The sequence below is a fragment of the Microcaecilia unicolor genome, chromosome 6 (genome assembly GCF_901765095.1).
Source record: "Microcaecilia unicolor chromosome 6, aMicUni1.1, whole genome shotgun sequence".
Taxonomy (NCBI): Eukaryota; Metazoa; Chordata; class Amphibia; order Gymnophiona; family Siphonopidae; genus Microcaecilia; species Microcaecilia unicolor.
In genome coordinates, this window is record NC_044036.1 from 140,230,946 (window position 1) to 140,512,612 (window position 281,667).

At 44.2% G+C, this 281,667-nt stretch overlaps 1 protein-coding gene across 2 annotated transcripts; it reads right to left on the reverse strand.

Annotated features, from left to right (window-relative positions):
- Positions 1-66,376: 66,376 nt before the first annotated feature.
- Positions 66,377-218,366, reverse strand: LOC115472329 (G-protein coupled receptor 22-like). Of its 2 annotated transcripts, none has more exons than XM_030206571.1 (3): positions 218,320-218,366; positions 101,759-101,887; positions 66,377-68,459 (listed from the first exon to the last, which is right to left on the reverse strand). In XM_030206571.1, the coding sequence occupies exon 3, from the start codon at positions 68,404-68,406 to the stop codon at positions 67,114-67,116; it is 1,293 nt and encodes a 430-aa protein (XP_030062431.1). In that variant the 5' UTR covers positions 68,407-68,459; positions 101,759-101,887; positions 218,320-218,366; the 3' UTR covers positions 66,377-67,113. The 2 variants fall into 2 exon arrangements, with proteins under 2 accessions (XP_030062431.1, XP_030062429.1); XM_030206569.1 differs by lacking the exon at positions 218,320-218,366 and adding an exon at positions 217,956-218,067.
- Positions 218,367-281,667: the final 63,301 nt, after the last annotated feature.

Consider the following 281,667-nt stretch of genomic DNA (forward strand, 5'->3'; position numbering starts at 1 on the left):
TTGCGCATAAACTTTGACTTTTGATCATGAGGGCCTAAGTTTGTACCTGAGGCAATGGAGGGTTAAGTGACTTGTCCAAGATCACAAGGAGCAGTAGGCCACTCCTCCACTCCACATCCTGTTGAGTCATCTTCCATTAAAGATTATTGATTGACCTCCTGTGTCTCTGGTCTGTTTCAAAGCACCAGACTCCGTTCCCACTCCTTGCTCCTCTCCTGTGTTTCTCCGTGGGATACCAGTGTTCTTTCCACTTTTGTGGCTTGTGTTGTAAACCAACAAACCAACCATATTGTTAATTAACAACATTTTCTCTCTAATGTCAATGTTAAAAGATGTCTTCCCCTCCCCCATAGAGATACAGAACACTCACAGAGCATATGATATAAATGTGATATAAAATACACATACTTGATCCTGACCTGTCTTTGCCATTTTCGGAACAGTCCGTAGAAGTCTGCCTGGCACTGGCCTTACTTCCCAACTTTTGGTTTAGCTGTTTAAGCACCACTTTTGCCATCATAACACATCAGCCACAAGGCCATTTAAGTTTTGTTTTGATTTCATCCTCTTTCCATGTAGGGATCCTCTGTGTTTATCCCACACATTTTTCAGTTCAGTCACTGTTTTCATTTCACTGGGAGGCTATTCCAGGCATCCAGCACTCTTTCCGTGAAAAAGTATTTCCTGATGTTTCTCCTAAGTCTACCACCCTGCAATCTTAGTTTGTGTCCTCTAGTTCTTCTGCTTCCCCGTCTCTGAAAAAGATTGTTTGTATATTAATATAATTGTCTGTATCAATTCTAGTATCGCATCTATCTGGATAGTAGCCCTGGTCACTGTTTTATCCAGCTATTTGGTGCTGGTCGCAATCAGGCTTATTTTTGAAAGTGAAGGGCGCCCATCTTTCGACACAAATCGGGAGATGGGCATCCTTCTCACAGGGTTGCCCAAATCAGCATAATCGAAAGGCGATTTTGGGCATCCTCAACTGCTTTCTGTCACGGGGATGACCAAAGTTCCCGGGGGTGTGTCGGAAGCATAGTGGTGGGGACTGGAGCGTGCTTAACACATGGGCATCCTCTGCAGATAATGGAAAAAAGAAGGGCGTCCCTGACGAGCACTTGGCCAACTTTACTTGGTCCATTTTTTCTTGCGACCAAGCCTCAAAAAGGTGCCCGAACTGACCAGATGACCACCAAAGGGAATCGGGATGACCTCCCCTTACTCCCCCAGTGGTCACTAACCCCCTTCCACCCTAAGAAAACATCTTTAAAAGTATTTTTTGTCAGCCTCTATGCCAGCCTCAAATGTCATACCCAGCTCCCTGACAGCAGTATGCAGGTCCCTGGAGCAGTTTTAGTGGGTGCAGTGCACTTCAGGCAGGCTGACCCAGGCCAATCCCCTCCATACCTGTTACACTTCTGGTGGTAAATGTGAGCCCTTCAAAACCCACCAGAAACCAACTGTACCCACATGTAGGTGCCCCTTCATCCCTTAGGGCTATGGTAGTGTTGTACAGTTGTGGGGAGTGGGTTTTGGGGGCTCAGCACCGAAGGTAAGGGAGCTATGCACCTGGGAGCAATTTCTGAAGTCCACTGCAGTTCTCCCTAGGGTGCCTGGTTGGTGTCCTGGCATGTGAGGGGGGCCAGTGCACTACGAATGCTGGCTCCTCCCATGACCAAAGGGCTTGCATTTGGTCGTTTCTGAGATGGGCGTCCTTGGTTTCCATTATTGCCGAAAACTGGGGACGACCATCTCTAAGGACGACCATCTCTAAGGTCAACCTAAATGTTGAGATTTGGGCGTCCATGACCGTATTATCGAAACGAAAGATGGACACCCATCTTGTTTCGATAATATGGTTTCCCCGCCCCTTCGTCGGGACGTCCTTCGAGGACGTCCTCAGGAAAACTTGGGCACCCCATTCGATTATGCCCCTCTATGTGGACAGTGGCACTGAATATTCAGATTTGTTTTGGCTGCTGCACTGACTGCAGCTGAATACTGGCCTGTAATATTTATATTTATTTCACACCTTTTCATTGGAAACTCAGTAAATATTTTCCTGTCCCCAGAGGGCTTACAATCTAAGAGCCTGTGTTAATGCATTCATTAAGTTATTGCTACTTAACATACATTAATGTCAATGTGGCTTATATTACTAATAACACTTGTTAAGCTCAATAATGCATAATATCACCTGGTTTAGTCTCCATTGGTTGCCAATCTCTTGGTGGTTTCAGTTTAAAATGGTGAGCATTGGTATATAGATCATTACATAATGATGCTGTCTTGATGATTAAGTTCCTTACTTCACTCATCAGCCTGGCCATTCTTTAGATTCAGCGATAAGTTATTACATGTTCTCTCTTTTCACCAGATTAAGATTCGCAGAACTTATAGAGCAATGATTATAGAGGTTGCTGGAGTGTTTTGTGGAATTGTTTGCCTTTTGAAGTAAAGAATACTCATTATTTACATTTTAGGAAGCAAATTAAGTAGAGGAGTGTGGTAGCCGTGTTAGTCCACTCTTAGGTTATCAATAGAAATCAACAAAATAAACCATGGAAAAGAAAATAAGATGATACCTTTTTTATTGGACATAACTTAATACATTTCTTGATTAGCTTTCGAAGGTTGCCCTTCTTCCTCAGATCGGAAATAAGCAAATGTGCTAGCTGACAGTGTATATAGTGATAACATTCACGCATTACTATGACAGTCCTGACAGGGTGGAGGATGGGGGTGGGTAGGAAGTATGCATGGGGACATCAAAGCATATCATTGATATTCTAACAGGGTGGGTGTGGATTAGGTGAGGGGAGGGTGATCAACAGAGACATACGCTTTATGGTTTATAAGGGCTAGGAACCCCAGATCCTTGTTAATTCCTTTATGTTGGGTGTTTAAAATATTCAATCATTCTGACTTCAAAGGTCTTACGTTCTTGTATGGTTTTTTAAAGTTACCTTTGAGGATTCTCACTGTGAAGTCACTGGTGCAGTGTCCTGGTCCTGTAAACTGTTGCCCAACAGGCGTGGGAACCCTGCTGGCACCAGTATTGTTTATATGATTGTCTATGTAAATTGAATCTTGTCTAAGAATCTGGCCTGTTTCTCCAATATTAGCATCCTGCTTACATTTTTTACACTGAATGTATATACCACATTGGAAGATGAGCAAGTGAAAGATCCCTTTATGTTGAATATCTTTCCTTTGTGGATGACTTTGGGGTCCTGTGAAATATTTGGCATAGTTTGCAACGGATAAATTACAGGGAAGTGTGCCCTTCTGTTCCTTTTCAGTCTGTGAAGGAAGTTTACTTCTGATTAGCTTGTGTTTAAATTGGGGTGGCTGTCGGAAGGCCAGTAATGTGGGGATGGGAATATCTCTTTCAGTAATTCATCCTCCTGGAGTATAGGTTGTAGATCTCTTATGATTTTCCTCAGTTTTTCCAGCTCTGGATTGTATGTCACTACAAGCGGGATTCTGTTGGGATTTTTTTTCTTTTTGTACTGTAGTCAGATTTCTCCCTTGGTGTTTTGAGGGAGGAGGCAATATTCTTGGAGATTATTTTGGGGTTTGTAGCCCTTCTGTTTGAAGGATTCAGTCAGGTTTTTAAGGTGTCTGTCTCTGTCCCCTGGGTCAGAGCAGATACGGTGGTATCTTGTGGCTTGGCTGTAAATGATGGATCTTTTTGTATGTGAAGGATGGAAGCTGGAGTTGTGGAGATAGCTACATCTGTCTGTGGTTTCTTGTATCAGATGTTTGTATACAGCCATCACTGATTGAGACCGTGGTGTCCAAAAAATTGACTTTTTCTGGGGAGTAGTCAATTTTGAATCTGATTGTAGGATGGTATGTATTGAATGCAGAATAAAATTGTTTCGAGTTTCTTCACCCCTCCGTTCCAAATCTAAAATGTCATCGATGTACCGGTAGTATTTTAGAGGTTTGGTCTGGTGTGTATTCAGAATGTCTCTTCCAGCTCAGCCATAAAAAGGTTGGCATATTGGGGCGCTGGTTCCTGGTGCCCTCGCAAGTGCCATTATTTTGCAGATAGATATCATTGTTAAAGTGGAAGTAGTTGTGAGTTAAGATGAATTGATTAATTTTGTAATAGTTTCTGGTGAGTATGATGGTCCAGTGTGGATTTTTTTAGGAGTCTTCCACATGCAGCTATGCCATCCGCATGTGGAATGTTGCTGTATAGTGATTCTACCTCCATTGTGACCAGAAGGGTGTTTGTTTAGGTGGTAGTTGCTTGATATTTTTCAATTTATTCAGAAGTCTGTGGTGTCTTGTATGAAGCTGTTAGTTTTGTGTACGAGAGGTTTCATGAATTCCTCTATGAATCCAGAATTTCTTCCGTGAGTGTGCCCATACCTGATATGATTGGTCTGCCAGGGTTTCCCAGTTTGTGGATCTTGGGTAGCATGTAAAAATGTGCCCACGGAAGGTTGATTTGGTATGAGTTTCTTCAGGTGAGGTTGCGCTTGTGTAGGAATGTTTTGATAAGTCTTCAGCTGTTTTGTGTAATCCTGAAAGAGATATTCCCTCCCCACCAGTACTGGCCTTCTGACAGCCACCCAATTTAAAACACAAGCTAATCAGAAGTAAACTTCCTTCACAGACTGAAAAGGAACAGAAGGGCACACTTCCCTGTAATTTATCCAGTTGCAACTATGCCAAAAATATTTCACAGGACCCCAAAGTCATCCACAAAGGAAAGATATTCAACATAAAGGGATCTTTTCACTTGCTCATTCTTCAATGTGGTATATATCATTCAGTGTAAAAAATGTAATTGAAGGATGCTATATTGGAGAAACAGGCCAGATGCCTTAAGACCAAGATTCAATTTACATAGACATCATATAAACAATACTGGTGCCAGCAGGGTTCCCACGCTTGTTGGGCAACATTTTACAGGACCAGGACACTGCAGCAGTGACTTCACAGTGAGAATCCTCAAAGGTAACTTTAAAACCATACAAGAACGTAAGACCATTTGAAGTCAGGAATGATTGAATATTTTAACACCCAACAGAAAGGACTTAACAAGGATCTGGGGTTCCTAGCCCATTATAAACCATAAAGCTGTATGTCTCTGTTGGATCACCCTCCCCTCACCTATCCACAACCCACCCTGTTAGAATATCAATGATATGCTTTGATGTCCCGATGCATACTTCCTACCCACCCCCATCCTCCCACCCTGTCAGACTGTCATAGTAATGCTTGAATGTTATCACTTATATACACTGTCAGCTAGCACATTGGCTTATTTCCGAATCTGACGAAGAAGGGCAACCTTTGAAAGCTAATCAAGAAATGTATTAAGTTATGTCCAATAAAAAAGGTATCATCTTCTTTTTTTCTTTTCCATGTTTTATTTTGTTTGATTTCTATTGATAACCATAGGAAGCAATTGAAACCCTATGTGTTTGCAAGAGCCTTTGGATGAGTTTGAGCTCTTATGGATTCTGAAGGAGTGGGAGGGAGGGGAGAGTATGATATAATTATGGGGCAAGGGGGAGCCTATTCCGGAAATGATAGGCTCCCACCTTAACCAAGGTGGGACCAGGCTGTTGGCATCAGTACTTCAAAAGGCGATAGAGCAGCTTTTAAACTAGAAAACTGGGGGAAGGCCGACAAAGCAGAGAGATTACATGAATTCTTTGCTTCTGCCTTCGCCGAGGAAGATTTGGGAGAGATACCAGTGCCAGAAAGGTATTCAAAGCTGACAAGTCAGAGAAACTGAAACAAATCTCTGTAAACCTGAAAGATATAATGGCGCAATTTGACAAGTTGAAAAGTAGCAAATGGCCTGGACCGGATGGTATTCATCCCTGAGTACTGATAGAATTGAAAAATTAACTTGCAGAACTATTGTTCGTAATAAAAACAAAGCAAGGTACCAGCCAAAAACTAATCATGCAGTCTCCATTCAGAATAGGGAATGCATGTCTATGTCCAAAAGATGGACATTGGGATCTATGCCTGCTCCCTCAAGAGGTCTAGCTTTCAGAAAAAGGGCTTGTTTCTCATAGTGCTTGCTCCACTGGAGAACATAAGAACATAAGCACATCAGTGTTGCAATACTGGGAGACTGAAGTCCATCAAGCCCAGTATCCTGTTTCCAACAGTGGCCAATCCAGGTGACAAGTATCTGGCAAGATCCTAGAACAGGAAAACAGATTTTATTCTGCTTATCCTAGAAATAAGCAGTGGATTTTCCCAAGTCCATCTTAATAATGGCTTATGGTCTTTTCTTTTAGGACATTATCCAAACCTTTTTAAACCCTGCTAACCTAACTGCTTTTATACATTCTCTGGCAACAAATTCCAGAGTTTAATTATACATTGAGTGAAGAAATATTTTCTCAGGTTTGTTTTAAATTTATTACCTAGTAGCTTCAATTGCTTGCCCCTAGCCCTTGTATTTTTGGAAAGAGTAAACAAATTATTATTTTCTACCCGTTCTACTCTCCTGTATTTCTTGTCCCTTCCAAAAGTAATACCAGCCAAGGATAGTGGGCTCTGTGAAAAACAGAGGTGTGTATGCTTCTAAAATGACTGTCATACGGTTGATATTTTAGATGCTTATGTTTCTGGAACTGATGTTCTTGCCCACATGCAACCTGCCACACAAACGTTCATTTTTACAGTATATATTAGAACAGACTCTGTCTCCATTGGCAGAAGACTCCTGTTTAAAATACCAGTGGAACTTGAGATGTCCCGACCCTGGATGTCTCCACTCTGATTTGCATATCGTTTTGAAAGATGGTTAAAAGAAAAGCTAAATATTTTCCATGGAATTTCACTTTCACTTTTTCCAGCTCGAAATAGAGAAACTGAGTGTAAACAGAATAGGCTTCCAGAGGGAGGAGCTGCCCGTGTCTGGCCAGTGCAGAAAGGTTTCCTGCCTGACCGGCCTCCCTGTGAAGTGGGAGCCAAGATACTAGATGAAAGATCGCTGGCCCATGTCCCAGCCCTAGAATGAATAACAAACTGGTCTGGGACAAAGGCAGCAGCACCATCTCTTATCTCTGCCTGTCATCTGAAAACAGAGGGGGAAGCTTGTTAAGGGCTGCAGAAGGCATCCTATGGAGATAGGGCCAGTGTTTCTGCTCAAACATTCCTTTTAGTCTGTCTCCTCTATCCTTCCTGCATCCCCCATCCTATGCTATTGTTACACAGCTCCTGGGGACCCCAGGACATGACATTCTTTGATTATAGAACATAGTATTTACATAGTAACATAGTAAATGACGGCAGATAAAGACCTGATGTTCCATCCAGTCTGCCCAACAAGATAAACTCGTTTTACATGGTATGCAATACTTTATATGTATACCCGACTTTGATTTGTTCTTGCCTTTCTCAGGGCACAGACCAAAGAAGTCTGCCCAGCACTGTTTCTTGTACTAAAAGTTCTGAAGCTAACGTCAAAGCTGCTTAAAATTTACACTCCAGCCCATCCATATCTGTTTAGTTACGATCAGGGCACAGACAGTAGAAGTCTACCCAGCACTGGTTTTGCTTCCCAATTACTGGCGTTGCCACCCAATCTCCGCTAAGATTCCTTGGATCCATTCTTTCTAAACAGAATTCCTTTGTGTTTATCCCACGCTTGTATGAATTCCATTACCATTTTCATCTCCACCACCTCCTGCGGGAGGGCATGAAAAAAATACTTCCTGACATTACTCCTGAGTCTGCCCCCCTTCAACCCCAATTCATGTCATCTAGTTCTACCAACCTTCCGTCTCTGGAAAAGGTTTGTTTGCGGATGCATACCTTTCAAATATTTGAACATCTGTATCATGTCACTCCTGTTTTCCTTTCCTCCAAGGTATAAAGCAAGGTGCAGTGCCCCCCCCGGTGCACGGAGCCGCCACTAACATGGCGCTGTGCCCGACGGGCAATGCATGCTCTTGTCAGCGGGAGGAAGTGAGCTAGGGCGCAGTGGGCTGCTTCTCCGCCTTGCCGATGCTCCCCGCTGAGAAGGGGAGGGATGAAAACGGGGTTAAAAACCCCCGAGCAGAGCCTGAACGTCCCCTTCCGGCGTCCGGGCATCAGACAGCACGCACCTCTCAGAGCCTCTCTGGACCCGACCTCGTTTGCCTTGACGCGACCCGACCAACGGTTTTCAGCGAGGGAGAGTTTGTGCTTGCGAGCGGGTTCCCTGTGCATCCTCTTCAAGCCCAGTAGGTGAATGCCATTTACCGGGGTTTGCGAGTGGCTCTGTAATTTGTTGTAACCCGGCTGCTGGGCGCAATGGGCGAATAGACTAGTCATCAGATCCCCGGGAGGCTGCTAGCTCGCACTCCCCTCTTTCCTGCGTGGCGCCTGTTTAATAAAAAACGCTTTCCCGTCGGCCTCGCCTCTCGCTTGCGCCATCGCGAGTCAGGCCCCTAAGCTCCGATTTGGAGAGCGGGGATAGGGTAAATGATCAAAGAGTTGTGGCTCCGGGAGGCTAGGACAATGCCCAAGTCCCCTCACGTTGTCTCTAGTGGCTTCACGCCTTTTGCTTTGCGCCATCGCGAATCATGCCCCCAACTCTAAGTGCCGATGCGCTATCCACATCCCAGCGAGATCGCCTGATAAAAAAAAAAAGAAACACAGAACGAGCGCTATATCAACCGAAGGGTATCCCCGTCCGCATTAGGAGAGTGGCTTCTAAAAGAGCTTTACCCTCAGCATCCTTAAGGGGAGGGCAATAGAATAGCGGCCATCTTGGTAGAACATTCCTGGTGGCCATCTTGGTCAGTCAACATATGGCATGTGTTGAAGCTATGTAGGTAGTGGGGGCATAGCGGCCATATTGGTCAGTCAAAAATTCAGCATTTAGGCGGCCATATTGGTCGGGTCAAAATTCATCATATTAGGTAGCCATATTGGTAGGGAGAAATAACGGCCATCTTGGTCAGTCAAGAAGGGGAATGTTTAGGTAGCCATCTTGGTCGGGTATACATGGTTTCCATCTTGGTATTCCAAACTACAGGGGAACTGCCCAGGAAATCGGGGACAGGAACGGGGACTTGATTATGGGTCTGGGCAACGTAGCCATAGATAGCTACTATCCGGTTGGTAAAAAAAAAAAAAAAAATTCAAGATAAATGTTCTGTCGTTGATATGGTACTAACGTATTATCTTTTGAGTTATTTAGATCCTCCTGTCTCTCGACTCTATTATATCACTCACCCGAGCAGCATGGAGGCGGCAACCAGCATGGACAACGATGGAGTGTGCAACCTACCAGAACACACAGTAGAGGAAGCACACGGCGCAACCAACATATTGGCAGACGAAGCTGTGACAAACGCTGAGGACACTAGCATCACCACAGCAACGACTGCACAACCGAGGGCCCCATCAGGCAAAGGAAAAGGCCAAAAGAAGAAAGCCAACAGCAAGGCATCAGGGCAGGCAGTCACAACGGCGGCGAAGGCCAGAATGAATAAAAAGGGACGTCAGACAAAGACCACCGGCCCCGATGCGGCAAGCCCAACAGATGACATACACTCGCTGGCGAGGCCGGTCTCACCAGGGTTTGGCCGGGCCCGTCAGTGGGGCACTGCCAGTATTATGCAGCACCTACAATGACATATGCCCAGAGCTGGGGTTACCCACAGCAACACCATTGCTGCGGCGCATGGACAGGTTGCGGTCCTTCCCATTACCAGCCACGACAACCTGCCTGTTCAAAAACTGCCGCTTCACGCCCATCACCTAGACCGATGCGTGCGCCAGTACGCATGGGCACTCAGCCCGCAGGCGCCCCGAAGCCAGATCCAATGCGGTCGACCACGGGGGAGCTGCAAGGCGTGCCAGGCAGCACACAGTGGAACTATCCACCGATCACAGAACCCGCAGGTACATCCAGCAGAATACTCAGACAATATGATGCAAATGTTGATATTAATATTGGGGAGGGGGTGGACTGGATAGAGGAATTTAGCGCAGCGAACATGGGGGGGCAGGGCCCACCAACTGACAGAGAGGATGACAGTGGGGGCAGGGGCTCGCTCACTAACAATGCGAGGCCGGCAACAGGAAAGAAAGGGAAAGAAAAAGAGTAGACGAAGAGACTCCAGCAGTGAGAGTAGTTCTGGGTCATCTACCTCCTCCTCCTCTTCATCATCAGAAGAGGACGAGGAACCGCAGAGCGCTGAGGGGATAACGGCCAGTGTCAGGGCGGAGGGTCCCCCGCCAATAGCCGCCCTACCACGCCTGTGGAGATTGGTTCCCAAATCCACCAGGAAGAAGATTAAGAATAAAAAATTCTTTGACATTTTTCAAGTACTGGAAGGGAGGAAGAGGGCTAAGAAAAGGAGCAAAGACAGAAAGGAGAATGCAGTTCCGCGGGAAAAGGGACACCTAGATCATTGTTTAACTGGGTTTGGGCCTTCCTCAGGGTGATAGATGCGGCAGGGCACGCTGACCCCACGTAATATAGCCCTATGCTAGCGTACATCCATAGCAGGCATACAAGGACTACGAGGGCTAGAGATGGTTGAAATACGACGAGGAATACAGGGACAGAATGGAGGAGGATGACACACTAGGGTGGGGGTCAAAGGATGTGGACCTATGGCTGTACACCATGACAAATAAAGGGACAGCCTTTAGTGCCCAGAGCAGACCCTTTCGGCCAGGGGGGTTCAGCAGCGCAGGGAGAACAGCGAGTTCCTATGAGGCAATTTGTTGGCGCTACAACAGATTCGCTTGCTCCTTGCCGAATTGTAGATTCCGACACGCCTGTACCACTTGCGGAGCCCCTCATCCCGCTAACAAGTGCGCTAAGAAAGCCCCAGACAGGCCGTCCGCCCAACCATAACCCATATGACAGGAGAAAAGCCCCCTCCTCAGTCAACCTAGGCTCCATGTGGCCGTGGTTGGCAAAGTACCTGTGTAGAAAGGACGCCCATGTACTAGAAGAAGGTTTTACCCTAGGTTTTAGAATTCCCTATTCCGGCACCCAGCTCGGACGAGCGGTAGGGAACTCCCCCTCAGTGACGCGACTACACCATGAGGCTAGGGCGCGCATCACTCCTGTTTCTCCTTTCCTCCAAGGTATACATGTTCAGGTCGGCAAGTCTCTCCTCATACATATGGTTTGCAATGCAAATCCCATACCATTTCTGTAGCTTTTCTTTGCACCGCTTCCGGTCTTTTTACATCCAGTCTTTTATTGCCTGATTCTTGGAATGCTTGTGTCTTTCCTATATTTTGCTGGAGTTTCTTTTTCCTTTATATTATCTGTTTGGATTCGTTCTTCAAATTAGGTCCTATATAAATTACTTAATAAACATAAACACTTACTAGTCTCCCTTTACTGCTGTTGACAAGGGCTGGGCAAAAGCTGGTTAGATATAAATATGTTGCTTTGCCATTTCTAAGCTAACCTTGTATTTATCAGCCTAAAACATGGCCACAGTACCCTATGGGGCCAATGCAGTAAGCTTCCCATGTCGTTACTGCAGGATTTGCACAGTTTTACTGTGGGACAGCAATGCACAAAGGGTTTCAGTGCAGGTGTTAACTCATGTGGAAACCCTGATCCCACACTGCATTGAAATTAATGCAGATGTGGTGCATTTGCTATGCCACGGCATGCAAAATAATAATAAAAACAAAAATTGTTAGCTGTGCAACTACCATGGGAAAATTTATGCCAGGGTCCAGGGCAGCATAGAAGAGCTGGTTGAGACATAGGGTGAACCCTCTCCCCCCCCCCAACCCAACCACCCTGCCTGGGATGCCTGCATCAACCCTCCTGGTGGTCTAGCAGCCCCCTCCCTTCCCTATGACCGGACCCAAACTGACCCCCCCAGTTCAAAAGATATCCCTGGTAGTGTACGCCTTCCTCCCACCCCCACTTATCCCCCTTTCCTCAAATAAAAACATTAAATCCCTGGTGTTTAGTGGCACCTTCCCACCTCCATTCCTCCCGTAGCCTACCTGAGCCCACCCGTCATACCTAAAAGGAGAGGCAGGAGCGATGCTCACTTTCTCCTGCCTCCAGTGTAGCCATCTTGAAAACTGGCGAGGTTCTGTCCTGCACAGTGCAACCTGGGGATGCACTGGGTGGGGCCTTTTTACCATATCAGGGAATTTTCCCTTGTATGCCATCCTGGCCCCACGTGATGCATCATAAGTACATAAGTATTGCCATACTGGGACAGACCAAAGGTCCATCAAGCCCAGCATCCTGTTTTCAGCAGTGGCCAATCCAGGTCATAAGTACCTGGCAAGATCCCAAAACAGTAAAATACATTTTATGCTGCTTATCCTAGAAATAAGCAGTGGATTTTCCCCGAGTCCATTTTAATAATGGTCTATGGACGTTTTTTTAAGGAAGTCATTCAGACCTTTTTTTTAAAACCCCGCTAAGCTAACTGCTTTTACTGCATTCTGTGGCAACGAATTCTAGAGTTTAATTAAATGTTGAGTGAAGAAATATTTTCTCCAATTTGTCTTAAATGTACTACTTTGCAACTTCATTGCGTGCCCCCTAGTCCTAGTATTTTTGGAAAGAGTAAACAAGTGATTCACGTCTACCCGTTTATGCCACCATTTTTCAGATGACATTGCCTTGAGGCAGGAATGAGTGGGATTCGCTTCTGCCTCATATAAGATACAGGCTAGAGGGGGCTTTGATGAAGGGGGGCACCCACTTGCCACTAGGACATTTTATTTGTGTTTAATTTATTCAGTATGAGGGGAGGGAGGGAGAAAGGGGTGCCAGTAGACACCAGAACTTTTTTAAAATTTAATTGAGCTGGGGTGAGGGAGGCACAGAGGAAGCGTTGCTACTAGACACCAGGGCATTTTATTTGAGTCGAGGTGGGGGAGGGAGGAAGGCGTGCTACTAGCTACCAGGACATTTTTATTGTTATTTGAGTCAGGGTGGGGGAGAGAGGGAGGAAGGGGTATCACTAGACACCAGGGATTTTGGTTTGGGGCTCGGGAGGGGGGGGAGGCTAGTCATGTTGGGGTGGTGCCACTAGACACCAGGGATTGTTCAGGGGTTGGGACGAGAGAGGCAAAATGCCATGGCATGCTTGCCTGTGGCCTTTTTTAATATCACCCTTTCTCTATGTTTGGTTTTCAAGGTCCTCAGACAAAATGGGCTCAGAGTACCTAAAGAATAAGTAAGTCTTCTACACATCTTTAAGACCTCTACGGTCCTGTCATGTAGCATCACTATCTATACGCTTGTCTAAAGAAATTGCAGGACATGATACCTTCCAGCAAGTGAGCATCCCTCACGCTCTGTAACTCACTCCCAGAGGGGCTATGCCTAATTCGAGACTACCTGTAATTCAGGAAGCAGATGAAAGCCTGTCTCTTCTCCCAAGCCTTTAATACATGTGGTGACTGACTATCCACACCTGGACTAGCTTGATGTACACCCTGTAACAGATCGGGCCCTCACATCTTATGGAAATACTTCTTCACGGAAAGGGCGGTGAATTTGTGGAACGGCCTCCCGGTGGAAGTGGTGGAGATGAAAACAGTATCTGAATTCAATAGAGCTTGGGACAAGTCCATTGGATCTCTAAGGGAGTGAGAGAGAGAATAGATGGCATGGATGGGCAGACTGGATAGGCCATATGGTCTTTATCTGCCTTTATTTTCTCTATTTCTATAATCTGCCTTCAGTTTAGCTACCTATCTGTTTATCCCAGTTGACTCTGCACTACCCATTTTGTTCTATATATTGCACGTGGCCCCTCAGCTACATAGTAAGATGTCTCATTGTATTGCAATGTTGTGCAACGTTTTGCAAAATATTTTGAATAACGGTGCTTTTTGATTGAGTCCGTGTCATGAACAAATTAACGAGGAGAGTATTTATCTCTGTTATTTGCCTTTTTTTTTCTACATTCAAGACCTTTTTGATCCCTGCAAAAGGTTTTCTGCCGAAACTTGGCCAAGTTGGGTCACTATCCAAGGGTCAATATCCAATAAAAGAATCCATAGTTTTCTTCTCCTTCCCTGGACTGCCTCTACTGTTCGTTGTTGCCTGTTGTCATTGTATTGTAGAAACAGCATTGGCATCATATCTATATTATTTGAATGTTCTATTGTGTTGCTTATTGGGTGTTTCATTGATATTATGCTGACATCATATTATATCTGTTGTTTGAATGTTATTCCATGCCGTTTCGATTGTACTGTTATTTATGATACTTCTGTCACATGACTATTTTACATTGCTGTTAAATGATTATTTTTCTGATACTGTTTCATGTTAGTCGTATTACTAGGTTTCAGGGGTCCTTTTACTAAGGTGCGCTGAAAAATGGCCTTCAGTAGTGTAGACGCGTGTTTTGGGTGCAAGCAGAATTATTTGTTAGCGCACCTACAAAAAATGCCTTTTTAAAATTTTTGCCAAAAATGGACATGCGGCAAAATTAAAATTGCTGCGCGTACATTTTGGGTCTGAGACCTTACCGTAAGCCATTGACATAGCGGTAAGGTCTCACGCAGTAACCGGGCGGTAATGGTCTACGCACGTCAGCAAATAAAAATCTTTTTTGGACGTGGGTAGCGGACGCACACCAAAATTGAAATTACCACAAGGGCCACGCGGTAACCAGGCAGTATCTCCAATTTAACATGCATTGGCGCTTAGCAGCTTACTAAAAGGGCCCCTCAGTTTGCCGTTTCCAAGTTGACCTCATTGATTGGATTTATGTTAAACTGTACCTGCTGTACACTGCCTTGGGTGAATCTATTCATAAAGGCAGTTAATACATCCCAATATATAAATACATAGTATATGACGATGGCTGCAGATAAAGACCTGTACGGTCCATCCAGTCTGCCCAACAAGATAAACTCATATGTGCTACTTTGTATGTATCAGGAGCATAGCCAGACTTCGGCAGGAGGGGGGGTCCAGAGCCTGAGGTGACCCCCCCCGCCATTGCTGACCCCCCCGCTGCCGCTGCCGCCACCACCTTCACCCCCCCTGCCGACGACCCTCTCGACCCCCCACCCGCCGCCAACCCTCACTCGCCGTCGCCTAATTTTGCTGGCAGGGGACCCCAACCCCCACCAGCCAAGGTCCTCTTCTTCCTTCGTTCTATTTCTGAAGGAAGAAGAAGACCTTGGTTGGCGGGGGTTGGGGTCCCCCGCCAGCAAAGGTAGGCGACGGTGGGAGGGGGGGTTGAGAGGGTCATCGGCAGGGGGGTCCAGGGCCAAATCTACGGGGGCCCAGGCCCCCGTGGCCCCATGTAGCTACGCCCCTGATAAGTATACCTGACCTTAATTTGTCCTTGCCATTTTCAGGGCACAGACCGTAGAAGTCTGCCCAGCACTAGCTTTGCTTCCCAATTACCGGTGTTGCCACCCAATCTCTGCCAAGCTTCTATGGATCCATTCCTTCTGAACAGGATTCCTTTGTGTTTATGCCATGCATTTTTTAAATGCCGTAACTGTTTTCATCTCCACCACCTCCTGCGGGAGGGCATTCCAAGCATCCACCACTCTCTCCCTGAAAAAATACTTCCTGAGTCTGCCCCCTCAAATAAATACCACCCATCTCAGAATAATCTGGGTATATGGGCCATTTGAAAACTGCCCACCCTCCCTGCTGGTAAAAGTACCCCCCTATTGTTTCTTTGAGTTTGTGTAGCTGTTTTGCTTTGACTGCATCTGAAATTTTACCCCCCCCCCCCCCCCAGAGGCCACTCCCTAGGTGATCGTTTAGTTCCACCTAATGGTCAGTCCGGCCCTGGAGCATTCCATTAAGTTTCTTCACTTTTATCTTAAAGATTTTCAGTAAAGATAAAAACTGCTCCTGCCGGAAGCACATTCCCTGGCTCTGCTACCTGAAACGTGGCAGATATTTGTGTATATGTGTTGTCTAAATGTGTGTAATTTGGCCCCTAGCCAGGCCTTTGAATTTGTAACTCAAGGCAAGGTACAAAGAACTTCTGGCCATTTCTGCTTTTCTTCAGGTTACCTTTGTTCTATTTCTGGTTAGGCTGGTCACAACGCTTATACTGAGGAGAGTAAAATTCCAGTTCTCACTGAGAAATCCAGGTGGAGATTGGCATTTTTTCAGCAACACTCAACTTTGATTTATTTGAACACACCTAAAGTTGCAGACTCCAGTTCCCAGGGTGATGGTGACCGTGAAGTCTTCCTTCAAAGCTGACGCCAGAGAGCCACACGCAATGCCAGGAATACCAGTGCACTCTGTAGTTATACTGGTAGCGCTGGCTAAAATCAACTTCGCGGAATCATTGAAAACACATTCACCCACCTGCTAAAGGGAACCATTTTCATGCGGCCTGCTTAGTGGCAAATTATATGGATACTTTTACCAGGCATATTTGTTGCTAAATTTCAAATGATTAGCTGATGAGAAGTATGTGTCCTTCAAGTTCCCATGCTGTTTTGTAAGGGGTGGGAGTGTTAAATAACAGGTGTACTTCTGAAATCCCAAATACACAATACTATTTTACTTGTCTGTAGGACTAAAGGAATCCCCTTTTGTTGGGAGGGACCAAACAAACCAATCGCTTACCCCACACCCCCAAACTCTCTAACTGCTGCTGATGTGTTGGGCAGAATTTTGGTAAGGCCACGGCCCCTGTGGTCCACCCCATTTCGCTGCCTAACAGGCCTAAGCAGACTCCCAGAAAAGCCTCTTTAAAAACCAGATAAATCTCCACATACTTCCGAAGGCCACACGCACTTTTTTTTTTTCCGGACATGGCAATTTCTTCTTGCTTCTTTGGCATGTTTAGACTTTTAAGGGGCCCTTTTTCTAAGGCGCGGCAAAAAGTGCGTCTTTCGGGTGCGCACCAGGCCAGTTTTTGCGTGTCCTAGAAAAAGGGCCTTTTTTTAAGGGTTCGGAAAATGGACATGTGGCAAAATAAAAACCAGCACACGTCCATTTTCGGCCTGAGACCTTACCACCACCCATTGACTTAGCGGTAAGGTCTCATGACCTACCCAGGCGGTAGGCATACAGTACACGCAGACTGCCATTTACAACCGGGTAATTGAAGCGTGCCAAATTCAGAATTACTTCCCGGGGCATGTGGTAATGCTGATTTGGCACATGCTGGATGCGCGTAGGGCTTTACATACCTTTGCAAAAAGGCCCCTTAGCAAGCACAGAAAGATAATTTTCAGACAGACCAATGTACCCAGGAAACTGCCTTTGAAAATTGCCCTCAGACTGAGGATCTTTTTATTCCATATATTATGTAACGGTGAATGTGAACAAACTGGGGAATTTCTAGAATGACTGTCTTTCCTCCTACGATTCCATGTCTCTCAGTCCAATCCTTTACATAAGAACATAAGAATAACCATCTAGCCCAGTATCCCGTTTCCAACAGTGGCCCATCCAGGTCACAAGTACCTGGCAGAAACCAAATTGTAGCAACATTCCAGTCTGCCAATCCGGGGGCAAGCAGTGGCTTCCCCATGTTTGTCTCAACAGCATATTATGGACTTTTCTTCCAGGAACTTGTCCAAACCTTTTTTTAAACCCAGATATCCTAACCGCTGTTACCAGATCCTCCAGATTAGCTATTTGCTACACAGAGCCAGACCCTGCCCTCCCTCCTACCCTATGTAGTAGCATCTTTTGGATTGGCATGCTCAGAGTGTCATAGACAGACTAACGAACCTATCATGGCATCTCCGCTGGCTTGATGCCCAAAGTGGCCACCCTGCTTGCCTGCTCCTTGCAATGAACCCTGCTTGTTACTTATAAGTTACTCAGCCTCCTAACAAGAGCTGAAAGGGCAGTACTAATTTAATTCTTCAAAGCCCTGGAAGTAAAAGGAAAGTGAAAAGCAAAAAGCAAAACTGCAGTCCTTCACAAGGTAATATAACAATTAATGTCAGATAAAGAGCAAAGTGGCTCAACCAGTCTTTTGAGATCCTTCCACTTAGAAAAGATGAACATAAAAATTTCCATATCCAGCCCAGCACCAGCTCCCTCCTCCCCCAAGCAGAAATGCATTGCATGGTTCAGTGGGATCTCCAGAACAGGACATCGTAGTATTGAAAAGGACATCTTGGTCTGGTGGACACACATTAAACTTTGTCTTAATGCACCTTGGTGTAAACGTTGCCAGATTCGTTCCCACTGCTAATTGTGAACTTGCTGCTTCTTCGTACCATGAGAACTAAACCCTGAAGGGACAGAGTACACAGGGTTCCCCACCATCTAAGTCAAACGGGAAGGCATTTCAGGGCAGTTAGGAGCAATGTTCTCTCTAAGCGGAGCACATGAGCCATTGCTCGTACATTTTGGGAGCGTCGCTCACAGATTTTACATGGTTGCTCACAAAGAAGTTGTTTTGTGCTATGTACAGAAATGCATTGCCAATACTGGCGTTTAAGAATTGTTAGTCTCATTAATCTCTTAATTGTAAGTAGAACAGGAATACGTACCCAAAATTAACAAACAAGTAGAACTAGATTGCCCAATACCCAAAATAGAGTGAGGAAGGCTCCTTTAAGAACCAAGTCAGTACCGATTGGACAGGCGAGGGAGGTGAAAGTTTAAATACCCCGCCGCCATTTTATTTCAGAGGAGTCCCGCAGAAAGAAAGAGCAGGACCCACAGAAGGTAGGCGGCTTTAAACCAGTTTTCCTTTATAGGTTACTCTCCAGGGTTCACTCTCTAACACGCGATTTCTACACTATAGGCCAGAAGTAGCAGTGAAGGGCACGACTCCTGAGGAAGCGATTTGAGAAACGGAGGCAGTCTGTTGAGCGTTCCCGACAGCCCAGATAAGTGTATAATCAAGACATACAGAGCATGTGAACACTATAACACATAAAATATATGAAGTAGAAACATACGGAGGTTTTTCGACTGATGACGATTCTGCACCTAATCCTGATTAAAGCAGACACACAATCTGCAGAGGAGAGGTAGCAGCTCATGACAAGAAGTAGGGCACAAGAACGGAGAATCTGAAGTCTTTCCCTCCAAATAGAGAGCACTACTAGGCTTGAATGTGAAAGATTTGATCGTTTTACTGCAAACAATTTTTTTATTGAACAAGGAAATAAAGTACAAGAATTCAAGCAGAAACACGTGTTGTTCCAATTTTTCACATCTAACCCAAACTCCCCACCTCCCACCTCACCCTGCACATTCAACATATTTCAAGATTGTGAAGAATATAAATCTTTAGCTGGATCAAAAAACTAAACAACAGATAATTAAACGACTAGTTTAAGTAAAGATATCAAATGGATACAGAATGATGAACATACAAAAATACACCGTTTATATCCGCTTTACTGAATCACACCCCATTCTCACCCTACCGTAACCATTACTTTGAGCTACAATAGAGATGACCTGTTGTTTGGACTCTTATGACTCCAGGCCATCATTGGAATGATAACATCTACTTTCCTAACCCCACCCCCACCCCACCCAGGCAGAGAACCCCAAAGCAACCCTTGTACCAAACTGTTAGTTTTAAAAACTTACATAAGTACATAAGTAATGCCACACTGGGAAAAGACCAAGGGTCCATCAAGCCCAGCATCCTGTCCACGACAGCGGACAATCCAGGCCAAGGACACCTGGCAAGCTTCCCAAATGTACAAACATTCTATACGTGTTATTCCTGGAATTGTGGATTTTTCCCAAGTCCATTTAGTAGTGGTTTATGGACTTGTCCTTTAGGAAACCATCTAACCCCTTTTTAAACTCTGCCAAGCTAACTGCCTTCACCACGTTCTACGTCAACGAATTCCAGAGTTTAATTATGCGTTGGGTGAAGAAACATTTTCTCCGATTTGTTTTAAATTTACTACACTGTAGTTTTATCGCGTGCCCCCTAGTCCTAGTATTTTTGGAAAGCGAGAACAGACTCTTCACATCCACCTGTTCCACTCCACTCATTATTTTATATACCTCTATCATGTCTCCCCTCAGCCGTCTCTTCTCCAAGCTGAAAAGCCCTAGCCTCCTTAGTCTTTCTGAGGAGGCTAGGGCTTTTCAGCTTGTTGCTCACACACACAAAAAAATGTGCACACACCAGGCTACCCCTTAGAGGAAACAATGAGCAGTGCCGCCAACTTACCTAGTTCCAGGAGGGAGATTTTAAGTCGGTCCTGGATTTCTAACTATCCTATCCAGGTGTGTTATAGGACCCATGACACTGATTTCAGTGGGTAGAATCATGGGCTGTAAATACCACACTCCTATGTGGCAAATTTCAAAACCAGAACTAGCCAAAAAGTCTCCCTTCTAGAAATGGTTAATGTGGCAGCTCTGACTGTGAGACTGGGCACTTCATGGGATCGACGGAAACAGAAGAACAAAATCCCTCGCACATATCCGACAAGCAAACAAAGTATAGTGAAGGTGACACCAAAGAGGGAGCTAGATGATGTATTAATTCAAACATTGAATGGACTGGACACAAATCGTGTTTTGGTCACAAAGGCCTACCTCAGGAGTCCCTTCAGGGCAGGGGAGTAGCTAGGTGGGGCCATGGGAGCATGGGCCCCCACAGATTTAGCCCTGGCCCCCTCTACTTTCGACCGACCCTCTCCTGCCACTTTCAAGCCCCCCTGCTGCCGCCGCTGCCACGTACCTTTGCTGGCCCCCAACCCCCACCAGCCAAAGTCTTCTTCAGTGCCAGTCTCCGGCGCGTTTGCTGATCTGTTTCTGTGAGTCCTGACTCCTGATGTCCTGCATGCAAAGGTACCTGGCGGTGGCGGCGGCAGGGGGGGTCGTCTCAGTGGCAGCGGTGGCGGGGGGGGGCAAAAGTGGTGGGGGAGGGTCGGCGGTGGGGGGGGAACGGGCTAAAATGTGCCCCCCCCACCTTGGGCTCTGGACCCCCCTTCCCGCCGAGGTCTGGCTACGCCCCCGCTTCAGGAAAGATGCATTCAACACTCTAGCTCTCAATAGCATGTAAAGTCAACACACCTTTATACAGTGAGTTCTCCCAGCCAATAGTTAAACAGTGAAGCAGCGAAACAAAAACTTCACAGGATCAACATGGGTTCCATTTTCAAAGGGTTTAGGTGACTAAATTTTCTAGTTAGGCACCCAAATTGACCCTTTGAAGATTGAGCAGAGCCAGTGGTGGAAGGCGGGGCTGGTGGTTGGGAGGCGGGGCTAGTGCTGGGCAGACTTCTACGGTCTGTGTCCTGAAAAAGATAGATACAAATCAAGGTAAGGTATAAACAAAAAGTAGCACATATGAGTTATCTTGTTGGGCAGAATGGATGGACCGTACAGGTCTTTTTCTGCCGTCATCTACTATGTTACTATAAGTAAACCGTGCAGCCCATTTTCACTGGGCACCTAATTTAGATGCCCAGAGGGGATGGCAATAAGGCAGCAATGTCCAGAAAGAAACTTTTGGGTGGACGTACAGGAAAAATAGGTGAGGAAATATCTCCTCTGTCCCCTGCCCAACTCAACTTAATAAAATATAAATACCTAAGCTGGCGGGGATCCCCGTGTCATTCTCTATTCTGTAATTCTTTGTGACTGCACCTGAGGGGCCGGTCCACCACCTAGAAACTACAAAAATGATAGATCAAATAACTTTTTGTCCTTTAAAATGTGCACGATGTTCTATAACTAAATATATTCTTATCAATCACTGCAACGGGTCCACATGCTTGTTCCCCGTCTTCTGGCTGGTTGTGTTGAAACTCCTCTTTATTGTCCACAGAAGTAAACACCCTGTGGAACAAGGAAAGAAAATGTAAACTGAAGGAATGAGGAAGGAAACTCGATATATAAAATAAAGTTTACAGAAAGGGCAGAGGAAAGACTGAGGTTTGTGGCCAGAAAAGGTGTAGAACGGTTTCCAGAAATGCTGGTTTGCATGTTGAAATTCCAGGCAGATGTCACGATCGTCTTCAGCACACGAATGTGGTTCTGCCCATGTAAATTCTGGGCTCATTTCCATAGATTGCTTTCTTCACTGTAACTAATGCTTGAACAGGAAGTAAATCAAAACCTTCTCTCTTACAGCTCTGGCATGTAATAGATTTCCCTGGATCAGTGGCGTAACCAGGAATTTTGAACAGGATGTGCGTCTAATGCCGCATTTCCCTCCCTTCTCCCTTGTGCCGCATCCCTTCCCTTTCCGACCCCGCAAAGCTCTCGCACTACCCTCCTTCCCTCCCCCCCTCCCGCCATTCCCTTCCTCCGTGCCTTAAAATCACCTCCAGTCTTCACCTGGGCGGTACTAACGGCAGTGGCAATCATAGGCTGCCTGCGGCCTGTACTGGTGCTTTCTCTCTCAACCGTCCTGCCCTTCAGAAAACAGGAAGTTGCATCAGAAGGGGCAGGATGTTGCCCAGGTGAAGAGAGGAGGTGATTTTAAGGCACGGGGGAGCGGGGGAAAGAACTGCGAGTGCTTTGCAGGACCGGGAATGGAAGGGAGAGATGCAACAGGAGGAAGAAGGGAGGGACTGATAGGGGTTGAGTATGCAACGCATGCACCTTGAATGGATATGCTACTGCCTTGGATCCTTCTTAACTGCCTCTGAACTGGGCATGATCACTCAAAGCCAGATGGGCCCGTTTACCCCTTCCATCTCTAAAGTTGTCCCCTTTCCAGGCTGCAAACCATCTGCTTACAGAACAGCCTCTTCTCCTGGCGTTACTCTGGCTTATGTGAAACATGACTTGGGTGATTTCATTTCATCGATACTTAACGGTATCTCTCATGAAATATTACTGTATGCTCTTTCCCTGTGTTCTTTTTGACACATCTCTGCTGACCTTGTGCAAGAGGATTTGCAGGAGAACCAGAAAAAAAAAGACTACCAGTTCCTTCCACCATGATAATGCTTAGCATTGACCAACAAGTAACCCTGGAGGAAAAGTCCATAATCCACTATTAAGATAGATGTGGGAAAAGCCACTGCTTATCTCTGGGACTGGTAGCATGGAATCTGGCTATTCTTTAGGATTCCAGAATTTGGCTATACTTTGGGATTCGGGTATCTTGCAACTATTTGGGATTCTAGAATCTTGCTACTCTTTGGGATTCCGGAATCTAAAGACTGCTTCATAACAATCCATCATGACTTCTACCTCCTAGTATCATCCATTATCCTTTCCTTTAATGTTTTTAATCTCATGCATTACACCAATGGTCTCTAATGTTTCTCATACCTCACACTAACACTATCTGCTTTTGTCTCACCTAGAATGTAAACCGCACTGAACCCTGGAAAGGGGATATTAGCGTATATAATAATTGATTTGAATTGAATTTGAGTTTCTGCCAGGAACTCTGTTCATTGGATAAATCTCTCTTATCTGTACCCTTCTCTTCCACTGCCAACACCAGACTCCGTTACTTTTATCTTGCTGCACCGTACTCCTGGAATTGACTTCCTGAGTCAGTTCGTCAAGTTCCATCTCTGGCCGTCTTCAAATCTAGTTGCTGCTTTTAACTCCTAACCCTTATTCACTTGTTCAGAACCCTTATTTTATCATCCTCACTTTAAAATTCCCTTATCTCTAGGTTGTCCTGTTTGTCTGTCCTAATTAGATTGTAAGCTCTGTCGAGCAGGGACTGTCTCTTCATGTTCAAATGTACAGAGCTGCATACGTCTAGTAGCGCTATAGAAATGATAAGAAGTAGTAGTAGTAGTAGGTACTTTTGACCTGGATTGGCCACTGTTGGAAGCAGGATACTGGGATTGATGGACCATCAATCCGACCCTGATTGGCTATTCTTATGTTCTTATTCCCTGTGGTTGTTTCTGATCGTTTAGGCTTCTAGTCCCTCATGTTTCAGGAAATAATAGTCATGCGTTCTAGTTCATCCATGGATGGGTCCCTGGGTAGCTACAGTGGTATCCCTTGGTCGATTGCCACCCAGGGTGGATCGCCGCTGCGCACCCCCAAAGGTGCAGCGTCATCATTCCCCCTGGTGCAGCATCATCCCCACCCCCACGGCACAGCGTCATCCCCCGGCGCATCACCTCAACCCCCCCTGCATTGCTCTAACCTCCTGGGGTACTGGGAGCAGCCATGCGGCTGTTGGCTCTGCTGGTTCCCTGCTCCCTCTGCCCAGGGCCACCGCGAGGTGGGGGCAAGGGGGAAAAAATTCCCCGGGCCTCCAAGGGGGGGCCTGGCGTCGCAGTCCCCGGTCTCACCTGCCTGCCCTCAGCTCCGTCGACAGCCCCTCACCATCCGCCACCGGGCCGGGCCCCCATCATTCAAATCACAGTGCCTCACCTCCGTGTGAAAGCGCAGCGGCAGATCGCCTCCCTTTGGGCCCTCCCTCCCTGTGTCCCGCCCTCCTCTGATGTAACTTCCTGTTTCCGCGAGGGCGGGACACAGGGAGGGAAGGCCTGAAGGGAGGTGATCTGCTGCTCCACTTTCACATGGAGGTGAGGCGCTGTGATTTGAATGTAGGGGGCCAGGCCTGGTGGCAGACGGAGGGGGGATGTCGACAGGGCCGAGGATGGGCGGGTGGAGATGGGGGGCGGCGGCGGTAGCTTTGCCTCGGGCCCGGCCCGGCCCAGTCTCTCGGCAGCCCTGCCTCTGCCCCGGAACAGGAAGTAACATCAGAGGGAGCAGGGAACCAGCAGAGCCGACAGCCACATAGCTGCTCTCTGCACCCCCACTGCAATGTGCACCCGGGGTGCCCTTGGTATGTCGCTGGATGGCTATATATTCATATATACGATCAGATGCACATGTAGAGGCTGACATTGCATTGCATTCAGGTATTCTGAAATTTCTGTTCATATAAACTTAAATACTTGAACATGGACATGGCGGCAGTGGTAGACTTTGTAAAAACTAAGATGACATCTGTCAGACCGGGTGGATTTTTAGATGACTGAGGAGCCCAGTTCTGGATGCACGTATACTCCAGGATTCTATACATGGTACCCAAAACCTGATAAATTAGATAACAAGCTGCTATCAATCGATAATTGGCCACTAACAATCAATTATTGATGTTAATTTGCGCTAATTTGCATTTGCACGCAGATCTGGCCGCGTGAGATTCTATAAAGATCCGCGCCCAAATCTTCTTGGGTGCCACCCAAAAGGGGGCGTGGCCATGGGCGGGTCAGGGGCATTCATAAAAGATATGTCCGGTGCTACAGAATTCCAGGATCTGCATCCAGCTTGCGCACCAGGTTTCAGCTGGGGTAAGCCTGGGTGCAAATCCCCGTTAGGCGCTATTCTGTAAAGGGCACTCATCTCGGAGCACTTTTTAGACACTAGTGCTGAACGCTGGATTTTTCCCAGCACCATTTACTGAATCCAGGCCATACGGCAGCTATGGAAGCGTTCGGTTGATCATGAAAGTAGAAACTGCAGGTGTGGTAAGGGATAATTATACAGTAGCTCAGGTTCACACCCCAGTATTTCTAGTGGAGGACATATGAACTTACTGTAAGTACAAGGACGTACCTTTAGACTTAAGGGCATTAGTCATGAGATGTAATTCGACACATATCACATTTTAATTCTTTAGCCCCAAGTGCTATGTGGTGAGTGAGGGGACATAACTCTCACAGTCAGAACCTTGTGCCCTCATAAGAACAGGTTGGAAGCAGACTAAAAGCTTTGTTCTTCTGGGTAGCCTGTCTCGGGCACAGATTTGGGAAGCAAATATGATAAGCGCTGCCCAAACATTCATCCTTTGAACAGAGAGCTTCCAGTGAGCAAGGCCTAGGGGATCCAGGGCTCCTGGCTTATGTTTTAAAGATCGTTCCTCCGTCAGATCCAGCCAGGAGGAGTTTACGGGAACAAGTAGGCAGTTGCACTTTGGTCAGGTTCAGAGGGAGAGGCGAAGGTCAGGTAAACAGAGCTGTGCAGACAGGAGGCCCCAATCTGAACAGAGGGGCTGAAACTCCCTCCTCAACCCTTCTCATTCCTGAGTGACCAGCAATGATGCTTCCTCCCTGTCCATGAAGAGATGCTCCAGGCAGGACAGTTTTGGTATAAGCTGTAAACCCCCCCTCCAAAGTTCAGCCCCAGGGTGGAATGCAGAGCTGAATAAATCAACAGGTGAACCTGGCTAACCTGACCCTGGTGTCTTGTGCTAGGCTTCCCTGCAGGTAAATGGGACTGAAATACAGAGCCAGATAGAAGTAAGAAAGGTTGGAAAAAGGAGTTCTCTCTAATCTGGCTGTTAACATGCCTCCCCCCCCCCCCCCCCCGGCGCTTTTTGTTCCCACCCCAGCAGGAAGATCATGACACCTATAACTGCCCTGGAAAATTGCAGCTAAAGTTCTTTTTCCTTTTAAAGATCCTTTATTCCTTCAAAGCCCTTCCCCCACTTAATTCTGCACAGTTTCTGAGCCACGAAAATGCTTCAATATTTAGCTGGTATTTTTTGTGTGCTGCTGAAAAGCTACAGGTTTGGGTTAGGGGTGGGGAATAGTCAGTTCTCTTTCACAGAGGGAAGGGAGAGATTTTTGGACACCTCTGATGTTTGGGGACCAGAGTTTTAAGTGATATTGTCTAGGCAGATCTGCATCTCTGTATTGGTGGGATTGGGAACACTCCTAATTCTAGAAAGTTCTGTTCTCAAGTGCACAAGTTATAGAATAAGGACAGTTACACATGCAACTTAATTAAATGAGCTGAGAATTAGTGCTAATGAGCAATAATGGATTATAATTGGCCCTAAATTGGCGTAACTGCCCTTAGTCGTTATTCTATGGGGCCTGGGCAGGTCAGGGGTGTGTCACACATAGTGGCATAGCTACATGGGGCCAGGGGGGGACTGGGCCCCCGTAGATTTGGCCCTGGACCCCCCTGCCGACGACCCTTTCGACCCCCCCTCCCACCGCCATCCCGCCGTTGCTGTCGCCTGCTGGTGGGGGGGGGGGGGACCCCAACCCCCGCCAGCCGAGGTCCTCTTCTTCTCGCACAAGGCTTCCTTCTGTTTCTGATGCCCTGCACGTACAACGAGCAGAACGTCAGACTCACAGAACGAAGCCTTGCAGATCAGCTGATCTGCAAGGCTTCGTTCTGTGAGTCTGACATCGTGCAGGACGTCAGAAACAGAAGGAAGCCTTTTGAGAGAAGAAGAGGACCTCGGCTGGCGGGGGTTGGGGTCCTCCCCACCAGCAAAGGTAGGTGACAGCGGGTTGGCGGCATGGGGGGGCGCAAAGTTGATGGTGGCGGTGGCGGTGGGGTTGGCAATGGCGGGGGGGGTGGGGTCGTCGGCACCGGGGGGGGGGGGAGCTAAAATGTGCCCCCTCACCTCGGGCTCTGGACCCCCCTCCCGCCAAAGTCTGGCTACGCCCCTGGTCAGACAGTTATGTGCACAGGTTATAGAATATGAGAATTTATGCGCCTAACTGCCTTCAGTGCTTCCTGCTGTATGGCCACATGGTAAAAGTTATCTTCATCGTGGCCATTTTTTTGGAGCATTTTACCGGCTGTGGTAAAAAGGGCCCTGGTGCATGGGAAAGACAGCCCCTGCCCCTACTTCAGCTTAGTGAAAGACCCCTAAATTAATATTCGGAGATAGCCAGTTAAAGTTTAAACTGGTCAAAGATATTGCAGCTGTTTACAGGGCCCGATGTGGCCACTTATAATAGCTGACTATGCACTGGATATTCAGGGATAACTGGCTATATCGCAGTATATAGCCAGTCATCTCCAAGCCGCTAACTGGGAATATTCAGAGGAGGATAGCCGGCTCTCCCCAGCTGAATATACTGGATAGCCACTTAAGTGCCTTTTAACCATGTAGGTGCCATTCCTGGCCAGTTAAATGGTTTTGAATATCGGGTGGAAAGGATTTATGCTCCTAATTTTGAGAACTAGACTCATAAATTGGCCTCTGAAAATTTGCTAGAGATAAGTGCATAACTTTATATTCAAGATTTTACTGAGGGGGGAATATTTATCTGGCGGCAGGCAGAATTTCTTGAAACACTGACTGCCGCTGCTGAAATTATTCCCAGATAGTCGCTGCTGGACCATGTCTGAACTCTGGCTTTGAACATCTGGGTATGTGAGGTCATCTCATAGGAGGACAGGCTAAAGAGGTTGAGGGAGGATATGATTGAGGTCTACAAAATCCTGAGTGGTGTAGAAGGCGTAGAAGGGAATCGATTTTTCACTCTTTCAAAAAGCACAGACTAGGGGACACTCAAAATGAAGTTACATGGAAATACTTTTAAAACAAAGAGGAGGAAATATTTTTTTCACTCAATGAATAGTTAAGCTCTGGAACTCGTTGCTGGAGGATGTGGTAACAGTGTCTAGCATATCTGGGTTTAAAAGAGGTTTGGACAAGTTCCAGGAGGAAAAGTCCATAGTTTGTTATTGAGATGGATATGGGGGGAAGTCATTGCTTGCCCTGGGATCGGTAGCATGGAATGTTGCTACTAACTGGGGGAATCCTTTTACTAAGTTGCACTGAAAAATGGCTTGCAGTAGTGTAGACGTGGGTTTTGGGCACACACTGATCCATTTTTCAGTGCGCCTGTAAAAAGGGCCTTTTAAAATTTTTTTGCCGAAAATGGATGTGCGGCAAAATCAAAATTGCCACGCGTTCATTTTGGGTCTGTGACCTTACCTTCTTCAGCCATTGACCTAGAGGTAAAGTCTCACGCGGTAACCAGGTGGTAATGACCTACTTGCGTCAAATGCCACTTGGCGCATATCCGAATAAGTGTCTGAAAATAAATATTGGACGCGCGCCAAAAATGAAATTACTGCAAGAGCCATGCAGAAGCTGAGCAGTAACTCCATTTTGGCGCACATTGGGTGCGCGGGGATGCTTATGCGGCTTAGTAAAAGCGCCCCCAAGTTTCTGATAGGTATTTTATAACCTGGATTGGCCACTGTTGGAAGCAGGATACTGGGCTAGACGGACCATTGAACTGACCCAGTATGGCTAAACTTATGTTCTTATGTGCAATTTAACTGGGCATCAGTCAATATTCAGACTGCTGCTTGCTAAATTCAGCAGATAAAGTCAGGACTGTCTTTTTGCTGTCCTTTTGTTATCTGGTTACTTAGCCGATTAGCGGTATGAAAATCCCCACTAATTAGTTAAGTTCTGGCTCTGCCTAGACTCCGCCCCCAGACAGTGGCGTTGCGAGGGCAGCTGACACCTGAGGCGGGTTGCTGCTGCGCACCCAGCCCCGGGTGCAGCACGGCGCACCCTCCCCCCTCCGGAGCGCAACCCCCCCCCCGAGAACATACCTGGAAGGCGGTGAGGGGCGGGTGGGAGAGCCAATCTGCCGAGTGCACGCCGCTGGGGGGTGTCGGCGCCTCGCTGGTTCCCTGCTCTCTCTGCCCCGGAACAGGAAGTAACCTGTTCCTGGGCAGAGAGAGCAAGGAACCAGCGAGGCGCCGACACCCCCCAGCGGCGTGCACCCGGGGCGGACCACCCCACCGCCCCCCCTTCCTACGCCACTGCCCCCAGATCGCCCTGGCACTATCAGACAGTACCTGGGCACTCACAGGCAGTATTTAGTGGCACTAAATACTGCTGAGTATTATTATTATTATTTATTTCTTGCATTTGTATCCCACATTTTCCCACCTATTTGCAGGCTCAATGTGGCTTACAGAGTTTTGTTATGACATTGTCATTCCAGGATATCAGATACAATTGGTGATGTGCAGAGATTGAGTAAAGGAAGAAAGAAGGGGGTGATTAGGGTTGAGTATAGAAGGTGGACTTTCATAACTGGGTGGGTTGGTGAAGTGGATTAGTGAGGCTATAGGTTCTCTTTGTAGGCCTTGTTGAAGAAATATGTCTTCAGAGATTTGCAAAAGTTAGTTATTTCGTTGATTGTTTTCAGGTCTGTAGGTAGTGCATTCCATAACTGCGGGCTCATGTAAGAGAAGGTAGTGGCATGCATCAGCTTGTATTTTAGACCTTTACAGCTGGGGAAGTGCAGATTGAGAAATTTGCGGGATGATCTTGTGGCGTTTCTGGGAGGTAGGTCCACGAGGTTTAGCATGTAGATTGGGGCGTCTGCGTGAATGATTTTGTGTACAATCGTACAGATCTTGAACTCAATGCGTTCCTTAAGTGGGAGCCAGTGAAGTTCCTCTCTTAGGGGTTTTGCACTTTCATACTTAGTTTTTCCAAATATGAGTCTGGCGGCAGTATTCTGGGCAGTTTTTTTGATAGTCTGTTCTTTGCAGCCAGCGTACAGTGCGTTGCAGTAATCCAGATGGATTATTACCATCGACTGTACCAGGATACGGAAGATGTATCTCGGGAAGAAGGGTTTTACTCGTTTGAGTTTCCACATGGCGTGGAACATCTTTTTCGTCGTATTCGTGGGTGACCAACTCAGCATGGTTTTAATAGGCTCCTGGCCAGTTAAACCCTTTTTTAAAAAATTTATATAAAGTCTTTATTGAACAACACAAAAATACAATGTACAAAGTATACTGCATATGAAGATACCAATCTCATTTATACAAAAAAATTATACTAACAATAAATCTAGCATTACTCCTATGGAGTTACCCAACACCAATTTAACAAGAGTATTTGTTCCAACTCATTCAACCGTTCCAACATTGACTCCAATTTTTTAAAAGTTTTTAATGAAATAAACAGTTCCCCCCTCTCCAGCAAACCAACTATAAAACACCCCCTCCCCTACCAGTTAAACCCTTTTTAATATTGGTCCCCCCTGCTTTTTTGATTGTATGCCCTCTAGGGATAGAGAATTACCTGCTGTATCTGAATGTAACTCACCTTGAGCTACAATGAAAAAAAAAAATAATAAATTGAAGCTGAATTTCAGTAAATAAAATGAGAGGGAGAGAGGGCTTAATTCCAGGCAGAGGGCTGTTTTGGTCTCCCCTCTGACCTAAGAAAGACAGACTGCCCTCCACCCTCATGATTCACATCCTAAGGCACATCTTTCTGTTTTCCATTGGTGCTGGACAGGAGGTTTATCAGGGAACATGTGTACACAACTTCAGTGATAAAAACAAATCCCTCCTACAATAGTAATGGTATCAGGAGGGCTGAAATTAGCAATTTGCATAGAAAGGCTGGTTTCATCCTAGCAAAGGTCCTTTTATCACATTCCTTCTGAAACAATGGGTGGGTGTTATATACCAAAGAATGCATCTCCAAAATAGCACATTAGCCCAAAATAACTCATCCAAAATAGCACATTTGCACAAATAGCTCATGAAAAAGTGCACCTCAGACTGGTCCTGAGAGTCAGTGGCAGTGCAGAGGAACCCAAGCTTGATTTATAGACTTGGCTACTGCGTTTTCAGCTGACCAAGGATGGGGACCCAGCTCAAGGGTGTCAGTTGCTGGTTTTGTCAAGAGCAGGCTTGTCCCAGTTCCAGATGGAGCTGCAGTTTGAGATGCTGAGCTGGACAAACACTGCTGCAATGGCTGGGCAAGATTGGAGTGGGAAAGGGGGTAATTCACTATCGATCACCTAAACTCAGGTCCGGAATGAAGTGCGTTAGTTGCGAATTCTATACTGGCATATGTGTACGCAACTGACATTATAAAATACTAGTGGAAGTCCACAGTTACGCAGCTAACTGTAGGCGTGGGTACTCAATGATTGTGCCTAAGATGCCCCAACCCGCCTACACCCCCTTAACCCAGGTCCACATCCCCTTAAAGTTGTGAACTTTGGAATTTGAGCGCGCAACTTTTAGAATACTGATTAAGGGCGGTTATGCATGGAACTGCCAATCAGTGCCCACTGAAACACTATCCCAGCATCTATACACTACTTAACAATTGTCACCAATACCCAATATTGTAAATTTTTTGTTGTGGAGCTGAATGCATGTAACATTTTTTTCAGTTGTATATGCTGCCTTTTCATCATTTGATCCCATTTTTAAAGAATTATACTTAGCTTTAAAAATGTCAGTCTTGAGGGGGATTGAGGGCTTTGGTTTTCTATGCATGTTACTCTTTTTACTTTGTCAGATGTATCACGTTTTTCTTCAATAAAGGTTTTTGAAATTAAAACAAAATGTCAGTCTTGGAGCCTCCATTCAGATAATGAAAAGGCAGCGTATGCCAGTGGCGTAGGAAGGGGGGGCGGTGAGCCGGTCCGCCCCGGGTGCACGCCGCTGGGGGGGTGTCGGCTCTGCTGGTTCCCTGCTCCCACTGCCCTGGAACAGGTTACTTCCTGTTCCGGGGCAGAGAGAGCAGGGAACCAGCGGAGCCAACGCAGCTCCCAGCGACGTGCACTTGGGGCGGATCGGCATTCCCGCCCGCCCTCTGCTTTCGTATGGCAGTAAGAATGCGCTCCGGGGGAGGGGGTGGGGGGTGTACGCCGAGGGGGGTTTCGCCATGCTGCACCCGGGGGGGGGGGGGGGCACCACCGACCCACCCTGGGTGTCAGCCGCCCTTGCTACGGCACTGGCGTATGCAATTGAAAAAAGTTACATGCATTCAACTAGCCAAGCTTCTGAGGATCCACAACAAAAAATTTAAAAAACTGGGTTAAAGATTTCCATAAGGTTTTGGGCATTGGTGACAATTGTTAAGTATTTATTTATTGGGATTTATTAACCACCTTTATGAAGAGATTCACCCAAGACTGTGTTCAGCAGGTACAGTTTAACATAGAACTTACAATTGTGTTAACAACATAACAGTAGTAAAATAACCAAGAATAAACTAAATACAGTAAATGAGATAAACTTGAAAATAGTACATTGAAACCTAATAATAGAACTATTGTAAAACAGTATAAAAATATACACATTTAACAGCACTGGAATTCAATACCAGAGATATAATACAATGTCAGCATAATATTAATGATACACCCAATAAGCATTAGAACATTCAGCTAACATAGATATGATGCTAAAGATTTTCTACAATACGGCTTACCATATAACTGAGGGACCAACAGCAGATATATGATGGGAACAAGATGGGTGGTACAGAGTCAGTTGGGGTAATTTGATAGTTGGCTAAACTCAAGGCAAGTTCTTTGTATAGTTAAGCAAGAGATAAGGAACTGATCTAAGTTACAGTTTGTGTATGTATTATGTAGATGCTGGGATAGTGTTTCTATGGTTTACATTTCTCTGCACATTCAATTGGTCCTTTTAATTTGATTCAAATTAGTGCCAATTAACACCAATTAAAGCCAATAATTGGATGTTAAGGACAATTATTATCTTAAATTATGCATGCGATTAACCTTATTCTATAAGTTGTGCATACAAATTTGCATGCTTGTTGGAAATTTGGGCACGGAACTTTCTAGAAGTAGGGTGAAAAGGGGTAGACAGTCCAGGAAAGTTCTTGCTGGCTGGAAATGAAATCTCTTGGTGCTTAGCCTGTATAGGAACTGATTCTAACTGAGCCAGAAGATATAAGAGGAAGGAAGAAACATCTAAACACAACCCCACATGAAAAAAACCCCCCACATGAGCTGAAAATATACTCTCATGATAATACAAAATATACCATCATGAATGGGATATGGCAAAAATAGTTAAACAAAAAGATAACACAAACTGTGACACTCTCACAACATATCACAGAATAGAACACCGTCACAAAGCGGCATATGCGTTCAAGAAAATGCCGTGAAAATCACCCGTTCCAAAAATAGCTGAAATCAACACTGCCTCACCACAGTATCTCAAAAGCAGAGCATTATCTCAAAAGACCACACCTTCACAACAGACTGACAGCAACAGAAAAACACTACGCAGATGCTCTGTTACTCCTAGCCACACTGCTAAGGATACATCCCGCTGCTCATTATAGCGTGTTATGATACCTCTCCTTATCCAGGACCGTATTTGCCATTTTCCTCATTTCTACTCCATCATCTTGGGAAGATAATCATACAAGATCCTCAGCTTAGCTCAACCCAGAACCCTGCCTTTCCCATGTCTATCCAGATAATAATCCAACGAGCCACCTATACTTGAGTGGATGTTGCTTGAACATTGGGCTTCCTTGTTTGGGAGTCTCCATACCCTCTTAACATACAATGCCAAAATTATCTCCTCACAAGACATCAACCATCACAAAACAAACTTCATACTATCTTGAAACAACACACCATCGCAACATAACTGTCACAGTTCACATCAATTTTCTTCATTTAACGTGGAATTAAATTCTGGAAGTCATTGCCAGAGAATGTGGTCAAGGCAGTTAGCTTAGCGAGGTTTAAAAAAGGTCTGCACAGCTTCCTAAAGGAAAAGTTCATAGACCATTATTAAATGGACTTGGGGGAAATCCACTGCTAGTTCTGGCAGAAGCAGCATAAAATGTACTGAACTTTTTTGGGATCTTGCCAGGTATTTGTGACCTGGATTGGCCACTGTTGGAAACAGGATGCTGGGCTTGATGGACCTTTGGTCTGTCCCAGTGTGGCAATACTTCTGTACTTATTTCAAAACAATGCAGCAATATGCAACAACCCCTTCACACCTCCACAGTCCATCAATGTGCCAGGCTGTGAGGCCTTCTGGATAGGTTCTGTAAATGTTCTTCCCCTCCCTGTGGTGACCGGGCCCCTGTAAAGATCTTAAATCTCCACTAAAGGTGCTGCTGTGTGCTTGGACTGTTTGTTAGGAAATACATCTAATATTGAATTCTAGGAACCTCTGTTTGGAGGCACGAGTCCATTTATTTTTAGATTTACTACAAATCACAGTGGAATTTTCTTTTGTTCTATTTCCGTAAATACCACCATGCCTACCCCTCATGCTGCGCTCACGTGCCCTTGGTGTGTGTTTGTGTCTGTAAAGTCCCCTGACGCTGCTGTGTGAGACAAGGGATCTGGTTATTAAAGGCGTCACTTGCGACTGTCTCTGGGCTGCTCAGCCCCAGCATTTCCGCTGTTTCCTGTTTTCAGGGAACATGTTTTCCTTTGTTTCAAGGAGTTCCTTGATTGGTATTTTGGTTTTTGAACACAATGAAATGCTATTTACAACATATTCCTTTTTTCTTTTTTGGGAAGTGTCATTGCATTATTTTAATTTGGAAATGTTTATCCCTTTTTTTATAGAAATATATTTATTATTTTATTTTTGCATAGAATATAGATTTATCTCTTGCCAAACCATGTAAATACTTTTGGCTAGTGACAACAGCAATAAAAGACATACGTACATGATAGTAAACAATAAAACAGAAACGCCACATCCCGCAAATTTCTCAACCTGCACTTCTCCAGCTGTAAAGGGCTAAAATACAAGTTGATGCATGCCACTACCTTTTCTTACATGAGCACGCAGTTATGGAATGCATTACCTACAGACCTGAAAACAATCGACGAAACAACTATCTTTCGCAAATCTCTGAAGACATACTTCTTCAATAAGGCCTACAATGAGAACCTACAACCTCACTAATCCACCTCATCCAACCCACTCAGTTATGAAAGCCCACCTTCTATACCTACCCTAATTACTCCCTTCTTTCTTCCTTTACTTAATCTCTGCACATCAGGGGCGTAGCTACGTGTGGGCCTGGCAGATGTTTTTCTTCCAGTCTGATTTCCTGAAGATGCATATGGTGAAACACTGGGCTGTGTAAAAAGAGATTGGCAGTTACTATTGGAGAATAAACATTGGGACTTATTTGCTAGTAATGAGTGTCTGCAGCCATTCGAGTGACGTCAGATCTTGAGGACTCTTCGGATTGTAAAATTTTGGATATCTGAGCGGAATAAGCAGCAAGTGGGATTTGAATTTAGCATGCGTGGTGGGTCACCTCAGTGCTGTTTGATCTTGAGGACTCTTTAAGCAACAGAGTATTTTGGAACAAATTTTTTTGGCTGCAGCCTCTTGGATTTTAATATTTTGATTTTGAACACTCCTTTTTTTTTTGTACCCCGTGCTTTCCCACTCATGGCAGGCTCAATGCAGCTTAGGTACTTATTTGAACCTGGGGCAATGGAGGGTTAAGTGATTTTGCCCAGAGTCACAAGGAGCTGCCTGTGCCTGCAGTGGGAATCAAACCCAGTTCCCCAGGACCAAAGTCAATCACTCTAACCACTAGGCCACTCCTCTAACCACTAGGCCACCACTCTGGTCACTTACATGTTAACAAAACTATGTAAGCCACATTGAGCCTGCAAATAGGTGGGAAAATGTGGGATACAAATGCAATAAATAATAAAAAAATATTCTCCAACAGTAACTGCCGATCTTTCACTGGTCACTGAGCATTTGCTTACAATTTGAGCACATACTTGTTTTTTGTGGCCTCTTCAGTGACGTCTGTAAGAAGCTGAAGCAACTAGGAGCAACTCAACCAGCTAAGTGGCCTTTCATAAAAAAAATCTTTGTATACATAAGACAGATTCAGTTAACAGATGGTGCAATGATTAAATGCAGTGTTATCAACTATTTTAGCTCTTGGAGCTGTTCCAGCTGAGACCACTGTTGGATACAGAGCATTATAGTCAAAATCACATTCATGTATTTAGAGGCTTATTTAGTTTCATTTATTATTTTTGATGGATTTTTTTTATTAATATTACCTATGGCCACAAGAGGGCTCCCTTTCTCAATTTTCTCTCAGTGTGACATGAAAAGCAAAAACCTCAGTTAAACCATATTAGGGACAGTTTTTCTCTTCTGCCCTCATATGATCACTGCATCTGCTATAGTCCTGACAGGTGACGGAGATACAGGAACAGGTTTCCTCTGCTGCCCTCATATGGTCACTGCATGTCAGTTATAGTGCTGACAGGTGACAGAGATATGGAGACAGGTTTCCTCTGCTGATCTCACATGGTCATTGCATGTTGGTTATAATCCTGAGGTGAGAGAGGTGTGGGACAGATTTTTACTCTGTTGTCTTCACACAGTCACTTCATGTCAGTTATAGTCCTGACAGGTGACAGAGGTATGGGGCAGGTGTTTCCTCTGCTGTCCTCACATGGTCACTTCATGTCAGTTATAGGCCTGACAGGTGAGACAAGTATTCTCTGTTGTCTTTCCACAGCCTGTGAACTTTCTTGTTGACATGTTTCCTGTATACTACAGTCAGCAGCACGTACTGGGAAGGGATTGTTTAATATCAGTGGACGGAAGCACATTATTCCTGACAGAATCACTCAATAGCCCTGTTTCCTATTTTACAGTGTGAGTGTTTCATGCCCAGTTGTGTATTTTCTGTTAAAGTCAGGTATGCAGCAGTACAGACATCTCATGCTCACCTAGACATAGGATCTTGTGCTTTTTTTTAATTATTATTTATTAAATTTAAATGTTTACAAGCTATACACTTGCATTACAGAAATACAGAGCTAACAAATTTCAATATTTGTAAATAACTGAAATAAAGAGGAGGAAAAAAAGCGTCATCTTAACCTTCAAGTAACACAATAAGGTAAATTTAGCTCTTCCTCAGACCACAACAATAGAAAAGGGCTAAAATATATTAGGAGTCACAAAGAAAAAATTTAAAGGAAATATGGCCTGGTCCCATAGGCGCCCGGTATAAGAGGCTTGGGGAGGCTAAGCCTCCCCAGCCGGGTGAGTGGCGTGTCCCCTTCCCTTCCTTTCCGTTAATTACTATCTGCCCTGCACCATCTTTAACTTACCTCCGCTCCGTCCCTAGCGTTGGCCGCATCATTTCAAAGCCCGCCCTGCTGCCCGTCTCTATTCTCCCCTTGCTCCCTTTGCGACATGATTCGTTCTGTAGACAGAGTCCCACCCTCGAGGAAATGATGTAAGAAGGCGGGACTGTCTGCGGCACGAATCACGTCACGAAGGGAGTGAGGGGAGAATAGAGATGGGCAGCAGGGCGGGTTTTGAAATGATGCGGCTGAGTCGACGCTGGGGACAGAGCGGAGACCCAGGGCGCCGCTGGCCCAGATGGCTGGAGCCAGGGAAGAGGAGAATCGGGCTGGGTATGGATGGAGGGGGGCAGGGGACAGAAGGGAATTGCTGGATGTGCATGGAGGGCAGGGGAGAGGAGGGTTGCTGGACATGGGTGGGTGGCTAGAGGGGAGAGCAGGGTTGTTGGACATGGATGGAGGGGAGGGCAGGGGAGAGAGGAGGGTTGCTGGAATGGGTGGATAGAGGGGATGGCAGGGGACAGAGGAGGGTTGCTGGACATGGGTGGAGGGGAGGTCAGGGGAGAGAAGATTTGCTGGACATGGGTCGGTGGCTAGAGGGAAGAGGAGGGTTGCTGGACATGGTGGATGGAGGGGAGAGAGAGGAGGGTTGCTGGACATTGGCGGCTAGAGGGGAGAAGAGGGTTGGTGGACTTGGATGGATGGAGGACAGGGGAGAGAAGAGGGTTGCTGGACATGGATGGAGGGAAGGGAAGACAGAAAGGAGATACACATGAATGAAGGGGAGAAATTCTGGACACGCATGGAGAGGAAGGAAGACAGAGGAAGGAGATGCACATGGATGGAGGGGAAGGGAGAGAGAAAAATGCTGGGCATGGATGGAGGGGAGGGAAGGGAAGAGAGAGGAAGGAGATAAGATGAGGGAAAAGGGAGAAAACCTGCACATCGATGGAGAAAATAGGCAGAAGCTGGATCCACTGGACAGTCAAGTCTGCAGAGGACCCAGCTTTTACTTACGGATGTAAGGCAAGAAATGAAGAAGAAAGGCGGAAAGTAAAGAAATAAATGGAAAGGAAGCCCTGGAAACGGAGTTAAGAGGACAGATAGCAGCAGAATCGGATACTTGGCCAGCATGATCAGAAAAACAGTCACCAGACAACAAAGGTAGAAAAGATCATTTTATTTTCATTATAGTGTTTGGAATATGTCCACTCTGAGAATCAGGTGCTCAACATTAAAAGTTTATATTTTTTACTTATTTATGGCATTTTATCCACATTAAACATGAATTAGGGTGTTTTGTGGCTCTACATGAGAATTGTGATTTTATGATCCCTTGTTTCATATTGTTGACAGTCTGCATTTTCCGTATGGGTGGTATATTGGTGTATTAGGTTCTGCCCAGTGTAATATTTATGGTACAGTAAGGTTCAGAGTATGTTTTTGCACAAAGTTGTGCATAGTGTTTTGCAGTTGAGCGATTGTGGTTAGTATATGCTTTGAGCAACCACTTTATTCTTTGACATGATACACAGCTAATATCTAAATTTAATAAAAGGTATTAATTGTGACTTTTATTTTTATTTATTTATTTTTTCTGTGTGTTATCAGACAATTATGGATTTAAGCTCCACCCATGGCCCCACCCCTAACCCCGCCCCCTTTACCCTCCCCAAACAGTTGGGCCACCGACCGCCTATGCCTGGTCCAATAAACACATTAATTTCTCTTTGCGCAACTATATTTCAGAATTAATCTGATAACCTTTTTTGATCCCCCCCAAATTTGAGCTGATCAGGTTCAAAGAAAACATACTTGTTATTCATATAGTAAACAATACATTTGCATGGATATACAAGAAGGAACTTTGCTCCAATAATCTTAGTTTCTTCCCTCAAAGCTAAAAATAACTTTCGCTTTTCTTGGGTTACTTTAGTCACATCTGGATATATCCAGATCCTGGCCCCACAAAAATGAGTCAAAGAATTCTTGAAATAAATTTTCATTAATGAGTTCAAGTCTTGTTCGAAGATTAAAGAAACTATTACTGTACTTCAAGTCTTTATATCAGATAATGATTGTTGTAGTAATGCTGATATATCCAATGTTGCGTTTAGTTCCGTTTGTTCTCGTACCGGAAGATCTGTAGCCTGTTTATCTTCCTTTATTTTTGAGGAATTTTGTTAATTGGAGGTATCAAAGCAGACGAATAATGAAGAACTTCTATGAGGTATTTCTTAAAAAGTTCTAGCACAGATATTCCTGGAACAACTGGGCAATTCAAGACTCTCAAGTTCAATCTCCTATTATGATTTTTTATTAGTTCAATTTTTCGAGTTATTATTGTATTATCTTTAGTCAATGCTGTTGTCACAGATTTCATTTTTGTTAAGTCGGATTGAGCTTGGGATATCTGTATTGTTGACTCATTTTTCAAATGCTATATTCAAAGAATCCAGTTTACTTACTATGAAAGAAGTCTCTAAGGCTGTTTTCTTTGTCGCCCTCGTCAGCTCCTGAATGGCTTCCCAAATTAGTTCTAATGCCACCGCCTAGGGAACTTTCTGTTCCAAGTTGGCCGTCGCCTCCAAACGAGGGACCGTTGTTACCGCCTCCCGGAACTTTCGGTTCCTCCGGCTCGCTCCTCTGAGAAGCTGGACATGGTGGTGGGTTGAGCACTGGCGAGGAAAGAGATGTTTCAGGCCCTTGGGGTGTCGGTGCTCCTCCATCGACATCCCCTGCAGGGAGTACTACGCCAGTGTCCCGTGTACGGCTCGAGGTAAAACGGTAGGCTCTTGTGCTTTCATCCAGCCTCTCTTCCCTCACTGGGAGGGAGGGGAGAAAATTTTGCTGACAGGTTCCCGATTTTACCATCAATTTGTTTATCACTTTTAAAAAAGGTACCTGCCCAAGACACCCTACATGGTACAGGTGTCCCTAGGCACTTGTCTAAGGGAAATCCAACCTTGGGTACATGCGAAGATTTTAGGGGCCATTTTACTAAGGCTCATACATTACATGTCAAACTAGAACTACCACCCGGCGACCGCATGCCCTGGACATTAATTCCAATTTGTATGTGCGTCTGATAGGCGCGTCAGAAAATATTTTTTATTTTCTACCACATGGTGCTAACTGGGCCGTAATCATCAGTGTACGTGTGCTGACAATTACCGCCTAATGTGTGAGCCTTACTGCTAAGTCAATGGGTGGTGGTAAGGTCTCGGGCCCAAAATGGACGCATACCAATTTTTATTTTGCCGCACGTCCATTTTCAGCCAAAAAAAGGCCTTTTTTGCAGGCATGCTGAAAAACGGACCTGCGCACGTCCAATACACTAACGCAGACCATTTTTCAGCACACCTTAGTAAAAGGACCCCTTAATCTGAGCTGTTTTAATACAGAAATAAAATGAATGTTTTCTTCCAGCAGGTGGCACCAATGCTACGTTCTAAATAGCACCATTCTCTGTAATGGAAGTAATCTCCTGTACTGCATACATAAGTAATGCTACACTGGGAAAAGACCAAGGGTTCATTGAGCCCAGCATCCTGTCCACGACAGGGGCCAATCCAGGCCAAGGGCACCTGGCAAGCTTCCCAAATGTACAAACATTCTATACATGTTATTCCTGGAATTGTGGCTCTTTCCCAAGTCCATTTAGTAGTGGTTTATTTTTTATTTTTCGTTACATTTGTACCCCGCGCTTTCTCACTCATGGCAGGCTCAATGCGGCTTATGGACTTGTCCTTTAGGAAACTGTCTAACCCAATTTTAAATTCTGCTAAGCTAACCGCCTTCACCACGTTCTCCGGCAACGAATTCCAGAGTTTAATTATGCGTTGGGTGAAGAAACATTTTCTCCGATTTGTTTTAAATTTACTACACTGTAGTTTCATCACATGCCCCCTAGTCCTAGTATTTTTGGAAATCATGAACAAATGCTTCACATCCACCTATTCCACTCCACTCATTATTTTATATACCTCTATCATGTCTCCCCTCAGCCGTCTCTTCTCCAAGCTGAAAAGCCCTAGCCTTCTTAGTCTTTCTTCATAGGGAAGTCGTCCCATTCCCGCTATCATTTTAGTCGCCCTTCGCTGCACCTTTTCCAATTCTACTATATCTTTCTTGAGATGCGGCGACCAGAAATGAACACAATACTCAAGGTGCGGTCGTACCATGGAGCGATACAACAGCATTATAACATCCTCACACCTGTCTTCCATACCTTTCCTAATAATACCCAACATTCTATTCACTTTCCTAGCCGCAGCAGCACACTGAGCAGAAGGTTTCAGTGTATTATCGACGACGACACCCAGATCCCTTTCTTGGTCCATAACTCCTAACGTGGAACCTTGCATGACGTAGCTATAATTTGGGTTCTTTTTTCCCACATGCATCACCTTGCACTTGCTCACATTAAACGTCATCTGCCATTTAGCCGCCCAGTCTCCCAGTCTCGTAAGGTCCTTCTGTAATTTTTTACAATCCTGTCGCGAGTTAACGACTTTGAATAACTTTGTGTCATCAGCAAATTTAATTACCTCGCTAGTTACTCCCATCTCTAAATCATTTATAAATATATTAAAAAGCAGCGGTCCTAGCACAGACCCCTGAGGAACCCCACTAACTACCCTTCTCCATTGTGAATACTGCCCATTAACCCCACTCTCTGTTCCTATCCTTCAACCAGTTTTTAATCCACAATAGGACATTACCTCCTATCCCATGACCCTCCAATTTCCTCTGTAGCCTTTCATGAGGTACCTTGTCAAACACCTTTTGAAAATCCAGATACACGATATCAACCAGCTCCCCTTTGTCCACATGTTTGTTTACTCCTTCAAAGAATTGAAGTAAATTGGTCAGGCAAGGTTTCTCCACACAAAAGCCGTGCTGACTTGGTCTCAGTAATCCATGTCCTTGGATGTGCTCTGTAATTTTGTTTTTGATAATAGCCTCTATCATTTTCCCCGGCACCGACGTCAGACTCACTGGTCTATAATTTCCTGGATCTCCCCTGGAACCTTTTTTAAAAATTGGCGTTACATTGGCCACCCTCCAATCTTCCGGTACCACGCTCGATTTTAAGGATAAATTGCATATCACTAACAGTAGCTCCGCAAGCTCATTTTTCAGTTCTATCAGTACTCTAGGATGAATACCATCCGGTCCAGGAGATCTGCTTAGAAGATGTATATTGTAGACAATTTTTAAACTGAAATAATCTGAGTTGTTCCCCTTTAAAAATTAGCCAAAAGTGTCAATGCACATTGGCTGAGCTGCTCAAAATAGGCCCCCTAAAGGTATGTTTCTGGGGTAGGAAGTGACCATGCAACTCGTGAGCCAGAAACGTAGAACAGCAAATGAAAGAAAACATCAGAGATTAAGTGCAAGCAACCTGCAAAAAAAATCCCAAAGCCACTGTAGGCAGAGTCCTCTGGTCTATTCCCTATTGCACCGGCCAATTTAATGAATCTTTGATTTGAAAATCTGAAGATGTGAGTCTCATCTAACACTTTCCTCTCTCTCTCTTTTTAAATTGTGATTATTAGGGTCACCAAGACCCCATTTCTACACTGAAGCACATCTAGGCATCACAGGCTTGACCATGTTGCCAAATATGAGCACAAGGTAGCCCATAGGGGGTCTCATAGGTTGCAGGGAAGGTTCTGCAGGACCTATGGATTAATGCCTCCCCTGTAGGGAGTAAAACTTCTGACCTCTAAAAGGATGGAGGTCATTAATGTAGATAAGAGAATGACTCTCTTTCTGTGGATAGAGGACATCAAAGGGCATGAGATGGTAGGAGAGCAGTGGAATGAGGGGAAGATTTGGAGTGGCCCTGAAGGGTGGCACGGTTGAGAAGCCAGTGGTCCTTTGCTTTGCCATTTCACGAGACAAGCACAGAACCATAGTAACAGAGAGCTTGTCTGGAGCTCTTCCACTAGAGGGCAGTACAATCCCATTTGATAGGACAGAATTGTTCTCTGGACTCTAACTGCAATTGACTTTTTGAGGCATCAATAAGGACCAAAACTAAGAAATATATTTTTTTCTTTTATGACCAAATTTCTACCATTTCCCCATCATCACAGTCTTAACAATTCACTTTTGCTAATGGGTTTCTGTGGAAGATCGCATTGCTGTCTCCCATTGTCTAAGAAGATTTGGGATTTTGGCTTACCTGCAGTGAAAATACTTAGCGTCAAAATGTAGGAACTAGAATGGGGCACCTCAATGCCACTTCTACAGTGGTTTCAGGGGGCATCTAAGCTGTTATGGAATTGTATCATCAAGCCATGTGGAGTGGAGTAGCAACCTAGTGGTTAGAACACCAGTCTTGACATCCAGAAGTGGCCAGTTCAAGTCCCACTGCTGCTTGTGATCTTGGGCAAGTCACTTAACCCTCTGTTACCTCAGGTACAAAATTAGATCCCTCCAGGGACAGAAAATACCCAGTGTACTTGAATATAACTCACCTTGAGCTACTACTGTAAAAGGTGTGAGCAAAATATAAATAAATAAATGTTGACATGCCATGAATGATGCTTGGTCCTCCCTCACAGTTAAGTGCTCATAAATTAAAGAACAGCACTCAACACCCCTGTGAGTAACTACCAATTACTTGTACCTCTGACATGCTTAAGTTAATGCCTACTGGGGATACATTGCAATAGGCACCCACTTAACTCAGCAACTACCTGGCTGTCTACAGCATAACCCCAAGTATCTGAGAATTATGGCCCCTTCAAGATTTCCCCAAATCAGTCTCCCAATCCTGCATATATTTCAGTTTACACTCTCCTCTGCAATTTAAACAAGAATACATTTAGGAAAGTGGTCCCTTTTGGACAACTGGACCCCAGCAGCTTCTCAAAATCACTTTTTCCCCCACTGCTGATCCTGCAGGAGAGATGTACTACAAAGATAATGCTTCAGCTGCAAATGGGGAAAGATATCTTTTGGTTGGAATCCATTCTGGGCTTGCAGTTCCCCCAAACTTTTCACCCCCCATCAAATTGTCCAAAATACTAGACCACTCTGTTCCCACCTACAAAACAAAGCTTGATGCATCCTGGGGCAAAACTCCACTTTATAGCAGAGGGTATATACCATGAATATTTTCTGCCATCCAACAACCCTTTTCACAGCTGCCTCCAAACCCTCATGGTGAGATTCCTAGAAATGCCTCCCATCCCTAACCCAAATGTGTTTCTTGATGGAGAGTGGGAGGGAAGTGCTTGGGTTAGGAAGAAGGATAAAGCAGAGAGCTAATATATATTTTTTGACTCCTCACATAGATGCTCATGTTGTCTGGCAAATTAAGACGATCTGTGACCTCATTTGCTAATGAGGCCTGTCCAGCTGATAGTTAGACACTGGTTGTGTATGTAAAATCATCTCATACAAATCACATGCAGTAGTGAGTTATGGATTTATCATTTCATTATCGGGCAAATTAGTCTGAACCCCCCCCCCCCCCAGCCAGCTTTTCTTGACATTTCCCCAAAGAGATTCAATTTCAGATTTTGAAATCCCTTTGCATTAATCTCCATGGCCACTGAGCTCAGGAAGAAACAGTTTCTGCACGAGCTCCTTGAAATTAACTCCAGGCTCATCAGTGAACCAAACAAAGACCAATAATTGTAAGAATGAACAGGTCTGACTCATGTATTTTTAACATGCTAATGAATTTACTCCACTTAATCATGCCATTGAATAAAAACATTTGCACCCAATTAAAGAGAAGCAACCACAGCAGCCGGATCTGGCAATTGTCCTTGTTATTCTGCTTTCTGGACCTGAAGTTGCAATGTTATTACCACTGTTACGTCTGCTTTTTTTCTCCTTTCAATTAATTGCTGGCGCAATAATCACATTTCCCACATTGGAGTATTTTGGTTGTTGCTGCATTTTGACCCTCAGGTTTGTACCAATAACTAGATCAGAACCGTGTTGGTGGTTTTGCTTTGATTACTGCCAGGATTTGCACCTGTTTTAGGGGTTTGTTTTCTGGATAAAAAAAATGAAGGTACTTAAAAAAAATAAAAAAAACCTCTCTGTAAGTTGTTGCATCCCTGACCTAATCTTTTCCCTGAGAATGTGTGATGTTCCACATTCACCCCCACACAGGGTGGACAATTTTCATAAAGCCATTTTCATGGGTAAAACTCTAAAAGTGATTTTAAATATTGCCTTCACCATGTGTATTATTTTGGCAGCCCATGAACAAATTACCAGACCAATAAGGTTTTCAGAATCTGAGTTGCTGAGTTATCAAACTCCTCACAAGAAGGGTTTGATAACAGGCATTGAGATTTCAAAGCAGCATAAAAAATAGGAAGCACTTTCTTGTTAATACCCCATCTAAAACTCGCAGGAAGAAATGTTGAGAGAAGGGAAAAAGGGTGGGTGAGGTGTTGATATGTGTGCATATGACCCTATGTGTGTGTATATAAGTTTTAGGATCATGTATAAATGGCACGATTGTACCTGTGGGTGCATGCTGGTGTACAGGAGAATGTGGCATGTGTGTGTTGTGTGTGTATGTGTATGAGGGGGTGTTTGTGTGTGTGAGTGTATGCGTGTGTTTGTATTTGGGTATGATGAGTGTATGAGACAGTGAGTTAGAGTGTGTGTTAGGGCTGAATATGGGAGATGCTGGTGCTTGATAAAAATAATTGACTTTTGATATTCAATTAACGCTTTAGGGACACTTTCCCACTTTAGGATTTAAATCTTAGTCCCATCGTTTCTGTTACAATTTACTTTAATTTATCTGATCCTCCAAATTTGCCTGATTTTGTTATTTATGTCCTAGATTCAGGGTTCTGGGATTCTCAAAAGGCGTGTGTAATGATGGGGAGTTGGAACCTCTCTACTTCAGTACCACGGACAGGGTTTTACAGCCTTTGTTCATAACCTTACTTAATAATCAAATTAGGACACAATGATAGAGGCACTGAACTCGTTAATCATTAGTAATGAGGGGCAGACTATGGGACATTTTATATAAACACTGAAGTGAAAACAGTGTTTTTCATGTGTGGCCTCCATCCATATAAAAACTGTGTGTTTGAATAATCACATCTGTTAATTATTTTTGGTATTCTAGGTCAGTGAATTTGAAGAGAACTGCAACTAGACACCCTTTAGGGGTTGCACCTTGGGTTAGTAATGACAGAACCACTTATGAGCCAGGATATTGGACCTGGTACTCAAAAATGGTGAAACTGTTGCTCATGGTGTAGTGAGTGCAGGGCTGATGTTGGGGGTGGGTGCAAACAAGGCACTTGCCCTGGGTCTTCATGCCAGAAGAGGCCCCAAACCTGTCCAAAACTGAAGACAGTACAGCCTGCGGACAAGCTTTGGAGCTCCCTTGCAAATTTCTGCCTTGGGCCTCAGCAAGTCTCAACACCAGCCTTGAGGAATGGGCTTCTGGAATTAAAGGTTCAGCACTGTAAAGTTGAAGATCCTAAATTTAGGAATGACAACTTTCTAAAAATTGGAGAGGGGAGTGGAGATCTTGAACGGGAAATGTAGTTGGCAGATTTTCTGAGTGAAGGAGAGAAACAGAAGGTGAAACCACTGTGTGGAGAAGAAACCTGTCAATTGGAGAAAATATTCATTGATGCCACCCTCAAGAAAGCTCCTCACCCTTAGAGAGTTCAGATTTCAGGATGGATGTAGACCTTGTAAACTGAATCAGTCTGTTTTAGTAACACCTTCCCTCCAGGTCCAAGATATTGCAGGTTTTATTCACCTGAAGGCAGGGGAAGGTTAACAGCTGCCGAGTGGAAATATTGCTCATTGGAGAAGTGTCCATTCCATTTCTGCAGCAGAAGTCAACGGCAGCCAACACTAGCTCCTGTGAATTTGCCTGGAGGTGTATCTTTCTGAAGGTCTTTTAAAAATTGAGTGGGGGGGGGGGGGGGGTCAATATTTAAAAGCGATTTAACTGTCCAGGACAGGATCCTGGATGGTTAAATCACTAGTGCTGGGCTGGCCACTGGTTATTGCCAGTGAATATCAGCACTAGCCGCTAAATTGAAAAGCACCTATTTTGTGGGTGGTCTGGGGTGGAGTCGGCACTTATGCAGTTAAGTAGGAATGGTTAGTAGGAAAAAGGAGGTGATGATGCCCCTGTATAAATCTCATTTAGAGTAGTGTGTAGAATTCTGGAGACAACACTTTCAAAGAGATATAAACAGGATGGAGTCAGTCCAGAGGGCGGCTACTAAAATGGTCAGTGGTCGTCATCATAAAGCGTATGGGGACAGACTTAAAGATCTCAATATGTCTACTTTGGAAGAAAGGTGGGAGAGGGGAGATATGGTGGAAGAGATGGTGGAAGAGGTGGAAACGAAAACAGTATCTGAATTCAAGAGAGTTTGGGACAAGTCCATAGGATCTATAAGGGAGCGATAGGGAGAGCAGAAGGTATGGATGGACAGGCTGGATAGGCCATATGGTCTTTATCTGCCTACATTTTTCTCTGTTTCTATTTATCACTCAACTGCCTGAGCTAACTGGTCAAATAGGATCACATAAAATACAGTCCTGTCTTTTTCTGGTTTTGTTTAGGTGGTCCGGCACTGAATTATTCGGGCATAATACTGGCAGCAACCTAAAAACTGCTGATCTTTACCCTTGTATTTTGTAGTGGAATCTGGCCTAACTGTGCAGCGGCTTTAGCACATTCCAGTTCAGTGCAGCTTTTGTTTTATAGGGGGAACTAGATACACGGGGGATTTTCTGTTGGCAATCATGTGCATAATTGTCATTATCGATACTAGGGTACGTTGGCATTTTTGCAACATCTGTTAGATGTGGCCGATTCTACCATGCCAATGGCTGGCCTAGAGGTCTGCACTGAAATGTTACAGTTGCACAAGTGGTTGACAGTATTCTATAACCTCAGCACGTAGGCACTGGACATGCCCCCAACCCACCCATGCCCCTCCCACATCCACACCCATTTGCATTTATGTGCTATAGAATTTGCACTCTAGGGTGTTTACAGAATATCAACTAAGTGCAGTTATACACGTAACTGTAAATTAGTGCCAGTTTGCACCATGAACCCCAAGTATCATCGATTATTGGTTATTAGTACTAATTAGCAGCTAATTTTTCAATTAACTTGGTGTGTAACTGTAGGTCATCTATAACCTGTGCATAGGAGTTTGCACGCTAAGTGTAAACTTGTGCACGCAAGATTCTAGAATGAGGGGGATGGTGTGTTCTGAGCTGTTAAAAGTGACAGTGACATTTATTAAGCATGCAAGGAAGGACTTTGTTGTTTCTTTTGTACCACTGAACTGGATGTGCATATGTAGGGTTTCCAGCTGGCTTTCTATTTTCCAGACAGATTGTTCTGTTCCCTAAGAAAGGCCGGACACCTCTATGTAACGGGAGCAGATCAGTCTGTCTGGAAACAGTGCAGTCAACTCTACTGAAGAAAGAAAGACTCGATAGAAGCCCACAACAAAGCTATAAGCAATGCAGGTCCAAAGGAAAGGCATGCAGACAAGAAAACAAATGTCACTTCAAGTGCCTTCTTTATTGATTTCTGATGAGACACAACAGAGAAGACAGGTGGATGAGACAGCATGACTGAAAGTATTTACAATTGTAATTTGTCAGCACAGTTAAAAACTTCTCCTACAGTACAGATGTACAAAATGAACCCGACAACACAGAGACAAGACACTCACGATACAGGATATGTCTAGAACCCACTCATCTGTTCCTTGGCTTTGGGTGGAGAACCTGGTGTAGAAGATACGACTGAGAAGAGTCACCAGGTAGCATCAAACTGCCAACTAGAGACAACGGTAATGTGTCCAGTGGGAAGAAATCATCAGTTCTTTGCTGTCCCTGCTTTCCCCAGCACTGAGTGAATGTAATTGGTTGAGTTGTAGGCGCTTAGTATCCAGGTACCATGGAATACAGGGCACAGGTGGTTATGGGATGCCAGTAAGACCCTCTGAAACTCCCTTCTTGATGAAGTCCTTTTGCAGGTTTTGTTTTTTATTGACTACCAAAACATCGAGCACGTGAGTAATGAAGGTGCATCCTTGTGCATGCTATGTGTATTTTGGTCTATGGAAGACATTTTGTTACTATAGCTAATCAAAGGGGCAGAAGAAGAAGACCTCCAATGGGCGGCTTTCGGGTTTTTTATTATTATGATTGCAAGGTCTGTTCAAACAAACAATTAGATTTAGTACTGTTCTCTGTTGTCTATTTCTGGGTTTATGCCACTTAACTTTGTTTATACTGTAGATAAACAGGAAATACAGAAATTCAGGATTCCATCTCTCTCTCTCTCTCTGTCATCTTCCCTCATGATTTCACCAAGGGTTAATTAATAATCATTGATTAGGACATGAAAGGAAAGAAGTGCCTGGGGCATCCCAGTGCTGCCTCTGTTCAGTCTCATTCCAAACACCTATGCTCATTGCTCAGCTTGAAGGATTGTTATGTTACAAAATACTATTATAAAGATGTTAAGAATGTTCTCTATTAGTGATTTCAACTCATGTTTCCCAGCTCCTTTCCATGACTGATAGGAATTCACTACTCCAGGGTGGTGCTTCTCAATGAAAAGCATCAGTGGTTGGGACAGAAGGTTTTCTGCTCTTAACTGTGCACCTTGCAACACTGAGAAACTACAACACCAAAAAAGGCATTGCACATTCCTTACAAAACCAGTGCGAAAGATGTTAGGAGTACAGAGTGACACAGGGATGGGGACACAGCCCATGAGAACAGGGACAAACTTTGTCCCTGTGTCATTTTGTACTTTGAAGCCTGTTAATGAACTGGACTGTTATTTATGTTTGAGTAATTCCTACAATGATATTTTGATTTTTTGGAAAAACATGCTGGCCACAGCTAGCAAAATTTGCATGGGGGATCCTGTACATCCTGCTACCTGCACATCTTCTAAGACATCTTCTATTGCAGGAAGAACTGTGGAAGACAGGAAAGCTAGACTGAATCCTGAGATTGTTGATGACTATTTATCCACAGATTAAAAAATCATAACAGTGCTTCATAGGGCATATTTCTCCCCTCTAGGGCATACAGAACGGGTTGTATTTTGTACCCCTGGACATTTTAACAGGGTGGATTAGGATTTCTTGGGGTAGTAGAAATCAGCTATTGTTGGGGTTGGAAGGGTAGAGGGTGGTGGAGAGGAGGGAGGGTTATTATAGCTGCTTGCTGTTATTATTGGTTTCTATTTGTAATTTATACACAACTAGCCGTTCAGCCCATAAAAACGGGCTAGTATAGGAGGGGGGGTTGAAAGGCCCCCCACCCCGCCGCCGAGTTTGCCGCTGCCGCTCCCCCTCCGAGTTCATGTGACGTAACGTTGTCGAGGGCGGGACACAGGCAGAGAAGAAGGAAGCCGACGGCAGCTCAGCAGAGCTGTGTGCTGCGTGCCCTCGGTGTTTCAATAGCGGAGCGAGGGCCCGACCGGGTGGAAGTTGGGTGGCGGTGGTGACTCCGGGTGGGTGGAGCGTTAGCGATGGTGGTGTCCCTCGCAAATGCGCAGTAGAGACCCTCTCTGTTCCGCCCTCGTCATCAAGTATTGACGCGGGGGCGGGGCAGAGAGGGTCTCTACTGCGTATTTGCGAGTGAGTACGACACTCGCCATTTATATATATTGATGATAGTTGCACAGCATAATGTTCCTTTTATACTTTAATAAAAAGATTTAAATAATAATTGTTTGAGGCTTCTGCAGATGAAGACAGAGCCCATGGGGACAGGGCGGGGCCAGAACCTGCAGGGACGGAGATAGGGCCTGTGGGGACAGGATGGGGACAAACTTTGTCTCCGTGTCATTCTCTAGTTAGGAGCATCTTAGCTGCTGAAGAACATCAAGTTAATAGTCCATTCTTCTGGGAAATTCATTTACAGTTAACATGTATGAGGTACAGGCTAGGGCAGCATCAAATGTGGAATGAGCATGCTCACTGAACACTCCGTTGCTGGACAATGCCAGAAGGAAGTGCCCTTTGGCACAATACAGTTGTTGAGATGAGCACTAGTGGTTAATCTGAGAGACTGAACTAATTTCCCTCTTGCTTAGGAGGGAAACGTTAACCCCAGACCACACGTTGGTGAAAATGAACCTGGATCTACCTTCTCCCAACTTCTTCCTTCATTTTCATTTAACACTAGTGTAAAGTTACTTCGGTCAATATATGACATTGAAGAAGGGGTGTGACTGGGGCTGAAGAGGGTACAATCATCGCCCAAGCTGGACTGTCTAAAGTGTACAATAGATCTGAAGTTCAGACTTTCATAGGATATTCTTGATTCTCACTGTTTTACCAGGTAGTCCTAATACAAAAATAAGTCAAACTTTAGTTCAAACATTGTATAGCTAAATCATTTCCTCTATTAGTTTTATTAAACATTTAACAATTTATTGCAGATACCTGGACTTTTTAAGTCCTCTAGCAGAAATATATTGGCTATCAACAGACATAGGAATTTACAGATTATGGCTGTACTAAACCCCTAGTGTAAGCCATTAAATTCAAGTCAACCAGCTTGTAGCCTCAATGCCTGTTCTGCTCCGTGAGTTAGTTTAGTTCACCTTGGACTGCCATTAGGGATAGTACACAGTGAATTCTAGAAACTGCTTCAAGACCTTACCACACCTATCTGCTCATATCATAAAGAGGACCTATTTTCCAATAGCTTTCTCTCCTTCCATACCCCTGGCAAGAGCCTTGTGGAACAGGATTCCCTCTATTTTCTTGCTAAAGTAGTCTCATGCCTACGCCAACTTGATCTCTTATAATTTAGCAGACATGTAGCTCATCATTGGTCTCTGCTGTAAAGGATTCCACTAGGGCCTGCAATAGCACACACTTTATACTGTTTACAGTCTAATATATATTTTCCATTTTTACTGGAATATTCTAAACGATTTCCTCAAGTTCTTTGAGCAAAAATATCAATACAAATGTTAATCTTACCTTGTATTCCCTCTACTAGTTTATCTTATTTGTACATCTATGGTATATACATGTCAAATGTTCTATATTGATATTTTATAAGGTGCCAAATAGTCAACAAAACCTTGCAGTGCTGTAACTGTTACGGGATGGTTTAAGATATCATAATACATTTGGAGGTACAACTCTGCTGCCCAAGCAAAAGCAGCTAAGGTAAGCAAGAATAAAAGTCTAAAATCAAACAAGCAAAAAAAAAAATGCTTGGGGACAGTAATCAGAAGTAGACGAGTAACAGCTGATAATAAAGTAACCGGGTAAAACCCCCCAAAGAGACCAAAGGAAGTCTAGTGGAAGAACATGGACAGTCAAGAGTGCAAATGCTTTATGTCTTTTAACAACATCGAGGGGGAGAGTTGAGATAAAGTGGGGTTAGTGAGTTGAGGGGTAACCAGTAGAAAGCAACAATACATAAGTACATAAGTATTACCATACTGGGAAAGACCAAAGGTCCATCAAGCCCAGCATCCTGTTTCCAACAGTGGCCAATCCAGATCACAAATACCTGGCATGATCCCAAAAAGGTACAAAACATTCTATACTGCTTATCCCAGAAATAGTGGATTTTCCCCAAGTCCATTTAATAATGATCTATGGACTTTTCCTTTAGGAAGCAGTCCAAACCTTTTTAAAACTCCGCTAAGCTAACCGCCTTTACCACATTCTCTGTCAACGAATTCCAGAGTTTAATTACATGTTGCGTGACGAAAATTTTTTCCGATTTGTTTTAAATGTACTACATTGTAGCTTCATCACATTGCTAGCTCCATCCTAGTATTTTTGGAAAGCGTAAACAGACGCTTCACATCTACCCATTCTACAACAAATTCTTTTGCTCATCACTTAAAGGCGAAGGTGGTGAATCTAAGGCATGAATAACTGTTAAACTATTGACCTGGGCAGTAAGTCAAACTTCAATAGAGTTAAAAGTCATGGAAGCACAGTTAAAGAATAGGATATTACAGCACCTTGTAAGAAGATTACAAGACCCCTGAAAGCATGGTTGCACAAGGAGACCCACTTGAGTTCTTTAATAAGATGATAACAGCAGTGTCATGGATGCTACTTATTTGGATTTCAGTGGGACTTTTGACACTGTTCCTCTATATAGAAGACTGATTCGCAAGCTGGGGTGGGAAAGAAAACTGTTAATTTGGTGAGGATCCTGTTGAGCAGTAGAATTCAGAACACGGTGGTAAGTGGCATAAATGAAAGTGAGGCAATCAGTGGGCTACCTGTGGACTTGTTAGTAACATTGCAGAGGAACTGGATGGAAAGATATATGGGTCAATATACAGCCAGCAGCAGGTAGGTCATTGGTGGACCTGGAACTTATGAAGGTGCCAGCACCCACAAACCTAACTGGGCAAAGACAGGACTGCTTTTGCTGCAGCATTCAATATCGCTGGAGCCCACATAACTTCCAGCTCTGCCCTATCAATGCCCGGTTAAGCGCTGCTGAATAATTGTTAGTCGGCCCTCTCAGTGTGGTTTAACTTAAGTCTCTCCTGCCCACTTAAACCAGGGTGAATGTTGACCCCGTAGTTGCTTGTGGCTCATAAAACAATTTGTAACAGGGTAGACATACTGGAAAGGGTGGAAAAATATAAACAAAGAATGAGTCAAATATTTGAAAGCATTAAATCATGCATTTGGGGTACAACCCATTATCCACTCTACCACTCAAGAGGAGAAGAACCAGGGCTTTTTTGAGGGGGTACCGAGTACCGGCACCGTTTCTATTGTCTGCTAAAATTGACCCATGGTCCCCAGGTTTTAATGAAAGATCTCAGGCTCTAGACAACTCTTCTGCCTTGTCATAGATTCTGTGACTGGTTTCAAGGGGCCTGGCTATTGTGGGGTAGGTCCCTCAGCGATCACCCCACCCCTGAAGGGTGGCCTAGCATTTGAGTACCTGCACCTTTTTCACTGAAAAAACGCAGAGAAGAACTAGCGACTGTTAAACAGGAATAATCATCTCAGACGAATTGAAGGCTTCAATCATTAATGTAATAAAGCAAAAGGGGAAGCTAACAGGATGTGTGTTCATTTGAAAGGAAACAGATTTCCGCCATCCTCTGCTTTGTAACTGTTTCCTTACTATCTTGTTCTGTGGTCTCGTTTCTAGACGTTCTGCCTGTAGATGTGCCACAGAAAAGCTCCAGTGTTTTTAGGGATTCCGGTAGTTACTGGAGAAGCAAAAATGGGGAGCGTTCCTCTTTTCTGATTGGGCATTAGGAGCGCTGGACCTCCTGTATGGTCTGATTTTTGTGCTGGTGAGCGCAGTTACTCATCCGATCTGGTACCACCACACTAGACGTGGCACCCACCAAGAATTATTGAAAGCATTTGCCTCTGCTTTACAAATTTATTTAAATACATTGATCAGGAAAACCAGTTTAAGTCATAAGCCTTGTAATCCTTTTGCTGCATAGTTAATGTGCACATGTTCCCTGTAATGGGAAAAATTAAGCTGCTTGCCACTGGGTCTAATTACAGAGTCACCTACGATGGTTTTCATGCGAGTTCTAAAGATAACACTGCAATTCAAATCAAACCAATTCCACAAATAAGCGAATTCTCTGCTAAAATATGTCAGAAGCCCTTTGCCTGGTTGATAAGAGACCCCACAGAAAAAATATGAAGGAAGTGGAAAGAAATTATGGAGGGATCTTCAGGGCAGGTTTACAGTTCCCCAGGGCCCAATTAATTCTGTGGGAAGCCAGCAGTTTCCACCTTTCCCAGGAGATGCTCAATCATTGTTAACTCAAGGTGTTACTATTTCTGCTTAGAAAAAGGCGGCAGCCTAGGCTTTATTCCGGAGGGGAGGGAGGGAGGGACATACAGCTGCTGCTCTCGCCTGGGACTGATATGCCTGTCGCCGCTGTCTGTCTCTTCCTGTTGAGACTGAGAGCTTAACTTTACAGGTACCTCAGCGTCCATTTGGACCAAGTGTCAGGAAACTTATGTGTTAGGCTTCTGCAGTGCATTCAGAAATGCCAAAGTTGACTGATCTAACATTGCTTTAAGTATTGTCAGAAAGAGAAGATCGTTGTTAATAGGTCTGCAAACTAAAATTCATACTTAAGTCTCTCTGGGACAGAATTTGATTGGCACCTTTGTGTGCAGAGAAATTCCACTGCCAAGTTAAGCTTTTTAACTTTCAGACTGCCTTTCAAGAAACAGTAACTCTTGTTTTGGATTTGATTTCTGCTTTAGATATGATCTCATTTTCTGTTTTATTTACTGTTAATGCTATGTAATGTTCTTAACTCGGAGAGCTGTACCTGAATAAAAAAGATTTGGAAGTCAAGGAATGGAGCAGAAGTTTAGTGCAACAGTTCCCAACACCCCCCCTCCCCCCGCCAGTCAGGTTTTCAGGGTGTCCACAATGAATGCATGAAAATTTATCTCTTGCGTATTCATTGCAGACCCATGGAAAACTCACTGGATGGGGGTCTCTCAGGCCAGGTTTGGGAACCAGCAGACTAGCGGTTAGAACAGTGAACTAAAGGCCAGGGAAACCTGGGCTCATATTCCATTTCTCCCACTGACTCTTCTGACCTTGTCAAATCACTTCATTTTCCATTTCCTGAGGTACAAACAGGCTAGATTTACTCAAAAAAGATATAGCGGAATTGGAAAAGGTACAGAGAACGGCAACGAAAATGAAATGATAAAGGGGATGGGATGACTTCCCTATGAGGAAAGGCTAAAGCAGCTAGGGCTCTTCAGGTTGGAGAAAAGACGGCTGAGGGGAGATATGATAGAGGTCTATAAAATAATGAGTGGAGTGGAACGGGTAGACGTGAAGTGTCTGTTTACGCTTTCCAAATATACTAGGACTAGGGGGCATACGATAAAGCTACATAGTACATTTAAAACGAATCAGAGAAAATGTTTCTTCACTCAACGTGTAATTAAACTCTGGAATTCGTTGCCAGAGAATGTAGTAAAAGCAGTTCGTTTAGCAGGGTTTAAAAAAAGGTTTGGATAGCTTCCTAAAAGTCCATGAGCCATTATTAAAATGGGGGAAAATCCACTGCTTATTTCTAGGATAAGCAGCATAAAATGTACTGTTTTGGGATCTTGCCAGGTGCTTGTGACCTGGATTGGCCACTGTTGGAAACAGGATGCTGGGCTTGATTGACCTTCGGTCTATCCCAGTATGGCAATACTTATGTAGTAACATGCTGTTAATGTGCTATTTCACATTAATGTGCATTAATGAGATTTAGATGTAAATTATAGGAAAGATCTTCAAATCAGAACTGAGACAACTGGGTCAGGACATCTCAAGTTCCACTAGTATTTTAGACCAGGATCCCCCGCTGTAAATCCACTTGTTACTTGCGGCAAGAGCATCTATTATGAATCATAAATGTCTCAGACATCAATGGGTCAAAACGTGTCCTATAAATGCTTATCTTGTGAAGCAACATAAATGCTTATGTCAGCTATTTTAGAAACAGAAACATCGATTTTCCTGAAGCTGTCACAGAGCCCAGTTTCCCGTGCTAGGTTTGCTTTTGGGGAAGGGAGGCAACAACACTGAGGGATTAAGGGGGTGACCGCTCCTAATCCCTCTATAGGTGCAGTTTCTGACACGTAGATGGCCTGGGTATCAGGAGAAAATCCCAGTGTTCACCTTTTTGACGTTGTGCATCCCCTTTCTGAAATGGGGCATGTGTTTAGCAGTGGCATAGCTATGGGGGGGCACGGGGGGGGGGCTGGGTCCCCCAAATTGGCTCTGGAGCCCCCAGTTTGGCTGGTGGGGGGTCTCCCACCAGCTAAAGTGTTTGTCCCTTGCTGGTCTCACATTTGCGCATGCTGAGTTTCATTAAAACAAGCATGCACAGCGACTGAAAATAGGACAGGGCACCAGGTAATGTGAGACCAGTGCGGGACAAACACTTTGCCAAGGTATTTTCACAGCGGCATGGGGGAGCGGCAGCAGGAGGGTGGTGGCGGGGAGGTGGTAGCAGCTGCGGGGGGGGGGGGGGGGGTGGAAGTGGCGGCAGGAGGGTGGTGGTGGTGGGGTGGGCCAAAATGTGCCCCCCATCTTGGGCTTTGGCCCCCCTCCCATTGAGGTCTGGCTACGCCCCTGGTGTTTAGTCCTGCCCAGACTATGCGTCGTTGCCATATGCATGTTTTAGACTTTTAGATGTATATCCGGTGTTGTAAAATCGGGATTTAGAAGTTTATGCAATAAATGTCTAAATAGCACTTTATGCTCAACCAAAACCCAAATAAGCACTTTAACGTGGCCAAAAGTAGGACATATTAAATTTCGTTTAACACATATTAATGTGCAATAAGGGGCACTTTAGGAAATCCAGCCCTTATATTGAAAGTACTTTCAGGACAGGGAAATTCCTACTGTGCCGGATCTGAAACTCGCCTTGAACCTGGATTTGGAAAGAGAAGTACATTTAATTCAGATCCAAAGTCTATTGGAGTCTCTCTGTCATCACAGTTACCTCACCCTACAACAAGCTACTGTAGCTGAAGTGCTAACACCCCCCCCCCCCCAAGAAACGGTGATTCTGAGTTTCCTGAATAGGTTACAGTAATGAAGGAAATTTTACTGTTTTGACAAGGACTTGGATGAGGGATTCAGTTAAAATTCATACAATATGCAAGAAGCATAACCAGTCAAAGGGAAATTTATGATTCATGAGTTTAGTTTTCAATTTTAAGAGTTCTGTGATCAGGGAAGGTGTGGAAGTGTTTTATTTTAAGAGTGAATCTGATCTTAAAAGAGAGACAGGGACCATGTTCAAAGTACATCGTTCCATCCTGTTCCTACAGAAAAATAGCTTTACTAATTTTGGCCTGCAGAATTTTCAACAGACTAACACAACAATTTCCAAACCTGGTGCTGGTCAGGTTTTCAGGATATCCACAATGAATATTTGTGAGAGAGATATGCATGCAGTAGAGGCAGTGCATGCAAATCTCTCTCATGAATATTCATTGTGGATATCCTGAAAACCGGACTGGCTGGGGTGCCTTCAGAACCAGGTTTGGGAACCACTGGACCTAAATATCTATCCAGTGTTACACTGCAAAAGAAAGGCAATGCTTACCATACTCCCACTTACAAAAGCATTTTTAGGGCTCCAAACCAAACACAGACGACATCCTCAAATCCACATCAACACAGGCCAAATATCCCAAGGTAGGTCAGGTTCATTGGACATAGGTTTCTCTTCTCTAGAAGCTATATCAAAATGTAGAAAAGCTACATTTATGCTGGCAGGCCTGACTTATTTTTGTGATTTGGAAACCCAAAGTTGCTCATATAAGAACTCCATTTACTATATGACATGGAAGGACAATTTCATCAACTCATAGCATTTGCTTTCTCATTTTATTTTTATCAGAATTAGAGATTTTACATAACATAAGAACTTAAGAGTAGCCATACTGGGTCAGACCAGTATCCTGTTTTCCAAACAGTGGCCAAGCCAGGTCACAAGTACCTGGCAGAAACCCAAATTGTGGCAACATTCCATGTAGAACCCCAAAGAATAGCAAGGTTCCGGAATCCTAAAGAGTGACAAGATTCCATGCAGAATCTCAAAGAGCAGCAACATTCCATGTAGAATTCCAAAGAATAGCAAGATTCCGGAATCCTATAGAGTAACAAGATTCCATGCAGAATCTCAAAGAGTAGCAACATTCCATGTAGAACCTCAAAGAATAGCAAGGTTCTGGAATCCTAAAGAGTGACAAGATTCCATGCAGAATCTCAAATAGTAGCAACATTCTATGTAGAACTCCAAAGAATAGCAAGATTCCGGAATCTTAAAGAGTGATAAGATTCCATACAGAATCTCAAGAGTAGCAACACTCCATACTACAAATCCCAGGGCAAGCAGTTGCTTCCCATGTCTGTCTCAATAGCAGACTATGGACTTTTCCTCCATGAATTTGTTCCTTTTTTTAAAAACCCAGATACGCTAACCGCTGTTACCACATCCTCCAGCAGAGTTCCAGAGCTTAGAGTTTTTCAGTCTCCGCATATCTGTCAGGATCTAAGTGGGCCACTCTTCCTTAAACAATAACTAAGAGACATAAATACCAAGAGATAAGGCACCGGATCATAGCTCTACAACTGAAATAATATACTGTTGGTTTTAAGTAATGGAGTTACTTCACTACCAATTATAATGTTCTAGAACTGTGTTGTCATTGCAAGTAGTATACCATGCCATACTTTGTATTGTTGTTCAGATATTTTTACTGCTCTAATTGCTTCCTGCTCATGTTTGATCTAATTCTTACTGTACACCGCCTTGAGTGAATTCCTTCAAAAAGGCAGTAAATAAATCCTAAAAATTAAATAAATAAATAAATAATGGAGTTGATGAGAAGAAGGCTTATTGGACAGCAGAAGCAGTTCAGTTGGGATGTATTACTCCAAGTTCTCAAACTTGGTTCTTCTGGTAGGTCCGGGTTTCCCTTCCTCTCTACCCTCATCTCCCCCTACGTTCCTACCCGTAACCTCCGCTCTCAAGACAAATCCCTCCTTTCAGTACCGTTCTCCACCACCGCCAACTCCAGGCTCCGTCCTTTCTGCCTCGCCTCACCCCATGCTTGCAATAAACTCCCTGAGCTCATTCGCCAGGCCCCGTCCCTGCCCATCTTCAAATCCTTGCTCAAAGCCCACCTCTTCAATGTTGCCTTCAGCTGCGACAGGGGTGTGCTGGTAAATTGTTAACAGGGGGCTCTCTCTTGCCAGCAAAGTAAAAGAGAATTCAGGAGGGGCCCAAGCCCACATTTTGGGATCCATTTGTTAAAGTAGCCATGGAGAACCGGCTCCCAAAATTCTTAAAAACTTAACAAACGGCTCTCGAGAGCCTGTGAGAGCCTGCTCCAGCACACCACTGCTTCAGCACCTAACCACCATACCTCTATTCAGGAAATCTAGACTGTCCCAACTTGACATTTCGTCCTTTAGATTGTAAGCTCCTTTGAGCAGGGACTGTCCTTCTGCGTAACCCTAGTAGCGCTCTAGAAATGTTAAGTAGTAGTAGTAGTAGTAGTAGTAGTAGTCAACAAATCCAAATTAACCCGATTTGTAGCTCATGAATATCGATTATGAATTTCATGAAAACCAGATCTGGTTGTGAGATATTTGGGAAGCAGGGAAAGCATGCCTAAAAATAGATGCATTGTTACAGAATATGCAAGCAATGAGCAGCATGTGGAAAACGGGAGCAGGAAGAGCTGTTTTTCTGTGCACTGTCTCTCTCTATTGCATAATTTATGGTAATTAGTGCCACCTTCTAAGCATGAACACTACAGTGCCACAGACAGGAGGGTCCCTTGTAGAGTTGCCTTGCAAATATTTATCTACCACAACTCTTAAAAGCTTTCTTCTTTTTTGGACACATGATGTTTTGGGTTTTTTTTAATTGTATATTTGGCCTGGTAGTTTCCTTTGAGCTTCCATCTCACCTGTCTTAATGGAACAATGGTACCATAAACATTCTTTCACAATTACCCAGGGTATTTCCCCTTTTTTAAAATAAGTTTTCCTAGACCAGCCATTATAGTGCTGGTCCTTGACTGGGAGCCACAGATCACCTCTAGAACCTGATAGGTGTGGGTACTAATTCCAGCCAGTAGGTGTCACCACAGAACAATGTCCAAGACTCCCTCCAGTATCCCTAGCCCTAAGGCAGCCCATGAAATGGAAGCTGGGTTCCGGAGTTGAACCTGGGTCTTTCTTGCAGCACTGCAGAACACCACCACTAAGCCACCAACCCAGTCCCTACACCAATGATATTTGAGAGGAAGGACTAGGAGGACAACAGCCCTGTTTAATTGAATCAAATATATCCAGAGATAAAGACAAATACATTTGCCCACTCATCTATGGAATACCTATGATTTCATTTACCCACACAGACATTGAAAACCCAAGAAATCTACACACACAAAAGGTTCACTTCCCTCTTTATAATGCTTAGTCTCTTATGCAGATTCTGCACAAATTAATGTTGGATTAATGTTTCCAGAAACCCTAGATGGATACATGGATCATCTAGGTTACTTTGGGCCACATATCACCACAAAACCATGGAATTCTTTGGGGTGTTAGATTTTGGCTTCTTATTCTAACGTATTACTTTCCTCTGTTCTTTTCCCCTCCATCCCTGGAATGTCAAAACCATGTCATCAAATCCTCTAGACCGGACACAAGCACTAGAACGTTTTATAGAGCCATGAAGACGTCTATTTGGAGACAATTTTAGGAAGGAAAGAAGGCGCCTACTTTTCTTTATCGAATACTAGCATAGCAGAGCAACGAAGCATCTATATTTTAGGCACAAGCATGTACAACAGCTTTAAGGCTAGTGTAAGTGCTCACGCCTTCAAACTACATGCCATCTCATCTAGGTGCCATGTTATCGAACAGAGCGTAGCTGGAATATTGTCATTTGCACGGACACGCAGGTAGATGCTGCTTTCTTAATGCCTAACTGTTGGCACCCTCCTGATAGAATTACCTCCCCCTTACTGTAGATGCATTTCATAGATCCTGTCACATGTAAGCTCCTTTTTTTTTTAACAAGCTAAATTTCTAAAAACCTCCCTAGTTTTTTGAAACAATAAAAAAGTGAATTAGAATCTCTGTGTCCTATACAGTATTTTGAAAAAGCGGCCATTGTGATAACCCAACTATCCTGGATGTGACTAAGGCAGTTTCAGTTTGAAATACAAGTCCCAGAAGGCATTGCAGACAAGGAGCCAGGGGGTGAGATGAAGAACCCGGACTGGACTCCTAGCTGCAATCAGGGAAGACATGGGTGTAAGCTGGCAGGATGTGTAGAGTGGTGGCCACTAGGGGGAAAGAGAGATAGGAAACCCTGTGTGCAGGAGCTCCTCATTAGTCTAATGCTTAACTCAGCTGGTATGGGTGTGGTGGAAGCTAGTGGAAGGAGAATGATTGTTTGTGAGAGCAGAAGCCAGGGATTGATTAGGCAGGTGGGAAGGAGACCCAGGGGAGTTCAGTTCAGGAGGAGAGAAGCAGTTGCAGGCTGAAAATCCTTGGGCAAAAGAGGTCCCTAAAGTACTGAAGCAGGCTGAAATCCCTTGGGTGTGAGGAAGTCCCTAAAGTATTGAAACCTCCTGAGGGTAAAGGCTGCTTTGTGATTTAACTGAGATGATGAACTGATTGAACTGTTTGGCTTGGGGACTGAACTACTGTTCATTGTGCACTGGATAAAGAGCCCAGACTGAAGTTGACTGTGAGCCTGTATTGAATCCTGGTAGGTGCTGGCAGCCTACTGCTTAAAGGGGACTATTTGCTACACACTTTCAGGTGGCTTACATGTGTTTAAGATTGAAGGTGAATGCTGCTGTTGGACCTGTGTATCAGGTCTACTAGAAACCTGCATGGAATAAAAGCCTTAAAATTGAAGTTGCTGGTGGACATTTGTTTCTTGATTGTACCGGGAGCGCTCTCCCTGGTGACAACATGTTAGCAAAAAGCTCAGACTTGGCCTGCCATCCACTTGAACCAACTGGTTCTCATTGGGTGTGATGTCACACACTTCATGAACCAATCAGATTGTATTCTATAGGCCTCAGTGAGAAAGATAAGGGCCCTGTTTACAAAGGCGTGCTAGTGGTTTTAGTGCACGCTGTGTAGATGTCCATAGGGTGCTAATTTTTAGTGCGCACTGAAAACGCCAGTGTGCCTTTGTAAACAGGACCCTAAAAGTCTTTACTGAATAAAGTTCTGTGTTGGGACATTAATCTGAAAAGCTCCATCCCCTGAGGATGGTTTGGTCAAATAATTTCAAATTAAAGGGATTAGCATTAGTAAAATTTGTAACTGAGTGTTTTGGAATACTGAATACTATGCCGAGGACATACCAATTTGAGCATATGTCACCAGTTTTGGCAAGGCTACATTGGCTCTCAGTTTTCTGGAGAACTCAGGTTAACATAACAACATAAGAAAATAAGAATAGCCAAATTGGGTCAATCTAGCTGCAGCACAGTATCCTGTTTCCAATCCCAGGACAAGCAGCGGCTTCCCCATGTCTGTCTCAATAGCAGACTATGGACTTTTCCTCCAGGAACTTGTCCAAACCTTTTTTAAACCCAGATACGCTAACCACTGTTACTACATCCTCCGGCAAAGAGTTCTAGAGTTTAACTATTGGTTGAGTGAAAAAATATTTCCTTCTATTTGTTTTAACTTTAATTCACAAAGCATTTTAAGATGATTTACCTGCCTCTCTTATATTTTCTCTAAGACTGCAATGTCCATCAAGTTCCTTGCATTCTTCTGGTAAAGATTGATTTGAAGTTCCTACTTTTAAACAAATACATCTTGAGGAATATCTTTCTTCAGTTTTCAACGTTGCTGGGCCTAGATTATGAACTCTCTACCAACTGAGCTAAGCTTATGATCTAAGTATGTTTTGTTTAGAAAGTCATTGAAAAAGTATTTTTCTGGAAGGCCTTTGGTGATATTTTATAGGAACAACTGAATAAATATTTAGTCCCAAGAAGAGTTGTTTTTATATGAGTGAGTTATGATTTGTTTTATTGTTTGTTATTTTATTGTATTGTGTGTGGGTTTTTTTGGAAACTACCTAGAATACATTTTTTACATGAACAAATAAAATCTTTCTTTAAAGTGAGAGATAATCAGTTAAAAGGCTTGACTATACAGTAGAACCTATTTCACTGCACTTTATCATGTACACGGACATCACACTTAGGGCAGATTCAGTAAATGATGCTCAAATTTAGGAACCGGGACAAATCCACACTAACTGCTGTTCCATAAAGGTTCCTCCAGGCTGAGCCCCATTTACAGACTCATGTGCCCATCTGCGGGTGTGAGGACTTAGCCTCATCCTGGTGCATAACCCCGATATTCTCTAACACTTCGCCAAAACTCTTGGAATAACCATGACCCACCCATGCCCCTCCCATGGCCATGCCCCCTTTTGTGTTGCAAGTGAGACAATTGAAGTTTGCAGCATTATGGAATAGTGCTCAGGCAGATCTGTGTGCAAATCCAAATTACTGCCAATTAACATAAAAAAATGATTCTTGACACCTCATGAACCCATTCATTTGTGAGCACAACTACCCATAGAACTCGGGGGTTATTGCTTTCTTAGAGTTCGATTCCCGGCACAGGCAGCTCCTTGTGACTCTGGGCAAGTTAACCCTCCATTGCCCGCTGCATAGAGCCTGCCACGAGTGGGAAAGCGTGGGGTACACATAACAAAAATAAAAAAAAAAATAAAAATAAGACAAACTCATTAATATACACAGTGGCATACCTAGGTTGGTTACCACCCGGGGTAGGTCACCGCTACATCCCCCAGGCGCATGATCCCCTCCCCACCACCTGGGGGTGCATAGAGGAGTTTCGCGGCTGTCGGTCCCCTGCCTCGGAACAGGAAGTAACGTCAGAGGGGGCAGGAAACTGGTAGAGCCGACAGCTGCACGACTGCTCCGTACACCTCCTCGTTGCCTGCACCTAGGGTGGACTAATTAGCAGCCTAAAAATGAACAAGAAATGCCTGAATTGGGGATATTTCTGGGGAGTTTTGGAGTGTATAACCCCCATGGCTGCAAGGTCAAGAACCTCTCCTGAATTCTCTACTTCTGTTTGAAAGAAATGTTCTCACACTGAGTCCGATGACTGGTGCTGACTAGCAGCTGTGACTACATTTGCCAGCTCACAGGATACACTTCCCATTCCACCTTGCCATTCATTTTGCATCCCACTAATTTTTGCAACCAGAAAAACATAAGCATTGCCATACTGGGACAAACTGAAGGTCCATCAAGCCCAGTATTTCTAATAGTGGCCAATCCAGGTCCAAGAACTTGGCAAGATTCCAAAAGAGTAAAACAGGTTTTGTGCTACTTATCCCAGGAATAAGCTGTGGATTTCCCCAAATCCATCTTAATAATGGCTTATGGACTTTTATTTTAGGGCTTGTCCAAATCTTTTTTTAAACCCTGCTATGCTAACTGCTTTTACTAGCTTTGCATCCGAGCTCAGTGATTGCTAGTTCAAATACTCCCCAGCAGATTTGCTCACCTTCCTGGCTGCTGCTCACCAATGCCACTTCATACCTGACATTCTCATTCCATCATAGGTTTCTGCACTGACTCGCAGTACTTTGAAGAAAAAACTAAGAGAAGGGAGAATAAATACTTAATATCTCAGCCACATTCTCAGTATGCAACATTTCTCGATGTGCCAAGAAAAGGCTTTAAATAAAAGGGATGAAAGCAAGGCTCTTATCACCTTGAAAATACCTTCATCACCTATGGACTGAGTCACCGATGCATGATCTGAAATTTTCGGCAGCACATACCTTGGAAACAATTCTTCTTAGTCTGTTTCCTCCAATAACCTTCACCTCCATCTGTCTTTGAAAATATACCTTACTGACAACATCCTAGTCACTGGAACACAGTTGTTTAATCTGATTCACTGTAGACACCCCAGTGCCATCAGAAGCAGCCATTAGAGAATATACAATACTGGGTCTTCCGTGGAATATCAATAGATCCTCAAGCAATGTATGTGATCCACAGATCATCAGAACAGAAGTGTTCACTCCCTGGTGTTAAACACAAGAGGGCTTCATTGATAACCAACAGCAAAGGGTAGCCTTAGCGCAAGTTTTCTTTCAACTTTATTGGGTAAAATGGAAGAACAGAGTTTGTGAATTTAAAAAGCCTTGTGGAAGAATGCGTTTATAAACAGTAACAAATTCTGTGTGTGCAAAATCATGGCACCGTTGCCTGGTCGACAGGGGTATTTCCAGAGAACCCTGAGTATAGAACTCAGCAGAACTTGAGTTTCAACAACTGAAAAACAACCACTTTTCAGTGGAAACTCAGAGATCTTCTGTCAATGAAATTTAACCTCTTTACACCATACCACAGGGGAAAAAATAACTCCCAGAATTCTGCTGGATAACAATGAAGCCCCCAAAAAGATGGGCCAGTTTTCCTAAGTCTACTTTTCTAAAAATCTCCCTAGTTTTTTGTAGAACCTGATAGCACTGTGTTGGTAACTCCACTCCCTAGCCGAATCAGTTTATTGGTTGCTGTTAGTAGCATGACTCTCTCTTTCTCTCTCACACACGCACACACCCTTCTGGGAAAATCTTTCATTTGTGTCCCACTGTGAAGTCCACCAGCACCTTGAGTGCTGACCCTAGAAGAATAACAGATTAGGTTCTGATAACCTGTCAGGCCCATAGTTCATGGTCCTATGTCAATATGTTAGAATCAGTTGGTGCAAATTAGTCATCCTGCACTGAATGGGCTGATTCAGAACCAGGCCACACAGATGAGATGGCAGTGCATTAAAGGTGGTGCCAGAATATATATTAATATAACCAGTACCACTTGGTCTTCAGTCTGTGTATTTGATTCATATATAAAGGTTTAAAACTGAAAAATAAGCCATTTACACTGTGAATCAGTATTGCACCTTGAATATTTGTAATATCTTAATTATCTACCACTGGAAAAAGACCAGTCATTCTTTCACTGCTTCTGTGAGGCAACGATCTGTCCCGTCACTGCACTCCAACTTTGATTTTCGCCCTTTTTTGGGTTCCACCCAGGAGTTGTGTATGACTGTCCCTCCAGGAGCAGGGTCAACCTGCAGCATGGAGACTACTCTCTTTTTCATTTTATTTTTCAACACATTGCGAAATTTCTGTCGTGTGAACGCATAGAGTAGTGGGTGGAAGATGGTAGTGCCATAAGCCATGGTGATAAAGCAGATACGCAGTTTGACCAGCAGGTCACTGGGCCCAACACAAAGAATGAGAAGGTTGACAATTGAAATTGGAGCCCAGCATAAAAGGAAAGTAGTGATGATGATGAGGGATATTCGGAAAACACGCTTTTGACGTTCTCTCCTGTCTCGGTGACGTTTCACAGCACGCCTTAGTGCAATAATCACGGAGACGGAGGCTTGCACTCTCATGGGTGGGTTCTGGACCATTGGAGGTTGAGTTAGTCTCTTGGTTTCTCCCATGGAACTTTGGTCAGAAGATTTTCTCTTCTTCCTCTTCTTAGTTTTGCGACGTTGACTTCTCTTGAAGTGGTTGCCAATTTTGATGTTGAGGGCCTGGAGAATTTTTGAATAAGTGACCAGCATGACCGTAACAGCAATAAAAAAAATTGGAATTTGGATGAAAAGATGATAGTACATCCCCAGTTCTGTATGATACTCGTTGACACTTACACAGAGCAGAGTCCTGTTCTGCCAAGTGGCCATGTGGTCTGGATCCCCGAAGAATTCCACTTCAAAGAAAGGAATGAAGAAGACCATGAGGGAGACTAGCCAGACACAGGACAAAAGCATCACCATCCTGCTGGGTGTTAGGACCCGATTGGCTGGCCTTATCGAGATGTCATACCGGTCCACACTGATCACCAGAACGTTTATGGCTGTAGCAATGCTGCTGAAGGTCACACAAGCCTCATGAAAACAGCACACCAAGGCAATGTTGTGCTCGAGTGGGATCAATATGATAACAATGGTCAAAGGAACGCAGACTATACAGATGATGATGTCCAGAACATGAAGGTTCATGGTCACCATGTTACTGACTGAATCAACCAGACTGGATTGCATACAGTAGAGGACAAGGACGGTGAAGTTACTGCTGAATCCAAGAACGATCTCCAGCATAAGAACACTGGTAAGAGAAACCTGGAAGCCCAAAGGGTAAGGAAGATACCAGCCAGCATCAGCACTGGCACCATCAGTGGTTTCCAAAATAGTGTCATAGATATCTGTTTCCATGGCTGATACCATGCTGGGGTTATCTGCATAGTCCTTTAAACAGAGATACTCTTTAGCATAATTATCTGGAAAAGACAAAAGAAAGAAAGGAGATTAAGTTCATCATGTGTTTGAAATGCAAAATGTTTTCAACAATTATATTATACCTCTACTAGCAGACATTTCTCAGAGCTGTTCCCTTTCTCTCCTCTTGTCTTGTTGCTTGAAAATAGTTACCCGCAGGTAACATAGTAGATGAAGGTAAAGACCTGCACAGTCCATGCAGTCTGCCCAACAAGATAAACCCATAGCATCTGATATGATGTGATATAACATATATATACTTGATCTTGATCTGTCCTTGTCATTATCAGGGCACAGACCATAGAAGTCTGCCCGGAACTGGTTTTAATTTTCAACCCTGAAGAGAGACCATTCTTTGGTACGTGAAGTTTAAAGACATCAGGCTCTGTTTTCTAAGCCAGTGTTTCTCAACTTTCTCCTGGAAGTACACTTGGCCAGCTAGTTTTTCAGGGTGATCACAATGAATACACATCCGATAAATTTGCATGTATTGGATTTCTGTTATATGTACATCTCATGCATATTTACCTTTGGAAAACCAGCCGGCTAGGCGGACCACCAGGACAGAGCAGAGAAGCATTGCTTTAAGGGGCTCTAAGCTGAATTAGGTGCTCATGTGCGCCTAACACGGAAAAAAAAATGGAGTACTGCAGGATGCATGATGGCATCACACGGTCATTTTGGAATGTATGTGCGCTGGCCATGCACTAAATAATTTTTTTTGTATTGAGGGGGCGTGTCAGGGGTGGAGCGTGGACATTCCTATTGCTAACCAGTTACTGCATCTATATTACCGTGTACTAACTGGTTAAGCGTATAGATAACTTGGGAGACCTTACAGCCTAGAAAATAGGTGGTACTAGCAGGGGCGTAGCCAGACCTCGGCGGGAGGGGGGGCCAGAGCCTGAGGTGGGGGGCACTGTTTAGCCGCCTCCCCCCACCGCTTTGGATCCCCCACCGCAACCGCAAACCCCCCCCACCACGGCATCAAGTACCTTGTTTACTGGTGCGGGTCCCCCAAACCCCGCCAGCCAGTCTTCTTCAGCGCCGGTCGACTCCGGCACCTTCGTTGTGGGATCATCTGTTTCTGATGCCTTACGTCCTGCACGGGGCTACATGCACGATTCAGGACGTAAGGCGTCAGAAACAGATGATCCCACAACGAAGGCACTGGAGTCGACCGGCACTGAAGAAGACTCTTCGGCTGGCGGGGTTTCCAAACCCCGCCAGCAAACAAGGTACCTGATGCGGCGGCGCGGGTGTGTGTGTCAAATGAAGAGGGGGCCAGAGCGTAATCTGCGGGGGCCCATGCCCCCACGTAGCTACGCCCCTGGGTACTAGTAAATGCTGAAATGGTAATTTTAAAAAAATGGCCACAGGCTAATGGCAGAGAACAAAAACAGTGCAGTTGGCCACAGATGAAAGAACAAAATGGAGTCAAGGAACGGAGGAAGCATTAAGAAAAGGGGTGACATCAATGTTAACAACTTGAATGCAGCTCTTTTATTTAACTTGACTAGTCACACACTCTGGATGTTGCATTGCCTTCCCCTGACGTCTTGCAAACACGTACAAGGAAAGATTATTACTCCAGGTCTAAATGTATTTTGCATTCCTTTACTGATTTCCTGTAATTAGATTTTGCCTTTTTAGTTCAATACGCCAAGTGTATATTGTAATGTGGCTAAATGACCTACCCAATTCATTTACAAGGAAGGAAAAGTCCTTGCAATATTTCTTAATGAAAGAATGGGTCCCAGTTATATAACAAATCTGGGTTCAAGAGGAACCTTTGTGTGGTCCCGTGCTGTTTGACATGTTTATGAACTATTTTGAGCTGTGTATAAAATAACAGCTATCTGCTGATAGAGTTAACTTAGAAGGCAGTACATTTAAACAAACAAATACAGGTACATTAGGAAACAGGCCAACTGGAAATGAAAAAAAAGAACTGAATTTTTGCAAAGCAACATGTGGAGGGGCATGATCGAACGGGGTGCCCAAGTTTTCCTGAGGACGTCCTCGCAGGACGTCCTGGCGAAGGGGCAAGGAAACCCGTATTATCGAAACAAGATGGGCGTCCATCTTTTGTTTCGATAATATGGTTGGGGAGGCCCAAATATATCAATATTTAGGTCATCCTTAGAGATGGTCGTCCCCAGTTTTCGGCCATAATGGAAACAGGACGCCCATCTCAGAAACGACCAAATGCAAGCCCTTTGGTCGTGGGAGGAGCCAGCATTCGTAGTGCACTGGTCCCCCTCACATGCCAGGACACCAATCGGGTACCCTAGGGGGCACTGCAGTGGACTTCAGAAATTACTCCCAGGTGCATAGCTCCCTTACCTTGTGTGCTGAGCCCCCCAAAACCCACTCGCCACAACTGTACACCACTACCATAGCCCTAAGGGGTAAAGGGGGGTACCTACATGTGGGTACAGTGGGTTTCTGGTGGGTTTTGAAGAGCTCACATTTACCACAAGTGTAACAAGTAGGGGAGGGGTTGGGCCTGGGTCCGCCTGCCTGAAGTGCACTGCACCCACTAAAACTGCTCCAGGGACCTGCATACTGCTGTCAGAGAGCTGGGTATGACATTTGAGGCTGGCAAAAAATATTTTTAAAGTTTTTTTTTTAGGGTGGGAGGGGGTTAGTGACCACTGGGGGAGAAGGGGAGGTCATCCCCGATTCCCTCTGGTGGTCATCTGGTCAGTTCGGGCACCTTTTTGAGGCTTGGTCGCAAGAAATAAATGGACCAAGTAAAGTCGGCCAAGTGCTCGTCAGGGACGCCCTTCTTTTTCCATTATTGGCTGAGGACGCCCATGTGTTAAGCACGCCCCAGTCCCGCCTTCACTATGCTTCCGACACACCCCCGGGAACTTTGGTCATCCCCGCAACGGAAAGCAGATGAGGGTGCCCAAAATCGGCTTTAGATTATGCCGATTTGGGCGACCCTGGGAGAAGGACGCCCATCTCCCGATTTGTGTCGAAAGATGGGCGCCCTTCTCTTTTGAAAATAAGCCTGTAGGTGAACAATGTTAGGGTGTGGCCATGTGTTGGACTGTATTATCAGAAGGCGTGCAGCTAAGCCGTAGGATTGTCACTGAGTTCCCATTCTTTCAACACAGGCTGAACTGTCACTTGTCTGGACTATAACTGTAGCCTGTCATAAACTTGTAAGGCACCCAAAATAGAGCATCACAGAAATAATGAAAGTGTGTACATCATCCTTAAATCGCAGAAACAGGAGAGGGACTGATTGTGATGTCACAGTAAGGAACTGTGATGTCACAGTAAGAAAATGTTTGGAACTCACCATAGTGCTTGCAGGCCCTGGGGTACTTAATATTTACATGTCTACAAGTGAAATTCCCTTTGAAAATCTGGCTCAATGAAATCCCCACATATACTTGACTGGATACCTCCTAACCAGACCCCCATCACCTGCCATTTTTCCCCCAGTGAGAAAAGTACATGTTGTACATCCTTGTGATCTTGGGCAAATCACTTAACTCACCATTGCCTCAGGTACAAACTTAGACTGCGAGCCCTCCATGGACAGAGAGATACCCAGTGTACCTGAATGTAACTCACCTTGAGCTACTACTGAAAAAGGTGTGAGAAAAATCTAAATAAATAAATGTTGCATCTGCTTTTCCTCATGTAGGATGAGGGCAATCTTCCAAGGAATTGCTCTGTGGGAAAACACTTATTTACCCACAGAAACTCCTTTCAAAATCCCATTGAGCATGTTCTGCTATGGAAGAGTCATTCCTCGGTCCAAAGGGCCCTTTATCCAGGTTAGGCACTTTGAATATCGGATGTAAGATGTTTAAGGGGACACAAGGAAATGATGAGGAACGGAGGTTGCCATGGAGATTTTCATTTGTTCAAAGCACTGGGCATTTCGTAGGTCATTAATCCTGCTGGTGTATAAAAGCTTGGGTCAGCATAAAGGTTTGCGTTTTCTCCACTATGGGATATGGAAATGAAATATCAGAAAAGGCCTAGTCTTCTTACAGTATAAGGTTAAATCAAACAGCTATCAAAAAAGCATACTTTCTGTAATTAAAGGCTGGAATGGCAATATTTCTGCTGCATCTATAGTTTCCATAGGACCTGCCCAAATGAGTGAGAATGCACTGTGCCTCCCTGTAAGAAAAGTTCCTAGCTCTGGTGGTCATGTGACCATGCACAAAGATATTGGGAAAAAATTGTTGATTTTGTGCACAAGGTGACAGACACAGAATACCCGATGAAAATGGACAATTGTTTGTTACACTTTAGGCCGCCAGGAGTTAAAAAAATAAAACATCCACCGGTTTGCCACCCAGGTATTTGTATCGGGCAAGATGGTCCTGGCGTCGTCGTGGAAAAAACCACGGCTGCCGGAATTATTGGCTGTCCTGGAAAAATTGAAATCCATCCAGTTGATGTCCAAACTTACTGCAATGCGCAATGGACAAATAGCTCAGCACCATAAGATTTGGGACTTATATACTACGTGGTCATCCACCAATGCGAATACTGACTCATCAGACACACAGACATAGGGAGGGGCGGGGGGGGGGGGGGGGGGGGGGGGAGGGGAAGAGATGATGGGGTTTACAAGTTTGTTTGTAGATGAAATCTCTGGTTGTACAAGTTGAAGATTACGACAGTTATATTAGGTTATATCAATCAAAGGATGGAAATGTAAGCTTTGTTTATGGCTATGTATGTTATTGAAAAATTTTTTTTTTTTTTTTTAAATTTTTTATTTATACAAAGTTCCTAGCTCTGATCCCTATGAACTAGTGGTTCTCAATCCAGTGCTTGAGACAACACATAACCAGCCAGGCTTTCGGGAGACCCACAATGAATATGCATGAGATAGATCGGCATACAGTGGAGGCAGTGAATGTTAATCTCTCTCATGCATTTTTACTGTGGGTATCCTGAAAACTTGAATGGCTTAAGTGTGTCCCAAGGACTGGTTTAAGAATCTCTGCTATGAACCCTACTGGGGGCAATTCTGTAACTGGCTGCCAAAGTTAGATGCCTGGATGGAGTGTGCTGAGCACAAATTCTATACTAGTATCTGAACACCAAGATTTCATTATTTATTTGTTGCATTTGTACCCCACTTCCCACCTATTTGCAGGCTCAATGTGTCTTACATAGTGCCGTGAGGTGTTAGCCACTTCCAGTGATGAAACAAATACAGAATTTATTTTTATTACATTTGTACCCTGCGCTTTCCCATGGCAGGCTCAATGTGGCTTACATATTGTATACAGGTACTTATTTGTACCTGGGGCAATGGAGGGTTAAGTGACTTGCCCAGAGTCACAAGGAGCTGCCTGTGCCTGAAGTGGGACTCGAACTCAGTTCCCCAGGACCAAAGTCCACCACCCTAACCACTAGGCCACTCCTTCAGAACATGTTGTTACAGAACATTAAAGAATCAAGAGAAGAAAAGTGATATATTGTTCATTGCAGGTTATGGTTTCGTTGTGTTGCTGAGTTCAGTTACTTAAGCTGGATCAGTAGGGTATGCCTTTTTGAACAGATCGGTCTTTAGTGATTTCCGGAAGCTGAGGTGATTTCCGGAAGTTGAAGCTGAGGATGCTTGTGGTGGGTTAAGTAAGTAGTAGGATTTGAAACAAATGTATTAAAATCTTTGTTTTTTTTAAATAAAGAAAAGATAGTTTTAGCTGCTAGCAAGTAGAGAAAATACATGAAGGATGGATGATGGGATTCATTTCAACCTCTGTGTGTAGTCTCTATGCAGATCTTTGACCTGGAGGTGTGGAAAGAATAAAATGAAACGAGGAGTGACAATAAAACAAATCATTAGATGTCATTGTCAACAGATGTCAAAAAACAGAGTTTACAATCTAAGCAGAGGAGGCCACTGGCCCACAGGAGGAGGAGTGGCCTAGTGGTTAGGGTGGTGGACTTTGGTCCTGAGTTTGATTCCCACTTCAGGCACAGGCAGCTCCTTGTGACTCTGGGCAAGTCACTTAACCCTCCATTGCCCCATGTAAGCTGCATTGAGCCTGCCATGAGTGGGAAAGCACGGGGTACAAATGTAACAGCAAAAAAAATAAATATAGAATACTAAGGTAAATCGGCATCTACATGGTAAAAAGACTAAAATAATACATTCTACAATTAGATGCGCCTGCTTATGCCATGCCAACCAGGGCCGCCAAGAGGGGGGTCAGGAGGGGCAAAATTCCCCGGGCCTCCAAGGGGGGGCCCAGTGCCAGGGTCAGGCCGCCGGCGCTGCAGTTCCCAGTCTCACCTGTCTGCCTCCTCGGTTCCGGGCCCCTTGCATTCAAAGCAGCAGTCGCAGATCGCGTCTCTTCTGGCATTCCCTCCCGTGTCCCGCCCTCGCGGAAACCGGAAGTTACATCACACGAGGGCGGGACACAGAGTGGGAAGGCCAGAAGAGACGCGATGTGCGACTGCCGCTTTGAATGAAGGGGGCCCGGAGCTGTGAAGGCAGGCAGGTGAGACCGCGGACTGCAGCGGCGGGGGGGGGGGGGGGGGGTCCGAGGCGGGGCGGCCTTGCCCCGGGCCCAGCCTAGTCTCTCGGCAGCCCTGATGCCAACAGAAGATAAAATTGGTACTTTAGTGCATAACTGACAGTATTCTGTAAGTTACGTGTGTAGGTGGAAGCCCCACCCATATGCTCTGCCCCCTTGCATTTACACGCTAAGCGTGTGCCTAAATGATAGAATAATGCGAAGCGCTCAGCTAACCCCCTGCCCAGTGTGCAGCAGCGCCCAAAAAAGCAAACAGGATGCTAGGAATTATTAGGAAAGGGATGCAAAATAAGGCCAAGAATATTATAATGCCTCTGTGTGACCTCGCCTTGAGTATTGTGTTCAGTTCTGGCCGCTGTATCTCAAAAAAGATATAGCAGAATTAGAAAAGGTTCAAAGAAGATTAACCAAAATGATAGAAGGGATGGAACTGCTCCCATATGAAGAAAGGCTAAAGAGGTTAGGGCTCTTCTGCTTGGAAAAAAGAGATGGCTGAAGGGGAAATGATTGAGGTCTACAAAATTCTAAGTGGTTTAGAACGAGTAGAAGTGAATTGATTTTTTACTCTTTCAAAAAGTACAAATACTAGGGGGACACTCAATGAAATTACATGGAAATACTTTTAAAACAAGTAAGAGAAAATATGTTGTTTTTTTTTCGCTCAGAGAATAGTTAAGCTCTGCAACTTGTTGCCGGAGGATGTGGTAACAGCAATTAGTGTATCTGGGTTTAAAAAAGGTTTGGACAAAATCCTGGAGGAAATGTCCATTGTCTGCTATTGAGACAGACATGGGGAAGCTGCTGCTTGTCCTGGGATTGGCAGCATGGAATCTTGCTATTTGGGATTCTGGAATGTTGCTACTGGCCACTCCTGGAAGCAGGATACTGGGCTAGATGGACCAGTGGTCTGACCCAGTCAGGCTATTCTTATGCTCTCATGTTAAATGTACATTCATCTATGTAAGTGCTATCTGGCCAATATTCAGGCAGTGGCAGTCAGCGGTTTTTTGGCCACTGCTGCTTTATTCACGGATATTCAGTGCCATGTCTGGGCGCTGGCACTGAGTATCCAGGCATACTGGCTAACACGTATTTTAGTGCCAATACTCAGGACTTAACTGCATAAATTAAATCACATAAAGCTAGGACATATTTTTATCTACTACTACTTATCATTTCTAAAGTGCTACTAGACGTACGCAGCACTGTACACTTGAACATGAAGACCCATTTTATCCAGTAATCTTATGCGGTTAAGTGCTGAACATTGTAGTTAAGTGCTGAACAATTGCCAGCTCCGCCCACGGCCCACCTACAAATAAGCTGGTTTTGGCTCAGGCATTAACTGTGGATATTCAGTGGCACGATCCAGTTGTGTCGCTAAATATTCGCCATTAGCCCCGGTCAAGCGATTTAAACCTCTCCTGGTTGTATTTTAGTGCCAATACTCAGGACTTAACTGCATAAGTTAAATCACATAAAGCTAGGACATCTTTTTATCTACTACTACTAATCATTTCTAAAGTGCTACTAGACGTACGCAGCGCTGTACACTTGAACATGAAGACCCATTTTATCCGGTATCAGGGGATTTTATGTTGTTATCAGGGGGATATTGACCCTCCATCTCTATCCTCCCATGTTTCAAACCTCCTCTCTACTGTGGCACCATCCACGTCTGTCAACAAGGCTGTTTCTTCTTACAACAATAGTCTATCCTCTGCCTTAGACAGTCTTGTACCTTTGATGACCCGCCCTATAAGGCGTACAAAACCCCAGCCTTGGCTGACTTCTAATATCCGCTACCTACGTTCCTGTACCCGCTCCACTGAACGCCTCTGGCGGAAATCTCGGGCCCTTGCTGATTTCTTACACTTTAAGTTCATGCTGACCTCCTTCCAATCTGCTCTTTTATGCGCCAAACAGGATTATTATATCCAACTGACCAACTCTCTTGGCTCTAACCCTCGACTTCTCTTCACCACATTGAACTCTCTCCTCAAGGTGCCCCCTCCTCCAACTCCCCCTTCATTATCTCCTCAGACCCTTGCTGAATTCTTTCACGACAAGGTTCAAAAGATAAACCTTGCTTTCTCTACCTCACCAGCTCTCCCTCCACTAGTCCGTTCCCCTCTCTCTCCTTCCCCTCATTCCCTTTCCTCCTTTCCTGAAGTTACTATTGAGGAAACTACACTTCTCCTTTCTTCCTCAAAATGTACCACCTGTTCCTCTGATCCCATTCCCACCCACCTTCTTAATGCCATCTCTCCTGCTCTTATTCCTTTTATCTGTCACATTCTCAACCTCTCACTTTCCACTGCGATTGTCCCTGCTGCCTTTAAACATGCTGTGGTCACACCTCTCCTTAAGAAGCCTTCACTCGACCCTACTTGTCCCTCTAATTACCGACCCATCTCCCTCCTTCCCTTTCTCTCCAAATTACTTGAGCGTGCTGTTCACCGCTGCTGCCTTGATTTTCTGTCCTCACATGCTATTCTTGACCCACTACAATCTGGTTTTCGCCCTCTCCACTCAACCGAAACTGCGCTTACTAAAGTCTCCAATGACCTATTACTGGCTAAATCCAGAGGTCTCTATTCCATCCTCATTCTTCTTGATCTTTCCGCTGCTTTTGACACGGTTGATCACAGCATTCTCCTCGATACCCTGTCCTCACTTGGATTCCAGGGCTCTGTCCTTTCCTGGTTCTCTTCCTACCTCTCCCTCCGCACCTTCAGTGTTCACTCTGGTGGATCCTCTTCTACTTCTATCCCTCTGCCTGTCGGCATACCTCTCCTCTTTTCTATCTACACTTCTTCCCTTGGTTCATTAATCTCATCCCATGGCTTTTCCTACCATCTCTATGCTGATGACTCCCAAATCTACCTTTCTACCCCCTGAAATCTCACCTTGCATCCAAACCAAAGTTTCAGCGTGCTTGTATGACATTGCTGTCTGGATGTCTCAATGCCACCTGAAATTAAACATGACCAAAACCGAGCTTCTCATTTTTCCCCCCAAACCCACCTCCCCACTCCCCCCGTTTTCTATTTCTGTTGATGGCTCTCTCATTCTCCCTGTCTCCTCAGCTCGAAACCTTGGGGTCATCTTTGACTCTTCTCTCTCCTTCTCTGATCATATCCAGCAGATTGCCAAGACCTGTCGTTTCTTTCTTTACAACATCCGTAAAATCAGCACCTTTCTTTCCGAGCACTCTACCAAAACCCTCATCCACACCCTTGTCACCTCTCATTTAGACTACTGCAATCTGCTTCTTGCTGGCCTCCCACTTAGTCACCTCTCCCCTCTCCAATCGGTTCTAAACTCTGCTGCCCGTTTCGTCTTCTGCCAGGGTTGCTTTACTCATACTACCCCTCTCCTCAAGTTGCTTCACTGGCTCCCTATCCATTTTCGTATCCTGTTCAAACTTCTTCTACTAACCTATAAATGTACTCACTCTGCTGCTCCCCAGTATCTCTCCACACTCGTCCTTCCCTACACCCCTTCCCGTGCACTCCACTCCATGGATAAATCCTTCTTATCTGTTCCCTTCTCCACTACTGCCAACTCCAGACTTCGCGTCTTCTGTCTCGCTGCACCCTACGCCTGGAATAAACTTCCTGAGCCCCTATGTCTTGACCCATCCTTGACCACCTTTAAATCTAGACTGAAAGCCCACCTCTTTAACATTGCTTTTGACCCGTAACCACTTGTAACCACTCGCCTCCACCTACCCTCCTCTCCTCCTTCCTGTACACATTAATTGATTTGATTACTTTATTTTTTGTCTATTAGATTGTAAGCTCTTTGAGCAGGGACTGTCTTTCTTCTATGTTTGTGCAGCGCTGCGTATGCCTTGTAGCGCTATAGAAATGCTAAATAGTAGTAGTAGTAGTAGTTGTTTGAATCGCTTTGAATGTCAGGTAATATAATTTTAGTGCACATAAGACATTAACATTTAGGCGCTAAAGTTACAGAATTGGGGGGGGGGGGGGGTCGTGTTTCACAGACAAAAGCCGTCCCTAGAATTTATCATTCTGTTTAAATAGAAGCGAAATTAACGGAAACAATTCCATTTTAAAGAGAGTCACTTATAAGGTCCCGTCTCTCAGCATCTGCACAACCTTTTATGTCTATCAAGACATCCCATCATTGTTTAAAACCTTAGTCTGTCATTGGTTCTGATGCACTAAAGATGAGCAGCTCTGTCCTTGAAGGATGCTCTTGGCCGAGACTTAGTTATATCAGATGATTGTCTCCATCTTTTTCTGTAAGTTGTAAATCTTCTAATGAATTCTCTTTTCTAAAAGAGCTCTCAAGCAGTCTGCATTTTTGTGCAATGGATATCATGACTTGCCAAGAAAAATGTTTTATTTATTTAGGTTCTTTGTGGAGCTTTAATATCCTTGTCTGACGTTAAGTTGGCTCGTTGGCTGGTAATAATAAAAATGAGATGATGAGGGAGGGAAAGGACCTGGACCAGAGGACAAAAAGGGAGAAAGTTGTCCTAGTGAAATCTGAATCCCTGGAGCAGTTTTAGAGAGTGCAGTGCACTTCAGGCAGGCAGACCCAGGCCCATCCCCCCCCCTACCTGTTACACTTGTGCTGGTAAATGTGAGCCCTGCAAAACCCACCCAAAACACACTGTACCCACATGTAGGTGCCCAGGGCCGTGCCGATGCGGTAAGCGAGGTAAGCGCCGCAGGGGGGCGCCCACCTCTGGAGGGCGCCGCCGCGGTGCTTACCCTCACCCCGCCGAGGACTTTAAATCTTTTGGCACCAGAGAGGGGGGTGCCGCCGCTCCCGCTGCTCTTCACGATCCTGGCACCCCCCCCCCTCCCGCACCAGCCCTTTAAATTTACCTCGTGTGCAAGTAAAAGAAGCGGATCCGATCATCTTATTGGGCCTTCCCTCACTGTCCCGCCCTCCTCTGACGCAACTTCCTATTTCCTCTAGGGCGGGACAGTGAAGGAAGGCCCAATGAGATGATCGGATTCGCTTCTTTTACTTGCACACGAGGTGCTGCGCTCGCTATCGCGTCGGCATTGGCAATTTCTTTTTAAAGACGGGTGGCAGGGAGAAGACGAGGCAGGGTGAGGGTGGGGGACAGATGGGGTGACCGTGAAGGTGGGGGGGGGGGGACTCGGATAGCAGAAGGGACTGGATGGGAGACAGATGGGGTGAGGGGGATTCGGATGGGCAGAAGGGACTGGGTGGGAGACAGATGGGGTGAGGGTGGGGGGCACTTGGATAGCAGAAGGGACTGGGTAGGAGACAGATGGGGTGAGGGGGACTCGGATGGGCAGAAGGGACTGGGTGGGAGACAGATGGGGTGAGGGTGGGGGGCACTTGGATAGCAGAAGGGACTGGGTGGGAGACAGATGGGGTGAGGGGGACTCGGATGGGCAGAAGGGACTGGGTGGGAGACAGATGGGGTGAGGGTGGGGGGCACTTGGATAGCAGAAGGGACTGGGTGGGAGACAGATGGGGTGAGGGGGACTCGGATGGGCAGAAAGGACTGGGTGGGAGACAGATGGGAGAAGGGGCATGGAGCTGGAACTGGGGTCTGAAAAGTGAGCAGGAGGGAGAATGGGGTCAAGCCTGGGGCAGGGGTGGATGGGAGAATCAATGGATCTGGAACTAGGGGCAGCCGCAGGTGGGAACTGGGAGCCGAAAAGAGGGGGCAGTGAGAGAGGGGGGATAGATCCTGGATGGAATGGGGAGTGAGAGGGAGGGCAGACCCTGAATGGATGGGAGGGCAGAGAGGCATGGATGGGAGGGCAGGGCCCAGGGAGAGGACAAATTGCTGGAAGGGGAGGGGAGAGAGGATTGCTGGCTATGGATGGAGGAGGGAAGGGCAGAGAGGGACAAGGATGGACATGGGGGCCCAGGGAGAGGACAAATTGCTGGAAGGGGAGGGGAGAGAGGATTGCTGGCTATGGATGGAGGAGGGAAGGGCAGAGAGGGACAAGGATGGATATGGGGGCCCAGGGAGAGGACAAATTGCTGGAAATGGAGGGGAGGGGAGAGAGGAGGATTGCTGGCTATGGATGGAGGAGGGAAGGGCAGAGAGGGACAAGAATGGACATGGCTGGGAGGGCAGGACCCAGGGAGAGGAGAAATTGCTGGAAATGGATATAGAGCAAGAAATGAAGAAGAAAGGAGAAAAGTAAAGAAATAAATGGAAAGGAAGCCCTGGAAACGGAGTTAAGAGGACAGATAGCAGCAGAATCAGATACTGGGCCAGCATGATCAGAAAAAGAAAGTCAACAGACAACAAAGGTAGAAAAAAATCATTTTATTTTCATTTTAGTGTTTGGAATATGTCCACTTTGAGAATTTACATCTGCTATCTTATTTTGCAATGTATAGCAATTTGTTTCTAAGAATATTGCTGACAATTCCTTTCAGTGTGGCAAGTGGTGAGCGATCATTTTCATGGAGGGGGGGGTGATCATTTTCACGGGGGGGGGGGGGGCGCCAACTGATAGTCTGCAGGGGGGCGCCAGAGACCCTAGGCACGGCCATGTAGGTGCCCCCCTTCACCCCTTAGGGCTATGGTAGTAGTGTACAGTTGTGGGGAGTGGTTTGGGGGGGGGGTTGGGGGGCTCAGCACCTGAGAGCAATTTGTGAAGTCCACTGCAGTGCCCCTAGGGTGCCCGGTTGGTGTTCTGGCATGTCAGGGGGACCAGTGCACTACGAATGCTGGCTCCTCCCATGACCAAATGCCTTGGATTTGGTCGTTTTTGAAATGGGCGTCCTCGGTTTCCATTATGGCCTAAAACCAGGGACGACCATCTCTAAGGTCGACCTAAATGTTGAGATTTGGGCATCCACGACTGTATTATCGAAACGAAAGATGGACGCCCATCTTGTTTCGATAATAGCAGTTTCCCCGCCCCTTTCCCGGGACGTCCTTAGAGATGGGTGCCCTTAGAAATGGTCGTCCCCGTTTGATTATGCCCCTCTTATATATATATATATATATATATATATATATATATACACACACACACACACACACCCAAGTTTGATTTGTCCTTGCCATTCTCAGGGCACAGACCGTAGAAGTCTGCCCAGCACTCTTCTTGTACTAAAAGTTCTAAAGCTAACGTCCAAGTCCCTTAAAATGTACACTCAAGCCCATCCCTATCTATTCAGTCACAATCAGGGCATAGACCATAGAAGTCTGCCTAGTGCTGGTTTCACTTCCCAATTACCAGCGTTGCCACCCTATCTCCACTAGGATTCCGTGGATCCATTCCTTCTAAACAGGATTCCTTTGTGTTTCTCCCACGCATGTTTGAATTCCATCACCGTTTTCATCTCCACCACCTCCCTCGGGAGGGCATTCCACATATCCACCACCCTCTCTGTGAAAAAATACTTCCTGACATTACTCCTGAGTCTGCCCCCCTTCAACCTCAATTCATGTCCTCTAGTTCTACTGCCTTCCCGTCTCCGGAAAAGGTTTGTTTGCAAATTAATACCTTTCAAATATTTGAATGTCTGTTGCAAGAGGAGTTAATTGTCCTTTCTAACTTTGCATCCTAGTTTGAAGGAAAGCAGTGGGCAAGTAGTGAGGCAACCTGAAGATCATTTATTCTCCATTTCCCTTTACCTCCAAGCAATGTTCAGTTGAGCGGGAGTCCACCAACCACATTCCTGCCAGTGTGGGGTGTTGCTTCAGTATTGTACTTTCAATTGCTAGGATAGTCAAGTTCTCTGGAATCTTGCCAGTCCCTCACTATTGAAAATGCAATATTGAAACAGCATCCCCCAGTGGCAGCAATGCTGTTGGAGGACTCCCACTCAGGGGATATCGCCTCTAAGTCACATGTCGTATGAGATTTTTCTTTCTCGTGCTAGAAGGGTGATATATGTGTGTAGTACTTTCTGAAAGAGTAAGAATAGAAAAAGGGATAAGCTCTGTAGAAGAGAAGAAAGGGTGGGCTGAAACCTCACTTTCTTGAATGTTGCCATCTTGGTTGAAGTCAAACCTTCTTTAATCACTGCATTGTTCGAAATGATGATATAAGGACTCAAACCAGGAGAACAAACCAGAAGCCTAAGGAGAGGGAAGGTAGGAGGTCCACAGATATTTCACACCTGACTTTTTCTATGCATTTTTCTGCCATCAGAGAAAGAGCGTGGAGATGTTTATCTGAGAAAAGGGAGCTTGACTGTACCTTCTCCACCTCAGATGCCAGGGGTGAAAAACAAGGATCTGCTAAGCTGAAGGAAAAAGGTGAGAAAGGAGACTGATGATAGACAACTCAAGAGTCCACCAGGGTTGAAAGGATTATTGAACCACCCAAAAACACCAATGAAGAAACCAGACATTGGAGGACAAGGGTCCCAGTGCACTAGATTAAGAAAATGTTGGGACTTCTAGTGTTAAGACGTGCAAAATTCTCTTATCCACCTGGTCACTTTTGCAAATCCCTCAGTGTCTCATTTTCACACAAATAGAGAGCAAAGCTTCATCAGTGAATCAAAAGGCAACAGAATTACTCTGTGGTCCATTGAAATATTGTTTTCAAAATGTATAATATAATGCTACAGATGTAATTTAGCAACATTTAGGGAAGCATTTTTTTCTCTTCCTGACTAGCCCAGTTTCAAAGCAAAGCTGTTCAGGTTGCACAGGTTAAGATATACCCCCCCCCCCCCCCCCGAATCCCTTGGTTCTCAAAGCATTAAAAATAAATTCTGCAAGGATCCTTCACCTATATCTTCTGAAAATTGGAAATGACAGTTCAAGTGTCCTCAGATACCACAGGGTAAAATCTGTTGTGGGCAGTGCAGAAACATTTTCAGGTAAGTGGATGCATAGATCTTATTCTTGTGATGGACAGGAATTTTTGCTGGCATTTCAAGTGAACACGATGGACATGGAACATTATGATTAAATATAGAACATTTGTAATGCCGACACTCAGGTACAAGTTAAGTTGAGTTGCCTTCTGTTACTCCTTTTTCAGAGGATTCAATGGCTCAAGGGTTTTGGTGTACAGAGCTCCATATTCTATATTAATGTAATGTAATCTAATATTGGTATTTTTATTCTGCTTTACCAATACAGGCTCTAGGCAGATTACATCAGAAAAGAGAAGATCCCTCATGATAACAAAGTACTTCCATAATAATTGTCTAATTCTGTAAATCAAACCCCTGTCAAATATAAAGTAAAGAGAAAACTTTTTACTGCTTTCCTGAAAGCATTATAACAAGTAATATAATATTTGGATATTCATTCCAGGACATCAAACCCCTACCAGTTAAAGTTCTCTGCCTAGTAGTCGATTTTCGACAGACTTGTTTTGTTGGGATGCACAGTCTAACTTCCTGAGCGGAACGTAGCACCCAAGAAGGCGAGTAAGCAGAGGTTATATCTTGAAGATATTCTGGAGCTAAACCATATAAAATCTTAAAAACAAAACGACAACAATTTAAAATGTATCCTCGCCTTTACCGGCAGCCAGTTACTCCCAGGTGTGTGTTTAAATTTAGCCTATTATCGAATCATAGGGCCTGGTATTCAGTGGCCCTTAAGTACATAAATATTGCAGTACTGGGACAGACTGAAGGTCCATCAAGCCCAGCATCCTGTTTCCAACAGTGGCCAATCCATAGAGCAGTAATTCCTACCCGGAAAAGTACCTGGATAGTACCAAAATAGAGGCCCTAATTTATCCAGTACCAGGGGCAGACTGACAGTGATCGGGGCCCCCAGGCAGTAAAGGTCTTTGGCCCCCCCCCTGGTCACTGCCCACTGCTGCTCCCCACTGCTGAGCTGCCATCGCTCCCTCCAACACACTACAGCCCCCTCCACCACTGCAGCTACCACTCCCCTCCCGCACACCACAGTGCCCCGAGATTCAGTGGGCCCTCCCCGGTCCTACCTTGAAGGCCCCTGGTGGTCTAGTGGCTTCTTCAGGGGCAAGAAAGAACTCCACTCTTTCCTGCCCAGTACTGCTATTCTGCCCGGCGCCGCCATGTTTTCAAAATGGGTGCCGAGAATTCCCGTGGCAGTGGGCAGGAAAGAGTGTTAATTTCCTGCCCCCGCAGAGGCCACTAGACCACCAGGGACCTTCAAGGTAGGACTGGGGAGGGCCCACTGAGGCTCAGGGGGCTGTAGGGTGCAGTGGTGGTGGTGATGGGGGGAAGTCTCTGGGCTCTCTTGAGCTTCGAGCACTGCCTGGTTGTCTGAAAGGTCAGTCCACCCCTGTCCATTACTGTTGCTGAACACTGACCATACACAGACCTGGAGGAGGTTAAGAGAAATTGCAGAGGGTAGAACTTAGATTGTAAGTCCATCTGGGCAGGGAAGTATCTTGTGCTCCTGCTTATAACTCACCTTGAGCCTGGATTTGGAAAGGCCTCTGAATTACATTTCAAATTCAATATTCTGCACTAACAGGTTAACATTATACAGTTAAGCAGGACCACATAAACAGCTGTCCTAGAGCTAACCAGATAATTTATCCAGTTAATTTTCAGGTTGCATGCTGAGAATTCTCATTTAATTGCATAAATTGGCTTAAAACTAACCAGACAAGTTAAAGAGTTAACTTAAGCAGATATCCAGAAGTTCCCAGTCTCATATGAAAACCTTTCTTCCGGATTAAACCTATGTTACGATGGTGTCCAACTCTCTTCAGTCATTCTGGGCAATGACACAACAGTCTCATTGCTATAAAATGTCTCAGGAAACTCTGAATGATAAATTGTCCTCTTGAGTAAGCAGACTGCAGATGCTGTTGCCAACATTGTGACTGAATAAGAAGGTAGAGTTTCCATGCTGAATACAAAGGAGGAGATAATTGTTAAATCAAACTAAAGGACATCCTTCTCAATGAGGGACTGGTGGCTTAGCCTACCACATACCAAGAGGGTCTCTCTGAAGATGCTCAAACGATTTGACAGAAAGCTCCAGGTGTCTTTGGGAGAAGTTGAATACCTGTCATGTCCCCTACCTCAACGCAAGCGGCATTCCTCGGGCTGCGTGGGGTCCCATCAACACGTACACTTGACTGGCACTGCCTGAGCCATGTGTGTGTAGTCCTCTCTGGGTTTGTTCAGAGAGCAGTGGTTGCAGGCTCCTTAGTTGCTTTGCTTCCATGCACCTGTTTCTGCTCTCTCTCTCTCTGCCTGGCTTCCAGGCTCCTTGACTGCTTTGCTTCCACTCACCTGGGTCTGCTGTTCCTCTGCCTGGCTTCCCTTGCTTCTCTCCTATTGGTCTTCCGGTTCCTCCGTCCCCTGCTCTTGTCCAAGGCTGTGCCCCTTCTCCCTGCTGATGTCAGATGCCAGCACTTTATCAGCTGAGCTCTCCCTGGACTCCATGCTTCGGCATCTACTTTGGTAGGTGTTTCTAACTCTGTAGTCTGCTTCTTATCTACTGGTCCCTCGTTGCTGACTTTGCCTGTACCTGGTTTACCCTTCTGCCTTCCGCCTGCCTTTCACCTGTACCTGGATTACTCTCTTGCCTGCCTACTGACGTGCCTGTACCTGGATTACTTTCTTGTCTGCCGCCTGCCTACTGACTTTCGCCTGTACCTGGATTACTCTCTTGCCTGCCTACTGACTTGCCTGTACCTGGATTACTCTCTTGCCTGCCTGCCGCCTGCCTACTGACTGCAGCTTGTACCTGGATTACTCTCTTGACCTGCTGCCTGCCTACTGACTTTTGCCTGTACCTGGATTACTCTCTTGCCTGCCTACTGATTGCCGCTTGAACCTGGATTACTCTCTTGACCTGCTGCCTGCCTACTGACTTTTGCCTGTACCTGGATTACTCTCTTGCCTGCCTACTGATTGCCACTTGTACCTGGATTACTCTCTTGACCTGCTGCCTGCCTGGCTGATACATTCATCACCCCGCTTCCAGCTCCGTCTCATAAGTCCTGCAGGCCGCCCGCACCTAGGGGCTCAACCTCTGGGGAACGGCGGTCAGCGCAGGTGAAACCTGGGGTTGTCCAGCCGCCAAGCAGAACCTGGTTGAGTACTGGGCTCAGCAGTGCTCTACTTTGTACAAGAACTGACAAGTCTGACAATACCTCCTTAAACCTTTACTACTAGAGAGCGCATACCCCTCTCTCCTGGGCCCCTTGTCATGCCTGAGAACATTTGGATTTTGCCCACCTTGAGATTTCAAGAGTGAAGAGGCTTGGGGAGAAGGTTAGTCTGCATTTTCTGATACTCAGGGTCAAAAATGGAGTGGCAATTTTCTTTAAAAATACAACATAAAAAAAAATTAAATAAAATAAAGGGTGCTGTTTCAGGGCTAGAGGCAGCCCTCCATTCCAGATGCAGTAGGTAAAAGTTCAAAAAGGTTCCAAGTCAATGATCTGGCAGAAGACCAACACTGCCAACTAGGTAATGAGGATTCCAGTTACCATATCAGCATCTATACTGTGATTTCTGGCACTACCCTTTGCATGTCTCTTGGGTTGTCAGTGGGGGAAGTGGTATTGTCCACCCTCCGATGACCCAGAGATTGCTTCCACTTCAGTGCTTAGTTCTGTTGTGACCTGGAACACTGGCACCATGTCTTGGCATCTCAGGTAGGATCTCATGTTTCCACTCCTGATGGTTCTGACTCTGTGTACCATACAGGGCCAAGTGACAGCCCTCTTTCTCTCCTTCCTCTCTCGCCTAGATGTCTCTTTCTCCTACTTATTTCAGGTTAGGGTTGCTGGCTGGTTCCAAATTGGCCTGGTCATATCCCACTCCATATATGGGCTTCTCTTGGTTTCCATAGAGAATGAAGTAAGAGAATCAGAACTAAGTCTCTAGCTACAGTAGCTGTTCTGCAAATCTGTTCTCACCTCTACTGAAACATGAACACTAACTTTGCATCTTTTTTTTTCATATATCCTTCAAAATTTTGTCCATGGCTCAGCAGATCATTTGCACTTGTCTACTATCTTTTTTTATAGTTGTCTCAGGCCATATGTTCCCCGTCACACTCTTGTTCCACTCAACACTTACTAGTCGTCTCTGCTCCCCTTCAAGTTCACTCTCACTCCACTAAGTCTTCCCGTTGTAGTGTTATAGACCTTAATTTTTTTTAATTGCATTTTGAAATATTCAATCAAATAACATCTTGGAACAGGAAATTTGGAAATGTAAGGAAAAAGGGTAAAAAGGGGCAATATTCACTCTTTATACAAGAAAATAATATAACTCAAGTAGTTCACATTTAGGAGAACAAGGTTCCGAAATCACAGGAAGCTGACGAACATGTAGAAATTATAAAGGAAAATTGGAGTAGAATTAACTTCTGCTTAATATTAATCTGACTTACAATGAGACTCCCTTTCCTTAAATAAAAGAATCCTATTTGTGAAGGATCCCAGAATACATACCTAACATTTTGATAAACTAGAATAATTGTAGCCCCTACCTTTCACTTGATTTACAGCCTGATCCTTCTCTTAAGAATATTTAAAACGCATAATTTTCCCATCCTCTACTCCTACTATTTAAGAATCTGACTGCTATCAATACTTGCCTCACCACTACCCTCTCCTCTGCGGCATCCTGGCATCAGCGCTCCTATCTCTGAACCGGTCCCTCCTCGATGTACCATACAGGCATCCTTGGCACCTGCAGTGATTCGTTCTCACTGCTTGCACTGGCCCTGTAGGCTTCCACCTGCCACATTCCACCAGACAGGAAATGATGTCAGTAAGGGTGGGATGCAACAGATGGAAGCCTGCGGGGCCAGCGCAAGCAGTGAGAATGAATCGCTGCAGGGTCAAGGATGCCTGTATTTATTTATTTATTTATTGCACTTGTATCCCACATTTTCCTACCTATTTGCAGGCTACATGTGGCTTACAAAGACCTGTTATGGCATCACCATTTCAGGGTACAAAAGATACAATTGGTGTTACAAAGATATCAAGGATAGCAAGGCGATATAGTCAGGCAGTTATAACAGAAGACAGTCAGAATAAGGGAGGAGTGATGGAGTGTTGTAGCTAATTATGGATTGTCGTGGTAACCTTTGTTGAAGAGATAGGTTTTCAAAGATTTGCGAAAGTTAATTATTTTGTTGATTGTTTTCAAATGTCTTGGTAGTGCACTCCATAGCTGCATGCTCATGTAGGAGAAGCTGGACGCATGTGTTAATTTGTATTTTAATCCTTTGCAGCTGGGGAAGTGCAGGTTAAGAAAAGTGCGGGCAGATCTTTTAGCGTTTCTGGGTGGAAGGTCCATGAGATCTAGCATGTATGACGGGGCATCTCCGTAAATGATTTTATGAACAATCATGCAAATCTTGAACGTGATACGTTCTTTAAGTGGGAGCCAGTGTAATTTTTCTCTGAGGGGTTTTGCACTTTCATATTTTTTTTCTCCAAATATAAGTCTGGCTGCGGTATTTTGGGCAGTCTGAAGTTTCTTGATGATTTGTTCTTTACAGCCAGCGTAAAGTGTATTGCAGTAGTCCAAGTGACTCAGTACCATTGATTGTACCAGGTTTTGAAAAATGGCCCTTGGGAAGAAAGGTTTTACTCTCTTGAGTTTCCACATGGAGTGGAACATTTTCATAGTTGTATTCTTCGCATGGTCTTCAAGTGTAAGATTTCGATCAATGGTAACTCCAAGAATTTTCAAGATGTTTGAGATGGGAAAGGAAAAGTTTGGGGTGGTTATGTTGGAGAATTTACTTGTGTTATGTTGTGAGGTGAGTATAAGACATTGTGTTTTTTCTGCGTTGAGTTTTAGCTGAAATGCGTCCGCCCAGGAGTGCAGGATTTGGAAGCTTTGGTTGATCTCATTGGTGATTTCTTTTAAATCGCGTTTGAACGGGATGTGTATGGTACACCAAGGATGGATGGGGTTCACAGATATGAGTGCAGATGCCAGTATGCCGCAGAGGACAGACAGGAGATGTGGGGTAGATGAAAAAAATCTGTATTAAAAAAATATCTACAGGAAGATATTTGTTGTGGTGGTGTGGTGTGGGGGTGGGGCACGTGCATGTGGAAGGGCCCATCCAAAACACCAAGTCTGATTACACCTCTGCTTCTATTTGCTCCCCTCCTTCCAACCCCCCCCCACCCCCATTTTCCCTTTATAGAGACTGGTTGAAACTTTTCATGCCCACATTAATATTTTAATGCCTGTAAACCGCTTAGATATTTTATTATATTATTAGTAGTAATCATTTATATAGTGCTACTAGACATATGTGGTGCTATACACATTGTATGCAGGTACTTTCTCTGTCCCTAGTGGGCTCAGTTTTTGTACCTGGAGCCATGGAGGGTTAAGTGACTTGCCCAAGGTCACAAGGATCTGTAGTGGACCATAAATACAATTGAATGGTGATATTTCACGGTGGAGTCGGCATTATCAGCCAGGCTGATATTCAGCAAAACATGCTACGAAAGTGCCAAACCCCTTCAAGAAAAATTGCATTGGCTCCCAATCAAAGAACGGGTCACCTTCAAAATCTGCACCTTAGTCCACAAAATCATATACAGTGTAGTCCCAGGATACATGACAGACCTTATAGATCTGCCAATAAGAAACAAAGTCAGATCATCAAGATCCTACCTAAACCTACACTACCCAAATTGCAAAGGACTGAAATACAAAACAACCTATGCATCGGTTTCTGCTACATAAGCGCAAAACTATGGAATGGCCTCCCAAAAGCTGTGAAAACAATCCACGACCGTCTGAACTTCAGGAAATCACTAAAAACCAACCTCTTCAAAACGGCATACCCTAACGACCCCACGTAAACCTCTTCACCCAGCAACATAGCAAGACTATAATCATACTGGACAACACGCAATCTTCACCCCTTCCGATCCTCCACTTATATCTCATACAATCACTATATAACCTTGTATCTGTTATCAACCGACTAGGCAAGCGCCTCAGAAGGTATTATGTAAGCCACATTGAGCCTGCAAATAGGTGGGAAAATGTGGGGTACAAATACAACAAATAAATAAATTGACCATAGGCAGTGCATTTCTCCTAGCAAAAAAGGTGCTAGTACTCAAAAGCCTGGCCACCCTTCAGGGGTGGGGTAATCACTGAGGGACCCACCCCACAATAGCCAAGCCCACTGCAACCAGTCACAGAATCTATGACAAGGCAGAATCGGTGTGTAGAGCCTGAGCTGTTTCATTAAAACTTGGGGACCATTGGTCAATTTTAGCAGACAATGGAAAAGGTGCTGGTACTCAGTACCCCCTCAAAAAAAGCCCTGACCATAGGGATATGTCTCCTGGGGTCCTGGACTCTGTGGGATTCAGAATGATGTGATCTAAATACTGACTTTAAAATCATATCAGGAGGGGTTGCTAGACAAAATGAGTAAGATCATTGCTTACCACAAGCCTTAGGAATAAGTTTCTGCAGGAAAATTACAAGAAGCCATTTTTATTCAAGTTACCATGAGACAGCTGAATTTTTATGAGACAACCCTAGTTTGAAGAGCGTGGAGAACGAGTGAGGTTTCAAATTCAAAGTGCTCGGGCTGTTGCTGTTATGAAGAGGATCAGGGGCCGTCTTGTGGCAGTGAAAGCTGTTTTGTACCTTTCCTTAATGAGGAGCTATCCCCCGGGCTTCCGTGGCATTGATTTTTCACTCTAATACTGCAGATCGTGTCAGATAAACCTATATAACCACTAATCTTCAGGTACTCCACCACTGCTTTCAGGAGCCACACAGTGTTCCTCTTCCAGCGACTCTGTTATATTGAGGGAGTTTATCATGTGTTTTAATAGCACCGAGAGGCAACTCCACAAAATCTTTACAGCAGGTCTAGTTTCATAACCCAAACATCTGTGTAATGAGGAAGGCTGCAGCAGTAAATCCATGTTGCATTGTGATTTCTTTATAAGGAAGGATCTTTCTTTTCTTGGACCCCTGGGAATGTAAATGTACCCGTCTGTCCCTTACCTAAGAGGCCAGCTGGCCAGGAAGAGTAAACAATCTGAAGTGTCTGTATCTGTCCAGGGATTTGTTCACTAGCCACCAGCGTCTCACTGATGTATTGTGAAGGCAGGGTAAGATACATGAATAAGGTGGGTTCAGGCATAGGAAGCTGCCTTGGGCGACACAGTTTGCGGGCACCAACTGTCCAGGCGGACGAAGGGCCTGTTCTTCCTTGCTTTAGAGCAATGGCTTTCCAGCCAGATCTTTCAACCTAGTCAGGTTTTCAGCACTTCCACAATGAAAATGCATGAGTTAAATATGCATACACTGGAGGCAGTACATGTAAATCTATTTCATGCATAGTCAATGTGGATATCCTTCCTGAAAATCAGAGTGGCTGGGCGTGTTCCAAGAATCCATGCCTTAGGAGAATGCATTTCAAAGGAGGACCTCTGTGGAACTCTCAATCCTCCTCTCTCCAGTCCTGCCTAGGGGGGGGGGGGGCCAAAATCTTAAATCCAGTCCTGTTGAGTAAATAAAAATTATGTGTTTCTCACCCTGCCATTGCTCAATTTGTCCTCATTCTAACCCTAGAGTTGGAGGATTCCAGCCTTCTCTGCGTTGATGATGCTGGAACTCTTCCCACTGACCATCATCACAATGGAGTACTCTTGTTTAAAAAGCAGCCTTGGATTGCCCCTCTGGTTCAGTGGCACTGCAGCATGTTGGGAGTCTTGGGTCTGACACTGCACTCAGGTCTTCTGCTTCTTTGGTTAGCCAGTACTGAAAGTATTCATAGGCCAGGGGGAGGGAAGAGGTCATAGTCTTTGCACAATGGCAGCATCTAGTGGCTGTACAAGGAGCTCTGGCCATTTACTCTTGGGCTAGGCTGTCACTGCAGCAACCAGACTAAAGTAAGTTGGGAGGGGTCATACAATAAGGGTAAAAAAAATCTCCAGACAATTGTGCGTGAAGGCTCAGGATGGCAGATACCAGCCCTAGTTCCAATTAAACTGGAAGCCTAAAAGAAGTGGGAGGAAACTGCTAGGTACAAATGAAAACAACAATCGAAAGTCCAGTGTGAAGCTTCTCAGGTGTCCTTTGTCCTGCAGGAAGACCCTTTGGGGCTCATTTTCAAAGCACTTAGACTTAATAAAGTACCATAGGTTACTACGGAGCTTTGTAAGTCTAAGTGCTTTGAAATACGCTGCCTCTTTGGCTTCCAAAATGACAAATGTTTCATTTGGACAGCAGCAAAAAAGTCTATCCTATAAGTTGCATTTGAAGACACGAAACACACTTTTCTAGGCATATTCTTAAAGCAATAGCGCACAACTTCTGTCACCCTGTGACAGATGGAACAATGAATCACCGGTAGGTTTCAGCAAAGGATAGACAACACTGGGCCAATTTTTTTTTCATCATGACAAGCAGGGAGGGGTAAGTTTTCCATCTCAAAGAAAAGCAGGACTACCGCCGGAAGCCGCATTGAGCCTGCCATGAGTGGGAAAACGCGGGGTACAAATGTAACAAAAAAAAAAAAAAGCCACCATGCAATGGGGTAACACCAGGGCTGGCTCAACCAGTACATCTCAGAGATTTACATATGGATTTGAATCTTGCCATCTTGAAACCTCAACTCTACTTCAATCTCCATTGTCTTCTGTAAAACTGCAGTGTTTCTGTGGTATAAATAAGCCATATCAAAGGCCTCAACTTGAATCACAGGTCAAGTAGCTAACTCAGGAGATACTATTAGACTCTGTTGTGCATCACAGGATCCACAGAGATTATGATCTTTATCGCTTTTTGCTTAATTTTATCCCATTTGTCTATATATCCTTTGCCATCTACGGAAAGTTCTTATGTATTAACAATTTTCCAGTGGTACATATAGAGATGGGTGGAGGATGGGAGGCATGGATACCCATATTAAAAAATCTACCAGATGCCAGAAAAGGTAAACTCAGTTTTGGCCAACAAGGGACCCATGAAGTCCTCCATTAAATTTTGGCCTAAGCAGTACACACTGCTAGGAAAATGCTAGATAAACTTTGCCTACTGTGCTAATTTTAGAGTATTATAAATAGAGACCCAAATACAGAGATAAAAATAGTGAACTAATTTCACATGCTTCACTTGCTTTGTAACCAGAACCATCCCAGCAGGTATGACCTTTTCTGCGAGCATGACGAGTAGTCATTAACCTCAACCTGAACTATTGTAACATGTTCCCAACTGCTCACTCACAGCCTCATTCATTTCACGTTATGGAAAATTTTCTCTTGCATGAAGGGACCTGGATTGTGCTAGAACGGCCTAAAGAGATTCTGTACCTGTAATGTGCTACTGGCCTGTATCATTTCTCACTAAGGATTCATTGGTCTAATGTCCCCTGGGAGAACTATAGATTTTGTAGTCCAATCACAGTAATTTCCTCTCCTAAGAAACATTCTGTCACTTTTAGCCCTCATATATGCCTCAACTCTCCTCAGGGCTGCCCAGGTGAAGGGGGTGGAGGGGTACATTGAGGTAATGGCCCTGAGTCCTGTGCTTCTGGAGATCTTGTATCACTGTGACAGCCTGGCTACAAATGTGTCATCACACAGGAGCACCCTAAGACCAGGAGCATCGATAGAGAGGTTGGGGTCAGGCCAATAGGTACAGTTGCCCTTCCTCTAAGCCTCTACTTTGGGTGGAGGGCTCTATACTCCACTGTGATCAAGTCAGATCCTTTGGAGAGACCACTGCAAAGGAGAACAAAAAAGTTTCTATAATTCATATCTTGAACTGTCTGTTGTGATTGCTAACGAAGGAAGGAAATCTTGCTAGAGGTGCTGATGGGTTTTAAGGATGTGAAGTCCACTGACTCATTTCGTCAACTAACAGGCATTAGTAACACTGCTCTGTAAACACTTTGGACCTTGATCTAACCCACAAACAAATGCCATCAGTTTCCAGGTGAGTGGTAGCCAGACTCTGATCACCACAAACATGTCTAGCTTTCAGGATCCGCACAATGATTACTTGTGAGATGTATCTTCATACATGTGAGCAAGAGTCAAGTTAATCTGCTCAATTTAGTTACTCTCAAAACCAGACCTGTTTGAGGGCTGGAATCTGCCACTGTAGTCTGCTATACAAACCAAAGAATAAAAAAATGTACAACGTAAATCACATGAAGAGTTACAATTCAGAACTGGATTATTTATTTCCTAGTTACTTGTCACTTCTTCATGGTCTTCTTGGGGGGTGCATGTGAGGGCTCCCAACACTCTCTTATCTTGCTGTCTTTCTTCAAAGTCTGCCTGGAAAGGGGGAATCTCAGCCTACCTTCTGTCAAAGCAATTACTGTTGGCAGAGAGTTGATCTTATCGAACTGCTAAGGACACAGACAAATTACTGTGCCTCCCCAAAGTTTCTCCTTTGTGACTGACATAAGCTCTAGTCTGCCTGTAGGAATGCTTAAGGCCCCCTAATATCTTATTTGTAATGCCTTTCCTTTTCTTGCCAGTCACAGGAAAGGTACATTTGAGGGCCTGTTTAGGTCAAGCTGGAAGGCTGTAAGGTTCCTAACTGGTTCCCTTGCTTAGGGTAAGATTGATTCATTTTAGTTTTATCGAACTGTATAACACAAGAACTTCTAGAGACACTTTTCTTAGGATCATTGAATATCAGAGCTGAGCTTGCAGTGGTGAAAAACCAGGAATAGATCACTCTATTCTCATAGAAGAGAGTTAGTTGGCAGGGCTCGTCCAAGGGTGTCTGATGCCATAGGAGAACTGTAAATTGTGTGCCCCCTGCCCCAGTGGCAGACATAAGGCCCGGCTCTTCCCCCATAGTTCAGTAATTCCCCTTCCCTAACTTCCCCCAGGTGGCTAGCATCTCTGCTTTTCTCCTCTACTCCTTCCCCAGGTGGCCAACATCTCCTCCTTCCCTCCCCTCATCCTGTGTCCAACATCTTCCCCACTAGCTGCTGCATCTGCCCCTCCTTTCTTCCATGTAACTTCCTTGAGTATCCCCTAGTTTTTGTACTTTTTGATAGAGTAAAAAATTGATTTACATTTATTTAGATTTTGCTCACACCTTTTTCAGTAGTAGCTCAAGGTGAGTTACATGCAGGTACACTGGATATTTCTCTGTCCCAGGAGGGCTCACAATCTAAGTTTGTACCTGAGGCAATGGAGGGTTAAGTGACTTGCCCAAGATCACAAGGAGCAGCATTGGGATTTGAACTGGCCACCTCTGGATTGCAAGACAGGTGCTCTAACCACTAGGCCACTCCTCCACTCCGCCCATTCTACATCACTATTTTGTAGACCTCTATCATATCCCCCTCTTAGTCGTCTCTTTTCCAAGCTGAAGAATCCTAACCTCTTAAGCCTTTCCTCATATGAGAGGAGCTTCATCCCCTTAATGATTTTGGTCACCCTTCTTTGAACCTTTCTAATTCTGCTATATCTTTTATAAGATATGGCAACCAGAACTTCATATACTACTCAAACTATGGAGTGATATAGAGGCATTAGAATATTCTTGGTCTTATTTTCTATCCCTTTCCTAATAATTCCAAGCACCCGGTTTGCTTTTTTGGCCACCACCACACACTACTACTACTTAACATTTCTAAAGTGCTGCTAGGGTTATGCAGTGCTGTACAATTTAACATAGAAAGACAATCCCTGCTCAAAGAGCTTACAATCTAAAGGACAAGTGAACAGTCAGTCCGATATGGGCCGTCAAATTGGGGCAGTCTGGATTTCCTGAAAGGTAAGAGTTAGGTGCCGAAAGCAGCACTGAAGAGGTGGGCTTTCAGCAAAGACTTGAATATGGGTAGGGAGGGGGCTTGGCGTAAAGGCTCAGGAAGGTTGTTCCAAGCATAGGGTGAGGCGAGGCAGAATGAGCGGAGCCTGGAGTTGGCGGTGGTGGAGAAGGGCACTGAGAGGAGGGATTTGTCTTGTGAGCGGAGGTTTCGGGCGGGAACGTAAGGGGAGATGAGGGTAGAGACTGGGCAGAAGATTTCAGCGTATTGTCTACGATGATACCTAGATCTTTTTCTTGGGAGCTGACTCCTAAGGTGGATCTTAGCATCAAGTAACTATGATTTGGATTATTCTTCCCGATGTGCATCACTTTGCATCTGTCCACATTAAGGGCTTCTTTCACAAGGCCACACTACCGATTCTCGTTGTGACTTTGTTACATTGTACATTTATCAGTGTTACAGTTATGATCTGTACCATTTATGTTTTTCTATCATGTTTACATGTTTTATTTCAAGTATTTTAAAAAAAATTCCTTTATTATATATAATTATTGTTTACATTCGACCATTTTACATACTTTTTATTTATAATGTTGTTCATGGTATATTGTGCTGTATTACTATCATTATTGTTAAAATAATTGTTTGCCATCTAATACTAGGTCAGATACTTATATTGTCAACTTACTGTCAAATAATATCATAATCTAATGTACATGTCTTGATTTGTTTTATATAGACTCCTGATTCAGGCCTGACCGGCCGAAACACAGCTGTGTCGAGTCTCAATCACCCCCTGGTTTGTATTTTTATAATATATTTTTTAAGTATTTATATTTCTAGTGTCGTTTAGTTTTATTATTATTATTTTTTTTTTTGGCATAGTGGGATTTGATTTCAGGTAGTTTTCAACAAAGTACCAAAAAGAAAAAAAAAACCCCTATCATGACACCCGTAGAAACTAGAGCAAGAATTGTGTAGCAAAGCTGACTCTGAGCCCAAGAGGATAAAGGATGATTATCCACAATGCTTTGTCAGCAGTATGGAAAAATAAAAGTGATAAAAATAGGGAAGTGAGACAGGAAATGAATTATGTGTAAAGGGAAACGTATTTATTTTCTCCAAATGCCAGGTGGGTGCATGCACGGAAAAGTGATGATCTTGCATTATTTGCTGGTACAAGGTTATGGAGGACATGGGATCACTACTATAAATAGCCATAAGAGAGATGTGTGGATCGTGTGTGGGGGTGGGGGAAGGAGGACGCTGCACAGATTGTGTGGTCTTGCTTGAACAAGATGGTCTGGCAGGAGTCCAATGGCAGGATGGCATGTGTCAAATCAATTTCTACCCCAGATGTTTTGGAAGCAGTCAGATTAATTAGCATTCTGACCGCAGGTAAGTCATGCTTACCTCTTCAGAGTGTCATAAGGAGGGCTTTTTAAGATTCCCCCCCCCCCCCACCCTCTGTGTCCATAGGCAGGTTTGCATTCCACCTTCCTGCTATGACTGCTGCAACCAAGACATGCTCTGTGTGGTCCTAACCTAAAGGGAAAAGGAATGCATAAAGTGAAAGGGAAACCAAACAGCGGTAGTACTTCAGGTTTCAGGATACTCCTAAGAAATACACAGGACAGAAATTTGCATGCCTACTACCTCCATTGCATGCAAATCTCCCTCATGCATATTTTTTTAGGGATATCCTGAAAATATGACCCCTTGGCAACCCTTGAGGATGGGGAGTGAGTACCATGTCACACAGCAGCAGATGCTCATGACTCGATACATTGGTTAGTCTATAACAGACTAACATGGCTGCCCGTTTTGGAGGTTTTACCAAACAGCAGCAGACAGATTCAAACATGGCAGGATCTGGAAGGTGAGCCCTTGGGTTGTTGTGGGGCTCCTGGCCGGGGCCAGGAGGAAAGCTACAGATGGCAGAGGAGTCACGCTTAGCAGATGACGGCAAAAAATGGCTCTGAAACGAGCCCTTGGGGGCAGGCCCGGAAGAACCGAAACCAGGAGTGGTTCTGAAAAGAGCCTTTGGGGCAGGAGTATGGAGACTGGAACAGGAACGCAGATGCTGGACGCTAGAGCAACAAGACTCGTTGCAAAGGCAGCGTGAGGAGGAAAGCAGCTGTCTTAAATGGAACCATGGTCTGATCTCATCAAGACACGCCTCGCCTGCTCTCCTACTGTGCCACTGTGTTCACTCTGGTGGATCCTCTTCTACTTCTATCCCTCTGCCTGTCGGCGTACCTCAGGGTTCTGTTCTTGGTCCCCTCCTCTTTTCTATCTACACTTCTTCCCTTGGTTCATTAATCTCATCCCATGGCTTTTCCTACCATCTCTATGCTGATGACTCCCAAATCTACCTTTCTACCCCTGATATCTCACCTTGCATCCAAACCAAAGTTTCAGCGTGCTTGTCTGACATTGCTGTCTGGATGTCTCAACGCCACCTGAAATTAAATATGACCAAAACAGAGCTTCTCATTTTCCCCCCCAAACCCATCTCCTCGCTCCCCCCGTTTTCTATTTCTGTTGATGGCTCTCTCATTCTCCCTGTCTCCTCAGCTCGAAACCTTGGGGTCATCTTTGACTCTTCTCTCTCCTTCTCTGCTCATATCCAGCAGATTGCCAAGACCTGTCGGTTCTTTCTTTACAACATCCATAAAATCCGCCCCTTTCTTTCTGAGCACTCTACCAAAACCCTCATCCACACCCTTGTCACCTCGCGTTTAGACTACTGCAATCTGCTTCTTGCTGGCCTCCCACTTAGGTCACCTCTCCCCTCTCCAGTCAGTTCAAAACTCTGCTGCCCGTCTCATCTTCCACCAGGGTCGCTTTACTCATACTACCCCTCTCCTCAAGACCCTTCACTGGCTCCCTATCCGTTTTCACATCCTGTTCAAACTTCTTCTACTAACCTATAAATGTACTCACTCTGCTGCTCCCCAGTATCTCTCCACACTCGTCCTTCCCTACACCCCTTCCCGTGCACTCCGCTCCATGGATAAATCCTTATTATCTGTTCCCTTCTCCACTACTGCCAACTCCAGACTTCGCGCCTTCTGTCTCGCTGCACCCTACGCCTGGAATAAACTTCTTGAGCCCCTACGTCTTGCCCCATCCTTGGCCACCTTTAAATCTAGACTGAAAGCCCACCTCTTTAACATTGCTTTTGACTCGTAACCACTCGCCTCCACCTACCCTCCTCTCTTCCTTCCCATTCACATTAATTGATTTGATTTACTTTATTTATTTTTTGTCTATTAGATTGTAAGCTCTTTGAGCAGGGACTGTCTTTCTTCTATGTTTGTGCAGCACTGCGTATGCCTTGTAGCGCTATAGAAATGCTAAATAGTAGTAGTAGTAGTAGTAGTGTCGCTCATAAAAAGATGCTCTGGCATGCACGCGTGCCCTAGAGACGCGATAGCGGCTGGTGTGGGTGGCCGGAGAGGATGTAACGACCTCGACCCTGTCTCCCTGCCGAGGCCACAGGTGAGTCAGGGTGTGGGACATATCCCAGGGAGGGGGGGGGGGGGGTCATGACAATACAAGGGCATTTTTGTAGTGCTATTCATTCATCATAGGCAACCATGTGATTCAGTGAAATTTAGAGATTCAGTGAAATAAGGGATGCAAAATAAGTGGCTGAATCTGACGGGTCTTAGCTAGGTTCAGTTTAGAATACTCTAGAACTGAACCTAGCTAAGACTCATCAGATTCAACCACTTAAGGATCACATCCAAAGGTTTGGCTGCAAGGCTGGCTTTACCTTTTATATACCCCTATGTGTAGGAGTGGCCCAAGGATGGAAAGTGGAGGAGTGGCCTAGTGGTTAGGGTGGACTCTGGTCCTGGGGAACCGAGGAAGTGAGTTCGATTCCCACTTCAGGCACAGCTCCTTGTGACTCTGGGCAAGTCACTTAACCATCCATTGCCCCAGGTACAAATAAGTACCTGTAAGCCACATTGAGCCTGCCATGAGTGGGAAAGCGCGGGGTACAAATATAACTAAAAAAAAAAAAAAAAAAAAAGGGTAGGTGTGTCCTCCATCAATGGAGGTGTGACTGTTGGTGAATGGTGGATTGTCCTCCTTACGTATGCCTCAGTTCTACAATCCACAGGCACTGCAGTGGCAGGCCGCAGCATTTCTAGTTTACAGTTAAATGTCGCCAGCTCAAGAGCCCACAAGCTTTTTTGGTGGGTGGGGAGGGGTGGGGCACTGCTACGCAGATCGAGTGGTACTTGTGAGAAAGTGATGCTGAGAGAGAGGTGGGGGTGTTTTTTCAGCCTGGTGTCCTTAGGCAGCTAATCACAATGCTTAATGAGAAATCCAAGCCTGTTTGGCTACATGGATTTGGTCCAACCAGTCAACCCTTTTGATGTTCCTTATTCAGTAAATGTCACTTCTTTTATTTTCAGCCCTGGAAAATGATGTCAGTGTTCTTTTTACTTCCACAGACTAACAGAAGAGGAAATTCCAGCCTGGTTAGATGCCACTTGCATTCAAATATGCAAAAAGCTGATTTACATGTGTAAGTGGGAAGGGTGTGCAGGCAAAACAATTTAGTTCCAATCAATTTCCTGGGTGTGTCTTTTACAGTTTTCCTTTTGTTTTTAAAAGTTTTCATTTCAGTATACTACTGTCTACCCAAAGAAACAAAAAACCACTGTGGCAAAGCACCCCTTCTAACCCGAAATCACAACCCAAAACCCACTGATCATCACCTGACCCTGCTATGTACTGGTTTTTTTTTCTACCTCAAAGAACATGGCAGAAATTTGCAAACATAAGCCTCTTTGCACAAAGACAACTGGACTGTGTGACAGCTTCTACAGGATCCACAGAAAAAGCTACCAAGAGAAGACATAAGTTATTTCTGTGAAAGGGACCCCAGATACCCCAAAGCTCATTTCTTTTACCATCTTTGAATATCTCTTCTCTTGGTGCTGTGAGAAGGCCCTACAACCCGCAATGAATACCCACTTCTCTTCAGCCCATGTCTTGTGGAAGAGCAGAAATACAGAGACAGATGTAGGTAGAACATCTGCAACACACTCGGCCGCTAAGATCACAAACACTGACTCACCGTGCGAGTGATGGATCTCCTTGGAGTACAAAATCTATTTCCTCCTCCTTGCTACATGTCTGCTCAAAGTTTCCTCTCCTCCTTCACAAAGATCCGCCCCCATTTCTACAACTCTGAATTCGAATCCACCTGCAGAAAGGAAGCCGAGAACGAGAGAGACACGTGAGCATTGTATCTTTAACTCTGCACCGTCGCATGATTTGCAATTATCATTACTCACAGTAATAAAAAAAGAAAATATGGGCAAAAGCGATCTTGCCTAAAAGTGCTAATTTCACCAATATATCTATTGAGGCAATGAGTTTTACAGTGTCCTTTACGTAGCATGCAATAATAAAACCCTGGTAACTTGTCTGCATGAAAGGTGCTGGCGGCTGCTTTTGCTCCGTGCTGGGGACCTTTCTACTGCAGAAGGTAAAAGCTCAAAGAAATGGCCTTGTGGTAATTTTGCACTTACCGCACAGCCATTTTGGGGGGAGCACTTACCGACACCCACTGAAGTGGCGAAAAGGGCTCGCAAGCTAACCCGGAGGTAACCGAGTTTTGCGTGGTGCTGCCCGATTATTGCCAGTTAACCCCCTGTGGTAATGTTTTTCTGGAATTTTCAGTAACGCTGGAAATGCCGCACACTGGGGGCGGAACTACCACCGAAGGCCGCGTTAGACCTGCGGTAGTTCTGATTTGCTGCGCAGCAAGCCTGTTACCACGCGGCAACCCTTTAGCAATGGCATAGCAAGGGCGGGGCGGTGGGGGCGGTCACCCTCAGGTGCACGCTGCTGGAGGGTGCAGAGAGCAGCCGCGCGCCTGTTGGCTCCGCTGGTTCCCTAGGTTACTTCCTGTTCCGGGGCAGAGGGAGCAGGGAGCCAGTGGAGCCGACAGGTGTGCGGCTGCTCTCTGCACCCTCCAGCAGCCAAAATGCACCTGGTGGGGGGGGGGGGGGGGGCTTGATGCGCCAGGGAGGGGGTGTCATTGCGCTGAGGGAGGGGGGTGTCTTGCTGCACCCGGGGGGGGGGGGGTGCGCAGCGGTGATCCGCCCCGGGTGGCAGCCAACCTAGGATCGCCACTGCCCTTTAGTCAAAGGACCTCTTAGAATGCTGTAAAGCAATCAGGCAGAGGCCAGAGGGATCTGGGAGACCGGCAGGGTAGGACCATAACCTCTGTATCCCTGCTGCAAATGCAAAAACTCTTTTCTACAGTTATTCTGAACCACTCTGATGGTGCTTTTCCATTTAATGTTCAACTCATTCTAAAGCTGTACTAGAGTAATGCTTCTATTCCTGTGAACCCGTTGCTTTTTGCTTTATAGTGTCACAAGGGATTCTTTCACTTTCATGTGAAGATAAAAGGAAATAATAGAAACTTCATGAAGACATTATTAAGCAATAAATCCAGACGTGGAAGACATTGTTCTCCTGGACAGAATGAACATAGCGGGTTCAGGATTAAGGTGAAGCTCAAGGACAAAGTTGGCCTCAGTCTTACATGTGGGAAGTGAACATAGGTCATAGTGACATCATAACAATGAACTTGATACATAGTAAAAGAGTAACTCTGTGAATATAATAATATATAGTAACAGTATCTAGGAAATGATGGCAGATAAAGACCAACATGGCCCTTCTTGTCTACCCAGTGAGGTGGCTAATATTATACCTGCTGTTCCTTGCAAGTTCCCCCCCTCCACCCAGGGCAGTGCCTAGGGTCTCTGGCACCCCCTGCAGACCATCAGTTAGCGCCCCCTCCCCCACGCGCGTGCACCCTGAGCCTCCTCCGCTCCATCCCCGATTCCCCAGCGCTTTAAATTTACCTCTCTCCGCCTCCGAGTCATGTATGCGCAGCGTTAGTGAAAGCGCTGCCTGTCTGGCGTCTCTCCACCAGCCGTCCCTTCACTCGTTCGTTCCCTCTGTGTCCTGCCTTCTTCTGACATCATTTCCTTGAGGGTGGGACACAGAGGGAACGAATGAGCGAAGGGAAGGCTGGTGGAGAGACGTCAGAAGGCAGCGCTTTCACTGACACTGCACAGACATCGGAGGCTGAGCGAGGTAAATTTAAAGCGCCAGGGAATCGGGGATGGAGCGGAGGAGTAAGGTTTTTTTTTTTTTTTTAAATACAACTACGGCATGGCACCCTTGAAGGCAGGCGCCCCCCTGTGGCGCTTACCGCGCTTACCGTGTTGGCACGGCCCTGCCTCCACCTCAGGGGCTTAGCTATGTGGGGCCACAGGGGCATGGGCTCCTGTAGATTTGGCCAGGCCTGCCCCTGCCGCCAACCCCTTCGAACCCCCCTCCCGCCGCCTCCGCCAGGTACCTTTGCTGACGGGGGTCCCCCAACCCCCGCCAGCCGAAGTCCTCCTGTGTTGCTGATCTGCAAGGCTTCTCTTTCTGTGAATCTGGTGCAGGACGTCAAACTCACAGAAACAGAAGCCTTGCAGATCAGCAACGTGGCGGCACCGGAGAAGAGGACTTCGGCTGGCAGGGGTTGGGGACCAATTTACTGAACTGTCTTAATATTTGCACTTAATTTGCCTTAACAGATATCCATCTTTTTCACATGGACATTCCTTCTCCTTCTGCATTTCGAGTTGCATGTCCATATTTTGGCCCCTCCCTAGTCCTGCCCCAAACTCAGACCCCACCCCCTTGCCATATGACTGTATTGCTGTTTTAGACGTCCATATTCAGGCTTTATAAAATTGGGATTTGGACATCCGTGCAATAAGTCTAAATGTCAGTTCACAGATATTTAAAACAAACCACCACCATAATCTCTCGTTAGTATGTTTTAAATCCTGTGTAAAACACCTATCTCAACTCCACACTAACTGCTTTTAAACGTCTTATTCCTTCAACGTGCATTATTTATTTATTAGGATTTATTTACCGCCTTTTTGAAGGAATTCACTCGGCGGTTTACAGTAAGAATAGATCAGACATGAGCAATAGGCAATTACATAGCGGGTTCAGGATTAAGGTGAAGCTCAAGGACAAAGTTGGCCTCAGTCTTACATGTGGGAAGTGAACATAGCACACTACCAGAACCCTCATCCACTTGCTTCTCACAGGTCTCCCACTTAGCCATCTCTCTCCTCTTCAATCTGTTCAAAATTCTGCTGCACGACTAATATTCCGCCAGGGTCGCTATGCTCATATTAGCCCTCTCCTCAAGTCACTTCACTGGCTTCCTATCCGTTTCCGCATACAGTTCAAACTCCTCTTATTGACCTATAAGTGCATTCACTCTGCAGCTCCTCAGTACCTCTCCACTCATCTCTCCCTACATTCCTCCCCGGGAACTCCGTTCACTGGGTAAATCTCTCTTATCTGCACCCTTCTCCTCCACTGCTAACTCCAGACTCCGTTCCTTTTATCTTGCTGCACCATATGCCTAGAATAGACTTCCTGAGCTGGCCGTCTCCATCTCTGGCCGTCTTCAAATCTAAGCTAAAAGCCCACCTTTTTGATGCTGCTTTTAACTCCTAACCCTTATTCACTTGTTCAGAACCCTTATTTTATCATCTTCACCTTAATATTCCCTTATCTCTTGTTTGTCCTAATTAGATTGTAAGCTCTGTCGAGCAGGGACTGTCTCTTCATGTTCAAGTGTACAGCGCTGCGTACGTCTAGTAGCGCTATAGAAATGATAAGTAGTAGTAGTAATTACAGCTGTAAAAATATTCATAGCAGGTTCCGAAATAATTAAAACCCATCTTAGACACCTAGGGCAGGATTTACTGAAGCATGCTACTACATTAACGCAATGTGGATTATTTAAACAAGTTCCATTTTATGCAATGGGACCTATTTACCAATAGCATATTAACGGCATTAATGCACTTCAGTAAACATATATTATAACATGGTTTAATAAATAAGCCCCCTAATCCCTCAAGTGCAGCCTTCAGGAATCAAGCAACTACTGCTGCAGCAGTTCCATTGAATGCCTTCATGTGCAGCTGGTGGATGGACCATTTCCTGTCCATGATCCTTCAACAGGAACCCACCTTCCTCTTCCACAATCGGTCTTCAAACAGACTATAGGGCTCATTTTCAAAGCACTTACAAATTTCCATAGTAACCTATGCAACTTTGTAAGTCTAAGTGCTTTGAAAATACACCTCTATATATACCAGGTTGGAGAGAGAACCCTGCTCTCCCCTGCTTGCAACAGCTGCAGAAAGGTGAGGTTCAAGGAGACAAGGCAGTTGTAACTGGGCAACAACAATTGTTAGGGCTCCAAGATGTTAGACAAATGAGTTATCTGAGAGCCATGGCATTATTAACATAATGGTGTTTTATAACCTGTACGCCCTAGGCAATGTTTTATAGTCGGAATAAACTATGCAACACCTACAAGTGCTAACAGAAGCAGGAACAAGGATTTCCTTTCAGTAGGGTCAATGACTGTGACAATGTGTACAAAGCCGACATCTGGTTCCCGGTATCACCTGCTTGTTAAGAGAGGACTGACCTTCTCTTTAACCTTCAAAGTCTCTCTCTTTTCGCCAATGTGTTAAACCAACCACAATACCCCAATACATCATCCCATACTTAAAAAAGGGGAGGGGAGGGGAATAAATATTTATTGAAGTGTTGAAGGACAGGTCAAAGCATGGTAGTGCTTAGGAAATAGCAGGCTGCTGAAAAGTCTTGCTGTGAACTGGGTAGTCAGCAGTACATTAAATGCGGGAAGAGAGGCATCAGGATAATTTAATTATAAAGAAAACACAACAAAATTAGAGTTCATTACAGCAAGGTTCCACTGAATTAATTTTTGTGCATCTCGGTGTTAATAAAGTAGGGTACATTGCAAAACTCTAGGCTACACCTTGGTTTCCAAAATGGGCCACTGAAGGTCAAACAAATTGGCTGGAAGTGAGACCTTTGTACTGGACTAAATTCATATATTTGTAACATAGTAGATGACGGCAGATAAAGATTGAAGTGGCCCCTCCAGGCTGCTCAGTAATTCTGCTCTGTGAATGTCACCGCAGGCCTTTTTAGGACAGTTTAAGGTCATTTCACTACATTTTACTGGCCAGACTATGATGCAAGTTATGTTCAAGAGCTGCGCTTCTCTCATCAGGTCAGCAGACAGTGTTAACTCTGGAAAGCTCAATATAAATGCACAGCTTGCAAGTTACCCAGTTTCAGGAGGGAGATTTTAGATCAGTCTTGAAATTCTGACAATTTCATGATGATGCATTATGGGACCAGTAGAACTGATTTTAGTGCGTACGGTCAGGAAATACAAACACTGCATTGCTTTTGGGTGTAAGTTCAAACCCAAGACTGGTTTGTTTCTGTGTCTTCTGGAGGCCACTACTCCATCCTCATCCTCCTTGATCTATCCGCTGCTTTTGATACTGTCAATCACGATTTACTTCTTGTCACACTGTCCTCATTTGGGTTCCAGGGTTCTGTCCTCTCCTGGTTCTCCTCCTCTCTCTCCCACCACACCTTCAGAGTACACTCTCATGGATCTTCCTCCACCCCCATCCCGCTCTCTGTTGGAGTTCCCCAGGGATCTGTCCTTGGACCCCTTCTTTTTTCAATCTACACCTCTTCCCTGGGCTCACTGATCTCATCTCATGGTTTCCAGTATCATCTTTATGCTGATGACACCCAGCTATATCTCTCCACACCAGACATCACCGTGGAGACCCAGGCCAAGGTATTGGCCTGCTTATCTGACATTACTGCATGGATGTCCAACCGCCACCTGAAACTGAACATGTCCAAGACCGAGCTTATCGTCTTTCCACCAAAACCCACTTCTCTTCCTCCACTCTCTATCTCAGTTGATGGCACCCTCATCCTCCCCGTTTCATCTGCCCGCAACCTCGGAGTCATCTTCGACTCCTCCCTCTCCTTCTCTGCGAATATCCAGCAGATAGCCAAGACCTGTCGCTTCTCTCTCTTTAACATCAGCAAAATTCGCCCTTTCCTCTCTGAGCACACCACCCGTACTCTCGTCCACGATCTCATTACCTCTCCCCTTGACTACTGCAATCTACTCCTTACTGGCCTCCCACTTAGCCATCTATCTCCACTTCAATCTGTTCAGAACTCTACTGCACGTCTTATATTCCGCCTGAACCGAAATACTCATATCACCCCTCTTCTCAGGTCACTTCACTGGCTTCCAATCAGATACTGCATACAGTTCAAGCTTCTCCTGCTTACCTACAAATGCACTCAGTCTGCAGCCCCTCATTACCTCTCTACCCTCATTTCCCCTTACGTTCCCGCCCGTAACCTCCGCTCACAGGACAAATCACTCCTCTCAGTACCCTTCTCCACCACCGCCAACTCCAGGCTCTGCTCATTCTGCCTCGCCTCACCTTATGCTTGGAATAAACTTCCTGAGCCCTTACGCCAAGCCCCCTCCCTACCCATCTTCAAATCATTGCTCAAAGCCCACCTCTTCAATGTTGCTTTCGGCACCTAACCTTTATACCTTTCAGGAAATCTAGACTGCCCCTATTTGACTGACTGTACATTTGTCCTTTAGATTGTAAGCTCCTTTGAGCAGGGACTGTCCTATGTTAAATTGTACAGCGCTGCGTAACCCTAGTAGCGCTTTAGAAATGTCAAGTAGTAGTAGTAGTGGTGCTGAAATTGCTTTGGGCTCATGAGATGCTCAACTTGATACAGCTCGTCAGGAAGGACTGCCATGCATTCAAGAATTAAATAATCCAGGTAACAGAGAGAGACAAACTTTGAAAAAATATATATCATCGAAGACAAAAACCATGTCAACATGGACCATTATGGCAGAAAAAGACTTTACAGCCCATCCAGTCTACCCCTTCCTCTCCCTTAGAGATCCACTTTGTTGAATTCTGAATACAGTCTTCACCTGCACAACCTCCACCAATATTCCTGTAAATAAGTACATAAGTATTGCCCATACTGGGACAGACCGAAGGTTCATCAAGCCCAGCATCCTGTTTCCAACAGTGGCCAATCCAGATCACAAATACCTGGCAAGATCCCAAAAAAAGTATAATACATTTTATGCTGCTTATCCTAAAAATAAGCAGTGGATTTTCCCCAAGTCCATCTTAATAATGGCTTACGGGCTTTTCTTTTAGGAAGCTATTCAAACCTTTTTAAAAACCCCGCTAAGCTAACTGCTTTTACTATATTCTCTGGCAATGAATTCTCTGATTCGTTTTAAATTTATTACTTTGTAGCTTCATTATGTGTCCCCTAGCCCTAGTATTTTTGGAAAGAGTAAACAAGCAATTCATGTCTACCCGCTCCACTCCACTCAGTATTTTATAAACCTCTATCATATCTCCCCTCAGCCGCCTTTTCTCCAACCTGAAGAGCCCTAGCCGCTTTAGCCTTTCCTCATAGGGAAGTCATCCCATCCCCTTTATCATTTTATTCACCCTTCTCTATACCTTTCCTAATTCCACTATATCTTTTTTGAGATGCGGTGACCGGAATTGCACACAGTATTCGAGGTGCGGTCCCATGTTCCTCATGCTAAAGCCTCCTTTTAAAAGAAGTCTGGTTTGCTGTTCATTTATAACTTGAAGATATTTACATATGTCTATCACAACACTCCTTTCCCCCCTTTCCTCCAGGGTCTACGTCTGTCCCCATAAGTTTTATGACAAATACCACTTGATCATTGTAGTAGCTATCCTTGGGACTGACCTAACTCAGTTCACATTGTTTTGTAGGTATAGTCTGCCAGAGACATATATAAAGTCAGCAGCACCTCCTTTTTCCTGCTGACTATTCTTTTATCTATATACCTAGCATTCACCATCATCTTATCTATCGATCACCCCCAGGTTCCATTCTTTTCATGCACAGAAGAACTTCACCTCCTAGATTGTACTGCTCCCTTGGGTTTTTGCAGGTTGGTATCATTTGCTATGAAGCAAACCTTACCTGATAGCTTTCTGCAGTACAGGGCAATAAAACTGTAGAATTGTATCTAACTTGTTCAGCTTCATGCATTTGCCTGCTAACCAGTGACGCTCAAGAAAACTAAAAAGATAATGGTATTCAAGAATGACAGCAAGAGACAATATTTTAGAGAAAGAGAAAAATTGAGCGTGTGTGTGAATGTAATCTTAATAACTTATCAGTGTCTTTATATGAAGGTGTGTTAGTTTGAGAGGCAGTCTGGTCTTCTCAGCCTTTTCAATGCAATGCCATTAATATGTGTTTGAAAAAAGGGTGTAGACGCACAAGTAATCTAAAGAAATATTTTGTTCAGAAAGGATAGTGGGTGCCAAGGTGTAGCACACACCCAATTTTGGGTGAGGCTGAGCTCACAGTGTGTGTGTGTGTGGGGCATGAAAACCCCTTGCCCCTGCTCAGCATATCTCCCTCCCTCTTAACTGCACTCTCCCAAGTTCTTGGTATCTTTCAAACCCTTTTTTTCCTCACTGGCAGTGAACAATGACTCACACCTGCTGCTCATGCTGGTCCTGAGCCTTCCCCTCTGATGCAACTTCCTGGTCCAGTGCCAAAAGGCAGGCAGCAGCGGCATACCAAGGGCGGGGCGGTGGGGGCGGTCTGTCCTGGGTGCACGCTGCTGAAGGGTGCAGAGAGCAGCCGCGCGCCTGGCGGCTCCGCTGGTTCCCTGCTCCCTCTGCCCCGGAACAGGTTACTTCCTGTTCCGGGGCAGAAGAAGCAGGGAGCCAGCAGAGCCGAGAGCCACATGGCTGCTCCCAGCAGCCAAGAATGCACCCAGGGGGGGTGTCAATCGGCGATCCGCCCAGGGTGGCAGCCAACCTAGGATCATCACTGGCAGGCAGCTGAGTGGAAGTCCAGGACTGCAAGATACATTTTCTCGTCAAAAGGCACTTTTTGCAAAAAAGTAAGGTATACTCCTTGTGGGGACCCTTAAAAGATCTGGGTTGATCCAACAACATTTGTGCTGGAGTACCATTAATCCTACAGCACAAGAGAGAGGTCACATAACCAGTAACCTTTCTCCAAAGCGCTGAATCTCCAAACACTTTATTGACCAATAGAGGAGTGCTTGCTGAGTGTATGGATGAAAGTGCCAGATGGCCTCTTAGTTTTGACAGTCCCGGCCCTGACCCCAAACAGTCCAAAAATATTCTAAAGCAACTCATGCATTCGGGCAATCTAGGAAAATGTTTGACGAGGATGACTTTTTTTCTACCGTTAGAAGCAAACTTTTGTTTACTAAATTGAAGCTCTTGCCAACCTGAAAGCAGAGAAAAGCTTCCATTGCCTGCATCAACATCCTTTCCCCTGTGTGCTTAATCAGGAACTCAGGGGTTCCCAAAGCAAGCTTTCGCCAGTCCTCAGGACTTTAACGTGGGCTGCAGAACCATAATTACAGCTTCCAGTCACTGTTAATAGATGCTGGGGATTGATGAGGGTAGCGGAGCAGGGCAATTGATCGAGTACATTTTAACAATCACTTCTGCTCTGTGCAGCTGCTCCATATGACACCAGCAGTGAGCCAGCTTCTTTTTTTCATAGCTACATCGAAAATTGGAGCAGTTTGAGAATCAAACTAGACATTTGAATCTTCAGCTACTTAATTTCCCAAAGGTTTTAGGATTACAACCAATTGAGAACTATCTTAATGATGTTTTGCATGTACCTCAAGAATCTTTTCTCCCAGTAAGTAGGTATTTTATTTGCCAAATAAGGTTCGGGGGTAAATGAACAGTCAGTTTTGGATGTATCTGCAATTCTGGACTCTTTTCAAGAACAAGCCTCGGCCCGAGTCACTTTACTTTGTGTTTGAACAAGATTTAAATATGGTTAGAAACATAGAAACAAGATGGTAGATAATGGCCAAATGGCCCATCCAGTCTGCCCATCCTCAGCAACCACTATCTCCCTCTTTCCTTAAGAGATCCCATGTGTTCTTAAATTCAGACACCGTCCTCATCTCCACCACCTCCACCGAGAGGTGATTCCACATGTCCACCACCCTTTTCATGAAAAAGTATTTCCTTAAGATTTCTCCTGAGCCTACAACTTCTTAACTTCATCCTATGCCTCTCATTCCAGAGTTTTCCTTCATTCGAAAAAGGCTCACCTCCTGTACATTAATGCCGCGGAGGTAAACGCCTCTATGTATCCCCTCTCTCCCGCTTTTCTTCCAGAGTATACAAATTGAGGTCTGTAAGTCTGTCCCCATATGCTTTGTGCCAGAGACCACTGACCAATTTTGTAGCCGGCTTCTGGACTGACTCCATCCTGTTTATATCTTTTTGTAGGTGCAGGTCTCCAGAATTGCACACAGTATTCTAAATTGGGCTTCATCAGAGAGTTATACAAGGGCACTATCACCTCTTTTTTTTTTCCTGCTGGTCATCCCTCTCCCTATGCACCCGAGCATCCTTCTGGCTACCGTAAGATCATCATATATGATCACCCTTGTTCCGCTCTTCTCTCGTGCTTAGTTCTTCTTCATCCCCTATACTATACTGTTCCCTTGGAGTTTTGCAGCCCAAGTGCATGACCCTGAATTTTTTAGCATTAAATCTTAGTTGCCAATTTCTGGACCATTCTTCAAGCTTTGCTAGATCTCTCCTCATACTATCCATACCCTCTGGGGTGTCCACCCTATTGCAGAGTTTATTTTTATTTTGTTACATTTGTACACCGCGCTTTCCCACTCGTGGCAGGCTCAATGCGGCTTACATATACAGGTACTTATTTGTACCTGGGGCAATGGAAGTTAAGTGACTTGCCCAGAGTCACAAGGAGCTGCCTGTGCCTGAGGTGGGAATCGAACTCAGTTCCCCAGGACCAGAGTCCACCACCCTAACCACTAGGCCACTCCTCCACAAAGACAAACCTTAATGGACTGTCCTTCCACAATATCACTTACAAAGATGTTAAAAAGAACTGGTCCAAGGACTGATCCTTGCTGTACACCACTGATAACATCTTTTTCCTTGGAGCAAACGCCATTTACCACTACCATCTATCTCCTTTCATTTAACTAGTTTTTAACCCAGTCAGTCATTTTAGGGCACATACTGAGGGCACTCGGTTTATTTATCAGTTGCCTGTGCGTAGGGTTACCATATGTCTGGATTTACCTGGACATGTCCTCTTTTTGAGGACATGTCCGGGCAACCGGGCGGGTTTTGCCAATCTGCCCATTTGTCCGGATTTCTGGACAAACGGGCAGATTGCTAGCCTCCCCTCCCCTAACTTACTACTGCCCTGGTGGTCTAGTGACCTCTTCCGCCTTTGGGGCAGGAAAGAACCCCCTCTTCAACTCTCGGCGGCCATTTTGAATCGGCGCCGAGATCAGGAACAGGAAGGATGCATGCAGGGCAGCGCTCCAGGCAGGAAGGAGGGGGCTCTTTCCTGCCCCGAAGAGGTCACTAGATCACCAGGGCAGTAGTAAGGTAAGGGGAGGGGGAGTGACTGGGTGTGTGATAGGGGGAGGGGAAATGTGACAGGGGGCGGAGCATGTGTCCTCCTTTTTGGGGGACAAAATATGGTAACCCTACCTGTGCGAAACCATGTCAAAGGCTTGGCTAAAATCCAAGTACACCACATCTAGCACCCCTCCCACGTTCAACTGTTTGATCAGTCAAAGAAATCAATCAGATTTGTCTGACAAGACCTGCCTCTACTGAAACCGTGCTGTCTCGGGTCCTCCAGTCCTTTCAGTTCTAGAAACCTCACAATCCTCTACTTTAACATATAACATTACATAGTAAGTGACGGCAGATAAAGACCTCAATGGTCCATCCAGTCTGCCCAATAGTCACATTCATTCTCAATTCAAGATTAAATCAACAATGAAAGTGAGATTATATACTTGATCATGGTCTTTCTTTGTTTAGAAGTGCTTCCACTAGTTTACTCACCACTGAGGTCAGATTAACAGGTCTGTAATTCCCAACCTGCTCTGGTGCAGAAGGACCACATCCGCCCTTCTCCAGTCCTCCGGGACCACTCCAGACTCTAAAGAAGCATTGAAGAGGTCAGACAACGGAGCCACCAGACCCTTCTCTGAGTTCCTTGAGTACCTTTGGATGTATCTCATCAGGCCCCATTGTTTTGTCTATGTTTCGTTTAGCGAGCTCCTCATGAACAGTCTTTCACTGTTTTTGTTTCTTTGTCTCATATTCCCCTATTAATACAGTTTTGGATGGAGAAACTATAAATGACCCTCTCCCCTCCCCCACTACACTTTTGCTTGGGTGATTTTAGAATTCTTAAGATTTCTAACACTATCAGCACCAGATAATCTCTGTTTCTGTGGGTCCACAAATGTAATGTATTGATGTGCCCCCAGGAGGGCAAGTGAACATGTCCCTGCATCTCACTCGAAAATGCATTCTAGTGATAGTTAATTGGTTCCCAGTGAGCCTCACAGCTCCATTATAGGGAAATGTCAGGCAGGCACTGCAGCACTGCCCTAAATACTAAAGAAGTGAAAAAGTCTCCTGGAGAGAGGCGTCACATTTGGGGGGGGGGGGGGGGTGTTCAGCATTTAACTTTCCAGGAGTACAATAGCTAACCACAGGATTAAAAAAGCAACATGACCATGGATCTGGAAGAGGAAACAATGCCCCTCACTATTATGAACTTTGAAAGCTCCAGATTCAAAAGACATGCAAGTAATATTAGGTTTTTATCTGCATAAGTCTTCCTCCCCTCTCTGTCTGCACAAAATTGCTGAGCAACAACGATAAATGGACAGAAAGGGGGATGGTTTAGAGACATGGAGAGGGAAGTTGTGTCAGATTTTATCTGCTCAGATTTTTGTTTTATTACGTTTGTGCCCCCTCTTATCCATCTCAAAGCACTACCCCAAAAAGCTTGCTGCAATATTAGATTTTTTTTAAACAAATGATTCAATCTATATTAAACACTCTGGTACAAGCCGTAATTCACAAAAAGAAATATACACCCAGAAGACACCAAGCTGGTATAGTTCCCTTCTCAGAACGTACATATTAAGTAACTTTCTAACAGAAACAAATAACTTAAAAAACAATAAGCTGCCCCTCCCACCCCACCCCATCCCACATATACGCCTTTGAGAAATTTACCAAATAAAAACAAACAATATGAAAAGAAAGTAAAATACAAATAAGAACGGAGTATGACATTTCCATCCAAATGAGCATCTCCACAGTAATAAACAATAATCAATGCCTATCGAAGGGGTACTGCTATTTCACCTCAATCACCACCTTGAGTGAATCTCTTCATAAAGAGGGTTAATAAATCCCAATTAATCAATGACTACGGAACGGGGGCATGCTATCTCCCCTCAATCACCACCTTGGGTGAATCTTCATAAAGGCGGTTAATAAGTCCCAATTAATCAATCAATGCCTACGGAACGGGGGACTGCTATCTCCCCACCATAATCACTCTATAAATTAAGAATATCGGTATCCAGTATTCCTGAGATAAAAAAGAAACAAGACATTACAACCAAAATTGTACGAAAGAAAGTAAAACATTTACCAAGTAACCGAGAGCCATTTCTGTTCATATTTCTCTTTCCTACTCTACAGCATTGCTGTAGTTTTCTCATATCTGCAAAGTTCTTCACAAACTCTTTTCCAGGATTGAATAGTTGGTCCCTGCTTAGATCTCCAGGCTCATAGTACAGTCATCTTTGCAGCCAACGGCAATGTCATAATCAAAGAACCTCGAGTGTCCTTTTCTAGATCTATAATGGGAAGTGACCCAATACGCAAATACTAGGCGAGTTCCACCAAGATACTCCAGTCCACTTTAAATTTTATCCCAAACTGAATCCCCCCAAAACTTACTTTTACTCAATCCCAGCAATGATGTTCGTATGTACCTATTATCTTACATCCCCACCAGCACAAACTCTCTTTACTACTTGAAGTGGCTAAATGTCTCTTCATTTGAGGTGCCCAATATATACGATGCACCAACATAAATTGCAATTGCTTTTAACTGGTCATCCCAGAACAATGATGTATATACCACATACTTGGTCCAAAAATTTGTCATCTACAGGTTCATTGAGCCAAAGTTCCCAAGCTCATTGATGGTAGTACAAAGTTGGTATGTTCAAATCCCTTAGGTCTTTATATGCTCTGGTCAGCATCTTTTTATTCAATGAATGCAGTCTGTTCTAGTACTCTGGATTTTCTATATACGTACATTTTTGTATCTGGCTGATCTCTTATTTGAAACTACTGAAAGAAGGGAGTTTTGTGATCCATAAGATCTTGTAACATTTGATGGGACAAAGCCACCCATTTTCATGGCCACTGAGAGACAGAGCCGGCCCCCCCCCCCCCCCCACTCGGGATGCAGCCGCCAGGTTCAACCCGGAACGCAGCTGCCACTGCTTCCCCTCATTCACTCTCTGGCTGCCACCAGATCCTGGTGCTGGGCCCCCCCCTTGGAATGCTGGGGAGGAGCAGATGTACTGATGCACTAATGTAGGAGGACCCCGCACCCTACATCATCAGTGTGTCTGCTCCTTCCCGGCCTCCAAGGGGGGCTCGGCGCCGCTGTCTGTCTCAACGAGTGGTGACCAATAAAATGTTTTTCAAAGCCCAGCCTTATTATTGAGTAATTGTACCCTAAGACTTTTCTTCTAGTACAGAATTCTTTGCCCATATTCATCTGGCAATATGTTCAGTGATATAATCAAAAGTTATAAAATCCACAGTATAAATTTAGTTCGGCACTAAACGGGGTTTTTCTTTCTCTGTTCCAAATCAGGTATCAGATCTCCAAGTTTGATTCCTGGTTTGGACCAGATATTCACGTATGGACTGTTTTATTGACTGATAACAGTTGTGCTGCCAGCTGACCTCCTAGCCTTTGCTAGTTCTGACCCGACCCACACCAGTGTAAGAACTCTTTAAGTAACTCACCCTGCTGTTTACCCAGCAATCTAGGATTATGGCATTATCCTGGATTTTGAATGGCAGTATATCATATGCTAGCTAAATAAATAGATGAATAAAATTAAAATCCATAAGCCATTATTCACCATGTCGACTTGAGAAAGCCACAGCTTAATCCTGAATATGGTTAGGAAGAACTGGATCTTCTATGGGATCCTACTAGGTGTTGTGACCCGGATTGGCCACCGTTTGAGGCTGTATTTGATAGACCTTTTGGTCTCACTCAGGATAGATCTTCTTATGTTCTTATGCATACATTTATGGGCGTTCCAAATGAATGCACATCCCTAATATATATCACAGGTTTTCTTTCACACACCTCTGGAGTCCATTGGTAAACGTGGCACCTGAGTCTGTAGTGTATATCAATGAAACACCAAGCATACTGCCAGAAAATGCTACAAAAGTATGTCCCGTAACACAGAGAGCTCGGAAATGAAATGCCAATTATAGCACCTCTCATTCACATGCATATTCGGAGAGAGTATGTAGGAGGAAGTTACGGACTCTACAGGCAGGGATGCTTTCTAGTAAGTTAAACAGATAAAGGAGTAAAAAGTGATGCCACAAGGCAGAGAAAGAAAAACCAGTTTAGTGCCGAACTAAGTTTATACTGTGGATTTCATAACTTTTGATTATATCACTCTGAACATATTGCCAGATGAATATGGGCAAAGAATTCTGTACTAGAAGAAAAGGCTTAGGGTACAGTTACTCAATAATAAGACTGGGCTTTGAAAAACATTTTGTTAGGTCACCACTCGTTGCATTTTGATTTTATGCAAGGTAGGATTAAAGCTTGGTAAGGTAGGCATATACCTACAGCCTATATATTTATGAGGGGCCCTGTCTGACTGGTCAATTAAGTGACTCCCAAGAGTGAGACTGTGTAATGGACCCCGTGGTCAATTAAGTGGTATATAAGTTTTTAAAATAAAAACAAACAAGTTTTGTCTTTCTTTTTTTGCTTGAAATAATTGAGCCATGGGCATCAGACAAATACATGTCTTTATATGAAAACACAAAGCAATGGTCTAGTGAAAATAGTAAATAGATGTGTAGAAGACACCACAGAGCCTCCAATTTCTGATTTAAAATAAATACACAAAAGTCAAAATACCATCTATGTCCAATGCTCAGAAAAGTGAATTGCAAACAGGAGATGTAAAACACCCCGAGGATAATTTTATAATGGGTCCCCTGTGTGTGATGGCCATATAGGCATCTGGTATTATCTTATCTATTTATTTTATTGGGATTTATTAACCACATTTATGAAATGATTCACCCAAGGCAGTGTATAGCAGGCACAGTTTTAACATAAAATGTACAATTTTGTTAGCAGCATATCAATATTTGGTTGTTGAAAATATGATCATGCAACTCCTCTTTTGAGAAGTTTGCCTAGGGTGCCCTTTCTTGCACCAGTTGACTTTCAGATTGCTTGTATGGTATTTAAAATCTTGCATGATCATTGTTCTGTTTCTAATACTCAGTTATTAACATATTTATTTATTTATTAGGATTTATTTACCGCCTTTTTGAAAGAATTCACTCAAGGCAGTGTACAGTAAGAATAAAACAAACATAAGCAATAGACAATTACAGCAGTAAAAATATCCAAACAACATTACAAAGTACAGCATAGTATACTACTTACAATGTCAACACAATACGTAATAGAACATTTTAAATGAAAGTGTAGGGTATAAGCAAAGATGGAACATATAAGGGTATGTTTACTAAGGTGCGTTAGTGTTTTTAACGCGCCTATAAATTTAAGGCGCGTTAAATGCTAATGTGACAATACATACCTATAGGCGCGTTAAACGCTAATGTGACAATACATACCTATAGGCGCGTTAGCGTTTGACATGCGGAGTTTAACGTGCATTAAAATAGCTAACACACCTAGTTAATTGTGTTAGTTTGCATTGTGACTACATGTGTATATTTCATACGAACTGTATAAGGATGACTAGATAGGGGTGGGGATGTAAAGGTTATAAAATGATGACTGTCCATACGAGTACAATTTCCCTAATGTATGAAGTGATATGGAGAGAAAAGTTTGTTTACTGTTGACAGCTTGTTTGTATTGACCTGTCATCAATAAAAATTGTTATTACTTAAAATTGCTAACACACCTAAAGTGCACCTGTGTAAACACAGACGTAAGATAGGTAAGAGTAAGAGGAGTTAGAAAATAAGGTGACTAAATTAAAGAAAGCTGCACATGAGGTCAGAGAGGTGGTTAAGGGGAAATGGGAGTTGATATACCGCTTTTCTGAGGTTTTTGCAACTACATTCAAAGCGGTTTACATATATTCAGGTACTTATTTTGTACCAGGGGCAATGGAGGGTTAAGTGACTTGCCCAGAGTCACAAGGAGCTGCAGTGGGAATCAAACTCAGTTCCCCAGGATCAAAGTCCACTGCACTAACCACTGGGCTACTCCTCCACTAGCAACATTCCATGTAGAAGCCTGCCCTTGCAGATCAGCAATGCGGCCGCGCAGGCTTCTGTTTCTGTGAGTCTGACGTCCTGCATCAGAAACATCCGCATTTAACAGTATTGTAGAACAATCATATAACAGAAATATGATATATGTCGACAATACAAATGATACCCTAATAGAGAGCATGGAAGAACAATCAAATAACGTGGAGGGGCATAATCGCTGCAAAAAGCGGTCCCGAACCGTATTATCGAAAAAGATGGCCAGCCATCTTTCATTTCGATAATACGGTTGGGGCCGGCCAAATGTCAACGATGGCCAGCATCGGTTTTCGCCCATAATAGAAACTAATGCCGCCGATCTCAAACCTGGCCAAATCCAAGGCATTTGGTCGTGGGAGGAGCCAGCATTTGTAGTGCACTGGTCCCCCTCACATGCCAGGACACCAACTGGGCACCCTAGGGGGCACTTCTAAAAATTAAAAAATATATATTAAAATAGCTCCCAGGTGCATAGCTCCCTTACCTTTGGTGCTGAGCCCCCCAAATCCCCCCCTCAAACCCACTCCCCACAACTCTACACCATTACCATAGCCCTTATGGGTGAAGGGGGGCACCTAGATGTGGGTACAGTGGGTTTTGGGGGGGTTGGAGGGCTCCCATTTACCACCACAAGTGTAACAGATAGGGGGGATGGGCCTGGGTCCACCTGCCTGAAGTGCACTGCACCTACTAAAAACTGCTCCAGGGACTTGCATACTGCTGTCAGGGAGCTGGGTATGACATTTCAGGCTGGCATAGAGACTGGCAAAAAGTTTTTTTTTTTTTTTGGGTGGGAGGGGGTTGGTGACCACTGGGGGAGTAAGGGGAGGTAATCCCCTTGATTTTCTCTCCTCACATGCTATTCTTGACCCACTACAATCTGGTTTTCGCTCTCTCCACTCAACCGAAACTGCGCTTACTAAAGTCTCCAATGACCTATTACTGGCTAAATCCAGAGGTCAATATTCCATCCTCATTCTTCTTGATCTTTCCGCTGCTTTTGACACTGTCGATCACAGCATACTTCTCGATACCCTGTCCTCACTTGGATTCCAGGGCTCTGTCCTTTCCTGGTTCTCTTCCTACCTCTCCCTCCGCACCTTTAGTGTTCACTCTGGTGGATCCTCTTCTACTTCTATCCCTCTGCCTCTCGGCGTACCTCAGGGTTCTGTTCTTGGTCCCCTCCTCTTTTCTATCTACACTTCTTCCCTTGGTTCATTAATCTCATCCCATGGCTTTTCCTACCATCTCTATGCTGATGACTCCCAAATCTACCTTTCTACCCCTGATATCTCACCTTGCATCCAAACCAAAGTTTCAGCGTGCTTGTCTGACATTGCTATCTGGATGTCTCAACGCCACCTGAAATAAACATGACCAAAACCGAGCTTCTCATTTTTCCCCCCAAACCTACCTCCCCACTCCCCCCGTTTTCTATTTCTGTTGATGGCTCTCTCATTCTCCCTGTCTCCTCAGCTCGAAACCTTGGGGTCATCTTTGACTCTTCTCTTTCCTTCTCTGCTCATATCCAGCAGATCGCCAAGACCTGTTGTTTCTTTCTTTACAACATCCGTAAAATCCGCCCCTTTCTTTCCGAGCAATCAAAACCCTCATCCACACCCTTGTCACCTCTCGTTTAGACTACTGCAATCTGCTTCTTGCTGGCCTCCCACTTAGTCACCTCTCCTCTCCAATCGGTTCAAAACTCTGCTGCCCGTCTCGTCTTCCGCCAGGGTCGCTTTACTCATACTACCCCTCTTCTCAAGTCGCTTCACTGGCTCCCTATCCGTTTTCGCATCCTGTTCAAACTTCTTCTACTAACCTATAAATGTATTCACTCTGCTGCTCCCCACTATCTCTCCACACTCGTCCTTCCCTACACCCCTTCCCGTGCGCTCCATGGATAAATCCTTCTTAACTGTTCCCTTCTCTACTACTGCCAACTCCAGACTTTGCGCCTTCTGTCTCGCTGCACCCTACGCCTGGAATAAACTTCCTGAGCCCCTACGTCTTGCCCCATCCTTGGCCACCTTTAAATCTAGACTGAAAGCCCACCTCTTCAACATTGCTTTTGACTCGTAACCACTCGCCCCCACCTACCCTCCTCTCCTCCTTCCTGTACACATTAATTGATTTGCTTACTTTATTTTTTGTCTATTAGATTGTAAGCTCTTTGAGCAGGGACTGTCTTTCTTCTATGTTTGTGCAGCGCTGCGTACGCCTTGTAGCGCTATAGAAATGCTAAATAGTAGTAGTAGATTCCTTCCAGTGGTCATCTGGTCAATTGGGGCACTTTTTTGAGACTTGGTCCTAAAAAATAATGGACCAAGTGAAGCCAGCGAAATGCTCATCAGAGCCGGCCATCTTTTTTCCATTATTAGGTGAAGCCAGTCATCTCGAAACCACGCCCCGTCCTGCCCCCGTCCCGCCCTCACTTCATCGCATGCCCCCTAGTCCTAGTATTTTTGGAAAGCGTGAACAGACGCTTCACAGCAAAAAAAAAAAAAGTCCTAGAGTTTATCACTAAAAGCTAGACACAGGTCAAACTGTTAAATCTAGTAAGGTACATTCCAGACCAAATTAGATTTTTCTGCAGGGCTGAAGGAAGGCTGAAGAAAACATCAAAGCACTGAACAAGTCAATCTGATCTTCCCACCTTCCTTTTATCTACCCAAACCACAGACACAGTCTAGGTTTTCTATCTCAATAACAAAGTTCAACTGGAAGGCAGCTGAGCACCATTATTCACTGATGTGAATTGGTATTTTTAGCCGCCTTTATGAAGAGATTCACCCAAGGCAGTGTACAGCAGGCACACCGTTAAATAATATCAAATGAATTCAACCGAGCTGAAAATTCAAGACAATGGCGCAAGTTGAAGAAATTAATTGACAATCCAAGCAAAACCCAGAAAAGAGACCAGCTGTTGGATAACACCAGCTTCCGAACTCAATTTGTCTGGAGTACAAGGTGGCATCATAGAATTACTATTATCTATTAACCTTTCCTCTGCCAGCTACAGCTAACAGGGCGGCAGCAGGTGTACCTGCAGCTGCCAATCTGCAGTATTTGTCTGTCAGGAAATAATGCAGTGTAGTCTTTAGGGTTTAGCAGAATACTTGGAGCACAGATATGTAGTGTAATTAAACTCTGGAATTCATTGCCAGAGAATGTGGTAAAGGCGGTTAGCTTAGCGGGGTTTAAAAAAAGGTTTGGACGGCTTCCTAAAGGAAAAGTCCATAGACCATTATTAAAATGGACTTGGGGAAAATCCACTGCTTATTTCTGGGATAAGCAGCATAAAATGTTTTGTACTTTTTTGGGACCTTGCCAGGTATTTTTGATCTGGATTGGCCACTGTTGGAAACAGGATGCTGGGCTTGATGGACCTTTGGTCTGTCCCAGTATGGGACAGTATATATTGCAATGTGGTTTTTTTTCTCTTTCTTGGCTCCTTAGGATTATTTATTGATTTGATTTGTTACATATCACCTGGAAGTCCCTTTTAGCTCCTCTGGAACAATGCTTGGGATCTGATGCCATGAGCTTTCATTCACCAAATATATAATCCTCCCTCACAGATGTAGTTTATCTGCTTACTTTGAGGGGCAACGTATAAGGAAGTCATATTGGCAGTGAGGGTAAGGGGAACCAATTCAGCAATAGAAACAAGGGAGGGAGAGGAGTACTTTCCATGCCCACCCCACACTACACCTACTATGTCCTCCCTTCTCCTTGAAATTGAGTTGAATGAAATACAGTGATAAAAATGAACCGGCTGAGTTTCCATTAGTGTTTGTCGTTTCTTTTTGAACTTCTTCTTGCACAGTTATGTTAAACATGAGAGCCAGATTGCAAGGGAACATCACATAGACCACGGAGAGGGCTGAAATGTGGCTAGCAGGGCATTGCAAAGGTATTAGACACTTTGAGTGAACCTTTAATATTTCACCCTCATCACCTTCTTTATACATCTATCTAGTGGCAAAGACACTGGCTAAGCATCTCCCTCTCTTTTCCTCTGTTCAATCTCCTGTCATCCTTTGCCAGCCCAGCATCTCTTCTCTTGTTCCTCTCTCTCCCAGCTAGTACAGCAGCATCAACCCAGTTTCTCTGCCCCTGCCCCTTTTCCACAGTGCCCATCATTCTAACATAGTAAATGACGGCAGATAAAGACCTGAATGGTCCATCCAGTCTACCCAACAAGATAAACTCATTTTACATGGTATGCAATACTTTATATGTATACCCGAGTTTGATTTGTCCTTGCTGTTCTCAGGGCACAAACCGTAGAAGTCTGCCTAGCACTGTTCTTGTACTAAAAGTTCTGAAGCTAACGTCGAAGCCCCTTAAAATTTACACTCCAGTCCATCCATATCTATTGAGTCACGATCAGGGCGTAGAACGTAGAAGTCTGCCCAGCACTGGTTTTGCTTCCCAATTACTAGTGTTGCCACCCAATCTCCGCTAAGATTCTGTGGATCCTGTCTCTCTCTCCAGTTTCACCAGCCCAGTATCCTCTTTCTTTCCACCATTTTCACCCATAGCAGCACCCTCTCTTGCTCAATCCCAGTCTCGTAGCACTCTGTTTCCACCCTCTAACCACTAGTACATAAGTAATGCCATACTGGGAAAAGACCAAAGGTCCATCGAGCTCAGCATCCTGTCCCCGACAGCGGCCAATCCAGGTCAAGGGCACATGGCAAGCTACCCAAACGTACAATTATTTTATACAAGTTATTCCCGAAATTGTGGATTTTTCCCAAGTCCATTTAGTAGCGGGTCTATGGACTTGTTCTTTAGGAAACCGTCCAACCCCTTTTTAAACTCTGCCAAGCTAACAGCCTTCACTATGTTCTCCGGCAACGAATTCCAGAGTTTAATTACACGTTGGGGAAGAAACATTTTCTCCAATTTGTTTTAAATTTACTACACTGTAGTTTCATCGCATGCCCCCTAGTCCTAGTATTTTTGGAAAGTGTGAACAGACGCTTCACATCCACCTGTTCCACTCCACTCATTATTTTATATACCTCTATCATGTCTCCCCTCAGCCGTCTCCTCTCCAAGCTGAAAAGCCCTAGCCTCCTTAGTCTTTCCTCATAGGGAAGTCATCCCATCCCCGCTATCTTTGTCGCCCTTTGCTGCACCCCAAAATCTCCCTCGCCCAATGACCTTTCTCTCTCTGTTCCCCACCAGCCAATTAACCTCTCCCTCTCTCTTCATGCCATATTCAGCATCCTCTTTCTCTCTCTCCTTCTAATGACAGTAGATTTAGGTTTCCTTCTCTTGTCTGCCTCTGCAGGTAAATCTATGCCAGTTCCCCATGCTGGTATCACAAGCATTTTAAAATTTGTGGGACGTCTGATGACTTTTGCGATGCATAAGAACAGCAGTAGGAAGTGCCAGCTCAGGAGCTTGAAAACTGTTTTCAGTGCTATGCATTGAAAGTGTGCAGATGGTTCTAGACATTTACCAGTTTCTGTTTGCCCCCTCCCCCAATTCTGACACTTTAAGCAAATGCCTAGTTTTCCCAGTTAAAGAACCAGGCCTGAAGGCTGGTGAACTATGAATTCATGGAATCCATTTATAGACTTCCTCACCTGCTTACCGTTCCTGCGGCTGCCATCTGTTATCCCATCTCAAGGCACCTGTGCCCCTCGAATTTAATGACCCAGCCTAAACTCCAGGGAATGAAAAATGAGAATATAGATTTTCTGTCTCATTTATAGTGTTGGTTATTGTATTATGAAAACTCTACTTGCTCGTTGCAGAAATGTGCAAAATTCTAAAATAGGAAAGAAGCAGATTACCTTCATCCTACAATACCTGGCTTTTATTAGAAGTTAATTAGCTCATGAGGCTGATGGTCTTGCAAAACACCCGAGTCAAATCCTAGTATCTGCTCCTAACAAGCATGCAGTCATCACAAAACAATGCATATCACCTTCTCAACACCGTTTTTCTCTGTCTCTTTAAACCAAACCAAACACGATCATCTCCACGCTTGATGCAAATATATCAGGCCTGCTTATTCTATATTCAGCCACCACAAAACTGCCTGAAGCGCAACCCCGTGAACAGCAAACTCATATTGATTTGCAGAAAGATGGATGCCTGAACCTTGCAGGACTATGAATCACTAACGTCAGCCTTACCCTCATGGCCTGCTGGAAGCTGGCAGGAGAGCTGTGGCCTGCTGTGGAAACTTTCCAGGCACAAAATGCAGTTGGAAAGAAAAGCACCACATATATTAGGTGAATGACACAATTAGGACTGGAAAAATCATTGCCACTGGGTCTTCTGAGCCCCTAAAATTCAGTGCCTGGCATCTGTCATAAGTACATAAGTAATGCCATACTGGGAACAGACCAAGGGTCCATCGAGCCCAGCATCCTGTCCACGACAGCAGCCAATCCAGGCCAAGGGCACCTGGCGAGCTTCCCAAACGTACAAACATTCTATACATGTTATTCTTGGAATTGTGGATTTTTCCCAAGTCCATTTAGTAGCGGTTTAAAGGACTTGTCCTTTAGGAAACTGTCCAACCCCTTTTTAAACTCTGCTAAGCTAACCGCCTTCACCACTTTCTCCGGCAACGAATTCCAGAGTTTAATTATACGTTGGGTGAAGAAAACTTCTCCTATTTGTTTTAAATTTACTACACTGTAGTTTCATCGCATGCCCCCTAGTCCTAGTATTTTTGGAAAGCGTGAACAGACGCTTCACATCTACCTGTTCCACTCCAGAAGAAGCATTAGCTGGGGCTGGGCTGGGCCTGTGCTAGTGGGGTCAGAACTGGGAGAAGAAGCTGTTGCCAGTGTCAAGTTGGACTGGGTCTCAACCCAGACCTCGGGACACTCCTAGCCAGGCAAGTTTTCAGGATGCCCACAATAAATATACACGAGATGGATTTACATACAATGGAGGAAGTGCATGCACATAATTTATCTCATGCATATTCATGATGGAGCTCCTGAAAACCTGAGTGGCTGGGTTGAGAATCCCTGATCCAGGACAGTGTTTCCCCAAGTTCGGTCCAGGAGTTTATTTATTTACAGAGGCTTGATATACCGCCATATGCCATGAAAGAGATTTGCATATAACGGAAGCAAGTGTATGCAAATCAAGTTCATGCATATTCATTGTGGCTATCCTGAAAACCGGACTGGCAAGGGGTGCTCCAACACCGGACTTGGGAAACACTGGTCTAGGAGATGCCACTGAGTTTGAGCCTCAGCTGAGAAGCCACCGCTGGGCTTTTCAAGGAGAGAGGGAAAGGGAGAGGGAGAAAGGGCAAGAAAGAAGATGGGAGAAAGATGCCAACAAAATAAAAGGAAGATAAAACCTAGAAAGAAATGCTCCCTTCTGATTGGCATTTATGGGTTTTGTTTTTTTTTAATATTTGCAACCCCTGGACCCAACCAACCAGATGGGTCAAGTAGATGATACTTGTAAATAGTGCTGGCATTAAATAGGCTGGAAACGAGCTGCATTTAATAACTGTCATCATCTGGGACTTCCGGCTATGCCTTGCAGCTGAGAGTCAAGTGAGGACTTAACTCCATGCTGGGGCTGCCCCACATGCTTGTCTAATTCCTATATTAAACTTATTTCCCTGAACATTTTAAGCACATGTTTTTACACTGCCCTCAATGTTCTGCCAGTCTCAGATGGAAATGAAATTACACAAAAGAGGACATCTATGAGGAACAGACATGCAGTGGTGTTCCTAGCCTATTTGCCATCCGGAGCGGGTCACCCACAATGAAGCGCATCACATACCCCCTCGGCATGTCACACATAACATATATAAATGTACTTTTTATAGACTCCTGATGCAGGCCTGACGGCCGAAACACGACGTGTCGAGTCTTCAAATCTTTAATAAATTTTTATTTAAGTACGTCTTCCAGTGTCTGGTTTCCTTGGTCGTACTCCCACTTTTTGTACATTGTTGTTTTTATCGTGGGGTGCTTGAGTTCTCCACCTTTTGGTGGATCTTCCCTCACATTTACCCCCGATGAAGCGCATCATACACCCCCTTCCCTGAAGCACATCACCAGACCTCTTCTCCCACTAAGGGGGTGTGCAGAAAAGGTCCGAGGTTGTCGGCTCTGCCAGTCCCCTGCCCCGGAACAGGAAGTAAAGTTAGAGGGGGCAGGGGACCGGCAGAGACTACAGACACGTGCCTGCTCTGTGCACCCCTTGCTGCCTGCACCTGGGGTGGACCACCCCCACTGCCCCACCCTTGGTACACTACTGCAGACATGTTTATTTATATATATTACATGTATCATCATCATGACAACCCAGTCATGGTACAAAATGAAAGCTTCCACTGTAAGGAATAAAATGAGATATAGCTGAAAACCATGAAGACACACAGTAAAAATAAAAACATATACCAGCGGATACTGACCATGACTGACTAAATTAGCCCCACAAATTCAGTGCTGGGCTATTTCTGGTCCCTGGCACTGAATATCTGGGACTAAATTGGGCAACTAAAATGATAGCGGGGATAGGACGACTTCCCTATGAAGAAAGACTAAGGAGGCTAGGGCTTTTCAGCTTGGAGAAGAGACAGCTGAGGGGAGACACGATAGAGGTATATAAAATAATGAGTGGAGTGGAACAGGTGGATGTGAAGCGTCTGTTCACACTTTCCAAAAATACTAGGACCTAGGGGCATGCGATGAAACTACAGTGTCGTAAATTTAAAACAAATTGGAGAAAATGTTTCTTCACCCAACGCGTAATTAAACCCTGGAATTCGTTGCCGAGAACGTGGTGAAGGTGTTTAGCTTGGCAGAGTTTAAAAAGGGACTAGACTGTTTCCTAAAGGACAAGTCCATAAACCGTTACTAAATGGACTTGGGAAAAATCCACAATTCCAGGAATAACATGTATAGAATGTTTGTACGTTTGGGAAGCTTGCCAGGTGCCCTTGGCCTGGATTGGCCGCTGTCGTGGATAGGATGCTGGACTCGATGGACCCTTGGTCTTTTCCCAGTGTGGCATTACTTATGTACTTATAATTTAACCAATGTTGGCCACTGGGGCTTATGCGGGTCCCAGATGAATATCGGCCAGGACCTGCAGAACCCTTTTTTTTTTTTCCTTTTTCAAGCACCTTGATTCCCCTCCTGTCCCATGAAAAATCCCTCTCCTTCCTTCCCTCCAGCTCGCCTGAAGAACCCCCATTCCTGAACCTTCCCCCTGCCCCCAAACCCTCCAACACGGTCTAGGTAGGTCCACGGGGTCAACCTAATGTCCCTGGTAGTTCATGGTGTCGTTGGGGGCAGGAATAGAGCTCTCTTACTCCTACCCCTTGTGGCTTCCCTAAGAAAATGGCTGCTGTGACCTCCTGCAGCAGTTCACAGAACTTTGTGTAGTACCATGAGATGCTGCAAGAGGTACAGCAGCCATTTAGGGAAGCCGCAAGAGGCAGGAGTGAAGGAGCTTTGCTCCTCCCCCAATGACCCCACGGACCACCAAGAAGAACAGGAAAGGCACGGGGGGGGGGGGGGGCATTACGTAGACTGCAAAGGGGGGTGGGGATTTTTAGGGTTTCTGCAAGTGGTAAGCTGGGGGGGAGAGAAGGAGGGGGATATTTTTAGGGCTGGGGGGGGGTTCAGGGGGCTTTAAAAAGAAGGATTATGTGGGTACCAGCCAATATTCAGTGCGAGCACTGGCATAGGTAAGCAGGCAGAATTAGGACAGCTTTTGAATACTGCTGGGACCTGTATAACTGCTGTCTCCGCCCCAACACTGCCTGTGACCTGCCCATTTTTTTAAGGGGCGGTGAGAAACGATATTCAGCAGAACTGTCCGGTTTAGTGGTGCTGAATATCGGGGGCTAGGCAGTCACAGGCGATTTAATCTTTAAATATTGGGCCACATATGAGTAACTTATGATATGTTAAAGTTATGCTCGGAGAAGCTTCTTCATAAGATTTAGTGTTACTTCACAAAGAATCTGGCAGTGAAGGGATTTTGTGTTGCTGTTACAGAGGTGCTACCAGAATTACATTTTTACTATGGAAAACAGTAAGAGGAAACATCTTAGCTGTGAATTATGACAAGTTTGCCAAGTAATTTTAGGCCCGTGTCCAATCTGCCATTTTTATCTAAAGTTTTAGAAATGGTGGTTTTAACACAACTGCTTGATTTTGTTGAGAAGCAGGGGGTTCTTTCTGAGTTTTGGCCTGGTTTTAGGAAGTTCCATGGTACGGAAACTGTTTGGTTGGACATTGCTGATTGTTGGGATTACAGGGGCATAGCCAGACTTCGGCGGGAGGGAGGTCCAAAGCCTGAGGTGAGTGGGCATATTGTACCCCCCCCCCCCCCGGCGTCACCAACCCCCCACCGCCACCACCTTTGACCCCCCCCCCCCAGCGCCAACCATTTCAACCCCCTCTTTCCCCTGCCGCTGTCGGGTACCTTTGGTGGCAGGGGTCCCCAACCCCCGCCAGCTGAAGTCCACTTTTCCGGGGCAGCCGCGTTGCTGATCTGCAAGGGCAGGCTTCTGTTTCTGCGAGTCTGACGACCTGCACATTGTACGTGCAGGACGTCAGACTCACAGAAACAGAAACCTGCCCTTGCAGATCAGCAACGTGGCCGCACCGAGTTGGGGACCCCCACCAGCAAAGGTAGCCGACGGCGGGGGAGGGTTGGTGGAGGGGGGCCAGGGCCAAATGTACGGGGACCCATGCCCCCGTGGCCCCACATAGCTACGCCCCTGGTTGGGAATGATGTCTTATTGGTTGTATTGGACCCAAGTGCCACCTTTGATACATGTGGAGGAGCGTTTTTGATACGACATCTAAACTTCAGAAGTTATGTTGAAAATATCTAAAAATCGAGTGGCGAACATAGCGATTTTTGAACCAGAAGAACGTTTTGTTTTGAAAATGGCCATTTCCTAGATGGTTTGTAGAAGTTTTGTGCTCAGTCTGCTCAATATTTAAAACCATTTAATCGGCCAGCAGTGGCCCTTGGCCAGTTAAATGGCACTTAACTGTCTATCTGGCAGTATTCAGTGGGGGACAACCAGTCTGTCTAGCGCTAGTGGATAACTGGTTACATTGTGCAAAATAACCGGCTGCCAAGTTAGGCCGCCGAAAGAGCAGGAATATTTTTGGCCAGTTTAAACTTAACCGCCGAATATTGTCTTGGCAAGTTATGTTTAAACCGGCCCAAAATAAAATGGCTATTCAATGCTGGTTACCAGAAATGGTCCGGGACTGAACATTTGGGCTCAGCACCGACTGCAGGAGGCAGCCTGGCTAACTCTTGCAGTCTGAATATTGGGCACATATTAGCTCTCTGGGCCCACCCAAAATGGCAGGTCTGGTTACGCCGCTGCAATACATGCCAGAAACCATTACTAAATGAATGAAATTTCATCCTGACCCCCCAACCGCTTCTACCTGGACGAGAAGCCCAGTGGTTAGAGTACCAGGTTTTGACATCCAGAGTTGCCTGGGTCAAATTTCACTGCTGCTCCTTGTGATGTTGTTCAAGGTGATATAGGCAGCTGCCTAGTCACTGCCCAGAAGGTGGCTGAAAGGGCACAAATAGGGTTACCATTTTACTCCCCCCAAAAAGAGGGCACATACCCCGCCCCGGCCACATCCCACCCCTTCCCCTGTCAAATACATAAGTACATAAGTAATGCCACACTGGGAAAAGACCAAGGGTCCATCGAGCCCAGCATCCTGTCCACGACAGCGACCAATCCAGGCCAAGGGCACCTGGCAAGCTTCCAAAACGTACAAACATTCTATACATGTTATTCCTGGAATTGTGGATTTTTCCCAAGTCCATTTAGTAACGGTTTATGGACTTGTCCTTTAGGAAACCGTCTAACCCCCTTTTAAACTCTACCAAGCTAACCGCCTTCACCACGTTATCCGGCAACGAATTCCAGAGTTTCATTATGCGTTGGGTGAAGAAACATTTTCTCCTATTTGTTTTAAATGTACTGCACTGTAGTTTCATCGCATGCCCTCTAGTCCTACTATTTTTGGAAAGCTTGAACAGACGCTTCACGTCCACCTGTTCCACTCCACTCATTATTTTATATACCTCTATCATGTCTTCCCTCAGCCGTCTCTTCTCTAAGCTGAAAAGCCCTAGCCTCCTTAGTCTTTCTTCATAGGGAAGTCGTCCCATTCCCGCTATCATTTTAGTTGCCCTTCGCTGCACCCCACCCCTTTCACCCCCCCCCCCCCAAGGGTGTCCTATCCTCCCCTTACCATACTATATTGGCCTGGTGGTCCAGTGACCTCTTCGGGGCAGGAAAGAACCCCCGCTTTCCTGCCCGGAGCGCCTGCATACTGTTCCTTGCTGACTCCAGTCCAGACACCGATTCAAAATGGCCGCCGAGAGTGACCTCAAAAAGAGGACATGTCCAGGTAAAACCGGCACAAAGGTTATTTTTTTTCTTATGGGACCAGGGCGGGAACCAGCTTTGAGGCTGGCAAGCCGAGCAAGCAAAGCACCAGACTTGTTTTCTCTTAGAAAATAATATAGTCCGCACCAGAGGATAAACTGAACAAAACAACTTTACCGTAGCTCCAGTTGATGAAATACAGGAATGATGAAGAAACCCAGCAGCCAATTGATATACAACTCCTCACTCTCCAGCACACGATGTAAGTTGTTACAAGTCTTATTACTGTTCCTTGAGGTTGCCAATAAAGAGCTGCTGCAGTTATTGATGGCACTTACCCTTCCTTATTACCTTTGGATAAAACGTCCCCTCAAGAGTGGTTAACAGATGCCTGGATGTAACGGCCAGCTCCTCTGAGTTCGCCTGTCTCCTCCACCTCGGACTTCACGGGGTGGGAAGGATCCCCACACTGGAAACAAGCCAGCAGCCTCTATGGTTCTGAGGCTTGTCCTGAACATCTGGGAATCCTTGCACAATCAAGTGCCTTTAGAGCACCACTGTTAGGGTAGGAGCAGGCTGATTCTCTCCTCAGAAGGCCTGCAGTAGGCAAATCTCCCTAAGCAGGGCTGGTCAGTGGTGAGATGACCCAAAGACAAAGGTTTTGGCGACAAGAGCAGGGCTTAAGTCTCTTCGGGGGAGTACACTCTTGCCACAAGTGACAGCCCCCTCTGAGAATCAACTCCTCCTTGCATCCAGCCTCCTACCAGAAATTTCCCCAAATCCCTGGCAGGCTCTGGTGCCACACCGAGCAAAAAGCAACCAGGTGTAGGAAGCTCACAGGTCAAACAGGTAGCCCAGGAGTTATAGAGCTGCTGAGAGCTGAAGTAAAATTTTACTGCAGGAAACTGTAAGCGGCTGTTCTCATTAGCTGGTCAGATACACAGTTGAAAAGCATTTGAAACATCACAGATATAAAAAAAAAACAAAAATTTAGGAATAGCTCCAGGTGGGTAAGAGGAACCCAGCCTGGGAGCGGGAGTTAGAGCAGTGGAAAGCCAGGGTGTAGCCCTGAGAGGGACATCGCTGGAAGGAGGACAGGCAGAAGGGTCTGATCCTGAGGGAAAGGAATGGGGATGGAGAACATCAGAAGCAGCCTTGGATTACGAAGCCCAAAGGGATGGGTGATGAACTGGAGGAGTTGTATATCTGCATGGACAACAGAGGCTTAGATGCCACGTGGGGCATCTGATTTTAATAAAGCTGTGTTTGCTCTATTTGTCGGAAAAGTTGTATATCTGTATATAAATCTGGATTAGATAAAGAAGTGTTAAGTAGTGGATAGGTCTATAAAAAACAGTCTTGGCTGGATTAGATCAAAACCTCTTCAACCAAATGCTGACTGTATATAGAGGAGTTGGAAATTTGGATTTGCTGTCATTGCAGAGTTTAGTAAAGTTTGCATCAAAGAACATTCTTGGTGTGTTGAAAGTATCCTTTAAGAGAGAAAGTGAAGAAAGAGCCCCAGGACTGCTGAGGATACTGAGATTAAAAGCCCAATTTAACATCCTACGGCCTTCCGGATCTTTACCTGGCCCCGGCCTCTGCCCAAGCTGATGTGGAAGGTAACCGGACTGCGAGTGAGGTGGGCATACCAGGATTTTAAAAATGTGGTTTGTGGTCCGGGTCACAGGGAGAGAACTCAGCTGGTTGGTGAGACCCGGGTTACATATATTAAATCAACACCCAAAAAATAATTATACACATAGAGCAGAGCTAAAAATATGCAGTGATCAGATTATGAGCCAATTTAAAACTCCATTAGCTGGCCTGCATACTGTTTGGCATGGACCAAATGATTTCAGCAAGTTTGCAGAAGAGACCAAAGTGCTTAATTAAAGTGGGTTTTATTTTCCTCTGCCTCAACTGATGTCTGCTTTGAGACACCCACCAATTGCTAATGCTAATAAAACCCCACATGTTTAAATATTAATTCTAATCAGTAGGAGCAAGAGACACACATTACCTATTTGAAGAAATAAGCTTCCCATACCTCTCGTGGGACTGTTTTGTTACAGACTGACAGATCTAATCATGTGCTATTAATAACCATTGCAGGAAAGACAGTAAATGAAATATCTCAGTGCCCCTGAATCGGAGTTTTCTGAGGGGTAAATTCTGTTTCCGGTAGCGACGGCAGTAGAAATAACAGATGAAAATAATAACACTGTTCTTTTGAATCCAGCAATTTAAAAAGCTGAGGATATTAAAGCCATAACTCATTGGCTTTGGTACTTGCCCACGGAAAGCAAACATCAGCCCTGATGCTGTCACTGAAGTGTCCTGAAAGAAAAACTCTCTCTTTTCAACACTGCACAGGGAGACTCATCTCTGGATTAACCATGAAGTCCTGGACACCATCCGGAAACCACTAGGGTTGGCCTGATGACTCCATAGCAGCATGGCGTGTTACCGTGAGCCCTGAGGGCGCTTAAGTACTCCCAACTCCCTCACTGTGTCTGGTTATTTTTAACTGGCATTGTTTAGTTGAGTATTGGTCCTGGACCAGCCCACGTAGTTCCCTGTTAAGTCATCAATATTTTAAGACTTTAATACCTAATTATTTTTGCTGTATGCAGCCCTATTCAATGATAATAAGTATTTAAGAATAATGAGTCCCTGTGCTGCATTGCCCCCAAGCAAGGGACAATCTAAAGAACAGGAGCTAATGGGCCTTCATTTCTGGAATGTTCACATGTCTGGATCTCAACTAAAATTACCCCTAGTTGAGGCCTCCTGGACCCCCTACATGGAGTGAAAATCTGGTGTGGACACTCATACTCATTGACTTTCTCTCTTTAGGAAACTGGGTTTTAAAAATCGAAAAAGGGCACATATGAGCACCTGTGCTCCCAAATCTATTGGGTTTTACGCACATTGGCAGACATAAATGGGGATAATTCTATAAAACGAGAGCTTTTACGGGCGGGTCACGAGTGCAAATGTTCAGAATAGCAGCTTGTATGTGTGCACATACACAGGCCCATGACAGATATGTGCCTCGTTGCTATTCTTACAGGTGGGTGTGCACAGAGGCAGAGCCTGGGTGAGATGCACATTTACGTATTCACTCATAGAAGTTTTGCATATATCACTGCCGTAAAAGGCCTACACTTTAGTGCATATGCACGTTATCTACTCATAGATGCAGTGGCAGCCCCGCTAACCTGGTCCTACCTGAGGGGTCCTGGTGGTCTGGTGGCCTCTGTGGGGGGGGGGGGGGCATGTTGCTTTGTGCCCGCTGTGCTGCCGCTATTCCCCTGCCTGCTGGCGCCACTGTTTCAAAATGGTGGCCATGACTTCCTGCAGTAGTCTTATGGGTCTCAACATTTTAAAAATATGGTGCTGCCAGCTGAGGGGGGGGGGGGGGGGAAATAGCGGCAGCCCAGCATGCCGGGCAGTAAAAAAAAAACATGTCCACCCCCCCCCCCCCACAGAGGCATCTGGGCAGAGCTTCTGGGTCTTTGGGTACTGTGTGGTTGCCTGGTCAGTCCGCCCCTGTGCATATTCATTGTGGATAAGTATTTTTTATTTGTTACGTTTGTATCCCATATTTTCCCACCTTTTTGCAGGCTCAATGTGACTTACATAGTACCGTTAACCAAATCCAGTCTGAAACAAATAAGGTGTGAACAATACAAGGTGATGTTGTAATAGAGTGAGGTACATGTAAGGTAGATACAGTTGGGGGGGGGGGGAATTAGAGAGGGGGGAGGAAGAGTCTGGTAGTGTCCATTACAGTCTTTAGTTACAATTGTGTCGCAGGTATCCAAGTATTTTTATGTTGGGTCAGTGGGGTATGCTCTTCTGAACAGGTGTCTTTAGTGCTTTCCGGAAGTTTAGATGGTCGAACGTAGTTTTTACTGCTTTTGGCAGTGCGTTCCATAGTTGTGCACTTAGGTAGGAAAAGCTGGATGCATAGGTAGATTTGTATTTGAGTCCTTTGTTGTTTGGGTAGTGGAGGTTTACATATAGTAACATATAGTAGATGACGGCAGAAAAAGACCTGCACGGTCCATCCAGTCTGCCCAACAAGATAAACTCATATGTGCTACTTTTTGTGTATACCCTACTTTGATTTGTACCTGTCCTCTTCAGGGCACAGACCTTATAAAGTCTGCCCAGCACTATCCCCGCCTGCGAACCACCAGCCCCGCCTCCCACCACCGGCTCTGGCACAGACCGTATAAGTCTGCCCAGAATAGGTATGATCGTGCAGATTTTGTGGTGTTTCTGGTTGGCAGGTTGATGAGGTCTGTCATGTATCCCGGTGACTCGCTGTAAATAATTTTATGAACAGTCATGCAGATTTTTGAAAGTGATACGTTCTTTGATTGGTAGCCAATGCAGTTTTTTTCAGAGTGGCTTGGTGCTGTCAAAACGCGTTTTTCCAAATATAAGCCTGGCTGCTGTATTTTGGGCAGTCTGAAGTTTCTTTATGATTTGATCCTTGCATCCCATGTAAATTCCATTACAGTAGTCTGCGTGGCTTAGTACCATTGACTGTATCAGGTTGCGAACTATTTCCCTCGGGAAGAATGGTTTCACGCATTTGAGTTTCCACATTGAGAAAAACATTTTCTTTATGATGGACTTCATTTGGGTCTCTAGTGTGAGATTATGGTCAATTGTTACTCCGAGAATTTTCAGGCTGTCTAGTAGTTTGTTCACGAGATGGTATAGTTTCTTCATATTTTTATAATCCGGCCCAATTTTAGTTTTGTAGTACGACCTTTTGGTCTGTCTTATTGCGTATTTATATTTCCTTTGTATTTGTTTCCATGCGTACATAAGTACATAAGTATTGCCACACTGGGACAGACCAAAGGTCCATCAAGCCCAGCATCCTGTTTCCAACAGTGGCCAATCCAGGTCAGAAACACCTGGCAAGATCTGAGAAAAGCTCAATACATTTTATGCTGCTTATCAAAGAAATAAGCAGTGGATTGGCTAGGTGTGCTCTGAGAACTGGGTTGAGAAGCCCTGCTCTAGAGAGAAAGCAGCAAAAGGCCTTCCCTACAATTAGCTCTCTGCCGTGTAATTTCCCCCAGATTCTATACAGGGCACCCACCTTTGAGCACGACTCCCAGATCCACGCACAAACGAATTAATAATTGGTGTTAATTGGCAGCAATTTGGAGTTCTGCTTGCATCTACTCTGCGTGCAACTCAAAAGGGGGCGTGGCCTCAGGAGGAGCATCAGCGGGGCAAGGGCGTTCCCAGAATTTAGGCCCAATATTATAGAATAGGGCATTTACGCGCCCAACTGCCAGGAGTAGGTGCACCTATTGAATTGGACTCTGGCATATTTCACTTGTTTACACGTGTGGGAATTTATCACAAAAGAAAAATATTTTGATAAAATGTTTTGACAATTAGTATCTCAAAAATTTGTGGGCTCTTTTACTAAGCTGCGGTCAAAGGGGCCCTGCGCTAGCAGCGGTGACCGTTTTCGCCGCACGCCAGGGCCTGTTTTACCACAGCAGGTAAAAAGGCCAAAAAAATTAATGGCCGTGTGGTAAGTTTGCACTTGCCGTCCGGCCATTTCAGGGGGAATCACCCATTGAGGAGACACAAGTACATAAGTAATGCCACACTGGGACAGACCAAAGGTCCATCAAGCCCAGCATCCTGTCCCCGACAGCGGGCAATCCAGGCCAAGGGCACCTGGTGAGCTTCCCAAACGTGCAAACATTCTATACATGCTATTCCTGGCATTGTGGATTTTTCTCAAGTCCATTTAGTAGTGGTTTATGGACTTGTCCAACCCCTTTTTAAACTCTGCCAAGCCAACCGCCTTCACTACGTTCTCTGGCAACGAATTCCAGAGTTTCATTATGCGTTGGGTGAAGAAACATTTTCTCCTATTTGTTTTAAATTTACTACACTAGTTTCATCGCATGCCCCCTAGTCCTAGTATTTTTGGAAAGTGTGAATAGACGCTTCACATCCACCTGTTCCACTCCACTCATTATTTTATATACCTCTATCATGTCTCCCCTCAGTCGTCTCTTCTCCAAGCTGAAAAGCCCTAGCCTCCTTAGTCTTTCTTCATAGGGAAGTCGTCCCATCCCCGCTATCATTTTTGTCGTCCTTCGCTGCACCTTTTCCAGTTCTATTATATCTTTCTATTTGCTTTCTTAGCCACCGCTGCACACTGAGCAGAGGGGTTTCAACGTATCATCATCATCCTGGTCGGTGACTCCTAATGTGGAACCTTGCATTACGTAGCTATAATTCGGGTTCCTCTTTCCCACATGCATCACTTTGCACTTGCTCACTCGCATCTCGGGCCTACATCTGCTGAAACCTGATGTAATTGCTGGTGCAAATCTAATCCAAAGCAAAAAGTTTTCTAAAAATAACAGTGATGTGGGGTGAAAGCACAAAAAATATTTACAAGTGAAGATTTAAATTTACCCTAAATATAAAACCATAAAATATAATTCTGCTTCTGAAAAAATTATAAACTGCCCAGAACACAGCTGCTAGGCTTATTTATGGTAAATCGAGGTTTGAAAGCTCAAGACCACTGCGTGAAAAACTGCACTGGCTCCCTGTCAAGGACCGAATACCATTTAAAATTTGCGCTCTGGTGCATAGAATTCTCTAAGGTGAAGCCCTTGCGTATATGGACACCCTTGTCAGCTTACCACCTCGAAACTCTCACAGATCAGCTCGCTTGTACTTAAATCTGCAGAGGCCTCAAAACCACCTATGCCTCCACCTTTTCCTATATTAGCGCCAGGGCTTTTTTTGAGGGGGTACTTGGGAGTACTGAGTACCAGCACCTTTTCCATTGACTGCTAAAATTGACCCATGGACCCCAAGTTTTAATGAAAGAGCTCAGGCTCTACACACCAATTCTGCCTTGCCATAGATTCTGTGACTGGTTGCAGGGGGCCTGGCTATTGTGGGGTGGGTCCCTCAGTGATCACCCCACCCCTGAAGGGTGGCCTAGCATTTGAGTACCGGCACCTTTTTTGCTAGAAAAAACAAACTGATTAGCGCACAACTGTGGAATGGTCTACTAAATTTGTGAAAATTACCCCTGATCATCTGACCTTCAAAAAATACCTTAAGACCTTCTTATTCAGAAAAGCTTACGCTCCTGACCCGCCCTGCACCACTGCCTATTGAATTCAATTTCTCTTCCCACATTTCCCCACCTCTGCTCTTACTCTCTAGCCTCTTTCACTACATTGCGGTTGACTGTTTGTTGTAGAATTGATGTATGACTTTTGAAAATTTCTGTAAGCCACATTGGGCCTGCCCTTGGGTGAGAAAATGTGGGATAGAAATGCTATAAATAAATAAATTAATTAAAAATAACACAAAACTGCTCTTTAAAACAATTATACTGAATAAGCAAAAGCATACATGTAATGGGCCTGGTCTTCAAAGGGTTTATGCTCCTAACTTTGGGGGTCATTTACTAAGGCGTGCTAGCGTTTTTAGCTGGCGCTAAACAAAAGCGGCAACTCTCAGTACATTGACTTTGGCACCACTGCCTCATGTAACCAGTCGAATGGGATCATTTAAATGCATTGTGAACCTACTAAGGAAGCTCCCGTTTTAATTAGAAGGCCCACATCCATTCTGGAACATACCGCTAATCAACGGGCCATTTTAATAAAGGGTGCCGTGTGGCAACCTGGAACTACAACTGGCCCAACATGGGTGTCAGTGGTAGATCCAGCACTAGCGTAAATATTTACCTGGTGGGATTTGCCCAGTTACCGCCGGGTTAGCGCAGGGAGCCCTTTCCGTCTTCTCAATGGGTAATTCCCCCTGAAATGGCCGCACGTTTAATGGCAGATGACATTTAATGTGAGCAAGTGCAAGGTGATGTATGTGGGAAAAAAGAACCTGAATTGTAGCTACGTCATGCAAGGTTCCAAGTTAGGAGTTACGGACCAAGAAAGGGATCTAGGTGTCGTCATCGATAATACACTGAAACTTTCTGCTCAGTGTGCTGCTGCGGCTAAGAAAGCGAATAGAATGTTGAGTATTATTAGGAAAGGTATGGAAAACAGGTGTGAGGATGTTATAATGCCGTTGTATCGCTCCATGGTGCGACCGCACCTTGAGTATTGTGTTCAATTCTGGTCACCGCATATCAAAAAAAGATATAGCGGAATTAGAAAAGGCTCAGAGAAGGGCGATGAAAATGATAAAGGGGATGGAATGACTTCCCTATGAGGAAAGGCTAAAGCGTCTAGGGCTCTTCAGCTTGGAGAAAAGACAGCTGAGGGGAGATATGATAGAGGTGTACAAAATAGTGAGTGGAGTGGAACTGGTAGATGTGAATCGCTTGTTTACTCTTTCCAAAAATACTAGGACTAGGGGGCACACAATGAAGCTACAAAGTAGAAAATTTAAAACAAATTGGACAAAGGTTTTCTTCACTCAAAGTGTAATAAATTCTGGAATTTGTGGCCATAGAATTTAATAAAAGCAGTTAGCTTAGCGGGGTTTAAAAAAAAGGTTTGGATGTCTTCCTAAAAGAAAGGTCCATAGAGCATTATTAAAATGGACTTGGGGAAAATCTACTGCTTATTTCTAGAATAAGCAGCATAAAATGTATTGTACTGTTTGGGGATCTTGCCAGATTCTTGTAACCTGGACTGGCCACTGTTGGAAACAGGATGCTGGGTTTGATGGACCTTCGGTCTGTCCCAGTATGGCAATACTTATGCATTTATACTCTGAAAAGGGCCCACTCCCTGTGCAGAATTATAGTTTAGTGCGGATCACCCTAGCATCTAACTTTGGGCTCTATTTACTGAATTTCATCCTTTATGGGTCTTACTGTGGTCTTGGGGCCTCAAAAGACAGCTGTATTATTCCACGTTTGTGGTTGTCGCTGTTTTGGTTGTGCATAACAGCAGGAACAGGAGCTCTGAGAACAAGTTTAAAAAAACTGGAGACTTTGCCGTTTCAAAAAGATGCTGAGGAGCACCTGCCACTCTCGGGAACTGAGTTTCATCTTACTTCTCAGTTAAAGCACCGACAATGAGGCTTCAGAGTGAAAGCCCTGGAAAATGGTCCATTATTTGGCAAACCAAGCCTCCTCTCCAGTTCTGATTTAAGCTTAGCAGTTCTCAAGGGGGCACATCGCCAGCTGGCTAATCTTACAGCTGTTGCTGCATGCCTGTCTCATGCAAACTGGCTGTGAACTTCCTTCTTACACAGAAGCTGCAGGACAGATGTCAGAAATGCTAGTTCTGGAAAAGGAGCAGATGAGAAACTAACAAATGTAATTTCTCCTCATGTCAAGCTTCCCTCTTATATAGTTCTCTCTCAAGGCTCTCATTTTGAAGATTGCTATTCCAGCCTACCATAGTCTAGTGCTCCACATTTGAAATAAACACGGGCAGGCTGAAAGCTTCCATGCCCCTGCGTGAATGAAACACGTGCCCACATATAGGAAGGGAAGGTATTGTTTAACCTGGCAAAGGGAGTCAAGGCTTCATTTACAGCTAAAGCACCGACCGCGTTCCCTCTTGCGGAGCTTTCATAACGTGAATGGCTCAGGGGTGGTTTCAGTGAGTAAGCAAGTCTAACAGCTATTTCAGGGCAATTTCAAGGAACAAATTAATAGTCTTAGTGGCTGCTAATTATTTCTGTGTCACTCTAGACCGGGATCCTTAACACATTAGGAACCACTGCAGCTCACTCATCTTTTCGACACTGAAGTGGCAAAGCTGTAATCACTCTGCACCTGGATTATAATGACTGTTACTACGCAGCAGTGGCTTAGCTAGGTGGGGCCCCCCCCAATTTGCTCTGGGCCCCTGGTTGGACACACTCCCAGTTACCGTGGGATTTGGCGCATGCCAAACTTGGAATTACCGCTGGCCGCACACGCTACCCCTGTGGTAGTACCGATTGGGTGCCCCTGAGTGTGCTCCTCAGAGTTGTGCGGGTCTCGGTCAATATTCAGCTGGGACCCAAAAAGTACCTGTTGATCGTTACCTTCCATTATGGAAGGGAGAGTATGAACTTGAACTACGAAATATAAATTAATGCAAACATATTTCTGCAGTAAAAATCTGCAACCAGGAGGGAAAATAAAACTCTTAGATTTAGCAGCCTTATATCCAAGGGACGAGTCCCAAGTCAGCAACTTAAGTTCAGCGATAAAGAATAATTCTTCTGGTCTGGACACTTCTAATCAAGTAATACTTTACCACCTGCCAATACCTCCTGGCTGTAACATGAGGAAGTGTGGCAGCTTCTCACTTCAATGATGACGGTCCTGGAGAAAAAAAGCACTTAATGACTTATCCATGTGCTTAAATTACTTCTTGCCCTCCTTCCCAAGAATGTATCACACCTAACCCTAGAAAAGCATTCCTGACCATAGAAACCTCTTTGCCCATGTTAGAAATGCTGTGACCTGCCACCCAAATAATGCTAGGCTAGAAAGAGACAAGAGGCAAAGGAGATTCCTGTAACTGGCCATTCCTCTCCCTATGCGCCTAAGCATCCTTCCAGCTTTTGCCATCACCTTTTCTACCTGTTTGGCCACCTTAAGATCATCATATTACGATCACACCCAGTCCCATTTTTCTTTCGTACACAGGAAGTACTTCACTGAATAATGATATGGTCCTAAAACTATTTTAGTGAAACATGTGGTGGAGTAAAGTTATATCTTACTTTGGAGTCCTTTATCATTTTACATTAAAAATGTCCCTTGTATTTTCCACTCTTTCAAACCATATATATTGGGCTTGTGATATATGGATTTCAGTTTTTTGTTTAGAAGACCTCAGCTTGACGGAGTCATGGGGCACTTGTTGGTTTTAGCCACCACTCTCCTATCGTCACCAGTCTTCGTGTATATATATATATATATATATATATAGTGTGTAGCGATTAGCCTAAAGCCCAGACTCTCAGTCCTTTCTGCATTCAGAGAAGCACTTGACTGAGGGAGGTCAATGATCACCCTCCACTTTACCAGGGCAAGAAAGCCTGTGATAATTCTATGCAAGGCCAGAGAAGCTTAACAGTTTGAATGCGGTTTGCAATTGAATGCCTGCCAAAGGCTTACTTGTAGAATTGAGATTTTGTTTTAATCTTCATTAATGCTTAAAATGACTTTTTTGTGGCTTGTTGAAAGCAGGTGAATATTTCATGTTCTCCGAGTCTCAATGCAGGGTAGACATTGGTGGCTTACAGCTGTGTAGAACTGAGCCGTAGAAATCCAGAGGGGCCTTCAGGCAAAACTGTAAAAGTAATCCACGGTTAATCACAGAGAATCAGTTTTCTATAAATGGAGTCTGTTGATAACCTGAATGGACTGACTGTTACAACCCTAAAACTGTCAGATCTATGAGATATATATATATACACGAAGACTGGTGACGATAGGAGAGTGGTGGCTAAAACCAACAAGTGCCCCATGACTCCGTCAAGCTGAGGTCTTCTAAACAAAAAACTGAAATCCATATATCACAAGCCCAATATATATGGTTTGAAAGAGTGGAAAATACAAGGGACATTTTTTAATGTAAAATAGAAAATTATATATATATATATATATATATATATATATATATATATATATATATATAATTTTCTATTGTACTTTTGTTGTTCCCCATCAAATTCTTCAAAACTTCTACCATACAGAAGGCAGTTCCTTTTACAACACCTTAGTAACACACTTAACTTAAATAAGTTGCTTCCTAGGGGAATAGATTGTCCGACACAACATCATGTTTCGCCACTTGGCTGTTTCAAGGATATTTCCCCGTATCGGTACTATACATTTCTTAACCGATCAAGATCTATGTATTTTCCAGTCATTTATAGTAAATTGTAGACAAGACCCAATTTTTCTTGTACAGTAACATAGAAACATAAGAAATGATGACAGATAGAGACCAAAGAGGCCCATCTGGTCTACCTGACAGAAATCTGTCCACTTTGGGTACATGTAGATACAAATTCTCATATGAAACTCAACATCCAGACTCCCTACACCCACCTCCTTCATTTAATTTTTCAGTGTCTTTTAGGGTTTCAGCTGTGATGACATGCCAGAAGGTTGCCCCCAGTGCTCTCTCATAGATCTGACGGTTTTAGGGTTGTAACAGTCAGTCCATTCGGGTTATCAACAGACTTATAGAAAACTGATTCTCTGTGATTAACCGTGGATTACTTTTACAGTTTTGCCTGAAGGCCCCTCTGGATTTCTACGGCTCAGTTCTACACAGCTGTAAGCCACCAATGTCTACCCTGCATTGAGACTCAGAGAACATGAAATATTCACCTGCTTTCAACAAGCCACAAAAAAGTTGTTTTAAGCATTAATGAAGATTAAAACAAAATCCCAATTCTACAAGTAAGCCTTTGGCAGGCATTCAATTGCAAACCGCATTCAAACCGTTAAGCTTTTCTGGCCGTGCATAGAATTATCACAGGCTTTCTTGCCCTGGTAAAGTGGAGGGTGATCAGTGACCTCCCTCAGTCAAGTGCTTCTCTGAATGCAGAAAGGACTGAGAGTCTGGGCTTTAGGCTAATCGCTACGCACTATCTTACTGCCGCAGGTTGGAAGAGCAACGCCTAATATGGGCCAGTCTTCATCTCTGTTTCAGACTAATTTTCTACTGAAGTCGAAACTGATTCTATACAGCATCTATCCTAATACATACTAATAACCCAGATAATAGGAGATTCTGATGGACGGGATTATTTATTTATTAGGATTTATTTACAACCTGTTTGAAGAAATTCACTCAAGATGGTGTACAGCAAGAATAAGTCAAACATAAGCAATAGACAATTACAGCAGTAAAAATATTCAAATAGCAATACAAGGTATGGCATAGTATACTACCTACAATGTCAACACAATCCACAATAAAACATTTAGGGGGCCAGTGCTCCCCACTGCATGACCACGCAGGAAGGGTTATCTTACCATGTAGCCATTATTCTTGGAGGGGTGGCATTTTACCCGCTGCAGTAAAATGAGCCCTGGCAAGCAAGAAAATGGCCCCCACTGCTACCGCAGGGCCCTTTTCCCCGCAGATTAGTAAAAGGGCCCCTGAATACCTACATTTTTTGGGCTTGGTTTTGATTTGGGTTCAATTGTAACTAAAGTAGTTCTGATTCCGTTATCCCTCAGTAACTAGGGTCAGTACACATGAATTAATCAGTTCAGTTTTAGTTCACATGAGAAAATTTAAATGTACAAGGGGCAATTTAGATGCAAGGTACACAAATATATTTGCAGCCACAGAGCTTATAGCTAATTTTAGAAGGGGAAATTACGAGGGTATGAAATGCCGCATGTGAATCTGAAAAATCAAATCTACACATTTACTCAATCTAAGCACTCCTTTCAGGCAGTGGCTCTTAACCCAGGCCTAGCCAGTTGGGTTTTCATGATCTCAGTGCATGCAAATCAATCTCATGCAGATTCATTGTGGATATCCTGAAAATCTGACTGGCTGGGTGTGTCCTGAGGACCGGGTTGAGAACCGCTGCTAAGAAATGACTCAAAGTCTGCACAGCTGGAGAGTCTGTGCTTAATGTGTAGACATGGAAGAATCAATATTAAAAAGTGATTTAAATGACCAGAAATGGCTCCTGGCCATTTAAACTGCTGGTCCAAGGTTAACTGGGTAGTACCGCTGAAAATACCTGATTAGTGTCCAAGCTGAAATCAGCTCTTTTTGTGGGCGTACTGGGGCAGAGTCTACACTTAGCGAGTTAAGTGCCGATATTCAGAACTTAACAAGCTACGATATCTGCAAGAAACAGTGTAGCGGGTTGCGGACCTGGGGAACTGGGTTCGATTGCTGCTGCTGCCTGATGGTCAGCAGTGGGTTGAGATCCTGGGGAACCAGGTTCAATTCCCTCTGCAGCTGTGTGTGACCCTGGGCAAGTCACTTAACCCTCCGTTGCCCCAGGTACAAGGGTAGCACAATGTACTACTTAGACTATGAGCCCGCTAAGGACAGACCCGGCACCTGTAAAATGAAACTGTAAACCGCTTAGACCTAAATATATATACTTAAATATAAATACTTGAATGAATCAATGAAACAGTTCTGTCTCTATGCGGTTCTTCTTAACCAGTTAAGCTTTAACCGGCCATTGTGAGGACTCTGAAAGGAGTCCAGTTCCAGTCATGCTGAGACCGGGACGGGAAAGAGGTTTTCCTTTGAAAGGTAATGATTCTTCTTAACTAATCCCTTCTAGACAAAAGGTTCGCCCTCTAGTGGTCAAAGCCCCAGTGAAAACACTAGTTAGGGAGAGAAACTACCAGTCCCAGAAACCACTGGGGCATCAGCAGGACTCTCAGGAACTGGAGGGAGGGAGGGGGGAATGATTGGGAAATGAGTAGCAGCTGGGGGAACCCAGGGTGGAGGAGGAGATGGAATGGGATGGGATATAGAGGAAGGAGGAGAAGAGAAAGAGGAGGCGTACATGGAGGTTGGAGGGCTTCCTCAAACTTCCTCAGGAAAGGTAAAGGCTCTGGTGGCAGGCGTGTGGCCCAAGCTGTGTATACTTGGAGAGGAGAAAATAATCCAGTGGGGAAGCCAGTGGTAGAAGAAGCTAACCCATAAACTGTCTAAGGGTAGAAGATAGTGCTGATGAGGGGAGGCTACAATTGGGAGCAAGACAAAGATTTGCTGTTTGTGATATTCTGAGTTAAGATTGGACCGTGTTAATAAGCTGAATGTGGAAAAACTGAACTGACTCTTGCATTGTTGATGAGGAAACTGCTTGAAGATTAAGACTGTATTAAAAGGTGCTGAGAAAATAAAAACCTGTGGTTTTCAAGAACTATAAGACTGCTGAAGTTTTGTGTGTCCCAGTCGTTAGCTGATCCTGGGCGCAGGTCAGCTGGGGAGCGGTTAAACCAGGACAAGCAGTGCAGCGAGGAGGTGGTTTGGAGCCCATACCGGGGAAACAGTCAGCCAAGCTAAGCAGGATTAGCTCTGGGTTGGCCACCACGTGGAAGGGAGACCCAGCTCACACCATGTATGTCTGGATATTCAATGCTGGAGCCAGGACATGGTCCAGCACTGAATATCCACCAATTTCCACCGGCTGAATATCTATCCCAGAGATTCTAACTAGATAACTCTTTGGTTATCGGGCTAAATCCTTTTAAAAACTGTCTTCATGAGTTGCGTTATAGTGATTATTTGCAGTCTAACAGGCCAAATCACTTTCAGTTGAGGTCAGGTATACTAACTGTAAAGCAACAGGCAACAAACAAAAAGAAAGCCTTGTAAGGGAGGAAAAGGAAATTGAAATACAAAATGCAAATCTTTCCAGATACCGGCGGCACATGCTCATCCATGCGTGTTCTGGGGTCAGTGAGTCTACCACATCAGTCAAACTTTTATTCCAAACCAGTAACCTGAAGATTTTGGGGTGGGGTTGTTTCTGTTTAGGATCAACAGACTTTCCAATAATAGTTCAGATTTCTGTTCCAGTTGCCCGTTTTGTTTTTTTGATTCAGCTTCAGGTTCTATTTAATTTTCTGGTGGTGACTCACCTGGAACTTCTAGTCAAACAAAGACATGAAAAAACTCAACAGCACAATTGCTGAGCAGGCCGGAGTCTTTTGTCATTGTGAAGTTTATGTAATCAATCTCCTGAAAGGCACTGAGGTGGAAGTGATTATCCCATGCATCAATAATCTGCAATACTATATTTTTTCATTGTTATCAAGGCTCTGGCTGAGTCAGGAGCCAGTGAATATGCCACAGTTCTAGCTCCTTACTTGTTTTTGATTGAAGGAAACAGCAAACCGCTAGTCTTAAATGCTGGTAGTCCAGTCAGCAGGATTTACTCAATACCATGTGTCCTCTGATAAGTGGTTTGCTGTTTCTTTCAATCAAGAACAAGTAACGAGCAGAGACCTTGGCCTAGTCACTGGCTTCTGACTCAACCAATGAGAAAAAAAAAGTACTACGGGAATGAGAAAATCCTCACAAGAGGATCACAGTGTATTATTTTGATTAATAAATGTATATTTATTCTGTTTCTAGTGGTGTAATGCCATTTCTTGATAACTTGTTTTCTGTGGTGCTGCGTTGGGCAAAAAAGAAAAAAAATGAGTGATGGACTTAGTAAAGAAGTTGTCTGTGTAGCATCATGGAGAGATCCCAACGATAGAGCTGATGCAATGAGCTGTTGCTATGAATGAGCCAAGCTTGTGTAGGGACCTCCAGGCGGACCCCCTGTTTGAGACTGTTATCTGGGGCTGTACAAGCAATCAGATGATGGGTCCATTGGGGCAGGAGGAGAATTATCTTCCAGGCCCCTCACTCTTACAGATCTCTTATGGTATCTGGTTACTGTGCCATGACCATTTCTGTAGGACACTCCTAGAAATAAAGTCTACACTACATATAGTCAAGTAACTGTAATTTTAAAGTTCATAGTAACCCAACAGGGTCAAACTCCAAGAACGGTCATAACTTAAGATGAATAGTAACAAAAGAAACACGTGAGATAGTGATGGTTCTTCTGCAGATATGCATAGCTTATACAATCTGGCAAGAAGACTTTTGTACTGCTTTCACTCACTTCTAGCCTCTACAGGCAGGTTCCTGGGACCCTAAGTTGTGTTATCTGGAATAGGATCCCCTTCCTTCTTAAGGATGGAGTCCACCTGAGGCTGTAGTGCTCCTTCCTCTCCTAATTTAATTGAGGGGAGCTCCAGGCAATCCTCTCAGTCTTTTTCTTTTGTCTCCCCTCCTTGAGAGTTCAGAGCGACTCCACTGATCTTGTCCAGGGTTCAGCCCACATTTTTGTAGAAAAAGGAACCCTTCAAATGGCTACTTCCACACTGAATCTGGGGTGACTGCTGAATTGGGTGTGACAGCCAAGTTAGATCCTTCAGGACAGTTTCCAGAAGTAAGTAGCCTACTTTCTCTCCCTTGTCTTTATGGAGTAGAAGATCTCTTTCCCAGGTTCTACTAACTGAGAGTCATAGACAAGGTGAGTTGGCTTGAGCTTCTGGCTCCCAGGAGTCTGGAAAAAGATACGTCTCCCTCCAAAACTTGGGTTTTTGTGGAGGGGCATTTTCAAAAGGGACGTCAAGTTGTGATTTGGATGTCCTTGCAAAACGGCGAAATCCAGGGGCGAGGAAACCCGTATTTTTGAAACAAGATGGACGTCCATCTTTCATTTTGAAAATACCATCAGAGACGTCCAAATCCTTAAATTTGGTCATCCTTAGAGATGGACATCCCTAGACATGAACTTTTCTGACTTTTGGCGATTTTCGAAACCAAAAACATCCCAATGCAAGCCATTTGGTCATGGGAGGAGCCAGTATTTGTAGTACACTGGTCCCCCTGACATGCCAGGACACCAACTGGGCACCCTAGGGGGCACTGCAGTGGACTTCATAAAATGCTCCCAGAACATAGCTCCCTTACCTTGTGTGCTGAGCCCCCTAAAATCCACTACCCACAACTGTACACCACTACCATAGTTCTTACGGGTGAAGGGGGGCACCTATATATGGGTACAGTGGGTTTATGGTGGGTTCTTGAGAGCTTGCCGTTTCCTCAACAAATTTAACAGGTAGAGGGGGTATGGGCCTGGGTCCACCTGTCTGAAGTGCACTGCACCCACTAAAACTGCTCCTGGGACCTGCATGTGCTGTCATGGAGCAGAGTATGACATCTGAGGCTGGCAATCAATATTTTTAAAGATGTTTTTTTGAGGGTGGGAGGGGGTTAGTGACCACTGGGGGAGTAACGGGAGGTCATCCCCGATTCTCTCTGGTGGGCATCTGGTCATGTCGGGCACATTTTTGTGCCTATTAGTCATAATAAAAACACGTCTGGGTGAAAATGTCCCAAGTGTTTGTCAGGGACATCCTTGGTTTTTTTCTATTATGGGTCAAGGACGTCCAAGTGTTAGGCACGCCTAAGTCCCGCCTTCGCTATGCCTCCGACACGCCCCCTTGAACTTTGGCCGTCCTTGCGACGGACTGCAGTTGGGGACGTCCTAAATCGGGTTTCAATTATACTGATTTGGATGTCCCTGGGAGAAGGACGTCCATCTTCCAATTTATGTCGAAAGATGGACGTCCTTCTCTTTTGAAAATGAGCCCAATAGTCTCCTTAAATGCCCTCCCGGTCCCTCCTATTAGGTTGTGCTTCACAGCTGCTCTATGGAAAATTATTAGATGTGGGCTCATGCTGATTCCAGGGCACTGATTCCATCTAACACTCAGCATGCCCAGAGATAGGTTTAAACACTAGGCTTTAGTGACACCCAGGTCACACTTGTAGCTATGCTATACGGTTGTAATGTATGAGACAGATGAACATGTACAAATGGTTTTGCATACACGTAGAAGACATTTGCACTATTAGATGTGACTGAGTGGGTGTTAGGAAGTAAAGCCATTAACACAAAGGCAAGTTCACCTAGAATTATACGAGAGACAGCGTGCATGTTGTACTAATAATGTAATTGTAGGTTAGGTCACAGACAAAGCTATTTGGGTCTGAGGCATGCATTTCTTCGGGTGAATGGATGCTTGTGGTCATGTCTGCACATCGAGTGGAAGGTGTTAGCGGCATAGTATTCCTCTTTTGTGCTTGAAACTTCTTTTATTCTACTACTACTAATCGTTTCTAAAGCACTACTAGACGTACACAGCGCTGTACACTTGAACATGAAGAGACAGTCCCTGCTCGACAGAGCTTACAATCTAATTCAGGCTGTGGTATACATAATTTTCCACAAAATATCTGGTAAATACTCGCTTTTAGAGGAGCTGCTATTCAGGTTTTATTTTTAACATGCACTGCCCATGCCAAATCTGTTTAGGGGTGAATCAAGCCCCAGGTGCAGAACTTCCAATGGGCCCTGTCTCCGCCTTCTAACAAGTACCTGAATCAGAGCCTGCCCTGGAAACTCTACCCAGAGCAGAATGCAGATACACAAATCAGAGATCAGAGGTATATTCCCTCTTCACATATAACATATTTATATATTCAAATACATAATCCCACGAGGGCCAGCCATGTCTTGTACAGGCATGACAACAAAGCATGTTTTAGAGCAACTGATATCAGATGAAGAATGGCAGTCATGTGCCCTAATGTACAGGAAGTGAAAAGCACAATACTGCCCCTCCCCCACAGCTGCTCAGCTGAGGGTAAAATACATTTCAACAGAACCAACATGAGTTTTGACTTTCTCTCCGTACAGGCCAATGAGATTCAGGGACAGGCAGCTGTAGAGACATCAGACCTGTCTCTCCATACGCCATCCATAATTGAATCAAGGAAGAAGGGTAGTTGACAAGATGCTCTTTATATAATTTAATTAGTACGACAGCTGTGCAGACCTACATTCATGCCAAGAAGATCCCCCCCCCCCTCCAGAATCCTAATGCCCCCCTTATTTGTAGGCAAGCATCTACCGACATATGCCAGAAGAGCGATGGCCAACTCCAGCCCTTGGGTCTGGAGAACAGGTTTATTTGTCAGGATAATTGAAATATGTAAACTAATCAAACCATACTGCCTATATGCTAATTAATGTCATGAATATTCAGTGTGCACATCCTTAGAAAAACAGATGTAGGTGTAGTACTTAATAGGCATGTGTGGTTTGTTTTTTTTTTTAAATAAAACAAACTTTCTATACAAAATTTCATTTTAATTTCCTTTCATTTAAAAAAAAAAAAAAATTTGATTTCACCCCCACTCTAAAGAAAACTACAACTTTCCTCTTGGGACCTCGCCTCGTCTTTTTCCCCCTCTGACCTGCCTTCCTGTCCTATCCAAGGACCCTGCACTTTTTGCTGGCCTTGTTTTAATTGGCAGATGGGTTTAATACACAATACATCGGAAACGATGGTCGCCATGGGCCAGCTACTGCTATTTGTTTACTGAGTTACGGGAAGAAAAGTGACTGATGATCACTCCCGCTCAGTGATGAATTTATAGCTAATGGAAGGGGATAAAGGTTGCGGGGGGAGGAGAACGGGGGAGTTGGAAAGGATGGTGTGGAGAGCATGAGAATGATTTTTTTGTGACTTCTGCAGCAGCTGTGCTAGGGCTGCCGATGTCTGACAATATTTTAAATTTTGCTTGGTATATAATAGCACCGAGAGGGTCCGAAGAACAGAACAAAGTCCAAGATACATCAAAAAGCACCAACAGCCTTCAGAAACGGGACAGTTCCTTTAATCATAAAAATCAATTTTCCATTATGGACCCAACACGGGCCGTGTTTCGGCAAACAGCGCCTGCGTCAGGGAGTCAAGTACAATCTACAAGCAAATGTTGGTCTGATCTGATGAAGAAGGGCTACCTTCGAAAGCTAATCAAAAAATGTACTGTTAGTCCAATAAAAAAAAAGGTATCGTCTTATATTCTTTTCTATATTTTATTCTATTTCTATTGATTACCTTTAAGAGTGGACTAACACGGCTACCACATCTCTCTACTCAAAAATATGGCAAAATATGGAACAAGCCGACTGGCCCCAATACCTGAAAATTCTAGGAAATGCCTTGGCACACTTTTAAATCATTGTTCTTCCACGTCTCTCCATTCCAAATTGCATTTTATAATAAAACATTGTATTGCATTTCTCATGCAGCTATAGGTGTCACCGAAAACTAATTTCCTACATCCCGTAATATCCATGACTTCTGGTAGCTTATCAATTTCTAAGTAACTCGATAACATAATTGTAAGCACTGTGGCAAGAAAATTGTTTAACACAAAGGGTCTGATTTATAAGACTTCCTGGGGGATACACTCAGCTTGTCAGGTTTTCAAGATATCCACAGTGAATATACATGAGTAGATTGTTCCATTGTGGATATCTTGAAAATTAGACTGGCTGGATGTTTTCTGTAGACTGGGTCGAGAACATCTGGACTAGCCTTTGAGACTTCATCAGGCAAGTGACTCGCTAAAGTTTATCACAGACATTCAGTTAACGCCTCTTCCATATACTTCAAAGGACAAATACGGGGGGGAGGGGGAGATCACAGGACACACCAGTGGCAAGAACTGTCTGATTTGGGTTGTTTATAATATAATGCCTTTCTGTTAATGCAGCAAAGTAGTATACAATAGAAACTAACACAGGAAATCTTGAAAGTTTCATTAATACTTTCTATCCCACAGGAAACGAGCACCCACAAAAAGTGAAGGTGCACTGAATCCCTACGAGAGTCAAATCAAGCGAGAAAGAGGAGTAGGGTAAGCTGGCTCGTTCCAAACAACAAGGGAGATGTGTATACAGTTCCAGGTCAAACGACTCGACACAGCTGCTGTGTTTCGGCGCCAAAGCACCTGCTTGAGGAGTCTTGTGATAATGAGAAGTACATAAGTATTGCCACACTGGGACAGACCAAAGGTCCATCAAGCCCAGCATCCTGTTTCCAACAGTGGCCAATCCAGGTCACAAGTACCTGGCAAGATCCCGAAAAAGTTCAATACATTTTATGCTGCTTATCCCAGAAATAAATGTACTATAGTCCTTGTCCCAAATCACCATAATCTTTCATCTACTCTTGTTATTTTTATTCCTCTTCTTTATATATCAATTTAAACAAGGTAATAATCTGTAGCAATATTTTCTTTGGAGATCATCAGATACTAATGCTGCTCTCACCATATGAACACAACTTTCAATGTTCTTTTATCCATCCAGGAAAAATGGTTGAGGCGCAAATCTTCACATGAAAATTGTGGTCTATTCAATTGAATTCTTCTATTATCCCAGAAATAAGCAGTGGATTTTCCCCAAGTCAATTTAATAATGGTCTATGGACTTTTGCTTTAGGAAGGGGTCCAGACCTTTTTTTAAACCCCACTAAGCTAACATTATCTGACAACGAATTCCAGAGTTTAATTACATGTTGAGTGAAGAAACATTTTTTTCTGATTCGTATTAAATTTACTACTTTGTAGCTTCATTGCATGCCCCCTAGTCCTAGTATTTTTGGAAAGAGTAAACAAACGATTCACGTCTACCCGTTCCACTCCACTCATTATTTTATAGACCTCTATCATATCTCCCCCTCAGCTGTCTTTTCTCCAAGCTGAAGAGCCCTAGATGCTTCAGCCTTTCCTCACAGGGAAGTCATCCCTGTGTCATCCTTGATTTTTTTCAATAAAAATCTGGAACTGTAAATACATCTCCCTCGTTGGTTGGAAAGAGCCAGCTTACCCTACACTCCTCTTTCTCGGGGTATACCCTTCAGCCTATTGGGATTTAGCCCAGCCTTGGCCTGCACCCAGCTCGATCAAACCGTTCTGTGTTGTGATTCTTGGTCCGGATGTACGATTTGAGGAGCTTAGTTGGCGCCTCCGGACTGTCTGAGTGGGACCATGGTTACAGAATAAAGGGAATCAACTATAAAAAATCTGAGCTTTGCAGAAAGCTGCAAAGTTTGTACTAAGTTGTCCAATGCTGCAGCTCGATGCTAATGCATTTAACCAGTGAATGGCACCCTAATCTCATCTACCATCGGGTGTACTCACTGAACATCAATTCTTGTTTTAGATGATGCTGTTATTGATCGAGCATGGAAGACTTTAAAGTACATATCTTCACTTAAATATATTACTTTTACTTAATTAGACTAGGACTTGGTCCCTGGAATTTTTCATCTGCAGAGTTCTTTCTACCAGACATGTTTGCTGTCCTGCTTCATTCACTGACTCAGATACAAAGATATTGGGAAGCTGGAGGAGTGGGTGGAAGAGTGGCTGATATGCTCAAAAGTGGGACGTTTCCACATGAATGTATTTGTGTTTGGAGGGGGACGGAGGGGAATTTAATATTCAAAGTGGTGCTTCAGGTAATACAAAAACACACATCGTGGTGCCCCCCTCCCCCGCAAGATAATAGGAGGAAGCACTGCCAGCACATTTTAGGTCAACCTGGCAGACAAAGCTGTACAATTGACCATGTTTCTGTAATGTGCTTTAAGTTTGTACATTCCTTTTGTTGAATTGCACTAAGGCAGTGGCATTTTGGTTTCCTGCTAAAGTTATTCAAGGATATTTATGATGCCACTGTTGGTGTCTTAGTTAAATTCCGACGCCATCTTGATTTTTGTAATACTCTGCAGTGCGATGAAGCTTACGTAGGAAGTACTGATGTAAGTCCGTTTGCTGCCTGCTGAGACATTTTAATTTAAACACTCTGTTGCCATCATTAATTATGTTTTTTTCATGCAGAATGAATCGTGAGAACAATCCCCTGGAGAAGCCAGTCCCATGGTGAAATGGGTTCCCATTGGGATTCCTCACTAAGCTAAGTCTACATTGAAAACTTCCTCCGTTTGCTGCCATGTTGATTAAATTGACAACATTTTGCATAATGCAAGTGTCGAGTTCATATAAATGTGAAATGCATTTGCTATGACAATTCTATACAAATGAAAAAATATTTTGATAAGAATAAAGGACTTGAGAGGTTTTTGGCCGATGATTGGTATAAGTTAAGAGGTGCTGCAGTGGTTGGAAATGAATGGTGACATATATACACAACCATAGTGCTCATTACCATTGTAGCATGAAGCTTTATTACTGAGGACTTTTTTCCTCCACTTTTTTTTATATAGTAACATAGTAGATGACGGCAGAAAAAGACCTGCATGGTCCATCCAGTCTGCCCAACAAGATAAACTCATATGTGTATACCTTACCTTGATTTGTACCTGCCTTTTTCAGGGCAAAGACCGTACAAGTCTGCCCAGCAGTATTTCCTGCCTCCCAACCACCAGTCCCGCCTCCCATCACTGGCTCTGGCACAGACCGTATAAGTCTGCCCTCCACTATCCTCGCCTCCCAACCATCAACCCCTCTTCTCCCACCTGGTCCGCCACCCAATTTCGGCTAAGCTTCTGAGGATCCATTTCTACTGCACAGGATTCCTTTAAATAAAGTAAAATACAAAAAAGGAGAAATATAAAAAGAAGAAAAAGCGAAAAGTAGCAAGTAAATCATGTTATAGCATAAGTACGTAAGTATTGCCACACTGGGACAGACCGAAGGTCCATCAAGCCCAGCATCCTGTTTTCAACAGTGGCCAATCCAGGTCACAAGTACCTGGCAGAAACCCAAAAAGAGTAGCAACATTCCATGTAGAACCCCAAAGAGTAGCAAGCAGGGGCGTATCTGCGTGGGGCCTCAGGGGCCTGGGCCCCCGCAGATTTTGCCCTGGACCCCCCTACCGCCATCAACCCTCCCCCGCTGCCGTTCTTACTTTTGCTGGTGGGGGACCCCAACCCCCGCCAGCCGAGGTCTGCTTCCACCTGCCGCTGCCGTAAAAACTTCTTCAGCCGGCGGGGGACCCCAAACCCCCGCCAGCCGCCCCGCGGTGTTTAAAATTCATCTTCGGCCTCCGTGGCCGTGCTGCTGTGATAGGCGCTGTTGAAATCCACTTCAGAGTCTGACGTCGCAGCACGTACAACGACGTCAGACTCCTAAGTGGATTTCAACAGCGCCTATCACAGCAGCACGGCCACGGAGGCCGAAGATGAATTTTAAACACCGCGGGGCGGCTGGCGGGGGTTTGGGGTCCCCCGCCGGCTGAAGAAGAAGTTTTTGCGGCAGGTGGAAGCAGACCTCGGCTGGCGGGGGTTGGGGTCCCCCGCCAGCAAAAGTAAGAACGGCAGCGGGGGAGGGTTGGCGGCGGGAGGGGGGTGGAGAAAGTCATTGATGGCGGTGGGGGCTCAGCAGCGGGGGGGGGGGGGGCTAAAATGTGCCCCCTCCCTCTGGCTCTGGCGCCCCCTACCGCCGGAGTCCAGATACGCCCCTGGTAGCAAGATTCTAGAATTCTAAAGAACAAGATTCCATGCAGAATTTCAAAGTGTAGCAACATTCCATGTAGAACCTCAAAGAGTAGCAAGATTCCATGCAGAATTTCAAAGTGTAGCAACATTCCATGTAGAACCCCAAAGAGTAGCATGATTCCATTCAGAATCCGAAGTACATAAGTATTGCCATACTAGGACAGACCAAAGGTCCATCAAGCCCAGCATCCTGTTTCCAACAGGGGCCAATCCAGGTCACAAATACCTGCATTTTGATTACATGTTATGATTATAGAAGAGTGTGTTTTTCCCACTATTTTTAGTGAGGCTTTGTTTGTGGAAACTGATTCCATTATTTGTGTTAACAAAGAAAAACAGTAGCCTATAGTTTACAAACGTTCAAGACTTTAATAAGTATTCACTTATGAGGTATGAAAAACACTTCAAAATTCTCCGATAAACCAATACTCAAGCATCTTGAGCACTCACTGAAAGATACTTGAGTCTCCCACTTAAGTCTTTTCTCCCATGACCCCAAGCAAACTTTAGAAAACCTTCTCCTTCAACTGCCAAATTCACTTCAATACCTTGTTGGAGAACAATGTTCCAGGCTCTTATTCCTCTGAGATGGAGACGCTCATCTTTCTGGCCTCCACTCACATGAGTCTCCTGTTGACTCACCCAAAAGGCATTTGGAGAGACACCAGGGAAGAACAATCTATTCTCTTCTCCTCCTTGGAGCACACTGACAGGGGCTTTTTTGGCTGTTTCCTAGTGTTCCCTTGGGTCAGTAACACGAAAGGACTCGCAGTTCGAGAGATTGTGAACATACTCCACATTCTCTGGCTTTGGAGTGAGGTTCATGACTGTCATGATATGTGCGAAAATAACCTATTGTATTTGGAGACACTGCCCCTGACAGATCTCCCTTTTATATTTCTTCTTACTCTTGGGAATGGGCCAGAGCGCATTCAAATAGAGATACACTGAAATATGTTGATGGAGCAGTAGGAGTCTTCATGTAATATGTACCAGCACTTGAAGAAGGTCTCATCATGACAAAGAATCAGGCTGTTATTTTGTATAGTGGTCTTAATCAATTTTGTTATTTGATGTACTCAGGCAAGAGTAATTCTTGAAGAGAGTGCACTAAAGCTGAAGGAATTATTTTTGTCTCATGCTAAAAAGCATCGCTAGTAGGTTTCATGGTAGCTTCCCAGTGGTACTGGAGAGGAAGCAGGGAGACACCAGACACATTGACATGATTATACTGACAGATACATTGAGGAGATTCCCCATAGGAATTGCAGGATAATTTACTAAAACCACTTAGCAAAGTTTTCAGAATCCTGCACAGGATCTGGACATCTAAAACCCTACTTTTTTGGTCCAATCTTTTCCTCCTGATTAACTTGCAATTGCCTTGAATTACTGCCCTTTATGGAAAAAGAGCTTTAACAATTCCAAGCCACAGTATCAGCGGCACCCGTTAGAAGTATTTCCCCTGTTTCTCCACTTAAATAAAATTGTTTGTTTTCATTTCCTCCCCTCCTCCTGTGTCTTATTAAATTACTACTACTACTATAAATCACTTCTATAGCGCTACCAGTCGTACGCAGCGCTTTACAATTCAACATGAAGAAGAGAATCCCTGCTCAAAAGAGCTTACAATCTAAATCAGGACAAACAGACAGGACCAAAAAGGAGAAGGGAAGGACAGACAGAAGGACACATAAGGATAAGATAAAAGTTACAAGTCAGGAGTCGAAAGCAGCATCAAACAGGTAGGCCTTTAGCCCGGATTTGAAGGCAGCCAGGGATGGAGCTAGACGTAATGGCTCAGGAAGTGGTGAGATAGAAGGAGCGGAGTCTGGAGTTAGCGATGGAGGAGAAGGGTGCAATTAGGAGAGATTTGCCTAGTGAACGGAGTTCTAGGGAAGGAGTGTAGGGAGAGATGAGGGTGGAGAGGTAGTGAGGGGCTGCAGAGTGAATGCACTTATAGGTCAACAAGAGGAGCTTGAATTGTATTCAGAAACGGATAGGGAGCCAGTGAAGTGATTTCAGGAGAGGGCTGATACTTTATTATTGATCTAACTGTATATTACATACTTCTATATTTTACACTAATTATTGTAACGCAGGTCTTTTTTTCCTCATAACCTCTTTATCCCTAGATTTAGTTTTTTGGTTTTGTAAACCTCTCAGATCCTTCACTATATCAAATAAAGATGAACTATAAAATCTTCCCTTAGATGGCTATTGGCAATAATGAAATAGCTGACAAATGATCAAGCACCTACTGTTTTACATGGAAATATTTTCAACTAGTAAAAAAAGGCCCGTTTCTCAAAGAAATGAAATGGGTGCTAGCAAGGTTTTCCTCAGATGTGTATGTAGCAAGGTTTTCCTCGGAGTGTGTATGTTTGAGAGTGAGAGAGAAAGAGTGAGAGTGAGAGAGCCAGGGGGCCCCCTCCCTCCGAGTTCCAGTGTCCCCCCTCCCTCCATGTTCCAGGGTTGTCGTCCCCCCTCCCCCCGAGTTTCAGAGTTCCTCCCTCCCTCCTAGTTCCAGTGTCCCCCCCTCCCGCCTAGTTCCAGGGTCGTCATCCCTCCCTTCCTCCCTGTCTTTTTACATACAGATTAAGATGGGTGATTTGGTTGTTATATGTAGCCTTCAAAACATTGAAGGGGTAATTCTCAAAGTACCTGGATGATGTGCGCTAAGGGGTCCTTTTACCAAGCTGCAGTAAAAAGGGCCTTGGGTTGCAGCGGGGATCGTTTTTCCCATGCAGCAGGACCCTTTATACCGCAGTGGGTAAAAGTCCCCCCCCCCCCCCCAAAAAAAAAATGGCCACGATGTAAGATTACTCTTACCATGTGGCAGGGAGGACTTACCACCCACCGGGGTAAAATTTCAAAAAAATATTTTCCACCATGCCAGAAATCGCACACATGCAAACCAGAACTACTGCCAGCAACCGCATTGGGCCAGCAGTACTTCCAGGTTGCCACACGGCAACCCTTTCATAATACGTCCCCTGCGTTTCTAAGTTTATTTCAATCTTGCTATCCGCAAATATCTCTGCTGCTGACAATTCTAAAAGAAGTCAGAGAGAAAGAGAGCAAAAAGAAGCTAGGAGCAAAGGGAAAAAAGCAGCAATGGGAGGGAGAAACGGTATTACAATACATGATCGGAAAGGGGGGGGGATTAGCAGAGACAGGGGGAAGGAAAATACTTTGGGACTGTTTACTGGCCAACAAGTCCATCCTAGATAAAGAAAATGTTGGACTAGTATTTTCTATGCGTTTTCTTTGAGCAACCACACAAACCTTTTCTGTATACAAGTTATAACTGGCAGATTACCATTTTATTGTCTCTTTCTCTCTCTCGCATTTCTCTCTACTTATGCTTTCAAGATCGCATAGGTTCTTCTTGAGATGTGACCTAGTTTCTCGTTGAGCTGTCAGGTCATATTTGAATAGCAAAAAAAAAAAAAAAAGAAGAGGTCCAAATTGTTGCAATCCAATTACGTCACAAGCACAGAGCAAAAACAGAGTCAGTTCTCAATTTTCAAATGTCTTTAATTATTATCAGTGGAACTACTGAATTCAAAACCACTTTTCATTAGTCCATTAGCCCAACATGTTTCGGCTAATGCCTGCTTCAGGAGCACATCTAAAAAGTAAAAAAAAAAAAAAAATGGATCGACGCTCCACCTAGGAAGCTGCCTATAATGCCTCATAAGGCTATGTTCAGCAAAGATCTTCAGCTCATGACATAACAGTTCAGAGCAGGTCCCCAGTGATACAGGGTACTGAATCAAAGAGAGAGATTGATTTGCACGCATGTTATCGTGTGCCGAATGCTCAAACGGCTTCAGCGCAAGTCATTGTGGATAGGACGTTGAAATCTTCAGCTTAATGTGCTGCGGCAGCTAAGAAGGCGAACAGAATGTTGAGTATTATTAGAAAAGGAATGGAAAAAACAAACATGAGGATGTTATAATGCGGTTATATCGCTCCATGGTGCGACTGCACCTGGAGTATTGTGTTCAGTTCTGGTCGCCTCATCTCAAAAAAAGATATAAAGGAATTGGAGAAGGTGCAGAGAAGGGCGACAAAAATGATAAAAGGGATGGGATGACTACCCTATGAGGAGAGGTTAAGATGGCTAGGACTCGACGGGACCCTGGAACTCGGAGGGACGGGCCTGGAACTTGGATGGATGGAGGGAGGGAGCGACTGAATTCTGAGGGAGGGGGGCCTGGAACTCAGAGGGAGGAGGAAGGGGGAATGCACCACCTGTAAAAAAAAAAAAATTTCAGCACCCACAATCATTTTGAAAAGTTCGCGCCTATGTTCTAAGGTATGGTTCCTAACTCTACTAATGCGTAACTCAAAAGGGGGGCATTCTGAAAAGTTGTGAGTGTGGTTCTAGAATAGATCCTCAGCGCGTCTAACTTGGGCGCCAGCATTTACCGCAGGTTTCAGCAGGCATGAGTCTGGCGCCCAGAATTAGGATGGGAATTGGCACTAAGCACGATTTTCTAAAGGCTGAACACACACTTTATAGAATCGAGCTACAATTTTGAGCACCACTTATAGAATCCCCCCATGTGACTACAATTACGGGGAATTTCAAACATGTTAACGGGGACAGACCCTGTGCTGCACTGAAGGAAACCCCACAGAGTCCTACTCTATCCACTTCCTCAGATATCACTGTCCCAAGTCACCTTTTCTTGTTTCTTCCTGGTCTACCCCAACCCATATTCCACTTGCCATTAGGACAAGTCTAGTGACATCATTTTTTGTAGACATTGGGGTCCTCTTCTAGGCAGTGGAATGGGGTGGGCCACTGGGGTCATGGCCCAACCAACTTTTGCCCCATATGGCATCACCAACTAGAGAGCTTCAGTGGTGGGGTCAGAGTTTTGTTAGTAAGACCCCCTCCTCACCCAAGACGGTGCTCTGCTGTCCCTGATTGGATAAGATCAAAAATAAGTTCCGAGTCATGAGTTGAGGATGGTCTCATCTTGGCCCTACTAGTTGAGACTTTAGAATTTCTGTGGGGGAGGGGGAGGGGAAGGGGAAGGGGAAGGGAGGGGGGCAGTTAATGCCCTACCACTGAACCCCTTTAGGGACATAAATACACTACAAACATGAACATGACAGGAGAATCAAATCCGCTGTAAGAAAATAGCACAAGGCGGCCTTTTCCTAAAATTATCAATTCAAAAATTTACATAGTAAGCTGGAAGGAATCCTGCCATCTTATTCCCTTTTTAGGAACTGGGTGGAGGTGCCAATGCATTTTCAGAGAATCCAGATGACATGGTGTTCCCATTTACCCCCAAAAGGCTCAGGTAAAATCCAACTACATGCATTTAATTCTGAAGACAAAAATTCGCCTTGGCCTAAGCTGGAGACAGGGAATTTCTTGCTAAAAAAAATGGACCCATTTGAGAGAAACAGTTGGTAAACCGAAAGCATCTTTAAAAAGCACTTAATAAAGGGGACAGGAAATAGGGAGACATTTCTGCTTTCAAAGTAACTGGATTTTCTTCTCAGATGGGAACACAAAATAGGATAATATAACATTATATATTAAACAGTACAGCCTAGGAGACAGAATTAATACAATATTTTAATTTTGCCCTTAGTAGTAGGAACTGCTGCTGTAACGCTACTATTTTAATGCAAACTAGCATTTCATCTTTGCCACTGCTAAAGAGAAGTCCTACAAGCTCTTCCCTCCCCCTCCCCCCATGCATTTCTACAATTCCTTCTCTGTAAACTCAGGTCTTTATATGCGCTGACAGTGGTATCGGCTTAAGCTGAAAATTCATTAATGCATCAGTCAAGGTCACTTATGGCAAAATCAGGCAAAGACTGAATGATATATTTATAAACCTCCAATTCTGTGCGTACTTTTCCAGAAAGGCTTTCCTGAGGTGTCTATTTCCTTGTTACAACTTTACTCAAGAGCAGCTCAAGGGCAATTTACCAACCTGCTCCTGATCTCCCTTCGCACACGGCTTGGCATCATTTGAGATGCATGGAGCGCTCCTCTTGCCACTGTTTGTTTTCCTCCTGAATTTGATTTCTGTCAACTGCTCCAAGTCATTAACCAAACAGATGAAATACGTTATTATGAATTTAAGAGGAGCAAAATGTAAAAAAAAAAAAAAGAAAAGAAAAATCCCCCAGCAAGGAGCAGGCCATTAGCAGGACAGAAAGAATGGGAAACAAAGTATGAATGACAGAATGTGTGTGCACGTACACATGTTGTGTGTGTGTTTGTTTCATGTAGTGTCTGGTCTTGCCTACTTAAACAAGAACACTTGGCTATTAATGTCATTACCAGCAGGGAACGGAGAGCAGACACATGGGATGCTGGAAGAATCTCTCTAAATTTTAGAAAGGGAGAGGCACAAATAGGGGTTATGTCTACTTTAGGGTGTCATGCACTAGTGCGTGCTTAGTGCATGTGAAAAAGCCTCAAGTATAAACATTTTATCATAAGGTGATAAAACTAAGTAAAATCACAAATCTTAACAGCTGTCTTCAAAAAAAGTTGAAGAATGTTGTTCACATGCAAACTTAACTGTGAAAAACAAACACAGCCTCATTTACTAACCTGCCTTGAAATGAATTAACACATGTTATTTCATACAAGCCTCATTATTCTCAATGGAGCCTAATTACTAATTCACAGGAAGTTAATGCAGGTTAGTAAATGAGGTCTTTTGATGGTAAAGCCTCTGGAGATAGGTAAATTGATGTCAAGAGCATAAGCAACGCCTTACTGGGTCACATCAAAGGTCTATGGAGTCCAGCATTCTGTCTCTAGGATCCCAAAGAGGAGAAGAACCATGCTACAAAATACTGTGTGGAGTGGAACAGGTAGAGGTGAATCACTTGTTTACTCTTTCCAAAAATACTAGGACTAGGGGAGGGGGCACTCAATGAAGCTACTAAGTAGTAAATTTAAAACAAACCGGACAAAGTATTTCTTCACTCAACGTGTAATTAAACTCGAATTCGTTGCCAGAGAATGTGGTAAAAGCAGTTAGCTTAGGAGGGTTTAAAAAAAAGGTTTGGATAATTTCCTAAAAGCCCATACGCCATTATTAACATGGATTTGGAAAAATCTACTGCTTATTTCTAGGATATTGGCAATAAATGAATGACCTCAGTCTCAAAATAATATCACAAAAAATTGGCACAGAGTGTGTGTATATCAGTAACCGTAAAAACAAGAACTAAGAATATAACTAGGTGGATTAGAGTCTCATATACTGGACACGACTGTTCACATCTCACCCAATGGTGAATCACTTGTACATGTCTATTTATTAATCATAGACTCAGCCTCCACCGCCCTGTGGCTACCAATTAATTCAGCCCCATTGGTGTACAATTATTAAGGCTCAATAACGTGAAGTACTTATGATTTTTGAAGTACTCAATCAAAATGCACTCAACACTTAGCTTATGCAGGCAGGCGAACTCTTACACCTCGACAGGACCCCGTTTCGTTATTCATTCTCAAGGGGGAGTATCGCCATATCGGATTTCAACCTGCCGTAGCTGTGTGTGCTAACTCGCTTCTCGCACGTACAAGTGATTCACCATTGGGTGAGATGTGAACAGTCGTGTCCAGTATACGAGACTCTAATCCACCTAGTTATATTCTTAGCTCTTGTTTTTATGGTTACTCATATACACATACTCTGTGCCAATTTTTGTGATATTTCTAGGATAAGCAGCATAAAATCTGTTTTATCATTCTGGGATCTTGCCAGGTACTTGTGACCTGGATTGGCCTCTGTTGGAAACAGGATACTGGGCTTGATGGACCTTCAGTCTGTCCCAGTATGGCAATGCTTATGTTCTTAAGTTCTGTATCTGAATGCAACTCACCCTGAGCTAGCAATGAAAAGGCCTGAGTTTAGTCTGGGATTGTATCATAACAATGATGTTTGGTTTCTGCAGGCTACCATTTCTTCAGCTTTGTCTGTCCTTGGTTTACTGCTGGTGCATTACCCAGCACAGAGAACAGTAACCAAAATTAGCTCCTTGTTTCTATTTTTGTTGGGTTGCAAAGTATTTCAGATTTTATCTTCCTTTGCTAGGTATCTATCCAGGGAGCGTTTCAATGTCCTCCCAGAACTCTTCATAGCCAGAATAATTTTATCTAGACTTTGAGTATGGTGCAGACTTCTGAAACGTATTTACTTAGGAAGACAGAAGACTAATCAATTCTAATAAGTAAATAATTCATTTTGTTTCCTCATGCCTCTCTTCAGGTGACTTTGGTGAATACATTTAAAAACTCCGGATTCTATATAGGTCACTCGGATGTCCGAATCTGCGGCAACTTAATGAGGAAATAGACAAAAGTTGGCCATGTAACTGTTGCTAATTGATGCGTGATTGAAGTTGTGTACAGATCTCCCCTGCTCGCTATTCGATAACTTGGTGCCGAATGTATCCTGCGCACAACCCCAAAGGGGGCATGGCCATGGGAGGGGCATCGACAGGTCATGGGTGTTCCCCAAAGTTAGATGCCAAGATATAGAATTGTGCTGATCCGTACCTAGCTGGGCGCTGGACTCGTATCTGTTTCTATCCGCTGTAAGTCCAGTGTCCAAAGACAGGCATGACCTGTGCATTATGCCAGGGTGCCCTTTACAGAACAGAGCTAACTTTTGATATTATATATAAAATTCCCTCCTGTATGACACAGTGCCCTTCCTCGATCCTTCTCACCCCTTCAGCTCTGGTTTTGCCTCCATTTTCATGCTCCGCACAGATTTCCCTGCAAGTTTCTGTGCACTTATGGATTTTGCAATTCTTTCCCATTCCACCTCAGATGATACATTTGATTGGAAGTCAAGTATAACACAACCAGCACATGTAACTATTAGCCCTCAGCACCTGCGGCAAACTTGCTTCCTTATATTAAGAGCTAATAGTCTGCAGACGGACGGCTTGGGGAGCCGGAGGAAATAAGGTTGTGCTGATTGGTGACATCTCAGCTACCACCATTGTTTGACTCGATGCTAAGCCTTGCCTGAATTGTCTTACTACAGTAACTTCTCACATGAAGCTTTACATGCAGGTCTCGAAACAGTGCACACCTACCTCCAAAACCTTAGCTCTCACACCCAAACCCACTTTCCATTCAGCATTCCTCACTCACCCTGGCACACAAATGCATAAGAACGCAAGTACTGCCATACTGGGACAGACAGAAGGTCCATTAAGCCCAGTATCCCTTTTCCAACGGTGGCCAATCCAGGTCACAAGTACCTGGCAAGATCCCAAAACAGTACAATACATTCTATGCGGCTTATCCTAGAAATATGCAGTAGATTTTTCCCAAGTCCATCTTAATAATGGCTTATGGACTTTTCTTTTAGGGGCTGACATCACAATACTGGGAAGCCCTTTAGCACATCAGGCCCTTTCAACTAGAATCATCCACTTTGAAGCCAACAAATGGGAACAGGACACATGATTGAAAACTGGAGCAGAAGGGAATTGGGTGATAATGAGTATATAATGAAGCATCTCCAGACCACCTTGCTCCAAGCTGCAGAATGAATTTTCTGCATCATTCTCCTAAGCTCAGAGAAACAGAAGTTCTTTTTTTTTTTTTTTTTTTTTAATAGAACCAAGAATGAGCAACTCACAGGGCAACAGGAATCAGCTGTGCTGGCAAACAGGCTGCATGCTGTCCTGATGGATTCCTCATCTGCCAGGCCCTCAGCTGCATGAACTCGCTGCCACCGGGAACGAGTTTGGCCTGGCACAAATGCCTACATAGGGGGCCAATAATTATGTTTTCAATCTGCTGGACCTTCTGCTGCACGACACCATCATCCTCCTGGTTCACACTTCCTAGGCACCAAAGCCAGTGTTGGCAGGGTAGCCCATTGGGCCAAACACCTGTCTGGGAGATTCCCACAGCTGCTGTGTACTAACTCAAGACTGTCATTTCCTGGAGGGAAAGTGGTCTACAACCTAAATTGCTCATGTAGCGAATGGCATGGTTTTACTGAATAAGCTCAGCTCTTATAGCTAAGCAATACATCCAGCTTAGATGCACCTAAACACCTTGAATATTGTGTTCAGTTCTGGTCGCCGCATCTCAAAAAAGATATAGTGGAATTAGAAAAGGTGCAGAGAAGCGCGACGAAAATGATAAAGGGGATGGGACGACTTCTCTATGAGGAAAGGCTAAAGCGGCTAGGGTTCTTCAGCTTGGAGAAAAGTCAGCTGAGGGGAGATATGATAGAGGTCTATAAAATAATGACTGGAGTTGATGTGAAGTGTCTGTTTACGCTTTCCCAAAAATACTAGAACTAGGGGGCATGCGATGAAGCTACAATCTAGTAAATTTAAAACGAATTGGAGAAAATTTTTCTTCACTCAACGTTACCAGAATTCGTTGCCAGAGAATGTGGTAAAGGCGGTTAGCTTACCAGAGTTTAAAAAGGTTTGGATGGCTTCCTAAAGGAAAAGTCCATAGACTGTTATTAAATTGGACTTGGGGAAAATCCACCATTTCTAGGATAAGCAGTATAAAATGTTTTGTACCTTTTTGGTAGCTTGCCAGGTATTTGTGACCTGGATTGGCCACTGTTGGAAACAGGATGCTAGGCTTGATGGACCTTTGGTCTGTCCCAGTATGGCAATACTTATGTACTTAAACATGCCTCTTCCCCCTTATTTTTCTTTCAGTTAACCTTTAGATATTTTTGGCAAAGAACAGTTTTCAGGAAATGAGGCGACATACTGGAAAGCTCTCTACCTTTTTAATTATAAATAGGGTGTCAAAAATTATAGAGGGGTGAGGGGAAATCTGCTCAAGGAATACGAATGAGATATATTTGCAGACCAGTGAGCAGACCACAAAACAAAAGCAAAAGTTCAAAATAATAGAAAAACACCTTTATTATGCTACATGTGGAGGGTTTCAAACACAGAGTCTGACTTGGCCAAGTTTCACCAAATGGCTGCTTCAGGGGCTAAAATTTATTTGTTACATTTGTACCCCACATTTTCCCACCTTTATGCAGGCTCAATGTGGCTTACATAGTACCGTCAAAGGCATTCTCCAAGTCGGTTGATAACAAATACAATACAAATATGAGGTTATATAGTGATTGAGTAAGGTAGTTGCAAAGGGTCAAAAGGAATGAAGATTGTATGTTGTCTAGTATGATCACTGGCCATGCTGGCCATGCTGGGTGGAGGGGTTTACGTTGGATCGTTGGGGTAGTCCTTTTTGAAGAGGTTTGTTTTTACTGATTTCCTGAAGTTCAGGTGGTCATGGACTGTTTTCACAGCTTTTGGGAGTCCATTCCATAGTTGTGCGCTTATGTAGGAGAAGCCGGATGCGTAAGTTGTTTTGTATTTAAGTCCTTTACAGTTTGGGTAATGTAGGTTTAGGTATGATCGTGATGATCTGATTCTGTTTCTTATTGGTAGGTCTATAAAATAATGATTATGAGAGGGAAAGATTCCTTATTTTAGCCCCCGACGCAGCCATTTAGTGAAACCTGGCCAAGTTGGGCTCTGTGTTTGAAACCCTCCACTCTTGTTGCATAATGAAGGTATTTTTGTATTATTTTGGACTTCTGCAGTCTTTTTGTGGTCTGATCACCATTTCCTTCGGTCTGGATTTTGCAGACCACCTGTTCACTTGTTTTTTTTATATCTATTTACATACATTGGAAGCCCAGTATATACAAATGTTCATTCATGTTGGCTTCCCTGAAAGCTCAATCGGCTGTGGGGTGAATAGAAGAAATCTGGGAACAACTGGCCTGCTGGTGGTTATATGTTGTCCATTTTTACACTGGAAAATAAAAGTAAAAGTTATTCTTGCTTTCAAACACATATAAAGATTTCATATATTTAGATACAGGCTGACTGAAACTGTTCTTTCAGTTTTGGCCAAAACCAAAACTGCCACCGAAACCATCTGAAAACTTTCGGCCGAAACTGCAGGCGAAGCCTCAAGTTTGGTTGTGTGAATGTGAACTTGTGAGGGCCGCTGGGGATTGTCAGATTTTGCTGCTTGCATCCCTCTGCTAAACCCACAGTATCCAAGCCAGAATATAGCTTAAATAATGAAAGACCGTATTTCACTGCCAAACAAAATAGCCTGCACAAATATTAGAAACATGACGGCAGATAAAGGCCATATGACCCATCCAGTCTGCCCATCCTCTGTAACCCCTAATTCTTCCTGTTACTAAGTGATCCCACATGCTTATCCCATGCCTTTTTAAATTCTGGAACAGTCCTCGACTCCACCACCTCCACCGGGAGGCCATTCCACGCCTCCACCACCCTTTCTATGAAATAATGCTTCCTTAGGTTACTCCTAAGCCTATTCCCCCTTAACTTTGTCATATGCACCCTCATTGACCGCAACTAATGAAAACTGAAACTAAAAACCATGGTGCCTTTACACTGGCTGACTGCGCCACACTCGGAATGAGAGCTGACTTCATAACTCAGAGAGACTAATTCCTAAGGAGGTCTTCATCCCAAATTTACAGATTTCAATTTCTGCTACAATTTTGTATCAAAAAGCATTTATTTGGAGAACTTTGTTTAAACTATTGTGCAAGATCATAACTGCATTACTTGCAATCATAGCACACACACACAAAAAAAAAAAAAAAAAAAAAAAAGACTACAAGGAGTAGCCCCCCCCCCCCCCCCCGAACTATTTTACAATTCCTGGTGGTCTAGTAGTGTAGTCAAGGAAGGAGTGGTGCCCTAGTCATGGCAGCCAGTTTGAGAGCAGAGCCGGAATGGGCAGGAATAACTGGGGATCCCTCCTGTCCCAAGCATACCCCTAGACCACCAGGGACTGTAAGACAGGCCCATAGAGGCTGACGGGTTGGGGGGGGGGGCGAGACAAATTTTATTTGCTGCATTTGTACCCCACATTTTCCCACCTATTTGCAGGCTCAATCTGGCTTACACTATGTTGCAAAAGGTATAATCATAAACAGAGTAAGAGGTATGGTCTAATTTAACATATTACTGTGTAAGAAATTAGGTAGATAGGTCAGTAGAATTATCTACCTAACACAAAATAAAACAGGTAAGATAAATGACCAATAGTGATAATGTGATTAACAATCAAATTAGAAGGGATCAGTATTAGTTGGTTTAGATATAGAATGGAATCAAGTCATTAAGGAGGATTTTTATTGTAAGTCTCTTCGAACAGGTGCGTCTTCAATAACTTCCAGAAGGTTGTCAAGTCATGTGTTGTTTTTATAGCATTCGGTAGTTTATTCCATGATTTTGTGCAGAGGTATGTGAAGGTAGGTGCGTGTAGTGATTTGTATTTGAGTCCTCTACAATTGGGGTAGTGGAGGTTTAAGAAGGTACGTGATGAACTTTTGATGTTTCATGCAGGTAAGTGAATTAGGTCTGACATGTATGATGGAGCTTCTCCATGGATGATTTTATGGGTTAAGGTGCAAAACTTGAATGCAATTCGATCTTTTAGTGGAAGCCAATGTAATTTTTCTCTGAGGGGTTTGGCGCTCTCATACTTCGCCTTTCCAAATATGAGTCTAGCTGCAGTATTTTGGGCAGTCTAGAGTTTAATGGTTTTTTCTTTGCATCCTGCGAAAATGGAGTTACAGTAATCCAGGTGGCTCAGTACTAGCGATTGCACTAGTTTGCGGAATACTTCCCTTGGGGAAAAAAGGTTTCACTCTTTTCAGCTTCCACATAGCAAAAAACATTTCCTTTGTCACATTCTTCGCATGGCAATCAAGGGTGAGATTTCGATCAATAGTAACACCCAGGAGTTTTAAGTTATTCTCAATAGGGAGAGTGTGGCATGGTGTATTAATATTGGTGTAATTAGTCTTGTTAAACTGCGATAAGATAAGACATTGAGTCTTTTCTGCATTGAGTTTAAGTAGGAAAGCATCAGCCCATGAGTTAATGATTTGAAAGCTGGTCTTAATTTTATCTGTAATTTCTGATAAATTGCTCTTGAATGGAATGTATATTGTGATGTTGTCGGTGTAAATATATGGGTTTAGGCCTTGATTGGATAGTGATTTGGCTAGTGGCAACATCATTAAAGAGAATTGGTGAAAGCAGCGAGCCCTAAGGCACTCTATATCCCATGGTGAGGAAATGGTCGACTTAGATATCACTTGATAAGATCTTACAGTTAGGAATTTGTAGAACCAGTTCAATACGTTTCCACCCAGTCCAAAGTATTCAAGGATGTTTAATAGAACACCATGGTTAACCATGTCAAACGCACTAGACATGTCGAACTGGAGTAGAACATTATTGCCACTGCGATAATTTGTTTGAATTTAGTTAGGAGTGTTATAAGAACTGTTTCAGGCTTGTGATTATCACGAAATCCGGATTGGGACACATGTAATGCTGAGAATTTACTCAAGTAATCATTAAGTTGTTTAGTTACTAAGCTTTCCATTAATGGAACAAAAGCACATGTTTTCGGCTTCCGCTGAAAACACATGGTCGTTTTTGGCCAAAACCGACTTAGGCTGGTTTCAGTGTCATAACTGAAAACTCAGTTGGCCTCTACATTTATAATGATGTTTTTCATCTGCTTTTGGATTATATATGTTGGACCAGCTCACAGTAAAAGCATAAAGCAACGGAAGATGTTTAAGCCAAGACTCAAGGCTTTATTTTGTTTCTTTCTGAGCGCCCCTTTTTCCTGTGGTCTTTATCTGCCTTCACATTCTCCACTTCTAGCATTTCCTTCTCTCCTCATTCACTGAAAGTGTCTTTCTTTCTACTTCTCTTCCTTTCTTTGTTGCAGAGGAAAGAGATGAATTTGTGCTTGTGACTAACAGCAGAAATAACTCTATTTAGCAGCTGTGAGCACCATTATCTGTTTTATTTCCTCACTAATAACCCAGACAGAGAAATTCAATGCCTTGAGCCAGCAGAGTTTATTTATTATATCTCCTTTCATGTAACCAACTGCAAACATTCAGCTAACTAGCAGGTAACAGAGTTAATGAGCTCCCTCAGCTTTTTCTGGAAGTGCCTTGGTCAATGCCAATTGTCACAACAATGGCTGGAAACAGCAGCTGTGTGTCCAATCTAAAGACCCCCTGATGTCGCATTGTGCCCAGTTTGGGTATCTGCAGGGGCAGTACAGGGACAAGAAGAGGGTGGGAGGTCTGTGCTTGGTTCTTAGATTTTTGCAGTTCAAAAAAAAAAAAAAACCATTAGTTGCCAAACTGGAAATGCTCCCTAATGGTTTGAAGCATTAGGATATACAATAGTGAATGTGTATCTGCCCAAAATACAGCAGCAAGACTTATTTTTGGCAAATCTCGATTTGAATGCGCAACTCCTCTTAGTGAAAAACTTCATTGGCTCCCTATCAGAGAATGTATCAACTTCAAGGTCCATACATTAATCCACAAGATTATCCACGGTGAATTTCCGAGCTATATGCTTAATCTGATTGACCTTCCCACCAGAAATGGGTCTGAAACTTCACGTACTTACCTCAACCTACATTACCCTAATTGCAAAGGTCTCAGATATAAAACCTATTAGAGATCCAATTTCTCCTTCTTAGGCAGCCAACTCTGGAATGCCCTCCCTAGACCTATTAGATCAATCAGTGACTATCTACCCTTCCGGAAATCACTAAAAACCCATCTGTTAAACAAGCCTATCCTAATGACCCAAACTAATCCTATGAACCCTACTACCCAACACATATCCAGGAGACAACAACAATGGCCTAGACTACTTCTCCCACCAAAATTCCCTTGTTCATCCTGTAACCCATCCCCCTCCCGCCTCCTCCACCCTCTTCCAATGTTCACCTACCCTTGCTCACTCCTCTCCTACTCCCTAATCTACCTACCTATTCTCTTTTATTATTCTGCTATACTTAACTTATTGTCTTTATCAATATTCTGTAATTCCTATTACTATATAAGCCGCATTGAACCTGCTTTTAGTGGGAAAGTGCGGGGTACAAATGTAATAAATAATACTAATAATAATGTCTGTAAGTGGAGAAAATAGCGTTAGCGTTTAATATCAATGTCCCTGTCACTTTCAAGGGCCCTACAGAGCATATCTGGAAAAGCTGGACGCACAGACTCCTTTAAAGTACATAAGTAATGCCACACTGGGATAAGACCAAGGGTCCATGGAGCCCAGCATCCTGTCCATGACAGCAGCCAATCTAGGCCAAGGGCACCTGGCAAGCTTCCCAAACGTACAAACATTCTATACATGTTATTCCTGGAATTGTGAATTTTTCCCAAGTCCATTTAGTAGTGGTTTATAGACTTGTCCTTTAGGAAACAGTCTAACCCCTCTTTAAACTCTGCCAAGCTAACCACCTTCACCACGTTCTCCGGCAACGAATTCCAGAGTTTAATTATGCGTTGGGTGAAGAAACATTTTCTCCGATTTGTTTTAAATTTACTACACTGTAGTTTCATTGCATGCCCCCTAGTATTTTTGGAAACCGTGAACAGACGCTTCACATCCACCTGTTCCACTCCACTCATTATTTTATATACCTCTATCATGTCTCCCCTCAGCCATCTCTTCTCCAAGCTGAAAAGCCCTAGCCTCCTTAGTCTTTCTTCATAGGGAAGGCGTCCCATCCCCGCTATCATTTTAGTCGCCCTTCGCTGCACCTTTTCCAATTCTACTATATCTTTCTTGAGATGCGACGACCAGAATTGAACACAATACTCAAGGTGCGGTCGCACCATGGAGCGATACAACGGCATAACATCCTCACACCTGTTTTCCATACCTTTCCTAATAATACCCAACATTCTATTCGCTTTCCTAGCCGCAGCAGCACACTGAGCAGAAGGTTTCAGTGTATTATCAACGACGACACCCAGATCCCTTTCTTGGTCCATAACTCCTAACGTGGAACCTTGCATGACGTAGCTATAATTCGGGTTCTTTTTTCCCACATGCATCACCTTGCACTTGCTCACATTAAACATCATCTGCCATTTAGCCGCCCAGTCTCGTAAGGTCCTTCTGTAATTTTTCACAATCCTCTTGCGAGTTAACGACTTTGTGTCATCAGCAAATTTATTTACCTCGCTGGTTACTCCCATATCTAAATCAATCATTTATAAATATATTAAAAAGCAGCGGTCCTAGCACAGACCCCTGAGGAACCCCACTAACTACCCTTCTCCATTGTGAATACTGCCCATTTAACCCCAGTCTCCGTTTCCTATCCTTCAACCAGTGTTTAATCCACAATAGGACATTACCTCCTATCCCATGACCCTCCAATTTCCTCTGTAGCCTTTCATGGAGGTACCTTGTCAAAACGCCTTTTGAAAATCCAGATACACAATATCAACCGGCTCCCCTTTGTCCACATGTTTGTTTACTCCTTCAAAAATTGAAGTAAATTGGTCAGGCAAGATTTCCCCACACAAAAGCCGTGCTGGCTTGGTCTCAGTAATCCATGTCCTTGGATGTGCTCTGTAATTTTGTTTTTAATAATAGCCTCTACCATTTTCCCCGGCACCGATGTCAGATTCACTGGTCTATAATTTCCTGGATCTTCCCTGGAACCTTGTTTAAAAAATTGGCCACCCTCCAATCTTTCGGTACCATGCTCGATTTTAAGGATAAATTGCATATCACTAACAGAACTGAAAATGAGTTTGCAGAGCTACTATCAGTACTCTAGGATGAATACCATCCGGTACAGGAGATTTGCTACTCTTCAGTTTGCTGAACTGCCCCATTACGTCCTCCAGGTTTACCGTGAAGTCAGTAAGTTTCTCCAACTTGTCCGCTTGAAATACCATTTCCGACACCGGTAACCCACCCAAATCTTCCTCGGTGAAAACCGAAGCAAAGAATTCATTCAATCTCTCCGCTACATCTTTGTCTTCCTTGATCGCCCCTTAAAGATGCAGAATGACATTAGGAAGCATCCAGAAACAAGCCCCGAGTCTCCATGAAAAGATTTTATACAGGTGAACACATTTATAAATTGCCCAGCCTTGATTCCAGTTAAAGTATGCACACTGCTGCACGGGGCGGGGGGATCATTTATTTTGGTATACTGTCACTTATAGCTAGGCAAATCAGAACAGTTCACAGAGCAAATCATAGGAAAGAACAGACATCTTTCATACCAGAGATAAACAGCAAAAACAGTCAACTCACATAACAATCATGTTTCTTTATTAACAGTTGAACCATTACACCAGGTACTGGGAGGCAAATCACCATCTGTACCTATTTGAACAGATAAGTTTAAATCTCCATTAAGTCTGGCCAAACGACTGATGGTAATAATAGAAAAAGTAAATCTTTTGGAGGGTCCAAGGAGTTTCTGGCTTAATATCTGATACTTGATCTTTGAATAATATGGCCAAAAATAAAATAAAACAAAAACAAGTTATTGTATGATCACATGTTAGATAAACCTTAAGTATTTTCACCATTGCCTTAGGTACAAACAAGCCACCCAGGGACAGGAAAGTATCTACTGTACCTGTCACTTGCCTTGAGCTACAAATGGAAAAACAAAAAGGAGTGAGGTGAGTCCAAGGAGGATTTCAAGGAGTCTTTAATGTAAACAGCATAAAAACGACCCGACACGGCCGTTTTTCGGCACAAGGGCCTGCCTCAGGATAGATCTCTTGCATTATGGTGAAAAGCTTAACATGAGTAAATTCAAGATCCTTGCTGTCAAAACTCTATGAAATCCTCAGTAAAAATGCTGAGCAGCAAAACCATCGGTGACGTCAATAATTCAAAAAAAAAGACATTTTTGTTTGCTTTCCAAATGGAAAAGGCATGAGCTCAATCCAAAATTCCTTCCTAAGGGGCTCTTTTACTAAACCGCGTAAGCGTCTACGCGTGCCCAAAGTGCACCAAAATGGAGTTACTGCACGGCTACCATGTAGCTCTTGCAGTAATTTCATTTTTGCCGCGCGTCCAAGACGCGCAGCTGAAAAATAATTTTTATTTTCAGCCGTGCATATCAGACGCATGCCAAGTGGCATTTGGCACATGTAGGTCATTACCACCCAGTTACCGTGTGAGACTTCACCACTAGGTCAATGGCTGGCAGTAAGGTCGCAGACCCAAAATGGACACGTGACAATTTTGACTTTGCCACATATCCATTTTTGGCAAAAATAAAAAGGCATTTTTTACAGGTACGCTGAAAAATTATTCTGCGCTTGCCCAAAACCCGCGCCTATACTACCGCAAGCCATTTTTCAGCACACCTTAGTAAAAGGACCTCTTACTTCCTTGCAGTGGACTTTGATCCTGGGGAACTGAGTTTGATTCCCACTGCAGCTCCTTGGGACTCTGGGCAAGTCACTTAACCCTCCATTGCCCCTGGTACAAAATAAGTACCTGAATATATGTAAACCGCTTTCAGTGTAGTTGCAAAAACCTCAGAAAAGCAGTATATCAAGTCCCAGTTCCCTTTCCACCTTTCCCTTATGACATCACAATATCAGAAGTGAGCCAAAATATCGGGCAATCAAGCCATTGTGACATCACTGATGAGGTTGGCTCTTATTGGTGGAATGAGTGGAGGAGTAGCCTAGTGGTTAGTGCAGTGGACTTTGATCCTGGGGAACTGAGTTTGATTCCCACTGCAGCTCCTTGCGACTCTGAGCAAGTCATTTAACCCTTCATTGCCCCTGGTACAAAATAGGTACCTGAATATATGTAAACCACTTTGAATGTAGTTGCAAAAACCTCAGAAAGGCGGTATATCAAGTCCAATTTCCTTTTCCCATAACATCCTCTGAGTCTCCCTGGCACTATAAGTGGATGTCAAAGCTTTCCCCACTTTCTTTCCTAAGGGGCAGTAATTAAAATTTCCACATTGGTGCAAACTCCGAGTACTTTTTTTTTTTTTTTAATCTCAAAGTACATAAACTCAAAATCCCTGAACCAATACATTCTGCCCCTTTGGGGAAGAAGAGGGTTTTGGGGTTATAGGGAGGGATGAGGACAGAGTTATAAAGGCAATTTTTGCCTGCAGGGGTTCCATCAACAACTTAGGCAAAACTATATGGACAGTTCTTTAATTACTGCCCTTTCAAAACTTCCATGCAGACTTGTGCCTGTGTTGTCCAGGTGGGGGAGGGGGAAGTAACATAGTTTTGAATGATCAGAACAATGCATGACATTTAAAACAAGGGAGGCAAAATTACGCACACAGAGCTCCCATTTCTGTAGGATAAAATGCTGTTTCAGCTGTGGAAATGGCTTTGAAAATTGCCCTGGAAAGATGAGACATTGGTAGCAGCTATAAGCTTTTTTAGAAGTCTCACAATGCTGAATCCTACAAGCCCCCCCCCCCCCCGTTAAAGAGGGCGCAGGGTGTTCTGACCCTTAAATGTTCAAAGAGGTATAACAAAATCAAGTTGTCTAGCTGATGGAGTGCCACATAATTCCCTAAACCAGAAATAGTATTGACTTCATATGTATTCTTTCCCTGTCGAGCACTGTGCCAGTCTGTCTACAATCATTTCAATATCTGAAGTGCAGATTATTAGAACAACTCTGCTCAGGACTCACAGCCCATAACACTGGTACACATATAGCTGAATGCAATTATGATCTTGGATTCAAAGAACAGAGAGCAGGAAGAAACAGAGACAATGCGTACATTTGCAGAGGCGAGGGCTGCCCTTAAACCTGGATTATTCAAAAGCTTTGTAAAATCAGTTATTTTCTGTAAGAAAACTGTCTGCAGAACCGCTAGACAAAAAGGCCAGAAACGAGAACTGTCAAGTATCTGATGGTCAAAGCTTCCTTTCCATTAATCAGTCCTGGTTTCCATCGAACTCGTTAGCTGTGTAAAAATGAACGCAGCACTTTCCCGGTATCGTCAGCTACTCTAGGAGAACAGAAACAATGAGCTGTGACACAGCCAAGTAGAGAGAGAAAATTAAGTTTGAAAGAAAAGGATAGGATAACTTCTGTCACATCAATCTTCAGTAATAAGAAAGCACGGGATAGGTAATCTGAAGAGGAACGAATAACAGTGTGCTGCGATGTTAATACACTATGTCGCTGGACTAAATATGGCAGTTGTTTCTGATTTATGAACGTAGCAGATGAGGCCCAAATGATATCCAATTGAATATTCTAGTCAAGGGCCAGGAGCTCAGTAGTACCAATGGAATACACAAATTCATCAGCCTAAACAAAAACATAACTATCTATGTTCGAATTAAAGACAACCCTTCCTTAAGGGTACAGAACATGCCTACATGCTATTCCGAGGGCCGGGGGGGGGGGGGGGGGGGAGATGCCTAAGACCGAGTGGTGCACCACATTTTGTGATTAACATTAATTTTGACTAACGAAGATAAGTGGCATACAAGTTCATAACGTACCCCTTCCGTTGTACGATTCCCTGATGTGGCTGTACCACATGAACTTTATTCTTACCACAACATCAATCTGTATTTGTTTACACCAGAGTCTGCAAAAGCCTCTCGGGTACTATGTAAGCCACACTGAGCCTGCAAATAGGTGGGAAAATGTGGGATACAAATGTAACAAATAAATAAACAACTTTGTTTCACGCAGAGGTGGAAGAAGGTGTCAGAATAACCCTGGTGAGCCGGGCACGATCAGAAAAGGGAACAGCAGGGTCTCTGGAACGATTGGCCACATCAAAATGCTAAGCCATGTAAATATAACACAGACTCCTGCCAGTTACTGTACTGAATCACACAGCACCAATGAACCATATGTTTTGATAGTCAAACATGCCCCTTCCCAGGTGGCTAGCTTTAATCTTTTAGGCAGTCAGATCAAACACTAGGAAGCTGCCAGACAGCCAAGCTACCCGGGAGGGTAGCCTGAGCCAGCGCTGAAGCTCCTGAGTGTTCTGGGTCTAGCAGTCCTGCTGTGAATGTTTATAATTGTTACCATGTTTAGAAACGAGAAGAAAGAATCACCAGAAATGGTTCCCAGTGTTGATGATGGCATGGTACTACTTAGCAGCTTGGTATGTGCAGTGGCGTTCCTAGGGGGGGCTGACACCCGGGGCAGCCCCCCCAGCGAAAGGACACCCCCCCGTGAAAGAACCCCCCCCCCGGGTGCATGCCACTGGGGGCTGCTGCGTGCGCCTGTCCTTCATTCGTTCCATGCTCCCTCTGCCCCGGAACAGGAAGTAACCTGTTCCGGGGCAGAGGGAGCTTGGAACGAACGAAGGACAGGCGCGCGGCACCCCCCCCCCCCCCCAGCGGCGTGCACCCACCCCCCCCCCCCAGGAACGCCACTGGGTATGTGTGTCCCTGGAGGGGTGTTGGACGGGGAAAGAGGAAAATCTACAGTAGCCCAGAGTGGAGGAACAGTCTAGTGGTTAGAGCACTGAGGCTTGACAGCCAGAGATGCCTGGTTCAGATCCCACTGCTGCTCCTTATAATCTCAAACAAGTCACTTACTCTCTGTTCCCAGGTACAAAAAAAAAAAAAAAGATTATGAGCCCTCCAGGGACAGAAAAATGCCTAGTGCACCTAAATGTAACTCACCTTGAGCTACTACTGAAAAAGGTGTGAGCAAAGTCCAAACTAATAAATAAAATACGTTTTGACCAGGACTAGACCCCTGATCAATCAGAAAGCCCAACTCTTGTCCAGATGTCCAGCTACTGCAGAAAGCTGTGGCTTAACCAACACCCCTCTTTTCTCCTAAACATGTAGTCTGACCAGAATGCCGATTTTCCTTATCGTCTTTATCGCAGGCAACTGCTGTGGCTACTCGGATTTGGATAAAGAGACCCTTTGACAAAAAAGAAAAAAAAAAAAAAGACATAATTACATAGAAATGAATTTGGAAGACTTTGGAATTATATTTTGAGCATGAGTTTTAGGTTTGTTTTTTTTTACTCCTACTGCACCTGTGCTCCTCACCATCAAGTTCAAGGATTATCTTGGAAAATAAAGAAAGGGCGGAATATATATCTTACCATTTCCTTCTCTTCCCAAGGCAGGCGAGAAGGGACTTAGGCTGTCAGGTACAGTAAAGGGATTTGGTAACCATGGGAGCAAGGTAGGAGGTCTCTGGCTTTGAAAGAGATGAGAATTCCCTGCATCCCTGATGAGAGTTTGCTTTTTTTCTGGGAGTGAGGCGGAGGATTTTTTTCCTCAAAGTAAACTGAAACAACTTCCACCACGGGACGCTGTCATGTCCCCTACCATAACGCAAGTGGTGTCCTTGGGCTGCGTGGGGTCCCGTCGACACACACACTTGACTGGCACTGCCTGAGTCATGTGTGTGTAGTTCTCTCTGGGTTTGTTCAGAGAGCTGTGGTTGCAGGCTCCTTAATTGCTTTGCTTCCATGCACCTGTTTCTGCTCTCTCTGCCTGGCTTCCAGGCTCCTTGATTGCTTTGCTTCCACCCACCTGGGTCTGCTGTTCCTCTGCCTGGCTTCCCTTGCTTCTCTCCTATTGGTCTTCCGGTTCCTCCTTCCCCTGCTCTTGTCCAAGGCTGTGCCCCTTCTCCCTGCTGATATCAGACGCCAGCACTTTTATCAGCTGAGCTCTCTCTGGACTCCATGCTTCGGCTTCTACTTTGGTAGGTGTTTCTAACTCTTATCTACTGGTCCCTCGTTGCTGACTTTGCCTGTACCTGGATTACTCTCTTGCCTGCCGCCTGCCTGGCCGATACATTCATCACCCCGTTTCCAGCTCCATCCCGTAAGTCCTGCAGGCCTCCCGTACCTAGGGGCTCAACCTCTGGGGAACAGCGGTCAGCGCAGGTGAAACCCAGGGTTGTCCAGTCGCCAAGCAGAACCTGGTCCGAGTACCAGGCTCAGCAGCGCTCTACTTGGAAGAAGAACTCACAAGTCTGACAGACGCAGAGCAAGGCAGACCGTGAACCGAGAATTTTAGAAGAACAAGAGATCACGGTGAAGAAAATGGATGAGAATAAGGGTAAAAGAACCCTCTGGAACTATTATGCAATACTTTTCTTCAGTATCAAACTTTCACCAGAGTTAAAAGAAGAATTGTGATACAGATCAAAATTTAGATAAACCCTGTGTGGTACAGATCATTTCTGATAAAATTGTAAGTTTGATCAGAACCAACTCTTCCAAACTTTTGGATGCACTGTAAACAAAAATATTGATAAGAAAAGGTGACAGAGCTCAAACTATGTGGAGGAGTGACCTAATGGCTAGTGCACTGGGCTTCGATCCTGGTGACCTGGCTTGATTCCCACTGCAACTCCTTGTGACCTTGGGCAAGTCTCTTAATCCTCCCTTGCCCCAGGTACATCAACTTAGATTGTGAGGCCCCTAGGGACAGAGAAAGTACCTGCATATAATGTGTACATCTACTAGCACTATAGAAATGATTAGTACATAAGTAATGCCACACTGGGACAGACCAAAGGTCCATCAAGCCCAGCAACCTGTTTCGAACAGTGGCCAATCCAGGTCACAAATACCTGGCAAGATCCCAAAAAAGTTTAATACATTTTAAGCTGCTTATCCAAGAAATAAGCAGTGGATTTTTCCCAAGTCAATTTAATAATGGTTTATGGACTTTTCCTTTAAGAAGCCAGCCAGACCCTTTTTAAACCCCGCTAAGCTAACCGCCTTTACCTCATTCTCTGGCAACGAATTCCAGAGTTTAATTACACATTGAGTGAAGAAAAAATTTCTCCGATTGGTTTTAAATTTACTACTGTAGCTTCATCGTATGCCCCCTAGTCCTAGTATTTTTGGAAAGCGTAAACAGACGCGTCACGTCTACCTGCTCAACTCCACTCATTATTTTATAGATTCCTTTTTTTTTTTTTAATTTCTTTTATTGGTTTTCAATACAAATATAAGCAAGAGCTCACAACATAACAAGCAATATTTTACAAAGTATGGCAACACTGGAGCTCACATTTAAGAAGTAGCAATCAAGGGAGGAAAGAGGAGGGGGCTGGAGAATACAAATCAAAGTATAAAGCATGCATCTGCCATAAAATACATCAAATTTAGTACTTATCCCTGTACCGTATCAAAATAAGAGACAAGTGGTAGCCATTTTTCCCTATATGAAGCAAAACGAGAAGATTTCTTTACAAGGTGTGGTTCAAATTTGTAAATTTGGAGCACTAAGTTCCACCATTCCAGGGACTACCAAAGTCCATGGGGGCGTGTCGGAGGCATAGCGAAGGCAGGACTTGGGCATGCCTAAAACATCAACGTCCTCGACCCACAATGGAAAAAAAAGGGCGTCCTGGACGAGCACTTGGACGACTTTACCTGGTCCTCTTTTTCTTACAACCTAGGCACAAAAAGGTGCCCAAACTGACCAGATGACCACCAGAGGGAATCGGGGATGACCTCTCCTTACTCCCCCAGTGGTCACTAACTCCCTCCCACCCTCAAAAAAAAAAAAATCTTTAAAAATATTTTGTGCCAGCCTCTATGTCAGCCTCAAATGTCATACTCAGGTCCATCACAGTAGTATGTAGGTCCCTGGAGCAGTTTTAGTGGGTGCAGTGCATTTCAGGCAGGCACACCCAGGCCCACCCCCCCCCTACCTGTTACACTTGTGGTGATAAATGTGAGCCCTCCAAAATCTACCGCAAACTCACTGTACCCACATCTAGGTGCCCCCATTCACCTGTAAGTGGTGTACAGTTGTGGGGAGTGGGTTTTGGGGGGGGGGGGCTCAGCACACAAGGTAAGGGAGCTATGCACACTGCAGTGCCCCCTAGGGTGCCTGGTTAGTATCCTGGCATGTCAGGGGGACCAGTGCACTATGAATGCTGGCTCTTCTCACAACCAAAGGGCTTGCATTTGGTCATTTTTGAGATGGGCGTCCTTGGTTTCCATTATCGCTGAAAATCAGAAACGACCAAGTCTAGGGATGACCATCTCTAAGGATGACCTAAATTTCAGGATTTGGGAGTCCCTGACCGTATTATCGAAATGAAAGATGGACGTCCATCTTGTTTCGATAATACGGGTTTCCCCATCCCTCCATCGGGATGTTTTGTGAGGACATCCTCAGCAAAACTTGGGCATCCCTTTCGATTATGCCCCTCCACATCTTTGAGATGCAGCAACCAGAATTGCACACAGTATTCAAGGTGCGGTCGTACCATGGAGCGATACAAATGCATTACAAAACATCCTCATTTTTGTTTTCCATTCATTTCCTAATAATTTCCACTGCTACAACCTGCCTGTATAGGAATTTGGACAAGTCTGCTTCCGAGTACCAGAACGATCTTTTGCTGGTTGCCATGACCTTCACTATGGGTCCCTGCCCCCCACTCCTTTCTGTTTAAGATATTGGCTTATTCCTTGTCAACAGATATGAAAGAGCTTAATTAGATTTCCACTGAGAGAGGTCTTAAAAATAAACTATGACATAATTAGACTTGCAGCTTCTTAGACTCCGGAAGTTTATTATCCGACTGGCTGTTTTCCGAGATAAAATCAAGAGCTTCTGAAAGGGATCAGATGGAACAGTTTGAATTTCAGGGGAAGACACAAAAGGCAGAAGAAGAAAAATAAGTCTGGAGCATAAGTCACAGAACAGGATACACGCCCAATAAATTTATTTATTTATACATTTCTAGGCCATCTGCTCCCTAGGCGGGTTATAGTCAAACATACCCACCATAAAAACAGTTACAAGACAAATAATAAAAGCTCCGTTTCGTTATAATCTAAAATGCAGTAACCAAGGATCAAATTTAAAAAATGCCTGTACAAACGAGTTTTAACTGTTTCCAAAAGGTACATAAATCTGTGGAGAAGTGGCCTAGTGGTTAGGGTGGTGGACTTTGGTCCTGGGGAACTGAGGAACTGAGTTTAATTCCCACTTCAGGCACAAGCAGCTCCTTGTGACTCTGGGCAAGTCACTTAACCCTCCATTGTCCCATGTAAGCCGCATTGAGCCTGCCATGAGTGGGAAAGCGCGGGGTACAAATGTAACAAAAAAAAAAAAAAATCCTCCATAATCTCTCAGGCAGTTTATTCCATAAAATTGGGCCTATAATAGAAAAGGCAGTATCCCTAAGAGGGAAAGCTAAAGCGGCTAGGGCTCTTCAGCTTGGAGAAAAGACGGCTGAGGAGTGGAGGAGTGGCCTAGTGGTTAGGGTGGTGGACTTTGGTCCTGGGGAACTGAGGAACTGAGTTCGATTCTTGGCACAGGCAGCTCCTTGTGGCTCTGGGCAAGTCACTTAACCCTCCATTGCCTGCCGCATTGAGCCTGCCATGAGTGGGAAAGCGTGGGGTACAAATAACACAAATAAATAAATATGATAAAATAATGAGTAGAGTGGAACGGGTAGATGTGAATCGCTTGTTTACTCATTCCAAAAATACTAGGACTAGGGGGCATGTGATGAAGCTACAAAGCAGTAAATTTAAAACAAATCAGAGAAAATATTTCTTCACTCAATGTGTAATTAAACTGTAGATTTCGTTGCCAGAAAATAAGTAAAAGTAGTTAGCTTTGCAGGATTTAAAAAAAAAAAAAAAAAAAAAGGTTTGGATAGCGTCCTAAAAGAAAAGTGCATAAGCCATTATTAAAATAGACCTGGGGAAAATCCACTGCTTATTTCTAGGATAAGCAGCACATAATGTATTGCACTTTTTAGGGTTCTTGCCAGGTACTTGTAACCTGGATTGGCCACTGTTGGATACTGGGCTTGATGGACCTTCGGTCTGTCCCAGTATGTTAACTCTTATGTTCTTGTAATTGCATAATTCATTTGAGAGGAATCCGATATGCGAGGTAGCCTTTTTCCATCAATTCACAATGCCAGTGGAAGATGATACATTTCAATAACTTGTTTCAAATACTGTGGAGCCAAACCAATCAAAGACATAAAAACTAAAACCAACCATTTATAGTTAATGCTATAATTTACAGGAGCCAATGCAAGGATTTCAACACAGGGCCAATCTCCCCCCTGGCATACTTGGGATCTGCCAGGTACTTGTGATAAGGCCTGACTACTTTCAGAGACAAGATGCTGGGCTCGATGGACCTAGGTTTGACTCGGCATGGATTTCTTATGCCCTTATCTAAGTGGGAGTGGAGAAGTGAAGGAGTCGGGGAAAGTGTTGGAGTGTAGGAGGCAGAGCCATTGAAGATCGAGTATGAACCTAGGGGACCACTACTGGTGAAACAGGTTGTGTGCAGGAGCTTAGCACTGGACAAGCAGAGGAAGCAGCCCAAGATGAACTGATAGCACCAGGGCTTTTTTTGAGGGGGTACTAAGTACCAGCACCTTATCCATTGTCTGCTAAAATTGACCCATGGTCCCCAAGTTTTAATGAAAGAGCTCAGGCTCTACACACCCATTCTGCCTGGTCATAGATTCTGTGACTGGTTGCAGGGGGCCTGGCTATTGTGGGGTGGGTCCCTCAGTGATCACCCCAACCCTGAAGGGTGGCCCGGCATTTGAGTACCGGCACCTTTTTCGCTAGGAAAAAAAACACACTGGATAGCACCATGCAGTGGGTTTATTTCTGAAATATCCTGGAGGTGTCCGGGGTCTAGGTTAGGTGACTAGAAAAACTGTACAGGATACTATTCCAGTGGGACTTGAACTCGCTGTAGAGGTTGATGTTTCTCCATGAGAAATACAAAAATCAAAGGAAATGTGTGTGTAATCCACCCCCCAACACACTCAGCCCTCAGCTAATGCGAAACAACTGCACGCTGGTTCTGGCATTAATAAAACAGTCATTACCGATGTGCCACCAGTGGTAGAGTGCCTGGACGTCTTTGTGCCCATTCTCTCCCTAGGAGTGGTCCCTTCCAACAAAGCCGTGTGGCAAGCGCTTCCTCTTAATTAGGCTACCTCTTCTGCTGAACAATACACAACAAGCACAGAAAAGCTCTCTCATTAATCACGCCGTGACCTTTCCGTTCATTCAAAAAAGAAAAAAAAAAGCTCCACCTTTTCCTTAGTCAGTTCTTTTTATGCTAAAACTGAAAACAAAACAGCAAATTGTAAATTCAGATATTGTAGGTTACACCTCTCCTCCCTCTCCTAATAAAAACCCACATTTTAAAAAGGCCTTTCCTGCTTGGTCTCCTCTATAAAGTGTTTTATTGACTCTGTTGCCCACCTTCTTATTACAGAAGTGGCTGTTTCATTCTTCTAATGAGGAAGCTGTAAATCAAAACGGAACAACTATGACTCCTTAAGAATGGGAATGAGCTCCAGGAATGAAAAGAAACTTTCTTGCAGGTATGAACATTGCACATCAGACGGAGGAGCCAGAATATTGGAGAATAAACATTTACATGCTTTAGGAGGTTTTTGGACTTCTGGCTTTTTATACTTCTTTTGGGTTCATCTTGGAACCACCTCCCCTTTTGGGGGTCTTCCACCATTTGTTTGCTTGCTTGTGTTCTCTGGAAGTGTTGCTTCCCTCTTTTTTTGCATTTTGAACCTTCCAAGCTGATGTGTTCCTCGATCTCATCTGTTGCCAGCAGCGCGAGCAAAGGAACAAACTCCCACTGCTGCGTCCATGATTAATACTGATGCTGGGGGCAGCATTGCTCCTTGCTTCAGTAGTCAGGCAGAGGGATGGGCTAAACCTCTGTCTTTTACATGCACAACAACTCAAGAAAAAGGAGTCTTGTCCCTAGGCCTAAAGGCTGAGCCCTCACTAGAGGGTCTCTAGCTTATATGGACAGGCAAAACCACTGCAGCCATTCCAAATGGGGGATGCTGAGGAACAGTGGTATGCATTTCCTGTCTACGGTAACATATGTGCCCTCAAACATGGTATGGTCCTGAAATCCATGGCTGGCCCAGCCATTAGGCAGGACTAGGCAGTCGCCAGGGGCAGCAGCTTGGAGATGGAGAGAAGATGCCAAAGAGCAGCTGCAGTCGAGGCAAAGCAATGGGTCCTGACAACCACCCAAACTCAAAAAACAACAGGGGGAACTTTTACCAGTAGGGAGGGTTAGCAGTTTTCAAGGAGCTCATTTACCCAGATTATTCCGGGAAGGGTGGTATCAGAGATGTCGAGTTACCCAGTTCCAGGCTGAAGATTTTGGGATGCCCCTGGATTTCTGACCACCCCATCCTGGTGCATTATGGGACTTGCAGCACTGATGTCAAAGGGCAGAATCAGGTACTACAAATCCCACACTGCTCTGTATGTTCAGAACCAGGACTGTCCCAAAATCTCCAGCCTAGAATTGAGTAACTTGGCATCTCTGTGGTTTTGGGGCAATCATGATTGTTCAGTGGAATGGCACAAGGTTGAAGGTTTGTCTAGAGCACCTAATACCTTTGCACTGGTTGAAACCAAGAGCATCCTGAAATGGTGAGGGTCCTAAAAGGATCCAAACAACGTCACATTCTCACCAGAGGCGTATCTGAAATGCGGCGGTAGGGGGGGCCAAGGCCAGAGTGAGGGGGCACATTATAGCCCTACCCCCTGCCACCACTGCAGTCGCTGCCGTTACCTACCTTTGCTGGTGGGGGACCCCAACCCCCGCCAGCCGAGGTCCGCTTCCTCCTGCCGCTACCTTTAAAAATATTCCTTCGGCTGGCGGGGGACCCCAACCCCTGCCAGCCGAGCCGAGGTCTTTTAAAGTTCTTTTTCGTCCTCTAGAATCTGTGCTGTTCAAAGCTGCTCCTTCCTGCATGTACAACTTGCGGCGACGTCAGACTCCGAAAGGAGCAGCTTTGAACAGCACGGACTCCAGAGGACAAAAAAGAACTTTAAAAGACCTCGGCTCAGCTGGTGGGGGTTGCGGTCCCCCGCCAGCCGAAGGAATATTTTTAAAGGCAGCGGCAGGAGGAAGCAGACCTCGGCTGGCGGGGATTGGGGTCCCCCGCCAGCAAAGGTAAGTGACGGTGGCAGAGGGGTCCAGGGTGAAATCTGTGGGGGCCCAGGCCCCCGTGGCCCCACGCAGATATGCCCCTGATTCTCACACTGTGATAAGCTCCATAAAATGTACCTGCAGCAATGCTTTTATTATACTGGCAGAGACACTGCCAAGCGAATGCATTAACTTATCGAAGAATAAAATCCCCAGAAACACAGAGATGCAAAAGGTTAATTTGACTCAACACTAAATAAATATTCAAATATGCAAAATAAAATGAAGATTACTAATAAAACATCGACAAGGACAAAGTCTAGCAATTTCCAAAGAATTAACTCAACCAATTTGTGATAAGTGGAATGCAGCTATGAAAGCCATGAGTCTTCCATGGTTCTAGTTCAGTTCCCACCTACCAATTCCCATCTGAAAAATTACCACCTAGGTCAACTCCCACCGCTCCAGGGAGGACAATTTCCACCCTTTACAAGCATAATGGAAAAAGGTCTGGCATCTATCTCCTTCTCCTTCCCCTTCCATGCAGCTTGTTTGGGGCAACAATGCCCCCCCCCTCCGCCAATCTACACCTATGTCACTTCCACACCACACACACAAAAAACCCAAAACAAAACCAAAATCCAAATAAAGAGCATAAACTATAACCCTGATGCAACCTGACACACACAAAAAAAACAAAAATCAAAACAACTAAAAAACAGAAACCAATTCCAAACAGATTCACTAACTTTCTCAAACCCAGAAAATTACCTTTCCTACAAACCTTCAGAGGTCAAAAACAGGACAATTCCCACTACCATTTTCCCCCACAAACCTGGATGACTGTCAGCGACACACAGCTTCACCTCCATGCAACGGCGCTGTTTATGCAAATTCCGACGCATAAAAAGAAAACCTGACATATGCAGGAGAAAGAAGACCAAACACTACATTCTGGTAAGAACAAACTTTGCAGGGTGGGAAATAGCCGGGAGGGAATTGTCCTGGGGGGAATTGGTGGGTGGGAACTCGCTGGCCATAAGAACAAAAGGTCCTTCTCTAATGTATGTCTTTGCCTCGCTTTGACTTGATTTGTCTTGTTATCTTCCCTGTTATTTTTGTTTGTAAAATTAATAAACAATTTGAACATAAAAAATGACAGCCCATCTGTACTTTAAAGCATGTCTGAAGACTTTGCTCTCAGGCTCTTCTCTCTAGGGGCTGCCATCTTGTCTGCCTGCCCCTCCCCCCAGTTATTTCCTCTTATTTCTGTGTAGTTATTGTCTTGTTTCAGAAGCCCTCTGGGCACCTGTACATGTCCACTGCACTGCTGAACTGCTGCATTGTCTACAGCTTCTATTTGCTATTTTTGTTTCATTTGTTGTGTCTTTGCTGTGCTGCTGCATTGTAATTCGTGCCCTATTTCTTTTACTCTTGTTTATACACCACCTTGATGCTTGATTTGAAATGGGGTTAATCAAATCCAGTGCATTTTTTCTAGCAAAAAAAAGGTGCTGGTTCTCAAATGCTAGACCACCCTTCAGGGGTGGGGTGATCACTGAGGGACCCACCCCACAATAGCCAGGCCCCCTGCAACCAGTCACAGAATCTATGGCAAGGCAGAATTGGTGTGTAGAGCCTGAGCTCTTTCATTAAAACTTGGGGTCCATGGGTCAATTTTAGCAGACAATAGAAAAGGTGCCGGTACTCAGTACCCCCAAGGACCCCCTCAAAAAAAGCCCTGACCATTTAAATATTAAGTTCTTCTACCTAATCCAGTTTAAGGTCTTTAAGCCCGCTTCCAGCAGTCTCTCAAGGGTTAGTGTCTCCAAGTAGATTTGTTTTGCACTTAACACGAATCTTTCTTAAACAGGGTATAATCTCACTTGAGCTTGGGTTTTTGTACTCAGAAGCTCATATGGCCATATTAAATCCTGTGGTCATTTTCTTACTGCAGTGGCTCCATGTAGAGATTCACCATCATCTATTGAAAAAGCAGGGTGTTACTTCTCCCTAAGGATGGTGGGTTATTACCATCAACAGCATCATCCCCAATGTGAAGAAAAGCAGCATTTCCTGGAGTCCCAACTCCCTTGACCTTTCTACCAATCTTAAGCCCTACACCCTCCGCTGACCCTTCTCCAGATTCTGCTCCCCATCCCGTTCACCTCCTTTATCCGCCATCCACTTCTATTTATTGACTAGCAGGTAGAGAAGCAGAGAAGAACAATCTCCCTGCAGTTGACGGTCTCTTTGAATGGTGCTGTTCAGGATGTACCTTGTTCCAAATGCAAAAGTTTGAGCATTGATATAGCAGTAGAAGCAGCTAGTCAACAGGTTGGTGGGTAGGGGTGAGGGGGCTGGGTAGAGATTTAAGACGAGGATTTTCAAAAGAGACAGAAGTGGAAAGCAGTGCCATATCAAGGGCTCTGTGGGATGTCTGACTGCTCAAGGCACAAAAATGGGGGGGGGGGGGGCATAAATTACTCCCAACCCACTATCTCCTTTCATTGAATGTAGCAAAGTGTGTGGGGTGGGGGGCACTGATGGGTGAGCAGGGGTGGACTGACAGTGATCTGGGCCCCTGGGCAGTAAAGGTCATTGGATCCCCACTGGTATCCACCGCGCCCCCCCCCCCCCCCACTGCAGCTGCCACCCCCCTCCCACACACTATAGTCCCCTGAGCGTCAGTGGGCCCTTCCTGGACCTACCTTGAAGAGCCCTGGTGGTCTAATGGCTTCTTCGGCAGCAGGAAAGAGCCCCACTCTTTCCTGCCCACTACTGCTATTAATCATAATAATAAAACTTTATTTATAACCCGCTATATCTGTAAAAGTCTAAGTGGGAAACAAATCACATACAAAGTATAAAAACAAAAAACAAACAATAAAAACTATTTCATCACTCAAAAAAAACATACAAAAATTTGCTATGTAACTCCTAAAATAAAACATACTAAAAGGTAAATATACATGTTATTAAAATAAAACAGTAACATACATCAAAGGAACCAAAAGCCTGAGAAAATAAATACGTTTTTAAAGCTTTTTTTAAAACTGATCTAAATTCTGTATTAAACGAAGTTCAATGGGCAATTCTGCTATTCTGCCCGGTGCCGCTGTGTTTTCAAAATGGGTGTCAAGACTTCCCACAGCAGTCTCGTGAGACTGCCAAGGGAGTAGTCATTTTTAAAACATGGTGGCGTGGCGCCAAGCAGAATAGTGGCACCAGGCAGGAAAGGGTGTTCTTTCCTGCCCCTGCAGAGGCCACTAGACCACCAGGGCTCTTGAAGGTGGGACTGGGGAGGGCCCAGAGGCTCGGGGGCCTGTAATGTGCAGCGGTGGCGGAGAGGGGGACAGCTTCTGGGCCCTTAAGCACTGCCCAGTCCGCCCCTGTGAGTGAGTCACACAGGGTGGAGCTCTAGCACAGCAAGGTCCTGGTCAGAAGCCTTCATTGAGGGGTCCTTTTACTATGCCTCGTGGGCACCTACTTGTGTCTAATGCGTGCCAATTTGGAACTGCCATCCGGCTACCATGTGGCCCAGGCAGTAATTCCATTTTTTACACATGTCTGATAATATTTTTTATTTTCTGGCACATAGCGCTAACTGGGCAGTAATCAGCAGTCCAAGCGCTGATGATTACTGCCCAGTTAACGCGCGAGACCTTACCACTAAGTCAATGGCTGGCAGTACGGTCTCAGACCCACAATGTGCACGCCAGTTTTTATTTTGCCGCACACCTGGCGGTAAGATCTCAGACCCAAAATGTACGCACGCCAGTTTTTATTTTGCCACACATCCATTTTTGGCAAAAAAGGCCTTTTTTACAGTCATGCTAAAAAATGGATCTGCACGCGCCCAAAGCACATGCTTACGCTAGCGAAGGCCATTTTTCGGTGCCCCTTAGTAAAAGGACCCCTGAGTGTTGAGTCAAGATTTAAAAATGGACTGGACTGTTTGCTTTAAGCCCTAGCTCTCTGATTCATAGCCTAGCCTGTATTTGTGTCTTGTGGATGTATCAATTCTTTGCTATTTTCTTTTGACAGAAATCAGTTAAATTAAACTGGTCTTTAAAAAAAACAAGGTTGTGTAACACAGAAGGGCTGAAAGAAAATCAAATAACATTTTTTCATTATTTAACAAAAGATTAAAAACAGAGAAAAAATTGGAATCACTGAAAGTCACAGCAATAAATCCCCATAATACATGAGATTGTATTCCAAATCTTTACAGTCACTTCAGGAATATTTGGCCAACCTACACCAGAGATAGAAAACTCTGGCCCTCAAGTACCTCAAGACGATTGGATTTTCAACATACCCAGACTATGGTGAATCTCTTCAGAAAGACAATAAATCCCAACAAATAAACTGTATATGCCTGAATTGCACATCATGTATATTCATTGTGGATATTCTGAAAACCCGACCAGCCGAAGGCACTCGAGGATCGGAGTTGCTTACCGCTGCCTTGATTAATGAAATACAGGGTTTTCTTAGCTCCTTCACTGGTTTTACCCTTGTCGCTTAACTCAACAGCCAATGTGAAGCTGTCTTTTAATTAATAAAGATAAAGCTGAAAGATTCAGCTTTCCTCGATACTGCTCTTCCCTCTAGGTCAGAGATTAATTTGACCTATTTGCAGAGTCACTGAAGTGTAGCACAGATCTGCCTAATGCAGGGCTCGAGAGAACCAACTACAGGGACGAACTGGCATCGTCTCAGCTCTAACACATTTTTGAAGGAACTGAGAAAAGAAATATTACGGCCTTGCCTACCTTCATACAAGAAAACGCCATATAGAGTTGCATTTTTTCAAATTACTACCTGGATGGCTGATAATTGCCTAAAATTAAACTGCGATAAGAGAACATTTCGTCTGGCAGAGCAAAATTTAACTGCAAGTCAGAATGACTCTTTTGTAGTAAATGGTTTATCTTATAAACTAGAATTACTCCTTGAAAATTCTGGGTATTACAATAGATCAGATTCTGTCTTGGGAACCTCAGGAGAGTTGCTACTTTCTAATGCATCATCTCAGACGAATAAAGAAGTATTTTACACAGGCACCTTTTAGACTGATAGTTCAGGCCTTGATTTTAACCAAACTGAATTGTTGCAATATCATGGGTTGTGGAATCTCAGACAATACAAAATACGGCCATAAGGCTTATTTGTGGAAAGAGCTTGACAGGGTTTCTTACTTATACATCTTACCCATAGAGGCAAGAGTTATTTTTGTTTTTAAAATTGTTCAGGGACTTGCTTTGTCCTCTCTACTTTCAATTCTGGATTCAGATCATGGCACAAGAAACTCTTTCAAGCTCTCTTTTCCATCTTATAAGGGATTTTGTTTCAAGAGGATTTTTTTCCCCTTACCAAGCTGCCAAGATCTGGAATCATTTACCAGCATTTGTGCTTCACATTACCCGCTATTCTCGGTTTCGTAAAGCCATAAAGACTGTACTGTTTAAGAAACATGTTTTGTCAATCTTCAGCAAAGAATCTGCTTATACATTATGTTGACCATATTTATCCACTCCTACCCTAGCTGAGATAATATTTAACCATCTCTCTGACCTCATGTACAACTTTCTTTAAATCAGTTGCCTTACTTTCTAACTCCTCTTATCTATCTATATGTTCCATCTCTGCTTTACCCTACATTGGCTATTAAAATGTTCTATCATGTATTGTGTTGACATTGTAAGTCGTATATTATGCCATGCTTTGTATTGTTACTGTTGTAATTGCCTATTGCTCATGTTTGATCTATTCTTACTGTGCACCGTCTTGAGTGAATTCCTTCAAAAAGGTGGTAAATAAATCGTAATAAATAAATGTATTTTTCATAAAGCTTTGAAAAATTACTTTTTTGAGAAAGCTTTTGAAATATAACATTATTTACTTAGGAAGCCACTCAGGTTAGAAATAAGGTTTATATATTATACAGAAGATATGAATTATTAGAGATACAGTATTGACTGATGTGAGATGTATGACTGCTGTACTGAACGTCTCTGTCTTCTTCGTAATGGAATTTGTGTCTGTGCTGTTCTATCACAAAATAGAGATCATAGTTTAAATTATGTCATATGTTATTTGTATATTTTTTGATATGTAAACCATTCTGCTTTGCTATGCAATAAGAGATGGTATAGTAAATAAATGATAACGATAAATTATGTAATTAGTTTACAGGGTTGGCATTAGCGCATGGCTTAGTAAACAGGGGGGTATGTTAGTTTTGCTGTACTGTGTATGTTGTCCTGGTTTGTTGTTACCAGGGCATAGCCAGATCTTGGCGGGAGGGGGGTCCAGAGCCCAAGGTGGGGGGGGGGCACATTTTAGCCCACCTCCCCCTGCCGACCCTCCCCCGCCACTTTCGACCCCCCCCCACCGCCGCAAGGTACCTTTGCTGGCGGGGGTCCCCAGCCCCCGCCAGCCGAAGTCTTCTTCAGCGCCGGTCTCCGGTGCATTCGCTGATCTGTGCTGCGAGTCCTGACGTACAGCACGTTCCTTTAAGTGGTCTCCGGCGTGTTTGCTGATCTGCGCTGTGAGTCCTGACGTGCGGGACGTCAGGACTGACAGCACAGATCAGCGAACGCGCCGGAGACCGGCGCTAAAGAAGACTAAGGCTGGCGGGGGTTGGGGACACCCACCAGCAAAGGTAACTTGAGGGGGTGAGGACTAAATCTGCGAGGGCCCATGCCCCCGTGGCCCCACCTAGATACGCCCCTGATTTTTACTGGCTTCTTATACTGTAATCCACTATGAACCTTTTCAGGTGTGAGCAGAGTATAAGTCCTAGGTAACCATCCCTAGCTGACAATGCAGGTCCAGCTTACAAATTACAAAATGAAGCACAGGTACCTTTCATCCTGTTACACCGAATTTTTAAAATATTGGTTTTAGTCCTGCTTCTCTGAGCATCCTCTCCCTTCAATGAGTTCCTCTATTATTTATTTATAGCATTTATACCCCAAGTAGAAAAAACAGTGGCGACACCACTCAGAAGTGTATAAATAAAAGACCAAAGAGCAGTGTGACAATATTCTCTCTTGTATACTTTTTTTATATATCTATATATATAAAACTCACCCTTAACGTTCTATTGTCTGACATCACTGAAGCCAAGGTTCGTAAGTTCGAAGCTCTGAAACCACGAAAAACACAGTCTCGGGGCCCCGCCCTCGCGTCAAACATTATGACGTTGAGGGCGGAGCAATTCACTCACATTGATGGCGGCCAGGGCGGCGCAATGGCGTCACTGACGACGAAGGTGCGTTGGATGGGGGGCGGGGCCCAGAGGAAAGCCTTGCTAGCGCCCGTTTCATTGGCTCCAGAAACGGGCCTTTTTTTACTAGTATTTTAATAATTGTTCAAATCATTTAAACCCAAATTTATTCATGAAAGGTGGAAAATGAGCAAAGGAGGAAAAAGATACCTCACTAAGTTTTGTTTTTTTCCCCACACAATGACAATTTGATAATCACCCTAACTGGGTTACAATATTGTGCATACCACAGTCCACAGTACACAGAATCAATCACCAACATATTTTAATAACATCCCACTGCTCCTGGTAACAAAATTATCTAAATCTTCAAAACCTCTTGCAACTTTGGGCTTCAATATGAAAAAATACTTCACCCACAATTACAAGCGAATCGAACCTTAGCTTTTTCTTGTAGCGGAACCGCCCATTTTGGGCTCAGACTCACCCAGCAGCAGTGTACCCTTTGATATTAAGCGGTATATAAAAAAAATCAATAAATCCAATCTAAACTAAAACAGACACATCAACAGTACATAATAAATAAAACCATTACAAAGCAAAATCAACCACCATCAAAACCCTGCTGGTAACAAAAGGCTTTTAACTGTTTCCTGAAGGACAGCGCTGGCACCTCCCTAGTGCCGCCCCCAGCGCTACTCCTGACCTGCCTACTTTTTAGTTGGGCATCTGAGGGGATATTCAATGGTACTCTCCAGTTACGTGCTGTTGAATATCCTCCCCACTTATGCAGCAGAAATAGATTTAAGCAGAAAGGAGAGGCTCATGCCCACTTAATCGCTTTGATTATTGGCCCCCATAGTTTTAAGGCTTTTCCTAAAAAGACTGCAATTATACATATCTTCTAGCTTCAAAGATAACATTTCCGGACCCCGGGTGCTTTAAAGGCTAACGTTTGTTCAAAGAGACTTGCAGGCTCATTTTCGAAAGAGAACGGCCATCTTTCGACACAAATCGGAAGATGGGCGTCCTTCTCACAGGGTTGCCCAAATCGGCATAATCGAAAGCCGATTTTGGGTGTCCCCAACTGCTTTCCGTCGCGGGGATGACCAAAGTTCACGGGGGCATGTCGGAGGCGGGACTTGGGCGTGCCTAACACATGGGCATCCTCGACCCATAATGGAAAAAAAAAAAAAAAAGGCGTCCCTGACGAACACTTGGACGACTTTACCTGGTCCTTTTTTTTTTTTCTTACGACCATGGCACAAAAAGGTGCCTGAACTGACTAGATGACCACTGGAGGGAATTGGGGTTGACCTCCCCTTACTGCCCCAGTGGTCACTAACCCCCTCCCACCCTCAAAAAATATTTCTGCCAGCATCTATGCCAGACTCAGGTCCATCACAGCAGTATGCAGGTCCCTGGAACAGTTTTTGTGGGTGCAGTGCACTTCACACAGGTGGACCCAGGCCCACCCCCCCTACCTGTTACACTTGTGGTGGTACATGTGAGCCCTCCAAAACCCACTGTACCCACATCTAGGTGCCCCCCCCTTCATCCGTAAGGGCTATGATAGTGGTGTACAGTTGTGGGTAGTGGGTTTTGGGGGGGCTCAGCACACAAAGTAAGGGAGCTATGTACCTGGGAGCAATTTATGAAGTCCACGGTAGTGCCCCCTAGGGTGCCTGGTTGGTGTCAGTGCAAGGGGACCAGTGCACTACGAATGCTGGCTCCTTCCACGACCAAAGGGCTTGCATTTGGTCGTTTCTGAGATGGGCGTCCTTGGTTTCCATTATCGTCGAAAATCAGAAACAACCAAGTCTAGGGACGACCATCTCTAAGGACGACCTAAATTTTTATTTTATTTATTTATGTTACATTTGTACCCCGCACTTTCCCACTCATGGCAGGCTCAATGCGGCTTACATGGGGCAATGGAGGGTTAAGTGACTTGCCCAGAGTCACAAGGAGCTGCCTGTGCCTGAAGTGGGAATCGAACTCAGTTCCTCAGTTCCCCAGGACCAAAGTCCACCACCCTAACCACTAGGCCACTCCAATGTCAAGATTTGGGCGTCCCTGACCGTATTATCGAAATGAAAGATGGACGTCCATCTGGTTTCGATAATATGGGTTTCCCCGCCCCTCCATCGGGACATTTTGCGAGGACGTCCTCAACAAAACTTGGGCGTCCCTTTCAATTACGCCCCTCTTAGTGGCCCTTTTTCTAAGGAACGCTGAAAAATGGCCTGCGCTGCTGTAGGCACGTGTATTGGATGTGCGCAGGTCCATTTTTCAGCACGCCTGCAAAAAAGGCCTTTTGGGAGGGGGCTGAAAATGGACTTGTGGCAAAATAAAAATTGGCGCGCGTCCATTTTGGGCCTCAGATCTTACTGCCACCCACTGACTTAACGGTAAGGTCTCACGCATTAACCAGGCGGTAATTGTCAGCGTGTGTACACTGCCAAGTACCGCCCGGTTAGCACCATGCGGTAGCAAATAAATATTTTCTGCCACACGTATCGGACGCACGTAAAAAATGGAATTACTGCCCAGGGCGCGTGGTAACCGGGCGGTAGTTCCGAATTGACATGTGTTGGATGCGTATAGGCGCCTATGCCCCTTATGAATGGAACAAAATAACTAGCCTCCTAGAACTATCAGAAGTAGAGAACACCAAATCAACGATTTAATTATCAGGGCATTTCTCATTTAAAACTTTGAGCAATACACATGCAAATTTGAGTAATATTCTGACCTCCACCGGAAACCACTTTAATTCAACATAACATTGTGAGATTCAATCATTTTTTTAAAGAAAAAAAAAAAATCAATCTTACTGCTGTGTTTTGTATCGATTGCACCTTTTGTAACTGAAATTTAGAAGAACCCAAAAATGAAACATTGCAATAGTCTAGTTAAGAGAGTATTAGTGATTGTATAAGTAACCTAAACTGAATGGTCTCAAAATATTTTCTAACCCGTCTAAGCTTCCTCAATAGAAAAACCAAACTTTTTATCAAACCATTAAGGTGGGTGTTCAGAGACAAAGTCTGATCAATATGAACTCCCAATAATTTTACACAGGATTGGAATGGATGCTGATTACCTCCTGGAGTATACAAGATGTATGCAGTAGAGGTAGCTTATCAAGGGTGCTTGAAATTTCCTTTTAATGTCATGTGGGAAATGTACTTTTCATTCCTATACCTAGTTTCTGACCTGTGGGCAGGGCTGGCATTAGGGGGGTAGCAACCATGGAAATTGCCCTGGGTCTCCATGCCAAAGGGGCCCCACTTCAGGCACAGGCAGCTCCTTGTGACTCTGGGCAAGTCACTTAACCCTCCATTGCCCCAGGTACAAATAAGTACCTGTATATAATATGTAAGCCGCATTGAGCGGGAAAGCGCGGGGTACAAATGTAACAAAAATAATTAAAAAAAAATATCCTGCCTCACTCTGAAGGAGTTATAGTCTGATGGTGGGTCTTGGAGTCTTCTCCTCTATTTGTGCCTTGGGCTCCTCCATGTCTAACACCAGCCTTGTCTGTGGGCCGACAGGGCTGGGGATGCCATGGAAGCAGTGTTTACAGCATCCATGAGGTAGGAACCACACTCCATGAACAAAGGCAACCCACAGGGGCCGGACTGAGAGTGCAAATGCGCCAAGACACAGAGGGAGGTGTCCTTCTACAGCTCCTGGCCAAGGACTTTTCATAATGACTGAGCTATAAGGCAGGGAGAAAGGGGTTAAAATGGGAACCTCCCCACTGCCAGAAATTTGCCAATGAAGGATCAGAGGCTGTTGCTTAGCAGTTCCAGTTGACCCTCAACCAAGTTCAAAAAAGTTATAATAATAAAGCAAATTACATTAAAAAAAAAAAAAATCACAACATAAAGATGTCACTACTGAGCTACTGGAATTTTTTTTAGGATACTTGAGGCTATGATTTGCCTCTCATACTGGGTCACTTTCCAATCATTTCTCCTTTCTTCTTGTCCCTTGTAAATCATCTTCTCCCTCAGGATGACATATTTTGATGTGACCTGAACTCTGCCTATTCATGCTTCAAAATGTCTCAGATATAAAAACTCACTTGACACTATCTCTAAGTAACCACAGCAGCAGCTGAAACAACTCCGTAATAACCAAGAGGAAGATGGTAGAGGGAGAAAAGGGAAAAGGGAGGGGCTGAGATTGGTTTGGGGGTGCAAGTACAGAGAGAGAGAGAGACATGAAAGAAAAGATCAGATGCAGGCATCATCTGGAACAACTAAATGTAAGTCATGATTACAAGAAGAATGGAGAAATGGAGAGGAATGACACCAGCGAATGGAAAAGACAAAAACTGATGGCCTACAACACAGAATTACCAAGGCATGAATTACATAATATAATTTATAGGTGGGCCTGAATTAATAATTACTGGACTCTACTGCTGTATCAAATATATCCACCCGTTCATCCTGTAGCACTTTTAATTAAATTTGGATTTTTAGCTTTTTGTGGAATAGAACGCCATTCCTTGCACGCACCCTGCGTGACGTGGTTTAATTTTACTTCATACTGCGTGGACTGCAAGAACTTATCCATGACACTGGAAGCCCTGTGACATCATAGCGGAACAGAAGGCAGCAAAGCAGGGCTTTTCAATCCTGTCCCTGGAACCTCACAGCCAGTGTGTTCAGGATATCCATAATGAATCTAAATGAGGTAAATCTGCATATTTTAGAGATACAGCATATGCAGATCTCTCTCATGGCTATCCTGAAATGCCGACTGGCTGTGGGGCCCTCAGGACAGCCTTGGGATTGTGATGCCCTGTAGAAAAGGCATAAATACGACTTCAAACAATGATTACCTGCAATCTTTTCTCTCCCCGTTTCCTGGCCAGATTTTCAGAGTGTGTCCAAGTCTGACTGAAAGCAATCGAGCCCCCCCCCCCTCTTGTCACAGATAATCAACTTTCTATTAGCACCAAAGGCATAAGGTTAATCTGTGAGTGTAATAGCTGTAGCTGCTTCAAACAGCAAGACTTCACCAAACTCAAGAAAAGATCCTACACCAACAAAGAGATACAGCACCCCACAGTTCACCTTTCATGCACTTCTCTGAACACATCACCTGCCTGCTCTCCCTGTACAGCTTGGAAAAGAATTCATGATGCAGTTCACACTAAGCAGATGAAAGGAAGAGACCTTTTTTGTTTTTTTAAAGCTGATCTCAAATGCATTACATTCATGCAATAGAAAGGTCTCAACCACAACATGGTCTATTGACCTTGAACCCAAGAAGACTCCCAGGGTAACCACAGGAATATGAAGAGGAATTTGGCTTCTTTGGGTTTTTTTCCTTCTTGTAGAAGTCAGAATAAAAGTATGTGAATATATTTTGTGGTCCCACATTCTCACCCTGAACTTTTAAATATATTTTATTGAAGTCACAAAAAAATAGAACTTAGGAAAACAGATGCACAAATCTATCGCAATATGTATCAGGTTTATACATATTCATCCAACTTAACCCTTAATTCCACCCCCCCCCCCAATATGCAGTATACACCCTTACAAACCAAAAGAAGCTTGGACTGTGGAACACATTCCCACCCTGAAATCTGTTATTTCTTGACCCTGTTGGAATGATTCAATAATGCCTTGAGACATTCTGCCTTTCCTGTAGCCATTTTTCACTACCAACAAAAACGTCTCACAATCTCATGGTCTTTAAACATTGGGTCTTTTTAGCATTTGATAGAAAGACTAAGGAGGCTAGGGCTTTTCAGCTCGGAGAAGAGACGGCTGAGGGGAGACATGATAGATGTATATAAAATAATGAGTGGAGTGGAACAGATGGATGTGAAGCGTCTGTTCACGCTTTCCAAAAGGACTAGGGGGCATGCGATGAAACTACAGTGTAGTAAATTTAAAACAAATAGGAGAAAATTTTTCTTCACCCAACGTGTAATTAAACTCTGGAATTTATTGCCGGAGAATGTAGTGAAGGCGGTTAGCTTGGCAGAGTTTAAAAAGGGGTTGGACGGTTTCCTAAAGGACAAGTCCATAGACCGCTACTAAACGGACTTGGGAAAAATCCACAATTTCGGGAATAACTTGTATAAAATGTTTGTACGTTTGGGTAGCTTGCCAAGTGCCCTTGACCTGGATTGGCCGTTGTTGGGGACAGGATGCTGGGCTCGATGGACCTTTGGTCTTTTCCCAGTATGGCATTACTTATATACTTATGTCATGAATCTGGATGTCTGGCAAGTTCAAATTCCATAACTCCAAGCAAACATTTCAGAAAAAGATTACCCTCAGACCGCTTGAGTGGAAGAGGCTCTGCTTCCAGTGTTCCTCATCGGAAGATCAGTGAATGGGAAGGTGCTGGGGCATTGAAATTGATTTATTTATTCTATTTACAAAATTTCTGTAGGATTAATTGCTAGAGAATGAATTTGATGGAGCTTTTGTTTAAAAGTCCCACTAGCAATGACTGAGTCAAAGGTATGAGGTGAGTTGGCGGTATCAAATCTGCCAACGTGGCCATCTGTAGGAGCGCGCGAGCGAGCAGGACTGTGGGTGGGACACACTGTCAGGAGGACATAAGAATAGCCATACTGGGTCAGACCAATGGTCCATCTAGCGCAGAATCCTCGTTCCAACGGTGGCCAATCCAGGTCACAAGCACCTGGCAAGATTCCGGAATCCCAAAGAGCAGCAACATTCCATGCTCCCAATCCTAGGGCAGCAGTGGCTTTCCCCATGTCTATCTCAATAGTAGACTATGGAGTTTTTCTCCAAGAATTTGTCTGAAACTTTTCTTAAACCCAGACACGCTAACTGCTGTAACCACATCCTCTGGAAACAAGTTCCTTTTGAGTCAGTCTGTGAGTTGGAGAGTACAGTAACACAAAAAGGACAGGAGGGGCACCATTATTATCCTTTGCCTTAGGAGTCATTTTATCCAGCAACTGCCCTGCTTCCAGCAGGGGCATAGCTAGGTGGGGCCACGGTGGCATGGGCCCCCACAGATTTAGCCCCTGGCCCCCTCTACCTTCAACCCCCCCGCCGCTTTCAACCCCCCCATCTCACTGCCGCCAACCCTCCTCTGCCACTAGGTACCTTTGCTGGCGGGGGTCCCCAACCCCTGCCAACAAAGGTACCTAGCGGTGGTGATGGGGGAGGGTTGGTGGCGGGCAAAACTGTGCCCCCCCCCCACCTTGGGCTCTGGACCCCCCTCCCACCGAGGTCTGGCTACGCCCTTGGCTTCCAGGCCGAAAAAAAGAATCTCCGAGACAATCTGCATTCATGCCTGTGTCATGCCTTGATGGCCTCCCTTCACCTCAAACTCTCCTTTCCCAAATTTAAGACCGCACCTAAAACCTACTTCTTCAAATGGCCGCGATGAGACTTTTGGAGAGCACTAACCGCCATTCTGTATGAATGTTTGGTCTTGTCTGTTTTTCTCTTTTCCATTTAAAATGGAATTCTTCTTTTCTCTCTGATCTGGATGTGTTTTTAGTTTGTTCAACCGCCTCTCTGTGTCTTTATGAGAGACGGTATATCAAGGTGCTCATTTGAAAATGAGCCCCCACATGCACTATTTATGACATTTATATCCCAATGTGGCTTATGATATGGATTAAATAGACAGAGAATGAATTACATCAATAATAATTTAGTAATGGTGTAAGTGAGGATGATTGTTAGTAAGGAGCAGATGTCAGTAACAATGTTCTATGGAATTGTATTACAGAAGAAAGACAAAATTGTTAACTATACCTAAATAGACTATTGATATGAATTTTGATATAAATTTGCAAATAGATAGATTTTTAATATCTTTCCAAACTGCATGATGGAATCTAATAGATTCTGGAAGACAGTTCCCACATTTGGTTCCAAGAAAAGTGAAGTCTACAGACAGTACTGATTTATAGTTTGGTAGGCGGAGTCTAAGGTAATCCCTAACTCCAAGAAAGGCATTGTGTGGGGGTAGTTCTATTAAATGGTGCATTTAATCTGGAGCCAATCCGTGTAAGATTCGAAAGATAAAGGTTCATAGTTTGAACGAAACCCTGGCTTTAATGGGGAGCCAGTGCAATTTAGTTAGCAGAGGTGTGACTCATTCAAAACGTGATATTTTGAAAATAAATTGAGCAGCTGTATTTTGAGCAGTCTGGAGTCTTTTTAGGACCTGCTCCTTACAGCCTGAACAGATAGCATTACATTAATCCATCTGTGATAGAACTAGAGGTCGTACAAGGAGTTTCAGATGAGAAATAAGGGACTAATACATTTAAGCTTCCAGAGTGTCAAGAAGGATTTGGCAAAGACATTAGATACATGACAATCAACGTAAGATGACGATCAATGGTAACACCTAGAATCTTTAATGTGGATTCTATAGGATAGGAAGTATGGTTAATAGTGAAACTATTATAAAGGAGTAGAATCATCCGAGTTGGTGATGTCCAGGAATTTAATTTTAGTTTTAATCTGAACTCAGATGTCCAAGATTCCATAAGGTCGTCCTAATTTGATTAGGTTCAAAATTTCAGAAATGCCTTTTCTAAAAGGGAAGTAGATGTGACATCATCTGCATATATGAAAGTGTGAAAACCTGCAGCTTCAAGCCTGCTGAACAACGGTGCCGTCATTACATTGAATTGAATGGGGGAGAGTGGAGAGCCCCAAGGCACCCCACAATCAGAGCACCAAGGAGGTAAAACAGAACCTGCCATTTTTACTTGATAAGATCTTAGCTTAAGGAAGCCTTGAAACCACCGAAGAACATTACCACTTACGCCAAAGTGATCTAATACATTTAGTAAAATGTTGTGGTCCACCACGTCAAAAGCATTTGACATATCAAACTGCACCAGGATAATCTTTTTACCTAAGCTAATTGCTTTCTTAAAATTAGAAATTAGAGTGGTGAGGACATTTTCAGTACTATAAGAGGGTCTGAAACCTGATTGGTGAAAAAGATGAGAGAGAGACCATAAGCTGGGCTGCAATTATAGCTTCCATGACTTTAGTCAATAGGGGTATGGATGCTACTGGTCAAAGGCAGACACATTTTTTGGAATAGGAGTTAATGTGATAGAGCCTTTTGTTCTTTGGGAAAAGACCGTGATTTAACATAGAAGAAATGGTTAATTGGAGGAGATTAATAAATGTAATTGGAGCTTCCTTTAAAAAGGTAACTTGGACACGCATCCAAGGAACAGTGAGAGCAGGAATATTTTAGTAGAAATGATCTAACTGTCTCGAGAGAAAGTAATAGGAAGGAAGACCACGCTCTATCAAATGCTAAATCTCCATATGGATTTGTCGGTTCATTAGGGAGGGTAATAGAAACATCGTTAAGCTTCATGACACCTTTTCTTATTCTAAGGATTTTGTGCTCCACGTAGGAGGCTAATTGAAGTGTTGTAGGGGTTAACTCGTTGGATAGAGATAAATTTTTAGTGTTTAGCTGGGAATTAATTAAATTATAGAGGTTTTTTTTATGTATTCATAGATAGGCCATCGATTTGTTTACTATAGAAAAGGCTTTTGGCTTCTTTAAATTTAGATCTGTAAACCCTTAGTGCTGATTTCCAAAATTGTTTGTCTTCATCTGATTTAGTTTTTGACCCTTCCTCTCTTATAGCGCTGCCTTTTCAAAAAAAAAAAAAAAGAGAGAAGAGTTTCTTCATTGAACTGAAGGCGAGGTTTTTTTGAGAGGATCCCATTGTAATATAATCATACTTAAAAACTCCCACAAATGGGGCCGTGCATTGCCTTTAGTGCAGAGGAGGAAGCAGTAGATAAGAACTGTTCACCAACTCCTGCCAACTAGAGGTCAATGCATGAAGGATGGGCAGAATAGAGAAACCTTTACGGGCAGTGCAACTCTGTTCTTCCCTCTGTCCTTTCTGTTGATAGCTGATTTACTATGGCAAAATTCCGCCTTGAGAACTTTAAGCACTACAAAGGGCCCCTTCTAGTCATGTGAGCCCTAGGCACTTGCCTGGGCATCACTCCTGCCCTGAACACCAGTTCCCAGGTTCCCTTCTTTATGCTCATTTTTTTTTTAATTCCCTCGCCTGGATTTTCTCTCTCATACCCCCTGCCTGGCTTCCTTCTGGATCTTCTACTACTACTTAACATTTCTAGAGCGCTACTAGGGTTATGCAGCGCTGTACAAATCAACAAAGAAGGCCAGTCCCTGCTCAGAGGAGCTTACAATCTAAAGGACGAAATGTCAAGTTGATGCAGTCTAGATTTCTTGAGTAGAGGTGTGGTGGTTAGGTGCCGAAGGCGACATTGAAGAGGTGGGCTTTGAGCAATGATTTGAAGATGGGCAGGGAGGGGGCCTGGCGTATGGGCTCAGGGAGTTTGTTCCACGCATGGGGTGAGGCGAGGCAGAAAGGGCGGAGCCTGGAGTTGGCAGTGGTGGAGAAGGGTACTGAAAGGAGGGATTTGTCTTGAGAGCGGAGGTTACGGGTAGGAATGTAAGGGGAGATGAGGGTAGAGAGGTAAGGAGGGGCTGTAGATCGAGTGTATTTGTAGGTTAGTAGGAGAAGCTTGAACTGTATGCGGTACCTGATCGGAAGCCAGTGAAGTGACTTCAGGAGAGGAGTGATATGAGTATATCTGTCCAGGTGGAAGATAAGACGTGCAGCAGAGTTCTGAATAGACTGAAGGGGGGATAGATGGCTGAGTGGGAGGCCAGTGAGGAGTAGGTTGCAGTAGTCAAGGCGAGAGGTAATGAGAGAGTGGATGAGAGTTCGGGTGGTGTGCGCAGAGAGGAAAGGGTGAATTTTGCTAATGTTATAGAGGAAGAAGCGACAGGTCTTGGCTATCTGCTGGATATGCGCAGAGAAGGAGAGGGAGGAGTCGAAGATGACACCGAGGTTGCGGGCAGATGAGACGGGGATGATGAGGGTGTTATCAACTGAGATAGAGAGTGGAGGGAGAGGAGAAGTGGGTTTGGGTGGGAAGACAAGAAGTTCGGTCTTGGCCATCTTCTCCAGCAGTATTAGACGTCTTTAGGTAGTAATGACAACAACAACAACAACAACAAAAAAAGAAACATCATTATTATACCTCCTGGAAAATTCAAGTCGCAGAAGGCAGGAATTTTATCCTTCAGCTTCCCTCAAGCAAATCTGCAATACAGGAGGGCTTCTGCTGGAAGCCTGGGAGAGAGGGACAACTGAGGAAGGGACTGGACCTGTCAAGAAGGCAGCAGTAGGGATTATATTATTCGGATCGCTAATGTGTTCAACTCAAAATAGTACATGGCCAAAAACCAGTAATAAAAACCTCGGGGCAAGCCATTAAAAATGGGATGAAGAAGCATTCTGGGCATCAATGCAATACAGCACTACCTTTGCATACGAAGGACAAGATAAAAGGAAAGAGGCAGGAACCCCTGAAGGACACTTCAACCCTCCCATCCAATGATACTGTGCTCTGGCACACAAAGGAAGACTGAAAAATTAATGGTGAGCAAGTAGGCACTTCAGAACACATCCCCTAACCAAAATACATCAATAAATCTAAAGAAGTGGGGAAGCGATTATTACCAACAGCTGAACAGGGTCCTCAAGGACTTGGTGGTTAGGAGGAACCAGCCTGGACATTAGTGTAATGCTAATTCCCCACCTCTATCCCTGCTGTGCTCGGAATTATCGTCAGTCCAGTCCTTCATAGTGCAAGAGGGATAAAAGTCACTGCCCCCCCCCCCCCGCTCCTGCCACAGAGCTCCAGTGGGGCTGATCCACAGATGAGTGGGAATGTTGTCCTTCAGCTTCCACTGTGTCACTATGGAGACATTATATAGACAATAGCTGGGACTTTTATCTTGTCTACACTGGAAAAAAGCTTTTTCTAATTGATTGATGTGCTTTGTGTTATCACAAGTACAGACACTTTCTGATCTACTGATGAGATAGCAGGGAAGGGGGGGGGGTTGGCATATTTCACCCTCTCCCTGCTACTCTGGAGAGCAGTTCATGAAATCTATCATTGAAGAGTATCAAAAAGGTAAAATAAAACTACTACTGCTCATTTCTATGCTACTAGATATGCACAGCACTGTATACAACATATGCAGGTACTTTCTCTCTCCCTACAGGGTCACAATCTAAGTTTTTATACCTGGGGCAATGGAGGGTTAAGTGACTTAATAAGTACATAAGCACTTCCATACTGGGAAAAGACCAAGGGTCCATCAAGCCCAGCATCCTGTCTCCGACAGTGGCCAATCCAGGCTTCAAGAATCCGGCAACCCCCCCCCCCCCCCCAAAAAAAAAAAAACCCCACCACTTTAATTCTTAATGTTCAATGGACTTTTCCCTAAGGAATCTGTCCAAACCCCCTTTAAACTCCGTAAGGCCAGCTGCTGTCACTACATTTTCCGGCAACAAGTTCCAGAGTCCAACTACACACTGAGTAAAGAAAAACTCTCTCCTGTTTGTTTTAAATCTACCTTATTCTAGCTTCATCTTGTGTCCTCTGGTTCTATTGTTGTTTGAAATTGTAAACAAACGCTTCACATCTGTCCGCTCTACTCCGCTCATTATCTTGTAGACTTCTATCATATCACCCCTCAGCCGCCTTTTCTCCAAGCTGAAGAGCCCTAACCTTCGTACCTTTTCCTCATAAAGAAGTCGTTCCATCCCTTTTATCATTTTCGTCGCCCTTCTCTGCACTGTCTCTAATTCCTTTATATCTTTTTTTGAGATGCGGCGACCAGAATTGGACACAATATTCTAGGTGTGGTCGCACCATGGAGCGATACAACGGCATTATAACGTCCTCGTGTTTGTTTTCCATCCCTTTCCTAGTAATACTCAACATTCTGTGCGCTTTCTTAGCCACCACAGCACACTGAGCAGAAGTTTATAAGGTCACAAAGAGCTGCAGTGGGAATTGAACCCAGGTCATCAGGATCAAAGCCCCCTGCACCAACCATTAGGCTACTTCAAGAATAACTAAGCGCATGTAAAAGAATTCCTTTATCTGACTTCTAAAGGGGTACGTGGGAACATTTCAATATTGCACAACCCTGGTAGAAGATTCTCTGTGGGGTCAAAACACACAAGGGTGGAAGAGCACCAAAGAAGATTCTCTGTGACATCATAGAGAAACATTGTCTCAAACAAGTATTATTGATTTATTGTTTTCCGTTAATTATTCTCTCCTATGGAGTAGGGCTGTATGAAGAGATTTTGAGCATTTTTAAATGAGGTGCTATGCTGACTGCGCTGCAGGCATTTTTTTTTAAACTTCTAAATGAAATCACGGCAGAAGCATGCTCCAAGCACTTCCTCTGCTCAACTCCAGCTCTTGGTGATGCAAAAAAAGGTGACACCTCTTATCTGAAAAGGATAATGTTGAAGTGCATTTATGTTGAAATTCAGACGATACTACATGACAGGAGCCAGGATTGTCTATGTTATCCATGAGATAGGCAAGTCCTCTGATCTCTATTTCTTTATTCTTTCCAACCTAAAGGATATTGGAACAAAATTATGCATTAGGTGCCAAAGTATCTGTTGGCAAACTAACTCTCGGGAGGTTTAACGGAATGGAACCAAATTCAGCATGGAGGAGACACACCAAGACTCAAAATGGGACAGGCCAGACTGGAGTTTCCAGGGAAATAAGATTCCCCCCCCTCCCCCCCCAAAAAAAATGTGTATGGGAGAAGCAGTTTCAGCTTACACAGCAGAGAAACTTTGGTACTGTGAAGCAAAGCAGTTAGGGAATCGCTCCTTTCAAACTACCTGTCACCTCATCACTACTCTCCCGGTCATAGACGCACTCACAGAGATACACAGACACATTCAAACAGACAGACATACATAAGTACATAAATAATGCCATACTGGGAAAAGACCAAAGGTCGATCGAGCCCGGCATCCTGTCCCCGACAGTGGCCAATCCAGGTCAAGGGCACCTGGCAAGCTTACCAAACGTACAAACATTCTATACGTTATTTCCGAAATTGTGGATTTTTTCCCAAGTCCATTTAGTAGTGGTTTATAGGGTTGTCCAACCCTGCTTTAAACTCTGCCAAGCTAAGCGCCTTCACTACGTTCTCCGGCAACGAATTCCAGAGTTTAATTACGTGTTGGGTGAAGAAAAATTCTCTCCGATTTGTTTAAAATTTACAACACTGTAGTTTCATCGCATGCCCCCTAGTCCTAGTATTTTTGGAAAGTGTGAACAGACACTTCACATCCACCTGTTCCACTCCACTCATTATTTTATATACCTCTATCATGTCTCCCCTCAGCCGTCTTCTCCAAGCTGAAAATCCCTAGCCCCCTTAGTCTTTCTTCATAGGGAAGTCGTCCCATCCCCGCTATCATTTTAGTCGCCCTTCGCTGCACCTTTTCCAATTCTACTATATCTTGAGATGCGACAACTAGAATTGAACACAATACTCAAGGTGCGGTCGCACCATGGAGAGATACAACGGCATTATAACATCCTCACACCTGTTTTCCATACCTTTCCTAATAATACCCAACATTCTATTCGATTTCCTAGCCGCAGCAGCACACTGAGCAGAAGGTTTCAGTGTATTATCGACAACAACACCCAGATCCCTTTCTTGGTCCATAACTTCTAACGTGGAACCTTGCATGACGTAGCTATAATTCGGATTCTTTTTTCCCCACATGCATCACCTTGCACTTGTTCACATTAAACGTCATCTGCCATTTAGCCGCCCACTCTCGTAAGGTCCTTCTGTAATTTTTCACAATCCTGTCGCGAGTTAACGACTTTGAATAACTGTGTCATCAGCAAAATTTAATTACTTCGCTGGTTACTCCCATCTCTAAGTCGTTTATAAATATATTAAAAAGCAGTGGTCCTAGCACTGACCCCTGACAGACAAACAGACAATGCAAGTACTACAGTGAGCATTAGCAGTAAGTTTGAGAGACTGGGATCATACTCCACGTACCCTGGCTTAGGAATGAGGTTCATTCCTGTCCACAGACAGACATTGATATGCAGTATACTTATACACAGACACATGGACACACACAGACCAGGGGTGGACTGACCTTTCGGGCAACCGGGCAGTCCTACCTTGAAGTGCCCTGGTGGTCTAGTGGCCTCTGCTGGGGCAGGAAAGAATCCCACTCTTTCCTGCCTGCTGCCGCTACTCTGCTTGGCGCCACCAGCACTGCTGTGTTTTAAAAATGGCTGCTGAGATCTGTGAGACTACCATGGTAATTCTCAGCAGCCATTTTGAAAGCAGCTGGGCACAGTAGCTATAGAAGGCAGGAAAGAGTGAGGTTCTTTTCTGCCCCCAAAGAAACCACCAGACCACCAGGGCCCTTCAAGGTAGGATCAGGGAGGGAGGCAACAACTGTGGCGATACGGGAGGGGGGAGGCAGTACAGCAGTGGGGTGACGGGCAGTGGCCAGGGGGGCCCCAATGACCTTTACTGTCTGGGGGCAGTGGTGTAGCAAGGGCGGGGTGGTGGGGGCGGTCTGCTCCAGGTGCACGCTGCTGGAGGGGGTGCAGAGAGCAGCCGCATGCCTGTTGGCTCTGCTGGTTCCCTACTCCCTCTGCCCCAGAACAGGTTATTTCCTGTTCTGGGGCAGAGGGAGCCAGCGGAGCCGACAGCCACGCGGCTGCTCTCTGCAGCTAAGAATGCACCTGGGGGGGGGGGGGGGTGTCGTGCTGCATCCTGGGGGAACAGATGCCGCTGCACCTGGGGGGGGGGCACAAAGCGGCAATCCGCCCCGGGTGGCAGCCGACCTAGGAACGCCGCTGCCTGGGGACCCCTACCACTGTCAGTTTGCCCCTGCCACAGACACACACACACAAACACGCATACATATGAACACACACCTCAGACACAACCCAGGCATGCACAGTTTATAGTTTATTAACATTTGCTAGACTGACAGGCAGAGAAAAGCAGTGTACAGGCTACACTATAAATAGAAAAAGAAAGGAACACCATGAATTGATAGGAAAGAATGAGAAACACTCGTGAGCCAAAAAAAAAAAAAGGGAGAGGAAAGAAAAGGGTTCAGGGGAAAACTGGGGAAAGGTTATAATGACTTTGCAACCTAATTAATCTGGGCCCCCATAAGTCTGTTGGAATAACCAGGTCTTTAGTTCTACCTTAAAACTTTTAAACATGCTACGAATATGGAGCAGAAGGGCTATTCCAGATGAATGATGCAAGGAAGAAGAAAGTGGTTCATCTGGTCCACTCACAATGAGCATATGTAGGTCCAGGGAGGACAAGGCAATAATCATTCAAAGAGTGTAAAACACAGGTAGGTGTGTAGCTAGCTAACTATTCTGGATAGCCAGTTCCAAATGCCTTAAAAGTCAATATTGATGTTTTGTAGATGATCCTTTGCTCCACAGGGAGTCAATGATACTGGTTTTAATAAAGACACACAAACACACAGAAACAATATGGACTGACAAAGCTACAATGCAGACACATAGCGACAGGCTCGATACAGACTCACATATACACAGACACAAAACAAACGCAAATACATGACACACTTGAGTGAATGGAGGAGTAGCCTAGTGGTTAGTGCAGCGGCCTCAAATCACTTAACTCTCCATTGCCTCAACTAAGAATAAGTACCTGTATATAATATGTAAACTGCTTTGATTCCTTTCCCTTATATAGGCAAACAAACAGACCCGGCACACATACGCAAAGACACACACAAAGGAAATGGAAATAAACCCATGATGAGGCATGTTTCACATGCTTTCCCCATCAGGCCCCTCCCATCCTCTGCAGCTACACCCCTCGCCTTGCTTGTAATGATTCAGATGTGTATTTCGGTCTTTGTTGCAAATTTGATTGTGACACCTAGTGACTGAACCCTGTAGTTTGCTACAGCTGGTGCTGGAGAAGCATGGGCACCCTGTGATTAAACTGGAAAATCTATCGTTTGAAATCTGTTGACATTGACATCTGATGATGGTTAGATATTATCACACTTGGTTTTATTTTAACATTCTTTCTTGACCAACAAAATGTTTGGGTACCAACTCTGTTCACACCTCTCTTTTCCTCTCTCCTCCAGGTCAGAAGCACACAGAGGGGCTAAAAAGAATTTTGTGTTTTCCCCGCTTAACATATGAACATAAGATATGCTTAGTTATATTTGCCAAACTTGCTGAGTATCTTCTGGTTCTAATTCTTTTTTTTCTAAGAATCAAGTATGGGTAAATACAGCCATCTCATTGCTAGCTACATACCTAGTCCACTGTATTGCCATAGGAAGGCAGGGGTGACATGATACAGACGTTCAAATATTTGAAAGGTATTAATCCACAAATGAACCTTTTCCAGAGACGGTAGAACTAGAGGACATGAATTGAGGTTGAAGGGGGGGGGGGGGGCAGACTCAGGCGTAAAGTCAGGAAATATTTTTTTCACGGAGAGGGTGGTGAATATGTGGAATGCCCTCCTGTGGGAGGTGGTGGAGATAAAAACAGTAACAGAATTCAAACATGCATGGGATAAACACAAAGAAATCCGGTTTAGAAGGAATGGTTCCATGGAATCTTAGCGGAGATTGGGTGGTGATGCCGGTAATTGGGGAAACAAAATGGGAGCTGGGCAGACTTCTACAGTCTATGCCCTGATCGTGACTGAATAGATAGGGATGGGCTGGAGTATAAATTTTAAGGGGCTTCAACGTTAGCTCAGAACTTTAATACAAGAACAGTGCTGGGTAGACTATTAAAAAAAAATAAAATAGGGACAGATTACAAAGACACGAAGAAATTATACCAACTCGTGAACAAACTCCTAAACACTAACCTGGCCACTACATCGAATACAGACATCCCATCTGCAGATAAATTGGCTAAGTATTTCAATGAAAAAATTGTAAATCTACGCAACACGTTACCTCAGGACAACACTGACATCGAAAAAATTCCTTAATAAATTGGACCCAACCACTGGAGAATGCCTGGCTGACTAAACATGGGTAAATTTCGCCCTCCTCGATGTTGACACAGTTGCACGGATGATCAGAAGGTTCTCCAACACCCACTGTAAACTAGATACTTGCCCCAACTACCTAATGAAATCCGCTCCGACCGCTCCATAATAGACCTCACATCCCAACTAAACTACATGCTACAGCAAGGTCTCTTCCCAAAGGAAAATGGCAATATCCTACTCATCCCGATACCAAAAGACACCAAGAAAAAAAAAAACCAGATGAAAATCACTAACTACTGTCCAGTAGCATCCATCCCGTTGTCAGTCGAAATAATGGAAAGCATGATAGCCAAACAACTTACAGAATATATAAACAAATTCTCATTACTACACGAATCACAATCAGGCTTTCGCCCCCTCCACAGCACAGAAACAGTACTAATCACCCTCCTAGCCAAATTCAAGCAGGAAATAGCAATAGGCAAAAATATCCTCTTCCTCCAACTCGACATGTCTTCTAGTGCGTTCGACATGATAAACCAGAATATATTAATAAGACTACTAGATAAGTTCGGCATTGGAGGAAACATACTTAGCTGGATCAAGGGTTTCCTAACCACAAGAACATATCAAGTTGGATCAAGGGTTTCCTAACCACAAGAACATATCAAGTAAGATCAAACTCAAACATATCATCACCGTGGAAACCAGACTGTGGAGCACCACAAGGATCACCGATCCTCTTCAACCTAATGATGACCCCACTAGCTAAGTCCTTATCTCATTCATCTATGCAGACATTGTCACAATATACATTCCTTACAAATCCAAAGTGACAGAAATCACCAACGAAATCAAGATCTGCTTAAACATCATGGATTCTTGGGCAAATGCATTTCAACTAAAACTCAACAAAGAAAAAACACACTGTCTTATCCTCTCATCCCAACACAGCGCGGGCAATCCCACAACTATCAACAACCCAGATTACACCCTCCCTATCTCAGACAGCCTGAAAATCCTCTGCGTTACAATGGACCGCAACCTAACACTACAGAACCAAGTGACATCTACAACAAAGAAAATGTTCCAATCAATGTGGAAACTCAAAACGCGTGAAACAATTCTTCAAGGGAAACATTTTGCAACCTGTTACAATCAATGGTACTAAGCCACCTAGACTACTGCAACGGAATCTATGCGGGATGCAAAGAACAAACATTAAAGAAACTTCAAACAGTTCAAAACACGGCAGCTAGGCTCATCTTCTGAAAAACGCGATTCGAAAGCGCAAAACCCCTCCGTGAAAAACTACACTGGCTCCCAATCAAAGAGCGCATTGCTTTCAAAATCTGCACTCTGGTTCACAAAATTATTTACGGTGAAGCCCCGGGATACATGACCGAACTGATCAACCTACCAACTAGAAACACATCCAAATCAACACGAACATATCTAAATCTGCACTACCCAAGCTGCAAAGGACTCAAATACAAATCAACTTACACATCCAGTTTTTCCTACATAAGCACACAACTGTGGAATGCATTACCTAAAGCCTTGAAAATTGCATACGAGCACCTAAACTTCTGGGAAAAACTAAAAACTAACCTGTTTAAAAAAGCATACCCTACCGATCCAACATAAATGCCTGATCTCTGCAACACAACAAAACCAAAGTACATAATGGACAACACAACTCCCCCACTGTACGATTCCCAAAAGTGGCTGTGCCACATGAACTTTATCTTACCACAATATCACTTTGTATTTGTTTACACCGGAGTCGGCAAATGCCACTACGGCACTATGTAAGCCACATTGAGTCTACAAATAGGTGGGAAAAGGTGGGAAAATGTGGGGTACAAATGTAACAAATAAATAATAAACTTCTACAGTCTGTACCCTGAGACAAATCAAACTCAGGTATAAAGTATAACATACCATGTAAAACGAGTTTATCTTGTTCGACATACTGGGTGGACAGTACAGGTCTTTATCTGCCGTCATTTACTATGTTACTCTTTGGGGTTCTACATGGAATGTTGCTACTAATTGGTATTCCGGCATCTTCAGAACTTTTAGTACAAGAACAGTGCTCGTCAGACTTCTATGGTCTGTGCCCTGAGAATGGCAAAGACAAATCAAACTCGGGTACACATAGTATCGCATATCATGTATGAGTTTATCTTGTTGGGCAAACTGGATGGACAGTACAGGTCTTTATCTGCCGTCATTTACTATGTTACAATGATGGCTTTGGAGCTCATCCCTATCACAGATAATTGTCTTAAAATACACAAGGCCATATTATTTAAGGTAACGCACTTGATATACTGCCTTTCTGTGGTACAACCAAAGTGGTTTACATGTATTACATGCAGGTACTTTCTCTAGTGGTCTCACAATCTAAGCATTGTACATGGGGTAATGGAGCTGCAGTGGGGAATTGAACCTGGTTCCCCTGTTTCTCAGGCCACTGCACCAACCATTAGGCTACTCCTTTGCCAACATCATACGTTGTTCATTTTACTATTCTTTCCAAACCAAATGAATGTTTGGAGACTGCTGTACTGCAAGTGCCTCACTCAACTCCGCTCCAGGTTAGAGATACACAAAGACAACAAAGACACACCTTGGCAACACAGATGCTTGTGCGGAAGGGTTGGAAAGAATTCAATGAAACATGCGTTGCACGCTTTGTTAATTCTTACAAATGTTATCATTAGATACTGGATTCCGACATCTAAAATTGGGATTATTAAGGTCTCTACAACATAGGTTGGTTGTTCTTATGATGGTCAAATGAAATGTATCCCAACTCTAGGGATGCTGCAGAGAGCCTCTGAAAGCGGATAGGGAACACCAGGCACCGCTCACTGGTTACCAGTTCCAGGAACTGGCATCAACATTCACAAAAATGTTGCAGGATTTTACATATGTACTGATGCTCTACGTAACCTTTCAACTTTGGGATTATCCCCTTGCTTCAGTTAGAATGGTCAGAATTCTTTCCGATGAAATTTCAGCACTAACATTCAAAATTTCCTATTCACTCTTCAATTGCTACCTTCAAATGGGCGATCATTAAAGAACTCTGCACCAATAAGCAGATTTTGCATGTATAGTGAGGGCACTCTATAGATCTAAGGACGTGCATCCTTTGATAGCCGGAGATCTTCATTTAGCAATGATAGTGCCAGGAGTGCTTTAAATTCAATTGAATAATTCAAAAGTTCAAGTAAATTTCAACAAGCTCAACATTTGTATGGGGGAAGCGGGTAGAGTTTGGCAGGATTAATGACAAGGTTTGATTCTTGGCATGTTTTGGTGATTTTTTAGCTTTTAGTCTCAATGTTAGCATTACAGTTACTCTTTCCCCTCTCTAGACAATCACATCCCCTCCACACTTTGCTTCCTCACCAATATTTGCTTTTCCTAGGAAACTCTTCAGGAGTTTGCAGCCACAATACCCTCTGATTTCTGCTCCAAGCATGAGGTGACTGATAAAATGTAAGATGAGTTTCTGCTTCAGACATTTTTTTTGTACATTTTGTTAAGATAATTTAATGACAAATATACTAAATAATGAAGGATGAATGGATAATAGGCAAGGTTGAAGACTGGGGGTACCGCTCACAGGTTTCAAACCTATGCTAGTTAACCTCCACCCCCCCCCTTCAAAAAATGATCTGAATATCACTGCCATGTTTTCTTGTGCTTGTAGAACTCAAAGGTGGGCAAACCAAGTCGGTGAAATTTACTTCCATGGGTGTTCAGATTCCAAGCTGGAGAGACGTTTTCAAGTGATGAGGATTTTCCAAGGGTAATATTTGGAAACAGTGACTACTATAATAATTTTTTTAAAACAATGTGTGCTTGTATGAAAGTATCAGGGGCTCACTGCACCCATCATCCAAAAACAGATCCCAGAATCAGCAACTGTAAATCCCATGGAATCTGAAGATTTCTTTATACTCTTCAGTCTCAAACCTTTGGCCTCAAAGAAAGAGCAGATTCAGGACTCCAGAGACAAATATAAACCTGACAGAGACACATGACAGATGTTGGGTATTTAACAATGCAAAATGAAATCTACACTTTTTGGTGGTCCTAATGTGCTATTTTCTTAATTGCCAACTCATGCTTTCACAGCAGATTTACTGGTTTTCCTTAGAACAAGGCAGAGCAGCATTAAAATGCACCAGGTAGATAATGGAAAGCCTCCTCCTGTTTTCCTGGGCTACCATCAATGAAACTGGCCACCTCAAGGCTCCCTCTGCTCACCTGCACCTGAATCCACAGAAATTCACAGAAGACCGAGGCTCCAGGTGGGTTTTTTTCATGGAAAATGAAGACAGACTAATTCGACTGCCATTACACCATCCCTTCAGAGTCTAAGGTGGTGGTGGTGGGGGGGTTTATCATGGTAAATGAAAACAGACTAATTTGTCTACCATTATAATATCCCTTCAGATTTCCCGCCTCCCATCCTACACAGTCAAAATACATTCAAGAGATTATCATCCAGAAACACTGGGGGGGGGGGGGGGGGGGGGGGATGAGAACAATACACTCTCAGGCCTTCTTTTTAACAATTCTGGTATTTAATGTTATCACTGTTGTTACCTAAGGAAGTCAACCCAGGTATTTCATAATGCACTAAAATATAATTTAGCTATTTTTCTTTTAACCAGGGTCTTGTTCATTCCTTACTAAACCAAACTATAACAGTGCACAAGGTAATATACAGAGAAAGACGGTAACAATGACTGTCCTTCAATTAACTTGAAGTGTGTAGCTCACGGACGGAACGAGGTCTTTTTGCAGGACAGGCAGACTAACCCACTCCAGCCACATTATAATGTGCTTCTTGTCCTACCCCCACGAATGCAAAACAGGCGACACAAAATCCCTTTCGCCCAGATCTTGGATCCCTTTGCAGTATCCACCATTCTGCGCTGCAGAGAGGAGGGTTTTTCCTGATTTTGGAAGCCTTTGGACACCCTCATTCGTTCATTAAGGATGGAAGAGGGGTAACCAAAGCAGGCAGAAGGGGGGGGGGGGACGCATAGAAAGGGGGAGCTGAAAGGTACAAGAAGCAGCCTCCCTCCCTCCCTCCACAGCCCCACGGAGCTGATGTTAGTAGCACCGTAGTAACAGCCTCGCCAGGCTCATTTTCAAAACAATCAACCAGGCACAGGCGCCGCTAGATTAAGGTTTTCTTTTCATGCCTGTGTGGAAATGCAGCGAAATTTCACAGTGCCAAGCTCAGAGCCACACATTTTCCTTCACATGGCTGTCAGGCAAGCAGAATCATTTTCAAATTGGAGTTCCTGCCAGCTCCCGTGCAAACACTGAATTTGCAAGAACTGGGACATTTCAGAAAGCAGACAAACTGGCCACGTTCATCAAGGACTCAGGGTAGCCTCGGATAGCTGCATTCAGCCAGCCCAGAAGGCACCAGTGAGTCTCAGGCTGGACTTACCTTTGGACCCGTCTCTCCTCACGTCAGTCAGCAATGAAGCCCACCTCGGAGCCCAAGAAGTTGGGGAAGGGGTGGGGGGGGCTGTAGTCTGGATTCGAGCTCCCTTCAGAGTCCCTGCTCACATCAACTCGGGCTGCCTCTCTTGAGTGGCAAAATGCTACTTTCGCGGTGCTGCGTTTTATCACAGCACAGATCTACGTCCTTGAGTGTTGGTTGGAGCTGGCATCCGTCTTCTTTCATGCATTTTAATTTTGCAGTTTGGGGGTTTGCTTTTGAGAACACACCTTCCTTCCTTTCCCCCTACGTGAGGCCAAGCAGCTCACCCAGCCTAGATGAAAATCCGCGCCGCGTTTGCAAACTGTACCTGGCTGGCTCTCTGCATCCCTCCCTCTGCTCCCAAGTCCTGCGCTGCCTGCACGGTATGTACAAAGGTACCAAAAAAAAAAAAAAAGCCAACCCTAGCAGCTTCTAATTGGTTCCAGCTTCTCTCCGCTGATTGGCTACAATGCAGTGGCCCTTTTATAGGGCTGGGGGGAGCTGATCTAGAAGGGGTTTCTGGTGAGAAACTCGACAGAGGGGGAGAAGTGACAGTTCCACGTGCGTTGGGGAAAGTGAAGACGATCGGTTCTAAGGGCTAATGTTTATTGTGCTGGTTAATGGGGCTTATAGGCTGCTGTTAGCCAGACAGTTGGGTGCTGGGGGAAACTATGGTATTTTGGCAAACTAGCTGGATTTAATCCGGAGTCGGTGAAGGTGCTGTGCAGATTTCCGCTTTTTATGAGCATTCAGGCTTGCAGCAAAACTTTATGTGAAGATGTGCACGACCTTAATCTGCAGCTGCAACTCTTTGAGAAAGAGAGTAAATTGTTGTAATCAAGTGAGTCATTAAATGTGGAAATTAGTCTTCATTCTAGCGGGAAGAAAAGTCGTTTTTGTGCAAAGTGTGCCAGCCATTATGTTTAGCGTCTGTGGTGCTGTTTTCGAGAGATGACGTGAACCTATGCAAAATTACCTGCATCTGGCGCTTGACAATTGAATTTACCTTGTTGGCTTTCCCCATAGGGCTGTACCTAACCCATTTTAGTCTAGTTCCTTTTTATTGATTTATAATTTGTTGACAGCTGTTTTTGATCCAGTCTACTTTCCCGTTTTTCATTCATAAGTACATAAGTAGTGCCATACTGGGAAAGACCAAAGGTCCATCTAGCCCAGCATCCTGTCACCGACAGTGGCCAATCCAGGTCAAGGGCACCTGGCACGCTCCCCAAACGTAAAAATATTCCAGACAAGTTATACCTAAAAATGCGGAATTTTTCCAAGTCCATTTAATAGCGGTCTATGGACTTGTCCTTTAGGAATCTATCTAACCCCTTTTTAAACTCCGTCAAGCTAACCGCCCGTACCACGTTCTCCGGCAACGAATTCCAGAGTCTAATTACACGTTGGGTGAAGAAAAATTTTCTCCGATTCGTTTTAAATTTACCACACTGTAGCTTCAACTCATGCCCTCTAGTCCTAGTATTTTTGGATAGCGTGAACAGTCGCTTCACATCCACCCGATCCATTCCACTCATTATTTTATACACTTCTATCATATCTCCCCTCAGCCGTCTCTTCTCCAAGCTAAAAAGACCTAGCCTTCTCAGCCTCTCTTCATAGGAAAGTCGTCCCATCCCCACTATCATTTTCGTCGCCCTTCGCTGTACCTTTTCCAATTCTACTATATCTTTTTTGAGATACGGAGACCAGTACTGAACACAATACTCCAGGTGCGGTCGCACCATGGAGCGATACAACGGCATTATAACATCCGCACACCTGGACTCCATACCCTTCCTAATAACACCCAACATTCTATTCGCTTTCCTAGCCGCAGCAGCACACTGAGCAGAAGGTTTCAGCGTATCATCGACGACGACACCCAGATCCCTTTCTTGATCCGTAACTCCTAACGCGGAACCTTGCAAGACGTAGCTATAATTCGGGTTCCTCTTACCCACATGCATCACTTTGCACTTGTCAACATTGAACTTCATCTGCCACTTGCACGCCCAATCTCCCAGTCTCGCAAGGTCCTCCTGTAATCGTTCACATTCCTCCTGCGACTTGACGACCCAGAATAATTTTGTGTCATCGGCGAATTTAATTACCTCACTAGTTATTCCCATCTCTAGGTCATTTATAAATACATTAAAAAGCAACGGACCCAGCACAGACCCCTGCGGGACCCCACTAACTACCCTCCTCCACTGAGAATACTGGCCACGCAATCCTACTCTCTGCTTCCTATCCTATTCCTTTTTCCTTTACCAAAAAGCAGGGCTTAATTTGTAGGCAACACTGTTGTATAGTAACCAAGTAAATGCAACTAGTTACTGTACTTTAAGTAAAAGCTTTGTCTCTTTTACTTGTAAGTAAGTATAGGATAACATTTGTTACTTTTACTTTTACCAAAGTAATAATTTCACCAATATTTACTACTTTTATGCTGTCAGTTAAAAGTAAAAAGTACAAGTGGAAGCAAGATGTAAATGATGAGCCCTCAGTAAACCAAATTAAAGCAAAATCAGGAACACGACTTTGCTATTTATTTTTATTTATTAGGATTTATTTACCGCCTTTTTAAGGAGTTTTTTTATTTATTACATTTGTGTACCACATTCCCCCACCTATTTGCAGGCTCAAGGCGGTGTACAGTAAGAATAGATCAAATATGAGCAATAGACAATTACAGCAGTAAAAATATTCAACTACCAATACAAAGTGTGGCATAGTTTACTACTTCCAATGTCAACACAATACATAATAGAGCATTATAATTGAAGGGTAAGGCAAAGTTGTAACATATAGATGGGTAAGAAAGTAGGAAGAGTTAGAAAATAAGGTGACTGATTTGAAGAAAGTTGCACATGAGGTCAGAGAGATGGTTAAATATTATCTCAACTAGGGTAGGAGTGGATAAACATGTCCCGCTGCAGTATGTGCAGCCCAAGTCAATCCTTGTGTGTGTGAGTGAGACTAACAAGTTAGTTACTTATTCCATTAAAGGCTTGGTTGAAGAGCCAAGCTTTCACCTGCTTCCTGAAGTAGAGATAGTCTTGTGTTAAGCAGAGCCTTTCAGGCAGTGCATTCCAGAGTGTGGGGGCTACTCTGGAGAAGGCTCGCTTGCGGGTATCACATCGTGTAATGTCTGTTGGAGAGGGTGTAGTTAGTGAAAGTCCTTGGGAGGACCTTAGTGTCCTTGGCGGTGTGTGGAGGATCATCCTATTCTTCAGATACTCAGGGCTATTGCAAACCTCATCGTTCAAACAGTGGATCATCCCATCTTAAATTTTGCTGTTCAGTGAATACAGCCTATGAGAACAGCAGAGTTGCCTGTGTTTGGTGAACTGGTTACTGGTCTTTAGCCAAACAGAACAGTGATGAGTTGGGTCACTTTAAAATAGAGATGAAGCTGAAGCCAATAGCAATTCTTGGTGAATAGACGTCTCTACCACAACAGACTGCTGGTCATCCCGTGGAAATGTTTACATTGGGTGGACTGTCCACTGGATTGATAGAGTCTTTAGGGTTTGCCATCAGACAATGATTCCAACTTTGTAAAAGCCTTCTTTGTAATTGGACAGCATGACAATGATAACGAAGATAATGCAAGTGATGAATTAGACAGCACTATTTCTAATGCAGATGATAATAACAGTAACAATGATAAAGTATTCTTTGCTTTACTGAAGTCAAGTGTTTCTGAGATTCCTTTTATCAAAACCTGCAAACCCAGTCAGAAGGCATCGGTAATACTGCAAACTGGCCTGGCCTGAAGGAACTTGTTATTAGACTGAACAATCCACTTTCTTCTAGTGCAAGTTGAATACTTTTTAAACTGTGCTAATTAATAACTCATAAGTGCACTTGCATGAGTGACAGTCATTTTCAAAAATGTAGTTTTACTAAAAGCAAAGTGAATTGAATTGTAGCCCAATAAAGTTGTTGGGATAAAAACATTAACAATAGTTGCATTTTACTTTGTTACTCAAAAAGTATTTTATAAGGCAATAAACTTTCACGTAAGTAAAATTTTAATGTGTTCTTCACGTACTTTTAGTCTGACTGAGTACTTTAAACAACACTGGTAGGCAAAAAGGAAGTGCAACTGTCAAGTTAGAATGAGGGAAGGGGCAGCAGGCTAAGGGCAGGAGCATGGAAGAGGGATTGGATTCAGCAAGAGAGCGAGGGCTCCCTGCTCCGCTGCAGGGTCACCCCCTCCCTTCTCTTCTCTGCAGGCTGCCTAGAAGGGAGAGGCTGGAGCAGAATACCAGGGGTGCTCTGGAGTCTTTCAAAATGTAGTGGAACTCCTTACCAGGCCCTTCCCCCAGAAATTAAGCCCTGACAAAAAAAAAAAGAGCTTTCTACCCTGGTTGTAGGCACAAGATGCTCATCTCCCACTTCTGAAAACTAGAGGCATTTTGTATTCTGACTAAGACTGGACTACTGTGACTCGAGGCCCCATTGCATGATGCCTGTGCTGTGCTATTCTGTGTTTCTCCCTACTCTTGTGTCTCTTTCCTCTCTGTCCTATGTACATCGAGTCCTCCCCCATCTTTGATTGATATTATTGTAAACCACCTCCCTATTTTTTGTAACGAGAGGTGGATATCAAACTCAATAAACCATATGACCAATGATCACACCTGCTTTAAGCTGAAAGTAGGTCAAAGAGACAATGAGCACAGCTTACTGATGGTCTAAGACGGTATTTACCAAGTTGGTCCTGGAGTACCCTCTTGCCAATCAGGTTTTCAGGATATCTGACTACAATGAATATGCATGAACAAGATTTGCATACAACATAGTAACATAGTAACATAGTAGATGACGGCAGAAAAAGACCTGCACGGTCTATCCAGTCTGCCCAACAAGATAAACTCACATGTGCTACTTTTTGTGCATACCTTACCTTGATTTGTACCTGTCCTTTTCAGGGCACAGACCGTATAAGTCTGCCCAGCACTATCCCCGCCTCCCAACCACCAGCACCGCCTCCCACCTCCGGTTGTGGCACAGACCGTATAAGTCTGCCCAGCACTATCCCCGCCTCCCAACCACCAGTCCCGCCTCCCAACACTGGCTCTGGCACAGACCGTATAAGTCTGCCCAGCACCATCCCCGCCTCCTGTCACCGGCTCTGCCACCCAATCTCAGCTAAGCTCCTTAGCATCCATTCAGTCTGAACAGGATTCCTTTATGTTTATCCCATGCATGTTTGAATTCCGTTACTGTTTTCGTTTCCACCACCTTCCGCGGGAGGGCATTCCAAGCATCCACTACTCTCTCCGTGAAAAAATACTTCCTGACATTTTTCTTGAGTCTGCCCCCCTTCAATCTCATTTCATGTCCTCTCGTTCTACCGCCTTCGCATCTCTGGAAAAGGTTCGTTTGCAGATTACCTTTCAAATATTTGAACGTCTGTATCATATCACCCCTGTTTCTCCTTTCCTCCAGAGTATACATGTTCAGGTCCGCAAGTCTCTCCTCATACATCTTGTAACACAAATCCCATATCATTCTCGTAGCTTTTCTTTGCACCGCTTCAATTCTTTTTACATCCTTAACAAGATACGGCCTCCAAAACTGAACACAATACTCCAGGTGGGGCCTCACCAACGATTTATACAGGGGCATCAACACCCCCTTTCTTCTGCTGACCACACCTCTCTCTATACAGCCTAACAACCTTCTAGCTATGGCCACCGCCTTGTCACACTGTTTCGTCGCCTTCAAATCCTCAGATACTATCACCCCAAGATCCCTCTCCCCATCCGTACCTATCAGACTCTCCCCGCCTAATACATACGTCTCCCGTGGATTTCTACTCCCTAAGTGCATCACTTTGCATTTCTTCGCATTGAATTTTAATTGCCAAACCTTAGACCATTCTTCTAGCTTCCGTAGGTCCTTTTTCATGTTTTCCACTCCCTCCGGGTTGTCCACTCTGTTACAGATCTTAGTATCATCCGCAAATAGGCAAACTTTACCTTCTAACCCTTCGGCAATGTCACTCACAAATATATTGAACAGAATTGGCCCCAGCACCGATCCTTGAGGCACTCCACTACTCACCTTTCCCTCCTCTGAGCGAATTCCATTCACCACCACCCTCTGGCATCTGTCCGTCAACCAGTTCCTAATCCAGTTCACCACTTTGGGTCCTATCTTCAGCCCATCCAGTTTATTTAAGAGCCCCCTGTGGGGAACCGTGTCAAAAGAGACAGTGCATGCAAATCAATCTCATGCATATTCATTGTGGATATCCTAAAAACCTGACTGACAAGGGGGTACTCCAGGACCAACTTGGGAAACACTGGTCTAGGAGCAGCTTTCTTAGTAAGGGGTAATGCTGTAGAAAACCTAAAATTCACTTGAAATAGGTATTTAAGTATTTTTCTTTTCCAAAAGGATTTCGAAGGTGTATGGAAGGAGGACGGGGTACCGAAGCTAATCTAACTCCAAATACAGGTGAGAGCTAGTTATAGCAAGGACTTGCAGAGAGGTAAGCCTAAGGTTCGTTACCATATTTTCTTCCTGGTTTACTACTAGATGAATTGATCACTTAGTTCTGTCTCCTGAAAATTAGTCTCAAATCTGGGTATTGAAAACCCACATGGTATTCTGGAACAGTGGGCTAGATTCCACCCACACAACCCCCACAGCTCAGTGAGGAAGGGGACCTAGCTGCTACCACTCCTGGGACTGCTAAGATAGAACACCCTGCTCTGGGAGGGGGGAGGCCCTTTCTGAAATTGTTGTCAGCTTTTCACTTTAATTTATGCTGCTGTTCAGATGTCTTTAAGAAAGGTCTACTTTTATGGTCATTAATAAGTGAAGATTGTGCCTCTTATTCCCTCTGAGTGGTGCTTACAAAAATCTTTGGTAAAATACAGGTACCTAAAGCACCTTCAGTGACTATAATGTGTACAGGGGATATTATTTTAATTTGCTTGGATTGTTTGTGAGGAACATTATTTACTGCAAGAAGGTGGAAGGGTGTAACAGGATATAGACTGCTCCGTATATGCTCTGGCTAGTTCTCTAGAAAATCATTTCCACTGTCAGAAGCATCATACAAGCTCAGGGGTGTGATCTTACACTGATAATTCTTCAGTCCTTAAGTCAGATCCTGTTTGCACTGGGATCGGTAGCATGGAATCTTGCTACTCTTTGGGATTCTGGAATTTTCCTACTGTTTGGGAATCCAGAACCTTGCTACTCTTTAGTATTCTGGAATCTTGCTACTCTTTGGGATTCTGGAATTTTCCTACTGTTTGGGAATCCAGAACCTTGCTACTCTTTAGTATTCTAGAATCTTGCTACTCTTTGGGATTCTGGAATGTTCCTACTGTTTGGGAATCCAGAACCTTGCTACTCTGTAGTATTCTGGAATCTTGCTACTCTTTCGGATTCCAGAATCTGGCTACTGGATTCTGCCAGGACCTTGTGATCTAGATTGGCCACTGTTGGAAGCAGGATCCAGGACTAGATGGGCCATCGGTCTGCCCTAGTATGGTATGTTCTTATCTTAATCTTTTTCATTTGTATTGTGCTAAATATTTATCATGCCAAAAAGAAACTGAATGATATGAATTAATATCATAATTAAAGTATGAATAATCAGGGTCTCCTTATTGCAGATCTGCTATTTAGGCAGTGCAATTTTGTCATTATTTCTTCTATTGCTTAGTATGAATGACTTTAAGAGATCTGAATAATGCTTTACAAGGCATGGCGGCATGCTCTCAATATACCAGCTAAATTAGCCTTTAAATCTTTTTTTTTATTCCTTAAATATTATGATTATTATGTTATTGCATACGTGCATATATCTGCTGAGGGAATTTATCCACAAAGCTTGAAATTAACACAGTGAAAGTGAGGAAGGTAGAAACTTCATCCTGTGGACATTGATTAATGCCACCCCATCGACTGTGATGCTGCTTCGAAATAAGATGTTGATTAGTGGAGCTATAAAATAGTTTCCATGCTGTACTGTTAGGATAACAAAAAAGTAGGAATGTGAACCAGGCTTAACCAAAGAACTGGAACCAAACAAAATTTTAATATTTTCAAACAAACAATGCTTTACAGCATACCTATCATGGTCACGCAGACTTCAGTGACAGATGGTGTAATCAATCAACAGTCTTTTTCAAGACCACTACTATGTTTTTTGTCTCCAGTTACTCATTATCAACTGAGACTTGAGATTATTTTGATATCATCATCTATAAGTTTTGATTTTTATCACAGAAACAAGACTCCTGATGTAGGCCGCCTAGGCCGAAACACAACGTTGTGTCGAGTCATTTTAATTTAACACCAATAAACATTGTTTGTTTGAAAATATTAAAATTTTGTTTGGTTCCAGTTCTTTGGTTAAGCCTGGTTCACAGTCCCACTTTTTTGTTATTGTTTTCTGTTTCGTGGGATCTACCGAGTTCTCCACGTACGTGGATTCTCCTTAGGTACTGTTAGGATAACCTACAGAATTATGTAGCATTATTTAATCAGTCAGGTCATTTCCCCCTTGTGTTGTACATGTTTTTTTCTTTTTAACATACCCAACTGCCTACCCCAAAGGGCTTCAGAAACCAAAATCAGGTACCTGAAGTAGACACACTGGAGAACAAATTGCAGGAAAAGATTTTGTTTCTTCAACAAATGTGGGTTCATGTAATAGAATTTATAACCCTGAATCAGAATATAACCTTGCAATATTTCTGTCAGGCAGGGTTTGGCTGAAACGTGTACTTTGCTGTCCACATGGCACTGGTCTCAAAGCCAATGGCAGATTAAGACGTGAAATTGCCTTTTGGTTTTTGGAAGAAAAGCCTGAAACAGTTGACAAATGGAAATAAGTCTGTTAACGTGATCTTTCTGCTCTCTCCATATCATTGGCACAGCAAATGTCATGGTTGGCCATGAATCTTTGATCCAAGCCCTCAGATTAACTGCACTTGCTGCTCAAGAATCATGTGGAGCCCAGGCTTTTGTCTTGATCACCAACTTTACATCCAAAATCCAGCTCATAAGCCTTCTTCACCAGTGGAGTTATGGTTCTCCTTTATGCCTTCAGACAGAACTCATCACAAGTATAACAGAAAGTGTCAGCATGCTTAATACATTTCTGCGACTTTTTCAATTTAATTAGCCATCAGGCCATGCAATAACTAGCTATTCATCAACTTTTCCTAGAGGAATGCATAAAAATAGGACTAGATGATATCAGAATACATATAAACTGAATGGTGTTCATTTACTAGTGATGTTGTGTTGGAAAAAATTCCTATACATTTCTGGAAAGCTATAAACTTTGGAAAAAAATTGATGTCATTTTTGTGATCAGCATCTAAAAATCTATAAGAAACACCCAATCTCATTATGGAAACGAAAAATCATGTTGTCCAGTGAAATTTGGTCAGGTGGAGAGTCTTTTTGGTAGAGGCCTCTAATTTTAGAGGTCTAAACCTTGCAGCCTAACTATAAAAAGCAGTTACTGAATGAAAGTGTAAACAAAACCAAGTTGTGCTATGACAAGACGAAAAACAGCAGTAACAAGAATGGGTGAATCAAGTTTATCGAAGTCTTTCTATCCCATCCAACAGAGCAAGCTATCTAGGCGGCATACAATCAAAAAAGAGGGGAGAGAGTAGAAGAGAAGATCAACATACATTACTATCATGAAACATAGGGATACGAGGTAGAACTACAATATAAATAGAAAAGAGGGGGGAAGGGGAAAAAGGATGGGGGGTAGAAACTGATTACCAGGCAGAGTAACGTAATCTGGAACAAAATTAAGCGTAGGCATCTTGAAAGAGGAAAGTCTTCAGTTCAGTTTTAAAGTTGCGATGATCTCACTTCTCATGTTTGAATATAAGGGGTAAGATATCTCAGAAGATGGAGAGGTTCAGAGACTGCAAGAGTTTTGTGTGTTATAAAATGGGAGGATTTTATAAGTGATGCGATGAGAAATGGGAAGCCAGTACAAAGATTTGAGATAAGAGGTAACATGGTCAAATTTCTTAAGGTGATAAAGGACTCTGATAGCAGTATTTTGAGCTAGTTGTAAATGGTGAATATAACCATAAAGAAATACTCGTGTTAGATTTGGAATTTCCTTAAAGAGGGGAACACCCTGCGTTGCCAGAGGATGGAAACCAAGAATGGAACATCTCAGTTCAAAACAGCTATGAAATGAATGCTGTGCCTTGCGTAAGAAACTGTGGTCAGCGTACTGCCCTGGCCACCCCTACTGGGCAGACTGGATGGACCATATTGTTCTTTATCTGCCATCATTCACTATCCCCCGGATTCTATATATCTCGCAGAGATTCCTGCACGGAAATTGAAGTGTATTCCATAATAATGTGCATTACTTAAATTAGTTAACAGGCTAATCAGTGCTGTTAATTGGGTGTTAACAAGCAATTGTCAGCACTAATTGGCATTGAGATTTACACGCACAACTCGCTATGTGTATTCTGTATCGTGGTGCGCCAAAATTCTAAGTCACATAGTTGAAAAAGGGGCATGCTTTAGGTGGGGCGTGGCCATTTCTACAATCTATGCATATTATTGGAGAATACACCCGCTCTGCGCCTAGTTTAAATGCCAGGATTTATGCCAAGTAAAACATGGACGCGACTAAATTTGGTCACGTGGAGAGCCGCCTGGCATATTCTATAAACTGTGTGGAAATTTAAGCGAATTCTATAAAAAAATTAGGCGTATTTTAGAGAATATGCCTAGGCATATTTCTTTTCTACACGGATTTTTTAGGCAACATATAATATCCAATCTAACCATACGGGACAGTGTTATTGTATAACTGGCTAGAAATAAGCACATTGTGAAAGCCATACTTCGGATATGGTTGAGGGGTAGCAATTTTCAGCCAAGCCAATGTGGCTCAGATTCAGTAAATGACATCGAAATTTGAGTGTTGGGGAAAAAATTGATGCCCAACGCTATTTTATAAAGGGTGCTCCAGGTTGGGTGGATTCCTGCACTTGAAACCAGGTGTAATTCCTAGCATCCAATTTGGGCGCACATCCCCAGTATTCTGTAATACTGCATGAAAATTCCCGCAATGCCCCTCCCGTGGCCATGCCCCTTTTGGGTTGCATACCATGGGATTTGGGCATAGAGGTTTATACAACAAACATGGGCGTGTGCACAAATCCAAACTGTTGCCAATTAGCATTGATATTTGATTATTAGAGTCTAAATAGTAGCGAGTCTCTAATACACAAGTTCAAGACAGGGAACGATCTTCCATTACAAAATACTCCATTGTGTTACTGTGTATGATGAGGTTTCTGGCATATTCTGGGACTTACAAGACAGACTTGTTTAGCAAGAGAAGACGAGGAATGACAAAAGTGGGAGGCTATGAGGTGGGACTCAAGGTTTCTAATCTCCATCTGTGCACCTACTATACTACTTAGCATTTGTATAGCCCTACTAGACATACGTAGCGCTGTACACTTGAACACGAAGAGACAGTCCCTGCTGAACAGAGCTTAACAATCTAATTAGGACAGACAAACAGAACAAATAAAGGATAAGGACAAAGAGTAGCAAGATTCTGTGCAGAATCCTAAAGAGTAGCAAGATTCCGGAATCCCATAGTAGCAAGATTCTGTGCAGAATCCCAAAGAGTAGCAAGATTCAGGAATCCCAAGACTACTACTACTACTTATCATTTCTATAGCACTACTAGACATACGCAGCGCTGTATACTTGAACATGAAGAGACAGTCCCTGCTCGACAGAGCTTACAATCTAATTAGGACAGACAAACAGGACAAACAAGAGATAAGGGAATATTAAAGTGAGGATGATAAAATAAGGGTTCTGAACAAGTGAATAGGGGTTAGGAGTTCAAAGCAGCATCAAAAAGGTGGGCTTTTAGCTTAGATTTGAAGACGGCCACAGATAGAACTTGACGTACCAGCTCAGGAAGTCTATTCCAGGCATATGGTGCAGCAAGATAAAAGGAACGGAGTCTGGAGTTAGCAGTGGAGGAGAAGGGTGCAGATAAGAGAGATTTACCCAGTGAACGGAGTTCCTGGGGAGGAATGTAGGGAGAGATGAGAGTGGAGAGGTACTGAGGAGCTGCAGAGTGAAAGCACTTATATGTAAATAAGAGGAGTTTGAACTGTATGCGGAAACGGATAGGAAGCCAGTGAAGTGACTTGAGGAGAGGGCTAATATGAGCATAACGACACTGGCGGAACATTAGTCATGCAGCAGAATTTTGAACAGATTGAAGAGGAGAGAGATGGCTAAGTGGGAGACCTGTGAGAAGCAAGTTGCAATAGCCTAAGCAAGAGGTGATAAGAATGTGGATGAGGGTTCTGGTAGAGTGGTCAGAAAGGAAAGGGCGAATTTTGCTGATATTATAGTGAAAGAAACAACAGGTTTTAGCAGTCTGTTGAATATGTGCAGAGAAGGAGAGGGAGGAGTCGAAGATGACCCCAAGGTTAGGAGCTGATGAGACAGGAAGGATGAGAGTGTTATCCACAGAAATAGAGAATGGGGGAGAAGCATCTGTGTGCTGAGTCACTTTATCTCCCTCCACCCCAGTGGCGTTCCTACGGGGGCTGACACCCGGGGTGGATAGCCGATGCATCCCGCCCCCCGGGTGCAGCGCCCCCCCCCCCGGAACAGCGCGACGCCCCCCCCGGCGAAAAAAACCCCGATCCCCCGGCGAACCCCACCCCGGGTGCACGCCGCTGGGGGGGGGGGGTGCCGCGCACCTGCCGGCTCTTCGTTTTCATGCTCCCTCTGCCCCGGAACAGGAAGTAACCTGTTCCGGGGCAAAGGGAGCATGAAAATGAAGAGCCGACAGGTGCGCGGCACCCCCCCAGCGGCATGCACCCGGGGCGGACCGCCCCCACCGCCCCCCCCCTTGGTACGCCACTGCTCCACCCCACTTCTATTCATGGCTCTGCTGCTAAGTCCCTGTATGATACAAACCTTAAAGAAACTTCAGACCGCTGAAAACACGGCAGCTAGGCTTATATTTGGTAAAATGAGATTTGAAAGCGCCTAATCACTGCAACACAACCAAACTAATGCATGTAATGGACATAACACAACTCTTCCGTTCGCCGATTCCCTAATGTTGCTGTGTCACATGAACTTGATCTTACCACATCACCCTGTATTTGTTCACACCGGAGCCTGCAAAGGCCTCTCCGGTACTATGTAAGGCACATTGAGCCTACAAATAGGTGGGAAAATGTGGGATACAAATGTAACAAATAAATAAATTATTGATACTAAGTCGCTCATGACCCAATTTAGTTTTGGGCGCAGAAAACAGGAAGAACCTCTATGACAGCAGCGCAGACAGGAGAAAGTAGAGGATGGCCAAAGGACGATCCACTACAGGAAATGTTGTTAAACACACTTTATTCACAGCACCAGTTTAGGGACCCGATACAGTCCGTGTTTCGTCAGAACAGACTGCCTGCTTCAGGGGTCTCTGTCAAATTCTCTGAAAGCACATACTCAGGATCGCGTCCAAATTTGGACGTGCCAATTTGAGCGCTTTTTATAGAATCTGGGGTATAAGTGGGTAAATTGATACAGACTGAAACAAATGGCTTGGAAAATTGCCCTCTTAGAAATTCTTGCCTGTGTGGTGTAGTTTAGTCTTGGTAAAAATAAACTTGGATGTCATTTGGGAATTATGGCATTCCTATGGGAAAATGCTACCTTAGGGCTTCCTAATCCTGAAGTAAATCTGCAATTATTAGAGATCCAGGGCAAGATTCTATATACGGCGCCTAAAAAAATCGGCGCAAAAAACCCGCTAAGTGGTATTCTATAAGCCACACCAAAAGTTTGGCATGGTTTATAGAATTAACGCTTAAGTGGAGAGGTTGCAAATTTAGGTGCTGCTATTTCCACCAACGAAAATGTGGTGCAAATGCCCATGACTAAATTTACATGCAGAGCACCGTTATTTAAAAATGATGCAGGTAACTCAAAACCATGTCCCGATCCACCCCAAAACACCCGTGACCCTCCCATTTTCACACCCCCTTTTTGGGCCATGCGTAAAATTTAGGCATGGATCCGGTGCCTAACTTTACGCACGTAGGTCTCAAATCTAATTAGTGCCAATAATTGCTTGTTAAAAAGCCAATTATTGGCAGTAGTTGATTCATTATTCATTGTGCGTGAAAATCGGGAATACACCTTAATTTTTCCATGCAATTTTTGGCAACCTTTATAGAATCAGGACACTAGTGAATGCAAACATATCTGTGTGGATCTCCTGAAAACTCGACCGACTGCGGGGGGTCATTTTTGGGAAGCCCAGCTCCAAATCTACCAGCATTTCAGCCCATCAGTGAAGTCTGGAAGTAATATGCTTTTCTAATATAGACAAATTTCAAGGTGCTGTTCTGGAAAAGGATCTGCTTGTTCATTTTGCTGGCAAAGAACTTGAATAGAAATTAGGAAGAGACCAAGTGCAAACACACAGGTAAGCAGTAAACCTAAGATGTTAGACTACAGCAGGGGTGTTCTCCAAGCAAGTAGCTGACAAAATAAAGGCTAAAGAATTAGCGTTCCAGAAATATAGAAAATCTCAAGAACAGGAACACGGGGAGGAATACCGGATGAAACTGAAAGAAGCCAAGAGAGAGGTACGTCTGGCGAAGGTGCAAGCGGAAGAACAAATGGCTAGAAATGTAAGGAGGGGCGACAAAAATTTCTTCAGGTATATTAGTGAAAGGAGAATGACTAAAAAGGGAATTGTGAGACTAAAAGATACTGCGAACCGCTATGTAGATAATGATGAAGAAAAAGCCAATTTGGTAAATAGATACTTTTGTTCTGTTTTCACTGAAGAAAATCCTGGGGAAGGACCGCGAGGGACTGGCAAAAGTACACCTGAGAATGGAATGGATATAGCACCGTTCACGGAAGAGAGTGTGTATCAACAACTTGGAAAGCTAAAGGTGGACAAAGCCATGGGACCAGACGGGATCCACCCCAGAATATTGAGGGAGCTCAGAGAGGTTCTGGCGGGTCCTCTTAAAGATTTGTTTAATAGATCCTTGGAGACGGGAGAGGTTCCGAGGGATTGGAAAACAGTGGAGGTGGTCCCTCTTCACAAAAGTGGTGATAGGGAAGAAGCTGGAAATTACAGGCCGGTAAGCCTCACTTCGGTTATTGGAAAAGTAATGGAAGCGATGCTGAAGGAAAGGATAGTGAATTTCCTGGAAGCCAATAAGTTGCAAGATCCGAGACAACATGGTTTTACCAAAGGGAAATCGTGCCAAACGAATCTCATTGAATTCTTTGATTGGATAACTGGAGAATTGAATCATCGACGTGCTATAGACGTAATCTACTTAGATTTTAGCAAAGCTTTTGACACGGTACCCCACAGGAGGCTCTTAAATAAACGCGATGGGCTGAAGATAGGTCCCGAAGTGGTGAACTGGATTAGGAACTGGTTGACGGACAGACGCCAGAGGGTGGTGATAAATGGAGTTCGCTCGGAGGAGGGAAAGGTGAGTAGTGGAGTGCCTCAGGGATCGGTGCTGGGGCTGATTCTGTTCAATATATTTGTGAGTGACATTGCCGAAGGGTTAGAAGGTAAAGTTTGCCTATTTGCGGATGATACTAAGATTTGCAACAGAGTGGACACCCGGGAGGGAGTGGAAAGCATGAAAAAGGATCTGAGGAAGCTAGAAGAATGGTCTAAGGTTTGGCAATTAAAATTCAATGCGAAGAAATGCAAAGTGATGCATTTAGGGAGTAGAAACCCACGAGAGACTTATGTGTTAGGCGGTGAGAGTCTGATAGGTACTGAGGGGGAGAGGGATCTTGGGGTGATAGTATCCGAGGATCTGAAGGCGACGAAACAGTGTGACAAGGCGGTGGCCGTAGCGAGAAGGTTGCTAGGCTGTATAGAGAGCGGTGTGATCAGCAGAAGAAAGGAAGTGTTGATGCCCCTGTACAAGTCATTGGTGAGGCCCCACCTGGAGTATTGTGTTCAGTTTTGGAGGCCGTACCTTGCGAAGGATGTTAAAAAAAATGGAAGCGGTGCAAAGAAAAGCTACGAGAATGGTATGGGATTTGCGTTCCAAGACGTATGAAGAGAGACTTGCTGACCTGAACATGTATACCCTGGAGGAAAGGAGGAACAGGGGTGATATGATACAGACGTTCAAATATTTGAAAGGTATTAATCCGCAAACAAATCTTTTCCGGAGACGGGAAGGCGGTAGAACGAGAGGACATGAAATGAGATTGAAGGGGGGCAGACTCAGGAAAGATGTCAGGAAGTATTTTTTCACAGAGAGGGTGGTGGACGCTTGGAATGCCCTCCCGCGGGAGGTGGTGGAGATGAAAACGGTAACGGAATTCAAACATGCGTGGGATATGCATAAAGGAATCCTGTGCAGTAGGATTGGATCCTCAGCAGCTTAGCCGAAATTGGGTGGTGAAGCAGGTGGGGGAAGAGGGGTTGGTGGTTGGGAGGTGAGGATAGTGGAGGGCAGACTTATACGGTCTGTGCCAGAGCCGGTGATGGGAGGCGGGACTGGTGGTTGGGAGGCGGGAAATACTGCTGGGCAGACTTGTACGGTCTATGCCCTGAAAAAGGCAGGTACAAATCAAGGTAAGGATACACATATGAGTTTATCTTTTTGGGCAGACTGGATGGACTGTGCAGGTCTTTTTCTGCCGTCATCTACTATGTATGTTACTATGTGTTAGGGCTGGAAGTGAAACTGAATTTACAAGAACTGTGTAGTGAATTCAGGGTTGCATGGCTGGAATGAAGGAGACACAAAGTTTGGAAGAGAGACTGCATGCATATCCTCAGTGACATGAAATGAAATAACATCCCAAGAACTGTAATAGGTAGAGAGCTACCTAAGACCTTTTTGACCAACATTGTTTGCTAGTGTCTCATGGATCCCATGAAAACCTAGACAGCTGGTGCACTGGCAGGTCTAGAAACTGTCACCTTCCTTCCTCTTTCCAATTTACTGGTTCCTCTCTTCTCCGTTGGTCGCTATGCAACTGAGTGTGCCGCACTACTACAGTACAGATAAATCACCGCAGTCCCACTGGGGGAAGGGAAAGTGTGGATGGGATTAATTAAGGTATTACAAAGAGTAGAACTATGAGAACTAGAGACCTTAGGAAAGAAGTGGAAAGAGAGACAGGTTTCAGTGTGTTTTACTCATTGTGAAAGATCTGTTTTCATTAAGAAATACAGATCAATTCAATTCTCTGTTTCTTAGCTACATTTCTGCTACATTTTCCTTGGTACCTTATCACAGCCCTTTCTTCCTTCACTTGCCCGTGTCCCCTGTGTGCCTCCAAAAGGATTTCAGACTGTCAGATAGCTTCATTACATACATTCTCCTTCATCAGGGCCAACATTTCCATCAGGTGAACTAGGTGGTCACCTAGAATGCTGAGATTCTGGGAGCAGCAAAAAGGCAGGAGTCAGGTAGTTTAAATTCCTTCCCTCCCTTGGAGGCTTTACCCTAGTAGTGCTTCTCCCTATAGCTCCCTCTCCAGGGCGAGCAGAAAGGAGGGCATTGATCTTGCACTGTAGAGGAGTCCTGCAGTAGCAGCTGTCAGATCCCATAACCTTGTGGCTCATAGTGTGAGACTGGTTCCACATTGCAGAAGAAACTGACTCACTATTAAATGTCCTTCCTGCTGCTGGGCACAGGGGCCAAGCTGCCAGAGGAAGTGCTGGGTTAAGCCTTTGTGTGTGTGTGAGAGAGAGAGTTCAAGCTTCCTACCCCAGAATCTTCTTGCATTGCCAGAAGGTACAGTAGATTGTGGAGGAGGTGAGGGTAGGGGGAGGTTCACCAGGGCACCCAATATCCTTCATTGGACCTGTCCTCCAGCCTGTGAATCTAATAGCTTTGTTTGGTTCAGGTTTAACTAGTCTGAATCTACTACATAAATTAGTATGTATAGCTGGGCATAGACTGTTCCATTCAGACACATAAAACAGAGACAGTCCTTGCTCAGTGGAGCTTACAATCTAGTTGAGACAAACAGACAATAGAAATAATTTCTAGGGATGGGCATTCATTTGTAGCAATACTGGAAATGTCAATGACTTACCCATGTTGTTATCCAATAAAAATGAGCAGAAAAATAAAATCCCACAACAATTAATGTTTTATCATTTGCTGATAATAGAAACATGATGGCAGATAAAGGCCAAATGGCCCATTCAGTCTGCCCATCCTCCATAACCACTGCCTTCCTTTTCCTAAGGGATCCCACATGCCTGTCCCATATTTTCTTAAATTCTGACATACTCCTCGTCTCCATGTCCTCCACCAGGAGGCCATTCCACGCTTCCATCACCCTTTCCGTGAACTTCCTCTTAGCTTCATCGTGTGCCCCCTCATTCAGAAGCGGAGGCGTGGAAGAAGCGAGAACGGCGCGAGAGCAGACTTCGGCCGGTGTCGGCGCACATTTTAAATGTAACACGAGTAAAAACTAGGCGCAGGCGCAAGTCTGTTTGGGGGAGCGACCGCTTCCCTAGTGCCCCCCTAGCTTTGCCACTGCCCTCATTCCAGAGTTTTCCTTCTCGTACATTAATGCCCGAGATAGTGAGACTCTTTCATGAGAGTGTGCACAATTTAAATAAACAGCATCCATTGACTGTATACTGGCACCAGAAAAAGTTTGCACTCAGGCCTATTCTATAAAGACTGCTCTGGACTGAGCCAGAGACAAAGCAACCCCAGATCAGGAAGGCCATGATGTCGCAAGACAGAAAGTATGGAGTCTAGAGTGAGCATGTATGTACGCACTGAATGTAAAACCATGTGCAACTCTGTAGACCGGAAATGGCAATCGCCACTACGGCAAATGTAAGCCATATTGAGCCTGCAAATACAGTGGGGGAAATAAGTATTTGATCCCTTGCTGATTTTGTAAGTTTGCCCACTGACAAAGACATGAGCAGCCCATAATTGAAGGGTAGGTTATTGGTAACAGTGAGAGATAGCACATCACAAATTAAATCCGGAAAATCACATTGTGGAAAGTATATGAATTTATTTGCATTCTGCAGAGGGAAATAAGTATTTGATCCCCCACCAACCAGTAAGAGATCTGGCCCCTACAGACCAGGTAGATGCTCCAAATCAACTCGTTACCTGCATGACAGACAGCTGTCGGCAATGGTCACCTGTATGAAAGACACCTGTCCACAGACTCAGTGAATCAGTCAGACTCTAACCTCTACAAAATGGCCAAGAGCAAGGAGCTGTCTAAGGATGTCAGGGACAAGATCATACACCTGCACAAGGCTGGAATGGGCTACAAAACCATCAGTAAGACGCTGGGCGAGAAGGAGACAACTGTTGGTGCCATAGTAAGAAAATGGAAGAAGTACAAAATGACTGTCAATCGACAAAGATCTGGGGCTCCACGCAAAATCTCACCTCGTGGGGTATCCTTGATCATGAGGAAGGTTAGAAATCAGCCTACAACTACAAGGGGGGAACTTGTCAATGATCTCAAGGCAGCTGGGACCACTGTCACCACGAAAACCATTGGTAACACATTACGACATAACGGATTGCAATCCTGCAGTGCCCGCAAGGTCCCCCTGCTCCGGAAGGCACATGTGACGGCCCGTCTGAAGTTTGCCAGTGAACACCTGGATGATGCCGAGAGTGATTGGGAGAAGGTGCTGTGGTCAGATGAGACAAAAATTGAGCTCTTTGGCATGAACTCAACTCGCCGTGTTTGGAGGAAGAGAAATGCTGCCTATGACCCAAAGAACACCGTCCCCACTGTCAAGCATGGAGGTGGAAATGTTATGTTTTGGGGGTGTTTCTCTGCTAAGGGCACAGGACTACTTCACCGCATCAATGGGAGAATGGATGGGGCCATGTACCGTACAATTCTGAGTGACAACCTCCTTCCCTCCGCCAGGGCCTTAAAAATGGGTCGTGGCTGGGTCTTCCAGCACGACAATGACCCAAAACATACAGCCAAGGCAACAAAGGAGTGGCTCAGGAAGAAGCACATTAGGGTCATGGAGTGGCCTAGCCAGTCACCAGACCTTAATCCCATTGAAAACTTACGGAGGGAGCTGAAGCTGCGAGTTGCCAAGCGACAGCCCAGAACTCTTAATGATTTAGAGATGATCTGCAAAGAGTAGTGGACCAAAATTCCTCCTGACATGTGTGCAAACCTCATCATCAACTACAGAAGACGTCTGACCGCTGTGCTTGCCAACAAGGGTTTTGCCACCAAGTATTAGGTCTTGTTTGCCAGAGGGATCAAATACTTATTTCCCTCTGCAGAATGCAAATAAATTCATATACTTTCCACAATGTGATTTTCCGGATTTAATTTGTGATGTGCTATCTCTCACTGTTACCAATAACCTACCCTTCAATTATGGGCTGCTCATGTCTTTGTCAGTGGGCAAACTTACAAAATCAGCAAGGGATCAAATACTTATTTCCCCCACTGTAGGTGCGAAAATGTAGGATACAAATGCTACAAATAAATAAAATAAATAAATAAGCAGTGATAAGAAGAAAACACTATCCAGCAAGAGCAGAACTTTCAGCAAACTTCCTAAAAATTTTCACTACGGGTCAAAAAGTTCAGCAACAAAATCACAATCAAAGAAAACACACCGTGATGCATCCACCAGAAATTTCATTCGGAGAATCCGGAAGCACTAAGAGACATTTGGCTAGGAGCTGGATGCTGTTGTTTTCATTTTATTTTATGGAGCACAGATGGTGTTCACAACATCTGTACATAATAAACACAGGTACACTATTACAGAGATCCAATGAATATTTAACACAGAATGTCCAGGTTGAGTCCAATGTTAATTTAGAAAGTCAAAACAAGTCAAGGTATCCAAAGTTCAATGTAATAAAAATTTTTTGTACACCTTCATCAAACAACCCTCAGTTAAGAAAATACATAGTTTTAGCGTAGCATAAGTTATTGGCTGAGATAACTCTGATGCAAAGGGAACTCAGACCGCTCACAGTTTGTTTTACATAGATCCTTTTTGTTCCATGACAGTGGCAAGGATATGTAATACCATGTTTATTCTGACCAGGGCTGGCCCAAGGGTGTCTAATGCCCTAGGTCAGTGATGGCGAACCTTTCAGAGACCGAGTGCCCAAACAGCAACCCAAAATCTAATTATTTATCGCAAAGTGCCAACAGGGCAATTTAACCTCCCTCCCAGTTCCAGGCCCCCTCCCTCCAAATTTTAAAAGTCATCTATCTTACCTCGTCGGAGTTAGGGCGGCAGCAGCGGTAAAAAGCATGCAGGCTCGGCTCAGTGCTTAGTTCAGTTTTCCCTTCTCTCTCCGCTCTGGTCCTGCTCTCATTTCCTGAGAAAACTGAACTAAGCACCGAGCCGAGCCTGCATGCTGCCGCCCTAACCCCGACGAGGTAAAATAGATGACTTTTAAAATTCGGAGGGAGGGGGCCTGGAACTCAAAGGGAGGAGGGAACGAACTTCTGGTGGGTGAACGAACTTCTGGTGGGTCTCTCCTCCGCTCCGTCACAACTTTGAACTGCTAGCACGATTGCGCCAGCAGTTCATAGCGGCAGTACAACTCTGGCTGAGGCAACGGCGCGCATGCCAACAGAGGGCTCTGCATGCCCTCTCTGGCACGCATGCCATAGGTTCGCCATCACTGCCCTAGGTGAACCTTTAGCCATATGCCCACCCAAAGCTCAGCATCTCCCCTTTCCTAGTGTCCCCCATAGTCCAGCATCTTTCCTTTCCTAGTTCTCCCACCAGGAGTGTAACCACAGGTGGGGTAGGCAGGGACTTATCCACTTATGGCTCAGACCCACATATTTGGGTCTGTACGCTCTGGGATTGACAGGGGGGGGGGAAGAGAGACAGATCTGGGGCAGTGTTACATATATAATAAGTTATTTATATTTTAGCTTATATTTTAAGTTGAGCTGTGGGGTGAGGAGAGGATGAGGGAAAGGAGTGGGGCTGTGAGTGAGAGGCAGAGAGGAAATGTGTCATGCCCACCCTTTTTACCATTGTCCACTTGAAATTTACATCTGGCTTTGCCACTGCACCCCCCCCCCCCCCCCCCATATTCCAGCATTTGTCCTTCCTTCCCTCTGTCCAGGTTCCAGCATCTCTTCTTCACTCCTCAGAAAGTACCTTTATGTAATATATAAATCCCTCTAGTTGTACCATAGAAATGCTGTATCTCAAGAATCTATTAAAGATAAACATTAACCCCTTGCCATGTCTAGTATCTCTCCTTCCCTCCTCCTAGCTCTGTCCAGCATCTCCTCCATTCCCTTTCCACTGCCACCACCATCAAGCATGCACACACATACGTGCACTATCAAGTAAAAAGTGTGCACTCTTTTTAAATAATGTGCTCTCTTTCACACCATCTTTGCATAAAGTATGCACTCTTTTGAATGTGCACTATTATCAGTGAATGAAAAAAACACAAAATGTTATTTTTCTGCCTAATGATGAAGCTGACCCTGTGCGAGATCCTGCCAACAGGAAGATAGAGAGGCCTGGAGTTTTTCCACTTTTTGCACTGACTTGCCAGCTTATAATCGAAAGTGATCACCGGCCATCTTCCGACACAAATCGGGAGATGGCCGGCGATTTCTTAAAAGCGGTGAAATCAGTATAATCAAAAGCGGCATTTTTGACAGCATCGCCGCTTTCCTGTCGCTTCGCCGGTGAAAGTTCAAGGGGGCATGTCGGTAGATTAGCGAAGGTGGGACATGGGCGGGCATGAGCGTGGCTACCAGATGGCCGGCTTTCGCCGATAATGGAAAAAAGAAAAGCGGCGTTAAGCAGTATTGCGCCGGCTTTACTTGGTCCTTTTATTTTCAAGACCAAGCCTCAAAAAGGTGCCCCAACTGACCAGATGACCACTGGAGGGAATGGGGTATGACCTCCCCATACTCCCCCAGTGGTCACCAATCCCCTTCCAAACTAAAAAAAAATAAAACTAAAAACCTTTTTTGCCAGCCTGTATGCCAGCCTCAAATGCCGTACCCACCTCCATGACAGCAGAATGTGTTGTATCCTTAGACAGCCTTTCCCTGGTTGCGATGTGGCTCTTGGGTGAGTGTGACACCTTTTCTGTTAGGTGCCCTGCAGAGTCACATTAGCAATGCATTGTGGTGGGTGTAGGGTACTGGGCTCTACTCCCATGGTGCTTTTCCCCCATGCTAACTGGGTCAGAGTGTGCCCTGTTTTGTTTCCTGTTGTAGTCCATGCGGTAGTGGCCATTTTTGTAAGCCAGTTTTAGTTCCCTTTCCTGTGTTACCCGCGTTAGAGAACGTAGTTCTTATCTTGAATGGTGCTGAAAGAGGGCATTGTACACCATTGTGCCAGCTCTGACCTACTGCTAATCTTAGTACCAGGGGACTCTTTGCCAGTGGGGCACAACCTCTGATCTGCAGTTAACTGTGAGTAAACATGGTTATTTCAAGAAAGGACTTTTTCAGAGAGATTAGTCTTCAGGTGTGAACTGGTGTGCCAAAGTTATACAGCAGCAATAAGTCCTAGAGGCTGTATGCAGGTCCCTGGAGCAATTTTAGTGGGTGCAGTACATTTGTGGGTAGTGGGTTTGGGGGGGGGGGGGTTGGGGAGCACAGCTCCCAAAGTAAGGGAGCTATGCACGTGGGAGCTTTACAGAAGTCCACCGCAGTGACCCCTAGGGTGGCTGGTTGGTGTCCTGGCATGTCAGGGGGGCCAGTGCACTAAAAATGCTGGCTCCTCCCATGGCCAAATGCCTTGAATTTGGCCGGGGTTTGAGATGGCCGACATAACTTTCCATTATCGCTGAAAAACAAACACGGCCATCTCAAACACGGCGAACTCCATGGCATTTGGCCGGACTAAACAGTATTATCGAAGAAAAGATGGCCAGCCATCTTTTTCGATAATACGGTTCCGGCCAGCTGTAGCGCCGCCGCCAACATAGATCGCTCCTCTTGGTGGCAGAGTCTGAGCTGTGGATCAGCATTTTAGAAAGAACGTCCAACTCAGAATAAGGACATCCCCTTTATTATTTTGGTCACTCTTCTTTGAACCTTTTCTAGTTCCACTACATCTTTTTTGGGATACGGTGACTAGAATTGAACGCAATACTCAAGGTGAGGTTGCACCATGGAGCAATACTGTAGGGACAAAGCCCTGGATAAAGTACTACCATGAAGCACTATTCTACATTGTGAACCATTGTCAACTCTCATGCAGAGGCTGGATACGTGGAAGGCCTCTAGGACAATGTGGAGACATCCAGGCTGACAAAGGCAAAAGAACCGTTTGCAACATCAACTTCCGTTTACTGTATCTGGGACAGTACAAGAACATCCTGACATCATGTTCCAGTTGTTCTGTCACCAAGACCCGAGGAGAGGGTATAGGCAAAGAAAAGCTACAAAAATGGTATGGGATTTGTGTTGCAAACCGTACAAGGAGAGACTTGCCGACCTGAACATGTATACCTTGGAAGAAAGGAGAAACAGGGGTGACATGATACAGATGTTCAAATATTTGAAAGGTATTAATTTGCAAACAAACCTTTTCCAGAGATGGGAAGGCAATAGAACTAGAGGACATGAATTGAGGTTGAAGGGGGGCAGACTCAGGACTAATGTCAGGAAGTATTTTTTCATGGAGAGGGTAGTGGATATGTGGAATGCCCTCCCGTGGGAGGTGGTGGAGATGAAAACGGTAATGGAATTCAAACATGCGTGGGATAAACACAAAGGAATCCTGTTTAGAAGGAATGGATCCATGGAATCTTAGCAGAGATTGGGTGGCAACACCGGTAATCGGGAAGCAAAACCGGCACTGGGCAGACTTCTACGGTCTACGCCCTGATCATGACTGAACAGATAGGGATAGGCTTGAGTGTAAATTTTAAGGGGCTTCGACATTAGCTTCAGAACTTTTAGTACAAGAAGAGTGCTGGGCAGACTTCGACGGTCTATGCCCTGAGAATGAAGGAGAAATCAAACTTGGGTATACATATAAAGTATCACATACCATGTAAAACGAGTTTATCTTGTTGGGTAGACTGGATGGACCGTACAGGTCTTTATCTGCTGTATTTACTATATTACCCCTTCCTTGACGGTGTTTGGCTAGAGATCTGTTATCTGACGGAACCTAGATAATGGCCATCAGCTGGCTCTGGACCTGCCACAGGATGAAGGCTCGTTAAACTGTGGCATTCCTCTAGCTGGCTGGGAAGAGCTACCTGCTTCCAGAGTGCCTGAGTTCCTGATCGTGGACCATCATCGTCTCCTAACTCTTGGGGATGCAGTGACATGAGTGAGCATCTGTTGGGTTGAACTGCTGTCTCCTTTGTGCTTGATAGTGCTTGGGTTGTTAGGTATCCTATATTTTGGGATTAGGTTAGTGTGTTCTATCTTAGTTCCCTGGGCAGGTATTTAACTTACTGTACCATCATTTTGGGTGATTTTGCATAATTCATAGTCTCTGAATACATCTGCCATTGGTGCCAACATTGTCTAATAAACAGCTCGTCTATTTTTATAATATCACCTGAGCCTTCTATCTTCTATCTATACCTTATACTATCTCAGTATAAGGTATCTATAATTTTAGAACTGTTCTGAATTTCAGTTTGCGAGTGAGAGGTTTTGTGAGATAATCCAGCGTGATGTTAAATGTTTGTATATACTTCTCACTCTTTGCCAACCTTCTCCCGAAGTTTGGTAAATGTGAGTTGTCCCCACAATACAGAGGCCTTATAATATTCTTGGTCTTATTTTGCATCCCTTTCCTAATAATTCCTAGCATCCTGTTGGCTTTTTTGACCACCACCACACACCAGGCAGAAGATTTCAGCGTATTGTCTACAATGATACCTAGATCTTTTTCTTGAGTGCTGACTCCTAAGGTGGACCCCAGCATCGGGTAACTATGATTCTGATTATTCTATAATCATATCTGAGCATCAGCTGCCTTTTCAGAATACTAGCTCAGGCTCATCATTTTAACACCTCTTATAGAATTACCATGGAAAGGATGATGGACGCAGGGAACAACCTTCCAATGGAAGTTATGGAGGCCAACACAATTCAAGAAAAATTAGGATGAGTGTAAAATCCTTCCTTGCAAGAAGTGAGAGTGAAACAAAAGATCAACTGAAGTCAGCAGCAATGCAAAGATGTGATGAACCCTGTGGTCCTTATGTTTTTTGTTTCTCCGAGCTTCATTTTTTTATTCTGCCCTATCATAACCTCTGGTACAATCAACCCATTAAACTAGTAGCTTTCGGTATTTTAATGGCGGCTGCACACAGATTTGGTTTTGGAAGGTGCTTGTGCCTAGGCATTAGGAATTTGTTCCAGCATATTTTGCCTGAGCACCTGCAGCCCTTTTCATGTAAGACTACAAGCAGCATGCAGTGCTTCTGCAGGACGTCTTTCATGTGGATGAACCTGCTTTCAATTTGATTTTCCGCAAGCTTGCAGTGGCACAGCTGTTCCTGCTGTACAGAGTCCAGAGAGATAAACCGGCACCTCTCCTATCCTGAAGAGGGCCAGCTGGAAACAGCTGTGCTCAGCAACCAGAGTCTGCTTTGCCTTCATCTGCACGCTTGAGTCCACCAGAAGAAAGATGGGGGGGGGGGGGGGGGAGAGAGAGAAAACATGTCACACTTGGTAGACAAGGTTCCACCAGAGTGGAATGTTAATGTCCTCTGATTAAACACAATGGTACCAGCTACTCAAACCTGCCTTAATCTTATACCATCTGTTCCTCTTTGGGTGATTGGCAGACCTGGGGTGCAGGCAGACAGAACTCACAATAGGTCCAATTATCTTTGCAATGGTGCAGAGTTGTAGCACAGGGACAGGGTGCAGAATATTGGCCATCCCAAGGAGGGGTTAAAAGGATCCCAGGGTTGGTGACACCTTGCCGATCTTGATGGCTCACTGTTTTTCAAAGCAATGTGCCCTTTCTGTCACTTAAATGCCATCTGACACATGAATGGTGGTGGCCAGGCTGCAAATGGGGGGGGGGGGGATTAGGATGTCAGTCAAGGAGCTGCTTATACCATGCACCACATAAAAACGAGACTTCTAGCAACCCGGAGGTTTGAGGCTAAAACATCTGGATAGAAGTCTCCAGCCTTTGCCAGTAGGGTTTCAAATCAGGAACTTTCTCTCCGCTGCGTACATAAGAAAGTCGGGCATAAGAAGGTTTACATTGGCACTTGGTGAAATCTGGAAAAATATCTACATAAAAGACTATTCGGGATGAGTGGGGGAATTCAAAAGTAGGTGATGTGGAGATGGATGTGCTCAAATTCGTGGATACCTCCAACTTTCAAGGACTAGTGACCTTCAACACAATACACATGAAATAGTCTCCACTCTGCACTTACTGACAATTAAAATAAATGCTACAGTGGCAGAACTTTCAAAGCCAGTTCCATGGCTAGGACAGTACTTGGGAGCTGTAGGGATGAGGGGGGGGGGGGGCTCTCTGCTCATGGGGGGATTTATATCTTTTAATCTTTTCTTTTATAACATTGAAGTGCCTTTACAGTTGTTGTTATTGTTTGATTGTTATGCTGTATTTTGTAAATCACCCAGATGGCATTGCTGGGTGGCAGTATAGCAAATGAATAATAAACTTGGAATACAGTTGGAAAATTTAGAGGGGCAATGGGCTTTTACAAGCTGTGCAGGAATATTTACATTTGTATCTGTGAACTTTGACTGGCCTATTGGCCAGTCAAACTTTGAAAACACCGGTTTCCACGGATAAGGCATTGCTTCATTCATGGAGATGACTCCCACCGTAAGCGAAAGCATTTCCTACAGCATTGGGAAGGGTTTTGTACTTCGTGGGGGTAATTGTAGAACAGGGCAACTATATGAAAAAGGCACCAATTTTAAGGCATATAAGATTATATATACAGTATATATATTTTTTTTTTTTAAGGGATGTGAAGGCTTAAATATCATAAAAAACCTCTAAAACACTCCAGCCATATAATAATTCTGCTAATAATGATAATTCATATCAATATTTTTTCATTTTTTTTTAGTACAGTGGGACCATCATATAAAGGTCAGTAAGTCCTGTCCAATAAACGTAATAATTTCACTTGGTGCTGAACACAGAACTCCCACTTACTGCTTTAATCTTGTTATGATAATCATAAGTCCCAATTTTTCTATAAATACAAGTTTAAAACAGTTTTTCAGTGAGTGTAACAGATTGCATAAAAGCAGGTGCACACTTCTGGTGAGTATGACAAAGTAGGTACACTTTTTTTTTTTTAGTGAGGTTAACTGATTCTAGCCTTGTACAGAGTGCACATTTTACACACATATGCAGTCACACCACTTTCCATATTTTAAACAGATTTTACATGTGGATAAAGTTTATAAAATTACCCTCTAAGTGCATAGTTTTGAAAATTCAAACATATTTTCACAGAATAACTATGTTCATCACACAGCAGATATAAGTGTGTGCATGGTTTTCCTGGGGTAATTTTCAACAGAAGTACATGCATACTTTTGCTTTGAAAATCCGGCAAAGATGTTAAGGGCTCTCAAAATATACTCCAGATTTTGTGCATGAAAGATACTCCATCATCTGATTATAGGAATTATCTGCAGTTTAAAAACACCTTTACATTAAATAATTCTTAACCCAGAATTCGCACATAGGCGCATAATCAATATGTCAAATGAAGAAACTAAATTAGAATAATCACACAAATGGTAAATGGAATCAATAAAATGTCATGCCATTAGCATACATCAATATATAACATAAATAATGTAGATCAGTGGTTCTCACATGTTTGGTGACACCTCAGCCAGTCAGTTTTTCAGGCAATGTAGAATGATTATGCAAAAGATATATTTGCATCTACTGAATCACCAATGAATGCAAATTTATCTTATGCATATTGATTGAAAATATCTTGAAAACCTGACTGGTTGTGGAGTCACCAGAACAGTTGGGAAGCCCTTATGTAGATTATTATAAAAGAATTGATCACGCACAGCTCACAGTCTCGTTTGCAAAATGCTAGTCTTTTAGGAGGAAGGGAGCAGGTGTGAACTGTTAGCTCTTGCAAATCTAGAAGCGGAGATAAAACTGGACAAAAGAGTGAGCAGCTATGCCTGTCCCAGCAAGGGGTGGATGTCTGGGGCTGCATGTACAAGACAGAAATTGCATGGAAATCACTCAATTTATTTATTTATTGGGATTTATTAACCACCTTTATGAAGAGATTCACCCAAGATGATGTACAGCAGGTACAGTTTAACGTAAAACTTTTGTTAACATCATAACAATAGTAAAATAACCAAGAATAAACAAATACAATAAATGAGGTAAACTTGAAAACAGTAAACTGAAACCTAATAATAGAACTACCGTGAAACAATATCAAAAATGTACACATTTAATAGCACACACAGGGGGTCTTTTACAAAGGCGCATCAGCGTTTTTAACGCACGCTGATTAGCATGCGCTAAACACTAGACCGGTGAGTCTGACGTCAGTGCCGGGCAAAATGGTAGAGACTATAATCAAGAACAAAATTACAGAGCACATTGAAAAGTATGGACTAATGGGACAAAGTAAACATGGATTTAGTGAAGGGAAATCTTGCCTCACCAATCTACTACATTTCTTTGAAGGGGTGAACAAACATGTGGATAAAGGTGAGCCGGTTGATATTGTGTATCTGGATTTTCAGAAGGCATTTGATAAGGTCCCTCATGAAAGACTACAGAGGAAATTAGAGGGACATGGGATCAGAGGTAGTGTCTTACTGTGGATTAAAAACTGGTTGAAAGATAGGAAACAGAGTAGGACTAAAAGGTCAATATTCAATGGAGAAGGGTACTTAGCGGGGTCCCTCAGGGATTGGTGCTGGGACCTCTGCTTTTTAACATTCATAAATGACCTAGAGATGGGGATAACTAGTGAGGTAATCAAATTTGCCGATGACACAAAGTTATTCAAAGTAGTCAAATCGCGGGAAGATTGTGAAAATCTACAAGAGGACTTTACGAGACTGGGAGACTGAGCGTCTAAATGGCAGATGACGTTTAATGTGAACAAGTGCAAAGTGATGCAAGTGGGAAAGAGGAACCCAAACTATAACTACGTCATGCAAGGTTCAGCGTTGGGAGTCACGGACCGAGAAAGGGATCTAGGTGTCGTCGTTGATGATATGTTGAAAATTTCTGCTCAATGTGCTGCTATGGCTAGGAAAGCAAATAAAATGGTGGGTATCATTAGGAAAGGGATGGAAAACAAAAATAAGGATATTATTTTGCTGTTGTATCGCTCCATGGTGCGACCGCACCTCGAGTATTGTGTTCAATTCTGGTCGCTGCACCTCAAAAAAGACATAATGGAATTGGAAAAGGTGCAGAGAAGGGCGACAAAGATGATACAGGGGATGGGACGGCTTCCCTATCAGGATAGGCTGAAGAGGCTGGGGCTCTTCAGCTTGGAGAAAAGGTGGCTGAGGGGAGATATGATAGAGGTCTATAAGATAATGAGTGGAATGGAATGGGTCGATGTGGAGCGTCTGTTTACGTTTTCCAAAAATACTAGGACAAGGGGGCATGCGTTGAAGCTGCAGTGTGGTAAATTTAAAACATATCGGAGGAAATTTTTCTTCATTCAACACATAGCTAAATTCTGGAATTCGCTGCTGGAAAAGGTGGTTAAGGCGGTTAACTTAGCGGACTTCAAAAAAGGGTTGGCCGGCTTCCTGGAGGAAAAAGCCATAGAATGTTATTGAATGGACGAGGGAATAATCCAGTATTTCTAGGATGGGCGGGACAAATTGCTTGTTCTTTTGGCCACTGTCAGTGACAGGGTGCTGGGCTTGATGGACCCTTGGTCTGTCCCAGCATGGCGGTACTTATGTACTAGTGATGCCCATAGGAAAATATGGGCGTCTCTAGTATTTAGCACATGCTTATTTTTAGTGTGCGCCAAGGGCGTAGCCAGACCTTGGCAGGAGGGGAGTCCATACCCTGAGGTGAGGGGCACATTTTAGCCCCCCCAGCGCCACCCCCCCACGCCACTTTTGACCCCCCCCCATGCTGCTGCCTTTCCCCCGCCAGGTACCTTTGCTGGCAGGGGTCTGCAACTCCCGCCAGCCAAAGTCCTCTTCAGCGCCAGTCTCTGGCGCGTTCGCTGATCTGTTTCTGTGAGTCTTGCCTCCTGACGTCCTGCATGTAGGAGTCAAGACTCACAGGAACAGATCAGCGAACGGCACACGCCAGAGACTGGCTGGCAAGGGTTGGGGACCCCGCCAGCAAAGGCACCTGGAGGTGGCGGGGGAGGGTCGAAAGTGGGGGGGGGGGGCAGGGTTAAATCTGTGGGGGCCCATGCCCCCATCTAGCTATGCCCCTGGTGTGCGCTAAAAACGCTAGTGCGCCTTTGTAAAATGGACCCACAATGACTTAATCTAGCTATTACTGAACAAAGAAGAATGGTGACGGCAGAGCTTCTATTTTCTCTATTGCACCTGGCCTTTGATTAAACAAAAATGACAAACTGAAATCAGTGCCTAGGCCAGCAACCCAACTCTCACTAGCAGCCTCAACAAACACTCCATAGCCTTGTGCTAAAAGAGAGAAGAGCTGTTGAAAGGAGAGCTGCGTCCTTGTTTTTAAAAGATTTTCATCTCATAGATGTATAATAAGCTTCTCTACATCAGGTACCAAGAGCAAGAATCGGTAGCAGAGGATGCAGGAACCCAGGAGCCGCCCGCCTGTGAGGGCCAGCCAGAGTCCCACAGAACCAAGACTTATCAGCGGGTATCATTCAGCTGCACAAAAGATAATGTGTAAAAAGGTTGCCAGGTATGAAGTTTGCAAGAAAGTCATCAAGAAGTTGCAGTAGATCGAGACTGATGAACGGAGTTGGTAGCTCAGACCATTAGGCCAAACATGTAGGATAAACAGACTTAAAGCCAGAAGTATAAAAAGGTTAAAAAGGTCAGTGATGCTACTGATTTTAAAATCAACAGTTATACATGGCACCTTTTCTGAAGTATTTCCTAAGGTTAGTCATGTTTATCTTCTGTTGAATTCCTGTTGCTCTACCTTATCTGTTTGTATGTTCCACCCCTGCCCTACATCCTATGATGTCTATTCTATTCTGTTTAACATATTGTATACTGCTACTGACTTTGACTCTTGAGCTGCTTATACTGTTGGACAGGCAGCCCTCTGCTGTCTCTGTACCTCCTGCTGTCTTGGGCTCCGCCCCCGGAAGTGCCATCATTGCTGGTAGTACACAAGTCTGAACCTTCTCTGCGGTGCATGCAGGTTGTGCTTCTTGATGCGTACTTGAGAGTGCTCAGCTCTTGGCCCTACTACTTAATAACATATGCTCTTCACCTCTGTCTGTTGCCAACTAGATCCAGATTCGCCCGACAGGGTTGATCCAGTCCTGGCCTTACCCCATTGCACGTAGGGACTTGTGGTTCTGATTTCCCCATTGGATTCCCTAAGAAAAGCAAGGCTACAAGTCCCTGCATGCATTGGGGTAAGCCCAGGACTGGATCAACCCTGTCGAGCGAATCTGGATCGCGTTGGCAACCCTAGTATTGCCCCCTCCGAGCTGTCCAGCTCCTTTCACGCACATTGATACAATGCTGCTCTTCTACTCGATACCAGTTCATTGAGGTCATAGACAAGCATTGCCTTTCCCATCTACTCTCCCCAAGATAAGACAACTCAAACAAGTGCCCCTGACCTGTATGCTGAAACACGGCCATGTCGGGTCTACATTGGAATATCGATGTTTACAATAAATAGAACTGTGTCCCATTTCTGAAGGCTCCTGGTGCTTTTTGCTGTACTTCGGACCCTCTCTCTGTACTGTTATACTGTACATACTTCTACCACTAAAAGCCTGCCATAACTTTGAATTCTCTACATATGGGTCTTATCAATGTCTGCCCTATTAGAGGCAAACAAGACCAGATAAGGGACTTGATATTAAATCTAAAACTTGACATACTATGTCTGACTGAAACTTGGCTTACCGATTCTGAGTAGACTGCTGTACTTTTTCCTTTATGCTAACCACTCTCACAGGAAAGGAGGCGCCTTAGCAGGTATTCCGACTCTCTCTCTCCAATTATTCTCCTTCCCAGCTGTCTTTCCCATAGAAGCCTTAGCTTTTCGTCTAAATGTAGCTTCTCTTTTAGATTTTTTTTTACTGCTCTACTTACCTCTCCTCATTACTTATCAAACCTCTCTAAGGGCCCTGTTTACTAAAGGTGCACTATTTATTTATTAGGATTTATTTACCACCTTTTTGAAGGAGTTCACTCAAGGCAGTGTACAGTAAGAATAGATCAAACACGAGCAATAGGCAATTACAGCAGTAAAAATATTCAAAAACAATACAAAGTATGGCATGATATATTACTTGATACCAAAATTACTAATTAGGGGATAACTCTTAATTCCAGAGTCACTTTTAATATCTATTACACAAATACTCCAGTATTTTTTTCATATCACAAAAACGTTTTATTGTATTGCAATGCCCACTAACCTCACCAGCACTGCTACCTAATGTTAAAACCTCACACATGTGATTTTAACATGTGCGGCGTCTGTGGCTCAGCCCTGAGGGAGTTTCAATCCAGCATGCAGCCATTTGATGTGTAGAAGAAATTTGGTGGTTCCTCCTGAGGAAGATTTGTGAAATGCGGTCCTGCATTGGGGAACCGGCACAATATGAAACAGATATGGTGGACTGTTGAGTTAGTCATCGAGCACACAGCACTTGTATTGTGATGCATACAGATGATTGGAGGTGGCGTATTTAATCAGCCAACGGAGGGTCAATAGACATACAGTGTTTTTCCATGAAGAGCAGTCATCCAGCGTTTACGTGGAAACACTTTTACAGCGTCCAAGCGGAAGGCGTGGCGTCTGTAGGAAAAGGACTATCTAGCTGGCAGGACTGAGTTCTGATCATTTGTGCATGATATAATGTGTAAGTATGGTAAAACATATGTAAAATAAGAAACAGCATAAGTATGCAGTTTAAAATGTAAAACCAGTTGTTTTGTATTCAAATACAAGTGGTGCAAGGTGAGTGGAGGAATGAATGTGTGAGGTTTTAACATTAGGTAGCAGTGCTGGTGAGGTTAGTGGGCATTGCAATACAATAAAACGTTTTTGTGATATGAAAAAAATACTGGAGTCTTTGTGTAAATTATATACTACTTGCAATGACAACACAATATGTACTAGAACATTATAATTGGTATTGAGGAGTAAGGTAAAGTCGTAACATATAGATGAGTAAGAAAGTAGGAAGAATTAGAAAGTAAGGTGACTGATTTGAAGAAAGTTTCATATGGAGGAGTGGTCTAGGCGGTCGGTGGCCCAACTGTTTGGGGAGGCTAAAGGGGGCGGGGTTAGGGGTGGGGCCATGGGTGGAGCTTAAATCCATAATTGTCTGATAACACACAGAAAAAATAAATAAATAAAAAAGTCACAATTAATACCTTTTATTAAAGTTAGATATTAGCTATATATCATATGTCAAAGAATAAAGTGGTTGCTCAAAGCATATACTAACCACAATCGCTCAACTGCAAAACACTATGCACAACTTTGTGCAAAAACACACTCAACCTTACTGTACCATAAATATTACACTGGGCAGAACCTAATACACCAATATACCACCCATATGGAAAATGCAGACTGTCAACAATATGAAACAAGGGATCATAATATCACAATTCTCATGTAGAGCCACAAAACACCCTAATTCATGTTTAATGTGGGATAAAATGCCATAAATAAGTAAAAAATATAAACTTTTAATGTTGAGCACCTGATTCTCAAAGTGGACATATTCCAAACACTATAATGAAAATAAAATGATCTTTTCTACCTTTGTTGTCTGGTGACTGTTTTTCTGATCATGCTGGCCAAGTATCCGATTCTGCTGCTATCTGTCCTCTTAACTCCGTTTCCAGGGCTTCCTTTCCATTTATTTCTTTACTTTCCGCCTTTCTTTTTCATTTCTTGCCTTACATCCGTAAGTAAAAGCTGGGTCCTCTGCAGACTTGACTGTCCAGTGGATCCAGCTTCTGCCTATTTTCTCCATCGATGTGCAGGTTTTCTCCCTTTTCCCTCATCTTATCTCCTTCCTCGCTCTTCCCTCCCCTCCATCCATGCCCAGCATTTTTTCTCTCTCCCTTCCCCTCCATCCATGTGCATCTCCTTCCTCTGTCTTCCCTCCTCTCCATGCATGTCCAGAATTTCTCCCCTTCATTCATGTGTATCTCCTTCCTGTCTTCCCTTCCCTCCATCCATGTCCAGCAACCCTCCTCTCTCCCCTGTCCTTCATCCATCCAAGTCCACCAACCCTCTTCTCCCCTCTAGCCACCCATGTCCAGCAACCCTCCTCTCTCTCCCCTGCCTCCCCTCCATCCACCCATGTCCAGCAACCCTCCTCTTCCCTCTAGCCACCCACCCATGTCCAGCAAATCTTCTCTCCCCTGACCTCCCCTCCACCCATGTCCAGCAACCCTCCTCTGTCCCCTGCCATCCCCTCTATCCACCCATTCCAGCAACCCTCCTCTCTCCCCTGCCCTCCCCTCCATCCATGTCCAGCAACCCTGTTCTCTCCCCTGCCCTCCATCCACCCATGTCCAGCAACCCTGCTCTCCCCTCTAGCCACCCACCCATGTCCAGCAACCCTCCTCTCTCCCCTGCCATCCCTTCTATCCACCCATTCCAGCAACCCTCCTCTCTCCCCTGCTATCCCCTCTATCCACCCATTCCAGCAACCCTCCTCTCCCCTGCCATCCCCTCTATCCACCCACCCATGTCCAGCAACCCTCCTCTCCCCTGCCCTCCATGCACATCCAGCAATTCCCTTCTGTCCCTTGCCCCCCTCCATCCATACCCAGCCCGATTCTCCTCTTCCCTGCCTCCATCCATCTGGGCCAGCGGCGCCCTGGGTCTCCCCTTTCCCTCCCCTTGCTTACTATCTGCCCCACGCCATCTTTAATTTACCTCCGCTCCGTCCCCAGCATCGACTCAGCCGCATCATTTCAAAACCCGCCCTGCTGCCCATCTCTATTCTCCCCTCGCTCCCTTCGCAACGTGATTCGTGCCGCAGACAGAGTCCCGCCTTCTGACATCATTTCCTCGAGGGCGGGACTCTGTCTACAGAACGAATCACGTCGCGAAGGGAGCAAGGGGAGAATAGAGATGGGCAGCAGGGCGGGCTTTGAAATGATACGGCCAACGCTGGGGACGGAGCGGAGGTAAATTAAAGATGGCACGGGGCAGATAGTAATTAACGGAAAGGGAGGGAAGGGGACACTCACGGCGCCACTCGCCCGGTTGGGGAGGCTTAGCCTCCCCAAGCCTCTTATACCGGGTGCCTATGGGAGTGGATAAACATGTCCACTTATCCAGCACATCAATCTGGTCATACTCTTGACACAGTCATAGCTTCATCCACTCTTTTTCCTAGCCTGATGCTCTACCCGCCCAACCTATACCCATGGATGGATAATTTCCTTGTCTGTTAGTAACCAGGTTTTTAAAGCTACTTTAAAATTCTTAAAAGAGGATTCAGAATGCACAGAGAGGGAGAGAATTCCAATAGTGAGGGGCCATAAAGAAAAAAAAGCAGGGCGATGTGTGAACTCAAGCTGTGCTACTTTGAGAAGAAAAGGATCATTGGCTTCCTGTTTCACATCGAATTACCTTCAAAACCCTTATCTTGATTCACAAAGTTTACTGTTCAGGTACATATGTTCAAACAAATCCGCAACCAAGCAGAGAACTCGAACGCCCCACGGGAGAAAACAGGTATAGGAGAAAGTGGGATGTTTGACCACGGAACACCAAACACTGGATAGATTGATCTTAAAAACACTTGTTTATTGATGAAAAAAGACTCATCAATAAACAAGTGTTTTTAAGATCAATCTATCTATCCAGTGTTTGGTGTTCCGTGGTCAAACATCCCACTTTCTCCTATACTGTTCAGGTACACCACTTTATCTATCTCGATACCTAATTCCTTATACTTCCTCTAGGACAGAGGTTTTCAACCCAGTCCTCGAGGCACCCCCAGCCAGTCGGGGTTTTCAGAATATCCTCAGAATAGATCATCGCAAGGTCCTAGAGCAGAGTTTTTCAACCCAGTCCTTGGGTGGACATCCTGAAAACCCCGACTGGCTGGGTGTGCCCTGGGTTGAAAACCTCTGCTCTAGGACCTTACGTCATCTATTTCAATTCATTACATGTTCCCTGTCTTCGGCAAATATGTGACGATTCCATTCGTACTAGAGCTTTTAGTGTAATAGGCCCTACACTCTACCTTTGCAATTAACATTAATGACTTGTCACAGTGACTTCTGCTCTGCCCTTAAAACTTTCCTCTTCAGAGATGCCTATCATTTTTAATCCTCACAGTTTATTCTTAGTTACTAGCCTCGAGGCACATTACATGTCAGCCGCTGAGTGTATTGCAGGACTTCATATTTCAACACTCTGTTTTATTCAAATACCGTTCTTCCCTGTCCTACACCAAATGGTTATCTTCTCTCTTTCAATCTATCTCTGTTTACTCTCATTTATTCTATTCTTTATTTTTAATTTTAACATTTTTATATTTATTATGTAAACTGGCCTGAAGGCCCTTCCCTATGGTGACATACCAACATTTTAATAAACCTGAAACCTATTAAGATGTTTTAATGTGTATTGTGGATGATATTAGAAGTAATATACTATGCTTGAGTGTGTGTACCAGCAGTGTAGCTATGTGGGGCCACAGGGGCCTGGGCCCCTGGTTTTGCTGGCGGGGGTCCCCAACCCCTGCCATCTGAAGCCTTGTCCAGTGCCGTTATCCGGCGTCACCACGTAGCCTGCCCTGCTCTCTCTTTCCCCTCACATCCTGCATGCTCCTTTTAGTGAAACTCAGTTGCTTCCCATGTCTGTCTCAATAGCAGACTATGGACTTTTCCTCCAGGAACTTATCCAAATCTTTTTTTTAACCCAGATGCACTAACTGCCGTTACCACATCCTCTGGCAAAGAGTTCCAGAGCTTAACTATTGTTGAGCGAAGCTCTGGAACTCTTTGCCGCTGAGGTCCATTACACTAACTGATCAGCACAAATTAGAGGAACCCTAAGACTGCTGAGGACCTTCCCCCCCAACCTTTGGTTACATATGAATTTAAAATCTCAAAAAACAAAACCAGTTAGTACCTTTAGGAGGATAACAAGAAGCTCCAATGTCTATGGATGCTGGGCCGTTTGCTATCGAATTGGCCGCACAGAAACATTTATTATGCAATATCATGATATAGATTTGAAGCACTGACAACATCTGGATAAATTAAGATCTTTGGGTTTCTTGTGTATGGCTATTCAGTGAATCTTTGCTCATTGTACAGCCTGCAGTGAAGGTTTCTGGGGGCTCAGGGGGGAAGTGATACCCTTGGTTGAGGCAGGGAAGATGATGATGTTACTCTACAATATATGTACATGTCATGATAATTGTGATTATGTTACAGTGTGGTGGTCTAAGAAGAGATAGAAAGGAATTAGGAACCAGGAAAAAAAAAGTGAGGCAGAAGAGGATAGACTTTAAAGACAGAGAAGGAGACACCATCTAGGATTTCTAAGGAGAGTTTAAACCAATGGGGGAGGGGGGGGGGGAAGACGACGACGACTGTATCTTCAGTGTGTGGCCACGACCAGTACAGCAATAAAGAGAAGTCTAAGATTGTTTGTTTATTTTTATTCCTACAAATGCTGCAGATCTGTAGCCTTTAAAAGCAGAAACCCAGGTGCAACAGAGTGTATATTTCAACAGAAAATTTGTGACCTTCTCACTGTATTTAGGAAGGGAAGGGAAATGGGACTTGGTATAGCGCCTTTTTGAGGTTTTTGCAACTACATTCAAAGCGGTTTACATATATTCAGGTACTTATTTTGTACCAGGGGCAATGGAGGGTTAAGTGACTTGCCCAGAGTCACAAGGAGCTGCAGTGGGAATCAAACTCAGTTCCCCAGGATCAAAGTCCACTGCACTAACCATTAGGCTACTCCTCCATTCATTCCACCAATAAGAGCCGACCTCATCAATGATGTCACAATGGCTTGATTGCCCGATACTTGGCTCACTTCTGATATTGTGATGTCATAAGGGAAAGGGGGAAAGGGAAATGGGACTTAATATACTGCCTTTCTGAGGTTTTTGCAACTACATTCAAAGCGGTTTACATATATTCAGGTACTTATTTTTGTACCAGAGGCAATGGAGGGTTAAGTGACTTGCCCAGAGTCACAAGGAGCTGCAGTGCGAAATCAAACTCAATTCCCCAGGATCAAAGTCCACTGCACTGACCACTAGGCTACTCCTCCAGGGTCTTTGTGCCACCTGCAGCAAGTACATAAGTGTTGCCACACTGGGACAGACCGAAGGTCCATCAAGCCCAACATCCTGTTTCCAACAGCGGCTAATCCAGGTCACAAATACCTGGCAAGATCCCAAAAAAGTACAAAACAAAGATTTGGAGATTGTGGAGGTCATCACGTGTAACTTAGAAGAAACACTCTGTGACTGTATCAGTTTTTCACTGTTCTTAAGAATTATAACAGCACTTGTTACACGACGGCTGGAGGATTGTGCTACTACCCAGCTCCCTCCACAAGCAACTGTGCTGCTTGAGCTCTGACCCCCCTCCCACTGATGTCCAAAAAGGAGGTTGGCCACAGGAATAGGCTGCCACACTGCATTCTGAGCAGATACTAATTAGTACTTGTTGAAAATGAGCAGCCAACTGGGCCACTAATCAAGGTGTTGTAATTGAAGGCTTATTCTCAGAGGCTGTCCTAAGAAGCAAGGACAGGCACAGATGGCAAATGATCTTGGTGGGTGGCAAACAATAGCCAGATTGCAATTAAGCCGGTGTCTTCTTGAGCTGCAGTGCACCGTGGTCACTTTTCTACTGTTTGCAAACATATTAAAAAGTTTGCATACAATGAGATGAAATGAATGTGGAACAAAGCTGCAAAGGGAGTGGGGGACTGGGAAGGGGACTGAAAAGCATCATCAGGAAATACTTTTTCACGGAGAGGACGGTGGATACCTAGAATGCTCTTGGATTCTCAAGGTATGGGATAAAAACAGAGGATCCCTATATGGGAAGAGAATGAAGTAAAAGTGTAAAAATGAGTCTATAACCTGTGCTTATAGTTAGGCGCCAACAGTGGGCCCCAGTTTATAGAATAGTGGTAATACGCATATGATGGGCACCAGGGGCGTAGCCAGACTTCAGCGGGAGGGGGGTCCAGAGCCCGAGGTGAGGGGGCACATTTTAGCTCCCCTGGTGCCGCCGACCCCCCCCCCCCCCGCCGCCGCCACCAACTTTGACCCCCCCCCCCAGTGCCAACCCTTTCGACCCCCCTTCCCCCACCACCGTCGGGTACCTTTGCTGGTGGGGGACCCCAACCCCCGCTAGCCGAAGTCCTCTTCTTCTGGCGTGGCTGCGTTGCTGGCTGATCTGCAAGGCTTTGTTCTGTTTCTGCGAGTCTGACGTCCTGCACGTTGTACGTGCAAGACGTCAGACTCACAGAAACAGAACAAAGCCTTGTGCCGGAAGAAGAGGACCTCGGCTGCCAGGGGTTGGGGTCCCCCGCCAGCAAAGGTAGCCGACGGCGGCAGGGGAGGTGTCGAGAGGGTCATCGGCAGGGGGTCCAGGGCCAAATCTACAGGGGCCCAGGCCCCCGTGGTCCCACGTAGCTACGCCCCTGATTGGCACCAGTAATTAACAGATATGTTCATAAGTACTAGACTGGGGTGTCCAGCCTCAGCCCTCTCCAGGTCGGGTTTTCAGGATTTTTCCCAATGAATATACATAGTTCACATCAATGGGTGAATAAATTACAATACAGTTGTAATCCTTCAATATATCATGACAACTATGTAATACTCAAACATTTTATTATAAGCTTCAAAAACTTGTACTAAAACAATATCAAAATATTAAAACTGTTTATAGTAATGCTGTAAACATAACAGAAAATCTGATATATATATATATATATATATATATATATATACTCATACCATAACAAATACTGACTGCAACCCTACAAAAGCATATATCCAGTTCAGTCTTTATGATGAAATTTACTTATCTCAGTGGTCCTCCAGTAATTCTTTTACCAGGAAGTCCTCATTGATACACACCGCTGTGATTACGTCAGAACTAGTCACACATCACAAGACATTCTCTTTAAAATGTCATCTTCAATTCAGCAGTCATCCAAAAATTAGAGTCCCAAAAGGAAGTCTTGTACACCGTAGGGCACCAATGCACTAAATAAATCCATAAAAGGATAAGACGATGCTGAAACTTGAACCACCAAATACTTAACCAAACCCAACACGGTCTGTGTTTCACTCCAAATTGCGTCAGAAGGGGACGGATACCTTATATTATTTGATAGACTATCAGGCGGTTAAAGACTTCATCAACAGACTCACATACCGCACGGCGGGTCTACCAAAGACGCTAGCACAGTGCATGCCATGCGGTTGCTTTATTCTGTGAAGAAAAGTGACCCTATAACTCCTGTTCTGGCTGCTAATCTCAGCGTTAAAGCTCTTATTTTAACCTTCAAAGCCCTTCTGTCTGGCTTTCCATTGTTTCCTAATGATTCACTGCTTCCTTAGGTTCCTAAGAGTGTGCAGCATTCTCAAAGTGATTGTCTTGTAACTGTTCCTCATTCTTCTCAGGTTTGTTTGGAATCTAATTGTGACTGGGCTGCAGCTTTATACATTTTTATCACTCTCTGTCTGTGATTAGAATCCACTGGGTCCAAATTCAAGGTAGGATTAAAAAAACTTAACGGTTCAATAGTCAAAGCACTTATCCAATTAAGGGCTGCTAACTGGGATTTTTGGAGACACTATCTGGATAACCCCGGATTCTGTATAGGTTGCCCAAATTTTCCCCACACTTAAGCTAACTAGTTAATTAAGCACCAATTAGTGGAGTTAACAAGCACTTAATTGTCAGTAATTAGGAGTTACGCTCTATCCTAACATGCACGCCTACATTTCATAGTGTGCAACTCAAAAGGGGGGTGTGGCCACAGGAGGGGCATGGGTGGGTCAATGGCAATCCAAGAAATTAGGTGTGATGTTATAGGATACCTTCATTTGCATGCCTACCTGCCATTGGCAGGTGTAAATGCTCACACCCAAAGTTTGGTGTGAAACATGCTATAGTATTCTGTAAATGTTGTTCTATGGAGAGCACCCTTTACATCATCCCAGAGCCCAACTTTGGGAGCCATCTACATAAGTACATAAGTATTGCCATACTGGGAAAGACCAAAGGTCCATCAAGCCCAGCATCCTGTTTCCAACAGTGGCCAATCCAGGTCACCAATACCTGGCAAGATCCCAAATATGTACAAAACATTTTATACTGCTTATCCCAGAAATAGTGGATTTTCCCCAAGTCCATTTAATAACAGTCTATGGACTTTTCCTTTAGGAAGCCGTCCAAACCTTTTTTTAAACTCCGCTAAGCTAACCACCTTTACCACATTCTCTGGCAACGAATTCCAGAGTTTAATTACATGTTGAGTGAAGAAACATTTTCTCCGATTTGTTTTAAATTTACTACATTGTAGCTTCATCGCATGCCCCCTAGTCCTAGTATTTTTGGAAAGCGTGAACAGACGCTTTACATCTACCCGTTCAACTCCACTCATTATTTTATAGACCTCCATCATATCTCTCCTCAACCGCCTTTTCTCCAAGCTGAAGAGCCCTAGCCACTTTAGCCTTTCTTCATAGGGAAGTCATCCCATCCCCTTTATCATTTTCGTCGCCCTTCTCTGCACCTTTTCTAATTCCATTATATCTTTTTTGAGATGCGGCGACCAGAATTGAACACGAAACTTGCCCATAATGCGTCTGAATATCCTTCCAGACCACCTCTGCACTTTGCAGATAGTACCAGAGTGGACATGGAAATGATCTGGATAGCAGCAATATTCAGTCTGCTATCCGGATAACATAGGACAGATGGAAGGCTTAATCCTATGGATACTAGCTGAATTTCTCCTCTATCTGTACAGTTAGACAGAATGTCCTCACTCCACCCTGGCAGGAAAGGGGTAATCCTCAACAGATTGCCTGAAGCCAGATGCTGGGTGATGGGATGGATTGTCCACTGTTGGAAACAGGATACTGGGCTAGATGGACCATTGGTCTGACCCATTAGAGAACAGTAACATAAGATACAATTATACACCTACATTTAGGCTCCAGCACTTACTCTAGCCAAATGGCTAGTATAAATGCTCTTTTCTAACTGTAGGCCGTTAGATGCATAAATGCAAATATTCTATAACCTGTACACAACTTATCAAATACCGAGTAAGGGCGGGTTACGCACGTCACTGCCAATTAACACCACTTTTAGCCAATAATTGGTTAAGGCCAATTAGCACTAACCTCCTGTAGCCCCCCCCCCCCCCCCCCCCATTTCTTCACCTGTTCTCTTCCTCTAAATGTTCCCACTTAAAGGGCTTCTTGAGCATTACCAATTGTATCATACACCGCCCTCTTACACTCCTGAATGCGACTGATGGTATTTCAAGTCTGTGTAAATAAATAAATAAGGGTCTGGACAGTCGGTCAAAGATTTCTAGAGATCTTGGCCTCCTGCACTGGAACCATAATGTAATAACCAGAATAATCAGAACAGCCTACTGGTGTTGAAATCTCTATAGCAGCCCATCATTATTCCCAGTTTGTCTGTTCCTCCCACAAGACCATTCTTCTCCACTCTGGAGAAGAGAACTCTGGGAAAAGAAGACATGCTTGAAGCACTCGACAATTTGTTCTAGCAGAGGGCAAGCTCCTCAAGTGACCTTCTGTGAAGGACGAATATAATTACCGAAGCTGTCTGCTTGAGTGAAGGTTTCTGTGCTTTACCCTGGTGGACAGCGATTTCCAGATCACTTCAGGTAAAGTTTCGGCCCCCTCCCCTTCCCCCATGCCTCCAGCCTGCTTTATCTAAGAGCAGGCTAGCTAAATGATAAGGTGGGACTCTTTATCAGGGGCAGATGCCACAGATTACAATATTTATTGGTTATTAATTTGTGTTTGCCTTTCACCGGGTGGATTCCGTATGAAACATTCATAATTGTTAAAAATGGTCACTTCCAGCAGGAAGAAAACGATGTAACGAAATAGGGAAATAAAAATGCAGGTGATAACATAGTAACGTAGTAGATGATGGCAGAAAAAGACCTGCATGGTCCATCCAGTCTGCCCAACAAGATAAACTCATATGTGCTACTTTTTGTGTATACCTTACCTTGATTTGTACCTGTCCTTTTCAGGGCACAGACCATGTAAGTCTGCCCAGCACTATCCCCGCCACCCAACCACCAGCCCCGCTTCCCACCACCGGTTCTGGCACAGACCGTATAAGTCTGCCCAGCACTATCCCCGCCTCCCAACCACCAGTCCCGCCTCCCACCACCGGCTCTGGCACAGACCGTATAAGTCTGCCCAGCACCATCCCCGCCTCCCGCCACCGGCTCTGCCACCCAAGCTCGGCTAAGCTCCTTAGTATCCATTCCTTCTGAACAGGATTCCTTTATGTTTATCCCACGCGTGCTTGAATTCTGTTACCGTTTTCATTTCCACCATCTCCCACGGGAGGGCATTCCAAGCATCCACCACTCTCTCCATGAAAAAATACTTCCTGACATTTTTCTTGAGTCTGCCCCCCTTCAATCTCATTTCATGTCCTCTCGTTCTACCTCCTTCGCATCTCCGGAAAAGGTTCGTTTGCGGATTAATACTTTTCAAATATTTGAATGTCTGTATCATATCACCCCTGTTTCTCCTTTCTTCCAGAGTATACATGTTCAGGTATAACGGTGATGCCAATGATATTAACTTCTTAAATTCCCTCCAAATACCTGTCCTGCTTGACGGCATTTGGTTCAATTATTTATTTATTAGGATTTATTTACCGCCTTCTTGAAGGAATTCACTCAAGGCAGTGTACAGCACTTTTCATTCCGCTGTACCTCTAAGTAAATTCTGTAGTGTGTTCTTGGAAAAAACTATGGACTGGATTTTATATTTGGCACCGTAAAATTCAGCACAAAAAAAAATAGGCAAATTCTGTAAACTACACCTAAAATTAGGCATGATTTATAAAACACGCCAAGCGCCCATTCACATGACTAAATGTAGTCACAGGTATTTATGCCAAGTAAAACTTGGTGTAAATGCCGGCGAGTTAAGTGTGGAGTGGGTATATTTGAAATCAACACGCATAGATTTTAGAAACGCCCATGATCCGCCCATTCCATGCCAATGGCTTCGCACCCTTTTTGGTTCTGTATCTTAGAATTTATGAGCAGACTGTTATAGAATCCGCTTAGCAAGTTCTGCGTGTAAATTCTAATTAATGCCAATTAGTGTCAATAACTGCCTGTGAAGTGCTGATTGGCTTGTTAAGATAATTAAGTTGCATGCGCAACTCAGAATACAACCTGATTTGCACACAGAACTCCGCTTGTATTGTATAGAATCTGGGGGAATATGCTTTGCACTGAAAGTATTATCTGCACCCGAGCCACGAGACAGGCAAACCAAGAGAAATCTTACAGTTTATATCCAATGATCAATGTACGAAATATAATCTGACCTTCCATCCCTGTGTAAGGAGCTGGCTGTATCCTGCCTTCCTGCTGGTGAGAATAATGCACAGGTACCCACATGCGCTTTATTACACCAAGCAGTGCAATAAGAAAGAGAGCTAAATTTACATCAAAACCCCAGTATCTTCCCATTGTATGTTCTAAAAGAAAATGTACTTTTGATTAGGAGAGCACTTCTCCAGGCTGCAATATTGTCCTATCAAAATGTGAGTAGCAATGGGTAGCTACAAGAAGAAGCACCAAGAAACAGATCCAAGAGGGTAAAAATACATCTCTGGAAAGGCAGACAGCCCAAGAGTAACACTGCCAAGAATAAGATAAATGAAACGTGGGAGAGAATGATTAGCAGAGAGGGGCTGGTCTTACCTGAGTGTGTCCTGCCTCCCATGAATTAAAATAACCAGGGCAGAGCAATTGGCAACAAAATCCTTAATTATACTCAGTGCGTTTTTTTTCCTAGCAAAAAAGGTGCCAGTACTCAAATGCCAAGCTACCCTTCAGGGGTGGGGTGATCACTGAGGGACCCACCCCATAATAACCAGGCCCCCCGCAACCAGTTACAGAATCTATGACAAGGCAGAATTGGTGTGTAGAGCCTGAGCTCTTTCATGGGTCAATTTTAGCAGACAATGGAAAAGGTCAGGGCTTTTTTTGAGGGGGTACCGAGTACTGGCACCTTTTCCATTGTCTGCTAAAATGAAAGAGCTGAGGCTCTACACACCAATTCTGCCTTGTCATAGATTCTGTGACTGGTTGCAGGGGGTCTGGCTATTGTGGGGTGGGTACCCCCTCAAAAAAACACCCTGATTATACTGAAAAAATAATCTCCTGATGTATTTCTGAATCAAACCTGCTTCTACAAGATTTCAGAAGACACAGCTCTTGAAAACCAGGCCAGGGAGAAAAGTACAGTAAACAGGTGGAAAATGCTGGCTTTGTCCATAAAACTGTGATGCTAGCGCGGCTTAGGTAAACAGGACCCTAAATGCGAAAACTCAATTTAGTCACGGTAAAAACAGGACCACGTCACATGCATCTTTGGAACACAAGTAAATACTAAGGGATACTCGCAACACTCCCCTCTCTGCCTGTCAGAACAAAGCCTGAAACAGCAACAGAACCATTCTGTCCCGGGCTTCAGGGACTGGAGTATTGCTTTTGCAGGAGCCATAGCCAGAATTTGGGTCTTACGAAGGAGTGGCCTAGTGGTTAGGGTGGTGGACGTTGGTCCTGGGGAACTGAGGAACTGAGTTCAATTCCCACTTCAGGCACAGGCAGCTCCTTGTGACTCCGGGGAAGTCACTTAACCCTCCATTGCCCCATGTAAGCTGCATTGAGCCTGCCATGAGTGGGAAAGTGCGGGGTACAAATGTAACAAAAATAAAATAGATACTATTGGAGATTCTACATGGAATGTTGCTACTATTGGAGATTCTACATGGAATGCTGCTATTCCACTAGCAACATTCCATGTAGAAGCCTGCGCGGCCACATTGGTGATCTGCAAGGGCCGACTTCTACATGGAATGTTGCTAGTGGAATAGCAACATTCCATGTAGAACCTCAAGTGGAGGAGTGGTTAGGGTGGTGGACTTTGGTCCTGGGGAACTGAGTTCAATTCCCACTTCAGGCACAGGCAGCTCCTTGTGACTCTGGGCAAGTCACTTAACCCTCCATTGCCCCATGTAAGCCGCATTGAGCCTGCCATGAGTAGGAAAGCATGGGGTACAAATGTAACAAAAAAAAAAATACAGTTCATATTTCTCTCCAAACATGATCCAATAGGATCAGTCAGCAGTACCCAGCAACCTTTTCAGTATTGGGAGACCATGTTTCTGCAGCCATTGCACTGGTGGTGAGATGCAAACCTTAATGCAGTATTTCAAGACACTTAAAACATGAAACACAGCTTTAAAGACTCAATATCAAGCAATGGATTTCACAGTGATCTACTGGTCAAGTTCTTCTGGAGATTATATTCTAAAGAAAAATAATATATGAATATTAATCATAATAATATTAAATTGGATGCCATTAATGTAGTGGCTTTCTTTCAAGCAGGACTTGAGATTTCAGAAGCAGATATGCAGTGACCTTTAGGGGTGGATATGGTTAGCAGCTAGGTCGGGCACCTGCATTGCAGCACAGCCTTCACAACGGAGGGGGATAGGCAATGTTTTATTCCAGATTTGCTAATTACAGCTGGCTAAGTGGAAGTAAAGGGACACAGTGTGACTTGCTGCAGGTTTTGCAGTATGTGTCTCTGACAGAGGGGGTTTGAGGTGAGGCCTGTGGAATTCTCTTGGCATTGTCTGCCATTAGCACTACAAAGTTTGGATGATCGTCTATCTGGTGAGAGACTGTAATAGACAGGGAAAAGCTGTCAATTGAAAATGACATGAAACTATCAACATCGGGACACAGTTCCTTTAATCATAGGACTTGAACATCAATCTTCCATAAATGACCCGACACGGGCCGCGTTTCGGCACACAGCACCTGCAGCAGGGGTCAAATGTGTTGTAACATATAATAGATTCAGTTTTGGATTCACCGATTAAAGCACAAAGGGACCGTCTTTGCTCCAAACACATGTGCATGGGAGAAACTTCTGTTGCTGCGCATTGACTATATTAGAAGTTACAACACATTTGACTCCTTATGCAGGCGCTGTGCACAGAAACACGGCCCATGTTGGGTCATTTATGGAAGATTGATGTTCAAGTCTTATGATTAAAGGAACTGTGTCTCAATTTTGAAGGCTCTTGGTGCTTTTTTTTTTTTTTTTGCTATTTGGACTTTGCTCTATACTTTGGACCCTCTGTGCTGTTTTGATAAAACTAACAACAACAACAACATATACTGTGTGGTTTACAAACAACCGAAAATGTTTACATAAGTACATAAGTATTGCCATACTGGGAAAGATCAAAGGTCCATCGAGCCCAGCATCCTGTTTCCAACAGTGGCCAATCCAGGTCACCAATACCTGGCAAGATCCCCAAAATGTACAAAACATTTTATACTGCTTATCCCAGAAATAGTGGATTTTCCCCAAGTCCATTTAATAACAGTCTATGGACTTTTTCTTTAGGAAGCCGTCCAAACCTTTTTTAAACTCCACTAAGCTAACCACATTTACCACATTCTCTGGCAATGAATTCCAGAGTTTAATTACACGTTGAGTGAAGAAAACTTTTCTTCAATTTGTTTTAAATTTACTACATTGTAGCTTCATCGCATGTCCCCAAGTCCTAGTATTTTTGGAAAGCGTGAACAGACGCTTCACATCTACCCATTCAACTCCACTCATTATTTTATAGACCTCTATCATATCTCCCCTCAGCCGCCTTTTCTCCAAGCTGAAGAGCCCTAGGCGCTTTAGTCTTTCCTCATAGAAAAATCGTCCCATCCCCTTTATTATTTTCGTCGCCCTTCTCTGCACCTTTTCTAATTCCACTATATCTTTTTTGAGATGCGGCAGCCAGAATTGAACACAATATTCGAGGTGCGGTCACACCGTGGACCAACACAAAGCATTATAACATCCTCATTTTTGCTTTCCATTCCTTTCCTAATAATACCTGAGCAGAAGGTTTCAACATATCATCAACAATGACACCTAGATCCCTTTCTTGGTCCGTGACTCCTAACGTGGAACCTTGCATGACATAGCTATAATTCGGGTTCCTCTTCCCCACATGCATCACTTTGCATTTATTTCCTCTATGCCAGCATCCTTCTCTACTTCTCTACTTAAATTTACAAACCACTTATAGGCTCTCTCTTTTCAGCAGGCATTTGGGTGACGGCCTGAGACTAATTCTGATGCTGTGATTGATTATCTGTTGATTGGTTTGTTTGCTTGTCTAATTGTTTGTTTAATTTCTAAACCATCTTGATGGTCTATAGCTCAAATGGCCGTTTAGAAAATTTCTTGTAGTAAATTAAATACACCACACAAACGAACACATTTGTTTGCTACTTGTGTATACTGCTTTACCCTCTCTGGTTACTGTGTGTCTAGATATTTTTAACACAGACTAAACTATTTTAACATATGATGTTTAAAACCTGCTCCAAAAGAAATAAAAAACAACAACAAAACCCTCAACAATATAGTTTCTAAAGTGTGCACCCTAGTGCTGAATAGGAACACATGCATCTGTACAGCTTCGGAATCAAAGAGTCATGTCTGCTTCCTGGTCAAGGATGCCGCAGGAACTGACTTCGGCAGTGGGAAGGCTTGGGGACCAGAACTGGCTGTGGTGTGTGAAACACTACCGCTAGCAGCAACCTCTGGACAGGAGAAAGGTAAACACCGTGTGTGGGGGGGGGGGGGGGGGGGGCGGGGGGTGAGGGTGAGCAGATGAGGCAAGTTTTTTCGGAGCCCTGAGCCAATGCCTCGAACCAGCCCTGGGGTTTATCTTATTACTGTGTTCTAAGAGGAAGAAGTGCTGACTTGCAGGATGGGGGATGGCAGGAGTGGGACATGGTTGTATCAAGCTCCCCAGAAGAAGGGCTAAAATCAACCATATGAAACTACAAAAAAGTTTGGATACACCCTTAGATGTAATTGAGGGGAGATAGCAAAAGGGGCGAATGTAAGAGGGTGAATGTGTCATGGGGTGGAGTTCCCTGGGTTTCCTTCCTGCTAAACATGGTAAGGGAAGAACACCAGTTTTTTTTTTTTTGGGGGGGGGGGGGGGGGGGAGCAAGAGAGCCCATTGATCAACATGTACCAGCACACCACTGCCTAAATATGTCCTCATCACCATTCATTTACCAGTGTTGCCGCAGCAGTCAGCTTCCTTCTTTCCCGCTCTCTTTCCCCAAACCAAACCAGCACTGACTGAGCTTCCTCCAGGGCTGAACAGGCCCTGTGCACTGGTTCCTTCATTCATAGCCAACCAGAGTCAGTGCTAGTCATGCTGGGACCTGGGACAGAAAATTGGGAGGAAGTCGCAAATTCTGCCAGCAGGCTTAATCTCATGGGGCCCCTTTGGTATGGGGGGTGGGCCCAGGTCAATAAATTCCACATCCAATTCCAGTGGTTAGTGGAACAGGAAAAACTGGTAATGATAGCAAAATCCTTTGAGATCAAGGTCTTTTATTTCCACCTATAGCTGGATTCTAAAGTAGTTTAGTGCAGATGCGGGAAGCTGGGATTGTGGTGGTCTGTCTCACACTGCCATCAAGTGGCAGATGTTAAACAATTTATACAGCATTCACTCTGCAGCTCCTTAGTACCTCTCCACTCTTATCTGTCCCTACACGCCTCCCCAGGAACTCCATTCACTGGGTAAATCTCTCTTATCTGCACCCTTCTCCTCCACCGCTAACCCCAGACTCAGTTCCTTTTATCTTGCTGCACCATATGCCTGGAATAGACTTCCTGAGCCGGTACGTCAAGCTCCATCTCTGGCTGTCTTCAAATCTAGGCTAACAGCCCACCTTTTTGATGCTGCTTTTAACTCCTAACCCTTACTCACTTGTTCAGTATCCATGTTTTCTCATTCCCACTTTAGTAATTCCCTTATCTCTTTTTTGTCCTGGTTGTCTGTCCTAATTAGATTGTAAGCACAGTCGAGCAGGGGCTGTCTCTTTATGTCCAGTGTACAGCGCTGCATACATCTAGTAGTACAATGTAAGCCACATTGAGCCTGCAAATAGGTGGGAAAATGTGGGATACAAATGTAACAAATGTAAAGTAGCGCATATGAGTTTATCTTGTTGGGCAGACTGGATGGACTGTACAGGTCTTTTTGTGCCGTCACCTACTATGTTACTGTCAGGCTCATTTTCAAAGCACTTAGCCTCCCAAAGTTCCATAGAAACCTATGGAACTTAGCCTCCCAAAGTGCTTTGAAAATATGCCTCTATGTTAGTGCTATAGAAATTATAAGCAGTAGTAATCTTTGGGATTCCAGAATCTTGCTCCTCTTTGTCCTTATCGTCTGTCCTAATTAGATTGTAAGCTCTGTCGAGCAGGGACTGTCTCTATGTCCAGTGTACAGCGCTGCATACGTCTAGTAGCGCTATAGAAACAAGTAGTAGCAGATCACAGGTCCTACATTAAGGCCAAGGGTACACTCAAGGCTGGCTCAAAGCATGAGCTAGGTAAGGTACTGGCTCAGGGCTCCAAAGTTCGCCTCAGCAGCTCAGCCTTCACAGAAGTGAGTGTGTTTTGCTCTCACTGCTGTGCTCTCTTGTCTGTAATGGCCAGGGCCGTGCCGATGCGGTAAGCGGGGTAAGCTCCGCAGGAGGGCGCCCACCTCTGGAGGGCGCAGCCGCGGTGCTTACCCTCGCCCCGCGCCGCCGAGGCCTTTAAATCTTTTACTTGCAGTCGCAGCAGCGTCTGTGAAAGCGGAGCGCTGCCGACGTCTCCCTTCCCTTCGCGCTGTTGGTTCCTTCAGTGTCCCGCCTTCTTCTGACGTCAGAAGAAGGCGGGACACTGAGGGAACCAACAGCGCGAAGGGAAGGGAGACGTCGGCAGCGCTCCGCTTTCACAGACGCTGCTGCGACTGCAAGTAAAAGATTTAAAGGCCCCCAGGGCGCGCCGCGATCATCTTCACGGGGGGGGCGCCAACTGTTCATCTGCAGGGGGGCGGCACAGACCCTTGGCACGGGCCTGGTAATGGCCACCGACACCGTCACAGGTTTAAACATGAGAACAGGAGCAGTGTATGGGTGGACAAAGGCGGGGCTCAAATTACAGACTACTATAAAGTTAAGTATGTTCCTGTCCCACTTAGGTATGCACACTTACACTCAGTGGTGTAGCCATGGATGGGCCCAAGTGGGCTTAGGCCCACCCAGGAGCAGCACACCTGTGATATGACTGGCAGCGATCTCCAAGCTCTGCTAGCTGAAGATTCCTGGCATCTTTCCGTCCCCTCCTGTAGTGGAAGTGAATTTTAAAGATTGTTTTTCAACTCTGCCTTGACCGGCCAGTGCACTCGGGGTCTGTATTTGAGATTAGAAATAATTCTGTTTAAAAATGATTGTTTAACTTTGGTTGCACCTTGGTCCACAAGATTATCCACGGTGTAGTCCCAGGATATATGGTCGACCTGCTCAATCTCCCAACCAGAAACAGAACCAAAGCATCACGTACCTACTTGAATCACCACTACCCAAGCTGCAAAGGACTCGGATACAAATTAACTCATGCATCCAACTTCTCCTACATAGGCACACAATTGTGGAATGCACTGCCAAAGTCTGTGAAAACAATCTACGACCATCTAAACTTCAGGAGATCACTAAAGACCTACTTATTCAGAAAAGCATTCCCCACCAACATAAATTAGATGCATCAACTCTGCAACATAGCAAAACCTTAGACTGTACTGGACACTATATATTCCTTCCTACCCTCAATCCCTATGTACCTGAATATACCAACCTACCCGACCTAACATCAAATTGTATTTGTTTCCATACCGGACTTGGTGATCACCTTTACGGTACTATGTAAGCCACGTTGAGCCTGTAAATAGGTGGAGAAAATGTGGGATACAAATGTAACAAATAATAAGTGTGTGAAAATAAATTGGAATGTAGAAGATAAAAGACACAGCTCTAATTAATTTGTTATGTGAAGGGAAAGATGGGGCCTGTTTTCAAGTTCAGACTGGCCACCTGGACTAGGAAACATATGACCACATTCCCACAGTATGGCTTGTTTACCTAAACAGAGAAGCATCCTGTAATTTTCCTTAGCTCTGAACACGAGTTCTAAGCCTAATAAAAAGGGGAGTTTTTCAGTGAAATTGGGAGCTCATCTGTGAGTAACGTACAAACTGCACACAGAACCATGTTTCCTGGTCAAAGAAATTCCTGGCTTTTGCTGTGAACAGCTCCCCCCCCCCCCCCCCCCCCCCCCCCCAGCTGAGAAGAGCCTGGATGATTTAAGGACCATTGCTGATTGTTTTATTGCTTCTTTCCCTGGTCTAGGAACTCTTAGCATTGCTTAGATGTAGAGACCAGTGATGTAATGATTGTTTATAGATAGATATTGTTTCTTTTATTGTCTCCTTACAAGACTTCGTAATTCTATTTATTATGTAAGCCGCATTGAACCTGCTGTATGTGGGAAAGCGCGGGGTACAAATGTAATAAATAAATAAAATCCACAGTAATTATTGAGTAGTCTGTGTCAGTGAAGCAGGCTATAAAAATCCATAGCAGTATACCTCTCCACAGGTGATCTGGCATCTCTCAAACCCCCTCCCACCCATGTACCTTTTACATGTCAGTTCTTTGCTGTCAGTGAGCAGCTACTCATACATGATGCTAACGGTGGCCCCAGAGCAGTCCCCTCTGACGTAGACCCACCCATGCAGAAACTGGAGGTTGTGTGCAAAGGAAGGCTTTGGGGTGAGTATGAGCATCACAAATGAGCTGTGCTCACTGCCAGTGAAGAACTGAAGCATTTAAAAGGGAGGTGTGTGTTGAGATACTGGATTTTTGAGATGCCAGTTTCCTTGGGGGGGGGGGGGGCACAGTTCACATGTCCATCCAAAATTGAGTGGCTATGCCACTGCTTACATCAGTTCTCTGTCTGGCCTAAGTGTGCACCAAAATTTTAGGCACATTGATAGTTGGTTAGACTAGTATTCTGTAATGGAACCTGGGCACTTAGGTTTCTTTATAGAAGAGGCTCCTACACACCCCTTCCAGGGGGCACAACTGAAGGCGCTCAGTGTTAGAATCTCCCTCATAGTGTGCAAGTATTAGAGAAGGGGCGTATTTGCTCACAAGAAATACTTAACCTGTGTGACATGCAGAGGTCCTTGAATCAGTTTTTGTGGAGACAGAGAGCTCAAAGCCCTTTGGATATTCTGAATTTATGGCCCAGGAGTGGTCTGGAACTGTCAAGTTTAGATTATTATAACTCGGCTTGTCTGCTGCAGTGTGGAAGGACTGGTTGGTTGACACCAACTATTGTATGCCATTGTTAATGGAAAACAGCACCAGCTCCCCTCTTCATTCTGCATACATCGAAGAAAGAGGTTCTGAAAAATCTGTGGAGAAATGTTATATGGGCTTGGAAGGAATTACACCCTTGATTCATGTGATATAGCTGGTTAGTGCCAATATTCATTGGCTGACCGACTAAGTTTAGCAGCCAGATAGACCGAAGTCTATCTTTGGCTGCTATAACTTAGCCGGTCAGCCGATGAGTAGTGGCTTAACCGGCTAAGTTTAGGCCATCCAAAACAATGACAAAAAACCCCAGCAAGTCAAAGCTGGTTGCCAGACACAGCCCCGCATTGAATGCCCGGGTTCTTGGCCGACTGCAGGAGGCAGCCCAACTAATGCCCACTGTCTGCATATCGGCCCCAAGACACACTTCATAGAATTACCTCTTCTATGGATAGTAGAATGAGCTGCCTGCCACATACACAACCTCAGCAGACCATAAGTTTGTCCTCCTCTCACTCCCGTCACGATTATGTGTTAAACTAAACTTTTAAATCTCCGATTTCTAAGTCACAAGCAGGGTTTCGTTTAACAAAGTATTGACCTACTGTCTTGAAAACAAAAGCCCTGCAGCGCAAAGACTGCAGTAGTGTAAGGGTCCTGACCTGCCCCCACCCATCACTTCTCCTCCAGCAAATGCTACAAAGAAATAAGGGACATCACACATCACTTTTTCATTACATGTTTATTGCCATAGTCCCTCTGTTCTTCTTACAGTCAGTGCTCATCAATAGCAATAGGATTTATAAGAGAATCTAATTGTTAACCTTTCAATGTAAACACTGCATTACAGAGACAAAGGAGGGGGGGGGGAGGGGAAGAGAGAAAGAGCAGAAGGGCACTTGGGCCTGGGACAAGGGAACGCTATGTGCAAAACAGACGTTAGATTTTTGGCAAAATATTAACATTCATAATGTAATATTATACAAGAAGTTGGGTGTTGTTGGGACCCACTTACAGGAGGTGAGTTTTGCCATTCGTAAGGAAGGCACCCAGATAATGTAGGAAAGTGAAAACAAAGACCATTAATGAACAGGCATGGGATCGATTTTGCATACAAGAGAAAGCTCATGCAAGTTGTTTTTGGGAGAAGATTCTGAAAACGCAACTGGGTTGTGGCCTTGGAGGACCTAGTGTGCCAGACACTGATCAAGACCAAAACATGTCACATGTGAACTTTGAAACAGGTGCAATACACAAGCAAGAACACAGATTGAGCTGTAGGCAAAACTTGGGCCCTCTGTTAGACAGACTGGACCAGGTCCTACTGCAAATCACGTTAAGAGTGCAGAAATTAATGTAGATTCTCCAGATGACCGTTTGAGGAGGTTCGATTTAAAGGAAAATGCAAACACAGTGGATCATCTGAAAACCTTGAGGCACTACAGCCTGTACATGCAGCATTTACAATTCGAAGAGAATCCAAAAATATTCTGGCTGGAGTGTTTTTATCAGGGCTTTTTTCGAGGGGGTACTGAGTACCAGCACCTTTTCCGTTGTCTGCTAAAATTGACCCATAATCTCCAAGTTTTAATGAAAGAGCTCAGGCCCTACACACCAATTCTGCCTTGTCACAGATTCTGTGACTGGTTGCAGGGGGCCTGGCTAATGTGGGGAGGGTCCCTCAGTGATCACCTCACGCCTGAAGGGTGGCTTGGCATTTGAGTACCGGCAACCTTTTTGCACTAGAAAAAACAAACAAACTGGTTTTTATGTTCCTGTGACTTGGTCGTAGCTGCAATGGGAACAGGAGAAGTTTGGAAGACACCAACATGCAACATGTTGGGTATGATAGTTGGAGCATGGAAATATGTCTAAAGATGACATGGGGATGATGATCTAGAGTACATGTTGTGTGCAAACATCAGAGAAAGGGCGTATTTGCTCTCAAGGAATTCTAGTTCAGGTAGTGGAATATAGCGTCAGCCACGGAATAGCCGATGTTGCTATTCCAGACTAGAGCTCTTCCTAGAGGGTTTAAATGGAGTGATTTTCAAAAGACATTTCTTTGCACAAAACAGGAGCTTATGCATAAAAATGGGGATTTTGAAAATCTCTCAGCTCACAAATGCACATGAATACACACTCAGTACATATGCAGAGAGGGATGGTGTTCCTGGGTGTGGAGACTGCGTGGAAAAGGATCCACACGAAGAGAGGTAAAAATCTGTGCCCACACTTTTCCCCCAAGTTGATTTTCAATATGTGAATTAAGTGAACGTTGCCCCCTTTACAGTCACTGCTCTTTGAACATTTATTAATGAGCAGTTCGGTGCTCCTTAACAAGAACTTAAGATTTTGACAAAACCTGCATTTTTTTTTTAAGAACACACCACAGCACACAGCTGGTTCTGGCTTCTGGACTTTTCTCCCTGCTCTTTTAGGTTCTTAGCTCGGTGAACCAGCCATCACTGGGACCTGCATCATAAAACTCCATTGAACATGACTCAATATGCCCCCCGTCTTTAGCTACCCTCTCATGCAGCCCAGCAATGGCAACCATATACCTCATCAGAGGGCCAGACTACAGCTGCCTTGGGAACCCAGTACACCTCAGGAACCCATTCTGGTCACTAGCACCCAAACCTTACTAAAGTCGCTAAAACCTGATTGAATAGAGAGCCAATTAGCACTGATACTTGAGATTTTAACTAGTAATTGGTGTTAATTGGATTTAAACATTACAAACAAATTTAGGCATGGATCCAAAAAAAAAAAAAAAAAGGGGCACAGCCATGGGAGGGACATGGGCAGATCAGGGGCATTCCTTGAATTTATGCACATTGTTATAGAAGGGGCCGGTGTGAGGATTGACACCAAGGTTTCATTGGTGTAATTGGCTGCGCCTAAATTTCGTCATGGTTCCCGGTGCAAAGCGCTATTTTTTTTTCATGCCAATTTTTTTTAGATACACAAAAGAAAACGAGGGGAAAAGAGGCCAGTCCAAAATAAGAAATTGAAACAATGAAAAGGAGTGTTCTCATTGAGCAAAAGTGGTGGAACCCATGCGAGACTACTCAAAAATCCTAAACAACAGGGAAAACTCTCTGAAATAAATCTAGATTGGAGGCATCCTGTAGCAATTATAAAGGCTACAATAGCCCAAAGCTATTCCAGATGTGCAGCACTTCATCTGTACTAATCATCTGCCTCCACTGCTATAATGTCTTTTTAAAATTATTATAAACAAATCTTTAAAGCAGTTAAAAATCAAAATCAGCAACTCTGGTACTTAACTGACACAAAGCTGGCACAGTGCTGAAGGTAAATCAAACACCCCCGACGCCCACTACAAAAAAAAACAAAAAAAACATGGCATTTCGGTTCCACAGAACCTGCTTCTGGGGTGATTTCAACCAGGTCACCAAACGATACTACAGCTGTAACAAGCGGCAACTGTCAAAAAAAAAAAAAAGATGCAGAGTCTAATTTTTTAGGTGACACTTATAGAATTTAGTCCTAGATTTTACTATTGTTGATAGGTGTGCCTTCCTCCATGAACAGGCTATAACTACTGTCGCTGTAGCATCTGAAAGACCAACCTAGTCCTACTGCTAACTAAAGGCTAAAGAGACAATGTCAGGGAAATTCTCCCCCAGCAGCTGTTGGCATCTGCCTTGGCTTTGGACCTGCATCTCAACAGCAAAGCAGCCAAAATCACTGGACACCCAAACTGTGGTCTCCTCAACCGAATGGACAAAAAAAAAACCTTGAGACCAGGTCGGACCCTGTTGCTTCACACGTACTTGGAATCCTTTAATCCAATTAATATTATGTCACATAGTTATAGAAACCGTGAATGGAAAGTCTTATAAAAGAGAATCTTTGCCCTTGGTTTACAGAAGTTACCATATTGAAAATGATGCTAGCCAGCTATAATACAACAGACGGATAGTATATCATGGATCACTGCATTTTAATAAAAACCAGTAGGCTCAATATTCAGCTCATGGTGGTCAGGGTTTTTTTTTTTTAAATATGTCACACACTGCAGTTAAAATAACATCCTTCTTGCTGTCCTAGCTTTATCTGAATATCCACTTACTGGATAACCTCTAGCCCCACCCATAGACCAGCCCCACCCCATCAGTGGCCAGATATTGCCAAGGCGGTCAGAGAACCTATGCAGTGGCACGATGCATCTCACTCCAGCATTTATCCAGTTAGCAGTGCCTTTGAATATTGGCCCCAGTAGCTACTAGATTCTAACAGTATCTCATAACAGAAATATCTCACTTAGCCATAGTGACAATTATAAGCTTATTAGCTAGCAATGTTCTAAATCTACTGCCCGACTACAGTAAGGCTTCCTGTCAATACATCTTAGGTTACTAAATACACATGCTCTGATCACTAAAAAAAAATCCAGCTTTTTTTGGTCTAACACAGGAGTGTTGTGTCAAATAACATTTTGAATTACCCCAAAAGATTCCAGAGATAGATCTCGAGTAATGTAATGGAGAGCCTGCTTAAACAGCGTCCTCAAAACATTTCACATGCATCACATCACAAGTCTACTAGCTTCTCATCACCTTTTCATAGGAGCATTCTCAGGAAAGGAAGGCTTGACTGGGCATTGCCTCCTGCTTCTTTGGATTTCCAATTTAGCCAGAACCAAGGCTGGCATCTGGTGCTATGAACTGTCATTTACTACTACTGGGGCTTTTCTACCTGTTTGTATATTCTTGGCCCAACTCAACCCTGCCAAGACAGCAAGTGTCCTCACACACAGGCCTTCTAGTCCTCTGCAGAGCACTAGGTGGCACCACTGAGTTGTGGCAGAGACTCTCTGCACCCAAGTAGCTGTGAATACTGCTTCCGCAGCAGGCTACAGCCCCAGTCAGCTTGCCAACACATCCAGTAATAGGAGAAAGACTGAAATGGTCCATCTCACCTGCCCGGTATGGTGGTTAGGGTTGTAATGGCTTGATCTTTAAAAATATTCTCTCTTATGGTATAAAGATACCATATACCATTAAAAACAATGAACCTATTAATGTATAACAGCACCTACGAATTTTATAGATTCAACAGTACTTTAAACTGCCCCTCTTTCAGGCAATGGAACAGTCCAAGTGAACCTTCTCTGGAAGACATGACACTAGCGAACAGATAATAATGCAACTGGTTTTATAACAAAACTAGTCCTTTACTTAAAGGATTTAAGCATTCATTGATATCTTCAGCATAGAGATGCTAGAAGAATATTTTGCAAAGGTGGGAACTAATTTGCCTGTTTCTTCAAGTTCAGGAACAAGTAATTTAGTTCTTACCTGCTAATTTTTCTTCCTTGAGCCTCTCAAGACCAGTCCAGACACTTGGGTTTGTGCTGTCCTGCAAGCAAAAACTAGTGTCTGAACTGGTCCGGTGGGACAATTAAAGAAACTAGAGTTGAAAGCCACTACAGTCCCATGTATATGTGATCATGTGGCTTAGGACTTTCTACATTTAAGTCCCCTAGCCACCCTAATTTAGTCCTAACATGGCCTCCCATCTATAAAAATAAAATGTATATATAAAATATATTCTAATCAAACAACCTTTTACAGTGAAGTTTTATTTCAACATCCTTCTACATAAAAAAAATTAACTCAGGAATGTAAATAAATGCTCTTTTACAGTTTCATTTTTTGCTGTTGTCTAAATGAATGCTAAGTATTTTGCAAGCGTTTTGTTATTAGAACTTTGGCTTTTAGGGGACCCGCAGCTTTGCTCCCCATCTTCCATTCTAGCTAGGTCTACATGTTACCCCATAATCAGCTTTTGGACTGATATAATCAAGACATTTTAGTAGAAAAACTACCGTTTATTCGTAGTAGCATTTGCAGAGATGTTAAGTCACACTCACCTTCTCTCAGTCATTAGAGGATCAATGCCAATGCGTTGATCTTAACCACCATTTCCAGGAAGAAAAGTCAAGTGGCCCAATTAGGAGGAAAGCTATTGAGCCTCTCTGCCTATTGCTTCCTCCAGCCATATCCCTTTTTCCTGTATCTACAAGCACACATGCTCTGAAATCTAAGAATTTACTGTTAACCACAGGGTAGATGGTACTTTTCAGTCCAGAAAATTTAAGCAGGTAATTATTTCAGTACCTGGGCAACTTCCTTTGATGATTCTCATATTTCCTGCTCTGTCTATATCCTTTCAGTGGCATCAAAGAAAAGCTGTATATTTTTTTAATTTGCAATGCAAAACGATACTTAAATTTGTAGATTTATACCCCAGACCCACTATTTGAAAATCTCACTTCTTTAGGATGGTCTGCTCTTACCATCTCTGCATTTAGTAGTGAAGGAATGTGTAATGTGGGAGGTTTAAAAAAGAAAATGCAGATTAAATGTTTGTCCATGCAGATACAAATACAGGGTATCCTGGCTGGAGGTGAAGGTAGTCTAGAAGACAACCTTTTTAAAGATATTTTCTAGCCACATTATTAAAAGAACAGGTCATTATTACTATTTATCACTAGCAAGTGCCTCCTTACAAGGTGGGTTAGAGGACTTAGCATTTCATGGTGTTTGGACAGTGCAGTGGTGTCACACTTTGGTTGACAACCAACCACTAAACAATGGTAGCGATCATAAAACAAGAAAAAGTATAGAGTCATAAAAAGATGTGCTTCTGTTGTCTACTGGCATTTTCATGGTGGTGGAGAATAAAGTGAAGCTTAGAGCAAATATTGTTTTGGTAGGACATACATTTGAGACCCAGCACAGGCAATTAAAAGCCTAAAAGTTAAATGCAAAACAAGACTCAAAGAATTATTTACCCTTCTTCAAGAAGAGAGAAATCACCAAACAGATTACGTCCACCACCTAATAATTAATGGTCTAAAGGCCTCTTTGTTCTGGTAAATGGAGCATTCAGCAGTCCCATAATCTCTCCTTTGTTTTGCCTAGTGCAGAGATCTACTGGTTAGATTAACTCTGAAGAAATGTGGACATCTTTTATTCCATGAATATTCAAAATCCAAAATATGAGAGAGAGATCGCATGAGGCCATGTAGATTGCCCGAAAACAGGGACCTTGATAACCCTGAAAGCTCACATCTAAACAACTGAAATAGCGAAGGGTAACAGTGGCTGATGTCTTGAGACAGGACATTGGCCCAGATAGTTTAAGGACATCATTCTGTCTGTCGGAGCTGTACTCAACCTGTGGTGATTTGTTAACCCTTTGGAACCTGCTTCCATTCTCTCCATTGCAGCTGGACTGCGAGGTGGAAGCTGCCATTGACTTTGATCAAATTAGACTGTACTGAACTATGGTTGACTACCTGATTAAATATTTCAACTATGAATTCTCATGTTAGTTTGATCAATGCCAGGAATCCAACTGCTTAGTCAAAGCTGTGTAGTTTAGTACATATATGCTTTGAAAAGCTTAGCTATATGTGTTGAAGCAACATCTCACCTTTAAAATTACTGAGCTCTGGCTAGTAGCCCTTGTTTTTCCTATAGAAACCAGCAGTAAGTTTTCTTCATTAGAGGGCAGCTCCAGGCCAGGAAATCAATCTTACCAGAACCTGGGCAAAACTAAGGGAGTGGGGGGGGGGGGGGGGGGGGGGGAGGGTGAAGGTCCCTCACTAAAGAAACTGGGCACAGTGGGGGCTTCCTTCAATGAGACAGTATCTTGAACCTGCAGTACCGTGAACTGGACAAGGCATGTTTTGTGTTCTACATCAGCACCAGGTTTTCTCCCTGGCTTTTCCAGAGCAGAGAGCCATGAAAAGGGTCAGTAGATTGCTGCCAACCTATAACCAACCACAGAATGAACAATCCTTTCATTCTGAAAGGATGGCACCATTTAACAAAGTAGGCTCAAGAGATAGCCATAGCCAAAATGTTCTCAGCTCCAGCGAGAAGTTGGCATTAGAGCAAGGACAGAACAGCTGCTACCTCATTCCATGCTTTTTAAATTATACTCGGTGATTTTGAATGAATGGGAGCTGCCAGCTTGGCATAAGGGTGTAAATTTGTGTAAAATGCTCCAAGACTTAAAAGGAAAGGTTGGGACGGTCCTGGATTTACGCCATTATGACTACAACCATGTTATTTCTCTCCAAAATGAGCAGGAACTACTCAACTGTGGGGCCTATAGCTATGTGTGTGTGCGGAGGGGGGGGGGGGGCACGGAGTCCGCATCTTGTTCAGCCTGTGTTTTCATCACCTGCAACTAGTTGGCCACCCTACTGGTTATCTCTCTCATATGTATATTCATCCTCGATAGTTACCCAGTCACATCCCTTCTTCAGCACAGCACATTATAAAAAACAAAACGAAAAAACAAAAGCTATCCATTCTGCGTTTGTTTTAATGTGACTCAAATATACTAGTGATTTAGAAATATTAAATGTTATTAACTTAATCCAAAGATAGCAAACTCTGGTCTTCAGGATAACTAAAGTATACAAAAATTACCCTCATTTTAAATTCAAATACAATTGACAAAAAAACATCCGTCTGGCTCTGGAGGAGCAGTGCTGTCTACCTGGGCCTTAATGCTTCCTTCAAAGTGAAAGGGCTTCGGCCTAGCAACCTACAGCTGTGTGAGAGACCCGATAAAGAAAAGCAATGACTAGCAGGCACCTGGGACCCAGGCGTGGGACACGTTGCCAAACATTATTTCACAATTCTAGTATCACAAAATGCTGGACAAGTAAAATGCACATCAACTGTACAAGCAGAGCACTGCAGGTTACGGACCATGAATACTGCTGGCAGCCTCCACCGGCACTGGGCTTCTACGGTCAGCAACAGAACTACTATTGGCACAAGCAGCAGACTTCACAAGACAATGTGGTGAGAGGGCTGGGGATAAATAACGTGTACTGAGAAGCCA

Coding starts and splice junctions, on each gene's coding strand:
- LOC115472329 (XM_030206571.1), bottom strand. CDS start 68,406: ATGGTATCAGCCATGGAAACAGATATCTATGACACTATTTTGGAAACC.